The following is a 288,358-nucleotide window of genomic DNA, read 5'->3' on the forward strand; positions in this document are numbered from 1 at the left end:
TGGTCTGAACTCCCAGGACAGTGTGGACAGCAGGCTGAGCAAGCCTGGCATGGTGAAGCAAGATGACAATCACAAGGAGTCCTTCCTAAGGGATGTTCAGAGACCAACTGTGGCAGACTGCATGTTCCAAAGACGGCCCCAACCTTGTCTTCATCCCACACGCCCCTCTGCTCAGTGGCCTTGGCTCTCCCCATCATGAGGTAGGGTCTCAGCCCATCTCCGGGTCCCTGGGCCGTCCCTGGTGATAGGCCCCAAATACATGCAGGAGCAGAGTCTCACCAGGGAGCAAGGTCAGGCCATAGGAGTCTGGAGCTCCTTGTGAGCATCCTGGCACACCTGTTGTTGGGACTTGAACTCAGAGACGCCTTCAAACTGTGGGAGCCCAAGCAATGGGAAGGGCTGGGCAAGTGCTCTGGTCACCAGCCCAGGCTGAACGCCCCGCCCACACCTGCATCTAGGACATCCCACCAGTGGGCCTGCGTGGACACCAGCCATTCCCAAGCAACAGGGGGTTCCAGCTCTTGGAGAGACTTCCAGGAAGAACCATGCCCCTGAGCCCAGGTGGGAAACGGGAGAGACGATTTTTGACAAAATCACAGAGCTGCGAGGATTCCGAGAGTGTGTTTACATTAACAGATAACCAGTCTCTCCATTGCTTCCCCAGTGGTGCCCCCCTGTCCTAAAGCCCTCGTGTGGACCCAGCCTCATCCCCCCGCACCCTCACCTCACTCTCTTTCCATGTTCTCTAGATACACTGTCTCTTTTCTCCAGGGTTCTGAGCCCGAGCCTCTGCTCAGACACCCCTCTTTTCTCCTGTCCCCCTGACTGGCTCCTCTGGGTTCTCATCAGACACCTCTTCCTCCTGCTGTTCTGAGCTACCTCCTCCCCCTCCCAGCACTTGCTCCTCCTGGCGGTTGGGGATGTGCCTTCCACCAGGTGATGGCTGAGACCCAGCAGGTGCTGCATCAGTTCTGGTTGTTCCAATACAGTTTCCCCCTGGCAGAAGGGATTCTGCTGGGGAGTCCCCACCTCTCCTGTGACTGCCCCTGACAGCACTATCAGGAAGCCCACAGAATTTCCCTGCACACACATTTGTCATTTTAGGTTAAACAGTTGGAAATGTAAGCGTCTAGGAGGGAAGTCTCATGGAGGGTCCTTCCAGCATGACAAGTGGCCCAGTCCAAAGGGACTTGTCTCAAGGTGCTGGAGGTCTTGTGGGCTGAGACCTGCTGTCTTCCACCTCATGTGCTCATGACCGGTTACGGGGTCTATTAACTACAACCTTACATCTTCTCCTCATGCTTTCTGAGTGGGAACATGAGTCAACCTGCAGAGAGAAAATGGAACTATGTGCTTCTTTAGCCTGCGAACAGTAGGCAGAATGTCTTCTTTTAATCAATTCCGGGCTTGAGTGGCTAGGTTAAATGAGGCCTCAGATGATCACTTTGGATGTCCTCACCTGTCTGCCACCTCTGAGGCCCAGTTCTATTTTTGAAGCTGGCCTCGTGTCTGGGGTTTACCCTTAACCCTTGTGGACCCAAGGTACACATTCCTGTAACCCACTGCGTCCGGTTCTTCCTCACCCGCAAAGAGGTTACATGATCTTCTTTGGCATTTGGGGAAGATGCACCTGAAACTGACCGTGACATCTGTCCTGTACTTGGGTGGGTTGTAACCATTTGGGTCAAATGACCATGATATTTAAGGCACTATTCTACCTTGGAAATTCAATGTATGTATGTTCACTTAGTGTGTATTTTTTCCTTATTAAAATAATTAACCTTTTTCCTTATAGATCATTGTTCACATTTTGCTCTATTCAAGTGTTGGGACAAACACAGGCAAAGGGCAGCTGCCATGACATGTGCCTATTTACAACTACAAGAACCAGACACCATTCAGCATTCTCCTAGTGGGCCACTGGCACATTCAGTTATGTCCCTAGAGCCCAGTTACATTTTTGGCTCTATAAAAATTGAGTGTATTAAAAACTTGAATACCTTGAAATGTTTTTATTTTAAAGAATAAAACTACACACTTCATTTTAAAACATGAAATGTTACATGCCATTAGACAAATTCCTACAAGGCTGTTTACAACAATAATGAGAGAGTTGGGAACATTCCCAGTATAAAGTGTCACAGGATCAATTCACAACTTGGATCTTCAGCCCTTCAAGTGTTTTATCCCACACAGGAAGTTCTGGTCAGTGTTAAGATAAAATCCTCTTCTGCATACTCTGTCCCCAGTCAAGGCCTTCTTTATTGCATCGTCTCACACAGTAGGAAAGCTGGCCAAGGAGGCGATACCACAGTGGTTGTCCCGGTCTTTGGCCATCAGTATATAGCCATCTATGCCCCAGGCTTCTCCCCAGCTGAAAGAAGACAGCATTTGCTATTTTACTCACACAATCAAGCACATTTATCTTTATGAACGACAGCACCCGATACTGAGCAGTGCACCAGAGGCTACAGCAGATTCAGGAAGAATAGGAGAGGCCATTCTTGTTCATCATTGAGTTCTAACCCTGCACAGAATTCTATCCCCAGACCTTTAACAGACTGCAAATGGAGACACAGAAAGAAGAAACTCTTGGGGCCAGATGTATTTCAGAATTCATAAAATTCCCGGTTTAGAAACGCAGTGGTACCAAAACTATATCAAGACCCTAGCAAGCTTGAGACAGTATCTTACTTTGTTGTCATTACATGAATATGTCTGTGTTTTCCCTAAGTGGGGTTCTGGGTTCCTGAGATTTTACAAGTGTGCTCAGGGGTTTGAGACCTGTACCCAAACCCTGATTCCAAAAAGGATTCCCTTTTCAGTTTTAAGGGTAAGTATTTTTGGCTTTTATACCTGTTCTTGACAATCCAATACTTTTTGTTATCCAACTCTGCTCCCTCAAAGCCATAGCCAACTATCAGAACGCCGTGGTGTAGGATTTCATGGCTGCAGTTTGAATCATAATAAATGCCTGGAAAGTAAAATTCAGTGCTGGGGTGAAGATTCCCACATGATGTGTGATAGTAACTCAGCCTATCCACCGCTGTAAGGGAGGCATTTCAAAATGCAGTGAAATGACGTAATTCCAGATACAATTTAAAAGCCAGGACTTTTGCGGGGAGGGGCGCCTGGGTGGCTCAGTGGGTTAAACATGTGACTGTTGGTTTTGACTCAGGTCGTGATCTCACAGCTTGTGAGATCAGGCTCTGCACTGACAGTGTGGAGCCTGCTTGGGATTCTCTCTCTCCCTCTGCGTCCCCCCACCCCCATTCATGTGAGCATGCACGCTCTCTCTCTCTCTCTAAATAAATAGATAAACTTTGAAAAAAAAATTAAAAAATGAAAGCCAGATCTTTTTTGAGCCAGGCAAGAGACTTAGGGCCTCGTCTAATACCAGCTGAATATGAAGTGGCACAATCTGTTTTGTAAATAACTAGTCACGAGCCATAAAAGACCATTCACAGAAACCTACTTTTAGGATGTCAGCCTAAGGAAACAGCAGAGAACACAGAATTACTTGAACTAAGTTTTAATTTCAGTAGTAGAATCATTTGAATTACTTGAAAGTTCTAGTAACTTCAAAATCAGGTAGTAAATTATGTAGCCTTTTGCACATATTTATGAAGTGATTAACATCATGAGGTTGTGTCTCCAGTCATTACAGATACAAACATTAGGCACAAATATTACATGTATACAATAAACAATTGTGTTAAATCCACACCCCCCAAAATTCTATGTGAAATTCGACATGCCAAAGAGTCAGTCTTGCTGTATGTGATGACGGTCTTTCCATTTCTCTGCCTAAATTTCTACACAGACAAATCCTTACCTTGGTCATAGAACCGGAGGGTATCCAGGCTTGCATCTATAGCAGCAGAGACGGGACCCACAATTGCCACTGACCTCATAAGTTTGTACTCCGTCTTAGGGATTGTCAAGAACCCAGTTATGTCGGCAGCAGAATTTTCTGGATTGTATTTGCAAGATTGGAGCTTTCAAAGGTAAAGGGGTAGAGACTTTATTACTACCGCCTACATCCTGGGAAACATGAGATCAAGACAGTTGCAGATATAAAGGCTACAGTCTAAATTGTGAAAATTAAATATGGCATCCCTTTTTCCCTGAATGTGTTCAAGTTTATAGCAAGATAAGGAGCTCCATTTACCTGTGCATGGTATGGATAGGATTCCTCTGAGTCCAGGCCTCCATTGTCCTTAACATACTGGAAGGCATTATCCATGTTGCCCCCACTGCAGCCCCCATTGCCTTCAGACCAAGCACAGTCCAGCAGGTTCTGCTCACTCAGTGAAACAAGTTTGTGAGTTTTCCCAAACATCTGTCCTTCGATGGCACCAGTTGCACTAAAAGCCCAGCCAGAAGCACACTGACCCTGAAACCCAAGTAAAAAGTTCTCAGCCTACAAAACAAATAGCAGGACTTGACAACAGAGCACACATCTCAAAGTCTTCTAAAACATAGCAAATGGCACATTATTTCTCAGTCTACCATAGCAAGGACACTGATCCCTTTTGCCTATACTCTTGAAAGGAACCTGCTGAATACTGTCCCACCTGATTCTTTGTGGGAGTTACATAGCCTTTCTTTCTCCAGTTCACAGATGAGGGGATCTCAGCAAAGAGAGGTGGTTGGAACACTTTCCCCTTCTTGTGCTTCTGGATTTGAAGACCATTCATCACCTGCCTGAATTCTTCATTGGTCTTCAAGGAAAAGAAAGTAGGATGTTGAAAAGTTTGAGATTACTTTGGCAAAGTACTCAGAAAAACAAAATGTTCACCAATCCATGCCACACTCACCATGTCACCAAAGCCATTCATTGCCATCGTGAAGCTGTGTTCCTTTTGTTTGTATTCCCGATTGTGCTGTTCAATCATCTTCATATTTTCCCCCCACACTGCTCTCCTCCATCCTTCTTCATTCTAGAGGGAAGATACAATCACACGTCTTTATTTCTATTTAAAACCAACTCACCTGCACCAAGTGGATGTGCTCAGAGAGAGGAGGAGAAACCACAGCCAGGGATGGACTGATGCTTCTGCGAGCTGTTCTCCAGCAACCACACAGCAGGACATATGCCCACGTTGTGTACAGTCAAGGAGCCCTGCTTACTGCCTTGGTAAGAGCGGCCTCAAGAAGCTACTCCTTGCTATGAACTCCCACAGCACAGACTGTTCTCTGCAGGGGTCCCTCTGGACAGGTTAGATGTTACCAACCATGCCATATAGCTTCCCGTGTGTTGCCTTCCACTGGGACCATAGTTCATCTAAGCTCTGGTTGAGTTGCGGAGCAGCTGAGGCTATTCCCAAGCAAAGGGCAGCCAGGAAGAGAGAAGGAGAAGGATGCATGTTTCAAAAACCTAGGAAGGGAAAAGAAATGAGATTCTGATTAGAACAATCCATTTAAAAGGGCATCCTCCTTTCTTCTAAGGTGTTAGAGCCCTGTGGTAGGGTAAAAAGATTGCATTTATCAAATGTTTACACAGGGCTGTGGAGGATGTGGGATGTGCGAGGGGCCTGATGCTCCACTCCCCGCCTTGGGACCTGCCCACCAGTTTTAAGGCATGTGGACAAGGGGCCATGACTCAGCGGGCTCTACAACCTGGTGTGCAGAGATCTGGCTTCAGCGTCTGGTGGGGCCAGGCCAGGGACAGTACCTCCTGGGAGCCACGAACCCCAAATCCTAAGGCTGGTGGCCAACCTCGTTCCCAGGTTGGCCCTCCACTCAAGCCCAACCCTGGGCCTCACCTGTGGCAGGTGTAGCTGTGTAGGCACAGTCCCAAGTACAGGGCTGGGGGTCCACTGGGTCGCGAAGTGGGTCCAAGGCTGTCGGTTTAAGGCCCATGATTCCGCTGGATCGCCCAGCGCTGACCACCTGTCCTCAAGGTGATTGGCTCAGCCGGCCGGGGGGCGGGGCTTCTTGGCAGCGTTCCCACCTTTCCTAGGGTAGGTAGTATCTGCCCACTGGCCCCCAGGGAGACAAGCCTGCCGAACGGGAACAAGACCCTGGAGGGAGAAGGGAGGGTACATACAGCTCATCCCTGGGACCCGAAGCTACTAATTACCCAGACTACAAGAGATGGGCAGGTGGTCCATGAGAAGAAGCTCACCGGGAGCCCCAGATTGATTTTCAGCATCAGCCTGCATGTCCTTTAGTCCTAGAGTTTTGGGTTAAAGTCTCCTGGAGGGCTGAAAGCAGGATAATCTAGCCTAGTGGTTCCTATTTATTCCAGGCAAAGGTGGGGCAGGGGGAGGAATGCAGCACCCACAGAGAGAGGTGTTATCAATGTCTCAGAATAGGATGCCTCTGGGTTTTGGAAGAATCTGTAGTGGACTGGAAATCTCCAAAACTCAGGATATGATGGGCAAGACCTAAATCCTTGGACTGAAGGAGACAGATGAGCAGGATGTCCAGGGATGGAGTGGCAGTTTGTAATGTTTCCAGTCCCCTCACAGTTATTTTCCTTTTCCTTCTCAAAACTGATAGAAACAAGTTATTGAAAAACAAAACAAAACTGGATTGATGGAGGAAAAGCAGAATATAGGAACTGCATTCACTTCCCCATTCTCTGTATGGATATTATGTTTCTCGATGTCTAAAGTGTTTTTCTTGAGATTTAACTTTACAAGTTTAAGATAAATAGCTATTTCAAGCAAGGACGTATTTATCAGGAGACCACGAATTTGCCCTCTGACGACCAGTGTTGCTTTCTTTAGAAACAGGATTCCACATATCTAAACAGTGGGTTGGCACCTCCTCTGGACCCACTTTAGTGAGACACCCCAGTGATCTTCCTCATGCGTTGTCTCCAGCAGTTTTCTGCTCTGGGAGAGCAGTGGTCAAAGGGACTCTGCACATGGGCTCGGAGTCAGGGCTGGGCCAGCAGGGCCATTCTAAAGCTCTCCTGGTGTGGGCCCAGGCAGGTTCCACAACACCCTCAGCCTCAGTTTCCTCAGTGAGGACATGGGGCAATAATTAGATTTTCCTCAGAGGATTCTTGTGAAGATTAAATGAGATAATACGTGTTAAGCATGAGCATAGAGTAGGGCTAATTTAATACCGCTTCCTTGTGAGGGCTGTTGAACAGAAAGCCACAGGCCCAAAATGGTGTTGCTTAGGTTAAGGGCCCAGGTCAGGAAACCAAGACAACTGCAGGTTCAACCTCCAGCAAGGTAACCCTGAAAGAGTCAACCTGGAATTTCCTGGTCCATGCTGGGGAATTTACTGAGAGCCTTTCTGCTCCCCTTTAACAGGGCCACCTTGTCCAAACAATGCATTCCTTGCTAGTACATTCCTTTCTTCCTTTTATGCTTTTCCTTACCTTTTCAAACCTTTCTTTTGTTTAGCTCAGGAGAGTTTCCTTCTATATGCTAGATGGGATGCTGCCTGATTCATGAATCCTCTAAGAAATCCAATCCATTTCTCAACTTTACTTGAATTTTGATTTAGTGGCAGGGACAAGATCTGGAGAAAACTTCTGGCAACATACCCAGCAAGGAGAAACAGGTGTGGTGCCCACAAGCCTTAGGTTCATGGCCTTCTCCTCCTTTCCCAGCGCTGTGGGTAAGCTCCTCCGGGTCAGAGCTCCATTCTGTTTGTCTCTATCTTTGCCTTGGAGCTCCTGGTCCCACTGACCTTCCATTACAGGTCAGGCCAGCTTGAGCTGCAGATGGTTATGCCAGGAGCCCAATGGTGCTGGTGTGTTTGCCAGGACTTCCACTGAGCTGACAGAAGGGTCGCCCTGAGGCAACCCCTGCCTTTCATGCCACATTCCTCAGCAAGAGGTTCCCAAGGGAATGGATGGTGGTGCTCATAGGGCCTTCCTAGTGACGAGACACAGTGCTGCTGATAAATGAAGGTACATGTTTGTTTGCCTTGTTTTGTGTAAATAAAGGCTATTGCTAACAGCCGGATCTTGGAGGTTAAAAAGCCACAAAAATTGATTGACATGAGTTCAGCATTTAAAGGCTGTTAGAGGGCCCACCACCTCAAGAAGTCTCCTGTGATAGGATAAATCAGCCATGAAACAAGTTACATGGGCACTAGGTCACTCACCAGCATCAAGAAAATCTTCATGCCACTAGATACCCTGTGAAACACCACACAGTCCCCAACCCGTGGTACCTCCCTTTTAGGTATTAGTTTGGCTCCTAGAAACCCAAAGGCTTAGCTAACTGGATATATAAAGAATCAACTGCAATCCTTTCTGGCACACTTGTTTATTTAAGTCTAAGAATTGTAATCCCAGATGGTAAACATATCTAGAAAGATGGAAAAGAATAATTAGAAAATAACCCAGAATTACACTGGCCATTACAGGAAACGATCCAGTTAGACAGGACTGTTCTTTCAAGGAGTGTACATGAAAGTCAGGGGTTCCAATCTAAATAAACAGAATGGGGGGCCTACTTTAATACGTATGCAGAAGACTCCAAAAGCCTTCAGTATTCCAAAATAGTTGCATTGAAAGATTCATTAGAAAAGGCTACTGAACAATTAGAAACATGAGAGGTGCTTAAGACCGAAGACTGTAAGACTGACTTATGTCCTCCACCTCCTCAACCCTCCTTTCCCTGAGCACTCCATCTGCTACTTCCCCATCCCAGGTGCCTTTCGAGACACTCACCTTTGTCCAGGAACACCACCTGAGGTTACAGGTGATCCTCCTGAGATGCCTTTCATCCTTGGTTAAGGACTGAACCGAGGCCCACAGTCAAACATTTCGTAAACCTGGGCAGGGTTCCCAAGAGTTTGTTTGAGTTTGTTGAGTTTGTTTCATTTTTAAATCAATTCCTCCTGAGCCTATATGAGAAAGGGAAATAAACACTCACATTATCCCTTCCTTTCCAAGTCCAGACCCATTGGATATGGATCTTTTTTTTCCTGGGAAAAACCATTTTCTTCTTGTCCCTCTGGTTCATGGCTTGGCCTTCCACTTCCTCGGCTCTGTCTTCAGTGATCTTTGGGGGGTGGCTCCAGAGCTTGTAAAAGTAGTACCGTGCTGTTTACACCTCTAAGGATGCCATGTGAGACCATGGGCTTGTTTAGCACTGTCAGAAATCTTTACTGTTTGTCCCGGCTAAAATCAGACAAATTTTTTTTTAATTTTAATAACTCCATAATAAAAAATTTGGCCAAATTAAAAGCTGATAATCAGAGCCTGATAGACTTTTTTTTGGCGGGGGGCGGGGTGGGGGAGGGGCTCAGCTTCTCTGTTAAGCAAACCATCCAGAGGAAAAGAAGACTTCCTCATAGGGATGGATGTGTTAGCCCTTTATTATTATTTAGGCAACAAGCCAATTCTTTCAGAAGCTAAAAACAGCTGTCCTTGTTTTACGAATCTAGTCTTTACTGGACTAGAAGTCTGGTTCCAAAAACAATTCAGAGAACTCCAATCCTTTTTATCAATCTTCAAACCTCCCTTATTTATCTCAGAAGGCTTATAAGTATTGTAAAAGTTCTGCCCTACAGAGATGAAAAGTCCTTCTAGAAAGTGCTTGCATTATCCCCCTGTGCCTTCAAAATATAAACATTCAGTGTTCTGCCAGTCTTCTCCAGGAATTTCTTACCTAGTCCATCTCTTCACAGTGCAGATTCCAGGGAGATCGTTGTTACCACGCAAACATGGTGAGCAAGGCCAGAAAACCCGACTTGCCAACGACAAATACAATTCTTAAGGGTCTTCTCTACAAATATTAAAAAGAAAACAGGCTTCAGCCATCTAGACCAATAACCTTAACTTATTCCATTGAACAGAAAAAATAAAAGTAGATACACCCTTTACAGCTGGTAAATTTCATGGCAGTTAATTTTACAACAGAATCTAGAAGGTCTGCAATCTGTGTTATAAATGCTTCTATATTCGGATGGCATTGCTAAAATTACTTTGTGAAGACCTCTATTTGGTTGGTTTGAAGGCAAGTGACAGTAAGCACTGGGCATTCTAAAACTCTAAGAGGTAGAAACCAACCCAAGTGCTTTTCAAGTTCACATGATTTAAGAAATTATATGATATTAAAGCTATTTTAAGGTTGGTGGTTTAATTAACCCAAACTTGTCTTTAGAGTTATCAACAATCAATACAAAGACTTTTATTCTACATGAGGTGACTAGCCAAATAAATTTGTTATTTCTTTTTTTTTTTTTTTTTTAATTTTTTTTCAACGTTTTTTATTTATTTTTGGGACAGAGAGAGACAGAGCATGAACGGGGGAGGGGCAGAGAGAGAGGGAGACACAGAATCGGAAACAGGCTCCAGGCTCCGAGCCATCAGCCCAGAGCCTGACGCGGGGCTCGAACTCACAGACCGCGAGATCGTGACCTGGCTGAAGTCGGATGCTTAACCGACTGCGCCACCCAGGCGCCCCTAAATTTGGTATTTCTTATAGAATCTGTCATCAGCAAAAAAACCCCAAAAAACAAAAACAACAAAAATAGCTTAGGATAAGGACAATGTCTAATGCTTAATAACCTGTTTTGTAACTAATCAACACATAGTGCTTAAAACAGGCAGATTAAATATAAATAGCAAGTTTGGGGATAAATTTTTTAAGTAGTACAGAGGCCAAGGAGAGGCTGTCCCAAGATGGGCCACTGAGGCATAAGGATTATTTTGAGTTAAAGCAATCAAAACCCAGCTGATTCAGGAAAAACTCGACCTCCCCGTCACATTCCTGCCTTAGCAGAAATAGGGCATTAACAGAGAGTCCTTCTACCTGAGAAACTAACCTGCACAACTCAAAGAACTTAAAAACAGAGGAAATTCTTCCTCCTGCTAAATAACAAAATCAGCCAAGTAAATTTGGAGATCTAAGTGGCTTTCTGAAATGCTTCACGAATCAGGCAAGACCACACTGAGCAGGTAGAAGTGTGCTCCCAGGAGTGGTACAAAATGGAAGGTTTTTATAGAAGAAGGGGGTGGCCAGAGAGTTATTAGCCATGGAAAAGGATTGTTCCTGGCAATGCCTCTTTCTAGGGGACAAAGCAGGCTGTCTTATCAAGCTACTTCCCCTTCTTGGGGGGGACAGAGACGGCCCAAGTAGCAGACTCACTGGACCAGACAGTAAACTCCCTGACGACAGGTTACAACTACACTCTTGGGGAGGTTGAAACTGCAGTTAGTTTCTGTGTTAAGCACCAGATTGGGAACCCAGTCGACAAAATTTGGGGCCTTTTTTTTTAACATTCCCGAATAAATAATAGTTTCCTCTAATCTTTTTGATAACATAAAACCTTAAAAGGTTTGCTACTTTAAATAATGAGTTAAGTTAAATTCATTAAAAATCTAGATCATTCCCAAATAACACAAAACACTAGGACATTAATTACTAAACATAGGTTTATCTACTATTGGCTTCTTGTTGCAGAGAAATTACAAATATTTGCATATGTTCATGTTACATTAAAGACATTTAAAAAGGCATATGCCTCTAGAAATGTTTAAATACATTCCTAAGTTTGCAAATTAAAAAATGCTCTGATGACAGATTGATCACCATGGCTTGCTACTTAGTTTTCACCAGAAGTCTAGGTTTCTAAAGTTAAAAAATATAATTGAGATAAGTAATTAAAACTACTAAAAATGATAAGAGAAATATCTTCGTATGTCAGGAGAATGAGATAAGTTTTCAGACATAAGAAATAGAGATACATTTTGCTGTTAAGAAAAGGAAAGTAGGACACCTGGGTGGCTCAGTCATTAAGTGTCTGACCTCTGTTCAGGTCATGATCTCACTGTCTGTGTGTTCGATCCCTGTATTGGGCTCTGGGCTGACAGCTCAGAGCCTGGAGCCTGTTTCAAATTCTGTCTCCCTCTCTCTCTGCCCCTCCCCTGCTTATGCTCTTTCTCTCTCTCTCTCAAAAATAAACATTAAAATTTTTTTTAATTTAATTAGTTTGTCTAAGTTTCATAAAGATCTGTGATCCTATTCTAATAAGTGCTTGATAGCCTCTTTTGCACAGAAATATTCCCAAAGATTTGTTACACTACATAGGCTGATTACATATACTAATAATACTAAGCCTTTAGGTTATATCTGTAAGATTGTGTCACTTGTGGCTAAATTTAATTCTGCTTCCGCAAAAATAGCCCCTCATTGCCAGACTTTAGCTGTCCTACTGTCCTGGTGACATGCACACAGTCAGCTTTTGAAAAAAAAAACAAACCTTAACCCGGACAAATAACAGTGGCGAATTCAATAAACAGGGCTGGGGAGAGTCCAACACAGCAGCTCGGTTCTTCCGGGCTCCCTGACAAACCTCCTTTTTCAAGTGTTTCCCAGATGACTCAAATTAGAAACAGATAATGGTGTAGACACTTCCGTAAAATTGTAACACTTGCAACAGGACTTGATTGAACTGCCACTGAGGACGGGTGATCATAGGTTCTTGTTATTGTACACTCATTTCCAGATGGGTTAGAGCCTGTCCTTGTCACAGGGCTGATGCTTTCACAGTGACCAACCAAGTTAAAATGTGTTTCCCACTTGGGGTGCACTTCCTTCTCTCTCCAGTGAGCAAGGCCCTCGACAAACCCTCACCGGACAAACCCTAGGAGTTAACAAGAACCTTACAAACGTCTTGGGATCCTGTTAGCACACACCTTCTGCGGACCCTTGCTGTCTCGGGCTGGGGGCCAGCTGTTGTCAGTCTCATGTCTGATGCTCACGCCTGTCATCAACAGGATAAAGAAGACTTCTTGCATTTGAACTCAAAGGAACCTGGCGGCCACTGTCAGAGCAGGTGATGGGGTATTGTAAACCTCATCAGGGGAAGACAGGCTTCCTGTCTGTAAAGGGGACCTTACTGAGGGCTCCCCACACTGATGCTGCTGCAGAACTCAAGGATGCTGAGACATTGAAGTCAGATCCCCGGGGAAGAGAAGGAGTGACACGGAGGGTCCACCACTTCCGCCCAGGACAGTGGGCTAACACTACACACTTTCACTGACCATAAGCAAGCTTTCTCTCCTGAGTCTCCTTTCCTCTGCTCTGGCATTGATTGGCCTTGAAGGATGGGGCCCTCTTCATGTGTCTCCCAGACCATGGCTAAAGGAAGGTAGGTGACCTCTTTTATTTCAGGCTAGGGAAGAATCTAACTGCCCCCTAACTTTGCACAGGCAAAATAAGACATCTCATTGGTTGACTCCCCTGAATTCTTATTGTTTAGTTAGAAAGGACCTACCAGGAGTCTTTCCGCAAGATTCACGCCTTCGGGCAGGGACATCCGCATTTCCCGGGTTAGGGACCAATGTAAGAGGCTGTGATCAAAAACTTCTCCTTAATTTTGATATTATTACAAAATCTGCTGCTGAAGCTATAGCGGGAAAAGAGAAGGAAAAACTCTTCTCTACCCTTGAGGTCTTCAGGCTGGACTAAGAATTACATTTCTAGGAGACAAATCAATAGAAGAAAAAACCCCAAAGTTTTATTACCTGCACTCAGAAGCCTAATTATAAAATAGGGAACTAAAGAAAGGACCTAGACAGGCAGTTTTTATACTTTTCAGATAGAGAGACAATGAATCTATGAGGAATTGACTAGACAAAGAAAGCTTAACTTTGGGAGCTTCAATTAGTAAGGAATTCTGAACAGAATTTGGGCAGGGCGAGAAATTAGGAAAAAGTAACAGGGTGTGGATACAGTCTTCTGGGCTCTGAATGCCCCTGTCTCTGGTGACGAGAATGTCTCTATCTCCTGGTGCAGGGAGGGCGCCTGCCACAGGGAGAGTTCTTCCCTGCTCTCAGGGGACCGGGGGAGGCCCCGAGTGGCCTTCTGCACAGGCTGTCTCTTGAGTAACTTTTAGTCATCATAATAAATATGCCAAAGTGGCACATTTTAGGGCCGCCTTCCCTGGGCTCCTTTAACCCTACGTCCAAACACAATCATATTGGAGGTTAGATCTTTAACAATGAATTTTGGGTGGTACAAAATTCATGGCAGAGAACACAAATTTATATGGGTGAAAAGTGCATCTTTCTTTTATCAAGCACTGACTGAAAATTGGCATTCCCTTCAAGTGTGTTTGTCACCAACAGACCGAGGTAATATTTGTAGTACCCACGACTTTGTGATCATGAGAAATCACATAACTTACAAAATCCACATAACTTACAAAATTATAAATGCTTTTCAGTGCTTCCAAGTTACAGCACTTAGAAGATCCTCTACTGGAGGCACTCATATTATCATGTTCCCTATTTCATTTTTATATTTTGATAAATACATTTCAATGCCCAATCGCCTTATAAGCTTAAGTATTTTATGGCAGACACCTAAAAGCATTGTTGTGAGACAAGATCCATGGGCATCATCACATTGCCAGAATGCCAGAGCTGAGAGGCTCCTATTAGAGGGAAAAGTATACATTCAGGTTGTTGGATTTGGGGTCACACTCTGCTGGTTACTGGTTATCAGGATCACCCAGGATTGTCTCAGATGTAAGGTGTGGAAAGGTAAGCTGACATTTACCATGAGTTCCATTGAAAACAAAAGAGTTTAGTGACCACGGCCTCTAAATTCAAACTTGCAGGGCATTATACTTGATGGTCAATACAGCACGATCATGGTCAAGAATTCTGCAACTATTTGAAGGAGTATGAAGCCTTCAAGTTTAGGGCAAATTTGACCTAACTCCAGATAGAATTATTACCGATCCTTTTTTTTTTTCTCCCTAGAACTACACTCTATGGCATTCTTTTTTTTTTTTTTTTTTTTTTGTGTGTTTATTTATTTCTGAGAGAGAGAGAGAGAGAGGGAATCGGAGACACAGAATCTGAAGCAGGCTTCAGGCTCTGAGCTGTCAGTGCAAAGCCCGACATGGGGCTCGAACCCTCAAACCATGAGATCATGACCTGAGCCAAAGTCGGCCGCCTACCTGACTGAGCCACCCAGGTACCTCTATGGCATTCTTTTACAGACATTCAGATAAATTTGTTCTGAAATAGACAAGGAATTACTTTCTAGTTTGTACATTAAAGGTTACAAAGATTTCCCTCTTGAACAGATATTTATCAAAAGAAGATGGAAAAGTGGCCAATAAGCACCAGCAAACTACCCAACATCATTAGTTATTAGAGAAATACAAACTAAAACCACATTGACATCCCTACTACAACTACTAAGACAGCTAAAATTAAGAGGACTGACAAGACCAAACGTTGTTGAGGGTAGAGTAAAACTGGAATTCTTTTACATTGCTAGTGGGAATTAACAATGGTGCAATGCTGGTCACTAAGGTGACCTTGGAGACTGTCAACCAAACCAGCTTCCAATCATCGTGGCTTTCTGCCATGCTTTTCTTTGCTTAGTCGGCCCCCAAATGTGCACAATGCACTGAAATAGGTCACCTGTGGGCAGAATGTTGGCAAAATGCAATGCTGAGTCCAGGCTTTGCCTTGGTGAACTTTGCTCATCAGTGATCCATCTGGGAAGCCAGTGTTCTTCCCCTTCTTCTCTTTCATGTTCTCAGAACAATAATAACAAAGTCAAAAACGACTCCCTCAAGTTCTAGTGGGTTCACTCTCCAACTGGTCCTGGGAAACTGGACTTGCTAGTAAACATGAGTGAATAGTTACTTTAAAATTTCAGTGGGTTGAAAAAAATTTCAGTGGGTTGAATGCCAGTGTCATATGAATGCCATCTTCCCCCACCTCCAGGAACTGAGGGCAGTCTACACAGCACACAAGTGTTTGCAGGGGGCGGACAGGAAATACGCTGCTGCAGGGAAGATGTACAGCCCGCTGCACCCCTGCTTGCTCAGAGCTCATGATCTAGACAGGTGGGGCAGGCACAGGGTCCTGGCTGGCTGGTCACACTCACAGGACTGCACCAGGGAGCTGGACCTCAGGTGGTCAGCACTGCCCTTCTGATACCACCCACCGCCATCATGCCCAACTTGTTCCTTGTTCTTTTTCCAGGAAGGGGTGAGACACTCACCTGCTCACTGGGAAGCAACCTTGATTTCTCTTTATCCTGGTAACACATACATAATAAAAGTGACCCCTTTAACCATTTTCATTTAGTGCAGTCACATTATTATGCAAATATCACCACGATCCATCTCCAGAACACACCTCATTTCAAACTGAACTCTGTCCCCATGAAATACTAACTCCCCACTCACTTTCGTCCCAGCCCCTCAGTTTCAACTGTGATGAGGATAATATTTTTGGAAGGTTTATTTATGTTCATTTTTATTTACTTTCTTAGATGTAACCTGCCCATGATTCAACCAGAAGCATCCATTGCCTAGGGAAGGATTAGGAGTAGTAAAGAAGAAATGTAAATAAAAGTCAAATGTTCCAACTTTAGCTTCCAAAACCAGATTTTGAGCTCCTGTCTTTCAATAAAAGGCCAGGCTTTATATAGAGAGACAGACTGTTCTAAATGCCAGAAGCTCCTATCTTTGGTGGGTACCTAGGATATACTGACTCATGCTTAGTTTGTCTTCCACTGTTCATCTTTAGATGAAAGAAGTCAGCAAACAGCTGTTAACAAATGTTTACCTGGCTGGGGCGCCTGGGTACTTCAGTTGGTTGAGCTTCAGACTCTAGATTTCTGCTCCGGTCATGATCTCATGGTTCCTGAGTTCGAGTCCCGTGTCAGGCTCTGAGCTGACAGCATGGAGCCTCCTTGGGATTCTGTGTCTCCTTCTCTCTCTGCACCTCCCTTCTCACGCTCTCTCTCTCTCAAAGTAAATAAAAAAACACACAAAACAAAAGACAACAAATCCAGGTGTCTATGTGATCTGGAAGGAAAGACAGGGATGGGAAGTTCAGGCGGGAATATGAGCACTCTTATGAATTAAAACCTGCTCTTCCCATTCTCCATCCTCGAGTCTATGGAATAGAGATGGACTGACCTTTGTGTTTCATGACAGGGCCATGGTCTGACACGTGCATGACTCCAGGTTTCCTTCTAACATTGAGAGATCTGTGAGAGGGTTTCAAGAGCAGCCAGAACCACTGGTCTTCCCCATGTGAGGCCCTGCCTGCGAACACAGGGTGAGTTTTATATGTCAGGGGATGGGATCCACGTGGCCACGAAATATTTCATGGGCAGGGGCCTGTGGGGCTTTCTCTGCATTTCTATATACAACACAGAACAAACGCTTAGGGACAAATAATACAATAAAAAGCTTTAGAGCCCCAACTGCCCACAATGATCTGTGATCACTAATGATGACCACTGGATGATATCTTTAAGATTAAATTATTCAGGGGTGCCTGGGTGGCTCAGTCAGTTGAGCATCTGACTTTGGTTCAGGTCATGATCTCATGGTTCATGAGTTAGAGCCCCATGTCAGGCTCTGTGCTGACAGCTCAGAGCCTGGAATCTGCTTCAGATTCTCTGTCTCCCTCTCTCTCTCTCTCTGCCCCTCCCCTGCTCATGCTCTGTCTCTCTCTGAAAAACAAATAAACACTTAAAAAATTAAAAACAAGATTAAATCATTCAAAGGAGAGAAATATCCATTATTTTAAAACTCTAACATTCTGCATTTAAAAAAATTTATTCTTTTTTTTTATGGCATTACAATGTTTTAGAAGTGTTTTTTGTACTTTGATGGTGACAACAGTAGGCAGCTACGGTGTTTCTAAGTGGTCTTACTTAGGAAAATAGTTTCAGTCCCCCATGTTCTTCATGAAATCCGACTATTCCATGAAATTTCCAAAGCATGGGAACCACTGACACACAGTAGGGCTGATCAGCATTCAGGAGTCAGGAAATGAGGCTCATCTTCATTGGAAAACGGTTTCAGGCTCTAGATTTTGGATGCAAAGAGTGGTAACATTTATTTCTTATTTTTAGGACAGAATTCTTACCAAAATGGTGAAGGAAACCTAATCAAGGCTGAAGTTTATCATTGTCCTGTTCATGGGGGATAATTTAATGTCACCAGGAAAAAGCAATCAGATAAAGCCACAAATCTGAACATTCTACAAGATAACCAGTTTTGCATGTTCGCCCTGGGGCTGGGTATGCTCTACATGGAGGGGTCTTTAACGGCATCCCCACTATTACAGCCCCTGTTGTCTGATAAGGCCCCCCAGTGCTTTCCCAATGGGAGGGCGGGCAGGGCTCAGCCAGACAGCAGGCTCCCAGGTGCAGAGAGGTCAGGAGGCTGGAGAAGTGGGGACCTTGGCCAGGTGGCAAGGGAGCCTCACACAGAGAAGAGCCCAGAACACTAGTGAGGCTGCGTCCCCAGCGAGGGGAGCCCTCGGAGGATCTCAGCCCTTCAAACCAGACAGAGAAGGACGCGGACCCCCACAGACTGGCTAATAGTATTGTCAGTTAAACGAGCATTCAAATGAGACAGCAGGTGAGAACTCCATGTGGCAGAAAACCCTGCAGCTTAGATATGAAAAAAAACCCCAAACATGACAGAAGTTCCTGGGATTTGAAACCAATCCTAAAAATGTGTGTGGCATTACCAAGAATGAGTTTAAAGCCAAATGTCCTAAACTATCAATAACTATAACTACATTCTTAACTAACGTATTTTGTCTTTCATGATGGGGGAATGATTGAGCTTTCTTCCCATTCTGTTCAGAGTGATATTGTAAAAACTCTTATATATACCAAAAAATGAGGTAAGAAAGTATCGTAAGTTGTATCAACACTTAATTAATGAAATAATGTTTTCTGGGGTAAGGAAAACCAGCAGAGAGAACACGAATGCACTTTTTTACTCAGCAATCAATCCTTTTCTCTAGGATTTTAAGCACGTGACTAAAGCCTCCCCCCTCCAAAGTTTCATGTCCAATCCAAAATACAGGGGGAAAATGTGCATAAAGATGTTCACTCCAGCTTTATGTGTAATAGAGAAATGACTGAAATATTCATGATGGGGACAGGTTAAGTCAACAGGGATATGACAACACTACTGGTGTCACGCAGGCATTAAAACTGTACTTTCTGAAGAGTTTCCCGTGTGAGGACTGGTCACAGAATCACATGATTCACAGGAATCGCTCTCGGGTGACTGGCCTTCCCTTCTTGGAAGACAGAAAGATTATCTTCCGCACCGGCTGCCATGTAACCCGAGGACTCTGCAGGACTCCGTGGGGCTCACACAGGGGCGGGGATGGCGGGGAGTTGGGGGGGAGAAGACAGTCCTCACCCTGCTCTGTGAGTCTCCCTAACTGTGGGGAAGAGGCACTCGTGGATGAATCGGTGAGGGTCATGGCTCTTGGCCAGGAGAACAGGTCACCAGAGCCAGAGAATCCTATATCTCGTGAAACACAGACACAAATATGCACACACTTAAACACAACACACACATACACACACATTTATAGACAAATGCACATGTACGCATACACACTTTCATGCTACACATATATACATGCACAGTCATAACACACACACACACACTCAACACACACACACACACACACACACACACTACATTACCATACAAATACTTAGCACAGAAGAATAATGGATCCCCAGGTGTGGGCAGATGTCCTGGCACTTAGTCTGAATTGTTAGTAATTGATGGCACAATTTTGTCTAAGTCACTAAACCCTCTGTTTCTAGATCTTAAATGTGAGGTTGAAGCAGACCATCTGTAAGTCTCTTTCAGTTGTAAAACTGATTTCAGAGGGATAAGACACATCATCCACCAAAAGCTGACCTCAGTCCCCTCTGTGCCCCTGACAGGAGTCCCGCAGGCTGGAGTCACAGCCTTGGGCACCCAGCCAGGCCCCCTCACCAAACATCATCCCCAAGAGGGAGGGCCCATCTCAGGCGAACCTCTGCTGTAGAAACTTGTGCAACTTCTTTCCTGCCCCTTCTCCCCACGCCCACACTCTTCACCCTTTTGGAGCAAAGACTTGGCCCTGTGAGCAATAGCCATGACCAGTAAGCATCCGAGGCTGGGGTTCTGGGAGATTAGCAGCTGTCCCCTGGGCCATTTCTCGCTCTTGCCACACACATTTCCAGAGGTGCCCATGAGAGGGGACTGACCACTTCTTAAAACCCCTTCCAGGGGCTCCTCCCTGGCCATCCCTCCTCCAGGTGTTCAGAGGGGAATTGTGCTCCTGTCCTTGTCCTGGCTCATGTCTGGAAGCTGCTGAGTCCCCAGCCTGAGGGTGTTGTGGCTCCAGCCTCTCAGCAGCATGCAACTTTTGGTTGCAAAGCTAAAGTCTGCTCTGACCCTCAGGTGGCCAGCCAAAGCACAGGTACAATCCTTGAAAGTAGCTCCCAGAGCCAACTTTTCAGGCACTGTTGACTTGAGCCTGGTGACCCCCCTGGGTGACCAGGCACATGGGCGAACCTGTCTCTGTGCCGTCTTGTGAGTCTGGGGCTGGCACTCACGATACCTGCTCAGCCATGGTCTGGAGACAATGAGTATGATAACCACGCACCTAATAAACAGTTTGGCTCGGTTAAGTCCCCAAGAATCCGGAGTCCGGACAAGACTATGGTGCCATCCCACATATGGATTCAAACTGGAAAAAAAAAAAGTGAAAAACGAAATAGAAAAGTGGCCAAATCAAATTCTTACCTTTTTCCTATAATAAGCACTTTAAAGATTTTTTTTTGAAATAACAAATACCAAATTCTTCCAAACAGCAATCTGTCATTTTTTCTATCCCCCCACACCACCGCACTTTAGAGCCCTGTCTTCTGGACGCACTAAACACAGTAGGTAATCGTGCGTGTTCCTCTGCAAGCTTAACTGTTAAGGAATATTGTTAGGTTTCAGTTTCATGTTTTTAAATCTCCTTTTCTTAAAATTGTGGTAAGAGAGACAGAACATAAAATCACTCACTTTAACGATACCTCCCTGCAGCGCGCAGGGGTGGTGACTATACGCACAGCATCCGTCTCCAGAACAGTTTTCACCTTGGAAAACTGGAAATACATTCGACTCGTCAGGAAGACTTTCCATTTCCAGGCTCAGCTCTCCTGATGTCCCTGTGGGTTTTATAGCCTGGCTGCCATCTAGGGGCTGTTTATGCAGGAACAGCCAGGCTGGCCCTTCATCTTGGAGGGGCTTTTCCAGGGTCACACCATGACCAAGGGCAGGCCACCCCAAAATGTGCCACTTTGGTGTATTGGTTACAATAAATAAAAGTTACGCAAGAGACAGCCTGTACAAGAAGGGCACTCAGGGCCTCCCTGTGCCCCTGAGAACGGGAAAGAACTCTGGCTGTCAGAGACACCCTCCCTGTGCCAGGAAATAGAGATATTCTCGTCACCAGAGCCCAGAAGGCTGTATCCACAACCCTGCTACTTTTTCCCAAATCTCAACCAGCCCAAATTCCGTCCAGAATTCCTAATTGAAGCTCCCGGAGTTAGCTTTTCCTGATTCTGTCAGTTCCTTACAGATCCACTCTCTCTCTCAAAAGTAAAACAAAGTAGAGAAGTAGAAAAACTGCACCTCGGTCATTTCCGTAGGTCCCGGTCTCACGATTGGACCTCAGTGTGCACATAATTGAACTCTGGTTTTCTCTCTTGTTAATCTGGTGTAAATTTAATTCTTAGTCCACCCTGGTGAACTTGAGGGTGGAGAAGAATTTTTCCTTCCCTTCAAGGGTTCAGTAAGACCAGGGTAGACTCAGGACACTAGGGGGAGCCGATCAGTTTCGACACTTCAGTGAATCCTGTAGTTGTAATGATACCCCTTTCCGCAAACTGTCCGCCAGAAATCCCACCCACAGTTCTGATTCGTTTTGTGAAAGGTGGGGAATCCAGGTTTCTGAACAAATCAGAGCCACAAAAGTCTGTCACCACTCCATAACAGCTTGGGGTCCCTGGGAAGCTCCTGTCCATAAGGAGACCTCAGGCACCGCAGGGCAGCCCAAGGTGGACTTTGTACCAACAGGCAGCACAGCACAGAGAACACGTTCCCTGTGCATCTCACATCCACGCTCAGAGCAATGGTTCCATGAGAGGCTTTTCTTTCTGGCCCTCATGCAGGGGGTGGAGCCGGCTACCCACAGTGGGACTTCACCAGACAGTTCCAGTCTCACCAGAATTCATGTCCCTGAAGACCCCAAAAGTCCCCAGGAATGCCGGCCACCACCTAATCCCAGGATGTGGCACTGAGCTCAGTCGCCCATAATCTCTTCAGATCTGGGTCGTAATGATTCTTACTATGGCTTCAACATTTCAGGAGCCCAGGTGGCCCAGATCTTTAAGAACACTGGCACCTGCATAAAACAAGAGTATAAAGATTTGCAGCACTTTGTGTTTTTTTTAATGTTTATTTATTTTTGAGAGGGAGAGAGCATGAGCCGGGGAGGGACAAAGAGAGAGGGGAACAGAGGATCCAAAGCGAGATTCAAACTCACGAACTGCGAGATCATGAGCTGAGCCAATGTTGAATGCTCAACTGACTGAGCCCCCCAGGTGCCCCAGTACTTTGTTTTCATTTGTCCAGCATCCTGCCTCTGCCTATTTCTCCTATTAACACAACTCCCTTCTCGGGGAGAATGGCTACTTTCCTCACCTTGACCCAGGGTCCCCGGGGCCAGGCCCTTGCAGAACTCCACCTCCCTTCCCTCCGTGTTTTGTGTAGGGCTGCTCTGGGACCCAAGGTTGCCCCAGTCACATCCTTCTCTGAGATTTTACATACAGGTGATACCAGAGACTTACTCTGTGCCTGGGGGTTTCAGTGGCCTGGTGTCATGTCACTCCCCTGTGACACTCTTTGAAGCAGGAGAGAGTGAAGTGGCCACTCAGGACAGAGGTGACACAGGATAAAAGCATCTACTTTTGTAAGGTGACCACAGCTTCGATCTCAGTACCATCCTTTTCAGGCGTGTCTATGTAGCTTTTAGTTTTATTTCATTCATTTATTTTCCTAATGTAACTAGACCGTGTTTATTGTGGACAATTTGGAAAAATGGAAATGACCTGTTTCCCCAGCCCCACAGAGAAAATCATTACCGTTTTAATCTTTTTCCTTCCAACTTTTTTTCTTTGTCGATGTATTTTTAAAAAGTCTTGAGGTTTTACTAAATGCAGGTTTTGTCACTGAGTGCTTCCATGCACGTCAAAGCTAGCATTTCCAGTACATGGCCTGGGCCACGGGCTCTGTCTGGAAGGATAGAAGATACGCGTCTTTGGCAGTAGGTTTATCTCTTACTCCTGCGGGCTGGTCCCCGCACCTCTGCACAGACAGAGAAAGCTCCCCACAGGCCCGGGGCGGCACTCAAGGACTCCAGTGGTGTTTGGGTCACCCAAGGACAACAGAAGGGATTCCCTTCTTCAAGTGACAACAGTGTGAAAACCATCTGGGCTCCTCCTGCTTCCCCCTACCATCCCCAACTTGAGTACAAATGCCCCCCAAATGATCCGGGTGTTTCCACATGGGAGTTTATGTTAACTGACTTTCTGGACTTCAGTTTGGTTTGCCCCGCCATGTGGGGTTTTGGTGACTGAAGAGAAAACAGAGAAAAAGGATTCCTTTTGTATTAAAGACCAACAATCAAATGCAACAAGCAATAGTTTATTTATATTTTTAAAAAAAGAAAAGAAAAAAAAGAACAGAAAAGAAAAACCAACATGTTTTTACTACATTGTATAGATTAAGTAAAAATACCTGTATTCATATATATGTATATACATAATGCATATATATATATATATATACACACACATATACACACATGTAATGTAACATTAAAATTACACGCCTCTCAGGACAGAAGAATTAGGACGTGTTCCCTCACTTCAACTTAAAACTCCATCACTACTTAAAATCACTGCAGGAAATCTTGCTTCCTCGCATTCTTTGTCGGACTTCACAGACAGGAAGTCAGCGAACCAGGATCTACATGTGAAAAACATCTGCTCCGCGCAAATGACAGCGGACTGCCACCGAGCAGGAGTCAGGGGTCTGCTGAGTCCTCCCGCAGACCTTCCTTTCCTGCAGCTGTGTCACCTTCTACCTGAGATGAGCGGGAATGATCAGCGGACACTCTGAGGGTTCCACGTGGACGTGCACGTTGACGTTTACACAAGAGCAGCAAGGACGTGTCTTACCATGAAAACAACACTGTGTGTGAAATCACTCTAGAAGAGGATTCCTTCCTCCCCTTTCCGTGTGAAATGAAACACAAAAATTTCTGGAAAAACCACAACTCAGGGGGGAGCACCTCAGGCGGTGATCAGCAGACAGCAGGGGACACAGAGGGAGCGTTCCCTGGATGGTCTCAGACACAGCCTCTTCTGCAAAGGCCTCACATGTTGTCTGTTTGTCAGTCAGACAGTGGGATTCCACATATGGGAGTCTGTCCTACAAATATCAAAGGGATAAGACGAGGACATGGTCTGACAAGGAAAAGACTATAAGAAACACATTTGGGATAAATGTGTTTTTTTTTTTTTTTTTTAGGACAATTCATACAGTAGTTAAAAAAATTTCACTGAAAAGTTAGGAATTCCAGTAAAATTATCAGTAAGAAGCAAGGTGCTGGCGGATGAGAGATGATCTAGGACACAGGGAGGAGGGATACTGGCTTCTCAATTGGCCAAAGGACAGGCTGTGGTCTGCTCTGTAACTACAAAGACCGTTCACACACAGTGGAATGTGTGGGAGGAGGGAGGTAGTGGCAGAGAAACTGGTGAAGCAGGAGGGAGGGCGGGGACCTTCAGGATGTGGGCACAGGGAGGGATGGGGGAATTTCTGCCGGGACTATGGGCTGCATCCCCCTGCTCTGCAGTCTGAAGACACCCTGCCCAAGCCAAAGGCTGCCCTCACCGGGACACGACGGAACTGATGGAATTATAAGATGTGCCACTGTTACAGCTGGAGTCATAGGCCTCCTGGCCATTGCCATCGAGGTTGATTTTGAACACTGAGGATGCCTTCAGTAGAAAGTCTGCTGCGTCCCGACGCCCCAGCTCCCGCAGTTTGGACATGAGGATGCCGACCGTGCTCTCGGGGTAGGAGGCCCATTCCCGGAGCAGAGCGTGGACCGGGCTTGGGAGGAACTCCTTGGAAGCCCCGTTATTGGTGTTGTACTTTGCCACAAGGTCGGGGAGACCCAAGTTCATGGCCAGAAGGCACCAGTCCTTCCCCATGGGGTCGGGGGGGTCCAGCAGACGACACAGTTTCCTCCGGGTCAGGAGGTTCAGATCTGATGCATGGATGTCCATCCCTAGGCTGGCCTGCGAGTACACGTCATGACACCCAAAGCACATGATGCTGCTGAAGCTTTCCTTGTACCCGCCCATGGTGTTAGTCAGCGAGGTCTCCTTCAAAGTCTGTGCCCGGAAGAAGTCCCGTGGCTGGTATATCATGACGGGCTCATGGTGCTCCCTCAGCTGCTGGGGGCTCAGGTAATGCTTCACTGTCAGCAACCCTGGGAGAGTGGTGGCCATGACGTTCTCCATGGTGCTGCACACGGAGTCCAGGAGGAGGCAGCACTTTATCTTTTCCGTCTCCAGCCCTCGCACCTGCACCTCAATGCCCTGGCCGTGGTTGACCAGGAGCACCAGCAGCTCGGCCCCGCGATTGGCAATCTTGCAGCCATTCACCCAAAGGCGGATGTCCGCATCTCCCTCGGTGCTCTGCTGGTGGATCCACCGACAGAGGTTCACCTGGACCTTGTGAAAGATGCCACATGGGAAGGGGGTGAGGTGCTCCACGGGGACGATACGCACACCCCCGTAGACCCTCCCCTCATCCTCCTCATCTGTCCAGGAGCGGTGGAGGTTGTCAGTCTTGATGAGGGCAGGGATGTCCACCATGGTCCCGCTGCTCAGGTCCCGGGCACAAATGTCCATGGCATCTAGGATCTGCAGCAGCTCCTCCACATCGCTGTCAGGCACCAGGCGCTGAACGTCCTCCACAGTGTAGCGGCCCCGGTAATGGTGCAGGGCCCGTGGGGTCTCCACGGACAGCAGCTTCCCCAGGACATTGGTGCAGAGCCAGCGGGGGTCCAGGAGTAACACATCCTGGACTGTTTCACTCTGCATGATGTTGATCTGCCAGAAGGGACAACAGGAGGTCACACACGGGAACACAGAGGGCCAGAGGCACCAGCTGTTCAGAGCACTGAAGGAGGAGAGCAATGATAAAATCTGTGCACATGTTGCAAAAAACGGCCCAGGGCATTCATGGATCTCAGAAATCAAACACTGAGCCAAAACGCCAGCTTGAGAAGGTCATAAGAGAGATTCTGAAAGGACTACCTTTGACTTTTAAAAAAAAGGTCAAGGTAATAAATTCAAAGACAAAAAAGAGAGAGAGATGGCAGGTAAATGCAAGGAGTAAATTTTGACGGGGCTCTACATCCCAAAATACACGAATAAAAGCAGTTACAAGAGAAATTATTGGGACAAGTGGCAAACACTGGAGTGCGAACTATACATTCAATAACAAGGTCACATCTATGTGCTTCTGGGATGTGATCATTGTATGGTTATCCTCAGCACTCCATCTGGTTCACGTCCACTCGCTGACGCCCCCGGCTACGTGTTCCGGGGCTCTTGGAGACTGATATACATACCTTAGACATGCCCGCCACCGCCAGGAGGGTGAGAAGCTTGCTTTGCCCCGTCCCAACCCCGGTAGATTTGTTAAAGATAACAAAGTCTCTCCCTTTCCTGACACACAGGTGGAGCCAGGAGATCTAATTCGATGTTAGAGGTCAGTGAGTTGCACACGGACTCTTTGATCTCACCGCACTGCCCTTCTGTGCAACCCTCGCTCTATCACATCTGTAGACTAAGGTCCAGACTTTGTGGAGACCAGCAGCACAGCAGGATCATTGCCCGCCATATCTCCCTGGTTAGGAAGTTACCCCAATTAAAACTGTGTAAACTATAAGGAGTCACCTGCTCTGTTTTTCTGGTCTCAATGTGGGGGATACTTGACTGTCCGTCCTCCACCCTGTAACAGTGGGAAAACACCCCGCTGCTTAGGAGATCCAGGCTAAAGTACTGAGGGGTGAAATGTCAGGATATTTGCAAAATAAATAAGTAAATAAATAGAAGAGAAAGAGACAAAGCCCATGGAGCAAAATGTAAACAACTGATTAATTTAAGTGTGAAGTAGATGAAGATTCTTTGAGCTACTCCTGCAACTTCCCTAAAAGCTTGAGATTTTTCAAAGAGAGATTCAAATTGTTATATGAGTCCACGATACAAAATTTTAACACGCATAGGAGAAAAGGTCTGGAAAGCACCCTGGAGAGGGCAGAGAGGAAGGAGACTATAGTAGATGGCCAGAGGAGACTTGGAGCTTACCTGACCCCTTTATTTCTTTAAAAAGCAAAAGTCTGAAAGAAAGAAATATGACAAAAAGCAGAGACAACTTTGGTCTCTTTGCAACACTCACCCTCCTCTCCTCCCTCCCTGCTCAGGGCCAGGTCTATACACAGTGCTGACCCAAGGGACACTCTGTTCTCACACGGAGTCTGAGGCTCTTCACTGTTTGTACCAAGAGTACTTTCTGGTCCACACTCCGGTGACAGCTTTGAAACACCCTCTGCATATGATTCTGTTCAAACCGGTCCCTAGGTTGACAGTTCCTGGAGGGTAGAGCATCTATTTCTTGATAAGGCATTTGGTGGGGACATCATCTGCAGTTCAACTCTGGGCACTGCCATCCCCTCAGGAGCACGGGAGACAGGCTGAGACACTGGCCACACTGGAGGAGGTTAAGGGGACAGATGACCAAGGGCAGTGAGGGATCCGGGAGCAGAAACAGGCATCATGAGGATAAGTTGTGAGATGTGCATAGGACTCGGGCCTTCCTCACTAGCGGCAGTAATAGCACTGGGGGAGAGGCTGGTGGCCAAGCAGAGGGGGCCACCTGACCGATATTTCCCTTCCTTACTCCTACCATCAAGTCTTCATTCATCACTCACTGAAGCCTCAAGGGCAGGGAGGGGTGTGAGATGCAGAATAAAGTGGATTATACCTTTGATCTAGAAGTTGCTGGTCAAATAACGGAAGGCAAGAGAATACTGGGCCAATGGAGTGAGTTTATTTTTATGGTTAATCTTATAATAAGCATCTTATAATGTAAGTCTGGATCCCAGTCCTTGGATTCAACCCTTTTTTAATTTATATGCTGATTTTTGTTTATTAAAAAAAATTTTTTTTGATATTTACTTTTGAGAGAGAGAGAGAGACAGACAGCGTGACTAGGGGAGAGGCAGAGAGAGAAGGAGACGCAGAATCCGAAGCGGGCTGCAGGCTCAGAGCTGTCAACACGGATCCCCACTTGGGGCTTGAACTCACAAACCGTGAGATCTCGACCTGGGCCAAAGTCGGACACTAAACCAACGGAGCCACCCAGGCGCCCCAAATTCAATGACTTTAAAGTACTGCTGGAGAGGTCTATAGATTACTGGTAGTTTCAGTGAAGTTCAGAGGCTCATGCTGTCACTGCATGACACTCTAGTTCAGTTGTAAGTTCAGTTGTAATTTCAAGTCTCTATGATTTACACGCACTGGCCTCAAGTCAGAGGTGGGACTGAGACTGCACAGGAAAGAAGCTCCTGGGGTCTAAAAATCTCAGAACTGCTTCTGGGCTTTCACGTTCAGAACTGCCTTTCGTGGCCCAGACTAGCCTAAACTGTCCCCGCATGTCACAGGACAGAGGGATACAAAGGCCAGCTCCCCTCTCCCGGGATGCAATTAGAACAGCGATCTGGATGCCACATGAGTGGGAGCAAAGATTCCCATTTCTGGGAAAGGCTGTCATTTCTGGGGACACTGCTTGCTGGGCTTTAGTGTCTCTGGACAGGCTCTTGTCATTGCCTTGTCTGGACCATCTGTGAACCCAGGAGTCTGTGTGGAGCAGATAACAGCCCCGGCCAGAGGCTGCAGGAATCACAGCTAAGCAACAGACGCCCCCGGAGGAGAGGAGAGGCCCAGTTGCCCAGTGTGGTAGAAACTGTGCTCCCTGACACAAGCTAGAAAACAAACGCATCAGAAGAAAACCAAACACCAGCTCTTAGGGTGCATGGGAAAGCAGAGAACTGCAGTTCAGAAGATCACCGAAGCCTCTGTGATCGCCACATGTCTGGATATATTATGGGTCGTCGGGCAGTTTCCACTCTGCCTCTCTCGGCTCAAACCACCTTCACAGTGGGGACAGAAACCAATCTCCAGAGCCCCTCCCAGACCCCTGCCTGGTCTCCAGCCCCCTACCTCGCCAGCACTGTGGAGCTGCTGGGCTATGCGCCTGAGATCCCCCTCTCTGGCCAGGGGGTTCAGCTGGTCTTGCACATCGTACACGAACTGCTGCAGTGACATCAGTTGGTTGGGCCCGTTGAGCTTCCTCCAGGAAGGCAGCGTGGAGATGATCTTCTCACACAGGTGGGTCATTGGAGGGCAGACCTAGGACACGCAGCACAGGACAGGTCAATTTGCAGCTGAGGGGACTCCCTTGGAGATGGTAGAAAGCTTGGTGCTCTTTCCTGCACTATTGCAAAAATACTTCGGATAAGCTAGTGCTTTTTGGTTGGGTACTGGGCGGTTCTTTTGTTAAAGTGTTGCCTCTAAGCAAAATCCATTTGCAAGGGTAAAATGGTATGGATGCTTTCATTTCTTCTTCCCTTTTTTTTAACGTTTGTTTATTTTTGAGAGACAGACACAGTGTGCATGGGGGAGGGGCAGAGAGAAAGCAAGACACAGAATCCAAAGCAGGCTGCAGGCTCAGAGCTATCAGCACAGAGCCCGACGCGGGGCTTGAACTCATGAACTGGGAGATCATGACCTGAGCCGAAGTCGGACGCTTAGCCCACTGAGCCACCCGGGCACCCCGTGGATGCTTTCGTTTCTATTGCTAATAATTAAACAGGTGGTGAGGCTTCACAATAATGCTCTTGGACTCAATCACAGTGTTCCCCAACTCCTAAAGTTGTGCGCCCCCTCCCCCCTCCTCTGGAGTGACTGTTTCAGCCAGATGATGGTTAATTTTATGAGCAAAGGAAGAGGAAAAGAGATGAACTGTCATCAGCAATACTGTAGTGAGTTTTTACCAGTATATTAAGTATTTGTAGGATTGCTGTGGAAATACTATTTCAAATTAGACTAATTCTTGGTAATTGGCTTGAAACAGCTTTCTTTTTTCGTAATTTGTTAAAATTCTTATTTGAGTATAGTTGACATGCAAGGTTACATGCGTTTCAGGCATGCAACACAGTGATTGGACAAGTCCGTAGGCTATGCTGGGCTCACCACAAGTGTAGCTATGGCACCTCCCACTATTACAATGCCATTGACTAGATTCCCTATGTTGTGCCTTTTATCCCTGTGACCTATTCATTCCACAAGTGGAAGGCTGTATCTCCCACCCGCCTTCACCCATTTTGCCCATCCCCTCACCACCCTTGAAATAGGTTTTTAATCTTTTAATTTGATTAAATAAATCATCTATGTGACAGGCCCATATAATCCGCACACCATCCTAATTAAAAACAAAAACAAAAACAAAACCAACCGCTGCTCTACATCATTAACCAGGCAGTCTCTTCTCGAATCCCACCTTTATGTCAGCCGAATTCCACTCCCTGTTTCTAAAACAAAGTTCCCAAGGATAAAGGCAGTCTGTGGTGGGTTCTGCCTGCTTGGCCTCAGGAATTGAGGGTTGGGGTTGGGAAGCAGACAATCTCACCACACCTCAGCTCAAAACTTCAGGGAACCCCTACAGCCTATCATAGGGGCCCTAACGCCACCACCACCAGGTGGGGAGGTGCTGGTCCTTCACAGACCTCTGTCCCAGATCACTGGCCACTGCTCTCTGCGACTGGCTTCCTCTGAGCTCCCCCAGACTACTCCCCACTCACCCTCTATGCCGTAGTGGGGCCCCCATCAGAAGGCAGGGGACAGGCAGGCTTCAGGAGAGCCCAGAGTTTTCTTGAAGATTCCAAAAGCACGTCTGGAACTGGAGCCTGGTGCTGTGAATGGGGGCATTTCCCAGCAGAGAAGGAGGAAGCTGTAACTGGAGGGGCCACTCCCCACCCAGGGAGGGATGGACACAGCCTCCTCATCTACACGCAGGCTGGGGCAGCAGGAACTTTCCAGGGAACATTTTGCCCTTGGGGGTGTTTATCCTTTCTCATCAGTTGGGGAGAACTTTTTGAATATCATAGATTAGAAACCTTTTACGTGTCAGAGGCACTGAGAGTAATTTTTCCTGCCGATTTCTCCTTTTAACTTTGTTTATGGAGTTTATTTGCCAGAAAAGAAATTTTAGCTTTTGTAATGTCAAATAGGTATATTTTCTGCAAAAACTTCTAGGGTCCTCGATATTGCCAAAAGGGTTTTCCAAAGCACTATCAAGTTATTTTAAATACACGTTCAAGATACTGCTGGGTTTTTTTTTTTTTTTTTTCTTTTTTACATTTATATGTTTGAATCCACCCACAATCTATTCTGGGGATTTGTAGTGAAAAGAATTCAATCTCACTTCATTCTAGACTAATAGCCAGTCGTGTCAGATCACTGATGAAATAAACATCTTCCCCCAAACTGAAATAACACCTTTGTTTTCTATTAAATTTCTGTAGATGTTGTGCTGTACTTCTGTATTCACTAATTTATTCCATCTATTGGTTTCTTGATTTTGGATTTATTAGTTACACAGCCTTTACAATATGCCTTATTTATCCTTCTGCTGAAATTTTAAGACAAAACATCCAATTTCCTCATTCCCATGAGTTGCTGGCCGGTACCGGACTAAGTTTATATAACTTGCGAAAACGAAACGTTGAGTAAGATCTTGCCCTCCACAAGCACATTTCAGTTCGTTTGAGTATCTATTACTTTATGTCCTTCAACAAATCTTGCTGGTGACGGTTCTTCTATTGTTCTGCATTTTCTAAGCATTTCACAGTAACTCATTTCTGGGTAGTTTTTATGATTTGTAAAAGGCAATGTCACTTATAAACTAACCATTAACACCGTCAGAATCCCATATGCTCTAAGGTGGGGCCCTCGCTCCTAACTTCCCTCATCTCCCGGCCACGTCCTTGCTTCTCACTTTTCGTTCCTTGTTGTAGACCAGTGGGACACAAACACAGCCATGCATTCACCTTGTGCTGGGTCCCCTGAGAACCGAATCTAACCAAGAGGAGCACGAAGAGGCCAGCTCCGGGGTGACCGGATGGTCTGGGCAAAGGTGGAACCACAGGCTCTCCAGCACACTCACCGAGACAATCTGGCTCCGAATGTCTTGCAGGTGACTTCGCAGTACCTTCATGTCCTTAGAGCCCGATGCGCCGGCATCCAGAACAAACAGCTTGTTTGAAATGTGAAGATCGTTCCCAAACCTAAGGGAAGGGCAGTGGCCTCATCAGGGTGATGCGGTCTCACCAGGTGTCACCATGGACACCAGGCTCCTGTATAGCTGATCTGAAGCCAGAATGTCCTGGTGACTTTGCAGAGGCTTCCCCCTCCCCACTGTCCACTGGCTCGTCATATTACAGTGGTGTGAGGCCTGGGACCCCTGCGCTCCCAATCCTGCGGATGGAGGGGGGGGTGGCTCAGGTTGCACAAATTGGCAGGGACACAGTATGGGAAGACTTCAGGTCCCCTGATGCAGCACAGGTGAGGCCCATGCCCTCACCTTGGATGCTGGGAGGACGGAGGCCACTACAGAGGGACGGGTAAGAGCAGAGGGTAGGCATGAAGGCCACTCCCTCAATGGAAAATACTAGCATGAGCCTTCTTTTTCCTATCAGGAGGACAACAGGGAAGTGTCTGCAGTAGATAAACCAATAGTTTGTGTTACTGGCGGATTATATAGAGATGCAGCTTCAACGTTTTTTGGCCAAACACGAAGTAAAACCACACGTTTCTACACCGTGACCCATGCACATTCATACTGCTCAGTGAAACAAAAGTTTTCCATAAATGCTTGCCAGGAAAGGCACTCTGGTATTTTCCCCTCCTGTCCATCCCACTTTCGTGACCAGGTCAGGACCCCCAGGTGACTGTCACGAGCCCCTGGTGAGTGGCAACTTAGACTTTGAGAAGTACTGCTCGGTGGTAAGATGACAGTCATCAGAGGAACTGAGAGCCAACACAACAAAAAGAACCGCGCATCTGTGTCAGGCATGGTGACAACAGTCGATGCCACTGTATTATACGACTAACACTTGCTAAGGGTTGAACTTAAACATTCTCACCCAGAATTCAAACTTCTGCCACGCCTGTGGAAATTTCTTACCATTTTCCAGGGGGCGGGGGACGGATTTATTGCCTACTTTTAGTGACTCAATACATGATCAGTTTTGAAGTCTCAAAACAACAAAAAACAAAAACCATTCTCACCAAAAAATAAATAAAAAGCAAAGACAGAGAAACATGTGAGGTGACAGATGTGCTAACTAACTGGACGGGCGCGTCCTCTCATAACGTGCATCAGATCGCCGCGACACGCACTTCAAGTATCTTAAAATACGATTTGTCGATTATAATTGCCTCCACAAAGCTGAGAACTGACGCATGCAACTCCTAACAGAAGGTCCCCCGGGCAGTGGTACCGGGAGGTGAGGAAGGAGGTGATAAGTCTGTTGTTTTACATCCCGTGGCCTTTACTTTGGTTGCATTTGTTGTGTTTTCAGCGTTTTGATAAAAAATGAAATCTACGCCACAAAGCCAACCAAGCAAAGGAGGCCGGTGTCCGTGAGCTCTGTGAGATGGCCCCTGTCCCCAGAGGCACCCTCACCTGTTCCTGATCTCCTTGAGCAAGGACGTGTCCTTGTCGTACCCAAACTCGCCTCCAGCCGGCCGAGGCACGTTCATGATGTCGGCGTGGGTGGCCACCAGCACGACGTGGAGCGGGTTCTTCAGCTTGCCACCAAAGGCTGAGGGCAGAGAACAGACATTTCACAGGCGGGTTGTCCTTCCTGGTTGTCTCCAAGGCAGGTAAGGCAGGGCGTGCTGGCCAGCCTGCCATGCAGGGTCACCTCAAGAAGGCCCTGGCCCAGCCAAGAGTGGGTTTCCTGGTCCTCGGGGAGGGCAGCTCAGAAGTGGACCAGCACTGACCACAGAACTCAAGGCAGCTTCTCAGATGTCCCCCCAAGTGGCCCTGCTTGTCCAGTGAGAGGAAATCTGGCTCTGAGCAAAGGCACCTTTCTAAGACCTAGAAAGTTCTGTGAGTGCAGCTACACCCAGAAATGTCCAAAACAGGGCCTGTGGTGGTGCACACAGTCTCTTGTGGGGAGAGTGTTTTGGAAAGAAAACACCAGAAAGAATGAGAAAGAGAGGCAGAGTGGATGGACCCTGAGGGGGGTAAGCCCACTTATTTGACTTTTATAGGAATTTCAAAAAAAAAAAAAAATTGATAGCCCAGTTGTGTTTCCACCATGAAAGGCTGCCCAATTCTGTTTTTTTAAAAAAAATTTTAATGTTTATTTATTTTTGACAGGGGGAGGTGGGAGGGGCAGAGAAAGAGGGAGATACAGAATCCTAAGCAGGCTCCAGGCTCTGAGCTGTCAGCACAGAGCCAGATGCAGGGCTCGAACTCACGAATCAGGAGATCATGACCTGAGCCGAAGTCAGACGCTCAACTGACTGAGCCACCCAGGCGCCCCTCCCTCTGTTTTGTACAAAGGAACAAAATCGTATTCCACGCTATTTTCTGCTCTAGGAATAAAGTTAAGATAATGCCTTCACTCAATATGGACCCTTCCGTTCTGGATGGAACCACAGAACGAAGGGGGTTAATTCTGCTTATTAATTATGTATCATTAGGTAGAGAGACACAGAGGCCATCTCTGGGAGGAGTCCACCTCTACCCAACAAAAGTGACCACAGCTCTAAAGTGTAGGAAGAAAGTGAGAAACAGCTCTCAAGAAATCTCTCAGACTTGGTCTCTGAGGCAGGAGAATGCAATCATGTAACAATTCCCTGCAGAAACGTCCAGAGTGGGAATCTTGTCACAGGAAGTAGCGACCAAGGAAGCCTCACTGTTAGCCCCGAGCTGTAGATCCCCCAAGTGGCTGAGCGGCCCACGGGAAGGGCACTCTCCACCAGGACGTGCTGGCTTACCTATGGGTTCTTCAACTGGCACAAGAGACTTCAGGAAATTCAGCCAGAAAATCACTTGGTTCAACTGGATCTCGTAGGGTTCTTCCAGACTGAAAACGATGACGTGGATGGATGTGGGATCATTTGCAGCGAAATAGTCATAACAGCAGAAGTACACTGGATTTCCAGAGAATTCCCACACACTGAAATCACCAACTCCTACAGACAGAATGAAGATTACTATCTGAAACAGTACCAACAAGTGTCAATCACCATTTTGCTTGCACCTTAGTGACCACCAAGGGAAAGAGTGATGTCCGTAGCATCGACCTGTTTTTCTTTGCATCTTCGGAGACACGTGCATTCCATCTCTCCCCCCAGGGATTCCTCCTCACAAGGAAGGAGTCAGGGCAAGATGCCGCCTTGGGTTCCCCGTCAACAAACTCACACAGAGAACGTACATGATAAGATTCCATATCCTCACATACGTATAAATTATTTTTGGAACATGACAGGGTATACGACGCTGAACATAAAAGTCACTACGACATGTAACTTAATTCTGGCTTAGTGATGACCACGTTCACCTTCCACAGGTGAGTTAGTGACCTATTCAGGTGGGTCAGGAGCCAGCAGGCTGCCTGCACAGGGGAAAGACACAACAGTTGATTCGCAGTTCTGCACCTGAAGGATGTGGGCGAAAGCGTGAGGAGGTGGGGGTCTGTGAGGTCACCCAGCGTGGGGGGCAACTGCTCCCACATACCTGAGTGTGGGTGCAGAGGGTTTTTGTGGAAGTGTCTGTGGGTGAGACTCTGACTGCACTTCCTGAGGCACCTGGCACCTTGCAGTGACCATCCAGACACAGGACCGCCCCACCCCTACATGGCCACACCCCAGCAAGACAGTGACCACCCACCCACCAGCCTCTGGGGGGACATGGCAGGACCACTTACGTTGTAGGATTTCAGGCTCTCTTTCCCCTAATTCTACCCTCAGTGCTTATTTTGGGCCAGAAATTCTGTAGTCAACAATTTGGAAGATCCGTGGCTCTTCTGGAGCCCCCTCTAGGAGCACACACACTCCTGCGGACAGGACTCTCTAAGTCTGGCAGCTGAGACCTTGGTGTGAGGGGTTCTGGAACACGGGCTTAAGTCCTCTGAGAATGGGGAGCACTGAGAGCCAGACCTGGGGCAGGAGGGAGTTATGGAGGAGCTGGGTGAAGGCTTGTGGGGTGCTGAGGACACACTTCTCCTCTCCCTATGAAGCATGCCAACTCAGCTCCGGGACCTCGGAGAGCACTCAGCTTTTAGGATAGCACAATGCCCATGGACTTCAATGCCACCTCACTAGGGCCAGCAGAACCTCCGTGAAGATGCTCCCGATTGCCATTTTCTGAGCGCCTCCCCTGTGCCACTCTACCAGGCACTCGAATGAACATCGGCTCATATACTCTTCACAGATGAGTCTCGAAGAAAATGCTTGATCCCTGCTCTAAACTGCGTCTCAACAGGGCAGAAGCTGGTGTTCAAGTGACATGGGCCCAACTGGGGTTCCTGGGAGCTCGGAAGGTGCAGCACCAAGGATTCAGTGGTTGATGAAGATAGTAAACCTTCCCTGGTAACATTTAAAGCTTCACCCCCTTGGAAATGATTGACAGCACTTGAAATTTTGCCTGTGGGAAAAAACTGCCTGGCCTGTATCATAGCATCAGCCATGAGTGGAGATGTATTCAAGAATCACTCTTCTCATACTTGCATTTGTCAAACTTCTAATGGGATTATATTTTATAAGTTTTCTCATCCAAGTGGATGTTTGGCTCTGCCTAGAAAATGTATTGATTTACTCAGCAGTCATTTATTAAGCACCTACTGTGTGCCTGGGGCTTTGCTAGGTGCCCAGGACAGCAGGGTGTCTGGTTTCACTAGGGGTATTGACCAGCCACGCTTCACTGGGTCATCCCAAGGTCACTTTGTGCGGCTCTTCCTCTGTCCTTCGTGGGGCTGTGACACATGCAGTGGGAGAGGCCCCCTGGGAGGGGGGTGATTTACAGTCTGGGCAAAGGGACTCTGGGCGCGCTCCCCGGTACGGTGGGCGGGCTACTGTACCGTTCAGATAGGCGTTCTGGATGTCGATGGCCTTGGTGGACTGGTCATCGGCCGCGCAGTGCGGGTGCTGGGGCGGGGCCACCACCACCTCTAGGGTCCCCCTGGTGAGACCGGGCTCGAACATCATGCTGCGGCTCCTGACGCTCACGTGCTCGCAGCCCGGGTACAGGTTGCTGATGCTCACGGAGCCTGCAGGAGGAGAGGAGGCAGTGAGACCCCGCCCAGGGCGGCGTGTGTGCGTGAGCCCCTCCCACCTCACCATGCCTTGCCCGTCCTAGGACACTCTCTCGTCCCCACCCCCTGCTGGGCTGTGTGGACCCCTCCTGTGTGCTATGCGGCAGCGGTTCAGGGATGTTGCCTGGATTCGTTCTGGCTGCTGCACCTCCCACATCCCCTTCCTGAGCTGCTCTGGGCCCCAGAGACAGACCTCATGGGCTGCATCTCTGGGGTCCCCCGGCCACTTGGCTTCTGGTTGGGGTTAACCAACGGAAGGCCCTGGACAGGCTGCAGGGAGAGAAGGCCCAGGCGTCTCCCCCCACCCCCAACCCCATCACTCCCAGCTGCTTCTCTGATTCCAGTTGTGTGTGTGTGACCCTAGACACCCGAGCGGCTTCACCCCTGGGCTCCAGCTTTCCCAGGAACACGATTTCTTCCTCTTGTCTTTACAGCCCGAAGGGAGGTAACGGCTTCCTTCTGTTCCAGGACTTGGATGCTTCACTGTCTCTAGAATGATCCCCTGACTTTTGTCCAGGACACTGTCCTTCCATTAATGTCCCCACCTGGCCCCTGACAGATGCAGATAAAGCGGCACCACTTGGTACATGAGATGGTGTTAGGTTGACTGCAAATAGATTCTACACAGTGGCAGGCTAGGATTCTCCAGGGAGAGCTGACAGGATTTGGTAAAAGGTAGGCATTCGTACACCTCGGTGAGTTTTCATTAGGAAAGAGTTTTTACACAATATTTTTAAAATAATAATTTCATGGTGGGGGGTGCCTGGGTCGTTCAGTTGGTTAAGCGACCCACTCTTGACTTGGGCTCAGGTAATGGTCTCACTATTCCTGGTATCAAGCCCCACATCTGGCTCTATGCTGACAGCATGGAGCCTGCTTGGGATTCTCTGCCCCTCCCTGTTTGCCCTTCCCCTGCTCTCTCTCCTTCTCTCTCTCAAAATAAATAAATAAACTTAAAAAAATAATTTCACGGGGATATATTGAAATCATAGAAAGAAAACATGATTTTTTGCTAACTGCTGACCTCTAGTGGTGAAAAGTGGCAGGGCAGGCCTGACGGAGAAGGTACCTTTGCACCCTGGACAGAAGACCCATATAAGCTACCAAAACTGAAACAGGAAGAAATAGAAAATTTGAACAGACCCACAACCAGTAAAGAAACTGAATCAGTAATCAGAAATCTCCCAGAAAACAAGAGTCCAGGGCCAGATGGCTTCCCAGGGGAATTCTACCGAACATTTTAATGCCTATTCTTTTGAAACTACACCAAAAAATAGAAATGGAAGGAAAACTTCCAAACTCATTCTATGAGGCCTGCATTACCTTGGTTCCAAAACCAAAGGCCCCACTACAAAGGAGAATTACAGACCAATTTCCCTGATGAACGCGGTCGCAAAAATTCTCAACAAGATACTAGCAAATCAAATCCAACAATACATTTAAAGAATTCACCACAATCAAGTGGATTTATTCCTGGGATGCAGGGCTTGTTCAATATCCCCAAATCAATCAACGTGATACACCACAGATTAATAAAAGAAAGGATAAGAACCACATGAGCCTCTCAACAGATGTAGAAAAAGCATTTGAGAAAATATGGCATCCTTTCTTGATAAAAACTCTCAAAGGGGCATCTGGGTGGCTCAGCTGGTTAAGCACTGGACTCTTGATTTCAACTCAGGTCATGATCTTATAGTTCATGAGGTCGAGCCCTGTGTTGGGCTCTTCACTGGCAGTGCAAAGCCTGCTTGTGGGATTCTCTCTCCCCCTCTCTCTGCCCCTCCCTGGCTTGCTCTCTCAAGATAAATAAATATACATTTAAAAAAAATTTTTAAACCCTCAAGAAAGTAGGGATAGAAGGAACATACCTCAACATCATAAAGGCCATATAAGAAAGACCCACAGCTAATATCATCCTCAATGGGGAAAAGCTGAGAGCTTTCTCCTTAAGGTCAGGAACATGACAGGGATGTCCACTCTCATCACTGTCATTGAACATAGTATTGGAAGTCCTAGCCTCAACAATCAGACAACAAAAAGAAATAAGCAGCGTCCAAATCAGCAAGGAAGAAGTCAAACTTACATTCTTCACAGAGGACATGATACTCTATGTGGAAAACCCTAAAAGACTCCACAAACTGCTTGAATTGATACACAAATTTAGCAAAGTCGCAGGATATAAGATCGATGTACAGAAATCTGTTACATTTCTACACACCAATAATGAATCATCAGAAGAAGAAATCAAGGAATCAATCTCATTTACAATTGCATCAAAAACTATAAGATACTAGGAATAAAACTAATCAAAGGGGTAAAAAGTCTGTACACTGAAAACTAAAGAAAGTTTATGAAAGAAATTGAAGAAGACACAAAGAAATGGAAGAACATTCCATGTTCATGGGTTGAAAGAATAAATATTGTTAAAATGTCAATACCACCCAAAGCAATCTACATATTCAATGGACCCCCTATCAAAATAACACCAGCATTCTTCACAGAGCTAGAACAAATAATTCTAAAATTTGTATGGAACCAGAAAAGACCCCCAATAATCAAAGTAATCTTAAAAAATAAAACCAAAGCTGGAGACACCACAATTCCAGACTTCAAAACGCATTACAAAGCTGTAATCATCCAGACAGTACGATACTGGCACAAAAACAGACACATAGATCAACGGAACAGAATAGAGAACCCAGAAATAGACCCACAAATGTATGGCCAACTAATCCTCAGCAAAGCAGGAAAGAATATCCAATGGAAGAAGGACAGCCTCTTCAGCAAATGGTGTTTGGAGAACTGGACAGCAACATGCAGAAGAATGAACCTGGACCACTTTCTTACACCATACACAAAAATAAACTCAAAATGGATGAACGACCTAAATGTAAGACAGGAAGCCATCAAAATCCCCGAGGAGAAAACAGGAAGCAACCTCTTTGACCTCAGCCGCAGCAACTTCTTACTAGATGTGTCTCGAGAGGCAAGGGAAACAAAAGCAAAAATGAACTACTGGGACCTCATCAAGATAAAAAGCTTCTGCAAAGGAAACAACCAACAAAACTAAAAAACAACCAATGGAATGGGAGAAGATATTTGCAAATGACAGATCACATAAAGGGTTAGTATCCAAAATATAAAGAACTTATCAAACTCAACACCCCAAAAAACCAAATAATCCACTGAAGAAAAGGGAAGAAGACATGAATAGACACTTTCCCAAATAACACATCCAGATGGCTCATGAACACATGAAAGATGCTCAACATTACTCATCATCAGGGAAATACAAATCACCACAATGAGATACCACCTCACACCTGTCAGAATGGCTAAAATGAACAACACAGGAAACAACAGGTGCTGGTGAGGATGCAGAGAAAGGGGAACACTTTTGCCCTGTTGGTGGGAATGCAAACTTGTGCAGCCACTCTGGAAAATGGTATGGAGGTTCCTCAAAAAATTAAAAATAGGGGGCGCCTGGGTGGCGCAGTCGGTTAAGCGTCCGACTTCAGCCAGGTCACGATCTCGCGGTCCGTGAGTTCGAGCCCCGCGTCAGGCTCTGGGCCGATGGCTCGGAGCCTGGAGCCTGTTTCCGATTCTGTGTCTCCCTCTCTCTCTGCCCCTCCCCCGTTCATGCTCTGTCTCTCTCTGTCCCAAAAATAAATAAAAAATGTTGAAAAAAAAAAATTTAAAAAAAAAAAAAAAATTAAAAATAGAATTACCTCATGACCCACCAATTGCATTACTAGGTATTTATCCAAAGGATTCAAAAATGCTGATTTGAAGGGGCACATGTACCCCAATGTTTACAGCAGCACTATCAACAACAGCCAAATTATGGAAACAGCCCAAATGTCCATCAACTGACGAATGGATAAAGAAGATGTGGTTTATATATACAATGGAATACTACTTGGCAATGACAAAGAATGAAGTCTTGCAATTTGCAACTATGTGAATAGAACTACAGTGTATTATGCTCAGCAAAATAAGTCAAAAAGAGAAAGACAAATATATGATTTCCCTATATGTGGAATTTAAGAAACAAAACAAATGAGCATAGGGGAAGGGAAGAAAAAATAAAAGAAAAAATAAAATAAGAAAAACAAAGAAGGAAGCAAACCCTGAGAGTTTGTTCTTTTTAAAAAAGATTTTTTTATGTGTATTCATTTTTGAAAGACAGAGACAGAGTACAAGCAGGGGTGGGGCAGAGAGAGAGGGGGACACAGAATCTGAAGCAGGCTCCAGGCTCTGAGCTGTCAGCACAGAGCCCAATGCAGGGCTCGAACCCACGAACTGTGAGATCATGACCTGAGCCGAAGTCAGACGTCAACCGACTGAGCCACCCAGGCACCCCTGGAGTTTGTTCTTAAATACAGAGAACACACTGAGGATTATGGAGGGGAGGTGGGTGGGGGGATGGACTAAATGGGGGATGGGCTTTAAGGAGGGCACTTGTTGGGATGAGCAGTGAGTGTTACACTAAGTGATGAATCACTAAGTTCTACTCCTGGAACCAATACTACACAGTATGTTAAGTAACTTGAATCTAATTTAAAAAGGAAATGAAAAAGACACTTCTTCCCACTTGTTCTTCTCTGGGGACAGCAGGCAGCGGCCCCTGCAGGGTGGCTCCTGGACACTCGCTCCCCCTCTGCTCTGGGTCATCTCCTTCCTCCTGCAGCCCCACATGCCACAGCTGTGATACTCAGCTGGCCACAGAGCGAGTGTATGTGTGGTGGCCAGACCACGCAGCGTGGGGTAGGGACCAAGTGACCTGAGTGCCTGCAGACAGGGATGGCAGACATGTCCCCTGGTCTTGGCTTTCTGGCTGGTGTCAGCCCCCGACTTCCAGCATATTCAGGAGATGACCTCGGAAAGGGCCAAGTTGTTAACATGAACCAGCTCCCTGCTGTCTGCGAGATATGAATGCACTTGCGTGGAACATTTATATCCGATATCGGGGATGTGAATCAGTGTACCCAGAGCTTCCAATTTTCCACAAAGAGCCCCGTATCCAAATTTCTTGGTGAATGAGTTCTGAATGTCAGCAGTAAATCCAATTTTCCTCCTCCCCATCTCTTGTGTCACATATAGCTGGGTTTCAGCCTCTGCTTTAGACACACGTTATGTCTCTGAGGCCCAGGTTACTTCTCTCTAAAGTAGGTTCGTGAGAATCCAGCGAGATGACATATGTGCGCCACCTGAACCCAGGTCAGCCCAGAGGCGGTCAACCACAGGCCGCTCTCCACTCTTTCTTGCTTCTAGGTTTTACTGTGGTCTCCCCAAGGGGCAGCCACTTTGCCAGCTGGATCTCCTTGTGGGGTCCCCTTGGTCTGCTCTTGTGTCTTTCCAGCATCTGCCACTTTCTTCAATCTTGCGAATCCCCAAGGGGACTTTCTTTCACACGAGTGACCAGGGAGAGCAGACCTGTGCCTCCTGAGAGAACAAAGCCGCCCGCTCCCAGGAGAAGGGACTACCACGTGATGGTCCCTCCCTTCAGCTGCTTCTGGTGGCAAAACCAGCATCGACGCCAGGGCACCAGGAAGATTCTAAAGAACTGAGTCACGTGGGACACAACAGCAAGCAGTGATTACCTCCTAGCAGCCCTGTGGGGGAAGCCTGACCCCACTAACCTGTTATCTTGACAGCAATTTGAGGGTTCGGACTGGAGAGACAGCTCTGAACAATTCTAAACAGAGGAAGACCCTCTGTGTCTCTGCCGACTGCGGCCAAGTGGCTTCTCTGGTCCAGAGCAGACTTCGTCCTCCACAGAACCTTCTGTGACCGAGCCCCACGACCAAGTCTCCCTCGGCGCTGCCTGGAGGACGCTGCTCTAGCACCGTGACCCTGGCTGATAATGCAGCCTTCCTGAGGCACGTTTTATCAAGGATCTACTTCCAGATTCTTCCAGATGTGGAAGATGAGTGGAGACATTACTTCGGAGAGGTGAGGGATGCACAGGAGATAGAATCTGTGGCTGGTTCAGTTCAGCTCATGGGCTTACGGGGCATAATCTTCATACCCAAAGAGGACTCACAGACATTGCAGATCCCAGGTCTAAATAGAGGTCTTTGTCTTTATCTCTGTCTCTCCCCCTTTCCCTCTCTCACAGATACACACTCACAAACAAGGGCGTGGTTCACACACAGAGGCTGAACCTAATCATTAAATCTGGAAAACTACTGGCTTCAGACAAGGTGAAACCCATCTTACAAACTGAGCCCAAATTATGGGAGACAATGGGAAAATGTGTGTCTGAAATGCCCTTATACTCCAGATGGAGTTGTAAGCATCGTCCCTAAGCACTGGCTCGGGAGTCAGACACCTCAAGAATGCCAGCTGTGTGACACCGGGCAGCCCATTTGACCGCTCAGGGCTTCAGTGAAATACCCTGCAGGCTGTCGTGTGGATCAAAGGAGGTGTCACACGTACCACATTTTGTCCAGTGCCTGGCACACACTCAGTGCTCAGAAAGCACAAGCAATAGGTGTGAGCGACACTGTAGTCATACTAATTATAAATCCATTGTGGTTATTATCTCAGCGCCTGCTTGTAACTCCACTGCTGTTCACAGTAAAGAAGTTGAAAGGGCGTGTAAATCTCAGTCAACTGTCCCCCAGCCCTGACGAATGCTCCCCAGACACTCCTCCTCATGGACAGAGAGACTGCGTAGAAAGAAAACGGTAAAACCGCTGTTTTCAATGTAGGGGGACTGATGGGACACCTTGTAATATCACGTGTAGAAACTGAATCCCTGCACAAAATGGAGAGTGAGGAAACTCTGTGAAGGGTTATATTCTTACCTTTGCAAAACGGGACTCCCCCAGTCAGGCTGCGGGTGAGTGGATGGACCAACCGCAAAATCCTTAGGGAGCCTTTCGAAACCACCAACCTACTTGGAGTCACACAGGGATGGAACCGAATTTTGTTGCTGTGTTCCTGAGTCACTGGGTGTGCCCAGCATTCCAAAAAGAAAGCCTAAGGGGGAGAACCCATCTTGGGGCCAATATTCGACGTGTACAATCTGGAACCTGTATTTGTTCATGTGACTTGTGTCTTCAAGGGCCGGGTACCCTGGTCTGTATTTTTACCCATGTAGCAGATATGTTTTATTCTGTCCCATTGCATTTAAAATACATTCACATAAACTGCACATAGCATACAATTCACCGCATTACCCATTTTAGAGTAGAACACGACACCATTCTGTGATCCGCGCATTTGCAGTCTGGATCTTTGTGTCTGTGACCATGACTTTGGTGAGGCCCCGTCCTTGCTATTACTGGGGCATCTGCACCAGCAGGCCAACACATGGCCCACAGCCGGGGTAGACTAACACCTAAAGCCACCAAGACAGTGAGATCTGGTCACCCCAGGCCAGGTAACCAACACAAAGTTAGCACTCCTCCTAGACCGTGACAGGAGACAAGCACAAAAGCAAGCACCTAGTGGAGAGGCAGGGGAGGAGGCGCCTACCTGCTGGTTTGGATGCCAGGGGTGAGGGCGGGAACCTGGCGGAGCTGGCGGAGGAAAGTCTGGGCCGGCGTCTTCTGAAGAAGCTTCTCAGCAGCCCACACTTGAGAGACTCCACCAGGGTGGTCTTCCCCGAGCCTGAGTGGCCGAACAGCTTCAGTTTGATTCTGGATTGGAGGTTCTGTGTGGGCCGCAGCTGCTGGATGAAGAGTCCTCGGTGTGTATCCTGCACACAGATGAAAAGGGGCGAATTAGCCACAGAAAAAGAGAAGGCTCTGAGCAAACAGCCAATGCCGACTCTTACAGTTAGGAACTCTCGCCGTATCCTTCCTCAGAGTTCTCTTGTGATGAGAAGGTTTAAGAGCTACTCGCTTGGGAACTTTTAAATATGCAATACAGTATTATTATGAATTGTGGTCCCATCCTGTACAGCACATCCTGGCATTTACTTATTTTACCCCTGGAAGTTTGTACCCTGGTCTGTGACGCTTACCTGTGTTGCAGACGTTTTATTCTATCCCATGGTATCTATAAAAAAGATTCATGTACAGTGCACATAACATGTAATTGACCATTTCCGAGTGGTCTGGAAGGCTTTCCGAGTGGTCTGGAAGTTCTGAGGCTTTACTGCATATACAATGTGTACAACCAGCACTGCACTGGGATCCAGAGCATTTCCACCCCCTAAGGAAGTGCCATAGCTATAACCAGTCACCGCTTTTCCCTGCCCGGGTTTTGGCAACCACCGGTGAGCTATCTGTCATCAGGGAGGTGCCCATGTCCATGGCATTTTGGTGTACAAGAAATGGGGTGGAGTAATTCCTGTGAAGCCGTCAATTTAAAGGGGAACCAGGGTCAGCCCGTCAAGAGTGACCAGGGACCCCTGCTCCTCTGTGTGGAGGGGTCCCGTTCCCTCACGACACCATGATGGCGCCAGATGCTGAGAAGCGGCATCAGGAGTTACAAACACGATGCTGTGGTGGGGCCGGGGACCCCGTAACCTTCCCACTGTCCTCTCTCAGCCCTGCAGAGAGAAGCAGGATAATTCACACATTCACTCATCAGCACACATTTATGGAGGCCCCCATGGGCTGAGCAAAGTGCAGGGAACAGGAAGGTGTAGACCCGACCCAGATCCGTGTCCTGGGGACACAGAGACACGTGAACACTGACACCAAAGACAACAAGAGCACTTTGATAGGACAGTGTGGGCAGGTGTTCTGTGCACCCAGAGAGCCCACCTGGACACCTGCACAGTCAGGCACGGCTCTCGCCGCCCTGGCTCCATCCACCCTCACAGCCAGCCTGCTTTCCCACCCCCAGCCTGATCCTGGCCCCAGAACAGGGGCCTGTTGGAGTGTGGGGTGCAGGCTCAGGGTCCTTCCCTGACCCAGGATGGTCCCTCCGCTTTAACCTGTTAACTTCCATACATCCGGGGGACCGCTTTTACTGGGTTCTCTTCCAGAACGTTCCTCCCCAGGAGGCTCCAGCCCAGGTGGGGTTCTCCATCATGACCCCGCTAGACTAGGGTGTGGTGGGATGATCTTCCCCCTCAACTGGGAGCCAACTTGAGGAGAAAGTCGTGTCCCCAGCACCTGGCAGGGAGGTGTTCAATAAAGGGGTGTGTAGAAATGACAGGACTCAGGGGGACCTGCAGAAGCTTCTCAGAGGGAACTGCCTGCTTTTAGTCTCCTGTGGTCTCAGGCCTGGCAGACACTGCTTCCAGCTCTCACCCCGGGAGGGGGGATGTCCTGCTGGCCTCTTCCTGCTGAGCCACGGTGGCTTCTTCCACTGACCACCCAGCAGGCTCACCTGTCAGACTCCACTCCTTCCCCATTTTCTCTGTGTGACCCTGACCTTCCTTCCCCACATGGCAACACTGCCTCCTAGTGGGCACGGTGGGAATGGGCGCTACGTTTTCAGTTCTTGATGTTGGGGGTGCTCGTGGATGTGGGTGCTATGTGTCCACACACGTTTACACATGTCCTGGACGGTAACAACTCCCTGGGTCCACCTGAGTGCTGAGAGTCTGCTGAGCATTTATTTTAGAGAAAAACTTGCTTATGATTACATGACCTTAGGCTTAACTGCATGCCACATATGACCCAGCCTGTTTTGGAGAGTGTGTTATCTCAATAGTTGAGGTTTCCAAGAATGCAAATGCTTAATAAATTGGTTAAAAAAATCTATATATAATCCTTCACGAGCTCTTACCCTCACTTGCGAAAATCAGGTCAACAAGCTGCTACAGTGTCCACGTGCCATCCCAGCACTCCAGGATGCACGGGTGTCTGCAGGCACTTCATAGTGACCGTGCACGGGTCCCCATACCTGCCAATTTCACTACAACCCTCATGCCCTGGGCCCCAGCATTTATACACTGCAACACATTATATTTCACTATAGATGTTCCCTTTGATGTCTCTGGTATGTCACAGGGAGGCCATTCCATTCACATTTAACATAATCTGTGCAGGTACTTGTCATCTGTGAACTCCTCCCCCTGCCCAGTGCTCTGTAGAACTTGATGCTGTCCTTATTCTAACTTCTCCCTTAGCCGCAAATTCCAATAGGTTCAGACACAAAGCCCTGCAGGGGAGGGAAAGGGCTGGGGGACCCCTGAATTGTGACCCAAGTCAGCGCAGAGGCTGAAGATGTTCTGTTGTGACACAGTCACTCATCCCAGAGCTGCCCACCAGGCAGGAAGAGATGGGGCGCTAGCTGGATCTCTCCCTGATGCCATGTAGTGTTACAGATAAGCCCTTGACCCCAGAAGCAAATCTGCTTCCCAACCCTCTAATTTAACCTTCAAAGCCTGCCCTTTCCCCTTCCTTTCCAATCAGTCCCTGGCACTCCCTTCCCCTGCACAGGAAGCATCTAAACTGCAGTCACCATGTCCTGTGAGCATCACCATCCACTAGGAGTATCTCACCAAGGGGAATAGAACATTCTCCACTTATTTTGTAACACACAGCTTACTAACATAATGATTCTTTTGAGGACACCAGTGTCCTCTTCTCCTGTGACAGGGGAAAGGCAGAAAACCTGCTTCTGGCTGTAATCCAACCACTGGCTCCCAGGGACAGTGTGCAATTAGTTGGTTTGTGGCCCTTTTCTGCTTTGTGCACTTCTGATCTTGGCACCTTGACTTTGGCCATCACGTGCCCTGTGTGCCAGATTGAGGGTATGTGTGTCCCCTCTGCCTGAGTCCCTCAGGCCCTTGCAGTCTGAAGACCTAGAGGCTTGGTAACCATGGCACACTGCTGCAGCCCCAGCAAACTTCCAGAAGTTTCTTTGGCTTGCTCCAGGGCAGCTGAGGGAAGTCATGTATATGCTTTGCTCAGTGCTGCCCTCAAATGACTACAGTTCACTCCTTTAAATTCCATGCAGGGTATTGGGGGGCTAGAAGCTGCAGGTAATGTGTTTGCTGCTTCCCCGGCCAGACCAAGAACAGAGGCAGGCAGGGATAAAAACTCTCACTTGGTCCTAACTCTAGTCAAGGTTCTCTGTGTCTTGCCCTGTCCTTGGCCAAGTTAGTTTACTTTTAGCAAGAATCCTGTTCAGTCAGTTTAGTAAAAATCCCACTCCTTCCTACGTGATGAAATTTCTCACCTCTCCCCTATATCTGATCACCTGGCCTGCTTTGGCAAGAATCCTGTTGAGTATGTCCCTACACACAGGCTCTGGGATACCGGTGTGATAAGGTGAGCCATGCCTCACGTTTTCCTTCTAACCCCAAATCTGACCCAGGGACACTCAAATGCTCCCAATGACATTCCTTGTATACCCCACACTGCTCCCCCATGATGCCCTTGCCAGGGGTTCTCCCTGCTTCCCCACCCACTGGCTGTGCTGGGACTGCCTCATCCACCCTTCACCTTCTCTTTGGAAAGAAAACAAATTTGGAAACAGCTCCCCATCAAGATGGACAGATCTGCCATAAGGCAAGAAAGCAAAATATGAGTCTTCTCCTTTCTAAGGAGACCCAACCTGGTCCTGCAGGATAATCCCTCCTCTTGCTCACTAAGAGCCTTGGAGAATCTGAACACAACCAATTTTGATGCAGAAGTACAACAGAAGGTGCTGAAATCCCTCCCGGACTGCAGGTGGGTGGCGCATTTTCTCTTGTCACCAGTAGGCGGCGGCACAAAGACTGTTGGGGCCTAGAGCAATGTCCCAGGGAAGGCAGCTGCCATCACCAGACAGGCGTGCTCTCCAAGGCTGACTGTGGTTCTGACGCAGAGAGGGCCTGAGGAAGACAGTGAGTTTGCCCCCCCTCCCCCCGCCCCACAGCTCTGAAGGTGGGAGAACACCGATTTCTTTGGAGGGAGCACACAAGTCCCTCTGTGGTCTCTACCTACCAGGAGATCCAAGGCCACCTGTGCCCTGGTGGCCACAAACCCCCGCCTCATCAGACCTTCCTGCATTAACACCAAGGACTACTGTGTTTCCTAAATTCTGGCTCCTGCCTTGGAATATTCTCCTGTGGTTAGTGCAGAGGTGAGGGCTGGGGTGGCCATGGCGGTGAGCCTCTAAGCAGGTGAGTCTGCCAGGCTTGGGGAGAGGTGGGGAAAGCAGCAGGGAACGTGAGGATCAGAATTCTGAACCAGTCCTGCCTTCCAGGTGGTCAGGTGTATTTTGTAAGTGGGAGGCACAACATGGACTATTTCCCCATTTGCTTTTGTTAACTTTACACTTTAAATATTTACCCAGGGATGGGCACCCTCCATCTGCACTCCTGCCCATGGGTCACAGTGTAACTGAGCCTGGAAAACCCCATCCAAGTGCCGTCATATCTCACCTGGCTTCCAAGACCACTTCCTACCTGGTCTCTGTCGGGGCAGTCAGAGGGCAAGTCCCAAAATGAGAGTCAGATTTTGCTCCCACCTGCTGAACACAACTGGACCAAACCCAGTCTCCTGACCTAGGTTTGTAAAGCTGCCTACCTCTCTGATCAGTCACCATTCTCTTCCAGACCACCAAGCTCAAGTCCTGGTGCAGGCCCATCCCTCTCCTTTTTGTTTTCTGGGACACACCCACCCAGCTTTTTACTGCCCCAGGCCCTTTGCACTCACTTTTCTCTCTGCTTCCTCCCCACCACCTTCTCTGGTTGCCTCCCCTCTCCAATCTTTCATGTGTTGGTTTAAATGTCACCAGCAGAGTGGGTGGAAAGTAACTCCCCTCCCTTCTCTAATTTCACCCTGTTTGAATCCCTGCACTTACAGCAGGGGCAACGATCCTTCTATAAAGGGCCAGGTGGTCTCTCCTATGATTGTCATGTACCCAGAAACTGGCCATAGATAGTAGAAAGTCAATGGGTGTGGCTGTGTTCCAATAAAGCTTTATTTACAAAAACAGGTGGTGGACCCACTTTGGCTGGGAGGCCATTGTTTGCCAACCCCTGACTTACCCCATCTGGTATTTTTCTTTATTCGTTTTTTGGCTGACTTTTGCTTCTTTTGTTCACTGTGGTCTCTCCTGTGCCTAGAATAGTTCTTAGCATATCTAGACACTGTGAATATCTTTTAAATGAATATTATTTGGTAACTGCATTGCTCTTTGATGTCCTGGGGAATCTTGGTTTCTAGCTAACTTTCTTCCTGCACCTTTACCCCTGGCAATTTAGCTCCACTTTCCCATCAGCAAAGATGACTAAACATCAGCAGATTGACAGGGAAGACCATCTGAAATCTGGGAAAGCCAGATAAGAGCACAGGGAGGTGATGTGGCTTTCCCCACATGGCAGGATGCAATTAGACCCAGCAGGGAAGGAGCAGCAAGTCTTAATTATGCAAATGTAGTTTCCTTGTGCTGAATTTTAAATTCTGGGTAAATTCTACACTTTATCCTATTTTCCAAAATATTCCCAGGCACCTTTCTTCACTGTCTCATCTTAGGTGTAAGAACAGCAACTATTTTAATGCCAGCTTATTAAAATCTAATTGGAAGGACAATCAAGCCCCCCAGTGTGAGGGCACTGAACACGCAGGTGGGAAGAGACACGTGTCGTGGGCTCTGCGGGGGGCACCAGAGGCTCCAGCACACGGCTGTCCCCCATCACTTCGTGGTGAACTGGGTCACAGCACACCTCGCCCAGCTCAGGCCTGTCCCGGGTTCTTCCTTTCCCCACAAGCTCTGGCCTGGCCACCCCCACCCCCACCCTGCCCAGATGCACTGGCTGCAAGGTCTCATCTCTTCAGGGTCAGCCCCCCTGAGCTGTCTGAGGACCCAAGTAGTCTCTCGCTGTGCTCTGGCCAGTCCTCTGCTGCCCCCTGCAGGTCAACAAGATGACTTAGGTTTTATTTCTGGAACAGGAAGCCCCTGGCTTCCCCAGCAAACCTTTAAAAATCTGTTCCTAGGCTTGTCAACTGATTAGATGTGAATTCAAGGGGGCATTTCTGTTGCTAATTTGGTCTACTTGGAAACCTATTTCAAGGCCACACCCCTGCTGTGCAGATACAGACTTATCCCCATGAATGTGTTTAGGATCCACAGGGAGGGTGGTCTTACAGAGGATGGTTCTCTCCCAGGGGTGTCAGGAAATGTGCAGTTTTTTATTTCACAATGAATGGGGGAGGGGCCAAGATGACTGGAGCTGCTTGGGGGTCCTCTTATCTTGTAAGGACAGGAAGTCCCACCACCCCAAACTGCCCACTGCACCCTGGTGAGAAAGACTGGGAACATCAAGAAAAAATGACATGGAAAGGAAATTGGTGACCCGATGCTCCTATGTAGAGATTGCCCTCTTCCTTTCCCTTATCCGCGGATCCTGGTGTGCTCACTCTCCTCCAGGGACCCGACTTATAACTGCAAATACATCTACTGTCTTGGTTCTCTGTAGGTATCACCTGCTCCTCCTGACAACCTACCACAAGTACTTACTGACATCTTCTCCAGGGTCGCTCCTGTGATGCCTCAACCACTTTCAAGAACCAGATTCCGGGACCGGGTGTCCCCAATTCCAGGCAGTTACTTATTTGAAAATATATTTATTTTAAAAGACACGAATGTGGTTAGAAATACGGGGCAGCCAACTCCTCCCTTTCTGCCTCATCAGGAGCTGAGTCTAGAGCCTTCTGAGGGAATGACTGTGGCAAACAAATCATGGGTCTCAGTGAACACGGAGTCCAGGAGACTCCGCTGAAGGGAGCAGGCCGTGGGGACCCCTGGAAGGAGATCGGGGCTCACCGCACAGTGGGTGAGCTCAACACGGGGAAAGACCCCTGTCCCGCGGCTGGTGAGGAGTTGGCACTGAAGCCCGGAGCCCACTGAAGGCCACAGGACATCTTATTTCAGGACTGACTCTGGGTGCTGCACTGATGAGCGCTTGCATAGCCTCACTGAGCCCCGCTTTCCTGCAGGAACGTCTCCATCTTTGGGATGTTGTAAAATCACAGCACCTGCCACACATGGACGGTTGAATGATGGCTGTTGTAACGCTGGCTCTCAAGGGGGCCCACTTGCCTTGTTGACACTCCCACATCTGCTCCTGGGTGCTGGGTCACAGGAGGGGCCACCACAGGGAAATCCTTATGTTTCCCCGGGACTCAGAGATTGGTTTGCAGGCTACCAGAAACAACAGCAAACACACGGTGCTTACTGTGTGCAGACACTGGTGTAAAGACAACATTTACATCATCACCATACTGTCAGGCAGCTCTACAATTACCCCATTTGACAAACAGGAAACTGAAGCTAAGCAGGTTTCTATTTCCCGAGCCAGAAAACAGCAGTGTTGGGATCTGAACCCAGGCCATCTGACTCCTGAGTCTGTGCACCCAGCCATCAGTTTATATTTTGCCTCTCAAAGCAAAAAGAGAGAGGAATCTTTCTGTGGACTCTGGGCACTAACAGGGATGATGTCCTTTGATCACAGGTATTAAAATGACTTTTTTTGCGCTGACCTCTCCTTAGAGAAAAATCCCAGGATAATGGCAAAATATCAGAATATCAGAAATATCAGAACATTGGAATATTCTCTCTCCCATCTGTCTTTTAAAAAGCTAGGCACCCTTCTCACTGCCACGTAGTACTCCATTGTGTATATAAACCACAATTTCTTTATCCATTCATCAGTTGACGGACATTTAGGCTCTTTCCATAGTTTGGCTATTGTTGAGAGTGCTGCTATAAACATTGGGGTACAAGTGCCCCCATGCATCAGCACTCCTGTATCCCTTGGGTAAATTCTTAGCAGTGCTATTGCTGGGTCATAGGGTAGGTCTATTTTTAATTTTCTGAGGAACCTCCACACTGTTTTCCAGAGTGGCTGCACCAGTTTGCATTCCCACCAACAGTGCAAGAGGGTTCCCGTTTCTCCACATCCTCTCCAGCATCTATAGTCTCCTGATTTGTTCATTTTGGCCATTCTGACTGGCGTGAGATGATATCTGAGTGTGGTTTTGATTTGTATTTCCGTGATGAGGAGCAACGTTGAGCATCTTTTCATGTGCCTGTTGGCCATCCGGATGTCTTCTTTAGACAAGTGTCTATTCATGTTTTCTGCCCATTTGTTCACTGGGTTGTTTTTCGGGTGTGGAGTTGGAAATATGGCCCTTTGTAGCAACGTGGATGGAACTGGAGAGTATTATGCTAAGTGAAGTAAGTCATACAGAGAAAGACAGATACCATATGTTTTCACTCTTATGTGGATCCTGAGAAACTTAACAGAAACCCATGGGGGAGGAGAAGGAAAAAAAAAAGAGGTTAGAGTGGGAGAGAGCCAAAGCATAAGAGACTGTTAAAAACTGAGAACAAACTGAGGGTTGATGGGGGGTGGGAGGGAGGGGAGGGTGGGTGATGGGTATTGAGGAGGGTACCTGTTGGGATGAGCACAGGGTGTTGTATGGAAACCAATTTGACAATAAATTTCATATATTGAAAAAAAAAATAAATAAATAAATAAATAAACTGAGAACAAACTGAGGGTTGATGGGGGGCGGGAGGGAGGGGAAAGTGGGTGATGGGTATTGAGGAGGGCACCTTTTGGGATGAGCACTGGGTGTTGTATGGAAACCAATTTGACAATAAATTTCACATATTGAAAAAAAATAAAAAAACAAAAAATAAAAAATATATATGTAAAAAATATATATTTATTTATATAAAATATATAAATTTATATAAATTTATATATTTAATATATATTATTTATATATATTTATAAATATTATAAATAAATATATATTTATTTATATAAATAAATAAAAAGCTAGGCACCAAAACACAAGGGCGCCAATTGGTGGGAGAAAATAAAGGAAATCCGAAACCGGGACAGTGCAAGAACGCACCTACCATGATTTAAAGATTCTAGACTGGAAGACAGCCTACCGCCTCCCCTGGGCACACAGGGTTGGCAGGATCACCATACGAGCTTCCCTGTATTTGTATTTCTAATCATAAAAGCAACGTAAGCACACGGCAGGAAATCCGGGATCAGATTAAGGGAGAAAATACTTTTAAGCCCCTCAGTCTGATCCCTCTCTGCTGTCACTGGAGAGCCTGTCCTTCATGTACTTCGGTCTGGGCTTTACTCACTGTTTCAGACCTGTCACCACAATAACTTCCGGCTTTGCACCCAGTGTGGCCATCCATTTTAAAGCAAAAGAATGGACCTTTCCTGTGTGTTAAACACGGCACAGCCCAAGGAAAAGGGTCACCTTTCTGAAGGTGTCACCTTGTCCGAAGAGGATGTCTCCCCAGGTGACCCACCAGACAGGCGGGGATCATGGTTTGCCACTGATTTCTGCTTAAAAATGAGTGTCTGTCCCATCCCAGGGTCGCAGCTCTGTGAGAAGTCTCTGAGATGGTAAGCAGCACTCCAGGCCCAGAAAGATTCGCCAGAGGCTTCACTGTGAGGAACGCGGCCCACCGTGACCGCTGAGCCCTCTACACGCAGCAGGGGCGTCACTAGGGCTCAGATTTGGGTGGTGGCACCCCGCATGGGTGAGAACCCTCCTCCGTGGAATGTGGGAAGCCTGAGAATCCCTGATCCGTGAGGTGTTCAGCCTAATGAAACTTTCCTCTCCACCAGTGGACTGTAAGAGAGATCTAACAATTCACAGTAAAACTGTGTCTTCATCAAGTGAGTTGCCAAGGCCAGATTTCAGGTCAGTTTCTTTTTGCTGTTGATGGATACTACAATGAGTGATCGACTTACAACCACCCTTCTCTTGTGACATGTCACCTATAAACATAGGCTCTGCACTCAAATGCAGGGCACCTTGCTATAAAGTCCACCCAGAGTCAAAGGTCGCAAACACTGAGCCAATCCAGCCGGTTGTTGTGTTCCAGACTGTTCCATTCTTCCATGTGCTGACTGACACACTGCTTTACTTTAAGGGAATTTGGAGATTAGGAGACTTTGTGGGCAAGTTCCTGGTTGATCTGCTGATAGTGACTCCCAGGCTCCACCCCCTCTCTTTCTGCTTGTAAACAAAACACTTACCCTTGTTTTTCTAGTCCAAATTCTCCTCCACAGTGAGACAGTGCATGGCAGTGCAGAGTGGGAGAAAACAATGTCTACATTTAACGCATGCATTTCCTGTAAGAACATGTGAGTAAGGCTAGGGGTGCCTGGGTGACTCAGTCAGTTGGGCCTCTGACTCTTTTCATTTCAGCTCAGGTCATGATCTCACGATTTGTGAGTTCAAGCCCCGCGCTGGGCTCTGTGCTGACAATGTGGAGCCTGCTTGGGATTCGCTCTCTCTCTGCCCTGGCCCTGCTTGCATTCTCTCTCTCAAAAGAAATATATAAACAAAAAACATTTCTTAAGATTAAAAAAAAAAGAACATCTGAGTAAGGCTAAGAACATTTTTCCAGACTTCTCTTTCTGGAATTTCCAGAAGGAAGGGCACATTGAATCCCTGCAGTGGCCAGGGATATCTGTTTTCACGGGTCATCTTCCTACTGCCTTTGCAGCCAGCTCACAGACTCCGAAGCACAAAGGTGTGAAGAAGAATGATCTCTCCCAGCTCAACTCCAAGGCTGGGAAGGAAATTACTGCACCCATGTCCCCTCCCCCGCCCCACGGCCAGGACCCTGGGACCACTATGAAAATTCAGACTCTCAGTAGCTGTGGAGGGTGAGAGGTGATCATCCCTCCCAGGACACTTCCAATTTGTTTTTTTTTTTTTTTAATATATATTTATTTAAGAGAGAGAGACTGAGGAAAGGGCAGAGAGAGAGGGAGACACAATCCCAAGCAGGCTCCAAGCTGCCAGCTCAAAGCCTGATCAGGGCTTGATCCCATAAACTGTGAGATCATGACTTGAGCCAAAACCAAGAGTCAGTTGCTTAATCGACCGAGCCACCCAGGCACCCCCTCACTTTCCAATTCATATGGGGCAGGACATCTATGGGATACCCCAAGCTTATTTTCGATAATCCCTTTCCACTGAGCACTTAAATCAACTGAATTATTATTTATTTCTAGAAAGTCTGTCTTTGAAAAATTACTACATGATTATAGTTGGCCCTTGAATAACACAGGGATTAGGGGTGCTGGACCCCCACACAGTTGAAAATCTAGATATATTTTTGACCCCCCCCCCAAACTTAACTACTAATAACACTCCACTGTTGACTGGAAGTCTTACTGATAACATAAACGGGTGATTAACACATATTTTGTATGTTTATATGGACCATGGACTATATTCTTACAATAAAGTAAGTGAAAGAAAAGGAAATGTAAGAAAATCATAAGGAAGAGAAAATAGATTCACAGCACTGTACTGTCTTTATTTAAAAAACGTGCATAGAGTTGGACTTTGTACGGTTCAAATCTGTATTATTTAAGGTCACCTATATTATAAGGAATTTGGAAAAAATATAGTAATGTTTACAGAAGGAAATGTTAGTTACCAAAATACCACTGTTAATATTTTCTATGTATTTCTATGTATACAGGAGAGATTATAATGTGCATATGTATAATTTATCTTCTACTTTGAAACCCTGCAACATCCTAAGCACTGAACTTTTGTTACTAAAACCTCTTCAGAAATATTTTAGTGGTCAAAAACAGTTCTACCCTGTAGCTGTATAACAATTTACTAGACATCATTGTTGGTCATCTGTTTCCGATTTTTATTATTGTATTATATATAACTATATAACTATACATATATAGTTATATATATAACTATATATAACTGCAATGAAACCTGCATGCATAAAACACTTTTTCCTGCATTTCTTTCATTTCTTTAGGATAGAGTCTCAGACACAGAGTTCCTACCTTAAAGGGTGTGACTAATTCTGAGGACTCCTGATACACATTGTTATGATCTGGGCTGGAAAGACACACCTGCCATTTACTTCATTTTGTCCTGTGTCCTTAAACCTTAGAGCAACAGTGTTTCCTGGATCAGAGCGTATCATGTGATATCTGGGGGCTCAACACATTAAGAAGGAAAGAAGCAGTCAGCCTTCTCATTTCCTGTCTACTTTGTGGGGACGGTTATTACAGAGAGGGCGGGAGGAGGGAAACCAGGCATAGCAACTGTAAGGACGTCACATGATTTCCATGTCCAAACACAGAAGAGGAAACTGATAGGTAGCTGATGCGTTGACGCTAACTGTATGCAAACCACAGGACAGGGACAGACACCTTTCAAATAACCCGTGTGCCCAAAGCCTCATTTTGTTCATCTCATTCTTTACAAAGAAAAAGGCAGACCTTTTCATATAAAACAGAGAATTTCAGACCGATAAACAGCATTTCTCACCTTCCGGAGCCTTGCAAGCAGACCTGCTACGTGCTCGTGCTGTTCTGATTTAGCCAGCTCTTCTGCTGTCTTCCCATCCTGTTGGAGAAAAAGGATTAGTTTCTTTCCTTCGCACAAGAGCTGTTTGTTCCATACATTAGCTCTGCCTTCGGAGGCAGAAACAGGCGTAACAGGCGTCAGAAACAAAGAAGGTGGATAAACAGTGTGTCCTAGATTCTTTCTCTTCTGTAGAATCCTTATTTCACTGGGCTTCCCAGGAAAAGAAGAGGAGAATTAGGAAAAAATTGTGCACTGGTGCCTTGAAGTCCATCGGTGCGATGTTTCAGACCCACAAGCTTTCATCACACTTGGCACCTCGTTGGCGAGCAGATTACCCCAAATCCTGAACCCCTCTCCAATAAAGCAGACAATGAAGACTTTCACAGATGCCAAATTCTAGTTAGTGCTAGCTAATGACTTAAATTCCTTCTAAGAACAAACCTCAGCACTCATAGGATGCTAGTTACTGGTAATAACTGTGCATTTCAAAGAAAAGGCTTAGTTTTATGGGCCATTTTGACCTAAAGAGTTTCAGTGAACATAAAAGGAGGACATTAGAGTTCACAGCACCTTTCAATTAGAGAATTTTCATAGGGCTGCAGTTTCGTAGCGAGCAAATTCACTTCCATTTCTGTGCCATGAATAAGCACGACACCGGCTAACACGTACGGAGCACCTCCCGATATCATGCGCCTGGTCCAGCTCTCAGGGCTGTGCCTGCACTGACCCTTGGAGTCGCCTGGGAGAGGCAGGCACGGAGGCTGTTCGCGTGCCCCCAAGGAGGAAATGGAGGCTTTGGGACCGTTCTGCTGCAGTTTTAAAGACATTACAGATTCGAAAGTAGAAAATTGCAATTTCTATGCAATTACATGCAGTATCTTTTCAACAAGAAGAGTTAGAAGCATCTCGGCCCCTCTCTCAATGTTTATCAGTAACCGCTAAAGTTCCATTCCCACGGAAGCTCACAGACGCCCGAATCTGATTCACAGCACATCTTTGAATTTCTCAACTCGAGTCATAATCTGAGCCATGCGCGGGGTTTCATGAGACCAGAGTTTCTCAGCCTCAGCACTGTTGACGTCTGGGACCAGATCAATCTCTACTGTGTGGGCGGGGCTGTCCTGCGCATGCGGAATGTTTAGCGCATCTCCGGCTTTGGCATCAGATGCCAGCAGCATCGCCTTCCCAAACGTGACAACCCAAAGTGTCTTCATGAGACAATATAGGGAAAGCAAAAGGGACTTAACTCCTATAAAGCCACTGGCCTAAGGCAAGGGTTAAATGTTTCCATAGGCTTAGAGACAAAAATCTCCTTCTGGAAGGGAGAGATGAGAGCCATTAGGGAGTAACGGTGGTCTGGGCAAAATTAAAGTAGCAATTTAAAGGCTCCTTGCACAAGTATTTCTGTTTTCCAGGAGTTCTAAAGGAACGTTGAACATGGGGAAAGGCATTCTGTGATTGTCTTGTATCCACTAAAAAGTAACAACCACAAGATAATGACTGTGGGACTGAAGGATGCTTCCCCACTGCTTGCTCTCACCCTTTGGAAACGTGCCTTTATAAGCCTTGCATGCTGTCCCTTCTGGGAGCAACATTCCTCCTGCTTGTTGGCTCCCTCGTACACAGGCTATCTCTAATAAGTTCTGCCTGCCTACTTTCTCTCAAGTTTAGGGCTGAGACTCAAAAACCTGGTCTTGGGGGTCCAGTAACATTCAGACATTGCCAAGCATTCCCTGGGTGGTGCGAGATGGCCCCGGTTGAGAACCACTGCCTTGGGCCGAAGCTGGAAGCTCACGTGGGTGCTCCGGGGAGGCAGTCTCCCACCCATCTCTCGCTCTCCCTTAAAGTCCCCAGGTGTCTCCAATGGGCAGTTGAGGGCTCCTCGTTTGCTTTGGGGTCAATTAGGGATCTTGTCGGACACCACAGCCCAACCAGGAATTCATGCCCAACTGCCCAGATCCTTACTGACATAAGAAAAGGCTTCAGGTTAGTGGTTCCCAAATCTGACTGCACACTGGAATCTCTGGGGTCCTTAATGCCTCCCAGTGCCTGCACATGTCCACTCCCTCTGGACACTCTGCTTCTCTAGGTCTGGTTGCCACCTGGACACTGTGGTTGTAAGTGTTCCCAAGTGATTCCATCGTGCAGCAAAGTTTGGGAACCACTGTCCCCACTGGGAAAAACTGAGCCTTGACTGAAGTTGTGTGCCTTCTGGCCACAGCACTTCTCTCAGAGACCCCAGGTCTGCACATGACACAGGCAGAGGACCTTCACTGGCAAAAGTTAGTGTCCATCGTGGAGCCTTTCAAACAACAGGAAAACCCCCATCAACCACATGTCCTACATTTATACAGCACTTTACAGTTTGCAAAATGCTTTGCCCTAAGAGACACTATTCAGGCTCCCAAAAGAAAAGCCTGTCAGTGTAGTAGAAAGAACTTTGGAGTCAGATGGACCAGGTTGAAGTCCTGAATGTGTCCCTCACCAGCTACGTGGTCAGTCACTCGGCCTCCTGGAAAATTCTTCATCCGTATGGCAGAAACAGACACCCTCACCACTTGAGCAGATTAGAGAAAACCAAATAGAAAGAACAGACTATCAGTCGTGGAAAAGGAAGCAGCAATAATTATTAATTAAAGAGCTGAGAATTCAGCCTTTCTCGGAGGGAATGGGGTAGGAGCTGGAAGTTTGCATTCTTGGCCTTGCTCTACCGTGGGCCCCTGCTGGCTCCCACAAGCAATTCTAACCCTTAGTGTCTTCTTGGTTACAAACAGTGGTCTGGGAGGGCCTCATTGAGAAGGTGATGTTTTGAGTTGAAACCTGAAGGGGATGAGAGGGCAAGCCATTTGGATACCTGAAGAAAGTCCTGTGAAGAGGAGCAAGTGCAAAGGCCCTGAGGCAGCAGCATGGCTATCATGTTTGAAGAACTTCAAAGAAGCTCATATGGCTCATGTGGTGCAGGGGGGTCAAAAGGAAGAGATGGAGCAAGAGACGGGTGTCAGGGAGGCAATGCGAGGGGCTGAGATTTAAGGGAACCCCCAACATAAGGACTTCTAAATTGATGGGGGGTCTGAACAGAAAAGGGACATGTTCTGATTTATATTTGAATAGAGTCACACAAGCTGCTGCCTGAGAAACAGACTGGACACGTGAGGGCAGAAGCAAGGAGATCAGTTAGGAGACCAGAACAAATAGCACATGATCATGGCCAAGGGTTCACAGCTTCATGGGGGACCAGCAGCCAATTCCAACAGAGCAAGAAAGGAGAGCAAATCACACCTGCCAGAGGGGGCTGGGAAAGAGGAGGCTGTCTGGGGCTCCAGTTTAATATCGAAAGATGAGAAGGAGTTAGTGTCCCAGAATCCTCCTGCCACTAATGTCATCTGCTACTATGTGCCTGGGTGCCTGCCATGAGGCATTAAAAGTCTCTTACTCTGGGGGCGCTTGGGTGGCTCAGTTGGTTAAGTGTCCGACTTCAGCTCAGGTCATGATCTTGTCGTTCCCAAGTTCAAGACTTCATCAAGTTCTGTACTGACAGTTCAGAGCCTCAAGCCTGTTTCATATTCTGTGTCTCCCTCTCCCTCTCTGCCCCTCCTCTGCTCATGTTCTGTCTGTCTGTCTCTCTCAAAAATAATAAAATAAACACTAAAATAGTCTCTTACTCTGAAAGAAGGAGCACATCATGTTACCTTATAGCAGGGGTGTGTGTGCACAGGCACCACATGCAGGGGAAGGAGGGGGTGGAAACGCATGAGATTCCAGAGGGAAAAAAGAGCATGTGCCAATTCGATGAGGTGGGAGAGAGTGAGGGGATTCCCACGACCTGCAAAGAGCCCTGTTCTGCCAGGTCCAGCTGAGGGGGTACAGGGGTGAAGGGTGAGGCTGGGCAGTGGAGGTCGGAGTTCACTGGCTCTTTCCAGAACCATAGATGTGGTGATCCAGACCCAGATCTGAGGATGAGCTGGTCCTGGGGGAAGCACAGAGGTCCTTAACCAGACAGAGGCCAGAGAACACAGTGCTAGGAGACCAAGAGGAACCCAGGATGTGGTCCCCAGGAGGATGCAGGGGAGGAGAGGCAAGCAGAGCTTCCCCTTCCCCGGACTGGGCGACGTGCCACATGCTGACGCCCCCTGCAAAGGTCAGATACTGACAGAGACGGGCACAGCCAGAGGGAGAGGACGAACGTGGGGGCCGGGACCCTGTGACGGTGGTGCCCCCCAGAAGGAGTCTTAGGGGGCGCTCTGGGACAAGCGAGGCTAGAGCCGGGGAGGTGGGCCTGAGCCCAGGAGCAGCTGCAGGCCTGGGTGGTGAGAATGGGGGAGGCCACTGAGATGGACGCGCGGCTGGAAGAGACGAGCAGAGGCAGGAAACGCTGCTGGTGCGAAGACAGGCAGGGACACGGTTGCCCCAAAAGTCAGGGCAGGGTTATGCTGTGCGGAGGGTGATGCAGCGACTGAGACAGGCCCCGGGGTGGTGACCTTAAGGTTCTATTTCTTGACCTGAGTGCTTATAAAGGTGCTGATCTTATAATAACAATTCAGTAAGTTTTACTTTTGTTCATGTGCTTTGCAAAAAAAAAAAAAAAAAAAAAAAATCTGTGTTATATCTTACAATAAAAAAGTTTTGAAGGAGAGAGAGACCAGGAGGTGACTGGGGACTGGACCTAGAGGCTGGAGTCCAGCAGGGACTGCGTGGGGGGGGGGGGGGGGGGGGACAGAGCCCCGGAAAAAGAGGTAAGGCGACCACTAGGGGGCGCTGCAGGGTCGAGAGCTGAGGTTAAGGACCGGAACTCTGGGGCTCAGGCAGCAGGGACAGAAGCAGAGGAAAGCCCCCCCCCCCCCCCGCACTGTTTTCTGCCAATAAGGAGGCGGCTGCTCCCCAGCCCTGACTACTCAATGCTTGAAATGAGGCCCAGAAGAATGTGAAAGATCTCAGTAGTTTTAAAATACAGATTGCAGATCGAAATGATAACATTTTGCATGTTTTGTGCTCAACAAAATATATTCCTGAAATTAATTTCTTCCGTTGCTTTTCTTTTTGGATATGGCTTCTGGCACATTAAGGGTGGCACGACTACACGTGTTAGGGCTCTGCTAGAGATGTCGTCAGCAGGGAGCACGGTGTCTCCATGATGATCCCCTCTCCTGCTGGACACCTAAGACAACTGAGAGAGGGAGACCCTCAGTCTCTACTGCACGGCCTGGGAGGCAGGACGCAATCTGGCCCTGTGCATCCCGGCCCGCCATGCTGTACTACAGCCCACCATCCTTCAGGCTCCTGTAAGGCCTTGTGGCTTCTCACAGGATGCTCCCTACACTCTCCCTGAGGAGCACTCCTGACCCGTGGAAACTCCCTCAGGGCCCTGGTGTGTAACCCTCTGGAGACCCCATTAACTGTACATTTACTGCTGTGGCTTGTGGGTCTGTCTGACTCTCTGTCAGGAGACTGGAAGTTTTCTGAGGGAGGAGAAATCACCTGCCTGTGCCCCACTGTGTTCCTGGGTCCTAGCAGTGCTTGGTGCACAGTACATGCCTAGTATTTGGGGAATGAAGAAAGGAGTAAGGTGCGTGAGTGGACTCCCGGGTAGCAGGGAGGCCCAGTGGTGAGCAGAGAATGAGTGGGGAGATACACTTGAGGGCTCACTGGAGGGGGAGGCCACTCGCGGGAGGCAAGGAAATAGCTGCTGTGGGCAAGGGCTCACAGAGGTCATGGGGCAGCACTGGGGACCCAGCAGAGGCCTAGGGCTGCACATGTTAGCGTCCCCAACCTGTGAGATGTGGCAGAATCAGCAGCTGGTATCTTCAGAGCTATCCCTGACAGTTTGTTTTTTATGAGGCAACATTTGTGACAACAAACAAACAAACAAACAAAAAAACTTCTCCTCATAAAAATGCACATAAATACTCCATTGTGGAGTAACTGAACTGAATGCCAAGACATGGCTAGGCAGGGTTTGATAATGGCACACGAGGCCTAGAAGCCCATGCATGGCCATGCAGGGTTTTGTGATGGGCAAGGAGGTACCCTGAGAAAGGGACAATCCCATCTAGAGCACTGGCCTTCACTGGGCCTGCAGAAAAGCCCAGCACAGGGCTTGGCACTACAGAGAATGGGCCCACTACTTGTGGGGACAGAATGACATCAAAGGATCATCAGTACAGTCAGGGAGGCAATGTCTCCGACCAGAGGTCAGTAATTTTCTATAAGGGGCCAGAGAATAGATAACTTCGGGCTCTGTAGGCCATAGGGTCTTTGTCGTAACTGCTCAACTGTGCCCTTATAACGTGAAAGTGGCCACGAATATGTAAATAATGAGCCTGGGTGGGTCTCAATAAAGTTTGATTTATAGAAACAGCTGGTGGGCTGTAAACTATGAGCATGGCTGGGTCCCAGTAAAACTTTATTTACAGAAACCAGGCAGCGGGCTGGATTTGGCCTGCGGCCTGTAGTTTGCCAACCCCTATATGACTCTCCAAGAAATGAGGCCTTGATTTTCCCAAAGTTGGCTGCCATATTTTAAAATCCCAATGGATTTCCTCAGATGCACACTTTACATCAGCAAAGCATTAGTGAGGTTTAGCAGACTCAACCTACCATTAGGCCAGAAACAAGTCAAATGATAAAATTTCACCGTAGCAGTAAAATGACCATCTTATCGCATCAGTCCATGTATTTTCCCTCTTTGGTATTTCATGAACTGTAAATCAAAGGGCTCCTCCTGGAGGGTGGTGCCAGGCACGGAATGAGGGGTGGGGAGGCGCCGGGAACAAAATAAGAAAGGCAGACTTTTTAAACAAGAGAGAACAGCTCTTGTAAGCAGTTCCCCACCCTGAGGCCTGAGACTCCTTCCTCCTTCCTCCCCCAAAGCCCAGGGCACCTCCAGAGCCGTTGTAGGGGAGGGGGAGCATTTAGAAAAGGAAAACACACATATCTAACAAACACCCTAAGGCGCTGCTGTGTAGCACGGGAAACAGCAGGCATTCCTGGCAGTGCGGGCCCCAGAGCACCAAGGGCCCTGGCACCAATGAGCATAACCAGCTATCACCCTGGCTCTGTGTGGGCAACTGTCTACGGAATGGCACTGCAGGAGCAAAGCTTAAGAGCAGCTTGTCTGCTTGAGATGCAGTTGCCAAGCGATACCTTTCCCCGATGCCCTTGAGGCCCAAAACGTTCTCTACGGCTTTCCGTGGCTTTCTCCTGCCAGAAAGTGACTCACCGAGGTCAGCGCCTCCACGTTGGCGCCCGCCAGACAGAGGTAGCGGACCACGTCCAGGATCCCGTTGTTGGCTGCAAGGTGCAGAGGCGTTCGTCCATACTGGAAGACACAAAAAAAAAAGCCCAAAGAGAGTCCTTCTCACAATGGCTTCTGAGGCACTGACGGGAGTCTATCCCACGGGCCGGTACTGTGTGCGGGATCTGGGATCCCCCAGAAGAAATAGGACGTGTGGACTCCCTTCTCCAGAAACCCTCCCTCTCCTGGGGGGAGGCAAGCCAAGAGGAATGTGCTGAAGTATTTTCCAGTTAAAAGAGTCACTTTGAAAGAAAACTGCAAAGGATGAAAGAGTAGGAGGCTTATCATAAGATAACTAAATCAAGTCTCCTCCTGTGCTGGTAGAAAGGAGGCATGAGTCAGGGTTCTTATTAAGGGGCCCAAGGTTCCAGAAAGATCTGCACCACAGTTCAAATTAGACACTGCAAGGGACAAAGGGATGGAACGATAGCCAGTGAAGTCGTTCTAATGCGGTGACATTGCAAAGCCATGCCCACCATGCTCTCCACTGTTTATGTCTGTGGTTCCCAAACTGTGTGCCAAGGCACCTCAGGGTGCTGCAGTGAATCCATGGGGTACTGAGGAATATTTTACATTGTTGATGGAACCAGCAGGTTCAGACATAAAGTGAACTACTCGCTCCAGGCAGCTTAGGGTCTCAGCATTAGATCACACTGCCTTCCTTTCAATGCCATCGTATCTGCACAGCGGGGGGTTGGTGGTTACTGTGACAAGAAACAAGTACCCTGAGAACACGGGTGTAGAATAGGAAGTAATGCAGTGTCCAGCCTGGCTGGGTTCAAGGTCTGAGGAGCTGTGAGGTGCCCAATCAGCACACACATCCCATCAGCATGCAAGTGTGGTTATGGAAGAATGAAATGAAAATATTCATTTTCTTTCCATTTGTGGGCATCGTTTTTTCCCCAACAGCTACTGAGTCGTTAGGACATAAATTCTTACTAGGTTGTTCGGACTGAACCGCTTAATAAACAGAACTGTTAGGTATTTCTTCTGCCCTGGGGGAACCACAAAAAAAAGTATCCTTGGTGGATACTGGAAGCAGAGGAAGTTCAGGTGTCTGTCTTATGCTGTTTATTTGCAAATGTAAGTTTTTGTTATGAAGTGAACACATGCTGACAGAGAAAGTGCAAAGGACGTGGCAGGACACATAGGATCCGTGGTGGAGAAGAGAGGCGCTCCTTTCCTTCTGTCCCCTTCCCCAGGCTCCCCTCCTCAGAGCACTTCCAGCTCGATCCTTTGGTGCCCGGCCTTCCAAGCTTTTAGCTATGAATCCACAAAAGGAAAGAAAAAATGTGAAAAGCCAAGACATATTCCACTTTCTAGCCTGCCACTTGCTACGTTCCCCTAGTAATACACGGCACACACCTTGCGGGGCCTGTGACTATCTCTAATTTGTACTTTCGGCTACCTGAGTAACACTTGGCATGTGGATGTGCCACAATTCGCTCAGCCAGCCCACTGAAGATGGACACTTACGGTGGTTCCATTCCTGCCCCTTACAAACAATGCTGCAATGTGCGCACCGGCCTGTGTTAGTTTACTATCGTCTAGAGTGATCTAGGGAGCAGAGATCAAATACCCTAGAGATACAGTGAGAAGGAAAAGAAGTTGTGAAGATGTAGCAAGGTGTTTGGATTTCTGTGTAAGGAAGAGGAGCCTGGCAATGGGAGGTATCGTTCATGGAAGGGAAAAAGGACAACAAAGAAAAAGGACTAGGAAGTTTACATTTTGAAGGCCCCAACTTCTGGCAGAACCAAATCCAAACTCCCGAGCCTTACGGTCAAGGTCTTGCACCTTCTGGACCCAATGTCCCCTTCCACCTGCATTTTCTCTCTCTGCCCCATTGCCAGCCTCCCTAAATGCCTACACTCCACGTCAGCTACAGGTGCAGCCAGACAGCCCCCAAACATACACAAACACTTCCCCTGGTCTGAAACACACTTTCCTCTCTCCTTCATCCAAAAGCTCTCTCTGTTTCTTTCATGTGCAGATGTCCGCATCTCCATAGCACCTGGTGCCTCTTTCACAGCAGTGACTGCAACATGAGCCTGGCTACACCAAAAAACACTTGGGGGCACGAACCATTCACTGTGCTATCCACAAGCCCCTCATCCTGCTCTGGCACAGTACTGTCAGAGAAAGGCACTAACACACACTTACTGGGCACGGAATTGTCACGCATATGCCTGGATATGTACATGTGTGTGTGTGTGTCCGTGTACATGTCCACATGTGCGCGCGTGTGTGTGTATGTGTGCCCATTTGTAGATGTGAGTCTGTGCGTGTCTATGTGCATGTCCGTGTGCCTGTGTGCACGTACACGCATCTGTGTGTTTGCGTGTGTGCGCATCTGTTTATGTGCGTGTGTCTGCGTTATCTTTGTGGGTGCACGTGTCTGTGTGCTGGTCGGCGTGCATGCATGCACGGGTGTCTGTGTGTGCATCTCCGTGTGTGTGCCTGTGTGTGCACAGGTGCGTGCGTGAGTACAACATGCTTTCTGTCTTCGCTGGGAAGAGGAAGAAAAAAACGAAGATGTCACCAACCCACTGAAGAAGGTGTGAGGCCCACGGAGTGACGGTGTGCCGAGTCCCTGAACACTGAGGGCGGCCTGGGGACCTCGTCTCTGGCTCCACGTGGAGCTGCCAGTCAGCTCGCTGCTGCACCAAGAGGGTCCCAAGTAACTGTCTACACGAGGCTGCTGATTCTAGGAGGGTGACACTGGGGAGCTCCAGCTGAGCTCAACTCAGTGACAAAATCACCTACAGAATGCCCTCTTTGTGCTGCTGTGTGGCCCAATATGGTAAAAGCAAGTGTGTGTGGCTATGTATGAACTACCATCTGCAGCCTCAACAACGTAGAGGCCTTCCCGTTAGATAAGTCAATTGTTTTTAAACACGAAAGTCTAGGGTTCTCTTGCTGGGTATTTTAAAAAGCAGACTTAGCAAGTGCATGGCTTGCACTTAGGCGCGGGGTGAACACCCATTCCCTTCTTTCACTTAGTGCCCAGTACCATGAGTCACCCGCTCTGCTCCCCCACCTTCCCAGGAGACAGTTCATCCCAGATTCTGTGCACACAGTAGGCCAGCTGTGTGGACTATGGCCAAGTCCAAAGGTATTCAAGTAAGTACCATGATGTTCCCTGAAGCCATTTTTTATTCGTTTAAAGACTCCTAGAAGGAAAGCCAAGATCTTGATGCTGCTTAATATTACATTTGGCTTTCCCCTTAAGCCACTTTACCCAACAGACTTGGCAGGATTAGAATGGGATAAACAAAGAAAGCAACCAGCACAGCAGCTAATGCCTAAGACCTATGATCCTGTGTTTTCAAGTTTCCAGAATGTGAAGACTGCTGATTTCAAGATTCATGAGAATTAATCACATAATAGGCAAGAGGAATAATTTTTTGTGGACGTGTAATTTTCCAGCTATTTTAGCTGTTAATTCTCTTACCTCAAACAAATCATGAGAAAATTCTGCTGGCATCGTGTCTGCCATTTATAAACAAACACTTCCCACAATCAAAATTTTAATTCAACTTGGACTTTGTCTTCAACACAATCATGAAAGAGTAGTGCTTGGCTTTTGTACAATTACATGCCTTAAACCACATGAATATACAACTGTTCTGTCCTATTTGGTAATGAAAGTCTCTATAGTATTCAGGGAAAAGGAAAGGTGTTAGCTAACTTCTAGAAGTCAACATATGGGGTTTTTTCATTTCATCGTGTGACTATTTTCATTTCTTTAGTATTCACCAAATAGTAGCATTCCCTTGGTCTTACTAAATTTATTTAGCACAAAAAAGGTGTTCTGAATGTTTGACCATAAAAACTCTCAAGGGAGAAAGCCAAGAAGAGAAATCTGGTCCTAGGAATCTCAATGAGGTGTTTTCCTGGAGATTTAGTACTGCAAAAAGATGTTCTAATTTGACTGATGTTCTGGGATTCTTCTACAAGAGGTCACACACAGACACAGACACAGACACACACACACACACACACACACTCCCCCTTTCTCTCTCTCCCTCTCTTGATGTTCATCAGTAACAACCTGGCTAGGTAGGAAGTACTTAATAATGTAATGATTTTCTGTTATTTCACGAAGTTACTCAAAAGTCCAACGTAAAGTATGATTTAATGTAGACAGCTCTACAAGCCAGAACAGAACAGGTCCCTATGAGTAACACTGGCATTGAACAATGAAGAGACGCGAAGAGAAACTTGGAGAAAACCCAGAAGCAGGTGCAGGGACATGCCCTGCTGGCTCCCGAAGGGATCCCCTCCAGGGTTACCTTGTTGGAGATATCCAAATTGCAGCTGGCTTCACAGAGGGCCACCACAATGGGCACGTTGCCATCTTTGCAGGCCACGTGGAGGGGGGTGTTGCCGTGCCTATCTTGGAAATCAACAGAACACCCCTGGCTGATGAGAGCCTGGATGACCTCCATCTGACACCGTCTCACAGCAAGATGAAGAGCGATGTGTCCGTCCTGTAACAAACACCAGGGGCCGTGAGCACTTTCCCTTATGCACGTGGGCCTGGCCACCTGCCTTTCCAGCCACCACTGGGCCAAGTTTACTTGGCCAATGGCATTGTTACTGCAGATCCTGAAGAAGGATTACAACACATTCTTTACTCCTGGCGAGTGGGGGAGAGGTTTTGTGTGCCCCACTCTGAACAACCACAGACTAAGCTAACCATCAGCCTGACTAATTCAGGCGTGGCCCGAACAGTCAGACAGAAAGACCCAACACTTCTTGTCTCTAAATGTATAGAACTTACGTAATTGTTGGTTCTCCAATGGCCTGTTTTATCAAGTGCTTAAAAACCCCTTTTATTTTTTTAAAATCCTTGTTTGAGAGAAAGAGGGACAGAGAGAGCATGAGCAGGGGAGAGGCAGAGAGAGAATGAGAGAGAAAATCTTCAGCAAGCTCCACACCCAGGGTGGAGCCCGACACGGGGCTCAGTCTCAGGACCATGAGATCATGACCTGAGCCAAAATCAAGAGTCAGATGCTTAACCAACTGAACCACTGAGGTGCCTTGAAAACCACTTTTAAAAACATTTGCTCAGCAGTCTTCACTTACTTCCTAAGCAGAAAGCCTTATCATTTGGGGCGCCTGGGGGCTCAGTCAGTTAAGTGTCTCTTGATTTTGGCGTAGGGTCATTACCTCAGAGTCATGAGATCAAGCCCCAAGTCAGGCTCCACGCTGAGTATAGAGCCTGCTTAAGATTCTCCCTCTCCTTCTACCCCTCCCCACTGCTGGCAGTTGCTCTCTCTCTCTCAAAAAAAAAAAAAAAAAAAAAAAAGCCTGTTTTCTCTTATCCAGGGAGAAACTGAGAAAGCCATGGGAAGTGATGTGCTCAAGGGCTGTCATACATATCAGAGGCAAATAAAACATGCTGAATCGATGCATCCCAAAAAAGACCAGCCTGGGAATTCCCTCCACTTGTTACGGAACCCCTGGCGAATAGACAGGTTGAGTTTTGTGAGCTGCGTAGAGAGTTTGGAGACATGTCTGTAACTTATCTGTTCTAAGGGTTCTCTACCTCAGTATACTAACTGACATCTGGGGCCTGTGCTGGGAGTCGTAAGATGTGTAACAAAAGCACACGGATCTTCGTCCACTAGATGCCAGTAGTAACCCTCACTCCTGGCTGTGACAACCAAAACCAGGCTCCAGCCACCACCAAATGCCCCCCTGGGGCAAGCTTGTTCCCAACTGAGAACCACTTCTCTGCACCAAGAAAACATTCCACAAATGGCAGTTCCTAACTTACCTACAATATCCCAAATTTGACGATACGAAGAACACCACAGCCTCATTTAAGTACAAGCTCACAAACAAAAACAGTTTATGCTGAATTTGCTTAATTAATAAAGGAGCACCTGGTCTAGAGTTGCAATTATCAGCCAACTAAGAGTGGTTTTTATCTTTTTACGAAACAGCGGGCGATAAAAGTAAATAAACCATCTGTTTCTCTGTTTTGCTACAAAGTAATAGAGAGTTGCCAATTTTGGTCCTAACTGAAGATTGTCTTAGGCCCAGTGATCATTCCTATACCTGCTTCAAAGCTAAAAAGGCGGAACATAAAATAGACAGCTGAGCCATCTGACCATAAAGTGTTAACATGCCACAAATGAATATTAATTGTCAAACAGAATCTCATATTAATAGATTAATAATTAATTATCAAACAGAGAAGAGAAAGGACCATTGTAATTTGCTACATTCCAGTTTGTTATTGTAGGTAATTAATGGAGGAGTCTTGTGGTCCCATCAGCCCGCCGGATCACCTGCCAGTGCGTGTGATACATCTACCCACAAACCACCTTGTCGGAGGCATTGAGGTCAGCTCCGTGTTCAGACAGACACTCCACGATGTCGTGATAGCCCCTGGCAGAGGCCGTCAGGAGGGGCGTCTCTCCTTCTCGATTCTTAATGTTTACATTGCAGCCGGCTTCACAAAGGGCTTTGGCCACAGAATAATAGCCGTGCCAGGCAGCACAGTGCAAGGGGGTTTCTTCTTCCTGGCCAAAGAGACACACAGGTAAAGGAGGAGAACACAAGAGAACACCGTACAGACGCAGTGAGTTCCAGCCAACATCGGCAGCCGAGTCAAGGCAGTAGAGAAAAAAGAGCTCGTGGCAAAAAAAAAAAAAAAAAAAAAAAAGAGCAAAATCTGAAATAATGGACGCAGGTCTGATGTCTCTCCTTCACTAATTTTCTTTCTTCAACACTTGGGTGTTGGATAAATTCAGTTTTCCCTGCAGTTTACTTAGAACTGACTTTTAGGAGCCCCCTGGAACCACTGGTTCAGCTCTTCTACACAGGAGAACCCCGGGGTGGATGGATTTATAACATCTTTCTTGTCAAAGTGCCTTCGTTCAGTTCATCTGAGACTCCTCACAGGAGGAGAGCACTTATCTGAGCGGGAATTCTTGTAACAAGCTTAACACCTCAGGATTTCTGTCATGTGTATAACACAGAGATCACTCACATAATTTGTTATTGCTCTGGCAAAGACGTGCTGAGATAATTGTGTTTTAACAAGTCAGGGTGATGGCTGGCCACGAGATCTATAGGATTGTAAGGTCTGTATATTCACAACGAACATCATTAGACACAGATGTCTGTCTATGAGAGGTTAGTACAGTGAAGTGTTTACAGGATGACTCTGGAACCAGACTGTTTGGGTTTGAGCCCCAGCTCCACCATTTACAGGCTGTGTGAGCTTCGGTATGTTACTGAACCTCTCTCTGCCTGGATGTTCTCTTCTGTAAAAGAAGGAGTGAAAATAATAGCAACTCACTCACAGGGTTGTCCAGAAGAGTGAATGAATGAATGAATGAATGAATGAATGTATGTTAGTGCTCCTGTTTGAGTCCCTGCCCTCAGAAATCTAAGCAGAAAACCTACCTTGGATAAAACCCCAAAGGACCCGACCATATCAAACGGCTACGGGTACAGCCACCCAGCAGGCGAAAGGAAAGTAAGGCCGGCTACCGTGACCCACCTTGTCCTGGAAATTGGGGTTAGAGCCAAAGTTGCACAGTAACTGAACCACATCGGCATGGCCATACCGAGCTGCCACATGAAGGGCTGTCTCTCCAGACTGTAAAAGAAACAGCCAAATTCAGAGCACTCTCCGGGAGCAGACTCTAGAAACTAAATGCATAGGACTGGAGGCCCACTCCCATGCATGCCTGGCTCCAGTCCTCCCCTGAAGGGGCCCCCACCACCCTCAGGCCACATGCCCCTTTGGTCCTGGGGTGGAGGGTCCACCACACAGCTAGTGTGAAACCCACATGTGTAGCCCCTCCTGCTTGTCATAAAACCTCCTACGTGAGAATGTTTTCCTTCTCTGTCATGGCGGTTCTCAATCTTCTTTATGTACGGATGCTTGTAGCCATGTGATTTTCTTTTTAAAACACAAAACTCCTGTTTTAACACAGTTTTATTTATGAGCAAGTTTCTGATTTCATTGTCTACATTGAGAATGTTATTTCTTACATTCTCAGAGATTAAAAAAAAACATCACTATTAGCCCACAGTGGCATTCTCCGAATTTGCAATAGGTGCAATTTCCCTACGATTTCCTTATGATATTTTACTTATACCTGTCCAAAAACTGTGACTATAAACTGATTGATACAAAACAAGATGCTTGCTGCTACCTGACCGAAAACTGCCATCATACGTGTGTGCGTGTGTGTGTGTCTTTGACGTGAATATCATCCCTTACAGAGCAGTGCACAGTCCATACAACTGTATATGGCAGCTCTGATTAAACATGAAAAGTCAGTCTACAAGCACTAGGAGCAGACAGGAGTTGCACAGTAGAACGTATAATGAATGAGGAGGTAAGAATCCTTGGTACATGTTCGAGCCCTGCCAATGAACTCACAGGGTTCTTGTGTGAACTGAATGAAACACAGATACATGAAAATAAGGTAACTTGCTAAATCAACAGCTTTTGTTATAATACCTTTGCTCCCCAAAGCCTTATTTTATATGCATTGTCTCATGAATTCTTCTAGTGCCAGGGACTGTAAGGTCAGCACTGGCAGCTACTTCAGAGGGGAGGAGAAGGGTAAAGAGATGGACACATGGCAATTCGATACAAGGATCAGGACTCGGATCTGCTTCTGGTTGTCTTTCTAGTAGAACCTTGAGTGTCCAGGTTATGGGGCAGATAATTCACTGCTTGCATATTATGCCAACTAGCTGGCAGATGTCAGCTAAATGCAGATTTTAATATTAGACTCAGCCAGTAGCAGAAAGACACTTCTGAACTTCCCTGCAGGAAGATTTTGATCACGAACCCTTTTGCTTTGGATCCAGATGCAGGTGGCATGTCCACACTCAAACGTCACCTCAGATTACTTCCCACTATCCCTAAGAAGAAAAGGAGCCTTACCTTGTCTTTAATATCCAAAGGGCATTTGTTCTCATTGAGAAATCTCAGGGTGTCCACGTGGCCATGCCGAGAGGCCCAGTAGATGGCATTGGATCCCCCCTGCATAAAAACCAATGTGGAGTCACATTTCCAGATCCAAATGCACATGTCCCTCAGACTCACTCCATTTCCCTTCCTGTGTGACGGCAAACTTCAAAGGAGCAACTTCCAAGAGGAACGAACTCTCGTTTTATTCTTTAGTATTGATAAAAAGACCAAGGTGATGTAAGATGTTAACATTCTGGGAAGTGGGGCAAAGGGGCTCCAGGAGCCCTCTGTCCTATCTTTGCACCTTTCTTTGGTAAATCTAGAATTACTTCAAAATCATGTTTTTGTTTTCTTAAAACCTTCATTTCGATCTCCGGTTCAAATTTCCTCCGTAGTCAGGATTGGCTCTAGTCTGTGCACAGTTCTGTAAAATCTATGGCCACTGATGGCAGATGCATTGTAATGACTATTAACTGTTGACCAATTGTGTCTGTTCTCCCCCCAGCGTGACCCGCACCTCAACGCACACGGACCATCCTGACTTTGTTGCCCTGATACACATGCAGGCAAATACATCTCTGATGAGATTAATCAGACGATGAAAATTTTCCTGGATGTGACATCTCATAACACTGTTGAGTACATGTGATGAGTAAGGAATAGATCTGGGGTAGCGCGCAAGGAAAGGCTGATGCTGAGCAACCGACCCAAGAGAAAGGGACGTATTTGCCGTTTTGTTTGTAACACGGGTCAGACTGGACCAGGCTATGGGACAGGTCATCTTCCTTTGTAGGAGACTGAGAAATGAAGTAAGGGGCACATGTGGTTTTCCTCTGTTACCTCTGTGATAGGAAGACATTTGGAAATACTTAGGAGGTAATTCAGTGGCAATAAAACAGAATTATGACCTTGTCCTGGACATCAATTCTTGAGCCTCTTTTAATGAGCAACTGTAGTATTTGAATATTCCCACAGCCAGCAGCAATCAGTAATGGAGGTGTCCCGTGCTGGAAGAGACAAGAAAAACATTTTTTGAGGTTTGGTAGGCAAGGAAAAGCAACTGTCACCGTTGTCCAACACCACACAGCTTCTTAGGTCTCAATAGACGCACAACCACTGCTGTGTAACAGGAATGGGGACAGCCGGGGAAACACCCAGCCTTCCTCTGCTGGATTCACACTCAAAGGTGACAGTTTCATGTCCAGGATGAGCACATTCACAGGGTCATGGGGAAAGGCTTTGCGTGGAGAAAGGCCCTCGGTGCATTCGACCTCATTTCTAACTCAATTCACTCTCTACGCAGAAGTGATTTCTCCACAGTATGGAGTTTGTAACAGCAAGGGGGGGATGGAGAAGCAGAAGGGATCTTTTTCACCGTAAATTTGGAGGTGTACAGTCACAGTGACCACCCCCCACCCCCCGCCCACTACCCCTGGCAGAACAGTAGCAGACCTTGTTGGGTTGGTTAACGTCATAGTTGGACAATGAGCCCAGGAGGTGCTGTAGGCCTGGGACGTTGTCATCATTGATGGCGTGGATGATGGCTTTCATCACAAAGGAGTCTTCCTCATCCTTGAGAGGGACAGTGAAGAGGGAAAAAGAGTTAGCTTGCTGGCCATGATCCTCTTATCAACATAAGAGAAATCAATGCTCATTTGTCAAGAGAAGCATCTAGAGGAAAGTAGGCCACTTAATCTACAAATCCACACAGTCATGAAAGGAACCAGGAGGTTACTTTTTGCTCCTTCCATGTAGGAAACTAACGCCACCTTCTTTTACCTGTGCCTTAACGTCACTTGCATTATAACCCAGATGGCAAACACCTTTCAAGATTCAGATTTAGAACAACTGATAACAAGTTATCTTCTGTGTTTATCTTGGACACCTTTCAAAATATATAGTCCCAGAAACCACTGTAGAAAATATCAGGCATAACTCAGAGTCTAAAAACCATAGAACCAAAGAAATGATACCTCTGAATTTTACAGTCTTAATTTGTAATTTGTCCAATTATAGAATTGTTATTTTTTGATCACTGGAATTTCTTCCTCCTCTAAGTATAGAATAACATGGCAAAATTCTCTGAAAGCTAGTCACTATATATACATATATGTATATTTTAAAGATCCTAAAGGAGGAGTAATGTAAAAATAAAGGCCATAAAAAGGAAAACAGATGCATTGCTAATTACAAAGAGAAAATAGAGAATGTCAAACTAGTTAAATCCTTGCCAATTTGTCAAAGTTTTCTTATAGTAAGATATTTACCAGATATGGTACATTAAAACTAAAGAATAAGCTAGAAAAATCCCAAACAATATCTCTGGACTCACAGAGGTATGGCTCCTAATATTTCAAATCTGGAAAAGCGTTATCACAGAGGCTGAGTCTCTGCTTGTGGGGTGGAATGGAGAAAGCATTTCTCTGATTTCTGCTTTCTCTTCTCTATGGGTCTGAATCCAAACCTCATGAGGGTTTTAATAATATTTGGACAGACTCCATGTTAAGAATGTCATAGGTTTTGCTTTTCCATTACAATTCCAATCGATGACTAAGGGACATTTGCATGAAAGGGACAGTCAAGAGAAACGAGGTGAATGGGGGGTGGGGATAAGCAGATGGTTCCGACAGGTCCTCATGATCAGTAGGACATCAGAATGATGAGGGAACATGAGTTCCAGGAGGGGTCATCCCACCTAGAACCCCCACGCACCCTGGGGCCCTCTCCCTCCCTAAACTTCACACTGTGACACATATATTTTCCTCTAAGTGCTTATTCAAGATGATTTTAATTTATAACATTTAATTGTTCTCATCTTCCTTAGGTTAACAGATTTTGTCTTGTCCCTGGTTCCACTGTTACCCTCAAACAATTCCCGAACCTAGACTTTCTTTTCCATGTCCTCCTTCTCCAACCTTGCTTCTTTCCCATTCCTGTTTTCTCCTTAACATTTCTCCTTTGACTCTACAAGGCTACACCTGGAGGCTCAGTGAAGCAACTAGCTTCGGGGCGGGGATAGAGCTCATGTCTGCTGATGTGTGATCCTGCCCATGGAGTCCCTGGAATCATTCATGAAACACTGACTATGCAGTCACGGGAGCAGGTTGGTTCCCACAGAACCAACCTTTCTCCCTTCTCTGACATCCCCTTTACCACCAGGGCTCCCAAAGCCCTGTTGTCTGACTGTCAGGGGACAGTCTTATTGAATTCGGATGTGTCCAGTCATATCTGAAGAGTTAATCTGTGATTAGGTTTCAGTGTTCATTACGGGAAAAAGTATGGAATTGTTCTCAAGGGTTTTAGGCACTCAATACAATGTCAACAGAGCAAGTAGGTTTAGCCTTCTGGTCTACCACAAACTCCCCCCAGCAAGCTTCACAGTGTTTGCCTTGATTTTGGGGGGTGTGTGTTGGTAGGAGGAGTATTTGCCTCTTTTATGGTATTATGACCAAGTATTTTCCAAGGTCAGTGGCAATAGAGGACTCTCATTTCTTCATGAAAATTAGAATAAACTCTTTCCTCTTCTGCTGACCAGTCACTCTCTCACCAAACTGTGAGTGTGGGAGGAGTGGGGCAGGCCATGGTAGTGTCAGAGGTAGTGGGTGGGACTGGGCATGGTGCCAATCCAAACACAGAGAAAAAAGAACGAAAGAACCAATACGGTACATCAAATCAGCCACCTAACTCCCTACCTTGAGCAGAGGAAGAACAGGCCTGACACTTCCGTGACTTTAGGTTTTCTGGGTTGTTGAACAAATCAAACAACCTAAACATTGGAAATACACAATTGTAAGAAAGAACTTCAGCAAGGCAAACAGGTGTGCTTACCAGAGTATCATCGCTTCTGGCAACACTCATGTTACTCCTGGACAAGAACGACCTGGATAATCTTTGGCACAGTGATATCAAGCGAACGGATTGCTTAAAAAAAAAAAAAAAAAAAAGGCAGGGAGAGAGGAAGAGAGAGAGTTTATGTAAGGATATTCAAATTAGTACAAATGACAAAGTCTTTGAGATAGCGTTCACTGCTGACAGCATGTTCTTTAGGGGTGGGAGACCTTCCAAGCAGGTTGGATCATATACGCCTAAAGAAATTTCTAAAGGTCTTACAAATTAAGACAACAGGATAGAGATTCTCCTTCTGCATTTCATTATTAACTACACAACTGTATACTCTATACCCCTTCTCTCTTAATATTTTCTTCTCTACTTTTTGAGGAATGGAATCTTACCCTAACAAAACCCCTTGCACATCCCCACTCAAGGGTCCTGTCCTGTGTCCTTGTGCCCAGGCAAGCTGGTATTAATAGTAATGTGACTATCAAAACTCATACAGTTGTTAGAAACAAACAGATGGGGAACTCCTTAGCCTATAGGACAAACACCCCTGCATTTACTCTCAAAGGCAAGAACAACAATAGGTAAAAGAATGTGTGTGTTGGGGGTGGGGGGGGGGTGAGTGTGGGTATGTGAAAAAGAGAAAAAAAGAGAGACACTTATGGTGTTCTCCCTACAGTTTAAGCCTAGTCTAAGGGCTTCTTTCAGACTAAGTGTTAAGTCTTAAGTAACCCTAGTGCTGTGGTCCTCCTCATCCCTGTCATGGCACCCTAAACTTGACGGGTGTGAAAATGAGGTACATTTCTGGCCCAGTGCTCAGAGACATGGCAGGTATCTGCTTCCTCCGGGCTTCACATGATCCTGGGCATAAGAAGACATCCTGTCACCTTCTCAACCTTGAATTTCTATTTGTTCAAGGTTGACTGGAATGCCCTTTAGAGCCATGCCCCATACAGCCCCTGCAGAAGCCATTCACACTGAAAAAGAACACGAGACCACAGTACAAATGCTCATGGCCCCACCCCAACCCCCATCCCAACCATTCATAGACCAAGGCTGGTTTCAGAGAACCATTTAGACAAGTTCTACTATAAATGCACTCCCATGCTGCTTACCACAAAGAACAGTTATTCAAAATGTGGTTTGTTGAACTTAGGAAAAGATTACACTATAATTTTGTTGCACTGATTTAAAAATTTGCCTTGGGAATGGTCTTGATTTAAAACAAATGCAAAATTACATGCAAAAATAAGACTTAAAGAGGACTGAATACTATTTTTGCTTATCTTTTGAAAATAGTGTTTAATGGTGCAGAAGACTATAGAGTCAATTGGAACAAACAAAAAGGATGCACTTTTGAAGGTCAATGTCAGAAGAGATGAGCCTGGCTACAGGGAGTGCCACGGAGAAAATAAATTAGTTATCCCTCCCTATCAAACAATCTTACTTTCCACTTTTTCCGGGCTGCGAACTTCTTGAACTTCTCCATGTTGACTGCCGACGCCTTTCTACTAAGTGCTTGTTGGGTATCTTTAGGCTAAAATCAAAGTCCAAGAAAGCAAATTTAGAACACTCCAAGATGGAAATGGGTTACATGACAACTTTTGGAAACCTGTAGTTAGTTAGGATGCTTACACACTCACCTTAGTAAAATAACAGAACAAGTTGGGATAACTTGCAAAAGCTAGGAACCTAGTCTCCGGAGGGCAACTCTTAGGGCTAAGGGTTTGATAAAATCCACAAAGACTGGGTCTTGGGAAAAGCTGAAGAGTTGGGCTCAGAACAGGCTAAATTTCAACTTTCTGGACTGAGAGTTTGGGAATGGCAAGATTCGTGGTGAGGTTATGTTATAAGGCATTTGAACTTAATATATCATCAAGTAATAATTTAGAGCTGGTAGGGAACTCAGAGGTTAGCAAATCTGGCCTGGCTGAAAGCATTAGGATCTGTTGTACCGCATCTTTTTTGGGAGGCCATTAGTTCTACTGATGAGAGGAGACACCATTGCCTCCTCAGGGAACCCACGCAACTGCTAGGAGCTCATGCAGCAAAGCTCTCTGGATGCCCCAACCCTACTTCTGCAATGCAAGTTGCTGCACCATAATCCCCTCACCGGTTCCATGACTTTATTCTGTAATTGCCACATTCCCTCACCGTTGGTCCTTTCTGTTCTAGCCGGAGCACTTCAGTTCTTTAACCCAAATGGCAATGGGTGTTGCAGGTAATGTAAAGGTATACGTTGTGCCAGGAGGCGGCTGCTGGCCCTGGCCCAAAGGCGGCTGTGCAGGGTTTGGGTGGCCTTATGGAATGAGGGCTCAGTACTGGTAGACATTCAGATTTTTCAACAGACGCTGGAAATCCAGATTTGATATGGTATTTAAATGTTGGCAATTAATTCCAAAAAATTAAAATATTCTCTGGGCCAACATCCCACAGGTGAAACCAAACATGGCTGTTGAGTAGACCTGACCCATTTACAACTGACCTTCAACTCCCCGTTTACAATCCTGCATTGTGATAGCTTATTCTCCTCCATCTCCGTGATCATTAGGACACTCTCATCTGTGCACCATCTTAAAATAGGGCACCAATGTCAAAACCAATACTTCAGATGTGACCTGTGGTGAGACCCCCACAGTAACTAGGCCTAAGGCAAATGCATTCTGGGATGTCCTATAATACCAAACCAATCACAATATGCAACTTACCTTGATCCAGGGATGCTGCAAACTATCTTGAATTGTCATTCGCTTCCTTTGTAGGGGGAAGGGGAAAGAAAAAAATGCTGTGACCATAGAAGCAAACACTGAGGTTGTTTCCATGCCAGTTGGGCCTACCAAGCAGATGCTCTGGAAAATGCAGTTCAGGGCCTGCTTCGTGGAAGAAAGCTGGAAAGAAGTCAGTCTTTCTGTGACTATCTTACTGTGTCTGCAGGGACTGACTGAGCAGGTGCAAAGGCCCCGCCTGCATTTTCTGAAGCGTTCCACATGGCATGCTTTCCTTTGCCACATGGAACCCACCAGGCTCTCATAAACGTGGTCCGCATGCACAATACAAGTGCTGGCCCTGGTCCTGCTGAAGCCACGGCCAAGTACCCCTCAGGAATAATGGACACTCACTTTGGATCCTTGACGAGGAGTCTTCTTATGAAATCTTTGGCTAGGGCACTGGTATTACTGAAGTATTCTTCCTCAAATTCGTAGTTGACGGCAGATACATTTGCTAGCGTTTCTTGCTTAGTGTCTCCAAGAAATGGGGAGGCCCCACTGAGGCTGTTAATAAAGTGGGGTGCAGAACATGAATGATTACCTCTTGGGCTATCATGTCATTCCTAGCATATCTAATAAGGGGACTGAGGAATAATATGATAATCTGTCCTTGGGCAGTCACTTCAGAATCCGATTACGTTTTACAGGGCATTTAGTTGTCATGCACAACAGCTTCAGCTTAATGCATAGGATGCATTTAAAAAGTTAATCTGGAATAGCATCTCTTAGTTAAAAAAAAATAAAAAAGCTTCCGACTTTGGCTCAGGTCATGATCTCACGGTTTGTGGGTTCGAGCCCCGCATTGGGCTCTGTGCTGACAGCTCAGAGCTTAGTGCATGCTTCAGATTCTGTGTCTCCCTCTCTCTCTGCCCTCCTCTACTCATGTTCTGTCTCTCTGTCTCTCAAAAATGAATAAATGTTAAAAAAAAAATTAAAAAAAACACCGCTTTCCTATTTTCTCAGCAGTGATGGACAGCCACGCTTCCTTCAGTGATTAGGCTGTAGTTTCTGATGATTCATTGCGAATTAGGAGAAAATGTTTAATTAGTATAAACTACACGTGTTCTGGGGGTGTGAAATGAATATGTTTACATAAAAAGCATGCATAAACTGAAGAGATCAACATGACATATAGATGGTTAATAAGACATATGGTCTCAAAGAAAGAGGAAAAGAATACAAGGCGTGGATTTTGGTACTTACAGAATATAGGTTATCACCCCAATACTCCTAGACACAAAACGAAAACAGAAACAAATGTCAGAAGAATAGTACACTAAAGCGGAAAGATGAAAGCATCAAGGACATGCTCCTTACCACATATCTGCCTCAAGACCAAGAGGTTCATAGTTGACTATCTCAGGAGCTAAGAGGAAATAAACGCATGTTTAGTTTTCAGAGAAAGTGAATCAACAGATTCTATCTTTACGTATAAACCAGAAATATGTACCAGGGAAATAAATGATGTTACAGCAGGGGAGTTTCTGCCAGTATAATTCATATTATTGATGAGAAATAAATGAGCACAGGAGTAAAAAAAAAACAAAAACTTACCAACAAACTCTGGTGTCCCAAATATGTTTTTGAATTCATTTCCAAAATCAATTTTATGGGCCAACCCAAAGTCAATGATCTTGATCCGAGGTTTAGGGACATTTCTATCCAAAAGCATTATGTTTTCAGGCTTCAAAAAAAGAGAGAGAGAGAGACAGAAATAGTACACTAGTGTTCAAAACAGCCTATTCACAAAACCAAAAGGTGGAAACACCCCAATGTCCATCAACTCATCAAACATGCTACAACATGGATAAACCTTGGAAACATTATGCTAAGTGAAACAAGTCAGACGAAAAAGGACACATATTGTATGATTCCACTTATCAGAAGTATCTAGAATAGGCAAATTCAGAGACACAGAAAGCTGAAGGGTGGTTGCCAGCAGCTGTGAGAGGAGGGATGGGGAGCTCGGGATTAATGGATACAGGGTTTCAGTTTGGGAAGATCCACTAGTTCCAGAGATGGACGGGGGTGCTGGTTTGCACCACAGTGTGAATATACTTAATGCCACTGAACTGTACACTTAGAAATGGTTAAATAGGTAATTTTCATGCTATGTTTATTTCACCACAGTAAAAACAAAGAGCTATGATATATTATGCTGAAGACAAAGTGGTAGAATTGTCCCCTGCCCCCCACCCCACCCCGGAAAAACCACCAAAACCTACAGGTAACAGGGTAGTTGTAAGAGAACACCAGGAAAAATAAATGTTGTGGTTTGGGTTCTCCCAGGAGCAGACTTGTTGACAGAGATTCGGGTGCAAGTGGCTTATGTAGGAGCAGGCTCCAGGGAATACTTGGGAGAGGATGGGGAGGCAGGAAACAGAAGGAAGGAAACCCACACAAGGTGTCTTGTCAAGGTGAAGGTGACTGGAGTACAATCCCTTTGGGGAACTTAAGGAGGAGCAGCACTGAGTTTTCCAGCTGGAGCATGAGGGAGCCGGGGTATTTATCCACCGACTCCCCGTCCTCCATTGCTAACAGCGGCCTCTGTGGGGCTTTACTCTGGCATTTCCAGCTCCCAGGGCCAGAAACCAGACATCAGGCAGGGAGCCACAGGGGTGTCCAGCAGCGGTATTCAGGGCGTGCGTTAGCGAGTGTTGGGGGGATCTGGATGGGGTGTTGACAGCATTGCTACAAGAAACATGGAGGAAGTCCTCCCTCCTCTGAAGCCTTGTCCTAGCTCCAACGATCTGAATCATTCACTTGTCAGTCGACCGCATGCTTCTTTGTGACTACCTTCTCAATGCCTCAGATTGTACCTCAATTCTTCCGTTGTCACTGTATGTTGCTCCTGTGCATGCCTTTCCTTCCTAGAGAGACCATAGCTTTTCTGACAGTTAGAACTAGGACATGCCTTTATATCCCCCACAGTGCTGTGCCTCCAGACAGGCAAAGACCCCAATTAGCCAATCTCCGCGGCTGTCTTGATTGATGGCCGGTGACAAAATCAGGCCTTCACATCAAGAAGGAGAGGAGAGATCAAGACATCTTCCACCTTACGTGCCCTGCAGCCACAGGGGATGCAAACTGGACAGCCAGTGGCCACTCTAAGCTGAAAACATTGCATAACCAATAGCAGTTTAGAGATCTGGCTGGTAAACCCCTTTGATTCTTCCCCAGGGATTCTTGAATGTAATCATTCATCCTAAGCCTCTATCCCACAAAAGGTTAGGAATCCTTGAGTAGGCATTCATTATATACCTGGTAATTTATCTTCATAATTCCATCTGTTAAGTTCATACAGGATAGGGGCACCTGGGTGGCTCAGTTACACATCTGAATCTTGATTTCGGCTCAGGTCATGATCTCATGGTTCATGGGTTCAAGCCCTATACCGGGCTCCACGTTGATAGTATGGAGCCTGCTTAGGATTCTCTCTCTACCTCTCTCTCTGCCCCTCCCTCCCTTTCTCTCTCTCTCAAAACAAATAAATAAACCTAAAAAAAAAAAAAAAAAAAAAAAAAACCATACAGGATTAAAAAAATGTATCTCTTTCAGATGCTTCAATTTTTCATAGCCAACCACCAATGCTGGGATTTGCATAACCTTCTCTCCGGCTTACACTCAGCAACGTACCTTAAGATCAAAATGGGCAATCTGAAGGGAGTGTAGGTAGTAAACACCATTAAGAATTTGTTTCAGAAACTCAGTTGCTTCCTCTTCAGTCAAAGATTCTTTTTCAGCCAAGAAGTCGAACAGCTCGCCACCTGCCACTCTGAAAACCAGGAAGCAGAGGTTACTGAGGATGCTTGTTTCATACAGATTTGTTCTCTTGTAGACTATTGGTGTGCTCAAATTTCAGGCAAAAGAATGGCCTAAGGACAAGCCGAAACTGCCAAGCAAGGAATTAGAATTCATGCTTCTCACCACTGGGCTGACAATTCTGCCCATTTGTACTTGAAAGCACCTGGATACCATTCTCCTGATGTGCTATGTTCACACATGAAGGCAGGGAGCAGAGACGTGATGGGGGGCGGGGGGGAGGAATGTATATTGAAAACATCTTCGTTACACATACTTACAGGTGAAGTCTTAATTCACTGATTTAAAAAAAAAAACAAATTATAAGCCAACTTTGGGCAGCATTTATAGAATAGATCTTCCTAGCACAATCAGAAAGTACCTGGAAAGTTCATAATCCATATGCTAATCAATTGTTTTAAACCCCAAATCACAATATATGGCCTACAAGGATTTTTTGTTGTTGTTTTATATCCATTTATATATAAATACTTACATATTTATTAAAAAATCACATTTCATAATGAATTTAACAAATACCTTCACTAATAAGAATACATGTACACTGGGGCACCTGGGCTTCAGTTAGGCATCCGACTTCGGCTCAGGTCATGATCTCACCGTCCATGAGTTCGAGCCCCACGATGGGCTCTGTGCTGACAGCTTAGAGCCTGGAGCCTGCTTCGGATTCTGTGTCTCTCCCTCTCTCTGCCCCTCCCCCATTCTCTGCCCCTCCCCCACTCGCACTCTCTCTGTCTCTCAAAATGAATAAATGTTAAAAAAAAAAAAATAGGGGCGCCTGGGTGGCTCAGTTGGTTAAGCGACTTCGGCTCAGGTCATGATCTCGTGGTTCGTGGGTTCGAGCCCCGCGTCGGGCTCTGTGCTGACAGCTCGGAGCCTGGAACCTGCTTCAGATTCTGTGTCTCCCTCTCTCTCTGCCCCTCCCCCACTTGCATTCTGTCTCTCTCTGTCTCAAAAATAAATAAACATTAAAAAAAATTAAAAGAAAAAAAGAATACATGTACACAAAATTGAAATGCATGAGGTCGTTTGGGGATTTATCAATCAGTCTCCCTGGCCAGACTGTAAATCTCTAAAGGACAGAGGTCAGCCCCCGGCCATCCACCAGGTTCTCCCACAGTCCCAGCCACAGAGCAAGAGCTCAAAACTTTGTTATCCAGTGGATAAATGAACAAACTCCCCAAAGAAATCTACAGCAGTAATTAATGGCAAATAACAGGGAACTTTTAATAAGAGTTTTTATAAGTTCATCTTTTCTCAAGTTTAACCATACATTCACAACATAATAATTAACTGTAATTATGCACATAACTGCTGTGTTCATTATCTTTCTTTCAGCAAGACAGCTCCATAAACATACATACCACTTCTACATCCAGAGGAAAAAAAAAAAAAACAGTGCTTACGAGATTAAACTATAATGACAAAAGTCTGTGTCTTAAAGAACAGGGTCAGATCCTGCCCCTTCACCCTCTAAGTTGTTGTTTTTCTTAACCTGGCCCCAGCTCCACTAGCATTAGGATTGCTCGGGGTGTTTTAAACATGCAGAGTCTGAGGCACCTGGTGGCTCAAGTGGTTAAGTGTCTGACTTTGGCTGATCTCACGGCTCGTGAGTTTGAGCCCACGTAGGGCTCTGTGCTGACGGCTCAGAGACTGGAGCTGCTTCAGATTCTGTGTCTTCTGTGTCTCTCCCTTTCTCTCCTCTGCCCCTCCCCCATTCATGCTCTGTCTCTTTCTCTCTCTGGGCTCTAAAAGATAAACATTAAGTTAAAGAAAAAAAATATTAAAAATACAGGTTCTGGGCCTCCCTTCCAGCCTGCTACCTGAGAGTTTCCGAGATGGGCACCAAGAAACGCAGAATTTTTAACCAGCGCCCCCAGGGGATTCTTAGCACACTAAAAAGTGAGGGCCATTTTTCAAAGTTTTAACTGCATCCTCCTGCTGCATGGCCTCCCTCTGATATTTAAGGTCTGGATGTTTATCCAGAAGGCGAGGTGGCTCCTCCGCCCCTGGGACCCCAGCAGAGGGCTCGCGCAGATATGCCACAAGCCACAGAGCCTGAGCCAGCCAGGGAGGCCTGGAGCCCGGCCCGGGGGACAGAGACCTGCAGGTGACAAGGACATTCCTGCAGCAGTGGCCTCCCTGCCTGCACCCTCCTAGCCTTACTGCACTCTCCTCTCTATGGAGCCCTTGGCCGTGAACCCCACACTGGCTCCCCACCACTCCTCACTTTTCTGTCTCCTTACTCCTCTTAAAAACAACAAAACAGGGAGAGGGATTCCTTCAACTCCAGGGGAAAACAGGGAAACAAACCAACTAATTTTGAGCAAGATGGTCTATCACCTGGGTGCTTCCTTACTCTCTGGGCTGTATGGCGTCGTTGAGGTGCATCGCACAGTCCTGGGCCGCGTGCTAGGGTGAGGTCCAGAGCTGGCACACCCAGTGCAAACCTTAATTCTGCAGCCACAAGGTTATGCCTTCTCTCTGGACCTCACTTTCTCACCAAACAGGTATAACAGGACCTACTCCTTTGAGGATTTTGAGAATGAAAGGTAATAAATACACATGACGCGGCTGGCAGGTCTGGCATGAGGCTGAGGTCCAGGAAGCGGAATGGATGCCATTTAAAGGAGGGACAGACCGTCCCTGTGGGCTGCCATGCCACCTGCCCCAGGGCTCCCAGAGGAAAGCCCCCTTCCTGCCCTGCTTTCCCTCAAACCCACTGACTGACCTGACCAGTGCGCTCGCAAGGAGGGGGTGCAGCTTGATAGAGGAGGCTGGTCCCACCTTTCTTCCCTCTGCCCCGCTTTCAGGGGCGTCCCCACTCCCCCTCGCTCACACAGACCGCTCACGCTTCTCAACACATCAGAAGTTTCTTGACAGTGAGAAATGGCTGGGGGTTGGCTGCCTGGAAATGGGGAAAACCTTCCAGTATTGAAAGCGTCAGCACAGGGCAGAGGCCTGGGTCCTTCCTAGAAACCCCACTGCCACTACAACCCAGGTCTTTGCTCCTTCTCCCTTTGGTAGCTTTCCCTGCCTTGTGTCTGACCTGAGCTTCCTTCTGGTCCTGGAGAAGCAGTTAATTTCATTCTCCTTGGGCTCCAGGCTCTGTGAAGTGGGACAGCAAGGGGTGAGAAGACCCCAGTTCAAATTCTCTCCCATTACCCAACTTCCACTGAGCCTGGGATCCCTCTTCTGTAAAATAAGGGTCAATCACACCCCACAGAGTTGTTTGGAGATTTCAGGATATGTAGAGCCCCTTGGCGCTCAATAAACACTGTTTTTCTTGTCCTCTGGCTTCAAAGTAAAAGCCCTCCCACAGCGGCATGGTGTGCAGGTGCATGTTTAACAATGGACTCCCTGGGGTTGGGGGCAGGGACAAAGCCCATTCCTGAGTCCTCCTATTCCTCTCATGGTCATTTCAAGCCACCCAAGTGATGATGGTGACCGTGCGGTTGGGAAGCATAAACAGCTCTGTTAACTGGGCGAACCAGCTACCTGGCCCACCGACACATTCTGGTATTTTCCAAGGATGGCACCACAGCATGTCATGCCACGTGCTCTTCTGTGCTGTGATCGTGCCTCTGTGGCTCCACCCCCTTGATTCTTTGACCAATAAGACATAGCAGAGTGACTCTGTGCCAGCTTCAATGTGGTCCTTCATAGACCTATGGCTACCACATCCCAAAGTCCTCATGTAAGAAGTGTGATGGTCCCGAAACCACCATGCGGTATGAAGAAACCCTGGAAGATGAGACGCCCCATGAAGAGAGAAAGAAGCCAAGGGGCATTAAACAAGAAAGAAATCTTGGGAGTGGATCCTTCTGTCCAGCAGAGGCCATGGAGGTCAGACTCTGAGCCCTTCTAGAATTCCTGACCCACAAAATAATGCGCAAAATAAAATGGTCACTTTGATCCACTATGGAGGGCACCATGAATACCACCCATGCTCCCCACGGAGGAAGGACGCACTATCCAACTACTAGGAGGATACCAGAGCTTCCTTCTGCTACAAGCTGCCATTCAAGGTCACATCCAATGGCTGCTGAGCACAGGAACATAAAGCTGGGCTGAACAAATGTCTATAAAGAGCTAGATATAAATATTTCAGGCTTTGGGGGCCATATAGCTCTGCCACAACCACTGAACTCTGCCCAAGTAAGGTGAGAGCCTCCTTAGATAATTTGTAAATGAAGGGGTGTGGTGTGTTCCAATAAAACTTTATTTACAAAACCAGGTGACCACCTGGTTTTGGCTCATAGGCTGTAGTTTGCCTACCCTGACATAAAGGCCAGGACAACTCAGTCCAACCTGGAGCAATTCTAAAATTCCTTCAGAATTTTCTGTTGGGTCCACTGGGGCTGCCACTGAGCTGCAAGGCAGCATGACCTCTTCTGTCCACTATTGTTCCTTCCCCTCTGTTCCAAGTCTTGATCCCAAGGGCAGTTCTTAATAATCATCCTCCACACGTCTGCTTCCCTGGGAACCTACCCTGCACCCCACTAAATTTGGGGGTAGTTTGTTACAGACCAGTAGATGACAGAACACTATCTTGAACTGGGTCTGTTCACTTGGTTCAGCCAACAGAAACCAGGTTTGTCTTTCTCTGGGCCCGGTCACCTTCTACCCTATTCAGTCTTCCTTTCTCAAGCAACTTAACTCCAACAGTGCCTCCTGATCACAGAGATGAGAACCAGAACAACCCTGGAGCCCCCAGAGTGAAGGACAGTGAGGGACCAGCCTGCAACGTGGCGGTGCCTGGTCAAGACTGAGAGGAAGGAGACCTGAATCATCTCTGGTTTCTCCATCATCCTTCTCCAGGCCCTGTTCAGATCTCATGGCATTCATGATGAACTCCATGCTGTGGTTCGTCCAGGGAATTATTCAGCTGGACTTCAGGAGTGTTGGGAGAGCCCCCACCTCACTGGGCCCGGACCCATCACTGGTTTCCTACTGCCCTGAAGGCCGTACATATATATTCATTCTCCTTCACACGGAAAGGCAGATGTTCTAGCCATCAATTTTAAATATGGCTTATCAAATATTAAATTTGATAAAACTCATCAATTATTTAGTCATTAACCAAGGAAATCAACACTACATGATTTTGGCAAAGGTTTGAGGGCATTATAAGCATCACTGGATAATTTACCCCACTTAGCCCCCAAATCTCAGAAGGGCAAAAAGTAACCTGAGGACTTTTTCCATATACAGGCTTAGAACCAGAACTCAAAGCCTTACAATGTTGTTGGGGAACAGCAGGGTAATGCTAACAAGATCAGCCAAAACTTTGGTATTTCCACTCTTCGTTCCAAATTTTACATTTTGCTTAAGAGAAGGAAGATTGATGGGGAGAGAGATGAGCAATCTGTGCAGCAAATTTAGAAAGCAAGTCTAACCTCCTTTATTAGGTCTTTGACTCAGAGTGTTTTAAATTACAGCATTATTATGGAAATTGTGTGAAATGCATGCTAATAAGCATTGCTGTTTTCACCAAGAAAGCTGGAAAATAGGAAGGTTTCCTCTCCTCCCCATGCCTTCCTTTGCCGCCAATACCTCCCTTAAAAGGCTGCTGTCACAGAATGTAGAATTTAAAAAAATTTTGTTTATTTCTGAGACAGAGAGAGACAGAGCATGAGCAGGGGAGGGGCAGAGAGATGGAGACCCAGAATCCGAAGCAGGCTCCAGGCTCTGAGCTGTCAGCACAGAGCCCAACGCAGGGATCGAACTCACAGACTGTGAGATCATGACCTGAGCCGAAGTTGGTCACTCAACCGACTGAGCCACCCAGGCACCCCACAGAATGTAGAATTTTAAAAACACAGTGCCTTCAGAGTGACACAGAGAAACTATTACAGAATTCCAATTTCTGAATTATAACACTATTCAGGGTCCCTGACTTTTGCTAAGAATTGCCCAAGATATAGTAGGACTTGTTCTGGAAGAGGACTGGTCGTGACCTAAACTGCAGGGGCTCTTGGCTACAAGATAACTATACCTGATGAGCATTTCAAGGTAAATGCTAGAATTCATCAGCATTGGGCTGGATTTCCCCATTTGGTGAAGAGGGGGCCACTGGAACAATTCAGGACACACATTCAGGTCTTGGACTGCTAGGACTGGATAGGCCTCAGCACACAGGCCCCCAACCCCAGCTCTGGCCCTAGGTTGTGGATTTCAGGCCCAGGCCTGGCCCCTGAAATATCCTGCACTATTCTCCACTCACTCTTTCCCCTGTCTCTTTGGCTACCTGAACACTGATGGCCCAGCAGGGAACTCTGAGGAGGACCAGGGCAGCAGAGACATTAAGAAGAAAGAATACGGATCCCCGAGCCACTGTCTGGAGGCCACCCACCCAACCTGTAACATCCACACTGTACTTGAGTAAGAGATAAATCCTATTATGTTAAGCCACTGAGATTTTGCAGTTGTGTTCCCGCTTCTGTGAATACCAATCTATTTAACCAGAAGTAAGAATACAATCTATTTTTTTTAATTTAAATTAAAAGAAAGCAACCAATGCAAAGCACAGAGTACAGTAACTATTCTGATTATCTAGTGCTGTGCAACGTATCTCCCTGAACTTAGTGGCTTTAAACATGACAATCATTTTGTTGTCTCCTTCGATTTCTGTGAATCAGGAATCCAGGAAGGCTTGGCTGGGTAGCTCTGGCTTAGGGTCTGTCATCAAGGTGCAATCAGACAGTAGCTGCAGCTGAAAGCACAGGGATGATGGACCACCGGGGGGCTCTCTGGGCATTTCTCTCCATGTAAAGTCATGGCTCCATGCGGGCTAGTTTCGGCTTCCTGACAGCATGGCAGACTCAAGACAAGGAGACCATTTGTGTGGAAGCTCATGGCTTCAGGGCAAGCGTTCCAGGGTGGAAGCTGCCTCAGCAGTCACACAGCCTCAACAGCAAGTCAAAATCTCCTCCACATTCAAGAGGAGAGATGTAGAATTCATCTCTTGATGGGGGGGAACTTCAACATTCTACACAACACGTAGGACAGGAGAGAACAATGCAATCTTCCTCAGAACACACGTCACATTACTTGTGACAGACAAACTGAAATTCTCAACCTTACTTCACCTGAAGGAGTATTTTACGAGGGTGAGTTAGAGGTAGTTGTATTAGTGTGCTAGGACCACACCAACAAATGGGGGAGGGGGACGGTTGGCTCAAACTAACTGAAATTTCTTGTCTCAAGTTCTGTAGGCTAGCCCTCCGAAATCGAGGTGTCAGCAGTGTTGTGATCCCTTTGAACTCTCTAAGGGGACCTTCCTTGCTTCTCCTAGGTCTTAGCAGTTTGCTGGCAACCTCTGGTGTCCTTGGCTGGAGATGAACCACTCCAGGCCTCTGCCCTCATGCACAGGTCTGTGTGTGATGCCCAAATTTCCCCTCTTACAAGGACACCAGTCTAACCGGATTAGCACCCACCCTAGTGGCTTCATTTTCACTTGGTTACGTCCATGAAGGCTCTATTTTCAAAGAAGGTCACATTCTGAGGTACTGGGGGTTGGGACTTCAACATCTCTGTCTCTTTTTTTTTTTTTCTGGGGATGGATACAACTCAACCCATAACAGGTAGTAGCTGCTCACAGGCTGCAAGCAAAATGTCACAGGCTGGCTACAGCGTCTCAGGACCAGTGGAGGAAGTAAGAGGGAGGATAATCCTAATCTGCTCATGTCTTTTGTTAGCCTTGTTTTCAGATTCTCCTAGGACAGAAGGGTCCCTTCATGCACCGTCATAAAAACTTTTAAATTCAGGTCAGGGGGAGCCTGAGTGGCTCAGTCGGTTAAGTGTCCGACTTTGGCTCAGGTCATGATCTTGCAGTTCATGAGTTCAAGCCTCACATCAGGCTCCATGCTGATGGTGCAGAGCCTGCCTGGGATTCTCTCTCTCCCTCTCTCTCTGCCCCTCACCCATGTGCTCGTGCGCACGTGCTCGCTCTCTCTCTCTCTCTCTCTCTCTCTCTCAAAATAAATATATAAACTAGAAAAATAATTCACATCAGACAAATGTGAATGAAAAATGCATATCTGGTCCTGTCCTGAAGTAACTTCCCCAACATTTTGAGATGATCCTTCTCTTACATCGTGCGGGACGTGATGTGACGGTGTTGAAGGCAAGTACCCGCCTTCTTCCTGGCTCTGCCTCTGAACAAAAATTAGAGCTCAGTGCTCTACTGTCATCATCAGGTTCCTTCTTGCTAATCTAGGGGGAAGCCCTGGAAGGCTTTCACACTGTCACCTCTCAGGGTCCAAAAGGAAACCCCCCAGGTAATTGAAGACTTTGAGGAATGCAAAGCTGGTAATCTGAAGGGAAAGAAACACAACACCCCCTCCTTGTGGAATTTGTGAAATAGGTGTGAATTTAAGGTCAGCAGTAGCCTGGGGGCTTGAGAACACATTCTCTGTTTAGATACTGTGTTATCCCCCAGGCACTTTATAAATAGCATCAAAGGAGTTCCTAACTTCACACCTCCTCTGAATTAGCCCTGCCTCCTTTGAATCCAAAACATAAACTATATCTGAAAATACATTTTCTGCCTGTTTCACCTCAAATTCAAGTTCAAGTAACAACTTAAGAGGAGTTCTGGGGATCCTCACAATACAGCATGCTTGGCACCCAAAATTCACAGTGGGGGTGGGGTGGGGGAAGTGATCTTTCACTTTACCCAAAGAGGCTGTGCAGGAAACAGGGAGGAGCCTTCCCAGGGTTTCTAGAATGAAATCCCTACAGGAGGAACATCACCAAAAGGGTAAAAGGCGTTGGAGGCAGACATTCTGGGTTTCAGTCTGCGCTCCATGACTTCAGATAGGTTAAGTTACTTTCAGAGGCAGTTTCTTTGTCTATCAAATGGAGATAATAAAACCTACTGTTCATTATTACTACCGGGAATGAAAGGAGAAAATGTGACTTCGGTTAAGAGCATCTGGCACTCGACAAGTGTTATCAATATTCCAGGCAGTCATCCCTCGCCTTCACTCCACCTAACCATAGGTTTCCGGGTGAGGAAAACCCTTGAGCTGCCCTCCGTGTCTCACGTCCAGATGCAAGCCTACGGGGTGGGATTTGGACATGGCTGCCATGCCAAGGAGGGACGTGAGGCTGCTCACTGGTTATACACCAAGGCTTCCCTGAAATGAGTAGTCATTCCTGGGGCACAAACCTGGGGAAAAGGGGTGGGGGGGGGGGAAGGTAGGCTTTGCCTCTGTTTCCTTGGGTCTGGACAGAGAGGAATCTAGATGTGCCTGAGGGCAGCCAGGTGGGGAGGGAATGGGAGAAAGTGGGTCTTGATGGGGCAGGCAGGCACCTGCAAGCAAGAGGAAGCGCTGGCAGTCCCAATGCAACACCATCCACTTAATGTGACTATTTCTGTCCTGTCAAATAAAGACGTAACATGGTCCTGTCTAGATTGTGCCACAGGAGATTAAAGACGTGATTTCTTGCTTAGTCAAGAGTGTGGAGAGAATACCAAGGCCTGTATGGAGCTGAGAGAGGTGATGAGGGACAGTCCTCAAGGGAAGTTCAATCTCATGGGGCCAAAAGGACCACCACACCCAGCCACTCCCCCACCTCACCCATGAAGCCCCCAGGTGGCCAACCCCACAGATCTGTGCTTACCCAGTTAGCTGGCACATTCTCTTACAGAAGTCACTCCATTTTTAACTTAAAAATATTATCCAAGAAATACATAAATATCTCTTAAAAATATTATCCAAGAAATATATCAATATACTCTCCTTAAGAAAAATTAACACACCCATACATAAAACTAAAGACCCTTCTGACTATCCCTCTCCTGCCAGGTACCGGCCCTCTCTCTCTCCACCTATCGTCTCCTGTAGCCCTCCAGAACTTTCTCAGTATGTTCTGTGAACTGCATAGCACTGTTTCATCTACATTTTAAGAACGGAAATGATACCAGACTGTATGCGTCATTGTGCAATTAGCAATCTCACTTCGGCAATGCTCGCTGGGAAACAGCTCTTGCGCCCTCCCTTTTCATTGCTGCCCAACGGCCATGGGGCTTTCCAGACCAAAGTTTTACTCAGCCATTCCCTGGCTGATGGACTTAACGCTGCTTCTGATTTTTCACTATCACAAACTATAACGCAATGATTTTTGTGTGTGTACTTGCCTCTTGAAGAGGTGAGAGTTTTTCTGGACTCTTGGATGTATGTATAGCCCAATTTGGAATTTCTAGGTCATAGGCTAGGCTTGTTTTTAATCTCAATTTATGCTCGTCAGCTGTAGCTGGTGAACGTGCCATGGTTTCCCAGCTCATGTGCTTGGTATTATTATTTTGGGCCAATCCAATGGATGACATAAATGAATCACCATTGTATCCTACCTGTCCCTGCTAACAGAGAGACTGCTGCCCTTTCGGATCAAAAGACTGCTCATTTTTCACGTTTTTCTGCCTTTTGTATCTGAATGGGTGTAAACTGTCTACACTCTGCCCATTTTCCTTTTGGACTGTCAATTGTTTTTCCATTTTAATTGGCTGATAAGTGTTACATCGTCCTCTCCACACAAAACCTTGATCTCTTCTATATTCCCAATGTGTTCTCCCGATCTGTGATTCGTCTTATAACTTTGCTTCAAGTGATGCTTTGTTAGACCAATTCTAAATTTGGACGCAGTCACACTTGTCACTCTTTGAAGAAATCAAGATTTTTGAACCAAATGTGGGGACAATGGAATAGCAGGTGGGGTATAGCTGCTGTGAAGCCAGAGCAAGAACTTAATCTTCCTGTGTTTGTAGATACTAATAGCGGTTCCCCGTGAGCCCAGAGAGGCAGGTAGAATTTCAAAGGTTTTCCAGCATTTTCGTTCCTCCCCAAACCCAGGTGTGTCCCTAGATTAGGAGCTACCTGAGGGGCAGTGTGACACATGGTCGGTCCCCTGAACCTGTCATGGTGGGAAACTGGGGCTCCAAGAGCAGATTATGTGCCTCTCTTCCCAACTCCTCCTGGAGTGATGTTATATCAGAACTGGAAATTGGCCACGGTGGGATTTGTACCATAGAAATAGACAAACTTTACAAATCAGGGCTCCTCTTGCCTGGAGAGCTAGATGTTACACACTTTTTTTCTCCAGCACACCACTGACCTATAGTATCCTAGGCACAGCCACCTGCCTGCATGACCTCCACCTGTGGGCTGCTATTCCTCTTCATGTCTAGTCGGAAAATGTCTTCTTATGCAGACCTGAAATGTAGCTCTGGTAACACAGGTCCTAATTCTGCCTTCTAGAACCAGGGTCAACAAACTTTTGTGCAAGAGGCTTCATGGACTATTTGGTTTTTGTTGCAACTTTTCGACTCTGCTCCACAGTCTTCTTGCCTTTTTCTTCAACCGTTTAAAAATGTAGAGCCATTTTCTTCTCAAGAGCTGTGCATGAACAGGCAGCAGGCTTTGGCTCCCTGGCTGTAGTTGGCGAAGCCCTGCTCAAGAACAACATGGCCAACAGAACACAAGGCACTCTGGGACCTACACACCATCCTTCCTGTATCCGAAAATGGTTCTCACACACCCCTGGGTCTTTTCTTCTCAGGTCTAGGATTCTTCCAAGTTTGCTCCTAAAGGCAATTCCAAAACCAAGTAAAGTGATTTAGGAATGTTTCTAGGATGTGCTTTACTGGGTTTCTGTAGCTGTGGTGGGATTGATATAGAGGCCAAGTTAATGGCAGGAAAAGGTACAGAAACCTGGACTGAGGTCAGTCAGGTGTTCTGACCAACTCAGGAGTGTCACAGAATCCCTAAGAAGCAGAGCTCAGGGGGCCTCTCCACATGTTAGCTGTGCGATACAGGGTAAGGCACTTAACCTTTCTGGGCCTCTGGTAGAATGAAGATAGCTGCAAATTCTTACATGACCCACTGAGAGCCATGGTCTCTTTTTCCATACCTCGAACCCAAGTAGGCTCTGTGTCTGCTGGGCCAATAGCAGATGAGAAAAGTGATCCCACGTCAGTCTTAAGACACTGGCAGCTTCCATTTCCTGTTTGGAATACTTAGCCTGGGAACCCAGCTGCCATGCTGTGGGTGAACCCAAGCAGCACTATGAATGGTGCACATGGAGAAGAGCCAGCACCCCTGACTGAACTCCCAGCTACAGCCAGCACCATCGTGCTGGTCAAGTGAGAGAGCCATATTCGAAGGGGCCATCCTGCCTCATGCAGTGGCCAGGCTGATGCTCCAGGAAACAGAGAGAAGCCAGAACAGCTAACCCTTGCCCACATCGTAGATTCAAAATCAAAACAAATGATGGCTGTCATTAAGCTTCCGAGTAGTTTGTTACACAGCAGAAGACACCCAGAATGGGGCCTCAGAGTCCTACCTCCCTGGGCTTTTGTTAGGATTAAATGATATGCCAGGTACTTAGCTAAGTGCCTGACACATAAAATGTCCTCAATGAATGGCAATTGTTCTGAAAAAAAATACAGACCCTTAAGTTACCTTCCACATACAGGGGAAATGTTTCACCTCCTTATCTTAGGGGTTTTGCTTCTAAGGCCAAGCTTTTGAAAGAGGCTGACATTTTTTATGGCTTTTCCATTAAATGAGATGAAATGAAAAGCACTTAGCACAGAGTAAGGCATATAGTAATTGCTCAGGAAATGTCAAAAATCCTTCCGCTTTGATACCCAGAAACCTCCACAGAAGTTCTAACTCGTCTCAAGCCTCCACTCCCAACCCACCTCCGGCCCACCACATAAACCACTCCATCTGGGTGGCTCTGCCTGATCCCCCAAACTCTCCGAGAACTACCCATTTTATTTTAGTTCCTTTACATCCAGGTGAACTCCTCAGATCCATGGGAACTCCTCGATTCGAGGGGGACAGACTGTTGTGATTGGTAAGTAAACAGGACATGGTATTGAATAAATGGAGAGCTGGTCTATATGCTCTGGGGCATGCATGCTTTGTGCGTAAAGGACCAAACCCATGAATTCTGCCAGCTATGGTAGGGAAAGCAAGATTCCGATCTGGAAAGATTCACATTTGGAAATAAGTTGAGATCCCCAAGATCCCCTTACCTCAAAAATCTTGTCTTCTACCATCATGAAGGACTCATCTGTGAAGCTGGATTAAAAGCATAGCCACCGGGGCACCTGGGCGGCTCAGTCTGTTAAACATCAGACTCGATACTGGTTCAGGTCATGATCTTGCAGTCATGAGATTGAGCCCTGCATCAGGCTCTGTGCTAAGAGTGGAGCCTGCTTGGGATTCTCTATCTCCTTCTCTTTCTGCCCCTCCCACACTCTCTCTCTGCCCCTCCCCCACTCACGCTCCCTCCCTCGCTCTCTCTCTCTCTCTCTCTCTCTCTCAAAAATAAATAAATAAAAATAAAGCATTGCCACCATGGCAAAATGAAGATTTTAAAGCAATCACTTTCATTCATAGATGAAAGAGCAGAATCATGACTTTTTTTCCAGTATCCGAGATGGAAACAGAATGCTGGGTTGGTAACAAAAAACAAAACAAGGGGCGCCTGGGTGGCGCAGTCGGTTAAGCGTCCGACTTCAGCCAGGTCACGATCTCGCGGTCCGTGAGTTCGAGCCCCGCGTCAGGCTCTGGGCTGATGGCTCGGAGCCTGGAGCCTGTTTCCGATTCTGTGTCTCCCTCTCTCTGCCCCTCCCCCGTTCATGCTCTTTCTCTGTCCCAAAAATAAATAAAAAACGTTGAAAAAAAAATTTAAAAAAACAAAACAAAACAAAAACAAAAACAAAAACACCACACCATGCCTTATCAATCCCAGCAGACATGAGCTGCCCACGTTACTCAGCTGTTCAGAAGATGGCAGCGGCTGTGGATGGTGTGTAATAGGCAACTGTGCTCCAGTCCAAGTGGTCCCTGATAAGATTATCCACCTCCCTCATTTAAATGACGGCATGCTAAATTCAAGGCCAGAAACGGAGGCACAGTTTTCTGAGTCAGATTTTCAAACAAGAGGCTGCAGTTCCCAGTGAGACAAGGTACTGGGGGCGGGGGGGATGTTTTGTTTTTTTTCCACATTGAAGATTCCCATTGAAGAAGACTTATGAGGAATATAATGAGACATTTATAACACAAGCCAATAAACCAAAACTGAAAACATTTTTGTTTCTCTCTTCCTGTTTCTGGGAATAGAATCTACTTGTCCTCTGCCCATGAACCAGATCAAAATGATTGCAACGCATGAAAATATGCTAGTGGTTCAGAGACGTGGTTGGTTAGAGCCAGCTCTCTGGAGAAGAAAACGCTGATGGTTGTTTTTTGCAGGATCAGGCACTGAGGTAACAGGTGACGCCTACAGCATGTCTTATGAGGGTGATCGTCACTCCTACAGTGGATTCCCATACACCATAGTGCCCCCCCCAACTCTGAACACTTGCTTGTTTCCTGATTCCCTACTTGCATTTTTGTTTCCATACTGGATGGAGCGAGAAGAGACCTGGGAAAGAGGAATGGATGGAGTGAGGTAGCATAAAAATGTGCCAAAGTGATAAAAATCAGTTGAAAGCATCCAGAAAACTTCTAGAGACAAACAAAAAGCAAACGATGGAGTCCATCAGTTCAAGAAGGTAAAGAGGAGAAAAGTGTAAGACTACAAGAATGGAAACCTTTGTGGAAGATGGCTCAATCTGCTTCCCAAATAATTCCATGAGACCAAAGGATACCCTTGAAAAGAGGTAGTAGTGTGCAAGAAAGGATCGTGTTGGGAGCCAGTGTGGACATTTGTAGACCCTTGGGTTTCTGGGTTACAGCAATGAGGAGTCCTGGATCTGGAACCACCCAGGTGGGGAAGAAGAAAGGGAAGGTAGAGAGGGAGTGTCAGAAATGTCTACATTCAGTGAAATTAAGCAAATTCAGATGAGAAAAAGCAGATGCTAGCATGCCAGAGAGGGAACACGGGGTCAGAGGAGATCCTTAACAGGTGTGCTGGGAATGCAGTGTGGATTTAGAGCCTGAGGCCCAAGGCCTGTCCCCCCCATCAGTCAACATCCTGAGGACTGCAGACAGTCATGGGCCCTATATTTCAAGAGAGATGTGGAGCCTGGAGAACATTCAGGAAACGCCACACCAACAATGAGAGAGATACACACGACACTGACAGTAAAGACTGTCCACTCCCTGGGACGTTTAGGGGGGCCAGGAGATGCAGGAATGCTGGGCACATGTGGCCCCAGGAACGGAGGACTCCCTGCCTGGCCTGGTTTCGGCAGGAAGCCCACTAGAAAGGCCTCGTATGGCCTTGCGGCTATGGTGTCCCAGAGTTCAGGGGCCAAACCCGCCCACCTGGTTACCACAAACGGGGTACAAGTGTTCAGAGGCACAGGGGCCCCAGCCCTTAGGTGTCTGGACGGAGGCCAGAGCTGCCTGGCTGGACCTTGAGGGTGGCCATCTCCGGCCACAAACAGCCTCAGCTGTTTCCCCCCCCCCCCCCCCCCCCGTGCTCCAAACAAATGACCACGTGCACTGCACACTGGCGTGATGTGACAAGGGATGAGGAGCATGCCCACAGGCAATATGGTGGGGATGGGGGTGGTAGAGAAAGGGCTGAGAGAGAAACCAGCCCCACCTTCCAACTGATCCACACCGATTTCCCGAAGTACAGAGAGTACTCACATAAAGGGAAATACAGGCAACAGCAAGACTGACCACAGCACACACCAAGTCTCTTTTTATTTTAATGGCTTCTGTCCAAGCTTTGGAGACCCACAGAAATAATGAGGCCAAAGAAAATTGGAGCAAACGAAAAGCTGGGGCAGCCAGACATCGCTTCGGCCTGGGTCACCATAACAGTTGCTGGAACAAAAGGCCAGTGGGAAGTAAACCAAGCTGGCACAGCCATAGATGGAGGTTTATTCCAAAACCAGTCAGTCTCATCTAGTTGAAAACAAGGGAAGGCTATTATTATCCAGGGAAACACAGGGACCCATCTCTCCTCCTGCTCCTTGACTGGGTCTATTCTCCCTGACAATCCAGCCCAAAGGGCTCAAATGAAAGCTTCTAATTGTTGTTGACAACCAGGAAATCCCAGGATGAAAGACCACTTGCCCATCAGATAGGGGACACTCGCCAATCTGAAGGATGGTGTTGCCCGTTCTTTTCTTTCTTTCTTTTTTTTTTTTAAAGTTTATTTATTTTTGAGAGAGAGAGAGAGAGAGAGAGAGAGAGAGAGAGAGGAGAGGGGGGAGGGGCGGAGGAAGAGAGAATCCCAAGCAGGCTTCGCTCTGTCAGTGCAGAGCCCGACGAGGGGCTGACACTCATGAACTGTGAGACCATGACCCGAGCTGAAATCAAGAGTCGAATGCATAAACAACTGAGCCGCCCAGGGGCCCCTGGAGCTGCCCATTCTTGAGCCAGCCCCCGAGACGTGGAATGCTGTGATTTAAAATGGGCTTAAAGCAGAGTGGTCCTACCCTTGAGTCTGAGGTTGGATTTGAGGAGGAGGAAGAAGAGTGGGAAGAGGAAGAGGTGGGAAAGGTGAAAGAGATGACACTCATTCAGCAGGGGGAGATGCTATCAGACCATCTCCTGCCACGGTTTCCCTCCAGGAGCTCTAACAAACCCGGCCACTGGCAGAAGCCGGACATCAAGCCGAGCGCCTCCTAATGAACACCTTGGTGACGAGAAGGGGGGTGGGTGACCTGAGACCTCTAAGAAAGATAGAGATGAGACCTGGATCTCTTTTTCAACAGCATAGTCAGCCCGGGAACCTGCCAGAGTTTGAGCCGGGTCAGTGTGACACAGAATGGCACACTGGGCAAAGGTGACTTCTGATTGTCTGAAGAGCTTACCTTCTTTCTCTCCCTTCCTTCCTCCCTTTCTTCATTCCTTCTTTCCTTCCTTCCTTTCCTTCCTTCCCTCCCTCCTTCCTTTTCCTTTTGCATACATGTTGATTGAGTGCCTACCCTGTTACAGACGTTATTATACTAGATGCCAATGACAATCAGCAGCTGGAATTGTAGGTGCCCACTTCTGACTGTCATTGATGTCCAGCATCATAATGCCAGGCGCATAGTAGTTTCTCAGTTCCTGTCCCTCGGAACCCCACCAGCTACCCTTCTTCTCTACTTCCCCATCCCAGGCACTTGGCTGACACATACAGCCCAGCCCTCTCAGGCCCAATGTGGAAATCAGCTACGGTGACAAACTGCTCTGTACTTTTGGCAGGTCACAAATGATGCAGAGCTTTCAGCTTTGTCCCCTCTTGCCATCCCCACTGTCCTTACTCTAGAAAGGCCCCTCACTGCTGTCCATCAGGATCTCCCAGCTGGTCTCCTTGACGGAATCCAACTTCAGCCACTCTTACCAGCCCCAGGTGCTTGTATTCACACCCTCTCCTACAGGGAGGGAGGCAGAGGCAGAAAGACAGGTAAGTAAAATGCTGGCACATCTCCTGGAAAGTTCACAGTCCCTTGCAGGAGAAATGTACATAAACATTTAAAATATAGTATGGTAAACGTTATAATCAACACACTTCTACGAGGTGATGAAAACACACATTAAGGAAGCAATGAAATCTAATGGGGTAGGTAGGAAAGCCAAAGAGAGAGAGGAGGATGTGTGAGCTGGACTTCAAGAGAGGAGCAGGAGTTCTACAGGTGGGCAAGGTTTGGCACGTCAGGCAGAGGGTGAAGCATAAACAATGGGTTGCGGGTAAGAACATGGAATAATGTGGTAAAGGCAAGAGCTTCTCTGCAGCGTGAGCATCAGGGGCAAAGGCAAAAGGTGTAGAGGAGAAGTGGTTGTCCATAAGGAGGGTGCTGGACACCCTCAAAGATCCTATATACTCTATGGATCATGACCTCATTCTACAGGAAGGAGGGAGCCATCAGAGATATTTTCTAAAGTTTTATTGAGCTATAACTCATGTACCAAACAAGTGACTCTTTTAAAGTATACAGTACAATGGTTTTTAGTGTACTCACAGAGGTATGCAACCATCACCACAATCTAATTTTAGAATATTTTCATCACCCCAAAAGAAACCTTGTGCCCAACAGTAGCCATTCCCGTTCTCCACCACTAGTACCTCATCTGGCCTAGGCAAGCACGAATCTACTCTCTGTCTCTACAGATTTGCCTATTCTGGACATTTCATATAAATCCAATCATATGATATACAGTCTTTTGAGATTGGCTTCTTTCACTTAACACAACACTTTCAAGGTTCATCCGTCCATGTTGTACCAGGTATTTGCACCTTATTCTTTTTTTTATGGCCAAGTAACAGTCCATCATACAAACAGACCACATTTTGTTTATCCATTCATCAGGAGATACACATCGGGTTGTTTCTACTCTTTTGGCTATTGTATTCAAGCTTTTATTCCTTACCCTCTAGAAGACTTAGTCAAGAGTATGTTTCCTGAAGCCCAAACAAGTAGATCAGCAACTCACAAAGAAAAAAAGTCTACATCAATGGTCAACTGTTCTTGAGACACACATGACCCATCCCTTACATCATGATATTCTTCTCGCTCTATTTGGACTCTCCAAATAGACCACAGTGTTAAGTTCTGTGGGTGCCAGAGCAGGTCACGGTCTTGCCCTCAAAGAAACATATTGAGGGTGGGGAAAAAACGCACGTGGAGCTATAATACCAAAGCCGTCACAACGCCATCCTACCTCCTGAACTTCACCATTCCCATAGCTACAGTAGAACGTGCTCTGCCCTCTCCTAGCATCACAGAAATGCTAAGAAATTAGGGGCAGGAACAACATGGCTGCTGGAGAAGCAGCAGAGAAACAGAAAGGTCCTGAAAGTCCAAGTTCACTTCCAAAAGTTGATAAATTACTGTTTGGAAATTAAAGAGGGGCAAATACAGCTCTAGATTCACAGATAATGAGAATCTGTGCCCTGGGGGGTAACTGGCCTGCCCTGGCCAGAGATGACTGGCCAAGCCCCAGATGAGGAGGACAGTGAGCGGAGTAGGCTTGGAGAGTCCTTGGTGCTCCAAGGGGGTCTTCTTTATTTCATTTGCCTCCCTCACAACCTCCAAAGACAGCAGCGTTTAAAAGATGGGCAAGGCGGGGGGGCACCTGGGTGGCTCCGTCAGTTAAGCACCTGACTTCAGCTCAGGTCATCGTCTTGTGTTCACGAGTTCGAGCCCCATGCCAGGCTCTGAGCCGATTCTCTGCCCCTCCCCCACTTTCTCTCTCTCTCTCTCTCTCCCCCCCCCCCCCCGCTCAAAAATAAATATTAAAAAAAATTTTTTTGTTTTATAAGAGATGGGCAATGGGCCTTGTAGGTTAAATCCTACATGGGCTTAGCAGAATTTCAGGATGCAAACAAAAAAGTCCCCTCCCCCAAAAGCTACTGTCTGAGAATCAGAATCCCCGGCTCCTATATCCAGAGACACTGGGCCAGCTTTCTGAACCTGCAGGGTGGTGACCATACCCTGGAGTTGCACCCAAATATTAAATGACATGACGTATGGAAGGCAGGGGCCCCACGGTGGCTAACCCGGAGAGTCAAATGAAGTGCAGCTTCCCTCCCTTCTCCACGAAAAGCCTGTCTCGTCCTTCGCCTACATCCTCTTTCTCAAGACAGTTTGCGAAGATCCTCAGCAAACTGGAAGTACCTCAGGAGAAGTGAACATTCTACCCCCTGTTTCCGAAACACCCAATTCTACTTCAATTTCCCCCTCAGCATATCAGGCGACTAAAATCACTGATGCTGCTGTGACCAAGGGAAGGGTCTTTGAGTCCACGTCTGACAGCCGACTTTGTCAACACGGCACTCGGGTGGCGTTGCGGCCATACCTGGTAACTGTGCTGGTTCACAGACCGGAGATGCAAGTGGCCTCTGAGCACACGGAACGTGCAAATACTGACTGCCACCCTGCTAGCCTGGCGTCCCTCACCTGCATTACAGTGACTCTGACTGTATGAAAAACAAGTGACACACATGGAAGGAAAAGGGGTAGGGCAAACATGGGAAGGTCAGGTAATATTCAGCTACTTCGAAACACAAATTAGGAGAAAAAAAGCAATAGAAGGCTGCCTTAGAAGTGTTCCATTCGTTTTTAAGCAGCATTTTGCAATGATGTGAGGCAGAAAGGAGGTTCTAAGAGACTGGAGGATGGTTGATCGGGAGTGGTTGCTACTGACCTGCCTTAGACACTGGCCTAAGAAGGGAATCCCACCCACGTCCTGGGGTCTGGGTGCTCTCTCTTTTGGGGGTGAGTCCCCCCAGGCTCCTGTCTCCAAGCTGAACCACCATCCCACCAACCACACTCCCAGAAACCTGAATGCACTGTGCCTTGATGTGGGCGCCACAGGATCAGCATGGAGGAAAGCCAGATGGAAGGTCTGGGCCGAGCCTGGAGCACCAAAATGGCAGCCCCTGACCTGGGAGGGACCCGGGCTCTGGATGCAGAGGGGAAGCCAAGCAGTACAGGGAGACCGGGACCTGTGACTGGGATGGCCAAGCCATGCATAAAAGAAACTGGGGCAGCAAGAAGAGGGAATGGGGCAAGAGAGGAAATCAGAATGTCTGAAGGGCCAGTTAAGCCACAATCCCACGGAATTCTCCTGTCATATCCTCCCGAAGTGTTGGTGGGGTGTAGTGGGTGACCAAGACAGGAAGAATAAAGAGATTTTGTGACATGGCTTCCAAGAGGAAGTGTGAACGGTTCCCAGGGATTTGGATTACCCCAGAGTGTCCTAAAGTAGTCTGCGGTCCCTGGGGAGGGGCTCAAGAATCGCCTGTCACTGGAGCCACGGATGTCCCGAAGGCTGGCTGGCGGGCAGCAATGGTACCCGTTCACCAGACCACGGCAACTACAGGTCCTTCTTGGAGGTAAGAAAGATTGCAAATACCAACAACTCATGTAGACAGCACAGGGAACACCAAGCCAGATATTGAGATAATGCATATCTGGTTAAAAAAAAAAAACAAAAAAACCAAAAAAACCCACTATCTATGAGTTCAGATGCCACATCTGGTTTGTTTTTATCATCGCCATTTTCCCAAGTTTTCTAAGACCATCCAGCAACCAAATAATCCACATAAGTGAGTGAAAATGCCCACTGAATAAACGGTAAGGAAATGCTTTTCAACTGAACTGGCAAGAAGCGAAGGTGTGGGGGAAGACATAACACTTAGGGTTTTGTCTCTCAAGAGAGCGCCTGAACGGGAAAATAACCAATTTTGTGTGATTTAGTTCTGTTGTGAAAGGGGAAGCCGCTGCCAAATGCACTTCGGTTCTCCGCTCTTGCCTAATAGCAGATATCTGAGAAGCAAGGTGCCAAAACTGTAAACCAGAACAGATCTTGAAATTACCTTTCTGAATAAAACCAAAAGTTCAAAAAGTCAGAAGAGCTGGCACAAGCTCAAAAAGAAGGAACAAATGTAGCTAGGAAAAAAAAAAAATAGCACTGAAGCAATCTGAGTGTGCTTTTGTGTCTTGTGAGGACCAGGAGAGGAGTGGAGCAGAGAGCAGGGGGCGGGGGGGGGGAGGGGGGGGACAGGCAGGGGTGGGGCTTGGGGGCTGACAGGTCTCCAGCATCAGATACACCTCACGTACCAGCATCGCCTACATCCCTACAACTCATTCAGCTTGATACAACTTTGCCCCTTTTAAGGTATCTTGAGACCGTCACTCCAACCACTGCATTTTTTTTTTTTTCTTGAAAAGCTCTTGTGATTCTTCTAGGCTTGAGCTGACGTCAGTGTGGCATGAGCTCATCTGCATACCCTGTGCTGGTGTACAATGAAAAAAAATCATCTTGGCTTGGTGGTGAAAGAGAGAGGGAGCCAACTTAACAGTGATCCTGTCTAAAATAATCTAATATTGCACAAAGGTTTGACTATAACTCAGGGGCTGTTTGCAATGGGCATGCTGAATACCAGCAATTATTAACCTGGCCAAAGTCAAAAAGTAAGCTAATAAGGGGAGCTGTTATTCCAAAAGCATAGGGTTTCAGTTTTGCAAGAGAAAAAAATTCTGGAGATCTACTGTACAATAAGGTGCACACAATTAACATTACTGCGTGCCTAAAAATGGCCAAGGTGGTCCATTTCATGTGTTTTTGTTACAATAAAAATAAACAAAATTTAAATTTCTAAATTGAAAAAAAATATAACAATGTATATAGGCACTAATATTTAATGTACTAATTAAACTGAATTTCCTATCACAAAAAGAGAGAGAGAAAGTGAACACGCTAGCTAGCTGATTTCAAGCTCCTCTTTAAGTTCCAAACAAAACAGATAAGGAGAAAAAATTAAGGCTGGAAAACCCAAACTGGCTTACTTTCTGCTACAATCCACTGATACTTACATGGCAGTGTCAGCATTTTCACTTCATAAATCTTTTCTTGGTAACTTCCAGAAAGGTGATTCAAAGCTACCAGGATGACTACCCCGGAGCAGGCGGGGATGGGGTGACGTCTGCCCCTGCCTTGAGTTAGACCCTTATCACCTCCTCTGCCCAGGCCTTCTGCAGAGAGTAAGACTGATGCATCACATCATGGCTCAGGTGCCCGATGGAGCCAACACCATAATTAGGCGTTGTGTTCTGGTTTTGACTAGCTTACAGAACTTTAGACTAGCATGTGAGTGGGCTCCCAGTCTAGGAATTACCCTTTTCTGTTCAACCAGCCCTTCTGTATTAGTTGCTGGGGCTGCCTTAACAAAGTACACATACTGAGTGGTTTAAAACAACAGACTCTTATTGCCTTGCCGGGGTTCTGACGGCCAGAAGTCCAAAATCAGGGTATCGGTGGACTCCGTTCCTCCCGAAGGCTCTGGGGGAGAAGCTGGACCATGCCTCTCCCCTGTGGCTAATAGACACATCATTCCAATACTCCAGTTTCTGTGTTCACACGGCCTCCTTCTTGTAACAGTACCAGTCACCGTACATCATACATGAGGGACACACCTTACTGAAAAATGACCTCATCTTAACTAAATACATCTGTACAGACCTGTTTCCAAATAAGATCACATTTTGAGGTACTGGGGGTTAGGATTTCAACATTTCACGATTCAACCTGAAACAGCTTCTCAAAAGATGACCACCAACCAGCAGAATCAGCATCAGCTGGGAATTTGTTTAAACTGACAATTTTCAGACCCACTGAATCAGAAACTCCGGAAGTACACCCAAAAAACGTATATTTTAACAGGCTTTCCAGAAGATTCTGACGTACGCTGAGGTTTCAGAACCACTGTGTTAAACCACATTGCCCATTTTTTAAAAAATCATTTCCGGGGCTCCTGGTGGCTCGGTTGGTTAGCCATCCGGCTTCAGTTCAGGTCATGATCTCACGGTTCCTGAGTTCGAGCCCCGCGTCAGGCTCTGTGCTGACAGCTCAGAGCCTGGAGCCTGTTTCAGATTCTGTGTCTCCCTCTCTCTCTGCCCCTCCCCTGCTCATGCTCTGTCTCTGTCTCCGTCTTTGTCTCTCTCTCTCAAATAAATAAACATTTAAAAAAAAATTTAAAAATAAATCATTTTCAATGATTTTGCGTGTGACGTTCGATGACACCAAGTGTGCGTCTTGCCCTTCTGGGCTGCCTCTGACTATACCTATCACACACTGCTTCCCCCACAGTGGTGACCAACTAATACTGCTGTGATAAAACAGACTGGAGTCTCAGGTCACAGGTCACATGTGGCCCTCAGACAGGTTTTCTTTTTGTTTGTTATGACTACTGTGAACTGCCAACATTAAAAGCCTAGGTTACAGACTTTTCTTGGAAAAAAAGTTGCGATATTTGGCAGCACAAGATCCAACATTCAACGTGGCAACAATCAACTGATTGGTGGCTGCCCACGGAGGTGAGGCATCAGGGTTCTGGCTGAGTCACAGTCCCCACTATTCCCGATGCCTGACCAACCGCGAGGCTCCATGCACATGATACCTGCTCACATATCGCCCCTCTCTGGCCTCTGCGATTGGGCTTGAACCATATCTGGCCGGAGGAGAGTTAGGGAGAAAAATGCATCACCATCTACAGCCTGAAATACTTAGCTGTTTCTAAGCGGCAAGTTTAGGAATGAAATTCTAGAAGCTGGTGGCTCTGATCAGCACTGACTTTAAGTTCTGAGAGCTTAGCTTCCCTTTCTACCAGGTAACAGAAGTTATGAAGTGACTCAAACACTGACGATCAAAGTTTTAAAGTGGCTTGCCCATGCAACAATGCAGGGTGAGTAATAGCACAGTAAGAAGAGAGTTTCGTATTGGCATGGCTTCATTAGGGGACAGTGGGACATAGAGGACATGAAACCTAGATGAGACATCACTTAATGCCTTTGTGTGCCTGCTGTGCTGAGCAGATCAGCTATGAAACAAATGATTCTTCCCCAGTAAAACAACTGGAGAAGCTATTATTTAAAGCTACTTTCAAAGCTTATAAAATTCTTTTATACACACACACACACACACACACACATACACACACACACACATTTTAGAAGGGGAGTGGCAGAGGGGGAGGGAGAGAGAGAGAGAGAGAGAGAGAGAGAGAGAGAGAGAGAGAATCTCAAGTAGGCTCCGCTCTCAGTGTGGATGGAGCCCAATGTGGGGCTCAATCCCATGACGCTGGGATCATGACCTGAGCCAAAATTCAATCGAATCAGCCACCCAGGAGTCCCATGGTTTACAAAATTGTTTAAGGGCAGATCCTGGGCTAGGTTTTGACAACTTTGCCTTTGACACAGACACCAAATAGTTTCTTTACAAAGGACAGAAAAGATGCCATTTCTGTACCTCAGCCAGGTCATGGGAGGCAGTTTGCGAAAAGGGGAACTGAGCGGTGGTTTGGGGTCTCTTCACCCCAGCTGTACGGATGGGCCTGGAGTTTGCAAGTGACAACTCACACATACAAGTGGAGTCAGGGACAAGTTTTCAAGGAGGGAGCAAGCTTCACAGAAAGCCTGAACGGAAGCGCTACTTACCTGGGAGATCATCCCAAAGCAATCAATCGGATAAATACATTCACCGAAAGAGTATTGAAGCAGAAGATTCAGCCAAGTAGCTACTATCAAGTCACATGGCTCTTTTCTCACAAATTCTTAAAGTTGATTCTCTCCTAAGTCACCCTATACCTCAGCATTCTTAAGAAAGAAAAGAGGGGATGTAATATGTCACTGATGGCTAATCTTCCCTTAAAGCTATTAGAATTTAGAACAACGATAATTTCCTCAAAGACAAAGATGGCTGTGTCTTCCGGGCGGACCTAATGTTTTGAAGAGTCTATTTAAAATTAAAATACTTCTTCACAGCAAAGTACATATACAAATGGGGCAGGCTTGTGATACTTAAACATGGGTTACACTTTCCCTCTGACTGTGTCAGTCAGCGTTCTCCAGAGAAACAGAACTAGTAGGAGACACATATATGTGTACATGGAGAGAGAAGGGATTTATTCTAAGGAACTGGCTCACATAATCATGGAGACTGACAAGTCTTCAGATCTGCAGGGTGAGTGGATGGGACCCAGCTAGGGACCCAGGACAGCCAATGGTTCAATCCACTCATAAGGCAGGAAAAAGCCAATGTCCTAGGCTCCAAGGAATGCCCTCTTACTCAGGGTAAGGTTCCATTTAGTTCTATTGAGGCCCTCAACTGATTGGGTGAGGCCCACCCACCCAGGAGAAGGCAACTGGTTTCATTCAGTCTACAGATTCAAATGGTAATCTCATCCCGCAACACCCTCACAGACACAACCCAGAATTATACTGGATCAAATGTCTCCCGACACCCCAACTGACACATAAAAGTCACTGACACTTGCCAGTGTGGGCAGAGCTACTGGGACTCCCATCCTTTGCTGAAGGGACTGCTATCTGGTGCAGCCACATCAGGAAACAGCTCAGCACTTTCTTAGAAAGTTAAACACGCAGTTATGTGTGACACAGCAATCCCACTCACGGCTCATGGGTATTTACCCAAATACCCTGCAAGTGTTTGTACAGCAGCCTGCAAGTGAATTTTTATAGCAGCTCTGTTCACCATCACCAAATACCAGCAACAACCCAAATGTTCTTCTGGGGGTAAATGGACAGACAAGCATCCACGCAGAATACCACTCAGCAGTAAAAGAGAGCAAAGCACTCATGTATGAATCTGAAAAGTAATGTGCTGAGTGAAAGAAGTCTCAAAAGACTGAATATTGTCCAATTCTATTTATGGGACACGTTTGAGAAGACAGAACAGCTCAACGGTGGCCAGGAGGTAGGGGGGCGGAAGGTGTGTGTGACTCTATAGGAGTAAGACAAGGAAGCCTGCGGGGTAATGGGACTGTGTTGAATCCTCATTTGGGTGGTGGTTACAAAAATCTAAACATGTGTTAACTTCCACAACCCTCCCCCGACATCAAATTTACTGTTATGAGATTTTTTAAATTGTGAAAATCAAATGGTAAAAAAAAAAACAAAAAACCTATATATCACCCAATTTATGCATAGGATAAATGGACCTAACGGGAAATGTCTACAGGATGGGGTCAAGCTGAATCCAGAATGTGCACGGGCAGGTGGGAGCCAGAAGGGTTCAGGCAGCAGCCAACAGTTCAGTGTATAGAGAAGATAAGAGACATTCCTGAGTCACTGAATACAACCTTGGAATTCTCTGAAAAGGCAAAACAGCTGTGATTTGTAATGTTTTTTTCCCCCCAGGAATTTTGTATTCATGGTCTCTTACAACAGCCTAAAGAGAGGAAATGCAGGCTTATGGATGGTCAAGGACTGGCCTGGATTTTGATCTCAGTTCCGTCTGGTTCTTGAGAGTCACCACACGGAACCGCAGCGAGGATTACACTCTGACTCCTCTCTTTTCTCTGCTGTCCCCAGCAGGGCCCCTTAATCCCCTATGTTCTTAAGGCCCTGCTCTTCCTTAAAGCAGGAGTTTTCCATGGAGAGAAGGGGGATATTTTGTCCCCTAGGAGACATGTGGCATTGTGTGCAGGTGGGTTTAGTTGTCACAGACAGTGGGCAGGGTGCTACTGGCATCTACTGGGCAGATGCCAGAGATGCAGCTAAACATCTTACAATGCACAGGGCAATCCCCTGAAACAGAATTATCCAGCCCCAAATGTCTCTAGGGCAGAGGTTGGGATCTTCTGTTTGAACGGAAGGAAGGAAACATGTTCACGGTTCACTGTGCTAAGTATTGTCAAATTCTTAATTCTCGTATTTCCTCAAGACCCTGCTGAGATAGCTATTATTAACCCCAATTTCTAGTTAAGAAAGTTGCTGCTCAGACCCACTAAAATACAGTGCCCCTACACCAGAGACAGATGAGAATCTGTGGGCAGCCCCAGGCCCCTCTGATGGCAAAGCCCAGGGAGCCTGCAGTATGATGCCCTCAGGGCTAGGCTAGGCCCTCCAAAAACTTCTTTCCTTCCATCCCTTCCGGTCTAGAAATCACCTCCTAGCCCTAACTGGTCTGCAAACAAGGGGAGCTGTTTGGCTGGCCCAGGGCAGATGTGAATTCGGGAGGACCCAGGAAACGAGTGGAGCCTGGCATCACTGAGAACCACCCAGGACTGTTTGTCCCTTTGTCTTCTGCTCCATCCATGGCTCCTGCCCTCACCTCCATGGGAGCAGCCCAGAGACATCAGAGGCATTCCCAGCCAGGTTCTCTTAGAGAGCTTCCTATCCCCCACCCCTGCCTCCTCCAGCCTGTCTCTTCAGCAGGAGAGGAGTGGGGCCCTCAAGCAGGGGTCTGGGAACAGACAGATACAACACAGAACAACAGGCTGAGATCAGTTTCCCACAATAACATCCTACAGGCAGGGCCTGCCTAAGAAAATAAGCAAAATGCTTTAAAAACAAGTCCTATAATCACCTCGGGGTGATTATGGCTCAATTTTACCCTTTTATATAATCAGTGTTGACAATTCCAACAGCTGAAAATGGGGGTGGGGGTTAAAATCAAGGGAGGTGGAAGAGAAGTAGAAAAACAGAGGGAAGGCAGAGGAACAGCGAGAGGAGAAAAAGAACATAAGCTTAAAGTTTATCATAAAACTCAGCAGACAGATGGCCTCATGACACAGGAAGAGGAGCCCCAAGATTTGGGGGCCTCTTTGCAAGTCGGGCAGGACCACATTCACGGCAGCTGCTCTTCAGCATCATTCTAGGAAACCGCAGCCAGGCCTCAGGGCAGGCGGTTCACGCTTGTTCTCGAACTAGGCAAAGCAGTTATTTCCTGAGGCTCAGCGCTCACCCCCAAGCTGTCCAGCTGCAGGGACGCCAAGGGCTGAGCTCGACCCACCCTGATCCCCACCCCATGCCTCCTCGGCCCAGCCACAGCCACAAAGGCGGCACTCACAGTTCTAAAATGAGGATGACGTCTGTCTTATTCTCATAAACCTCATGGAGGGTGATGACGTTGGGGTGCTGGATCTCCTTCAGGATGCTGACCTCCCGCTCGATGTCCTCGCGGCTCACGCCCCGCCGGCTGGATTTTGTCCTCCTCTTCTTGATAAACTTGGCGGCATATTGCAGACCAGTGCTTTTCTCCCGGCATTTCTTCACGACTGCAAACTGCCCACTGGAGACAGAGGAGGAGAGGTTACAGGTCATTTCTTTATTGCTCACTGGAAAAGAGAGGATTTCAGCAAGGATGTGGCATGGGGAAGGAGAGGCTGTGGAACTGCGAGGAGGAAAGTCCACAGCGTGGGAAATTAACAAATTAAGCAGGCATATTTCTTATGACATTTTGGTTTCATTGAACCTGTTTCTTTATGAATAAAGTTGCAAGCAATACAAATTCTTTTCTTGAACTATAGTTTATTGAATGGGTTAATAACGTGCTTTTTTGTGCTTCCTCCCTCCCTCCTGTTTCAGATTCTGGGATAGCAGGAAGGAGCTCCCCGACCTGACCTCCTTCTGACAAGCCTTCTCCTGTATGGCTAGGAAAACAAGGGATCAAGACGGGGGAACTGAGAGAAAACTACATAAGGCCCTGCTTTCAATGACATATTTCTAGGACCAGTATTTATCAGTTGAAACATCCAGAACAACAATGAAAGCTATTTGTTCATACTTCAGGGATTGATAAGCCATATATACTTAACATTTGTCAGTGGCTTTTCCAGCATCACACACTTCCCTCCTTTCCCAAAAATATCTGTAACTAGGGACCCTGCACTTCTGGGGAAGCTGACTCTACCCCCATATATAGATATGCATAGGGTGACTGAGGTTAAGCCAATCAGTGTACTATATCTTCCTGACTCCACTGACAGGCACACGACCTAAGACCTTTTGGAGAATGCAGAGACAAAGACCTTTTCTGAGACTCTCTTCTGGATGTTAACACTTAACTATATGACCCCAAAAGCCACTTCCAGCCATCTTAGGACTTCAGGAGGAGGTCCACTCTTGGTTTAAAGCCAACCATCACAGAGGCAGAGCCAGTAGAAGTAAAGAAACCAGGTTTGTGGTAACACTGTGAAATGGCTGGATCAACCCTACCCTGAAAGCCATCTGCCCTTGGATTTTTCAGCAACAGAAGCCAATAAATTCTCTTTACTGCTAATGCCAGTTTGATCTGGGTTTTCAATTTCTTGCAGAGGAAAGCATCCTATCGATATATCCTATGCCACAGCATGTAACCAGAGCCTCCTGCCTATATATAAAAGAGTACAATAACAGGGGCGCCCGGGTGGCTCAGTCGGTTAAGCGTCCAACTTTGATTCAGGTCATGATCTCTCAGTTCGTGAGTTCAAGCCCTGTGTCAGGCTTTGTGCTGACAGCTCAAAGCCTGGAGCCTGGTGCCTGCTTCAGATTCTGTGTCTCCCTCTCTCTCTGCCCCTCCCCTCCTCTCCCCCCCCCCCCAAACAAATAAACATTAAAAAAAAGAAAAACATAAAAAAAGAGCACAATAACAGAACTTAACATAAAATAATAAAATAAACACATAAGCAGGTAAAGTCTTGAGAGGTAAGTAAGCTACCCTGAAAGTAACACAAACACAATACGCACACACAACACAAAACCCCTTCCCGTGTCAAAGCTGGCACCCACACTTCTTCCCCAGAGCCCACCCATGACAGGATCTGTGTATTTCTTGGCAGGTGCTGGTGAACTGATATGTAGAAAACTGTCACAGTTACTTTTCACTAGCTTTATTCTCACATGAAGACAAAAGAGAGAGAGAGAAAATCAAATTAACAGTAACATTTCAATGGTAAAGAAGGGACACTTTATGTTACTCATTTACTTTAGCAGCAGAGGTCAGCGAAGAAAAACACATAGTAAAGGATTATTTTTATACCACTGCCAAATTTTTGCATGACAGGTTATTAATACTCTCTCTCCCCCCGCAGCAGAAGAGCAGAGAGGCTGAAGAATAAATCACACCAGAAAGCTAGCACCAACTGACTGTAAACTCACGATCCTAAAGAGCCATGGGATCTGTTATGACTTTATTACAACATTTTCTGGGTTTTCTGACGAGTAAAGAATTGGGCCTTCTCTCTCTTGGAGGGTGGAGGTGAGCAGCAGAGATGGGACTTAGGAGGAAAAAAAAAAAACCAACAAAACAGCTTGACTATAAAACACCCCTCTCCCAACCGAGTACCCCCGAAGAGGTCCCCGGATGCAGGGTGGGACAGTGCCCTGGCCCAACCCGGGACCTCCAACCCACAGGCAGCTCGTGCTTCCTGGGGCTGGGCCTGTGCGTGCCTCTCACACGGTCACTGCGACTTTTCTCGGGGGCGGTCAAGATTCAAGGTGGACTCATTGGTCTGAATCATGGTGCTTTAAAAAACAAAACCAAAAAGCCAGGCAAGCCACAAAGAACTTAAATGCGAGCCTAAATTCAAAGACTATTCCAAATGTGTTTTTAGTGCCAAATGTTCATGGTGACCTTTCCCCCTTTTTTTAAAAAAAAAAACTTTTTTTTAACGTTTATTTATTATTGAGAGACAGACACAGAGTGCCAGCAGGGGAGAGGTAGAGAGAGGGGGCGACAGTGAATTTGAAGTAGGCTCCGGGCTCTGGGAGTTCAGAGAGCTCTCACAAGCCCTTGTGAGGTCGGGCTCTCACAAACCGAGATCATGTCCTGAGCCGAAGTTGGTCGCTTAACCAACTGAGCCACCCAGGCGCCCCGACCTTTCCCCTTTTAACTATGGGAAGGTGAAAGCATCAAGGCCTGCCCATGCTAGCGACTGGGCCAAGGTGAGGCACTCAGAAATCCACACGTCAAGGCCAGGAGTGTGTGAATCAGGCCTAAGCTGACCGCGCTGCCCCCATCTGCAGCGACATATCTGGAACCTACTCCCTCACCAGACAATTGATCCCTCACTCACACTTCTGGGTCCCCTGAGGGGAAAGCAGGCAGGGATAAAGGCCAGAGGGTGGGAAAGGACCCCCACCCAAGAGAAGATGTGATTTTAGTGCCCACGGCTGCGGCTAGTGTCCTGACTAACCTTGGCTGCAGGTGGTTGAGAGGGTGTGAACTAATTTTGAGGACTACTCTTCTAGACTCATCTCAATGCTATCTCTTTAAAGACACTTTTCCTATTTATCTCCAACTACCCAACCTCTGCCCGCCCCCCACCCCCACCATGCTCCGACTGGTGCTTTCTCCGGCACCTGAGTCCACGGAGCACCTCTGATGCTTTCTGCCTGTTTCTTGCCCATTTCCACCCTTCCCAAGAGGGCAATTCCATGAGAACAGAGGCCTGTCTGGCAGACATCTTGTTCCCTGAGGCAGGGGATGCAGAGCTCCTCCAGGAGTTCACGCAGGATGCTTATGTGCTGCTCTTGACCTCTGAGTCTAGAATCCTAAAAACCCGAGGCGTTACCTGAAGACGCGTGCCTGTAATTCGGCAGAATTGTGTGGGGCTGGGAGCACAGGGTGCCTGTCTGAGCTGGTTCCCCGCCTACTAGTTGTATTAACTGTGGACTTACATCTGACTTAACACTCTCTGCCTCAGTGTCCTTATCTGCCAACTGGGTAGAATAACAGCGCCTACCTGGGAGGGTTGTTGGGTGGAAAGGAAGGATTAAATGAGCCTGTAGATCATGGAAAGTGGTTAGAACAGTACCTGGCAGGGGTGTCTGGGTGGCTCAGTCAGTTAAGCATCCAACTTCGGCTCAGGTCATGATCTCGCAGTTTGTGAGTTCGAGCCCCATGTGGGGCTCTGTGCTGACAGCTCAGAGCCTGGAGCCTGCTTCAGATTCTGTGTCTCCCTCTCTCTCTGCCCCTCCACTCATGCTCTGTCTCTCTCTCGCTCTCTCTCAAAAATACATAAACATTAAAAAAAAACTAAGAACAGCGCCTGGCAGTATTAAGTCTTCAATAACTGTTTTCTATTATTAACCTTCAACAACTTGTGCTACTGTCATGAGCTTACGGTTTGTGCTTAAAAGCCCAAAGTGCCACTGGTGCTGCCTTCAAAGTATCACCTCTCGCGGTGCCTTGGCTAGCCCGAGACCCTCTCAGAGGTGAAACATTCTCTCCTTGAACAAACCCTAGCCAGGCTCCTCTAAGCCCTCTGCTCAGTGACACCCCCAGCTTGGCCTATAAAGACTTGAACAAACATTAACATACTCAAGGCTGCATCCCTGAGATGACTCTAGCCCCCCCCCCCCCTTAAAGTGCCTGCGGGAGAACACGCAAAAAGCTTCCAAAAGAACTGACCGTTTCTTCCAGAGGACACCTGAAGATAGGGCTCCGGTCTCCAGCGTGGGGGGGGGGGGGGGGGGGGGAGCAAACCCAGATGGGTTTCACATGGATCAACCCCCCTCCGGTTATTTGTAAGTTTTCACTGCCCTGACTGTCCTGAGCCCCTGCTCACGCCCCTCTCCAACCCCTCATTCTCCCTTTAAAACACCCAGTCAGTCACCTCTGCACAAACCAAAGTTTGTGCACGTCACACTGGACCCTTCCCTTTTGTGACAGTACGTTGTTGATTAAAATTGGTCCTTTCCACTTTAACCAGTGTCCGGCTTTGTTCATCTGTGACAAGAGGACACACTGCGGAAGTAGGCGTGGTCTGGCCGACCCAGGTCCTGGCTTACGTGGGTGGCTCCGAGGGCCACCCCCACCCCCAATCTCCAGGCTTCTCTCTGAAAGCTCAACCTTCTTATCCTCTGGCCTGAGGCAGTGTGTTCCCTATTTTAATGATTTGCAATTCACCATGAAAATGTATGCTTTAAAAAACAAAAGAAACAAACTAAACAAAGTATCACCTCTCAAAACTGCTGGGGGAAGAGAGCCCTAAAAAGAAAATGAACAGCACAACAGGGCCATACTGTGTTTAAGTGTGTAAAGCTACGGGCAAACCTGGCACCTGGCTTCATCTTCCAAACACAGCATCCCTGCTGTCCCCACCCCTGCCCCACGTGGAGGGCGAGCTGCTGCCCACAGCAGCCCGGGAAACTGAGTCACAGCTGAGCGAGGGCAGGCAGGAGGCCCACGCGAGGCTACTGGGCCTTAGTGTGCACTCGGTAACTCGTGCCCGGAGCTTTCACAGCAGATCTCCTCCGGCAGGGAGCAAACGGAAGCCAGACCCCTCGGAGAAGAAATTCTTTTCTAAACACTGTAATCTGCTTCATGAGGACTAATTCGAACTGGACTGGCAGTTAACGGCTGCTCCTGACCTCTCTCTTTCCTGGGCAGCTGGCCCTCAGCACACCAGCTGCCACACCCACTCTGGGCTGGGGGGGGGGGGGGGGGAACAGTTCCTCTTCTCCAATCCCCCTCCCCCAATAAAACAATTGAAAAAAAGGACTCATTTGGGCTTTTTTGGGCCAGGGCTTCTCAATCATGGGATCCCAGAGAAACAACCTAATAACAGCTGCCAGGGTGAGCTCCGGGCAGGGAGGAAAGTAAATGCACACAAAGGAGCAAGGCCACCTGCGTCGCCCGTCGGGGGTTGGTGGGGGGGGGGGGATCGATGGCCTGAGCTCCAGCTTCCCTCCTGTTACAAACCCCGCAGGCTCCTCCGTGACTGACAGCCCCACAGACGGCTGCAGCGATGGTCAGTGGGTGGTAGAAAATCAGTGCGTACCTGCACATTTAAATTGACAAAACAGAATACGGGTTGATCCTCACTTTTTGCGGGATCCATATTTGCAAATTCACCTACTCGCTAAAATGCACGCGTAACTGCATAATCAACACTTGACAGTGCGTTCACGGTCATTTGTGGATCTGAGGTGTCCAACATGAACATTCCCAGCTGAGGCAGATCAAGGGGACATTCCGCCTTCCGTCTCAGCTTCTGTACCATGTACACATGTCCTCTTAACGGTCTGTTTAGTGCCATGTCTTTGCATTTCTGCTTATTGTTGGTGATATCACTATTTAAAATCAGCCCCGAAGTGTGAAGTCCACTGTTCACAGGCACAGAGGCTGTGATGGCCTTACGGAGAAAACATGTGCCACATAGATAAGCTTTGTTTGGGCAGGAGTATCAGCGCTGTTGGCCATGAGTCCAATGTTAAGGAATCAACAATACATATTACAGAAGTCCCTTTAAGCAGAAACACACAGAAAACAAGGTTGTGCACTGATCCGATGACGGAAATGCTATGACCAGAGGCTCACAGAAACTTAACCCTGTATTTTCTCTAGAACAAATGGGTCAGTATTCGCTAACTCAGTGATTGTGGTAAAGTCACAGAATATCACTACACCGCAAATAATGAGAATCCGACTGGATGTTGTTTTTAAAAAATGTATTGGGGTGCCTGGGTGGTTTAGTCAGTTGAGCGTCCAACTCTTGATTTTGACTCAGGTCATGATCCCAGGGTTGTGAGATTGAACCTCGTGTCAGGCTCTGTGTTAAGTGTGGAACCTGCTTAGGATTCTCTCTCTCTCTCCCTCTTTCTCTCTCTCTCTCTCCTCCCTCTGCTCCTCTCCCCCCTGTGCACGGTCTCTCTCTCTCTCTCTCCCAAAATATATAAATAAATAAACAAATGGATAAAATAAAAATATACTAATATTCTCTGTCACTTAATAACTAACAGAACAGCCATCCAAATTCATTTTGACATAAACACTTTTGATTAAATGTAATAAACACGTATTAACTACCAATGGCCAGACTATACAAAACCAATGAGACACATCCCTACTTTAAAGAGTTTGATACTAAAAAAATTTTTTTGATTCAAAAATAATCACAGATTTTATTAAAAGGAGAAAACTTTGGATAAAAGGAGCAAAACTGCAGAAAGAACAACTTGACATCTAATGTCTTTGACTCACTGGTATATCTAATCGAATCACCTTGTAGTCACTCGAAAACTACAACCAGAATTCTATGCAAGGAGCTTTACACATAATTACCTCATTCATTATCACAACCCTATGAGATTCATATCATCATCAACTCTTCCGTCAAGGAAAGAACCAAGCCTTAGAGCGATTTTTTTTCTACTCCTCTCAAATCTTTCAAGCAAGTAAGTGCCACACTTGAGAAGTGAATCCCAAGTGTATTTGCCTCCAACACTCTATCCACTGAACCTCGCTGCTGCCCTGGGCTTGTGTCCATTTGGTTTGAAAGACAGGCCACCGCCCTGTGAAGTTACAGACAGGTCTGGAAATCATTCTAGGAAAGGGCTCTGGGAATGGGAGGCACAAGAGAGGAGGATTGTGGTTAAATACGTTTGGGGAGTGTGGCTTTCTCCTCCCCACTGAAAACTCATTAAGTGTTTTAACCAATGAAAACCACTGTTTTAACATGCTCTGAAGTTCTCTGCAATAAAAAGCAACTCGTGTTTGTGTGTGTGCTTCAGAAGCCCTATACTGACAATTAGCAAGAACCACAGAAGGTTCTCAAGGTCAGCGCACAAGGATGGCAGGCACACATTTGTGAAGCAGGTGGGTTCTGATAGGTCCATGTAGTGCATTAAAAATAAAGCTGTTGAACTTTGTTTAATTGAGTCGGGTTTGATTTTCAAATTCATTTGTCTGTGGGAGTTTTGCTCACTTGGGGAAAGTTGACATCAATGTACAATGACAGAAGCGTCACATTCAGAATGGAGAAAGAACAACCCGGCCCCACATGACGATGTGTTCTCTCCCTTTGGGTGGGCACCTAGCCCAGGATCTAACATTTTCCTTGTTGACCTTGATCTAGACACCACATGAGAACAAGTTCCCACCCAAGAAGGGGGGTGCAGACTTTTTTTTTTTAAGTGGCTAAAACAGGGGCACCTGGGTGGCTCAGTTAGGTAAGCAACCAACTCTTGATCTCAGCTCAGGTCATGAACTCACAGTTTCTGGGACTGAGCCCCACATGGAGCTCTGCACTGACCGGGAGCCTCTTGAGATTCTCTCTCTCCCTCTCTCTCTCTCTGCCTCTCCCTCACTCCTGTGCGCACTCTCTCTCAAAGATAAATACATATTTGAAAAAAAAAATACAGTGGCTAAAACAGCATACAAATTTTTCTTTTATTTTAAATATGTCTCTTCCCAGTATATGTTATTTAAAACATTCTTTATGGTAACTATTGCTGTGAATTCCCTCTATTAATGCTGAAAATAGATCTGGTTTCAATACAACAGATGATAAGCTCCATCTCTCCCTCCTACCAAATCTTTGCAATAAGGTTTCTTTTTTCTTTCTTTCTTTTTTTTAATGTTTATTTTTGAGAGAGGAAGACAGAGTGCCAGTCGGGGTGGGGGGGGGGGAGGGTTGGTGGGCAGAGAGAGGGAGACACAGAATCTGAAGCAGGCTTCAGGCTCCGAGCTGTCAGCACAGGGCCTGACACGGGGCTCAAACCCACAAACTAGGAGATCATGACCTGAGCTGAAGTTGGATGCTTAACTGACTGAGCCACCCAGGCACCCCTGCAACAAGGTTTCTAATTAAGGCAAAATATTTTCTACTTTTGAGTTCATGTATCAACCTCAGCACAATTTTAGTGCTGGCTTATGGGTCATTTGTTTTTCTTGAAGAGCTGTATTGAGAGAGTGGTAGTGGCTTGAATCCTGCCTGAACACTGGAATCACAGGTCTTAAATAAGAGATGAGGTGACAGAAATTATTTTTCAAGGATGAGTTAACATTTATGGCAGGAGAAAAGACCCCAAAGCATTTACAGACTAATGGGAGAGACGAGCACGTAACACCAGAATACGGGAAGGGCCATAAAAAAGGACGTGGCCACTCTGAACCACCCCAGGGGAGAGTGTGAGGTCAGGAGGCCCAGGCTGTGTCCTGAAGGTTGAGCGCCAGCCAAGGGGTGAAGAAAGCATGTGTGGAGGAACAGTGTCCAGGAGGAGAAAACAGGAGCTGAGTCAGGGAGGCAGGAAAGAGCCTGCTTCATATTTCTGAGAGATGAGGCAATGGTGGAGAAGTGGGCAGGCCCCACAAACCGGGCCATGCCCAGGATACAACAATGCCAGCCCTAACTTTGCCAACACCATGGGAAAGCAGTGACCTCTCTGAGCCTCAGTTTCCCCATCTATGTGAGGGTAATGACAACACAAAATGAGGCCATGCATGTGAGTGTAAGCTGGGTTCTCGAACCACATCGTGCTAGTGTAAAGGATGAAAATTAACAAGATGTCTCAGCTTCAAACTTCTCAAAGGAGCCCAGAAGGCATTGTTTCAGCAGCTGAAAAGCAGCACCAAATTTCTTTTTGGCATTTTTCTATGCAACAACTGTGCGATCTAAGTACTAAATCTCTATGCCTTTTTTCTCCTGTTTAGGACTCAACCATTCTGGATGAGGCCTATTTGATTTGTCCCCTTTGGCCCCCAAAGGACCTTGTGGCTTTGCTTTGATGCTGAAGTTTTTGTCTGTGGCAAAGCAGTGGGAAGCAAACCACCCTTTGTGAAGATGGCCTTGGTCAAAGATGGCCAAAGATGGCCTTCCAGCTCACATGCTCTCCCGCAGTGTGACCTTGTCTCTCCCTATCATGAGGTGGATTCTCATCCTTGTCCCCTGGAATCTGAGCCTTATTTGACCAATAGAATGCAGGAGAAATGATTCTGGGACTTCTGCCTGGTTCTCAGAGCACACACTCTTGGGTGCTCCCACTTGGAACCCCGCCACGATACTGGGAGAAACCCGGGCTGTGTGGAGAGGCCATGTGGAGGTGTTCCCATCAACAGCTCCCTCTGAGCTGACAGCAGCTTTAACAGGCTGGCCAAGTGAGTGGCTATTGAACATCTGGCTCATTGAGTCTTCAGACGGTGGGGCACCTGGGTGTCTCAGTCAGGTAAGTGTCTGACTTCGGCTGAAGTCATGATCTTGCAGTTTCTGAGTTCGAGCCCAGCGTTGGACTCTGTGCTGACAGCTCAGAGCCTGGAGCCTGCTTCAGATTCCGTGTCTCCCTCTTTCTCTGTTCCTCCCGTCATCATACTCTGTTTCTCTGTCTCTCAAAAATGAATAAATATTTTTAAAAAATTTTTAAAAAGTCTTCACATGGCTCCAGCCCCACCCAACCACTTAGTGCAACCTGAGAGGCCCCAAGCAGGAATGCTCAGGCAAGCCACAGAAGCGTGAGAGATCATAGCAAATTGCTGGTTTACGCTTCCATGTTTTTTTTTTTTTAATTTTTTTTTCAATGTTTTTTATTTTATTTTTGGGACAGAGAGAGACAGAGCATGAACGGGGGAGGGGCAGAGAGAGAGGGAGACACAGAATCGGAAACAGGCTCCAGGCTCTGAGCCATCAGCCCAGAGCCTGACGCGGGGCTCGAACTCACAGACCGCGAGATCGTGACCTGGCTGAAGTCGGACGCTTAACCGACTGCGCCACCCAGGCGCCCCTCCATGTTTTTTTTTGATGGGGGGGGGGTTGTTACACAGCAACGGACAGGTGGGACATCCAATAAAATATTTCGGATGGTGGGTTTGGCCCATGACCTAGAAAGCTGTGTGGAGGAAGGATTCGATACTGGGGGGTGAGAGGCCAGCAGGTGACCAGGATCCCAGACCGGCCTAACGGGAAGGCATGGAAAGGCACAAGAACGCCCAGGCCATGTTGAGCACAGGCCCCACCCCGAAATACAGAACCTACTGCCCCGACAAGACTCAGTGCACACGCTGCTCCCTCATGTCCACGTGCCCAGGGAATTCCCATGGTGACGCTGCCTGGAGATGAGCGCATGTGAGGAGAACGCACGTTGCCCTGCCTGGTGGAAGCCTCCCCTTCCATCCCAGCCCACCAGTGCCCGGATTTCAGCAGATGATGACAGCTAACACATCCGGGGACCGCATACTTCAGCACCAAGTTCAATTCCCTTGGAAGGCTTCTGGGTGCGGCCCACACTCCGAACTGCCTCTCTCTGCCCTTTGAGAAGCTGCACACGACAGGCAGGCAAAACACTTTTTAGAAAAAAAATTCAAAGCTGGTGATGATGCTGCTGCTGCGGATGGTGAGAGTGATCAAAAACACACAACCCCTCAAAAACTATTTGACATTGCTACCGGGGCTCGGTCAAAATGGCACATGATTGGAAGAACGGGGTTCCCCCAACCAATGAGAAAGCAGCGCAGGTTGCCAGGGTACGGACAGGGGAGGGGCAGAGTTTACCAAGGGCATAAACACCAGCATGTCGCCCCGGGAACCAGAGCAACACAGGAGTCAGGAGTGAGATGCAGAACTCGAGGTGACGCCTACGGGCGGCCAGGAGATGTAAAAGCAATGCAGCGGGAGGAGGCCCGGGGCAGAGAGTGGACCCCTTGGGAGAGCACCCTCCTGGAAGCCAGGACCACACAGAGAAACCCACGCCCAGGAGAAGACAGCAAAAGCCTGGACCCAAGGCAAGGGTGGCCAAGGATCTGGCTTCTAGCAGAAGCACGGTGCTGCCGGTGGGTCAAAGAAGCCAAAGTATCAGGCGGCTCGAGCAGCCTCCTTATAATTAAGGAGTTAGCAACCCCAAGCAGGTGAGGACTCAGAAATAAGAAAGATTAGAAAGTCAGCAGTGCATGTTTTTACTCACCCCATTTGTCCCTAGGACACCTCTCTGGACGGGGAAGGTCTGAGATCCACCTGGAAGAGCGTTTCTCAAATCAAGAGATGCTACTCGGAGAAAGGGTTTCACAGCCACGCAGGTGAGGGAAAACTGTGTGAAGAGGGTGCCACAGGTCTGTACGAAAAGACTCAGCTGACTGCTGTCTCCAAGAGGGGGTACACAGCATTCAATGTTTCACAGGCTTTCGGTCAATAACCACAAAACCCTTTTGTGATTGTTTTGCTTGTTTTTGTTGTTGTTGTTGTTTTTGTTTTGTTTTTTTAATTTTTTTTAATGTTTATTCACTTTTGAGAGACAGAGTGTGAATGGGGGAGGGGCAGAGAGAGAGAGGGAGACCCAGAATGTGATGCAGGCTCCAGGCTCTGAGCTGTCAGCACAGAGCCCGACGTGGAGCCCGAACCCACCAACCATGAGATCATGACCTGAGCCGAAGTCGGACGCTCAACGGACTGAGCCACCCAGGCGCCCCTTGCTTGTTTTTTGTCATGGAGCATTTTGAAGTCACATTTTCTTCGGAAAGTTTGCTTTAGTCTTCTCTCCCAGTTAGTTTCTTCATCAGAGCTGGGACTGGACTCTGTATGCACGGTTTCCCTTTAATTTTCAACACAGAGCCACACTCTGAGGTTATTTCCTAAGGCATGGCCCCGGTCAGGCTGCTTCCTCCTTGGTGCCAGGCAGCTACGTGCAGAGATGGCACTGGGAGCGTTCAGACCCTCAGAAGGGTGGGGGCCCACTAAGTCAGGCCGGGGCGAGGAAGCCGCCCACCGCTTTGGGGTGGCTGTTCCTCTGCTTCCTTCAGGCTGTTGGTCTGGCAGCTTAGAGGAGACAGGCAAATGCACGATGGTCTCAGTCCTGACACAGGCCCAGTACCATTTGAGACGAATTTTTCTCTTCTTTCAGGTGGTCCATTGGGTTGGGTAGTTTTGATAGGAACTGAGAGCTGGCAGGGGAGCTGTGGAGGGTAGAGGCCCCGAGGCAGGGCGCAGTACTATTTGCCAGTGGGTTTATAGGACAACTCCTGACTCTACTCCACTTTGGACCATGGGAGCCACCACCAAAAGGGTGTGGCAATGACGGGAAGGAGCCCTGAAACCTCTTAGAGTGAGTCCTCAGCAGCTTCGCGGGCCCTTGATTTACACGCGCCTAGAAGCAATGCTGCCATCTTGTTCTGGGGGCCCTTCCTTTGGTTACTGTCACTTGTGGCCATACGTCATCTTGCCTGATTCAGATACGGTCTGTGACTTTTGGAATTTGTACCTCACAGTGACGAACAGGACATCTCCATATAACAGGGTTGCGAGTGCTCTGTATGATGGACAGAGGTGTGTAGAGTGAGTGGGGGCCCCGCTCTAGCTGAGGGCTGGGGGAGAACTCCACCTAATCCACTCAGCACCACCCGGGCTACCAAACTCAGGGCTGGACACAGACACGTGCTTGGTGTTTGTTTTTTGTTTTTTTAAGCCGAAGGGAAAGGAAGGAAGAAAACAAGTATCAAGACAGTGCCATCTGATACAATCTAAAGAGGACCTTCACCAGACAAATAAAACAAACAACAACACTCCAAACATTCGGTCCAAATATAGTTAAGTCCCACAGTGGGACCAGGATTGCCCTTCGAGTCCAATATTCTGGAGAGTACAAGGCCCTTATAAGGAAAGGGTGTCATGCCAGGCCAGGATCAGCCCTCCCATTTAATCAATGGTGACCTCGACAGGTGACTGCAGACGTGGGCTTCCCGCCCCCAGAGTGTGTTCAAACCACAGTGGGGGTTTGGGTGCCCCGCTGAGACTCAGAGGGGTCAGTCCCTTATTTGTTCATTCTGACTTCGGCAATGCTTCCCCTGGGATCAGTCCCAGTGTTTGTTCACCCTGATTTTGTCATATCATCCCTATTCAGCTTCTGGGCTAAAGTGAACTGGGTCATAAGGTACGATCTGTCCTCCAGGCAGCAAGCTCCTCTCAGGGGGAAAGAGTTGAAAAAGAGAGCAGTAGGTTCATATAACTTTATGGGGAAAGAGAAGAAATACAGGAGCTGAGCTGAAGTCCCTTCTCCCGTGACCGAAAGAAAGTCAGTTTCATTCATGTGGAGATTCAAGATGGGGAAAGCCAGCCAAAGGTAACATGAAAAGTAAAGTTCAGCCGAGACTAATGGGCACAGGTTGTAATTGTACAACCAAAGCACCCAGTTGCATAGATTCAACAAAGCTTCCAGAAACTGTGATAATCCTCCCAGACATGGACTCTGCCCGGTTCTGGAACATGCGAGACGCTTCACAAAGATGTCTGGATGTTTGCACATCTTCCTTCTCAGCTTAGGTAGAAGTTCTATCTGCCTGTGTGCTTTCACGGACAGGTCTGGTAGACGCGCTGCCGAGGGGAGCACGTCACAGGCAGGTCTGGGCCCCCCTCCCCCCGCCATGCTTTGTCATCAGAAGAATTAGCTCCGCCTTATTCCCAAAAGCCAGGTCTGTATTGAGGAATATGGACTTGAGTAACCTTGGAAGAAATTAAAATAAGCTTGGCATCATGTGACTTTCAGCACAGCCTGAGAACCAATGTGCTTGGGAGATGCCGGACACAGGCCTGTCTGGCTCAGGAGACTGACTACAACGAAGGATAGTGGCTTCTTCATGGTGTTTCTTCCCAGGGCCTGCAAGAGTCCCGGACCCAGGTCTCTAAGAGGCACTTAGCAGTTGTCTGGCTCTCGGCCCGGCCGAGAGGAATCCTTTCCACAGCACTCTTGGCCAAGTCCTTTCCCGTGATGCCTACAGATCCATCACCTTGGCTCTGAATCAGGTGGGGACTCACCTCACAGAGGAAGTCTAGGGAGAGGAGAAAACAGGCACTGAGGGGGTCACTTCAGGCCAGCAAGGAGAGGCTGGCGGGGAAAGTCACTGCTGGAGTTACCTGAAGAGACAGCCACGAAGATAAAACTGAAAGATGATAAGTTAAGGAGAAACCAGAGCTCCCGGGAAGTCTGAGTCTCCCCTCAGGGGAAGCAGAACACCCTGGAAGCCTGCCACGTGGGCTGACCTCACCCCTGTGATCGGACCCGAGCAAGCACGAAGCTTATTATCAGAGGCAGGGGAGGGCTGTGAATCCCACGGCCAGGAGACCCAACACAATGATGTCACTTCTCCCAGGAAGTGGCGTTTCTGAGGCGCAGGTGACACTAACCAGGTCTTAGGTCAAACACTACAGAAAATGAACACACCTCGCATGTATGAGGTATGACAGTGATACCTCCTGAAGCAGGGATTGCAAACCCATTCACCTTTCTGTGTGTGTGTTGGGGGCGGGGGGAGAGGAGGTGTCACTTCCTGAGAAAATGTGGAATCTGAATTCAGGGGGAGCTCTGCCTTACGAAAACACAAATTTCTGGCAGGCAGGGGAGGGAGGTTTTGCAGAACTGAAGGGGGGCTGACCTCTGCAAAGGCCTCTGTCGAGGTGTGGTTGGAAGTCCTTCCTTAGCTGCCTGTGGCGTGGGGGGCTGCGGGTCCCTGCTCCCCTCCCCACACCCATGGCCTCTGACTCTGCACAGCCTCCCCTGAGGGCCTGCATGGTCTTGCCACTCCGATCACCAGCTTGTGCCTATATGCATTCCCATGAAAACAGTTTAAAGATCCAACCACAATTCCCAGGCAGGTAATGAGGCCCAAAGAAAACAAGGGCTACGGGCCTGGAGCAACAAACAATCTAACGCACTCATGATGCCCTAAGGCAGGCGCACCACCCCGGGCCACTAGTTTAGGCTTTCCACTCTAGGTGCTGGAGCTTCTAGCCCAACTCCAGAAGTGGCTTCTAGCCACTCTGGGGCTTCTAGATCAACTCCAGAAGTGAGGGCTGCCCGTCTCCGCTAAAGCTGGGTGGCATCATGGCATCAGTGAACTCTGGGAGGGAGTTGGTGCTGGCTAAAAAGCTGTAAAAGGCCAATACATACAATTTGAAGCTTATTTTCCGCTTAATAAGCAAGTGAATGGCACAAAAAAAGAACCCATGTTTCCAGCTAATCAGGAGTCATTAGGCATTTATGAGAGTTCTATCACCAGTTACTTTGTTTAGAACCACAAAGAAGTTAAGCTGGGCTTACCAGATGCACTTCCAGAAGTTACACTGGGCTTACCTACACTGCACTCTACCAATAGATGAGCTTTAAAAAAAATGTTCATATCATATTTGTGCATACGATTCTTTATGAAAATTAACACCCCAGAACCTACTATGGTGCATTCGAAAAAACTTCTGAATTAATACAGTTGACCCTTGAATAACACAGGAATTGGCACAGCAACCCAACCCCCACAGAGCTGAAAATCTAAGTATTAACTTCGACTCCCCCAAAACGTAACTATCAATAGCCTACTGTTGACCAGAAGCCTTACACACAGTTGATTCACACGTTTGGGATATCATATACGGGATTCTTAAAGTAAGCTAGAGAAAAGAAAATGGTACTCAGGAGATCATCAGGAAGAGGCAATACATTTCTAGTACTGCACTGTATTTATTGGGGGGGAAAAAAAAGCTCACGCATAAATAGACCCACACAGTTCACACCTGTGTTGTACAAGGGTCGGCTGTGCCGGTTGACTCAATCGCCTTATCTGTCACCCTAAAACTATACGCTGACTACCTACCTATGGAAACATGTATTTCCACTGAACCTCTGGACGTGGTTGAACAGTTGCTCCAGTTATTAGAAATATCACAAAAGATGTCCATTGTTTGTTTTAAGAACACTCTAGCTCTGGGCAGTCCCTGTGCATTCACTTTTCTCCATTCACCAGGCTCCAGCCATGTGCTAGGTCCCGATAGGCCCCCTAGGAGTTGCCCACCTGCCTCAGAAGCTCGTCAAGGGGACAATCAGTGTATTTGATCTTGTACACTCATTTGAAAACCAAAGGTATATTATAGTCTTCATATGGGCTACTGATACCTAAGGGAATTCTCCCAGGCTCCTTGGAGCTAAGGTCTCCTCAGGGCTAAGTGCTTTGCATAAGCAGATGCCTTATGCCATAACTTTAGGTAAGTGGGCAAACTGAAGCACAACCTAAATATTTTTTAAATAAGAATTTTCCATAGTCCTTAAGCAATCTGTAACTGGCCCTTGAGAAATCAATGCAGTCTGCAAAGCCCATGAGGTCAGATTTCTAAAGAATGGAAAATGGGAAGGCAAGACTCATGATCTTGTATGAATACAATAAAACAGCACACATTATTCAGGAAGCTCAAATAAACTAAGCTTTAAGAAAGAAAAAAACAACAACACATAACAGAAGATGGACAGAAAAGGACTAAGAGTGGCTGGTCAGAGTCGATGGTGTGATAGACATGTAGGAAAAAAAATGAATTCTTTTGAGCTTCCATTTTTTTCATGTGTGGGGTCAACGAACTTTACTCAGGAAAGGCGGAACTAACTAAAGCTTGAGTTTAGAACAAAAGATAATGAAAGATTGTCTGGTTGGGCATTTACAAGAAATTCAAGTCTGCAGGTCTGAGCAAGTCAAACCCGAGGGTGGCCGAAGCAGTCTCAAATCTTTGCTGGCAATCTTGGACAAATATTAAGGAATGACGCTATGCTGATGTTCAAAAGAGGACCAAACTGGCTCTGTCTCTAAGATCAATCAGCTTGTTCATTAGTCTCCAGCAAAAATTGAGAATCAATTATTGATCAGATGAATTAAAAACAGCAGGTGATCAACAGCACAATCAGCAAGAACATTCTCCCTGCCTCTGTTTGGGTTGGTAACAACACAGGCAGGAATGGGAAATAATATAGACCAAAAAAATATTTTGATTTCCACAAGGCCTGTGACATAATTCTTCACGATATTTTTGTAGATGAAATGGTGAATCACCATGTGGCAGGCGAGAGGGCTCCTGAGTTTAGCACTGTCCTAGATAAGCTGTTTCTCAGTGTATTAGATGAAGGCATACTTACTGCATTTTTTAATAACCACTCTAAAAGGAATGACTAGAGAACTGATGGAACCTAGGATCTAAATTATCCCAGCTGGCTGAATAACCAAACTCATAAGAGAGATAAACAGAAATCCCTATATCTAAGTTCAGAGAAATTCACCTCACACGACAGCAGCTCATACAGAAAATACCTAACTAGTTGATCACAAATGACACAAGCCACATCCCTGCTGACATCATGGGTACAGCACCAGCATGTTTTAGGGGTACCGCACTCCTGCACTCAGCCTGTCTGGGCCCCACACTGGGCACTTCCACATGGGAAGAAAGATGGAAACAGCGTAGGTGGCAGTGGGAGGGGCGGGGACAGGGCAACAGGGAGGTTCTGCTTCTGGGCACGAGAACTGTCACTATCTGAAAGGTTGTCAAAAGGAATTAGGCCATTAGCCAGGAATGAGTGGAAGGTGGGATAATGGTATCTTAGGGCCCTCCCAACTTTAAGATTCGGTACAGAAATCAAGGCCCTGCCTTACCATTCTCCTCACTTAACTGAAAGGAAACATATCGTTCAGTAGTGTTAGAATCCTATGATGAATTACATTTCCTGAATCTCTATTACCCTAATGGTCTTCCCAGATTGAAACTTGAAAATCCATATTGCCATCAACTTCTCTAGATTTGTTTTAGAAATAGATTTGACACACATGTGCCTTAAGATTAACTTTGCAATGTGACAGAGAGTCCCCTTAACCTGAGCAGAAATGTATTGTGTGCAGGGTAGAGTGCTAGGTCACAGGATAGCAGTACTGGATGCTGACCCCCCTCTGCCATCTATCAGTGGGAACACTGACCCTTCTGTACCTCTTCTGAGCCTCAGCATGGTCATTTAGGAAATTAAAAAAAAAAATTGAGATTAATAATGCTTAACTTACAGGACTGCTCTAAGACGTAAAAAGATGTAATTGTGTCTTATGTACTCCATACTACCAAACAAATATAACATCAATATTTGGAAATATTGAATAACCTCACAGCTGGGAATAAAACCACTGTCTCCATTTCCAAAGATTCCTAAATGGGTTCCATCCAGTCAGCCTCTAATAAGGGATGATGAAGGAGGAAAAGGATTCTTTTAAATAGGATTTAGAAACAGCCAGTTCGAGTCTTCCAATACTAATTTAAATATCTAGATAGGTAAAATTAATCTTCTGCGTGACATTATGACTCATAAACTGTGGAGGCAAAGGGCCTGGTTTTGAATCCTGGCTTTGCCACTTACAAGCTGTGTGATCTTGGGCAAATTTTCAACCTATCTGTGGCTCAGGTTTCTCATCAGTAAACTGAGCATAATAACTGTACAGTTAAACAGTTGTTGTAAGGGATTAAATGAGTTATACAAGTCAAGATCTTTCAATACGGCCTGACTCATAATATAGACCACCTGCTTGCTACTGTTACTACAATTATTATTATTGTATGTGTTTGCTTAAAACCACCTACATCTCTTAGGCACATGCTGAGGCTCATATACACCCGGAGTCCTTCATTAATATTGTGAAGTCTTTCTGGCCTAACAGTCTCAGGAGTGAGTGGATGGTCAAATTCTATGAGGCAACCTTACCTCAGGAGGGTTATAGGCTATTGATCTATCTCTTGGACAGCTTATGGAGCAGAGGTTCTAACTGAGGCCATCTGGGGCTGTTGCTAACTCAAGTTTGCATGTGTTCCAAGAAGACTCAAATTTCTCCAGTTAACTTGGCAACTTTGATCATTCAAGCCTAACATTTATCATGCACCAGAAAAATAAGATTAGCGTCCTCCAGAAATGCTCCCTGTTGGAAAACAAAGCATTAAAAGGAAAATTTAAATCTGCAAAGAAAGTAGAGAATTATCTAATCTTGTTTTTTCTTCCATTATTTTGCACGCATGTGTGTTTAATTCCAGGATGATTAACATAGTGTTGTATTACTTTCAGGTGTACAATACAGTGATTCAACACTTCTATACATTACTCATGCTCATCAAGGTAAGTGTAATCTCTTAATCCCCATCACCTATTTCACCCATCCCTCCACCCACCGTTCTTCCGTAACCATCTATTTGTTCTCTATAGTTAAGAGCCTGGTTTTTTGGTTTGTCTCTCTTTTTCCCTTTGTTAGTTTGTTTTGTTTCTTAAATTCCACATATGAGTGAAATCATATGGTATTTGTCTTTCTCTGACTTATCTCGCTTGGCATTATACTCTTTAGCTCCATCCATGTTGTTGCAAATGGCAAGATTTCATTCCTTTTCATAGCTGGATAATATTCGTGTGTGTGGGTGTGGGTGTGTGTGCATGTGTGTGTGTGTGTGTGTGTGTGTGTGTGTATACACAGACACACGCAGACACACACGCACACATATATATACCGCATCATCTTCATCCATTTATCTACCGTCATTATGGACCCCCTTGGGTTGCTTCCAAAATTTGGCTATTGTAAATATTGCTGCAATAAACATAGGGGCGCATATATCCTTTCAAGTTATTGTTTTCCAAGAAATTTATTAATTTATACAACTCAACACCAAAAAACCCCATATCCAATTCTTCCATTATTATTAACGTAAATGTGAAATGCTACTATCTATTGGCTATGAAGGCAGGAAACACCAAGGAAAGCTTCATGCCTGAGAGTTAGCTTTGAAACTGTCCACATGAGCCTGACAACGATGAATCAGGCAACATGTACAGCTACTAGAACATCCCATATTTCCCAAATCCCTGCTTTTGGATCTGCCTACAAATCCATGGAACTCACATGGTGTGGGTGAGGAGGGAGTTCTGAACCTGCTAGAACTCATGCCTTCCCTCTCTCTTCCTCCAGCAAATGTTTACTGAAGGGATGGATGAATCAATTTGTTCAGCCCTGGAACTCCAAATTTTTCTGCTTAATTTTTGATGCATTGGCCCAATCACTGTATTAACAAACCACAGAATGTAACTTTTAGGATGCTGAATTAACTTTAAAACTCTTATCTCTAGGGACCCCTGGGTGTCTCAGTTCCTTGAGCATCCAACTCTTGGTTGCAGCTCAGGTCATCATCTCACAGTTCATGGGAACAAGCCCCGGGTCAGGCTCTGCACTAAACAGAAAATTAAATAAATAAATAACTTTTTAAAAATGTACTATGCCATATTTTACTTATCTCATGGGGGGGATGAGGCTTAAACCCCAGCGTGTGCTTTGCACCCACAGCCATCTCTGGTGTTTTTTTTTTTTTTTAATTTTTTTTAATGTTTATTTATTTTTGAGAGAGAGAGAGAGAGAGAGAGAGAGAGAGGCAGGGAGAGGGAGAGACAGAGGATCCCAAGCAGGTTCCATACTGTCAGCACAGAGCCCAACATGGGGTTTAAACTGACGAACCATGAGATCATCACCTGAGCCAAAGCTGGATGCTTAACCCACTGAGCCACCCAGGTGTCCCCCGTACATCTCAATTTGGACTCTCCATACTTTTTAAGTACTCGACATCCATAAGCGGCCTGTGACTATTGTGTCAAACAGCCCTGCTTCAGGCTAATTTTATAGCTATCATATAAAACTGGGACATAGCTTGATTATTTTATTTATAGAAGGAAAGTGGAGAGGATACTTGTGGAGTCACTGGGAGGTGAAACATTGCTAATTTAGCACATGAATCATTGAAAGATGAAAGATACTACCGCTGACCTTATTAGAATAATAATAGGGACCAAAAAGTATCCTGGCAACCCAGACTATGTATTCTAGGTATTTTTATCTTAAAAATATGTGATTATACTGGGGCGCCTGGGTGGCTCAGTTGGGTAAGCATCTGACTTTGGCTCAGGTCATGATCTCACGGTTCATGGGTTCACGCCCCACATCATGCTCTCTGCTGTCAGCACACAGCCCACTTCAGATCCTCTGTCTCCCTCTCTCTGCTCTCTCGTAGGCACGCACACACGTGCGCTCTCTCTCTCTCTTTCTCAAAAATAAAAAATAAGTAAACATTTTTAAAAATACATGATTACACTTTCAACTCTTCATTTATTTGTGCTAAAATGGTTTTCTTTTTAAACGTACTCAGCCGTATGGAGCACGGAAGTCAATTGGACAACCCACATGCTCTAACAAGCATTCGTGTACTTGAAGGCATTTACCAAATCTCCTTCCAGCTTCTCTAGCAAATTCTTCTTCCTGCAGACAAGCTTATGGCTCCAGGAAGGATTTCTATGCAGCAAGATTTCCATGCAGATTTCTACACGGTTCTTAACCCAGTGAGAAATACAGATTATGATCCAACTATAAAAGTTTGATCCTATTTGGTAAGCTGACTTTGTATGTGATCTTATTTTTTCAGTTTCCCCCTCCTCCTGCCCAAGGACTGAAGCAAAGGAAGGAGAGCGTGATAGTGAGAAAATGGTGGATGGACTGGAAGTTTCCTGGGAGGCCAAGTTGGTCAGGGCAGAAAGTGCGGACAAGTCAGTGGGGGGGGAGGAGCCATGTGAGTGTCTGTTGGAAATGGAGATTTGGGTTATTTGGTTGATGGCTGTGGAGCAGAGGAAGAGTTATTGGTAATGAGGCGCCCCAAACTAGGAAGCAGAGTAATGGTTACATCATCTGCAAGGAAATAAAAGTTGCTGACAGGATGGCAGGGGGAGGTGAAAGAGAAGTCTGCATGCCCAGATTTTCACTGCTCACAGACATCTGCCCTCTCTCTGCACCATATTTTTTAAATACAGGGCTGATTCATTTCTCCCTCACTTGTGAGACATCACAGTACTGATGCCCATGACTTCTTGCTGCTGAAAGTCATAAGCATTAACAAACCCATGAGGTGAGATTCACAGGCACTTCTGCAGAGAGTGCCTCACGTTCCACCCAAAGGGTAGGGTTAAATATGCTGAGGTACAATAGGGATCTCTACTCTCTACCTAAATCCAGGTGATTGCTACCCACATTCATTCCTGCTTTCATTCAATGAACATTTCTTGAGCACTGGCTCTGTGTCAGACATAGCATGGTGTTTGGGGTTTTATCCCCCCTAAAATATTTCCTAAAATGTCTTAAAACATCCAAAATATCATCAAAAAAAGGGGGAATGCAGAACAACGAACTGTTGTTCTTCCCTCTCCTGGCTGAGAATCACAATCTCTAGGAGTCTTTCTCTCTGTTTACCATTCCTTTGCTTCCTTCCTTCTCCCTATTAAATAATAGAAAGATAAGTGTCATGCCATTCTAAAGGCGGCCAACTATTATGCACCACTGATCTGGAGAAGACAGTCCCAAGATCCTAGGGTTGGGCTACTTCTTGACAGAGCAGGAACATTCTATGCGGCTATAGCTCTGGTCAACAATACTCCTTACGACACAGAGACCCCATTAGAGGTGGGGGCAGTCAGCATAGTAGGGAGAAAATAGTCCCATGGTAGGGGAAAAAATAGTCCCATGGTAGGGAGAAAATCTTCATGGTCGTGAACATGGCAGAAGGAACACAAGTGGAGTGTCAGTCTCAACAAACGTGCCAGCCACTCCTGGCCACATTTTTTAGGATTTGTCCTCTCTACTGAAGAGCAGTGAAGAGTGTCATGGAACGTCAACCATTACTGGGCCCCAAAAAGCTAGATGCTACAGTCCTGGAGCCTCTAATGATTGCCATTTCTCTCCTGGTGTTTTTATGACACATCCAGCCTTTTAACTCACTCCACCTTGTTATCGACTGAACTGTGTCCCCCACCCCCCAAAATTCATGTACGGAAGCCCTAACCCCAGTGTGATGGCATTTGGAGGTGGGGCCTCTGAGAGGTAGAGTCTGGGATTAGGGCCCATAGTAGGAAAGAGATCTGCTCTCTCTCTCTCTCCCTCCCCTTGTCTCTGCCACATGAGGACTTAGCAGGAAGGCAGCCATCTGCAATCCAGAAAGAAAACTCTCGCCAGAACCTGACCACCCTGTACCCTGATCTCAGACTTACAGCCTCCCCAGCTGTGAGAAAACACACTTCTGTTGTTCCAGCCGCCCAGTCTGTGGTATTTTGTTATGGCAGCCCAAGCTGACTGACATTCACGTCGAACCTCACTCTACTCTGCTTTCAATCACTTCTTGGTACAATGAGAAAGGGTGCCAAGATTCTAACAATTCCTTCACTATGACTTTACATCCACCGAATTCGGATCTCACTAGGTCGTCTAGGTCACTGACAAAGGAACCCGAGGAGAAGGATGTGCCTGGTATGGGGCCACATTCCAGCAGGGCACAATACCCATCTTCAGGGAAAACATAAAGCTGATCATCTTAAGTGGTATAGCTTTGAAGGGCTCCTAGATATGTTTTCTTATGGAGTGCAGTTGTTTTTTGTAGAGTACCAAACTCTATGTGAGGCCCTGTCCAAATTAAATTTCAGTTGAAATTTCTTATTACATCAAGCCCAAGAGTTTCAAATGAAAGAAAATGAGGGGGAATGAACGTTGAAAAAATACACATGACCTCGGGGGAACGTGATTTCCTCCAGGTGAAGGGCAGAGAATGAAAGGCTGGCTTGTTCTTTTTGCCACAGACCCCCTCCCACCGGGAGAAGCTTCTCCAAGTTTGCAGGCTGGTTCAGACAGGCCGGTTTTAAGGCTGGCTCTGTTTTGCAGGCTGGTCATGTGAGTACATTGCTTCTGACCCACAAGAGCTTATTTTCCACATGGCCAAAGGGAATTGGGGTAGTTCAGGAAAAGAATCCAATTCTAATTTACATCCCAACCTTGCCACAAGTACACCCAAAATACATGGGCCTCACCACTGTAATGGGCTTATCCACCTCCGAAAACACAGGCTTCAGAGTCCACTTTCTCTATTACAGATAATGATAAGCGTGCAATTTTAAATCCATTTTGATTTCAGGATGTGGTCGTAAGTAAAATTAACCATGTTCTTGAAAAGGTCACAGCATGCTTCTGTTATCATGGTTTGTGCTCAGGTGAGCCCGAATCGATCTGCCTACAGACACAAGAGCTCTAAGGATGCTAATCGGGACACACGGAGTAAACTCCAGGCCAGCCTGCCACTCATGGCTATTCCCAGCTCCTACACCTTAGACAGTAAAAAGAAAACAGAGGCACAATCAAATGACACAATTTGAGGAATACAGTTTGTGTCCAAGGAATTAATAAATATGCCCATGGATCTCCAAAAGCTATGTGTTTCTGAAGGCTGGTCTGAACAGCAGTGAGCACAGCCTGCCCCAGTGTTACATGAGGAGTCTGAAAGAGGTAGAGAGAGACAACTCAGCTAACTTTCCTGATTTTTATCTAACTGGGGCGCGCTCACCCTGCACCGACTCTATACATAGGGGAATAGGTGTAGCAGCCCCACACAGGGGTATGTCATCCACACTTAGTCCACAGCAAAGATATATAAAGGCCACATACCAAAATGATGGCCAAGTATCAGATTAAATGTCTCACGGGCTGTCAGAACCACACTCTGACCCCAGCTTCTCCAGAAAACTCCAGAAAGCCTCTTTAGAAGTTTAACTTCTCGGGGCACCTGGGTCGCTCAGTTGGTGAAGCTTCCGACTCTTGGTTTTGGCTCAGGCCATGATCTCACAGTTTGTGGGTTCGAGCCCCACATTGGGCTCTGTGCTGACAGTGTGGAGCCTGCTTGGGATTCTCTCTCTTCCTCTCCCTCTGCCCCTCCCCCCAACACTCTCATGTGTACATGTGCCCTCTCTCTCTATCATTCCCCTGTTTGTGCTCTCTCTCTCAAATTAAATAAATAATCTTAAAAAAAAAGTTTAACTTCTCCATCCTACCTGGAAGATGCATCTGATCATGACTGGAATGCCACAGACAGCCAAAAGGAAGTCTTAGATCAAGTGCAGATATCAGTCTGTGTGATGATGCTTACACTAGCCTTGTAGACAGCCTTGTACACAGTGAGTGCTCGATATTTGATGAACTAAACTCTGGAGTAAGAAATTCCTCAAAGGTAAAGGGATGAGGGATAGAATTCATGACTGTGTATAAACTATGGAGATTTCATTTGCCAAACCCAAACCAGGGCATGTAGCCTAAAAACTCAAATTATATTTACGAGGACAAAATCTTTGAGATTGCTTCTGCCCTGGACCTCCCACCCCATGTCAGTTTCTTCTTGCCATCTCTGCAAACTCCCTTTTGCCATATAAGGTCCCTATTTACAGGCATTATTAGGAGGAGGACATCACCAAGGGTCATTATCTAAGCCTACCACAGCCCTCAAATGAGCTAACCATAATCACAGACCTTTGTATTTATTTCCTTTTAAAGTTAGGAACTAAAAGGAGTTCTCTAAAAGGAAAAGCAGACTGGGCCATTTCTACCTATAACCATGAGGTAAATGTTTTCCCTGCCTGCTTCCTCAATAACTATTACCTGCTATTACCACTGTCTTTGAATGGAGAAGGGCTTATTATTAGCTAAATTCTCTATTTGTTTCTCATCTCATCTGGTTTAAATGAAAACAAATTCTGCATATATGAGTGAGTCTACCCCAGGCCATCACTGGTCTCTGGATACTCAGCACACACTCACATGCACACACATTATCCCTATGCTTTAGAAAACCATGGACAACTTTCTAGTTGTAGGTGTTCAACACATGTTTACTGGAAGGATGGATGGATGGATGGATGGATGGACAGACAGACACATTTAAGAGCCTCTGGGATAAAAGTAAGACCATCAAGTTCATTCCTGCAGCATTAATTGATTTCCCCAAACTGAAAAAGAGGAATCACTCTGCAAAGAAACAGAAGAGAATGTGCAAATCTGTAGCTTCGACCCTGCAGTAGACGAGTTCAATCCTTCTTGCTGCCCTTGTACCTTCCAAACCTCCCCACCTCTCAAATAATGCCAACTTCTTGGAATTTACTAACAGCTGGGCTTCTGCTGTTATTCTCCCCAGACCCCAGGTCCTCTAAGCTAAGGCAGGAATCTAGGCTGGCAGGTAGACATCTACACTTTCGAAAGTAGAGCCCCCAGGATAAGAAGGTGCCAGAAGAAGTCTCATGGATTAGAACAATGATAATCCACTACTTCTCCACTGCCCTTCCCGCATGAAGTTTTCCCCAAACCTAGAGACATGTTATCTGGGCTTGATCAATATGGCTTAACCATCGTGACAGCCTGGGATGCTTATAAGATGTTAAATGAGGACAGTGGAAATGTTCTCAACTGCTTCATCTACCAAATTAAGGTGCATTCGGTTTGAAAGGAAAGTACAATTACAAGTCATTTGGTGCTTCACTCAAATATCATGTGTCAAGGAAAGCCAAGGAAACAGATTCTCTGATTATTTTAGTTGGGGGTCCAAAAAGACTTCCTTGCTTGATGCACTGAAGAAGCACCTTTGTGTGTGTGTGTGTGTGTGTGTGTGTGTGTGTGTGTGTGTGTGTTTTGGGTGGGGTGCAGTACCACTTCTTTAAGAGATAACATACACCTTGGGATCTAGGATAATTTAGCTTTGATTCTAATGCTATGCTTTGCTACAATATCCCAGAACATTTATTAAGGGTCTTGAGGGTGCACTAAGCGTCTTCCTGGTAAGTGCTGATGTGCATGACGTGAATGGGTTAAAAGATACAAAGGCATTAAAGATGAAGCCCAGATACAACAAGACAGAGTTACAAGACAGCAGAGTTGAAATCCCCAGATAAGATGAAAATCCCTAAACCAGAGCTGTCGGATATTAAGACATAAACGTGATTCCAAAAGATGGATGAAAGAAAGATAAAGACACAGGGGTTTAGAAATCTCTGCTGCTAGAAAACAAGGACTCCACCACTTGGCTCGGCAAAATGATAACATTTTATTTGTTTGTTTGTTAAGATAATAACCAATGCCAGCAAAAGTACAGGGAGACAGGCAGCTCTGAGAGCAGAAGTCAAAATGGCAGGCAGGGCTCCTCCAGAAATAAATGGAGCATAAGTAATGAGAGCCTCTGAAACATTTATAACTTTTGGCCCAGTGACCCTACTTCCAGGAATCTATCCTAAGGAAATAATCAGAAAAGCAAGGATTTATTTACAAAGATATCAGAACTTTTGGGGAAAAAAAAAGACTGGAATTAAAGAGAGAGAAATGACTGAGCCAGTTACGACAAATCCACATAGTGCAATCTGATGCCAGCTTTGAAAACGGAATTCAAAAAATATCCTGCAAAATTATCATCATATACTGTCAGTAAAAAGCAAGACATGCAACTATCGATGCGATCCTAATTTTATATTAAAAATGACATGTAAGTGCAAGAGATGAGGCTAACACAGCAAAATGTTACCATTTCACGGATCTTTGGAGGAATGGGATTATGGGAGATTTCTATTTTCTCTTTCAAAGTTTCGGAGGTTTTTTTCAAACTTTTTACATAAGCATGTGTTACATTTAAAATTAGAAGACCGCCAGCTAAAGGTATCCGAGTGCTACAGGAATGAAGCAAAGGCAGTGGAACTTTTCTATGGCCTGTGGATAACATCTCACCTTTTCCCCAGGAGTCCCACTGAGATCATATCACAAGAGAACCGCTCCCCTATTTCTAAAACTGTACCCCAAAAGACTAGATGAAGAAGCAGAGGAAAGGAAGGAGGCAAGGAGGGTAACAAGGCAGGAGAAGGACAAAAAACAAAGGCACCTGAGTGGCTCAGTCAGTTAAGCATCTGACTCTCGATTTCAGCTCAGGTCATCATCTCGTGGTTTGTGAGTTCGAGCCCCACATCAGGCTCTGCACGGACAGTGCAGATTCTCTCTCTTCTTCTTTCTCTGCCCACCCCCCCCCCACTCGAGTGTGCTCTCTCTCTCTCTCAAAAGTCAATAAAATAATCATTTTAAAATATTATTTTTTAAAAAAGAAGACAAGACAGAAACACTTTAAAGCAGAATTTATCATTCCTGGGTACACTGGGAATCACCCATGGAAATTTTTTAAAATCCCCATGCCTGGGTTCTATCCAAAACTTGCTGAGTTAAGAGTCTCTGGGAGCAGGGCCCTGACGGTATTTTAAAATGCTCTCTGGGGAAATCTAAGGTCTTAAGAACCCAGATGTAGACACTAGTGGTTTCCAAATGTTAGTAGCATTCAAATCATCCAGAAGTCTAGTTAAAACATAAATTCCTAGGCTCTGCCATTGGTTTCCAATTACTACATCTGGGGAGGGGCCTGAGAATTTGCATTTGTAACAAGTTCCCGAGTAATGATGCTACTACTGCTGGTCCAAGGACCACACTTTGTGAACTTGGATTTGCCCTGGTGACCTTGAGTTCCACAACAGGTTCCCAGATAAATTTTAGTGACAAACCAGGTTATTATTTCTGCCCCTAAACAATGACTTCCTTTACCAAAGAAGGCAAAGGGAAAATCAAGGCAGAGAGAGGAAATGAGCGTTCACTGAGCAGTTGTAGGGAACCAGGCGTTCCAGGAAGCCCTTCCCGTCTTCTACAGCTCATTCCATCCTTTTGTGAGAAGGGCATAGGCATTTCTATCATAGGAAAATGACAAGTGAGATCCAGAGTAATGGTAATCTGCCAGGGACAGGCAGCCCATGAGGGGTGGAGGCCAAGACTTACTTAACTAAAATAAAACCTTGCCTATTAGCAAATATCATGCTGCCTGAAAAGACAGCACTTAAATAATACGGGGAAAACATAGGAGCAAATATCTGAGTTCATTATGCTTTTTGTTTTTTATTCTTACAACTCTTAGTACCGGTAAAGACATAGTGCCAGAAAACATTTGCTCAACCTGGTTTGATCACAAATTCAAACATACTTTCATTTGCCTCTGGCCTCTGTGTGTCCATGTGTGTGAAGAATGAACCCTTCAAACTCCGGTCAAGTTTAAAATACACTGAATGCTAACGCTGAAGAAGACTACATGGAAACAGACATCCTGAGCTAGTTACAGAAAGCAAAGCGCCCAACTGTGGAAAGCTTCTGTATACTTGTGAGAGGCGGCTGCTTGGATTTCAGGACCTTATATTCTCGTCCTCCCTCCCAGAGCACGGCCAGGTCCGCCTCCACACCCACAGAATACACATCCCACCCACACCTTCTGTCCTGCCCCAGATTTCACTTCCCAGGGGAGCTCCTTAATGCCTGTGAATGTGAGCGTTGTTCTGTTCAAGTACGAGATGATTAGGTTGAAGAAAATTATTCTTATTCTTCTCCCTCTCTTGGCACATGCTCTTCTAAAGGGAGGACTCTGTTTGCTGTTAGGCCAAAAAGAGGGGGTCGGGCGGGGGAGGTGATAACTTTCAGCCCGCTTAGTAGTCTTCACCTGTACAAAAGTTATTCTAGGTATTTTCTAGGAAAAAGGTGAAACGTTTCAGGAAAGAAAACACACACACACACACACACACACACACACACACACAGAATAGCCCTATCAGCACTACACTAGCTCTAGAAATCTCGTTAACTATCATTGTTCAAATAATACGGATGCCACTCCTCAAATGGCTCCAGTACGTCCAGAGAAGACTGACATGCCCGGTACTTCCAGTTCCTGGCTTTCTCTTACAAAGTAAGAGAATCTGAACACTCCTTAAGACACATAGGCTTCATCATGCCCCAGAAAGCCCTCAGTGCTGCCTCAGAACCAACCATCCTTCTAGTGCTGAGAGACTCGGTCCATTTTCCTATTCTTGCCATGGCCACGGTGGGCAATCTCTTTGCCTGGCTCAAAACACAGGTGCAAACACTGCAAGCCGTACCAGGTGAAGTGCCATGAATCTATGAGTCTTTCCTTCTGCCTTTAAGCATTGATTATAGATAGCAATTCTTTCCTTATATCTGCAATCCTCATCAGCCCTAGTTAATTCAATTATTAAACCATAATTAGTTGAGTGCAATCTATAACAGGCCTGCTCTGGCTCCTCTTGGAAGAATGCTTAAGAGATCCAGCATGACCCCAAACCTCCTGTGGCACATAAAGTGGCTTGAAAGCATCAGTCTGAAACATTCGGACTTAATCCAAACATTACCTGGGTTTGAAAATGACCTTAAGACCCAAGTGAGGCAGGAATTGTGTATTCCATATTTGATCTTTCCTTTGTCTTGAGTCCTAGAATTATCAATTTCTAGCTGTGGATCTGGCCACCTGATATAAAGACCACATTTTCTACACTTTCTTATGGCCATGTAACAACCTAGCTGCGGCCATATAACTATGTTCTGGCCAACAGGAAAAAAAGGAAAAGTATTGTGTGCAACATTCAAGGAATGTCCTTATAAGAGACGGCATACCCTTCTTCCTCCTTTCTTCCTGAGTGGAATGAAGATGTGATGGCTGGAACACGAGCAGCCGCATTAGACCACAAAATGAAGGACATATTCTCAGGAGTCACATCATAGAGGCAAAGTCCTTAATACTGCAGACCTGCCTCACCAGCTCAGGACTCCTTTACATGATAAAGAAACTCCTATTTTCTTTAAGCCATTATAATCTTGGGCTTTCTGTCACAAGTAGCCAAAACGAATCCTACCAAACAACCAGTAATGAAAATACTTCTAAAGAAACCGTCCGAGTGCCTGGGTAGCTCAGTCGGTTAAGTGATCAACTCTTGATTTCGGCTCATGTCATGATCTCACAGTTCATGGGTTCGAGCCCTGCATCAGGCTCTACACTGATGGTGCAGTGCCTGTCTGGGATTCTCTCCCTCTGTCTCTCTGCTCCTTCCCTGCTCTATCAAAAATAAATAAACTTTAAAAAAAAAGATTTTTAAAACATAAACCTTTAAAACCTCAAATGACCAGGGGACAGCTTAGGGTAGAATCACAGAGATTAGGGACACATGAAGTGAATACAGAAGTGACTACAGAAGGTCTGAGTCCTGCAGCCACAGGACACTGAGATGAAGCGCAGGCGAGGGGTGGGAGCACTTCTGGAAGCCTGAGCCTTCCCGGTCAGGCATGTGCAGCAACCACACAGCTGGGTGGGGGGAAGCCCCCGGCTGCACTGCCCACCTCTGCAAACACACCGGGCCTCCTTCAGAGCCACGTATTCCCACCCCAGACTCCCTCGCCCCACTTTCACTTCCTCCTCCCCACGGCTGTGTGCAAAAGACAGAACTCAAGAGTCACCGGCTCTTTGAGGAGCAGCGTTTCCATCCTGGAGAGACAGCATTAGCTGTACTGCCACTTGGGGAAAATGTGCAGCACACGATGGGCCTGCCGGAGGGGAGACCAGCTCAGGTTATTCGGCAGGGAGGGAGACTCCTTCCTCCCAGGCAGCCGGGGGGGTTGTCAGCTGTGCAGGCTCCGAGAGGAGGACAGGTGTGAACTTCTGTGTACTTTTCAGCGTGTGATACCAGGTAGTGCGAGGAAGGCGCGCGTTCCCAGCCCCTGGAGGCTGGGTTCTCGCTGTGTGATCTCATATAGGTCACAGATGCTCTCAGACTCTCGCAGGGCCCCCACTTGGCTGACTGTAAGAGCGAGGCTGATGTCTTAAGTATCGGCATCGTGAAGGTGGGAAGGGTTGTGTGTTTCAGAATCCCCAGGCGAAACCAACAATCGCCAGGTCTGGTGCTCTCTGACTTCGAAACTTGACACCCAGCATATTCTGTGGACGCACAGCATCACACTCAGTAGCAATGCAGACTTTGAGCCCCCACTCAGACCTACTCAATCAAAATCTGCATGGTAACAAGATCCCAGGTGATTCATGTGCACACTGGAGCTGGGAAAATGTTGGCTTACATGTACGATATCATGACTTCAAGAATATATTTGTCATCATCCTGGGACCCAATCTAAGCTGTACCTGCTTTTCATTTTGCTTCATTTTAAAAACAAAAACCACGTACTGTGAGGTTATAAGTCTTAATGGTTATAAAAGGCATGGTATGGAGGGCATGAAAGGTCAATAAATTCTAGCTTTGCTTTTGCTACCACTGTTATTATTAGCTGTCATATCCACTGGTCTCGATCTACCAAAACTCAAGAGAACCACTGTGGGGAATAGGAATTTCAAATTTTGAAGCAACTCTTTTTATTTAAGACATTTTATTTCCAACCCCTAGCAAGCCAACATCTTCCCCAGGGAACAAAAAACACTTGAAATCTTGTCTTGACTGATACTCCAAAGGCAAAAGAAAACACAACAGCCTCGGACTCAGGGTCATCAACCAAAGCGCCGGATCAAGCCAATGGCAAAGCCAACTTCTTGGCCACTTCAGGAGAAAAGAGGCTTCCTACACCACAATTCGAGGAGCTACAGTGACATCATGTTCATGTGACAGAAAAATCAAGGGACTGCCCTTATGCACCTGAAATGCTGAATGCTCCCCTATTCTCACACTGGCATGCACCCATTGCCTGCAGACATCAGTGGGTAAATGCTTTTTTGAATGGATTTAACCAAAGCTGAACTGCAGGAAAGCAGATGGGTAGCCACATGACACAATCATCAGTCTGTGTCACTGGGGCCTCTGCAGAGAGGCAGATTGAGTGGGGGAAACCAAACTCCCTCTTTTCCCTTTCCAGTCTCCTCCTTCTGTTTGACACCTCGTGTTTGTCGGTGGGCGTAGGGTCTGGACTCTTGGTCTCTTCCAATCAAGCCAAGCCCCGCTCTGCCAAGTTCATCTAATTTTTAAGTGCCAGGAGAAACTAGTCCACGGGTTACAATTTCAAACACCAGCAACAGTTCAGGCATTTGCTTCGGGGTTCCCAGCAATGCCGCCTTTATAAAGAGTGAAACAGGGTAAGCTGAAGCCTAGGGTCTCCCATCTTGTCCCCAGGCAATAGCTTTTGTTCCCAGGGCACAATCAAGTCACTGTTCACTTTGTGTGTGTGTGTGTGTGTGTGTACCAAATACACAATACCTTCCATTCTCAGGGACTAAAGAAAACAGGCGTTGGCATGAGGTGTCCACATTTTCCTTAATGAAATGAACAGCCCAACCCGAAATTCAAGTGCTAAACTTTCAACAGCAAACAAAAGGCTCGTGTTCCAGTCCAGTCCCCTGAAACCCAGTGACTTTTCTATCAGCCTCGAACGCTGAGAGTGTTTACTTACTTATTCTTCTGTTACCAGCACGTTTAGGGGTCAGTTGCCCATGTAAGCAAGGAAAACAAATTGAGCATATGACACTTTGGATGAAAAAACATCACTGAGATTCATACCCAAGACCCTGTGTGTTCCAGAATGCTCTGTCTTCCTCTCCTTTCCCCAGTATCTGGAGAATCGGGCATTTTGGACATTCGAACAGGAAATTCAGTCTTTGGAATCAAATCTCCGAGGTGGCTGCCATAAATGGTGACTGTTTTCCATCAAGAAACATGGGAGAAGTGGGTGTGTTCAGCAAGCTTTTCAATCCCCACACCGAAGCCCTCTGCTTACAGGGCCATGGCTCTACAGCATAAAACCTGTATTACTTATGCTATGTGCAATTGGCTATTTATTTGCACAACAAAACAACAACAAAGATGGAAAAGAGTATGGCGCATCTGAAGGATGTGATTATTGGCATTAAAGCAAAGTGTTTGACGATATATAAAAAGACACATATGGTAGATTTACATCAAAGCCATTTTGAGATATAAAATCACTTCCTTAAACATAAGTTTTCTTTCCTTTTCTAACCACCAACTTGCAGTACTTCTCAGTGTTAATAATTAGACAAGGTTGGAATCAGAAGGGAAGTCTCTAACAGAGAGCACTACACGGACAGGATAAAGTCTGTCTCCTTTGGACACAGGAGGAAAATGAGGTCAGGAGTCCATATGGACTTTGGTGATATTTGATCTGCAGTGTTTATACCTGCTCCTTCCTGGACTGCAACTCACAAAAATTCTTCTCTTAGCACAAAGTCACAACAACAACAACAAATTCTAGCAAGTGACTCAGTTATGCAAAGACCGATGCTAAAAGTACAATGCAAGTTTCAAGATAAGGGGTAAAAGAATCAGATGCAGAAAAAACAAACTGCTTGCATTTCATAAGTTTTTCTAACTCATTCAGACACAGAAACACAAACATGATATTGCCAGAACGGAACGCACAACTTTCAGAGGTCTCCAAGTTGTATTTTATGGTGATTTCTTCCATCAAAAAAGAATAATTAAAACATGAGTGGTCAAAGTTGTCCGGAGTCTTAAAAAGAACAAAGCAAAGGAACAAACAGCTCTCAGTCTTGCATTTACAGCTGTTTGGCACCATTTCTATAAACCACCATTCCAGGCAGGAAGCAGGGACACGAGGTCAACGGATTGGAAAACCTCTCAGAGGGAGAGCCTAAGTTTAAACAGAAAGCCACTGCCTCACGCCCACCCTGATCCAAGCTGCGCCCGCCCCTCCACAAAACACAGCCTGTCCGACCCCACTCCCCAGAGGTAAAGAACTAGGGTGCCGCAGCCTTTGTACCTTAACTGACATCTGTTTCAGGAAATCCGGCTTCTCCTCAAGTATGTGCCCAAAGTGGAACACTAAAGAATTTCTATTTACTAGCTGCCAATAGCACGTATGTGTATTTGCAGATGGGTGCCCACTCCGGGGAGTAGGAAAGGCCGCCCACAACCTAAGCCAACAATCACTGAGGCAAGGCTGGAGGTGGAACCTTTAAAACATACAGATTCCAGGGCCTCCCTGAGGTGTTGATTCTGTGGATGGGATGGGGCCCAGCACTGGGCATTTTCACAACGTGCTCTGACCTGGAGTTCTCAACCAGAGTTCTGGGGAGCCGCTGAGAACGCAGGTGCTCAGGCAGACCTGGGCCCCATGAAATCCTAATCTCTGAGGCTGGACCCAGGAAACAGTGGCTTTTCAAGCTCCCAGGGGCACCTGGGTGCTCGGTTGTGCATCCGACTCTTGATTTCAGCTCAGGCCATTATCCCAGGGTTGTGGGATTGAGCCTCGAGTCGGGCTCTGCACTGAGCAGGGAGCCTGCTTGGGATTCTCTATCTGTCCCTCCCCCTCACTCATGAGCACACTCTCTCTGTGTCTCTCTCTCTCTCTCAAAATAAATAAAATGGAAAAAATGAAAAAAATAAAAAATATATAAATAAGTAACATAAAATAAAAAAGAAAGCTCCCAGCAGATTGCCCCAGAGGACCCAGCTGAGAACCACTGAGGTAACACCAACCAGCACAGCACCGTTGATGCAAAAAAGAAGGGCCTAATGCGATCTCTCCACCAAAAGGAGCCCCTCTCCCCAAATGTTCTAATCACTTCCGCTAGGTGCCTCCTTTCAGGAGCTGACCTATAACCCTTTTCTCTGTATGAAGCCTGCCACAAGCAGTCCACAGCCACAGCCCAGGATCAGAAGGAGCCCCTTCCTGTGGAGAGCTCCCCCTTCAAACGCAGAGCATAGATCATGAACAAACCGCAGTTTGAAACCACACCTGCTTTGTGACAACCCCAAAGCATAAACTATGGCTCAGACAGCTCTTTTCCCCCTTCCCAAGGAATTTTAGAAAATGGTTTTTTAACGAGTTCTGTGCATCACCTAAAGTATATTTAGATAGCCTCCCCTTCCGTATCCTGGCAGGTTGCCACCTGTGGGTCCAGACCTGTGTGCAGACAGGATGGGGGAAGCATGGTTTAGCTGTGAGGCAACACCATGCAGGCTGTGCCTCGTTTTCCCACTTTCTTTAGCCAAGATTCATTGAAGCTGGGAGACCCAGAGCTGGCGCAAGAAGGTGCCACGGATGACAAAACTTCTCCCCCGAGGACTGGATTAATTAGAAACTAAATTGCCTCAACAAACTCTGACAATGCAAGTAACCCTCAAAAGCAGCTAAGCTTCCTTCACCAGGGAGTGTTATTTTAACCCACTGATCAAAACGGGAGGGTTCTGTGGATGGTTTTTGCTTTGAGCCACAGAGTATTTTGAAAAGAACTGAGCCCACTGTCAACGTTTTACAGTCCAATTCCCTGCACTGCCTAGACTTGGAAGAGCTGGCATAACCATCACACAATGCAAAACGGCTACCCGCTTTGGATGGTCCTGTGCTCTCCAGCTGGATGCATGCCTCACTGTTCCCCATTGCCTTTCACCGAGTCTACTTCACTACAGGCGTCTGAGTTTGCAAACGCTGTTTTAATCAATGGCCCTAAAAGGGCAGAACTGGCGACAGAATATGTAGTCACATTTTTGACCTCCTACTCATAGCCATAAGATCTTGAAGGGCCACTATTTCCTCCTGGGATGGAGCCTCAGTTTCTTTCACATTACTATTCCATTTGAACAGTGATGGCTTCTTGGGCGTGTTTACGTGTATTAAAAGTAACTACAGGGGCGCCTGGGTGGCTCAGTCGGTTAAAGTGTCCGACTTCAGCTCAGGTCACGATCTCGTGGTCCGTGAGTTCGAGCCCCGTGTCGGGCTCTGGGCTGATGGCTCAGAGCCTGGAGCCTGCTTCCGATTCTGTGTGTCTCTCTCTCTGCCCCTGCCCCATTCATGCTCTGTCTCTCTCTGTTCCAAAAATAAATAAAACCTTAAAAAAAAAATTTTTTTTTTAAATAAAAGTAACTACATGTGAGCGTTCAAATGTCTGGAAACTATAAAGCAGTACGCACGTGTAAAGGACAGTTGGCCAATCAGTTCAAGGCTGCCATTTTGAAAACGTGAGTCATGTTTGGGTGGGAAGACCATGAGGGCAGTCCCAGTGGAGTGGGTCATGGATTAATGAGAAGGCAACCTGGGCAATCTAGGCGGTAGCCCTATGAGGGCAGAGACTGTAGCCCCAAGAAGATGCTAGAAGAATGCAAATCTGCTGAGCACGGCAAGCCCACCAGTAGAAATCAAGAGGTTGCCCGTTCTTGAACCCAAACAAAGAAAACTAGTATGAGGCTCTGCAAAATGTATTCTCGAAACCAAGCCTCCTAATTCCCTCATTACTTCCGGATTTGACCCATCATCTCGGACTGAGACAGGGTCTCCTGATCCACACCCGGTCTTTCCCCAACAGAAACACGAGAGAAAGAAAACACATAAAAGAGCTAAGAACATAGTCCCTTATTCCTTCCCCCTCCCCCTAACAGACCTTATCTTTCTCTATATTATCAGTTTAGTAGGTTATTTGCATTTTGGCAGGATTTCCCCTTCCCAGGGCCTATCCACCGCGTCTGGAGGAGACAGCAGATGGCCTGCTACACAGCTAATTTGAGTACATATTCAAGACAATAATCAGCTACAGATTTACTTGGCACGAGCAACCAGGGGAGGAGATACCAGGCATTTCTAAAGTCGCCATGTCCCTTCCACTCCGCCTTCACTTGCTTTGCCAATACAAAGAGTATATCTTAATCTTATAATAATTTGTCTTGGAAGGAACTCTGGACTTCGTAAGTAGTCCATCTGTATCTTCAGACAAACTACCAACATGAATTCTGGACACTTTGCACTGGTAAGCCATCACTGACCAGCTTTCTTGCTATCTGGCTTTTTAACCAGTCACCCAGATGTACCGGTATCAGCTCATGCTCTTTCCATGCAGATCACAAGGATCTGTCCCAGGAAGGGCATTGTCAGATACCCTCCTGACACCCTCTGTGTGCCACAACTCCATGACTCTGTTCAGCAGTCCACTGATGTTTTCAAATAAGAAAATCAGGTTGGGGGCACCTGGCTGACTCAGTCTACAGAGCATGTGATTCTTGATCTCAGGGTTGTTGAGTTCAAGCCCCACGATGGGTGTAGAGATTACTTAAAAAACAAAACAAACAAAAACCTGGGGGCACCTGGGCGGCTCAGCCAGTTAAGCATCTGACTCGATTTCAACTCAGGTCATGATCTCAGGGTTCGTGAGAATGAGCCCCGCATCGGGCTCTGTGCCAATAGCATGGAGCCTACTTGGGATTCTCTTTCCCTCTTTCTCTGCCCCTCGCCTCACCAAAATAAATAAACTTGAAAAATAAATTAAAACTAAATAATCTCTTTAGGAAAAAAGAAAAGGAAAGAGTATCAGGTTGGCCTGATATGACCACTCCCTCATGTTCATTGCTTCCCTTTCATCCTTCTCCAACCCCAACCAGTGTGTGTCTATCCATCTTACACTAGTTTTTCTTGTTCAGAACACAGGTCTGAGAACTGTTTTGTTTCTGTATTTCTCACAATCAGCCAGGTATAGTCTAGGCTAATTGTGCAGTGAACAGTACTTATAGAATTGATTCTCCCCACTTTATTTTTGGTAGACCCTTGCACAATCTGAGCTTATTGAGAGCACTCCTTTCCCCCAAAATATTCATCTCCTTCTACCCCTCAAAATGACCAGGCTCCCTCTAGTCGGCATCTTCTGTCCTCGGTGCCCAGGGCACTACTGCCAAGGCTCATCTCTAGTATTTTTCTCCAAAAACCACTGAGGACCTATGCTACTACTGATCATCCTCCTTGGGCATATGAGTTATCTTCTGTGGCCTTGCTACTCAGAGTGTGAACTGTGGGAGTTTCCAGACATGTGGATTCTCAGGCCCCTCTCCAGATCTCCTAAATCAAAGCCTGCATTTTAACAAGATACAAGGTGACTTACATGCACATTAGTAAAGTTTGGGAACACTGATGAGTGCTATCCATTTATATCCAAGACGTGATGGCCACGTCCCAACACCCAGGGCAGAGCTCACCCTCACGCAGTAGTTATCCCCCACACCTTGTCACCCGAAGGGCCACCATACCCACTCTGTGCCAGGATCTGCATAGGGGCCCAACAGTCAGTGAAGGATAGCAAACAGCCTCTTCCCCTAGGAGGTTAGCATCCAATGGGAGATACTAACCTGTAAACAACCACAGGGCAATGGAGAAAGGGCCAGTGACAGAAATATGTATCGAGGGCTCTGGAGAATCAGGAGAGGCACCTGGGTCTGGAAGACAGGAAGAAGTTCCAAGGAAGGGAAAGAGAGGCAGGCATTCTAGACTGCAGGAATAACACGTGCAAGAAGATGACAAAATCACGTCATACTGGGGGATGGTAAGAAGGTCTGTGTGGCCACCGTGGTCAATCACTGGGCACAAAAGCACTCAATTTAGTGGCCCAAATAACAGTGGCAAGAAGGTCTGTGTGGGCAGTGGCTGGCTCACAGTTCTCTGGGTTGCAGTATGGGCTGGGCTCAGCCGGGCAGGTCCTCCACCCCTCGCGATGCTGACCAGGCTCGTCCACATGGATGCTACTCAGATCATCTTTACGTGGTGGTGAAGTGTTCCAAGAGAGCAAGGCCTAGCCTTCGCAGTCACACAACGTCCCTTCCATAGAACTCTCTGGTCAGAGTAAGTCATGATTCAAGGGGTAGGGAAGGACAACAAAACCGAACTGCCACCGTGTGTGGCCCAGGGATGCACGGTTCCTTGGGGACCGTGAATATTACAGCTCACCCACGTGGTAAGATATAGGATTAGTGCATGTGTTCACACTTTATCCATGAAGTCCCTTACATTCAGAAGCATTCAAGGAACTTAAAATCCGATTTCTCTTTATGCCCCCCCAATGGCAACTCCCACCATTTCCAGTGGGTGTTTAATAAACATATGTGGATTAATTAAATTCTCACAAATGCACATACTTCTAAATTTGGGAAGTGTTGTTTACCAAGCAAGAATGCTCAAAGATACAATTCATAAAGAATAAAAAGTCTCTCCTGCTTACAAAACATGTCAAGAAGACTTAGAAGAAGAACAGGACCATTTCACAAAAAGCATCCGGCCTGAAATTCACCAGTAACAAGGCTCCAGGCAGACTGCTGCTCTCCTTCCATTTTCCAATCTTCGGTCCAAATCCCATCGTCAGGAAGGACATAAAAAAAAGTTGAAGAGGTCAGCATCTGCTTTAGGTTCCAGAAGAAAGCAGCCCAAGTCATCGTGTCCAGGCAGAATCCTCTTTAAATCACTCTTTGAGCTTAATATAGAGCATACTGCCTTTGCTCTCCAACAGGAGCAGACCACTCTTTCAATCTGTCTTCCTCGTTCGGGCAGCTGACAAGCTATCATTTCATGAGTTGGACTTGGCAAGATTTATCTCCTTCTGGACACTGTGCCTGAGATGAAGTGAAATAACATGGTAAGAGGCTATACGGGCAGTCCTAACTTTCTTCACGTGTAAATAATGTGGGTTCCTGGGTTAGCAAATGACCCAGTTCCTATACGCTTCTCCTGTAAAAATAGAAATCTTTACAAAAATAACTACTATGACAATGCTATTATCCATCACCAGTCAGAGTCCTTTCATTCCAGCACATGGTAGGAGGGCACCTCCATGGTCTCCAAGTTAGGTGTGGCCAGGTGACTTCTTTTGGTCAATGAAATGGGAGCCAGAGTATCTGTGTTGACTCCCAATGAAAGCTTCGAGAGCCACTCCTCAGTGTGTCACATGCTGTCTCTTAACAACGCAACTGCCATTTCCCACATGGCAAAGGTTTCATTTGCTGTGGTCCTGGAGTCACAACACGTGTGACAGAGCCTCCATCTAATTCACTTAAGCCATCGGTATTGTTTCTTACCCTGGCCTAACTTTGTCCATCCTAACTTACTACAACTACAGTAAACGTGTAACTACTGTTAACTGCTATGTTGAATAAAGAGATGGTTCATTTTAAGCAAGATGGCTCCTGGTTTTAGAGTAGCTTAAATGCTAGTAACTACCCGACTTCTCACTTCCCTCTGGCTAGTCAGTCCTACTTCTCTCTTCTTGCTTGCCTTGAGGTTAGGAAACTCCTTTCTTTCCTTTCTTTGCAAGAAAGCCACAGAAATTATTGGGTTAAGGGAGAGAGCTTGGGGCATATCTAAGTTCCTTACCTACCACAGGACCTTTGCCTTGACTCCTCTGATAGCCATCTCCAAGTCTGAGTCATGGGACCAGAGGATATTTATATTGCCCCTTGAGACCGTATCATTCATAATCCTGACCCTGAGGGACAAAGAGTGGGCCACTTGCCTAGAGTAAGTAGTAAACCCAGGTCCAAAACCATCACTGTTTTTCCAGGAAAATCCTGTAGACTAGCCCATCCCCTGACACTATTGCATGAACTGTCCCCTGACACTGTGCATGAACTCCTGCCCGCATTCTTCCTCCCCTGGCATCTCAACTTGCCTTTTCTGCCTCTGTACAGCTGGTCTGTGGGCTCCTGGGCCTGAATCTCTTCTGCCCTCCCATGAGCTTTCTTTCTGCCGGTTCTACAGCTCCATCTTCCCAAAGGCCAGCTCCTGGATGGCCAAAGCCTCTGCTTACAGACACTCAGAAATGAAACTGTGACTGGATTCTCCGGTGCTCCCACTGAGCACTCAGGGCCCCACCCAACCACCCAGCTCCTACTTCCCTCCTGTTAGGAGCCAGGACGCTCTGCGGTCCCCACAAGCCCCGAGCCCCTTCTTTCACAGACCCACACCGAAGTGTCTAGAAATACTGAGTTACGCATCTGCGCAAACCCTGGGTATCTGTGCTGTCACAGGTTCTGCAAACCAGCTCCAGTAACTCTCCCCCATCCTTTCTCATAAAGGTCTTAATCCCTATAAATAAACTGCAGTTTGATGAACTACCATCTGAAAGGGACTCCTTTAAGGGGCCAACCCTTTTTTCCCCTTTCACATTTTAAAACCCATTTAAATGGAAGAATTTTAAAACAAACCCAGGCAGAGGAGTCCTCACAGGCAGCGACTTTATCCCACACTTCTCCATGACCAGACACACAAAGAAACGGAGACCAGACAGAGATACAACACACCCCTTTCCTCTATTTTTGGAAGGAGTTAGAGCGTGCACTCACAAAGGGAAGCTGGCATGCTCTAGCAGCAAAAGAAAAGCAGCCAGATGCCTGTAAGTATCAAGGGCAAGCCATCGGAAAGGGGTTCGTGCCCCAAATTCTTGGAACCATCACCGAAACCCCGAGAGGGTGGATGGTGAAGACCACCAGGTGAATGTGGAGCTGCTGGCTGGCTGCCCCAGGCTCCCCTCCTTCTGTCTTCCTATCAGAATCAAATTGTATTCGGGGGGTGTTTTACTTCCCATGCTCTGGGGTGGGGGCAGGGCGCATGGTGACACAGTCCGCTTTCGAGACGTGAACAGAGCTCTACTGGTACTTCCAAAAAGCCCATTAAGGGGGCCAATGAAGCAGGCTCACACCCCTTCTTGCCCTTCACACTTCTCTTCCTCTGGCTGAAACCATGGGCACGGTGGATGGAGCTCTGGTGGCCACATGGAGCCTCGCAGATGCCAGTGACCTCTAAGGATGGCAAGACAGAAACCCAGGAGGAGCCTGAGTCTCCCCAATGGCACTGAGGGGTCAGGTCACACAGGGCCACATGCCTCCCCACTTCTGTAGAGAGAAAAACTGATCCTTTAACTTGACTAAACCACCGCTACGTAACGCATACTCAAACATTACTCAAATACAATACCTGTCCAACCTACTGCTCAATCAGGGGCATCCCCTAGGCAAACCTGGGGAATTTCTTTTTTCTATGGAAAGTCAGTGGCCCGGGGAATTTCAAAGTCAATAGGTGGTTTCACTAGACTAAAAACCCATTCTGGGTAAACACATTTGGTATATTGTGGGGTGACAAGGGGAAAAAGCATAAAAGCTTAACTCTTGCTGCTCTTAAAATGTGAAATAGACACAAACTGCTCCTCATCAAATCAAATAGTTGTCCGGGTATTTTCATTACAGATTACACGGGGGAGAAAATGGGAGGAAGAGGGGGAAAAGACGGAAGGTTCACCAAATGTCCAAACATCCACCAAAGGGCGAATGGGTAAAGAAAATGTGGTATATGCATGCGACAGAGTATCAGTCAGCCTTAAAAAAGCACATCTTAGCCACTACGTGGGACAGCACAGAACATTTCCATAACCACATTAGTCCTACTGCACAGGACTGGTACAGACTCTACACTACATGCTGATTACTGTGCTGTAATGAAAGGAAGCTATCCCGGGCCACTGGGAAACCTGAGGAGCACTAGTAATGACATATGACCTCTCCCTGCCTCAGTTTCCTTATTACTTACAGGGTAGTTGAGTGGACTAAATGAGATCATACTTGCAAAGCACATAGATCTGGCCCACCACAAGGCTTCAGGGCATCATTGCATCAAGGCTTCAGTGCTGGCTATCATTCTGGGGAAAGGGAAGGGGGACACAACTGGTGCACGCATGCACACAAACACATGTACACTTGTGACTCCTTGCAGACAGTGAGTCACTTTCCTGTACCATCATCCATCCTCGCACCCCCAGGAGGGGCAGAAGGTTCCGATCAAACAGCTGAAGCGGACAGCACCTCCAGGTAGCCCCACAGGGCACTGTGACCAGGCTGGGGATGGTCTGGTCTCCCTTCTCCCACTGGCCCAACAGAAATCCACCCATAGGAAGCATGGGAATAGGAACCACATGTGGGAACCCACTTGGGTGGGTGAAGCCCGGAACAGGCTCTGAATGAGCCCCCTTGTGGCTCTGGCAGACCTACCAGTGAGTCTGGTGGGGGATTCACAGAACGAAACTACTGCCTGGGTCAAAAGGAACCCCTACATTCCCCAGCCTTTCCCCACAAGGACTCTGCGGTAAGAGACAGCAGAAACCTAGGGACCGGCTAGGACCAGAAACTGTTCATTCCCATCTAAAGGATGTTTACATGTATATTTGTGTGTGGATGTTGACATGTGTGAGCATACTGGTCAGTGAATTTGTGTGCAGACACACGTGTGTTTATGTGTATGGAGCATATTCAAGTGATTCCAAGATCCTTCACTCATTTAAGACTTTTTGTGATTAATTAAAATATATCCCTTAATTTCTTTTTTAGGCTAGCTTTATTTGTTTTCTCCCATTGGTCTGTGGATTGATCCTCAAATTTTGCTTCCCAGGACAAAAGGGCATGACCCAGGGTGCCCTGGTGGCTCAGTCGGTTAAGCGTCCAACTCTTGACTTCAGCTCAGGTCATGATCTCACAGTTGTGAGATCGAGCCCTGCATCAGGGTCCGCGCTGGGTATGAAGCCTGCTTGGGATTCTCTCTCTCCCTCTGTCTCTGCCCTCCACCACCTCCTACCCACTCTCTCTCTTCAAAAAAGTTTAAAAAAGGGACATGACTCACTTTGTTTCGGATCTTCCTGGTACAGACAGGCTGAGAAACCCAGTGTGCAGATAAGACATCAGCCACGGCAAATTCTGTGAACATTATGTGAAAAGCAGACAGATCACCTGCCTCCTGCACTTGGTCTCCAAGGGACGGGGTACAGGATCAGCAGATGTAGGGCGGGCTAACTAGCAATTACCACGCTGGGCTCTTCCTCAAAATTCTGACTGTTAAAATTACAATTAAAAATTGATAGCCGGGTAAGTGAAGGAAGGAAAACACTCACAGGATTGCTAACTGACTTTTCCAAGACACAGACTTGGCTAAAGGATTAGGTATTTTTAAAAACCTAAAACATTTTTCTTTTAATAGTTCCTTCTCAACGAGGAATAGTTTGAAAGTAATAAGTGGGGGACTCTGTGGGTGATAGGAAAAAAGTCTAATGATTTTGTCCCCCAAATAATTTGTCAATAAGAACTATGGACAGGGGTGCCTGGGTGGCTCAGTCGGTTGAGCGTCTGTCTTTGGCTCAGGCCATGATCTCAAGGTTTGTGAGTTCCAGCCCAGTGTCAGGCTATGTGCTGACAGCCTGGAGCCTGGAGTCGGGTTTGGATTCTGTGTCTCCCTCTCTCTCTCTGCCCTTTCCCGGCTCACTGTCTCTCAAAAATAAATAAACATTAGCAAAAGGAATTTTTGAAAAAGAACTACGGACATTTGATGTTATCTTAAATTTACAATTTCTTAATCTGCATGGTTTTAGAGCTCCCGAAAGAGGATTCTTTGAATCACAGAAAGAAAACTGCACTTTTCTTCATGAGAGGAATGCAGCCTATAGTAAGTGGGGAGCAGGATGGGTGGGGAAGGGGCAAGGATTCTCCCCTGGCTTGGCCATGGTGGAAATGGCAGATGCTGGGTTTCTGGACTCTTCTCAGAGGACTCTTGCTTTCCTCAGAGGGCTGCCTGGCGGATGTGAGGCTGCCAGGTAACGGCCCCTTTGAATAAAGGGCTCTGGAACCAGAGAGGATTTGAAAACCACTGGTCTCAAAAAGCCAGACACGGAACTGGAGAAGCCACACAGCCGAGGAAGGCTTTGCAGTGGGGGAGGAAGGCGCGGGGAGAATGGGGGTAGAGACTAGCTAGGCCTTTGCCTTCCTCTTTTCTAACCCTTAGGGGCTGTGGGCAGCTGGACCCCAGAGGGGGAAACTGGAGATCATCCACCCACCTCCTCTACCAAGCTCTGAGAAGCTCTTCAGGCCTTGACCCCACCTCCCAGGCTGGTCCCTGACGGAACACCAACTCAGAACTGGCCTGAGACCAAGCTCATGGGCCCTACCTTTGTGACTCAAGTCTACTGGAGTCATTTCCACTCCTCGTCCCTTATTGGCAGCCATGACAAGGTAAAGCGATTCTGCCACCTCTTTAAGTAAAAACTTGAGCAGGCAATTATTCCTCCTCCTAAAGGGATGGGCTGTGGAGCCACACAGGCCAGGGCTGGGATCCTCCCCACGTGTTCTAAGGATCCTGGCCTCAGGCAAATGACTTCACTTCTCAGAGACCCAGGCTCCCCTCTGAGAAAAGTCAGGTGAGGCTAGTTCCCAGGGTGTCAGCAGGCCTTACCTGCCTCATCCCCTGCCAACTACCTCTGCCCCGCCAGACATGAGCACTGTGGGGTCAGACGGTCTCGTCGGCTGCTGTAACCCCAGCGGCTCCATCAACACACAGGGAATAAGTCAATGAGCCCAAGAACACACGGAAGCCCATTATGGCAGCATGAGAAGCGCGTTACCTGCATGGTGGGTACACTCAACCCGGCCCTGCCACCTTTAACAGAAGAAGCCGGGGTGGGTACTTCCCCTCTCCATGCCTCAGTTTCCTCAACCACAAAATGAACATTATCCTTTACCTTGACGGCTGTTTGAAGCAGTAAATGAGGGAACACAAGGAAAAGCGCTTCACACCACACCCGGCCCACACAGGTGCTCAGCCAGCGTGGTCCTTGTTGACGAAGTGTCCACCCAAAATTGCCATCTCCTGTCTTAGGGCCTTGCATCCAAAAATCATGAGTCCCAGTGACCAAGATTTGAATGCAGATAAGCAGTGCCTCGTCTGCTCCTCTCCTGTGATTACGACGATCACACTTGATCTTGCTTCCTCCCTCATAATACCTAATTTTCTTATTTGTCTTTGTAAGAATAAAACAGTATCTCCCACAGTGGAGCACAGTGACCACCTCCATTCCGTTGAATAGTCATTTTCCCGTGCATTGTTGAATTGTAGGGATGTGGCACTCACCTACCTTGTAGTTGCCAGCAATTTTTTAATAGTGTGCTGATTGCGTATTTGTGCTTAACAGTAAGTTTTAAGGTGCTGCCGGCGTTTGGTTTTTTTTTAAGCTTGGGGTTAAAAAGAGTTTAATTGTTTTTTATCGGTTTTTGTTTTCCATGTTACTAGTATTTCCTGAGGACCCCAGGGGGTCACTCCCATGTTCTCCCTGTGTCTGTGAGAGAGGACAGGGGACCAAAGGAAGGACAGATGCGTTGCATAAGAAGGCTAAGACCAGGCTTAGCTGTGACCCAAGTGCTTGCTGACCGAACGTCTCGTCAAGTACGCGTGCCGCGTTACGGAAATGCTCTCACTGGACAGCGAGATCAGGAACCGAGTCTTCTGGGACCCGAGATTCAGAAATAAGGAACTTGCTTTGCTGAGAAAAGGGGATGTCATGGAACCCCCTCCAGGCCTTACAAGTCTAATAGTGAGGCTGCCTGAGCACCCAGCTCGCCCCCCATGCTCCGCTGTGCGGGAGTGGAACCACACACCGAGTCATAACAACCTGTCGGTTGTGGCAGAGAACTTGTCACCCGCTGAGCGTCTCTTTAAAGACCTCCTGGAGGGGCGCCTGAGTGGCTCCCTCAGTTAAGCATCCGACTTCAGCTCAGGTGATGATCTCAAGGCTTGTTATTTCAAGCCCAGGTCAGGCTCTGTGCTGACAGCTCAGAGCCTGGGAGCCTGCTGGGGATTGATTCTGTGTTTCCCTCTCTCTCTTGCGCTTGCCCCTCCCTTGCGGCTGTCTGTCTGTCTCTCTGCCCCCCAGAATAAACATTAAAAAAAATCTTTTTTAAATACATAAAAAATAAAGACCTGGAGAAGCAGCTGAAGCCGAGAGCAGAAGCCTCTTGCTCTGGGCGTGCAGAGACGATGCGGCAGAGGAAGCCCCAGCAGGACCGCAGGACGGGCTCCCTCCAATCCTCCCAGACAACTTGATGGGCTTTGCTGGCTTGAGCCCAGGTTGCCATAGAGATCAGCCGTGTCCCCGGATGCCCCCAACCGAGGCCCAACTGGCACTTTCTTGATGGGGGAGCTGAGTGGGCACCCCTAAGTCACACGGCAGTGGGGGGCTCAGTGTACAGAGTTGGTAGGCTTGGCCCCCCATCTTCCTGCTGGGTCAGACAGAGTGCTCTGCTTTCGTCAGGTCAGTTATGTCTAGAAGGGAAGGGTTTTTTTCCTTTAAATTAAATTTTCTAGCTGAAGTGAAGATGACCCTTTTTTTTTTTTTTTGGTATATTACATTTTCTTTTTACAGCTTCTTCCAGTATTTCACAATTGTTTAAATTAAAGATCGCTACTGAGCTAAAAAAAAAAAAAAAAAAAAAGCCCTTGAGGCATTGCAAAAACTGGGAATAATAATTTAAAAAACAGTAGTCAGCAACAAGAACCCTTAAAGCGTCAGCACAGCTGCATTCTGATTTTTTTACACTTGTTGAAGAGACTACTGATGGCAAACCCAAGTGCATAATTTCAATGAATCAGTAGCTGTTTATGAACTAAGCTACTCAGATGAAAATAAACATGTTGCCTACTTTTTGCACCTTAGCACAGGATTTCTGACCCGAGGGCTATGTGTTCGAGGATCGGCGGTGAGTTTTCTGAGAAGGGGGTATATAGCTCTAAACTATTCTTAAAGGCATTCCCCCCAAAATAAGTTCAGAGCTCACTTAATTTACAGCTAAGTTTCCCAATCCGGTCCTTTTATCCCACTGACCATGACAAAGCTCAGTGGAAGGCACAAACTGGGGGGTGTTTTCCTGTCCCCTCTTTCCACCCACAGGCTCCACGTCTCATCCTTTCCCCTTCTCAACCTCTCCTTGTCACACTCATCTATGAATATTTAGAAAAATAAATATTGAGCGACATATGTGCCAGGCATAGTGCTTACTGCTGGGTATATGAGGACAAATTAGACAAGGTCCGTGTTCTTAAGGAGCGCATAGTCAGGTGGAAGAAAAGCCACATAGGTGGATAATCTGCCACGTGTTATAAGTACTGAGAGGCCAAAGGACAGAATGCTGGGGGAGGTCAGAGATTGCTGGGTAGGTATCAAATACTCCCAGTCACCCAACCCCACCCTATGTCACAGATAAAAAGTCAAGAAAGATGATAACTTGAAGAGTCTGATGAACAGGGTTTTGCTTGGCTTCTTGCCTAGTTGACTGGAACTTAAATATCAAGAACAAGATGTATCTTCTCAAGAGTAGTCTTAAATTCATTTTTTTAAACATGTATTTATTTTTGAAAGAGAGACAGACAGAGCTCAATCAGGGGAGGGGCAGAGAGAGGGAGACACAGAATGTGATGCAGGCTCCAGGCACTGAGCTGTCAGCACAGAGCCCGATGCAGGGCTCAAACTCACGAACTGTGAGATCATGACCTGAGTCGAAGTAAGATGCTTAACCGACTGAGCCACCCAGGCACCCCTTAAATTCAGGGACCGAAAGCAGAATGGTGGTTACCAGGACCTAGAAGGAAGGACAGGCATGGAGAGTTAGTGTTTCATGGGTACAGAGTTTCAGGTGGGAAAGATGAAAAGTTCCGGAGACAGATGGTGGTGATCGCTGCACAGCAAAGTGAATGTACTTAATGGCAGTGAACTGGACCCATTAACAGGTGGTCAAAATGAAAAATTTTATGGAATGTACATCTTCCTACAAATTTTTTTTAAAGTTCTCTTGATTTTTCTGTATGTATTTGGCAAAAAGAGATGTTTTCGGAGCCCATTATCTGCCAGGCTACTAAGAAAGTTCTGCTGGATGAAGAGTTTCACAAACTCTGACGGTGCACACAAGGTTTTTCCCTATTTGCCAGATAGTGGTGTTCCTGTCACTGCCCATCCTACACACTCTTATCCTGTCTCTTCTCTGGGATGGCAGCAGGGCCGGGAAGGAAGCCTTGGGGCTCCCTGGCCAGAGCTTTGGAGTTCCAGGCAGCCTCGTGGAACCAACTCCCCACAACTCAGTAGCGGCCACCAGCCTCAGCATCTCCTGCCCGCTCCCTGGGCTCCCTGTCGGTCCCAGAGAGTATGGGCCCCAGACGGTGTCACGTTTCCATGACTAGCAGCCTGAAAAGTGAGCCACTGGGTGGGGGGGGCTTGGACAGAAGAGTTACAGGGCCTCTTGGTCGGACCAGAACTTGATCGTGGTTATCACAGAGACTCCACAGAGGCCCCAGGCTTACTGGCAGCTGAGATTACCCAGAGTGCAGTGCGTCTAGATTCACCTGCAGATCGCAGTCCCGCAGAGGCACCTGAAACCCCGCGTCTGCTTGGGGCTCGCATGTCTACTTGCAGTGCACACCCCCCGCCCCCCACCGGGAGATGACAACACACGCTGATGCTTATCTTCCAGATCCTCCTTCAGGATCCTGTGGCTACACCTCTGGTTTGGTTACAGCTTCTCTGTGCCCATGTATCAGGACCTGAGCTGCCCCGAAGGGAGTTCCTGGAGCTGATCGCTTTCTCCTGCTGGCTGCAGGGGGTGTCCTGCTGGGCTAGCCCTCAAGGATGCCCTGGATCCCTCACGCTCCCCTCTTCTCCACAGCGCTGGGGGATCGCAGCTGCTTCCCTATCCTTCATCAGATGGCACCACAGGCCTGGGGACCACAACAATCTCCCCAAATCCCTTCATCTTTGCTGTCCCAGGTAACAGGCCCTCAGCCACTGGGTTTTTAAGGATTTCATCGCTAACCTTACAGGAGAACCAACAGGTCCTGGCTTAGGATCTAAATAAAGGGTCATGAAGGAGTGCCTGTGTAGCTCAGTCGGTTAAGTGTCTGACTCTTGATTTCGGCTCAGGTCATGATCTCCGGTTCATGAGTTTGAGCCCTGCGTCCAGCTCTTTGCTGACAGTGCGGAGCCTGCTTAGGATTCCATCTCCCTCTCTCTCTGACCCTCCCTCGCTTGCTCTCTCTCTCCCAAGGTAAAATAAATAAATAAATAAATAAATAAATAAAGGGTCCTGAAGACAGTTTTAAGAAGTTGGATCTGTGGTTTGTAATGGCCATCTCCTGACTGGACTCCGCCCTGCCAGTCTTTCAGCTGCTGCCCACGGGAGGTGGGAAACCCACCCACTAGGCTCCTCTGACCTGGGAAGGAACACCCTTCCACATCTACTCCCAGATAAGCCCTCACCCCTAGGGTCGGCTCCTCTGGCTTCCATGTGGGCGGAGGACCTTCTCTCTCCCAGACTCCCTAAGATTTCTACCTTTGTCTCTGCCTTCCTAAACACTGCTGCTCTGGATGCTGGCACATCTCATCCTTGCTCCTGGTCCCACAGATCTCTGCGATAACACAGGGGTTTAGACTCTCCTCTAAGGCTCTGGAAGTATGGAGCCCCTGGCAGCCCGCCCAGCCTTCTCCTCTGGCTCTGCTCCCTCGTCCTGTGTGGGTCCTGGGAGCGCCCAGTCATTCTCTGCTCAGATGAAGCTGAACATCTTCAGCCCTCCTCAGGTTCTGCTTCCTTCACCCCTCAACTAAGGGGTCCCTTGTCACCACCGCACCTAGCCCATTTTTGTCTCTCCTTTCCTTGGCTCAAAGGGCCCTCCCTTCCCTGCATTTCCATTTCAGAGGTGAGAAATGGCTTCAGTTCACAGCCCAGTGCCCCTGCGTTTTCGGGCATTCGTGCCAGCCCCTCCTCAGGATCTCGGGGGATCCAATACAAGGCTATTCCTCACCCTACCCCACACCCCTCAGAAAGAGCCTCTGCTTAGTCCTGAAGCAAGCACAACTTCAATCCAAAAGAAACTCAAATGCATTTAAGTTCTTTCACGGAAAAGACAAAGCAGGTGGTTTGGCACACCTCCCCCCTTCCCGAACCCCCAAAGCTTTACCTACCGACAAAATTAATCCTCACTAAGCACTACACCTTTCACCCACAGGCCCACCTCATCTATTGAACACCCCCTCGCCCCGCAATATCAATCAAGTAGAAACTGACCCTTTCACTATGTTATTAAGAACTCCCCGTGTTGTAAAGAAATATTTGTGGTCAAAGGTCAATCGTTCGGCAAATTGAAATTCACTTGTTCTTCCATTTTTCCTTTGTGCTCACAGCAAACGTTCAAGGATTCCTGTGGAAATGACCAGTTGATAGGACCTGACATACTGGGAATTCTCCATCTTTTGGTTAGAATTATAGAAAAATGTACAAGTCTTGAGCTATTTTCTGAGCGATTATTTATTTGGTCTAATAATCTTCATCCCGCAGAGGTAGAACCAGAAGCACAGAAGCCCAGAGATTTACCACTGAATCTCAGGAAGTCACAGCCGTTCCACACCTAGGTGTGTATCTAAGAGAAACAAAAACACATGTCCACAAAAAGACTTGTTCTGGAATGTTTCTTAGCAGTTTTGTTCACAATAGCCGAAACGAGTGCCCACCAACAAGATAACAGTTAAACAAAACTGCAGATTATGGAAAAGCTATATGTGAAAGAATGAAGCTGGACTGCCTTTTAACACCAAACACAAAAATAAACTCAAAATGGATTAAAGACCTAAATGTGAGACCTGAAACCATAAAAATTCTAGAAGAGAGCACAGGCAGTAATTTCTCAGACATTGGTCATAGTAATATTCTTTTAGATGTTTCCTAAGACAAGGGAAACAAAAGCAAAAATAAACTATTGGCATGACATCAAAATACAAAGCTTCTGCAAAGGAAACCATCAACAAAACTAGAGGACAACCTCCTGATGGGAGAAGATATTTGCAAATAATACGTTCAGTAAGGAGTTAACATATGAAATATATAAAGCATCTATGCAACTCAACACCAAAAAAAAAAAATCCAATTAAAAAACGGGCAGAGGATCTGAATTTTTTGCAAAGAAGACACAGATGGCCAACAGATACATGAAAAGATGCTCAACATCACTAACCATCAGGGAAATGCAAATCAAAACCACAATGAGGTATCACCTTATACCTGATAGAATGGCTAAAATAAAAAACACATAATAACACACAAAAAACACAATAACAGACATTGGCAAGGATATGGAGAAAAAGGAACTCTTATGCACTGTTGATGGGAATGTAAACTGGTGCAGCCTCTCTGGAAAACAGTATGGAGTTTCCTTGAAAAGTTAAAAATAGAACTACCATGTGATTCAATAATTCCACTCTTTGGTATTTACCCAAAGAAAGCAAGAACACTAATTCAAAAAGATACATTCAACAACAACAACAACAACAACAACAACAACAACAAAATGACATATGCACCCCTATGTTTACTGCAGCATTATTTACAGTAGCCAAGATACAAAAGCAATCTATGTGTCCATCAATAGATGACTAGATAAGGAAGATGTGGAATATTACACAGGCATTAAAAAAGGATGAGCTCATGTACAGCATGGATGAACCTACAGGGTATTAGGCTAAGTGAAACAACTCAGACTGAAGAAGACAAACACGATATAATTTTACTAGTAGGTGGATTCTTCAAAAAATGAAATAAACAAAAAGCAAAATCAGACCAATAAATACAGAGAATAAACTCATGGTGGCCAAAACGGAGGGAGGTGGAGGGGTTGGGCTAAATGGATGAAGGGAAGAGGGAGTTACAAGCTTCCAGTTATGGAATGAGTAAGTCGTGGGCATAAAAGGCACAGCATAAGGATCATAGTCAGTGATATGGTAACAGTAAGGTATGGGAACAGATGGTAAGGACACTTGAGGTGAGTATAGCATAATGTATAAACCTGGTGAATCATCATGTTTGATACCTGAAATTAGTGTAAATTATGTATCAACTACACTCAAATCAAAGCACTTAAAAATTTTTTAAAGCATAAAAATTAAAATAAAAAACAAACTGGAGTTTCCTTCTACCATGAGAAAACACCCAGCAACAAGGAACAAATTATGGACACGTGCAATCACCTAGACCAATCTCAAAATCATCTGTTGGTGTTCTGGGCTGAATTTTAACCCACCAAATTCCTATGTTTAAAACTCTTAACCCCTGCACCCCAGAACATGACCTCATTTGGGAATGAGGCCATTGCAGATGTAATTAGTTAAGATGAGGTCATAGTGTAGGAAGGTGGGCTCTAATCCAGTATGACTGGTGTCTGTAAAAAAAGGGGAGCTGTGGACACAGGGACATATGCACAGGGAGAATGCCAGGAGACTGAAGGTATGAGGTCACAAGCCAGGGACCACCAGAAGGTAGTAGAGAGGTCTGAAATACATCCTTCCCTAAAGCCTTCACAGGAGCATGGCTCTCCCATACCTTTATCTTGAACTTCTACCCTCTGGAACCGTGGGACAACAAATTTCTGTTATTTAAACCTCCCAGTCGGGTACTTTTAGGGCAGCCCCAGCAAACTCACACAATGGACAACACAGGTCTCCCACAAAAGAATACATACTATATGAGTTCCCCTACACTGAGTTCTAGAACAGCTTAGACAAAAGTATGGTGGAAAAAAAACAGGTTTCCTCTGGAGTGGGGGTGGGAATGCATCAGGGGCAGGAGGGAACTTTCTGGGGTGATGTTACTATTCTGACTATCTGGACAGGGGTTCAGGTTACACGGGGCTGTGCATTCTCAAAGCTCATCAAAAGGTGCACTAAGGATTAGTGTATTTCATTATACGTAAAATTTACCATCGTAAAAAGAACCATGAACAAATACTGAACTCTAGGGTATGATATGTACTTAGAAGTGTTTAAGGTATGAGGTAGGCAGATACCCATAATTTACAACTCTGAAAATCATTAAAAATGAAGATAGTGTGATAAGAGGGCTAGATGCATGAACAGATATGCGTAGATATGTGGTAAAGCAAACACAGCAAGATGTTAGTTGTGAACCTAGGTCACGCATACATAGGCACTCGTGATACAGTTTTTTTCATTTTTTGTCTATAGTTGAAAAATTTCAAAATAAAATATGGAACGGTTACCCTGCCCACAGTCTGATCTCTTTCAAGGTTCTGCTGACAGTATGATCGCATGATGATGCTACCAAGGATCTAAAAGCCAACTTAATAAAAGGTGTTCTAAAAGGAAACTTAACTATGGGAGAGAGAGAACATGATGCTGAAATATTCACTGTCGAGGATGAGAAACGCTGTCCCACCCTCATCTATTGGTAAGACTAACTGAAGTTTTATGAAATGCCTGTTTAAAAACAGAAGAGGGTATGGAAAGTACCAAGAACTTTTTCTTCATTTCAGAGGTGTCTGTTCTTAAACACCCTGAGGAAAGTCCAAACCAACCACCTAGATAGAAACTAAATTTTCACTACACGGTGAGCTCCTAAGTACATTCTTTGCAACCCTGTGTGAAGGCTCAGCATGGACAGCAGCACCCCTACCCCCCCACCCCGGAGCAGAACCAGACTCTGAAACACACAGGGGAAAGAAAGCTCCGGCTGGAGCTCAAGAGACTGAGAAGCTCAGAGCATGCGCGGCAAGTGGAAAATCAGCACTGTGCACCCCAGGACGAACACCAGATCCAGGGACCACCGGCTCAGAAATGGCTTCCCAAAAGGAAAAACGTACACAAATGAGAAACAATGCTATGCCTTCCTCTCTGGGTAAGCAAGGTAATTCTGAATATGCACCTTTAGTTGTTGCAAAATAGAAAAAGCAATTCCAGCATTTTAGGATAACTTCAAAAAACAAATGTGAATCGATTTAACTTCTCAATAACCGAATGTCTTTTATTCATAATGTTACCAAGCTTATATTTTGCAGGAGAGACACGGGAATAGGAAAAACGTTTGCAAAACGGTGAGAGAGAAAACAAAATGCCAGGACCCTCTCACCGGTTCCCTCTGAAAAAAATAAAAAATCCATGGGGAGAAAATGATCATTCATGTATCGTAGATGATGATACTGAGGTTCAGAGAGGTCCACAGGCCTTCCTGGTCTCTTTGGCTCCTGTGAGGAAAAAAAAAATGTTTAGGAAAGAAGCCTGCCCCTCAAAGACAAGGGAGGCTCAACAGAATTGATGGTAAAGGGTAAGACCCGCAGCCAAGCTGCCTGGGTGAGATTCCTGATTTACTCGCTGCGTGACCTTCGGCAAGTGACTTACTCCATGTTTCATTAATGTTTTCTATAGAACTGATAACAACAGCTGTTATCTGATGGAGCCCCAAGGAAAGTGCTTAGAATAATGTCTGGCACTCTATGGGCAGAGTATTTCTAAACCTGCGCTGTCCCCTCCGTGGCCACTAACCATAGGTGGCTACTAGAATTTAACTTTACATGAGTCAAAATTTAAAATTCATAGTAGTGGTCTCACTAGCTACAATTCAAATGCTCAACAGCCACATGTGGCTAGGGGCTACGGGACTGCACGGTGAAGACAGAGAACACTCCCATCATCACAGAAAGTGTCACTGGACAGTCCTCGTCCACAAAAGGGAATGAACCTCTTCCCAAGGAAGCCAGCCAGTGGCTCATAAGTAAAAGGTTTGTTAGGACGTCAGTGTGGGTCTTGGCTTTATCATCATCATCATCATCATCATCATCATCATCATCATCGCAGTAGGTTTTTTAACGCCCTCTCTGAGGTTTTCACTTAGTAAAATGAAATGCGGATCGCTTTGGTCATTGCAGCCTTCTGCTGAGTCTTCCATTAAAAGGAAGGGCAGGAAAACAAGGAGATGAGGAGGAAGGGAGGGAGAATGAGACAGGAAAAAGGAAAGGGAGGCGCAGAGACAAAGGGTGTGGGAAGAGAGAGGGGACACACATTTTGTCATCCAAAGTCAACATGCTGTCTGTATTACTCATGCCTTTTTAAATTTTATATTCTGATGCTTTGATCTCTGGGGCCTTGCTGACCTTTCCTAGAGATAAACAACTCACCTGCCAGTGTACCTTTCCTATGCAAACCCATCAATCCAGAGCCCAGATCCCTCACCTCCTCTGTCAGGCTCTCACCAGGTATCAGCCGGGACCTCCCCTCTGCCCCTGAGCCTTCAGAAACCATTCACACCAGCGGATCCCAAACCTTCTCACCCTGCTCGCCCGCTCATTCTTTCCTGCAGAAACCATGAGAGGCTCATGCCCACAATTTCCCCTCACCTCCTCTGCCTCCAGACCCACCAGACCCAGGTGCTTCTGGGTGTGGCCCCCCGGGTGGGCTGTGCCCCTCCTCTCTCGGGGACTGTGAGTGACAAACTCTCTTGCCAAGGCAGTTGTCTCCCCACCTGCTGGCCTCACTACACCCGAATAATAATAAAATCTACATTTTACAAACATTTCCTTGACCACACCCAGTCTCACCAAAGGAAATCTCAATGGTTTTTAAATGCAAATCAACTTCCCAGCCAAGAAGCTGGATTGTGTTATCTGGCTCTGAGAGGTACCGAGGATGTGGAAATACCACAAAACAAAAACAAAAACAAAAACAAAAAAACTCTTCTTTTACACTTTTTGGGAATGCGCCAGAATGGTCCGTCTTAGGGATAGAACTTAGCTATCAGGTGATCAGATAAACAGCCTCACTTCACAGCTGAAATGCCTCAGCCAAGGTCACCTTTGCAGGGGCAAAGCTAGGATTCAAACGTAAATATTCTGACTGATGTCTAGCTGGCATCTTTTCTTCAGCCGGTTGCACCTTCATCTAAAATTCAAAGAAACTAACAAATGACTTAGATTCTTGCTTGTGGTCTGCTGATCCTCCAGGATCATGTGTATTTTAATTACACCAGCCATCAAGATCTCTTCACCCCAAGGAACTGCGGGAGCTGACATTATTAATGCACAGTTCAGCTGTTGCTTCAGGAACCATTTCCAAAGTCAAGCACTTCCTCAGGCCTCACCAGAGAGGCCAAGAGAGGCAGGGAGGCCGGGCTACTGGAGGCCTCTGGTTTTCTGAAGAAGAGGCGCTTAGCAGGTCAGCGGCGGTCTGACCACTCCTGGTTGTGTCCTTGCATACAAAGTACGGAGATAGCTGATACCATCTTTCAGATAGCAAGGCGGATTGGAAAAGCAAGCAATGGAATGCTGAAAATAACCTAGAATGTGTGGGGACACCGCCCACAGCTCAAGAATGGGCTGCAAAGGTACACGAAACCATTTATCTGGAGAAGGCAAAGCTGTATTGCCTATTTCCCCTGCCGGGGGAAGCGGGGGGACTACATTCTCCAAATTAAAATCTTCATTTTTCAATTTCATTCTATTGAAAAATGCCTTTCTTCCTGCATTTTGAATACTGGTGGGGAAATCCACTTTAAGTCAATCTTAAACTCTCATTTAAAAGTTACCATTATCGGGGCGCCTGGGTGGCTCAGTCGGTTAAGCGTCCGACTTCGGCTCCAGTCATGATCTCACAATTGGTGAGTTCGAGCCCCACATTGGGCTCTGTGCTGACAGCTCGGAGCCTGAAGCCTGCTTCAGATTCTGTGTCTCCCTCTCTCTCTGCCCCTCCCCTGCTCATGCTCTGTCTCTCTCTGTCTCAAAATAAATAAACATAAAAAAAAAAAATTACCATTATCCTCAGTAGGTTGTATGTGCCTCTTGATCTCAGGGTTGTGAGTTCGAGTCCCACGGTGGGTGTAGAGATTACTTCAAAATAAAATCTTTAGGGGCGCTTGGGTGACTCAGTCAGTTTAGCGTCCAACTTTAGCTCAAGTCATGATCTCACAGTTTGTGAGTTTGAGTCCCGTGTCGGGCTCTGTGCTAACAGTTCAGAGCCTGGATCCTGCTTTGGATTCTATGTCTCCCTCTCTCTCTGCCCCTCCCCTGCTTGCGCACGCACACAATTTCTCTCTCTCTCAAAAATAAACATTAAAAAGATTTTTTTAATAAAACAAAACCTTTAAAATAATAAAAGCTACCATTGCCCAGTCCTCCCGCTTTTCCTGTTTGAAGCAATACATACATAATCCATACCTGCAGGGGCCACCCAAGTCCTACCATTGAAAATAAAGCTTTAATCACTAAATACATTGCAAAAATCACTTACTTGCAAAAGGTCCAGATAGTGTTTTGGAAGGAACATCAGACAAATATTCTGAAATGTGTGTGTGTGTGATCGTGGATACACACACATACGTATATACATACACATATATCTCAAGTACCATATATCCTTGAGTATGATGGTACTCGCAAACCTTTTCCCCCCTCAAGCACACAATATTTAATGATGAAAAAGTGGTGAGCTCACTGGTTCATCTTCACTGTCAGAAAGCATTTACTAACCCAAAATCATCCCAGAAACTTATTGGAATAATGAAGCTATGGGTGATTTCTCCTGTTTTTCCAAAATTTGGATACTTTATTATGTAACTTCTATATTTTTTTCTGAAGCTAACATATTCATATACTTAATCATGTATATTCCTATTGTGAAACTTGATCTTAAATAATTTTATGGACAGAATCCCTGCCTTCCGGGGGGATTATGTATTTCTAACTTCCACTTTTATTATCTCAACTCGAACTTATTTTTAAATGTGGCATGAAATCTTCCAAGTCCTCAGTCCTCAAATCTACAATGTTATAACAAATAAAATCCAAACACACAATTCTACCAGCCATTTAATCTGGATATTTTAAAAAATGAGGCTTTTACATTGTTCCCAAGTTTGTAATCACTACATCCAGCTTATAACCTATACTACCAAACAATGCAATACTTAATAAAGCAACTTCAGAAAAACCCCAGCGAAGGATAAATGATGAAATTGCAGAAAGTTCCACAAAATGAAAAGATAATCCTTGGCTGACTGTGTTGTTCTTGCACACTATGTCAGAATCCACTTATCTACAATCAGAAAACATTTATTAATAACAGTCCATTTTTAAAAAACTGGATTCTAAATGATTTAACGGTTACACTTAAATGGTGAGCCATATAAATTGTGAAAACCAATTTGCGCATGATGAGCATTGAGAAAGACTCAACTGTACGCCCACCATACGTATGGAGGCCACCATAATTTTATTTTTTTGTAAAGACTGACTTTCCCTGCTTCCACTTCAAAGACAAGACAGGTTCCCTATCAGATCAGTTGTTGTAGACAAGCAGACCTATGCCAGCCAAGAAGTACATATCTTATACACAAATGTGAAACCTTAAATAATACTTTTTAAACCTCTTTTATGCTAACATTCCCTGACTTGTTCTCCGCAATCTACGCCATAAAGTACTTCCTTATTAAAAGAACTCTTACAAAATGTCTACATTATATCTATTGTAGAAGCAATTAAAATTTATTTTCTAATCTGTCACCCCTACGGTCACATTAAGATATTTAATTATAAAAAGACGTGCTGGCAATGAACCAAGTGACTCGAGCATCTATTTATGACCACACTGATGTTTCACGTATTTCAGAGAGCTCTGGGGTGGGGACAGCAAGGAAATGTGCGCGCCGTGTCGAAACTGGAGGGCCTGGCGGAGAGGTTCCGCCGTGGCCCTGCAGCTAGGCCGCCCTGAGCAACGACAAGGCTGTTAGTCTTGGCATCAGACGGACTTGGGTTGCACTTCTCGCCGGCCATTTCTCTTTAGGCGACTTGACGCCCAGTCATGGTCTTTTCATGCTTAAAATGGGAAAGATCCTTCTCTCCCCATAGGGTTTGGTGAGGCTTCACCATGTCAGTGAGTATAAGCCATCCAGCACAGTAGGCACTTGATAAATATTGATTTCTCTTACAAAAGAGGGAATGAACATGCACAGGAAAACCAAGCTGAAATCTCTACAGCACAGGGCGGCTCTGAGAAGGAGATCACGCACGCACTGCTCGCAGTTTCATATCGACTGACTCCGACAGCAATGGTGGGCGGAGCAGGGGCCAGGGACCAGGGCGTCATGCACCCTGGGCTCAGGGCCTGGCTTTATCCCTTATTCTGGGTGCCCACCCACAAATCCCTTTACCTCATCAAGCATCCGTGTTCTCATCTCTAAAACGGGCAGGACACCTCACACCCTCTGGGATGGTTGTGACGCCACGTGGGACAATCCATAGAAAGCACAGCCACATACAAACGCTGTCTGACTTGTCTTACATGTTCAGGAAAGGTTACCTACTGCCATTAACTAAGTAATTCCCAAACCTTAGAAAACTACACAACTAATTTTTCATTGTTAATCCATGAGTAAAGTGGGCTAAATCGTCCTGAAGTCCTGTAACTGCAGATGAGTATGAAACTTTGCTGACCAACCCTGCAAGTCATTTTTCTCTAAGCCCCTGACTCTTCCACATAACAGCTGAGGGCTTATAATCGGTGCTGTTGTCCTTACGTCTGGGGCCTGAAAACATTCTGATTTCTGTTTCTCCCAGGAGTCATTTAATAATTAATTTAATAATAACTAATTTAAATATCAATTTGAATGTATATTTAAATAAAACTTCATATGGAAATTCTGTAGAGCTATCAGCAGTATTTTGGAGGTGAGCAAAGACACTCTCAGACCTGAGACACAAACAGCAGCAGAAAATAACAATATCTAATTGTAACAAACAGGAAAAACATAAACAGGTAGGGACGGCACGGGTATGTGATGGATACATAAGAGAAAAACCAGCCAATCGCCTTAGTACCAGCAATGGTCACACAGATTATACTAACATCTACTGACTTGTAATATGTAAATAGTAGTTCACGAGGGGCGCCTGGGTGGCTCAGTCCGTTGAATATCTGACTCTTCACTTCTGCTCAGGTCACGATCTCACGGTTTATGAGATCAAGCCCTGTGTGGGGCTCCACACTGACAGTGGATTGGATTCTCGCTCCCTCTCTCTTGGGATTTTTTTCCTCCCTCTCTCTCTGCCCCTCCCCCACTCCAAATATGTATTTAAAAATATATAGTAGTTCACAAAAGTGTATCCTGGAGAGGTTCTAACTCTTCCCACTTCTCCTTTCAATTTGAAAATAAATCTCACATTTCCTCTTCTGCTTTTCTTCAGTGGTTAACTGGAGTGTTTTGAGGAACTTTTCTGAAAGTCCTATGTTTCTTCTAGTGGGAAGCAGTCTACTCTGATGCCTTACAAGGTCTTTCTCCATCATTCTTTAAGTGCTGGAAGATCCCTTTATGCTTGAGCTGGATGTAGGATAGATACACTCACCAGAAACTGCTGATCCAGGAATCAAAACAGTTACCAATATTTAGCATTTAAGAAAGGGAGGTTCTATTTGAACTTCTTGACGTTGTCTTTTCTAAAAACGTTTTGGATAATTTATACATGATACATATTATTACTTTTTGAAAATCTGGAGTGTTTTAATTAAAATACGGTAAAGTATGAGAGTGCTCCTGGGAAGTCTTTCAAATTACTCTCATTTCTGTATAAGGTTTAGGTTGGTATGGAAAATGAAAACAGATTTTTGTGGTATCTTCATCATAGTCCAAAAGAATTTGGCTAAAGAGAGGATAGCTCAATGAGAAGGCCTTTCGTTAATTCAACAATTACTGATATCTCAAGTACATGTTAGCCCTAGAGATTAAAAAATGACTAAGACACAGGTTCCCCTCAGAGGGTTAACAAACGGGAAAGCCAGGTAAGTGAGTAACTACATTTGGGTATAATGTGTGTAATAACAGAATTATATACTGAAGTCTCACTAAATCTCCTATCATCAGCTACCACCCTCGTTAAACTGATTTAACAGCAGTCCAGAATACTTAGCTTTCACTAGCACACATAATCTATACAGTGGAAACTATGTATCCATACATCTTAAATCTATGTATAATCTATATATCTTAAATGTCAGTAACCATCCTAATATAAGCCTCATCACTTTTAGAAGACTTAATTTAAGCTAACATGCACAGAGGCCCCATAAAAGGCCTCCAAGTATATATACAATCCAATTCTGGTTTTACTCCTTCCTCAGAGTCCAAATGCATTATCTAACAAGTACAAAGATCTGTCACAGCTAAAGACTCAAAAACACCTAATTTTAGGGGCGCCTGGGTGGCTCAGTCAGTTGGGCATCCCACTTCAGCTCAGGTGGTGATCTTGCAGTCCGTGAGTTTGAGCCCCATGTTGGGCTCTGTGCTGACAGCTCAGAGCCTGGAGCCTGTTTCGGATTCTGTGTCTCCCTCTCTCTCTGCCCCTCCCCTGTTCAGGCTCTGTCTCTCTCACTCCAAAAAAATGAGTAAATGTTAAAAAAATTTTTTTAAAAAACACCTAATTTTAAAAGATGAGTTAAAATTTTAAAAAAAAGAAAAAACAAAGCCAACAGTTTATAATTTGTTGTTTTGTGATTTAAGTTTTTAATACTACAGATAATGTTAAATTTTTAATTAACCAGATGGAGGTTTCTGGTTTTTTTAATCTCTTGCAATTTCTTTTTAGTTATGTGGGCAACTCCTATAGAACCAGCCAGCAAGAAAACAGCTGGGCAAAAAAGTCACTCTTGCTCAATACTGGGTCTTTCTCATTTCAGTGTTTTAAAAAGCATGTTGCTCAAATTTTTGTTCTAACAGCAGGTCTCTGAGACATGTGACATATCGAGGCTTTCACTGTGGACTTCAGATAAAGGTCCTTTAAACTGAGAAAATAATATAATCTTAAGATGAATGAACACCTATTAGTCTTTATACATACAACATGAACCCCAGATCTGCCAATTGAACCACCATGCGCACCCCCACCCACCCAGCCACACATATTCAGACATCTACACACACGATTGGGAAACTGATATTTACAGTGATTCTTTTGAGTGGTGGGATTTCCTTCCTGCCTTCCTTCCTCCCTTCTTTCCTTGCTTCCTCCTTTCCTTTCAGGTTTATTTATTTATTTTTAAAAAGAGAGAGAGAGGGGGCGGGGCAGAGAGATTGGGAGAGCAAGAATCCCAAGCAGGCTCCGCACTGTCATAGACAGTCTGCCATAACAGAGACCAATTCGGGCCTCATGAGATCATGACTTGAGCAGAAATCAAGAGACAGACCAACCGAGCCACCCAGGCGCCCTCTTTCTCCTGTCCTCCCCCTCCCCCCCTCCCTCCCTTCCTTCCTTTTCTTTCTTGTTCTTTCTTTCTTCCTCTCTCTCTCTCTCTCTCTCTTCTTCAGTGAGCATGAATTACTTTTATAATGAGGGGGGAAAAAACCCTTCCTTTAAAAAACATGTACTCCGAGAAGGCAGATCCCTAAATCATTCTTCAGTGTCATTATTTGACTCAATTATTAGCACACCATACTTCCGTGGGCAATTAACATCTTAAATTGCCTCTAAAAAAATTCCACAATAGTCCTGGTGAATTCATTTAAACAATGGCATTGAGACTGTAGCTTTAGCTTTAATTAGAATCCCTTTGACCTTAAAGTAAAAACCGGGAAGACACTGAATTCCTCAAGCCATCTGCTGAATTACAAAGCGTCCTGGAGCAGTAAAACAACTGTAATTCCCGTGGGATCGTGGATGAAAGCTGGCAGCCACTAGTTTTGTGAATGAGCACACATTTCAGCTCCTCTCAACCCCCTGGGTGGCCCCTGGGCTCTCCTAGCTGATTTTATAGTTTTCGGGCGTTGATTTTATGAGGATACCCCTTCCTCGGCCTCAGAACCAATCTGGTCCCCGTGAAGATTTTCTTCTAACTTTACAGCTGCACATTTCATACCATCTGCTGCTTCCAGAAAACCTCCATTAAGAGCAGAGAGTGAGAAATGCCTCTTTTGTGGCTGCTTCCACTGCTCCTTCTGAACACACGCAAACATACACGCCCCATTTACATCACATACTACAGACACATCCACACGCTCCCACACTCCACATGCACACACACCGCGTTCCACATAGACATGCACACATCATGCATGACAAATTCCACAGGAATACACATACCACATCGACATATACACCACATTCTCCATACACACAAGCACACACCATACAGATCACCTACTCTGCATACACACAACACACGTATGCTGCACATCACCTATTCGACACACACCACATTCCACACGGCAGGTGCACACCCCTTGCACACCACATGCTACACACACTGCACGACACACACATCCCATATACATCACATACAACACAGGCACAAACATACACAATAGCAGACCCGAAAGCATTCCCTGGGCACCAAGCCTGCCAAGAGGAGTGAGCTAACACGGGGCAATGATGTACCACTTAAAGAGGGCTTCCAAAACATTTTAAAACCTCATTTCTCCAATATTAAGTTTTCCAAAGTAAAAATTAATATAAAACGACCATATTGTCCAGATAATAAAGCTAACACTGCTATTGCCTTACAAAAATATAAAATGATCAGGTTAATTAAAATTCTTTCCTAGCCTTGAATTTTGAATAAATCTATTGTTATTGTGCCTATTCAATACAATGCAGAATTTAAATAAGAATAAAATATTCACAAAGAGGATATCATTTGCCCTAAAGCCAAATGGCTCAGAAAGCATAGCTATAAATGCAGTAATTTGCAAAATGAGCTGAATATAGCATAATATTAATTTCATCCAAACCTAACGCAAACAGGGAGCGACAGGAAGGTAGAGTGATAGGAAAAATCAGGTATTGATTATGTTTTTACAACTCCCACATGTCCTGCAGGGTTTCCTTAAACTAATTAAGCTGTCAAAATCTTACGCTCCTGGTTTTCAAAATCAGTACAGACATACAAAAGCTTTAATTATTTAGCATTTCTCTGGAGAAAAGACTCTGTATTATTAAACAATCTTTGGGTCACATTCTCATTCCACATGGTGGGTGTCTTAAAAACAACTTTACTTGTAGGCATGTGCTCCGATTTACATCACTGAGACTACTCTCAACAACACCTTTGCTGGAGAACCGAAAGCCTGAGCTCTCTGCACGCTGTGGTTCCCAGAACAAACCAAAACGGGTTTGTTGACTTAAAATCCAGTGAGCCTTGCAGCCTTCTCCACACTAGTGTCTGTGCCATCGGGGTCACTTTGGTGACACCATACTGCTGTTACTCCCAACCTCCCAGAGCACCTGGGGATTGATCTGAGCAGTAACCTAACCTAGAAGGACAATAAGGAAGGTAAGTTAAAACCCATGTGGTGATTATGGTCGGTGACACTGTACTGTATAATTCACTTTCTCTAAGAGTAGAACCTATATGGTCTCACAAAAATAATAAAAGAAGTGTGTGTGTGTGTGTGTGTGTGTGTGTGTGTGTGTAGTGATGAATGGAATTAACTAGATGGGAGAAATCCTTTCACAGTGTATATGTGTAACAAATCATCACAGGGTACACTTTAAATATTTTATAATTTTGTCAATTATACTTAAACTAAGCTTAAAACACACACACACATAAATTTTTTTTTAAATGGTGGCTGGGCAGCTCAGTTGGTTGAGCACCCAACTTTGGCTCGGGTCATGATCTCAAGGTTCGGGGGTTCGAGACCTGCCTCCAACTCTGTGCTGACAGCTCAGAGCCTGGAGCCTGTTTCAGATTCTCTGTCTCCCTCTCTCTCTGCCCCTCCCCTGCTCACGTTCTGTCTCTGTCTGTGTCTCTCTCTCAAAAATAAGTAAAGATTTAAAAAAATAATAAAATAAACATTAAAATTAAAAAAAAACATGTATTTTACCTAATAATTTTGTAAAGAATTGGTGAAGAAAGTTTATGGATCTGGACATACTCTAAGATACCTAGAATTATATTCCTATGAAACAAAGAGAAATAAAACTCTAACAGACTACATATTAAAATATACTAGAACAGAATCTAACAACCTTTCCCAGAGGGGGGAAATCATATTTATAGACAGTGTTGTATTAAAAGAATATTATATATTTGACATCAAAGGGGACCTTCACACATGAGAACTTCAAGTTAGGAGCAACTGAACCCTGTGAGTTATTCTGAGTGCCTATAATTTATAATATAAAATGCTGATCCCATATAAATTTCAAAGATATGGGGTTTTTTTTAGCCACACTCAAAACTTAGTATGGCTTACAATTTTCATGTAACTCAGTACGAAAAACAGATCCATTTCACGTAAAATACTAAAATCGAAAACTACACTAAATCTTAAGAACACTGGTGATAGAGCACATGCACAAGCATCTCCGTGCTGGTTTTCTGCGTGACGCTGCTGCGGGAACAATAATGCAGGGTCAAGTAAGCCCGGGAAAGGGGGGGTTAATGGAAATGCAGTTCATATGCCCTGGTGACCACAGAACAGGGGCCATTATAAGAAGCCAAGCCCACAGCAGGCTTTGCCTGCGGGTAGAAACACACAGAGAACACACAAAAAAATGGCATGGTCTCTGGGTCATCTGTTTATCCATTTACATCATGTGGTTTCCAGAAGCTAAGAACTGATGAACAGGGTTTGTTTGGTTTTTGTTTTTCTTGTTCGTGTGTATGTGAAAACATTTAACTTCTACTCTCTTACCAAATGTCAATTACACAACACAGTGTTATCAACTATAGTCACCATGATATACATTAGATCCTCAGACCTTACTCATCTGATAGCTTAAAATTTGTACCTTTTTACCAACCTCTCCCTATTTCCCTAAACCCCAGCCCTTGGCAGCCACTTTTCTACTCTCTGTTTCTATGAGTTTAACTTTTTTTTCTTAGATTCTGCATTTAAACAATACCACACAGGTATGTCTTTCTGTGTCTGGTTTATTTTCCTAAACCCCAGCCCTTGGCAGCCACTTTTCTACTCTTTCTATGAGTTTAACTTTTTTTTCTTAGATTCTGCATTTAAGCAATACCATACAGGTCTGTCTTTTTGTGTCTGGTTTATTTCATTCAGCATAATGACCTCAAGGTTCATCCATGTTGTTATAAATGTCAAGATTTCCTTCTTTCTCATGGCTGAGTAATATCTATTCATATATATGTATGTGTATATATATATACACACACACACACACACACACACACACACACAATATTCATTCAAATATGTAAACAATACAGGTTTGAACTGTGTGGTCCACTTAGATAAGGATTTTTTTTTCCAGTAAATAACAGTTCAGTACTGTAAATATATTTTTTCTTCCTTATGATTTTAACATTTTCTTTTCTCTAGCTTATTTTAAGAATATACTGTATAGGGGCGCCTGGGTGGCTCAGTTGGTTAGGTGACCAACTTTGGCTCAGGTCATGATCTCACAGTTTGTGAGTTCGAGCCCCGTGTCGGGCTCTGTGCTGACAGCTCAGAGCCTGGAGGCTGCTTCAGATTCTGTGTCTCCCCCTCTCTCTACCCCTCCCCTGCTCATGCTCTGTGTCTCTGTGTCTCTCTGTCTCTCAATAATAAATGTTAAAAAATTTTTAAAAAAATACTGTATAACACATACAGCATACAAAATATGTGTTCATCAACCATTCATGTCAGTAAGACCAACAGTAGGCTATTAAGAGTTACGTTTCAGGGTGCCTGGGTGGCTCAGTAGGTTTACCGTTTGACTCTTGATTTTGGCTCATGGTTGTGACAGTGAGGCCCACATTGGGTTCCACGCAGGTCATGGAGTCTACTTATTAATAATATTATTAATATTCTCTCTCTCCTTTTCCCTCTGCTCCTCTGCACCCACTTACTTGTTCTCTCTTTCAAAAAAAAATAATAATAAAATAAAAATGTTTAAAAATAGTTAAGTTTTGGGAGAGCCAAAAGGTATATGGGGATTTCTGACTGCAAGAGAGGTCAGTGTCCTTAATCACTGCACTGCTCAAGGGTCAACTAGATATACCACTTCTTCATACCTTTGCTATCGTGAGTAATGCTGAAATAAACAAAAATAATAACAATGGTGCATATCTCTCTCTGATTTCCTATTTTCGTTTCCTTTGGATACATACCCAGAAGTGGGAGTGCTGGATTCTAGGGTAGTCCTATTTTTAATTATTTGAGGAACCTCCATACTGTTTTCTAGTGGTGACACCAATTGACATTCCCACCAATAGTGCACAAGGGTTCCTTTTTCTCCACATCCTTGCCAACACTTGTTATTTCTTGTCTTTTGGGTAACAGTCATTCTAATAGGTGTGAGGTGGTATCTCATGGTGCTTTGGATTTGAATTTTCCTGATGATGAGTGATGTTGGGCACTGTTTCGAGTATCTGTTGGCCATCTGGAGGTCTTCTCTACAAAAATATCTATTCAGTTCCTCTGCCCATTTTTTAATTGGATTGTTTTTTGCTACTGAGTTACAGGAGTTCTTTGTATATTTTGGGCATCGGATATATGATTTGCAAATATTTCCTCTCATTCCTTAGATTGCCTTTTCTTTTTAGTTTGATACAGTCACTTATTTATTTTTGTTTTTGGTGTCAAATTAAAACAAAAAATCACTGCCAAGACCAATGTCAAGATGCTTACTACCCATGTTTTCTTCTGGGTGTGTTAGGTCTCAAGTCTTACATCCAAATCTTTAATTCATTTTGAGTTCATTTTCATGCATGGTATAAGACAGTGGTCTAGTTTCATTCTTTTGCATGTGGCTGTCCAGTTTTCCCAGCACCATTTATTGAAGAGACTGTCCTTTGTCTCATTTGTTGAAAATTGACCATAAATGTGAGGGCTTATGCTGTTCCACTGATTTGGGTATCTGGGTTTTTTTTTTAATTTTTTTTTAATGTTGATTTATTTTTGAGCGAGAGACAGAGCATGAGCAGGGGAGGGGCAGAGAAAGAGGGAGACACAGAATCCAAATAGACTCCAGGCTCTGAGCTGTCAGCACAGAGCCCAATGTGGGACTCAAACTCACGAATGGTGAGATCATGACCCGAGCTGAGGTCAGATGCTCAACCAACTGAGCCACCCAGGTGCTCCGATTCGTGTCTCTGTTTTTATGCCAGCACCATACTGTTGTGATTATGATAGCCTTATATTATAGTTTGAAATCGGCAAGTATTTTTACTTATTCTTTAATCTTCCAAATAGCCTGCCTTCTAAAAAAGCTTTCTTTCATATTAATACATTTGCAAAAATTGAATCAATCATAGAAAATAAATCAAGAAAGAACACAACACACTTTTAAAATAAGGGTATCCAACAGGAAAGTATTTCACTTGTCCACAGCAGTGCCTGCTGATAAGAACACGGAGTTTGCCTGAAATCGTTTTTGCTGATCCTTGGGTCAGAAATGGAATCAAAGTTAAGGCATCCTACCAATAACTCAAAATAAACTCACTGGAAAGTAAACATTTACCGAGTATCTGCATGGGGATCAGTGCTGATTAAGGGCCTTGGAAAATCCAGTGAAATGTCTGTTAAAAGGGAGACAGCAAGCCCAAAATGGAGTCACTTGTGCCAAGCCCCACATCGGCAAACCAAGACTTCAAACCTAACCTAAATGCAGGTTCAGCCCCTCAGGAATGTAATCTTTAACCAGTCCACGCAGAATTACCTGGTCAGCACCACTAAATTCCTCTACCTGATAGACCCCTTCTATACCCCTTGCCCGAAACAATGCGTTCTTTGCTAATAATGTCTTGTTTCCACTCCCTGTCCTCTTTAAAAACCTTTCCTTCTCTAAGCTCAGCAGAGCGCCTTTCTATTGCTAGATGGAATGCTGCCCGATTGGTGAATTGGCTGAATAAAACCAATGTGATCTTTAAATCTGCTAACATGGTACCTTTGCCCTCAGGAGCAAGAACTCGGGGTGGGGGACTAGGGAAAGGAAATGCAGCAAAAACCGCCTATTTTAAAACTTCCAAGCCAAACCGGCAGAGCAGCATCATTAAAACAAAACAAAAACAAAAACAAGTACCAAAACAAGCAATCCGCATTTTGGCTACATGTGACATACAGCAGACAGCACATTTACTGATGAACAGGACCTGGTGTTTATTACCTATTTTTCGCCCCAAAATTCCAAGCAGTTTGCAAAATTAAAAAAAAAAATTCTCGTAAGAAATTGGGATCACAACGCCCACGGGATCTTAGTGAAGGCCAACAGTACCCATGAAAAATGCTTTAAAACTTGTAAAGTACTAGGCAAGTGTGCACTGAAACAAGCCTTAGCTTAGCACAGCTGGGAGAAACTGAATGAACGCAATGGGTCAATGAAGGAGAAAGTGTTCCTGTCATAAAAGGACTAATAAGCAAAGGTTCTTCCCTGGCCCCTTTGGTAACAGGTTGCCTAATGCATTTCAAACATTGTTCCTAGGGACAGGCTCTCTCACCCTCACACATTGGCCACTTTTCCTGCCCTTTCCCCCTCCTTCCTTGGACACTCCCCTGCAGGGGAGTCAAACAGGTTCAGGGAGCCACAGCACAACTGTCCTGAGCTCAAGCTTCCCGTGAGGATTTACCAGCAAAGGGCAAGAGAGTCAAGGCTGTACTGGTGAAGCCACATAGCCTGGCCAGAAACGGGGTTGCACACGGACGTGACTGTGGCATCTTTAATTTCACAACACTGCCCTGGTATCCGATCACTGCCTGGTGCAGTTTTCTCCCGGCAGCTGCCTCTCACTCTGCATCCCAAAGGCTCCATTACTTTATGGACAATTTTCTTCCTTTATTTGATATAAAGACACACACACACCCATATACAAACATACACATAGATGTATACATATACACATACAGATACAAAATTTTACAATGCCTGTGTGCAGATACATATGCACACACATGTATATTTTTTAATTACTTGTATCTTATTTTTGATTTTGGGTTTTTTTTTTTTCTACCAACTTCTTTTTAACACTTCCCTTTTATTCCATTCAGGGAGTACAAATATTCCACACCCTTTGGGCTATGCCTAATCAACAGTGGAAATAAAAGTAACCCATACTCCCTATCTCTCTGCTCCTCCCCGCTTGTGCTCGTGCTCTCTCTCTCTCAAAAATAAATAAATCGGGGTGCCTGGGTGGCTCAGTCAATTAAGTGTCTGACTTCGGCTCAGATCATGATCTCACAGATCATGAGTTCAAACCCTGTGTTGGGCTCTGTGCTGACAGCTCGGTGCCTGGAGCCTGCTTCAGACTTTGTGTCTCCCTCTCTCTCTGCCCCTCCCCAGCTCATGCCCTGTCTCCCTCTGTCTCTCAAAAATGAATAGACGTGAAAAATTAAAAACAAATAAATAAATAAACATTTTTTTAAAGAGATACACACAAAAAAAAAAAAAAAAAAAAAAAGGCACCTAGATGGTTCAGTAGGTTAAGCATCTGACCTCGGCTCAGGTCATGATCTCTCATGGTTCATGGGTTCAAGCCCCACATCCTGCTCTGTGCTGACAGCTCAGAGCCTGGAGCCTGCTTTGGATTCTGTGTCTCCCCCTCTCTCTCTACCCCTCCCCTGCTTGTGCTCTGTCTCTTTCTCTCAAAAATAAATACATAAACATTAAAAAAAAAACACATTTAGGGGCACCTGGGTGGCTCAGTCAGTAAAGCCTCTGACTTCAGCTCAGGTCATGATCTTGCAGTTTGTGAGTTCGAGCCCTGCATCAGGCTCTGTACTGACAGTCTGGAGCCTGCTTCAGATTCTGTGTCTCCTCTCTCTGCCCCTCCTCCCCCACTTGTGCTCTATCTCTCTCTATCAAAAATAAATAAAATATTTTTTTAAAAACCACACATTTAAAAAAAATAGGATAAAAAATAAAAGTAACCCATAGTTCATGTAGTAGCATCTGCAACTGATTTTGAAATGCATCAAAAATGAGGTGGAATGATGGATAGATATGTTACAGATAAAATAAAGCAAATGTTAATGATTGCAGAATGTAGGTGGTGGGTATATGGGTGTTCACTGAAAAGTTCTTCTCAACTATCAACTTCTCTGTATGTTTGAAAATCTTCATAACATGTTAGAAGAAAAGAAAGTAGTAAAGAGGGTAGTAAAGGAGACATGAGACTTTTTTCTCTTAAAGCATCAGATATTACAGATGCCTGGCTATGTATATTCAATAAACATTCTTTCATCAGCTAGCATTTTCGCATTTATATCGGGGGGGGGGGGGTGTGTGAGTGTTACCGAAATGACAACTGTTACATTACAATATGAATGGGATTGATATAATATTAACAAGAGCAACATAGGCACCAGTAATGAAAACCAGCCAGCTACTGGCAGTGGGCTGAGGGGCACTGTCTTCCACTCGGAGGGGACCACGCACAAGAGGGGTGCTCGCAATCCAGCCCAGATCCGTCATGGTGTAAAAATGAAAAGCACACTGAACCTCACCCACAGCATACAATGGGAGAAAATCAGACCATTTGTTCCCCTAAATTATGTTTTTGCCAAAGTCTCTCTTTCTTTCCTCCCCACCCCCACTCTTCCCATGAATGCACCTCCTCCCCCTCTGTCTCTCTTCCTCCATTGCTGGTCTCTTCCCTCCCTCTCTCTCTTTTTTGTCTTTGAGAGAGTGGGAGGGAGGGATGGATAGATAGATGCTTTCAAACATATCCATGACTCTACTTTACTTTCCAAAAGATAAGCAATTTCTCACATTCATTACTCTGTATTTTTAAAAGGCCTGATGCTAATCTGTGGCTCACAGCTGCTCTGGGCCCCCTGGGAAAGGAAATTACTTAAAAACCTCCTTTGAAGGGGAGACCTACATGAATGTGAAGAGGTCACTGGTCTGGCCCCCATGACTACTTTGTTCCAGGGAGGTTGACCTTTAAAAGGGTCCCTTGGGGATTTCCCTGGATGTCTGCTCCCACCTGCCACAAGAAGGTTTCCCTCTGCACACCCTTTTCACGGGGCTCCACCCAGAACCAGCTGACATAAAGGGAAACCAGTTCAATCAGTCTGTCCCAAGCCGGCAAGATGCATATGAAGATCGGTTTAAAAATTAAATAGCATGTTTATCTTTTTAAAGAGCCAAATTACTATGCCTCGGACAGAGGAGAACTATTCTGGAATTTTCAAAGAAGTGCCGTGGATGAAAGAACTTTTCATCCATTAATTATTAAAGCTAAAATGGAGTGTATGCAGCTGAATACAGACTCTCTCTTCCAATTTCAAAATGGGCCCAGAAAAGCAGACAGTGTTTGACTCTCAGAGGGCCAGAGGTTGTTAATATGCTTCATATAAATGGTACACACTTGAAGTAAATGTGCACATTTAAAATCAAGCTACCTTCCAGGGACGACTGAAAGCAGGAACTGAGGATACAACCCAGACTGGAAACACAGTGTCTCTGGGCTTATGTCAAGAGTTACAAGAGCTCTCCGCTGCTTGCTCTGGACTTCCGACACTGCCTGAAAGTGACAGCCTCCGAGTTCAGCTTACTTCTCACATTCTGGAACATGCTATGTCACTATGGTGTAAGTTGTGGTCAATGTAATAACAACAACAGAACATGAGAAAAACCATATAGGTTCTTGTTGGGAAAAAGGGAAGGGGGCAAAATTGGTGCTTTTTAATTCTAAATAGCAGACAGTAGTGGAAGGGAGGGGAAGAGCTTCAAAATTAAGAACAGCACTGCAGTGCCCCGAATAGCTAAAGCAATCTTGAAAAAGAAAACCAAAGCAGGAGGCATCACAATCCCAGACTTCAAGCTATACTACAAAGCTGTAATCATCAAGACACAAGAGCCAATGGATGAATGGATAAAGAAAATGCGGTATATATATACAATGGAGTATTACTCGGCAATCAAAAAGAATGAAATCTTGCCTTTTGCAACTACGTGGATGGAACCAGAGGGTATTATGCTAAGTGAAAGTAGTCAGTCAGAGAAAGACAAAAATCACATGACTTCACTCATATGAGGACTTTAAGAGACAAAACAGATGAACATAAGGGAAGGGAAACAAAAATAACATAAAAACAGGGAGGGGGACAAAACAGAAGAGACTGATAAATAAGGAGAACAAACGGAGGGTTACTGGAGGGGTTGTGGGAGGGGGGATGAGCTAAATGGGTAAGGGGCACTAAGGAATCTACTCCTGAAATCATTGTTTCACTATATGCTAACTAATTTAGATGTAAATTAAAAAAAAAAAAAAAAGAACAGCACTACAGTAAGAAGTGATGTCCGGGGCACCCAGGTGGCTCAGTCGGTTAAGCGTCCAACTTCGGCTCAGGTCATGATCTCACGGTCTGTGAGTTCAAGCCCCGTGTCGGGCTCTGTGCTGTCACTCCAGAGCCTGGAGCCTGTCTCTTGCTCTGTCTCTCTCGATCAAAAAAAATGTCTCGCGCTCTGTCTCGCACTCTCTCTCTATGAAAAAAACGAATAAGCATTAGAAAAAAATTTAAAAAAGAAGTGATGTCTGCTCTCTGATGTAATGTCTAAGGCAGTTCTCCTGATCTTTACTTTGCAGATGAGGAAGCAAGGGTTGTATGAAGTCAGGGAGCCACCAGATACTCCCCCACACCAACATTTCTCACGAAAACCTAAATTTAAAGGGACAGAGGTGACAAGAAGGAGATTTATAGCAGGAGGCCAGATCCCAGCACCACAGAGCAAGCCTGACCTGCACTGAGGGGCAGGTGACCAGGAACTCTTTTCCTGGGCTTTCCTGGGTCAGCCTGAGCCCGATCGGGCAAGAGGCTTCTTTACTACCTCAAGGCAGTCAGTTGTGTTTGCGGGAAAAGGGATGAAGCCTTCAGTGCATGTGCTTAAAGCTCTGTCTCCTCCAATGCAACCGTCCCCCCACCTTTGCAGTCAAGAAATGAAAGCAAACGAATAAGCCAAAAACTATGCTATGCACCCCCTCATGCATGCGTGCACTTTCTGCTGAGCACTACTGTGTGTGAGGCACTGTTCTAGGTGCCTGGGATAAAACAGACAAAGATCTCTGATGAAAGAGTCCCAGAATAGATAATACCCTTAACTTTTATAAAGACAAGATAGTTAGGTTCTGTTAGTAGCATGTTAGAAGTGCTAAGCGCTAGGGAAACGTGGGGCAGAAAACGGGGTACGATGTGGAGTGAGAGCTGATTTTTAGAGGGCAGTAAAGTTTGGCTTCACTGCGAAAGTGACATCTGAGCAAAGGTTGAAGGAAGTGAGGGCTGGTGCATAGCTCTCTGCAGGAAGGGCTCACGGAGAAGAAGGAACAGACAGTGTATTCTAACAATAAGCTTCCAAATGGACGAAGCGTTGTTATGCTTAGGCATGCTGAAGTTCTCGAAAAGTCTGATTGACGTAGGTGAGTGTTTAAGCAAGGATGCTAGTCTTACGCTGCACGTCAGTATGAGCTTCCAGTACATTCCGTACAAACATGGCTTGATGTAACCATGTACGGAATTCAAACTATCTCTGTCTTTAAGTGCATGAAATAATGTGGGATGTATGAGTGCAACATACTTCTGAAATGTGACTTCCCATTTCAAAGTCACTAGGAATGTAGCAGCAAAGAAGGATTAATGATTTCCGTACTCTGGCTGGCAAATGATCACTTGCAGGTAAGGTCTTGGATAAAAGATCCCATTCCATTCTCAGATTTCCTCCCGGCCTAACATGCGTGCTTCAAAGGAGAAGTATTTTAAATGTCACTTGCAAGAAAAGAAGGATGTGAAATAACCACATAATGCAGCCAGTAACAGCTCAAAGGGAAGCTCGGTGTTTGGTAACACAACCATTGGGTTTGTGTTTTGACAGACTTGCTAATGGAAGACAGTATTGCATGCACATTCACATGAAGGGCTTTTAAAGTTCACATGAGGGGTCTTTTGTGAGATCATCCTCCTTACAGGCCTGGATTCAGAGAGCATCAGAGAAGTTTCCCCAGAATCTCACCTCAGCAGGAGCAAGTGCATCTGTACTCCACTAGGGTGACTCAGCCAGCTAAGGCGTGGCCCACCACAGTGCACGGCCACCCTTGACGCTTGGTGGCCAGTGACGGCAGCCCAGCATCCCCGAGGTTCCAAGTTGCTGCTTCTAGATTCACGGACCCAGCAGATATAAAGAGCAACCATATGCTGGGTTGGAGGCGGTGAGATCAGTATCAAAGACCCAAGAGGCCCATCCTCTCCAAGCCCCTCATCCTAACAAAGAGAAACCGAAGTACGCACAATGCTGAAGACGACACTGTCAAGGTCAAAATCCAAGTTTCCTCAACACTACTCTAGGGACTTTTTTTCAGCCTCTAGGAGATCAACGCTTAAGGAGGCAGAGGGTCGCTGGACATGATACAACCTATCAGTGAAGCATGCAGACATCAGTTCTCCCCACTGGGATGTGCAGCCTGTAGCAGGCTTTGCTCTCACAGAATGTTTACAGAGTTCTGTTTCCATCAGCTAAATAATTACAGACAACTAACATCTTTGGTCCTTCACCCTTTTAGGTGTCCGTGTCGTGAGGCTGCCCAAGACGGATGTCCTCAGGGGGTTCTTTCTATCCCCTCCTCCTTGGCCCCACTGCTAAGACCCTGTTCTAAAGGGAAGAAATTGTGTCAAACTATCCTCCAACTGTCTTTGAAGTAGAAAACAGCATATGGAAATGGTTTAGCTTGAGTTCTGAGTTTGCAGAGAAATGCTTTTATAACGTTTCTAATTGGCCTGAACATCAAAGAAGGCATTGTCACTCACGAAAGAGAGCGGTAGAGAATAATTAAGGATGGCTGAGTTGGTGAGGTGTCAACCAGACTCGGGCACAGTGACACCGCCACTACCACCATCACCTTAAAGGACCCTCAGCACAATTATACTGGATGTCTTGAAGGATGTTGCCCAAAAGCTTTGCCCTGAAGAAAGATACCAAACATGCTTGCTTAGTACCATAGCGATTCTCTAGAACGCCTCCCACCCACGAACAGATGGAAATAGTCAAAATATTAAAAATATACTGGAAAACCCTGAATGCCCTTCCGTGGGTGAATGGATAAACTGTGGCATATTCATCCAAGGGAATACTGCTCAATGATAAAAAGGGATGAACTGATACCCCAACAACATGGATGAATCTCAAATGCATTACGCTCGCCAGACTTAAAAGGCACATACACTAGGACTCCATTCCTATATCATTCTCAAAAAGGAAACTATGAGAACAGAAGACTGAGCAGTGATTGCCAGATGCTGGGGGAGGCAGGGGCTAGCTACCAGGGGTACAAGGGAGTTTGGGGAGATAAGGGAACTGCTGTACATTCTGACCGCACTAGAGGTCATAGGACACCATGCCTTTGTTAAAATTCACAGAACTGCATGATAAAAAGTGTGATGCCTGGGGCGCCTGAGTGGCTCAGTCAGTTAAGCATCCGACTGTTGGTTTCGGCTCAAGTCGTGATCTTGCGGTTCGTGAGTTCGAGCCCTGCCTCGGGCTCCACGCTGACGGTGCAGAGTCTGCTTGGGATTATCTTTCTCTCTCCCTCTCTGCCCCTCCCCTGCTCCTGCGCTCTGTCTCTCTCAAAATAAATAAATAAATTGGGGCGCCTGGGTGGCTCAATCGGTTAAGCGTCCGACTTCAGCTCAGGTCACGATCTCGCGGTCCGTGAGTTCGAGCCCCGCGTCGGGCTCTGGGCTGATGGCTCAGAGCCTGGAGCCTGCTTCCGATTCTGTGTCTCCCTCTCTCTGACCCTCCCCCGTTCATGCTCTGTCTCTCTCTGTCTCAAAAATAAATAAACGTTAAAAAAAAGTGTAATGTCACTGTATGCAAATTATACCTGGGAGAAAAAGGCAAAAAACATCGAATCATCAGGAAAAAGAGCAAAACTCAACAAAGAATTGAAATATTTAGCGTTTCTAGGTAAATTTCACTTCAATATTTCAAAACAAACTTCCATCTCTCTGTACAGCTATGGCTCAAATGACTGGTCATGTCCTTCAGAACAACTGACCTCTTACCCTGATGAGAGCAACAGGGACAGGGAACTCAGCTCCTCAAACACTGAAGCTTCCAGGGACACCAGACACAGTGGGCAGGCAGCTGGGCAACCAGGGGAGCAGCCCCAGTGCCACGTCTCGGAGAGCTCTTGGAGGGAAGAGACGAAAACACACAGAAAAGGAGGTAGACCAGAAGTCCCCAGCCTGGACACAGTTGCCCTGACAAAACGACTATCTCTGCTTATTTTTGGAAGTTGACATTGTGTCATTCATTAATTCAACTCATTTTTGAGCTAAGCTCGATGAAAAATAGAGACGCAGTAAGTCCTGGAGCTCCCTGCCCACACTGGAAGACATATTCCTCCACCCCAACTGCATCCACAGGGCCACCCACAGGCTACCATGGGATAAAAGGGGACCCTGGGGAAACCGCAGGATGTACCAGTCACACCGTTTGGGATGTGGACAGAAGGTGACAGGTGTCCCCTGGAATTCTTTGAGGGGTGCTTCTGGCAGGGAACCCAACCCAGCTTCACCTCAGGCTTCTGAGAAAGATGCAAGTTCAAGGCTTCCCAACCTTTCCTACCCCACCTCACAGAACACACAGCAATGATGTCTCTGCTGCCTGCGGCCTGAGATAACGAGCCCGGGGGTTCCAATGCCCCAGCCCTGCCAGCTACCCTGAGGGTGAGGGGCTCAGGGGTCAAGCACACCTGGAATGCAGGGTACTTCTGAAGCTCCTCTCAAGGAGCCTGGGAGGATAGCTCCAGAAGGGTACTCGGTAGTGAATCTAGAGACTCGGGAAACTGGGTTCTAGTGTCAGGGCACCTCTGGCCTATTCAGAGCCTTTGAGTGAATCATGAACAAGTGCCCCTCTTCCTGTCAGAGGCCCCCGAGCATCAGCTAGATTTCAGCCCCAACGCCCACCCCCTTCCTCGCCTCCTTTACAGCCTCTGGCAGGGCACAGTATGCTCATCCTTGCCTGAGAGACAGAAAGCTCTGTCCTGTGGGCTGTACAGATCCCATCCAACTGTGTCAGCAGGGATACAAATAGACCGTCTTTCAGCAAGTTCAGACAAAGTACTGACGAGCATGTCTGGGATTCTATTTGAGGTTAGCAAACATAAATACCCGGGAGCTTGTATTTTCCTAGAATCAGATTTCCTCAATCTAGGTCAAGCTTATTTCTGAGGTCCCCCCACCATTCACATAAACTGCTTGGAATGGCTTCTTTACCATTTCCCTATAGCTACTGAAATGCCAGACACGACCCCACCAATTGAATCCAGCTTGTCCCCACACCATGTTTGATGACCAACTGGCAATCAAAGGTCTCACTTTCTGGGAAAAATATATTTGGAACCATACCTCACATTTTATACTCAAATGAGTTCCAGATGGATCATAGACTTAAATTTAAGTAACATACCACAAACGTATTGCAAGAAACCATAGAGATTATTTATTAACAAAGTCAACATGGGAAAGGACTCTCTAACTGTGACATAAAACCCGCAACAAATGAAAAAAAAAATTTGATAAATTTGACATGTTAAAAAAAACAGGTGTCTGAGTTGATGAAAATGTTCTGGAGCTGGATTAGTGGGATGGTTGTGCAACCAATGTGAATGCACTTAATGACCTGCATACCTGAAAATGGTTAAAATGGAAAATTTTACTTTATGTGTATTTTACCACAATACACAAATTTATCCATGGGACGGAAAACACTAGAAACAAAGTCAAAAGACAAATCATAGCCTAGAAAAAAGATGCACAAATCATGTCATAGACATGAAGCGATTTGTAATATATGAAGAGCCCCCACACATAGAGGTCTACAAAGCTACTGAAAAACGAGCAAACTATGAATTGAAAGCTCACAACAAACACAAAAAATTCTTAAACACATGAAAAGGAGTCTATACTCATTCATATTTAAAAATTAATGAAACTACACTCAACAAAGTGGCAAGAACCCAACCCTGCTGCAACAGCAGGGTTGGGTTCTTGCCACTTTGTCGAATATAGTTATCCTACGGATAACTGTAACATTTTACACAAAGGAATTCTTTGCAGAATTATTTGTAACAAAAAAGTTAGGAAAGAACCCTACGAGCACCTAGATCGGGAGAGAGTTAAATAAATTACAGCAGACAACCAGAACAGCGAGAAGCATTTCTTTTTGTACAGTAACAGGATGACTTCCGAGATAGGTTGCCAGGTGAAAAAAACAAAGCGCAAAACAAGATGAATAGCATTTCAGTAAAAATATGAAAATATTTATAAGTTTATTGACTTAAATGCACATAGACTCTATCTGGATGGATCTCAAGAAGCTGAGTTGCTGGTGACTAGAAGACAGACAGAAGGAGGCTACCTCTCCCTGCACATCCCCTTTGACTTCCATGCCAATGTGAATATGTCACCTATTCCAGAAGACATAAAGGGATACGACTCTCTTGTTCCCTGTAACGGAACAGAACCTCAGAAGTCACCACACTGCTTGACACAAAAGCCTTCCCTTTCCTAGAAGATGGGGAAGAAAAATACCAGCTTAAATAAAGCTGGAAGTAAAAAACATAGAAGGAGATGCTGTCTTCTCCCTTCCTGTCTGCGTCACACTGCTCGAGGGCTGATGTCCCACCAGAAGGCAGCCCGGCCTCGAAGCTTCACACACCTATGCTACCAACAATTCCTGCGTCTGTCACTGACATTCAGCACCATCCTTGGGACTGAGTAAGACAAACAAGCACCTGCCTTTTCAGACCTTAACAGTGGCACAGGGGAAGGTTCCAGCCTGCCTGTGCCAGCTCACGAGAGAGTTCTGTTCATTTTGCAGGAATCGGAAGAGCCTGCTAAACGCAGCCACTGTTAAATAATATACAATCAAATAATGTCCCAAAGCCTACAATGACACCAAAAGCTTAAAAAAGATAGTTACCACTACTGCAATTGGCAGTGAAGTTGAAAAACGGTTCAGTTTAATGAATATAATTTGTACGAGGCTGAGTCTAACAGCAGATCGCATGTCAGATTTAATGGTGATGTATTTATTGGGAAAAGAATTAGCAAATAGGAATGCAACTCCATTTGTCAAAATATTGTCAACCACAGGTCAGCCAAAGCAAAAACCAAGGAGAGCATTCTGTGAGATGCAAACGGCTATATGGAATTTACACACATCTTAGTATTTGTGAATTGTGTTATACATCCTTTATATCAGTAAAATCTCTAATGTACATGTGCACATGTACACACATACATGTGTACCTGTGTTGTACACACACACGCATATAATATATGCATATGCACGCACGCCCACAGTTCAGTTACCACTAAATTGAGCTCTCTGCTGCCATGAACTCTGGTTCCCCAGTCTGTAAAAGGAGCATTAAAAAAAAACACACTTCCTACCACCTTCGTGGGACAGTAAGAAACTATAAAATTGAATTCCAGTTGTTACCAACGTCCTGATTCTTCCCTCACCCCACAGTGGCTGATTTTAAAATACCTGCTCTCAAAAACCTTCCCCTTGTCGTGTGGCTTTCCAGAACCTGTCTTCCGGCCTATGATCTCTTTATTACCACAGAAGGGAGTGCAACCCCAGGAACAAGAGCTAGGCACTGAAAACTGTCTCCAGCTGTCCCTGTCCTTATCTGCTCAGGGGTAATTCAGGGGTAATCAGCAGGTGCTTTCACAGCCCCGGCCCCCACCGTCCCCACACCTGCCCCAGGCAGGGGAGGCTCGGCTGCCAATGCCTGTTTTCCCATCAACCCTTTTACACGACTCTACCGGAGGCACTGTTTCTTCACTCTGGGTATAATTCCACGCACTTCCTATAGAAGTAATTTTAAACCATAATTAAACCCTATCCTTTCAGAACACACGATACACCTTTCTACATGTACTAAGAATCAATTGAAATCTACTGGGGAAGAAGTTGATTCTATATTAAGATTTCCGTTTTCCTTTGTGAAACCTCCATTTTCAGGCATTATATAAAAATGAGAGCAGATCTGACAGAACTGCCTGACAGCCAGGGCAACTGCAGATTGCAAGAAGGTTTAACACGAGTCCCTTAGTTTCCACTTAGAAACTGCAAATATTCCAGGGCAAACGGCTGTGCCATAGAGGCTCTGTTCCCAGACTCAGCACAGACACGCGCTGCTTTCTCAGAGAACCACACCAGCTGTGACACGGGACAGATCAGTACCAGGTACCTACTGCCTCTGCTATCTGTAACTGAAATGGGGTCAACCACATTTTATTCCCACTAGACTCCCCTCCGACCCCCATACTTTGAAATTCTTAAATATATATGACCCCGAGAATATGTAACATGGTCAAAAGTACCAGCAGAGTTTGGGGAAATCCTCACTGTACTGCAATAGAAAAGACAAAGCTGTTCTGTCCACATCCTCCCCTGCAGATAGCACTGTGATATGGGGACCTTTGGGGGGCTGTCACCTCTCAGGGTTATCCCAAGGATGAGAACACACTATGCATCTTAAAGAACCCATTAATGATTATTTGTCCACATTTGAAACTCAGGAACTATGGCTACCGTCCTTCTGTGATGATGACCAGTTAAGGGAACTGATCATCAAACAACAGGTATTTCTGGAATACCTTCTTACAAGATGCTAGGAACAAAAGAATTATGATGTCTCGAAGGGCTTACAATTCAGGGAAGACACACACACACACACACACACACACACACACGGTAGTGAGCAAAGCAATGGTGGGGAATCTACATGCTACATGAATGTTCCAAAGAGAAATTGCCCCAGAAGTTTGCAAGAGGAGGTCATCACTTTGAAGTGGGATGCCCAGGATGACCTCCTGAACAAAATGGAATATACACCCAGCATCCAGAGTAGAGAGGAAGGTCCCACATGTTGACAGGGCAGAGATTCTGATCACCTGCACAACAGAGGGTAACAGTAACATACAAACCCGGCCCCAGGTCACTATTGTCACCAATGGATGTCCCTTTCCTGATTATTCTTCATTGCCTCCATCTCTACCCCCCACCCCCAATGTGTTCTACACTCTTCTTTGCCCAGCCTGGAGGCTGTCCCCACACATGGCACCACTGTGTTTTCCTGTAGGTGGTTAACAGCAGGCACTGGCAGGAGGTTGGAGGGGAGGAAAGAGGGAGACAGAGGTCAGGGTGTTTCTTCCCTAAAATGACACATGCTGCTGGTAGGTCTCCTCCGTGGCTCCAGCTCAGCTGAGGCAGATTATCAGATCCCCAGACGGTGGGTACCTGGCCGTCCTATAACCTTCACCTGAACGGCTAGAAGTGGACTCATTTCCTGCCATCACCCTGATGACACATTTCCCTTTTCTTCAACATCCCCCAAATCAGGGTCCTTTCACACCCTCCCCTACTGGCAAGCTTCCCCAGCTGACTTCCATGAAAGCGCCCTGTCTCCGTGTCCCCAGGGAGCTGGGAGACAGGGCAAAACACTCTTCCACCTCCTGCTAGGGCCACCCCACCCCCACCTGACTTTCTACCTTTCAAAGCCCCTGCCAGGAGGAAGGGATCTATGAGCAGTAACTAAGGCATGTGGGCTCCCAATTGTCACACAGCACGCTACACCATCCAGGCAGAAACCAGGGGCTAAAAGAAATGAAAAGAGAATAAAAAGTAGGAGTTACCTAGCTTTGACCTAAAATTAGCAATCAGTATAAAACAAACAAAACAAAACAAAACAAAACAAAAACACCTATTAAGCAGGTTAAAAACAGAGTCATCAAGACAGGAGCAGATGCCACCCTCGGGAGACAGTGGGGTGGAGAGAGGTCAGGCAGCAATGGGATCCCAGCTGTGACTCATAGCATCCTGCTCAGGAGGGAGGGGCACGGCAGAAACCAAGCTGTCAGCTGGGGGAGGCACCCACGCCCAGGGGAGTGACATCTGGAAGTCTGACCAGCAGCCTCTCCAGGTCTTACTCACTGCCAATCCCACCCCAGACCTCTGGGAGACAGCAGACCCACCCACTCCTGGGACAGCACATCAGACATCACCTGCCCCAGACTTCTGGACACCAATTTCAATAGCTTCCTTCAAGGGCATTGCCTCTGCCCACTGGGTGCAGGATCCTGGCTTGCCTACTGCAAGCACCAGCCCTCAGGCCCATTAGTCAACACTTCCTTGTCTTGACCCTATAGCCCACTCCTTCTCTATGGGCTGTGGGGAGGGTGGTGCCCCTCAAGAGACACGTAGCAATGTCTAGACACATTTTTGGTTGTCACAACTTGGCGGGGGCGGAGGTGCTACTGGCATCCAGTGGAAGGAGGTCAGGGATACTGCTAAACATCCCACAGTGTCCCAGACAGCACTCACTGCAAGGAATTATCCCCACCAAACTATCACAGGTGCCAAGGTTGAGAAGTGCCTAGAACAAAGGAAACCTGCACTGAACACATCACAGGAGCTGGCACTCTGCTAGATGTTCTAGAGTTCTTTAAACTTCTCCTCCAAAAAAAAAAAAAAAACAAACAAACAGGGAGGGAGACAAACCATAAGAGACTCTTAAACACTGAGAACAAACTGAGGGGGGATGGGGGGATGGGGGAGAGGGGAAAATGGATGATGGGCATTGAGGAGGGCGCTTGCTGGGATGAGCACTGGGTATCGTATGGAAGTCAATTTGACAATAAATTTTATATTTTTAAAAAACCCTCAATAATAATAATTTAAAAAAACATTAAAGAACAAAAAAATAAACAAATAAACTTCCCCTCCAGGACAGTGACCAAGGAACAGGACACAAAGTGAGCTACACCACCCACCACCCAATTCGCAGACACAGATGAGCAGTTCGGGTCTCGAAGGGTTACCTCTGCCATTTTACACACATTATCCAAGGCCAGTGTCTTCCTGAACCTCAGTTTTCTCATCTGTAAAATGTGGATTACAATGCCTACCTCCAAACCCCGGTCTACATGGGTTCCCAGTACATCTCGGTTTCCTTATTTTCTGCTTCATGTCTGATTCCCACTTTCTTCCAAGGAACATAAGGACAGAGATACATACACGTATCCCCCAGGTGCTCACCTGCTTCCATTTTTACATGCCCACAAGAATGTGAGTTAACGAATGAAGAGAAATCAATGACCCCTCCGGGTCAGAACGACCTCTCCCTGCCTGAACACCAAAAACAGTTTCCATACTTGGTTTCTCTCTCTTCTTACTTGGGCTTTCTATTACCATTGACTGGGGAAAGTCCGTCTACTCTACAGGATTAGAGACCTGTTGAGATAAACTGTCTTGCCGAACACGTCAGCAAGGGCTGGGCCATTCAGATGCGCAGCCCACCCTGGATGAAGGAAGAGATATTGAACAGATATTACAGTGCACAAGACTCTTTGGTTCAATGGTCTCTTCTCTGTATGCTGACTGCTTATAGTTAGCTGTGTCACTCCCTGATATTTTACCTCGACTCCCCACCCAGACTCAGCTTCCAAGTGTTTGCCCTTTCAAATTTGCGAGCATCTAATGTCGCTTTTATAAACTAAAGCTATCCACTCGATAAGGAAGCATCCTTTTAAAGTGGCCTCTTGAACAGCAGCCATGCTCCCTGCACAAACGAGACCCTGGCCCAGGGGAACAGGGACGGGCACTCAAATGTGTAAGTGGGCATTTACCCACAGCAGCTGGCGGAGCCTCCTGGCCATTAAGTACCTCCTAACAATTCAGTCTTTCAGCCACCATCCTAATAGGCTTTTCTTGGCACGGGCGATTTGGGCTTGGCCAAACACTCATTTTCACATCTTAAATCAGTACGTGTCAGAACTGAATGGAGGCCCGGATCTGCCATAGGTCTTGTGTTCTGCAGCAAGCTCATTTTGGTCAGGAACTCGGGGGCCCACACACTCATTTCGGACCTCTTTTTCCATAAAGATCTGTAACAAAAATCAGTGATGTGTCTCTCTGATCAAATTCCTAGGGTCTTATCTGCCTGCTTGAGACAATTTTTAACTTAAAAAGGAGCTAGAAGAACGAAATAGGCTTTTCAAGTACCTTGAAAAGTGAAAAGTGAATTTGCATGCTGACCTGCCTTGGGTTCCCGACAATGCCAGGAGGGCTACCCCTCTGAGCATTTTCAAGCAGCTGACACCTGGCCATCATGCAGCTTCAGCCGCCCTGGCTTCCCTGGACACATCTCTTTCCATCTAAATAGAACCTCCTTAACAGAAGCTCCCCCCTCCTTCTTCCCACGGCGTCTGGGTGGAGGTTCAAGTTGGCATCCTATCTCTAGCAGCCCAGCTAAACTTTTGAATGCCCAGCTAAACTGCTCATTTGTTTCTCAGGAACTCGAAGAACCATCTACCACACTTGAGGCAGACCCGCTGAGGGAGCCCAGCACACAAACCGAGTCCTGGGTGAGGGCCCACCAGCCCAGAGCAAGCACACCCACAAGGACAGATCAGATGAACAAAGTCGAAAATGGCAGAATGAGCCCCCACCCCCCACCCCTGCAGACTGAGCCAAGGGCAGAGGAGAAAGGAGAAGAAAAGGAGGAAGGAAGTGACACATGAGCCCTCACCCCCACCCTCCCTAGGTGTCCAGACCAGAACCTGAGTAGGGAAATAAGGAATGGATGGAGAAGAGGTAGGGTTCTGATACATAGATTCAAAAGCATGTTACACAGTCCCCATACCCTCACCATGCCATTCCCTCTCATTCTGTCTTGTTAAGCAGCCATTGCTTCTCAAGCATTTAATATATGCGGGGTACTAGACCACTTTACACTCACTATATACAACCTCACGATGAACGTATTTTTTTTTAATGTTTATTTATTTTTGAGAGAGAGAAAGAGTGCATGCATACGTGTGCAAGCGGGGAAGGGACAGAGAGATAGAGATAGGGAGGATCGAAGCAGGCTCCAAGCTGTCAGCACAGAGCTGGATATGGGGCTCGAACCCACAAACCGTGAGATCATGAGCTGAGCCTAAATCGAACACTTAACCCACTAAGCCACCCAGGAGCCCCTCACAACGAACATATGAGGTAGGTATGATTTCTACTCCCATTTAACAGGAAAACACCTGCATCTCATGGAAGTCAAGTGAGTTTCCCAAGGTAACAGCTAGTATATTGTGGAATGAGGGATTTGGGTCCAAAGCTCTGAGCCATATTCTAATTTCTGCATATGTACCTGCATTAGGCAAATAAACAAGGCCAAATGCGTGCTTAATTTAATCCCATCCAATGTAAGAGACAAAAAGCCATGTTCTCTGCTCTCAGAAGAAACTTACAACCCAGAGGGAGAGCCAAGAATCGCATGCATAAACCAACTGCAAAAGTACACAAATGGTCATTTCTATATTCCAGATTGTTAAGGAACATAAAAACTAAGAAAGACAGTCTTCCTGGTGGAATAGCCAGGGACATGCTCTGGGGAAGGATGTGGACTGAAAATGGCCAGGTTATTTCCTCCTTGCCTCTTTTTCTCCAGGTGATAACCTCTCTAGCGTAAATAATTTTTTTTTTTTATTATCTTCATCAAAGGGAGAACATGGCTCAGAAGATGAGACCTACAAAGGATGGTCCCTATTAATCAGCAATATTCATAAAAGAGGACACACTCATTCCACGCCTGCCTTGCATTTAGCAAAACCAAGGGACTTCGTGTTTCAAAGCGTGTTTCAGGCTCCCCTCGCCTGTCCACTGCTGTATTTTCCGAGCACAGCTACCTCGTGCCAGAGGAGGGGTGGGGAGAGCACAGACTGACACAACTTCATCCTGGAAAAGATTCCATTTGTACTAATTCACTTCCTCTCCCAAACAACTGAACCAGTCGCCTGAAGCTCTACGTAAGGGAAAATATATGACGGTGCTTGGGGCCAGCCCTCATCAATTCTAGATGGGAAAACTGTAAATATCTTCCAGCTCTCCCGAAGCTTGTTGGAATTACCGTGCAAAGAAATGCCAAGAACAGAATCCCAAGAAGTCATTTTATAGGCTCACGGCCAAACGGGATGACAGGTGAGGATTCCACTTCATTCCACTGGCACAATGTGGAAAACGTGACATTAGGGAGGAAAAGGAGCAGAAGCGCCGTTAAGTCAGCCAGGCCTTGCCCTGAGCATGTTGGTGCCACCCCAATGATGGTCTGTGCTGCGGCGTGCGCAAGCCAGGAGAGGGGCCATTCATACACCGCAGTGGGGAAGGAAAACGAACCTGTGCTCATCAGAAGCCAGAGGAGCTCCTGAGGACAAACTCAGTAGAAGTTTCTGGCTTCACAAAAAGCTGTTCACGTGCTAATTCAGCCCCCCAAATTTTTCATGTTTATTTATTCTTAAAAAAGAGAGAGAGAGAGAAAGGGAGAGAAATGGGGGGGGGGGCAGAGAGAGGGGGAATGGGGGAGGGACAGAGAGCGAGGGAGACACAGATTCTGAAACAGGCTCCAGGCTCCAAGCTGTCAGTCAGACCCTGACGCGGGGCTTGAACCCGGCTTGTCATGACCTGAGCCCAAGTTGGACGCTTAACCGACTGAGCCACCCAGGCTCCCCTGCATGCCGACACTGCATACACTCGGAGGGGCAAAGACAACATTTAGAAAGACAACGCTGTATATTCATGTCCCAGGTGCACAGCAGAAACCCCGGGCAGGTGCTGCTTTCAATTATACTGATTTATATACCAATAAGATAGTGATTCGTCAGATAGCAAGTGACTTCTTGGCGTTTTTGTTTTTGCTTACCAAATTTCTACAGACAGTTCCTCTGTGTATCAGCATCCCGGACAGCAGCAGTTGGCTGTCAAAAGTCTATTCTCGAAGGTATTCCGTATACCTACAGTGCCCGTAGCTTAGTTTGTTGTTGTTTGTAAAGTGCAGCAGCTTGTAACTCCCAGTCTATTAAATCCTACACTCAAAAGGTTGCAGCCTTTCATCACTTTTCCAGAGACACACACACTGCTTACCCAGAAACCACAGATGGCAAAAAAAAAAAAAAAAAAAAAAAAAAAAAAAAAAAAAAAAAAAAAAGGGACTCCACACAGAAGCAAGGCAACGTCTCAAAGTAGGATGGGAACCTAAGAACTGAGTCAGCTCGAGCTAGTGACCTCTTCTGTCTTCTGCCCCAAGCCACCCTTTCTCTGTCCCAACATATCCCTCCGTCACTGTTCCTTGCCTTGCCTCACCTAAGTCATACCTACCCTCTGCATACACAGCCTGCTCAAAGACAGACATGCGAGTTGTAGGCAGCTCAGTGGAAAAGCTAATCCTTTTCATGACAGATCAAAAAAAGGGGCATTGATATGTTCCCTACATTTATCTTTCAATGGGAGAATTCTACTTTTGGGGGCCTCAAACAAGAGCATGGAAGACAAAAATACCATTTTTAAGTGACAAAGGAAAAGCGTGCGTGGTTTCAAAGGCAGAAAACAAGAAGCTGCAGAAAGAACAATGGGGAAGAATGGAAATCAGCTCCTTCCTTACAGGTGAACCCTTACAGTATCAGCTGTATTTGAGCTACACCAGCCTTGTTCATCACATTAGATCTAAGTAAGAACGATTAGGCAGTTTTGACAGAAAATGTGTCCCAAAAGAGAGTCCACACTCGGAGTCAAATTGCCCAGCCGAAAACCACCAGGCTTACGAATATAAGGACCATCAATATAAATTTTCCAAACACCAGAGATCAGCAGGTTACAGCGTTCATCTTCTCAAACATTACGTTCCTTGTCTGAAGTTGAACGTGTTTATAAAGGGAAAAAGATCAACGACATTCGCCCCACCTCCTCTCCTGACATCTCTCAATATACATTAGGATGCTGAATAAAATTCTCAAGCTCACGACGAAATGTCATAGAACACAGAGGAAAGCCCTGCAGTCATTTCTCGGGGGGAGGTAACATTACTTAAATGGCCATAGTGTGATCCCTAAGCCACATGAGCTCATAACGTCACCTAAAAAAGGACAGAAGTGAGAAATAAAAGCCACCCAGGATCACACTGGTGACCTACACCAGAGGTTAGTTACAGGCACATGACCGATTTTGTTTTGTTTTTTTGTTTTGTTTGTTTTGTTTTGGGCTGGGGTCGAAAATAAGACGGGAACCATTTTAGGCTTTCCAACTTTTTCATTGTAACAACCCTCGTGGTGCATTGAATCTAGAGAGAGGTACAGCACTTTCTGGTTTCCCTAAGAAAGATTCACTAGTTAGACACAGTTATTTTAATCCTAACATTTAGTTAGATGATATAGAAAAACCGAAGGGCAATTTTTTCCCCTCCTCTCCCTCCTAACCGCACATTTAAAGGAATTCGTTTAGAATGTTAACAAAGTGATAAATTGGATTTACTCTAAATAATTATACTATCATATCATCTCTTTCAAGGCTGAGAGATGATGCATTCTGTTGTGATAATTTACCTCAATAAACCGAAGCAAAACAATTCAGTATCACCTTCCACCTCAAGTCTCAGACAATCACATACCAGCCCCAAACCAGACCGACAAGTGCCACTTAATGAAACGAAAAACTTTGTCATGTAGGGGATGGCCCACTAGGCAGGGCCATGACTCTTAACACACTACCCTACTCAAAGGTTAAAAAGTAATAAGAGTGTTCTGTGAACTTTCTAAAAAGCTGAACTATTAACTTTCGGAGTTGGGTCAAACTATGCCACACACTAACATCATTCATAACCGTGGGGCACAAGCCATTGGGAAAAGGAAAGCAGTTTCTGTGGGTAGGAAAGTGCCAAGGAAGAGTGCTGTGCCCAGAGTAAGCCCCTGGCTGGTGGGGGGCGAGGGGGGCATAAAACCTTCATTGAGGTGGCTACTAGCTCTTCTAACCACCCTCTCCAACGCAGGTATTAAAATAGATTAGCCTTAGCAGGCTGCCCAAATCACCTTTCTTAAATATCAGCTTCATCTGGCTTCCAAAAAAGGAAAATTGTCAAATCCTAAGTAGCGTGAAGAACGCTAAGGAAGCCTGGCCAGGGTTCGGGGCCCGCCTCCTGCTACCTACTAAGAGCTGCTTAACAAAGCCACTTGACCTAAGCACCCACTAGATGAAATAAGAAGGGAGGACCCAGCGATCACTCCAGCTTCTTCTAGGTCTGGGTGTCCAGGGGTCTCTGGGCTGACCTTCACCAATGCGAGCCCCTTCCCTCCCCCACCAGTAGGCTGCTTCTTTGTCTCACGATGAGTAGTAAGTTTCTACCAAAATTAGGCTTTGTTGCATTTATACCAAATGCCTGGTTAACTTAGGCACACACAGCAGATGGCTAGAATTAAGGATTCAGGATGAAATTCCCTGCAGGAAGCCAGGGGGTCTTCCAAGAGGTCAGACTATGTAATTGACCTTGTAACTCACAGGTCACCTCCTGAGACAGAGAGTGAGACCCCAAAGGGCCTCCGAGAGCCCTGCCTCGGCACCACTCCACTTTCAGGAGTATCCAGCAGCACGCCCTCGTGCCTCTCCACCCAGATGCCCTCCCTGCCTCTACCCCACCCGGAAGGAAATGGCCTTTGCCTTCAAGCAGTCACAACTTTGCTGGGTGGTAAGAGGATATGTCGCCAATGTCACCTCTCCCGATATAACCCCCATATGTAATTACTGAAATTAATCTGAGCATCCATTTCTGTAAGCTTACTGTGTGTTTTTCATGGCTTTGCAGGGGCAGCCAATGCTATGGGGTCTTAGGTTCCTAAGTGGATGGGCAAGATACAGGCTTAGCATAACAGGGCACAGGGGACCCAAAAGTCGGCTTCAATGCTTCTTGGCTCCCCATCAACAAAACCTCAACCCCCTTTGTTCATGGCCCCATCCAACCTAAATTATGCCTAGTGATCCAGAGGTGCCTTCCCAGTGCATCAAGCAAGCATCCAGCCAACTGCCACTCATGACCATCACCACGCCTTCTCTCCACACCCCGGAAGACCATTATTAGACCTTCCTAAGAGGCACAGAGTTCAAAATCACTGAATGCAGAATATAGTCAATGATATTAACACAGTGTTGTACAGTTGCAGAGGGAAGCTACACTTGGGAGCATTCTGTAACACACTGACTTGTCCAATCGCTATGTTGCACACCTGAAACTAACATAACATTGTGTGTCAACTATACTTCAAAAAAAGTTGCTGAACGTTACCTCTGCTACATATATTTGAACGTCATCTCTCTTACAACATTGCAGCCTCTCCTATCAAAGGAAACATCTGAGAAACACAAATAAAAAAAAAAAATCACATTCAGCGCTGTCCTACGGGATGATCTCCTAGTCAACCCAGTGGGCCTGTGAGTCCCACTTCCAAAGAGGAAATGTCCCAAGAAGTCCTTCCTCCTTCCATCCACACAGGCCTGCGGTAATTCTAAGGGCCCACCCCTGCAGTCCGCAGTAAACCAAAGGAATGATGTACTCCGACTCTCGGAGTTTAGGACAAAGCCTTACTTCAATTAAAATGCCTATGGATTTTATGCCAAAGGGAGAATGTTTTAAATTTGAATTATTAGCTTCTAGCTACCAGCCAACCAGTGTAAACTCTCTAAGGCTCCACTTTGTTTTGTTTAAAACTGATCTTGTGCTTGTAAATTTTGGCTGCTGTGCATATTACTGTTCAGGCATAGACAATACAAAAGGAAAAGCAGCTTTGATGTTTATGAGCTGCAGACTTTAACATCCTAAGCTCATCTCCACCAGGGTCATCACTTATCGAGGGCTATACATATGTACATGTTGGTGGGGCGGGGGGGTGCGTGTGTGTGTTCACGGTGCTTTGCATATATCAATCCATTCATCCATCAGCAAGCATTTATTGAGCCCCTACTGACATGCACCTAATTAGGCATTAGAGATAAAAAATGATGAGCAAATCCAAGGTCGCAACCTTGTGACAACCTGTGGGGAAAGCAGATAATCAAAGAAGCAATGACTCTACAATATGGTAAACACCAGGATGGGGACAACAGGTTATTAAAAATAATACCTTAGGCAGTGACGGTGTGTCATATGTTTACAGCCACTGTCTCCGACTCCCACAACACCCTATAAAGGCAGGTGTCTCCTCACTTTCCAAATGAGTATACTAAGGCTGACCCACACCACTCGCTGCATGCTTATCAGCATCAGCGTTCACATCATCATTTATGTCTCAAATCCCCATTCTGGTCTCGATATTGCACCTGCCAACCTGCATTAGTTTGTTCAGGCATGAGTCAAGCTTTCGCCTGGTGTTACACAGCGCACTCTGTGCCCTCGGGAGAAAAGACCGCGGAACTCACCCAAAAAGAACGTTCAAGCTGGCTACAAGAGGCAACACAAGAATAACGACAACACAGATCAAGGACACAGCATGGCACGAAGCCAGCTGCGGTCACATACCAACACAGAAGAATGATTCAGATGGCACATCTTTGGTTTCTAGAAGGGGCACATCATTGTGGTGGGATTTCTTCAGGAGGGAAGACCTAGGTCTTAAGATCGTGTAAGGTGAGAAGCGGAAGAGGAAAGAAGGCCTGCTCCCCGGGAAAGAGGTGCTCAGAGAAGTGTCTAGAAGGCTCACAGGTTAGGCTGAACCACTGCCAACCACATAACCAGAGCCCAAAGGTGGGACAAGCCAGCCTATGGCCTTCCAAGTGCCAACTGATAAGAGTGGCTGAGGCACCCTGGGGCGTTAAAAGGACCCAAGGGGACCAGCAGATGGAGAAATCTGCATTTATAAGAACTCCTCCCACAAACCATTCCATGGGATGGAAGCAGTGCTTTGCTCCACCTCCTGAGACAGAGAGTGAGACCCCAAAGGGCCTCGTAGAGTCAACACGGAAGGTCACCAAACAGTCTTCTAAGGACGGGGGTCCTGCTCATTACAGGAATTTGTTTCCACGTGGAGGCTGGGCTGCTTCACTCTGACTCAGATGGCGAGGCCAAGGGCAACATCAATGTGTCTCCCCAAGGACCCTTTTCCCAGAAGGCCTCCCTTCCCCAAATTGGTAAACAGATACCTGGATGCACGTTGACTTGCAGGCCAAGTCAGCAGCCTGCCTGCAACACCCACAGGTCTCAGCCAGGCCTGCAGATGAGATCTGCATTTGTTTAACTCTATACTGCTGATGAAAATATGTTTACATGTGTTACACAACAGCCATGACACAAGCACTAAACCTCTCACTTCAAAAATGAAGGAGGGGAAACTGGGTGGCTTAGTTGATTGAGCATCAGACACTTGATTTCGGCTCAGGTCACGGTCTCATGGGGTCTTGAGATCGAGCCCCGCTTCGGGCTCTGTGCCGAGCGTGGAGCCTGTTTAAGGTTCTCCTTCTCCCTCCCCCTCTGCCCCTTCCCATGCACGAATGCTGTGTGTGTCTCCCTCTCAAAAAATAGATAGATAAATAAATAAAAATGAAGAATCCTAAGGGTCAGAAAGGGTGAGTGACTTATTTAAGGTCATAAAGCTAGCAAGTTGCAGAGGTAGATTTGGAAACCGGATATCTTTCCCATGGTCTGTCTGCTGGATCACCACTGCAATAACCAGAATACTTTATAAAGTTCTTTACAGGGACAGAGAGCTTTTACAGCAGTCCTGGGTAGCACAGTCCTGGGTAGACACACACTAACATACACAGACCAACAGACACGTGCATGCACACATACTCATACATACACACGCTCCTGCTTTTCCTCAACGTAAAGTAGTAACAATAACACTACTGAGTGGACCCGTCTTCCCTTCTCTCGCTATGGACTTGGTCTCCGCATATTCATAAGTTAGGAGAGTAGCTATCACTTAGATGACTTCTAAAGACACCCAGGTCAAGTGCTGAATCGATACGCTGGTCCCTGTATCACTCACTGCTTAGATCAGCCTTGCATTGGTGCTAAATAACTGCCCATTTTCATTTCTGTGACACACGAAGCAGCCTCTTTTCTTCGTGTCTGCCTTAGTCAGGACGTGTTTTCGGGAAGTGGCTATTTCCAAGGCAGATGCAAAAATCACAGCACTTGGAAAAAAACTTCCCCCTACAATCAACCATTTCCCCCATTTCTAGGCAAAGCAAAAGCAGCTGGTATTGGATGGATATAGGGCATATGTGCTCTATTTTAGAAAACCCCAACTCCCAGTTTTTCAGAGCCCTTCCTTCAAATTCAAAGGTCACATAAATTAAATTATTCAGCAAACAAGGCGTCAATTAGTGTTGCACAGCGGGGAGAAAGTTATTCGCGGAAACAAGACTGAGGCCAAATCAGAGTGAAATGCACTGATAAGTGAACAGGCCACCTCCCAGCTCAGCTAAGAGGGCCTGTCATCTCGCCCACAAAATAAAGATTACAAACTCCCCCACCAGCCTCAGGGAGGCTTCACTTTTTTTTCTTTCTCAGAACACATAATTCTAGCAAAAGATCCTACTGAAAATAAGGTCAGATACTTAATCCATAAAGCAATCAGCTCATCTAATTTTAATCACTCCTCTTTCTTTAAATTTTTTTTTTTTCAACGTTTTTTTTTAATTTATTTTTGGGACAGAGAGAGACAGAGCATGAACGGGGGAGGGGCAGAGAGAGAGGGAGACACAGAATCGGAAACAGGCTCCAGGCTCCGAGCCGAGCCATCAGCCCAGAGCCTGACGCGGGGCTCGAACTCACGGACCGCGAGATCGTGACCTGGCTGAAGTCGGACGCTTAACCGACTGCGCCACCCAGGCGCCCCAATCACTCCTCTTTCTAAGAGAATTTCTATAAGCAGGCCACACAACACAAACGGAATTAAAATATATTTTTCTACCCTTTTCCCCTGCTCTCAAAGGAAAACTCCATATACCACTCATCTTGCTGAAAACCACAGGAATAGAGTGATTTAATTCTAGTTAAACCAAATACCTCAACCACACACCCTTAAACCTTAATCTTAAACATATCCAGGAAACATGACTTTTGAGAGCTTTCTTTCTAAAGTATTCACTCAGTAAATCTGTAATAGATGGGAAGCTCCTCTTAAGTGCAGGCTCTCAGTGATGTCCTGAGTTAATACAAAACACACAGAGAAATATTCTATTACAGTAACTTTTTTCAAAATTGCTTTTATTCTGCACTATTACTTAAACTTGTAAAAAAATTTAGTTAAGCTCCACAGTGGAAATTCTCATTAGGTAACCTGGGGTGTGGGTATTTCTGAATTTCTTTCTAGTAAAGAAACTGCTTTGCATCAGAACATCCGGGGTATATGGAAAAATATATATTTTGATACAAATGTAAGTAAATACACACTTTCTGTTTGTTTCAAGATCCTTTAGTCAGTACCAACACACTACAATCAAATTCTTACATTGAATTTAAATGTAGGTGTGAAAACAGCTTTCTGCTAGTTAGACCAGAGCTCAACCAACACACCCTGTCAAATACCCAGTCAAGGGGAAACTGAGCCAGCCCGGAGCCGCCTCAAAATAATCATTCTTTGTTTACCTAGAAACTGAACGACTTTACACACAGAGACACAGCTCCCAAAGCAATGCTCTGAATCCAGACAGCCCTATTAGACTCTCCGTCATTTATTTGTTAAAAATTTAACATTGTAAATGAAACCAAAGCAACCACTAACACCAAGGGGGTAATTAAATTCCTGGTTAGAGGAAGTTTCAAAATCCAAACCCAACACCAGCATCTGGCAAGTCGCCAAATATGATCTACCAATACTTACTTGCTCCTGTTACTTTGAAAATGCAGACAGAAAGTATTAAGATTTTAAAAGCCAACTAATTAGTTTGTACTCTGTTTAAATCACATAGAAGACCTAACTCCAGACGCAAACATACCTTAGCGTCTGCCTCATCTCGAAGGGCAAACGCTGACAAGAGTTACTGCAGACAATTAAATCTGTTCCTGCCCAGGGGTCTTGATCAATACCCTCTGCAACGTAATCACTGAAATCGCCTCTCCATCCTAGCCCCTTGGATGAGGTGGTTTATTTCTGGTTTCCAGCCCGCGCTGGGCTAGTAACTCCTTTCTCTATAATTTGCACATCTCTTCGAAGGGAGAGGGAGCCGCCCGATTCAAATTGCATTCAAATTGCAGCTGCCCACTGCCCCAATATTATGCATTCCCGCGACCCAGGGGCAGGCGCTTCGGGCGCCCCCTGTACCTGCCAAGTTCCTCGCCGGTGTCGTAGTAATCATCCACGTTTTCCTGCCTGAACACAGTCATGATAAACTGTCACACCTCAGCAAAGCCCAGCGCACTTCAGCTCCGCTTCCCACACCATCACCACCGCTCCTGCGCCTCCGTGGGCCCCTCATGCATCAGTCTCCAGCCCTTTAAAATAAGAGCAATAACAATAATAAAATGACAACCCGGAAAGGAAGAGGACCTCCCCATGCTAAGAGCCGCTCGCCACGCCGAAGCCCACCTCTCCCCAGCTGCCCCTCCCCGCCCGGCGGAGAGGAGCACCCTTTGTTAAACCCGCGCCAGGGACGCCCCCGGCCCCGCAGCGCCCGCGCGCGCGTGGGGCCGGGCACAACCGCACCCCAAGGTCCGCGTCCCCGAAAGCAGGGCGCTCTGAGCGGATCAGAACCGGCTCCGGAAGTGACTGGCCTCCCCGCCTCCCCTTTCTCCACACACACGCCCACCCAGCTCCCCACCTCCGGGGGCGCCGCGGAAGAATGAAGCCCGCGCCCGGGAGGAACGCGCCTCGCTGGAAGCATCCCCCTCCAGCCCGCCGAGGCTCGGCGGCCCCCGCGCCACCTCTCGGCTCCCGCACTCCCCAGCAGCCGCGGCCACCCTCTCCCCTCCCTCGAGCCAGGCAGTCCCCAGAGGCACATTCCTGGCGACTCCTGCTCCGTTACCCGGCCGACCCGGCGCGCGGCCGCCCGGAGGAGCAGGGGAGGAAAGGGAGCGGCCGAGGGAGGCGCGGCCGCCTGCTCCCGGTCTCCGCGCCCCGACACAAAGCGCCCGGCCCGGCCCGCGCCACCTGTTCCCACCCGGCCCGCGGGCCTGGGGGCGCCTCCTGGCTGCGATCCCACTTCTCCCCCTCAGTCCAGCCGCCCCCTCCTCGGCCTTCCCAGTTGCCCTGGGCGCTGCCCGGGCAAACCCCGCCGCGCCGCCGCCGCGAAAGCAAAAGCTGGCGGCGGGGCCCGGGAGGAGCCGGGGAGCGCGCGCGGCCACTCACCCGGGCGCCCAGGAGCTGCCCGAGTCCCTCCCGAGCTGTCGGAGGCCGACCGTGGGCGCCAGCGCCGGAGACAAGCGGGGCGGCGGCGGGAGCGCGGGGAGGGGGCGGGTGGGGGGCGCGGATCCCGCGCGTCCGCCCCGGCGTCTGCTCGGCCGGGCGCTCCCCCCTCCGGCTCGGGAGCAGCTCTTCGGCTCTTCGCCGCCTTCCTGGCGGAGGGCTGCCGGCGGGCGGCCAATGGGGACCCCGCGAGCGGGCTGGCGGCACGGCCCACCCACCTCCAAGCTGCCGGGCCCGGCCGGCGCTGCGGGCTCTGCGCTGCGCTCTGGCTGCTCCTCCCTGCTCTGCGCTCCGGGCTCGCTGGCGCGCTCTACCGCGCACACCCCCGCGCACACCCACTCACCGACACCCACCCGGGAGCCGGGGGAGCGCAGCCGCGCGCGCCGTGGGCGCTCCACCTGTGCACGCCGCTCGGCTGCCCCCCACGGCCGCCGCGTTCCAGAGAGATGCGATTCCTCCGTCCTGCAAATGTGAAATGAGCGCCCCGCGTGTGCCAGGCACGGTGCTGGGCACCGGGAGCTCGGAGACCAAAATAGATTTAAAAGAAAAACAAAAACCCCCCAAAAACCCTGCCCTCATGAAACTTACATTCTGGTGGAGAAGACAGGGGGGAAAAAAGCCGTAAGCAAATAAGATCACTTTGGAAGAAATCGGCTCAATGGAGGCGGTAACACAGAACAGGCTAGAGTAGGGCAGAGAGGGAATGGGTCGTACAGTCCCTCTCCGGAATAGGTATGTCTAGCTGAGATCTGAATGATAAGACATGCAACCAGAGAAGAAAGAGTTGACGTCTCACGGGCCCAATGAAGCAACAGAGAGGAAGGGTTTATGTGTGCTCTTCAATATGTTTTTGGCTATTGATGATTTAAAATGTGGCTGGCTAGTCAAGAGTGAAGTGTTCAAAAAGTATCTCGGATTCCAAGACTTGGTATAGAAATAAGAATGAAAAGAGTCTTGTGAATATTTTTGTAATAACTACATGTTTGGATGATAGTTTTGGATATATTGAGTTAAATACAATCTATTATTAAATTAATATCACCTGTTTTCTTTTTTAAAATGCAGCTACTAGAAAATATAACACTACCTTTGGGGCTTGCATCATGTTTCTGAAGACTGTGCTGGTCTATTTCCTGGAGACTCTTCATCCATTCTGTTTCTTACTCTGCTCCCACCACCCTTTTAGGTCTGGGGAACAGAAAGGATGTTTCCCCATAGGGACTTTCTGGGGATCCCCAAACAGAAAAAGCTCCTACAGGGAAATTTATCTTACTTCTTAGAATGACAGAAAATATGTGAGCCCTCTGAAATTTCAGATTTACATCATTGTTCGAATAATCTAGATTTCCTAAAATGAGAAGGTTTCAACTCTCTTTGGTTCAACATAAATATCAACTGTAGACATTTTGGCCTATTTCAGAAAAAGAAGAAAGAAAGAAAGAAAGAAAGAAAGAAAGAAAGAAAGAAAGAAAGAAAGAAAGAAAGAAAGAAAGAAAGAAAGAGAAAGAAGGGAGGAAGAAAGAAAGAAAAAAGGGAGGAAGAAAGAAAGAAACAAAGAAACAAAGAAAAGAAAGAGAGAAAGAAGGAGGGAGGGAGGAAGGGAAGGAAGGAAGAAGAGGGAGGGAGAAAGAAAGAAAAAGAAAGAAAAAGGAAGGAAGGAAAGAGAGAAAGAAAGAAAGAAAGAAAGAAAGAAAGAAAGAAAGAAAGAAAGAAAGAAAGAAAGAGGGAGGGAAGGAAGGAAGGGAGGAAAGAAGAGGGAAGAAAGAAAGAGAAAAAGGAAGGAAGGAAGGAAGGAAGGAAAGAGAGAAAGAGGGAGAGATGAGACAGAGAAAGAAAAAGAGAGAGAAAGAAAGAAAGGGAGAGAGAGAGAAAGAAGGAAAGAAAAGAATGGCCCTCAGACCTTATATCAGATGGTCCTCTTAAAGAACATTTCAATTCATGGTCCACAGGAAGGGTACACATTCATGATGACAGAAACAAGGGAAGGTTCCAAATTGGGAGATGGTACCTACCTTAGTGGTGGGTTTGAAAATTAATACAAAAAGATCTTGAGAGGTGAGCAATACAGTCAAAAAATAACAACAACAACAAAAAAGTGATTCATCTGGGGGGGGAGGGAATGCAAATGAATACATCTGTTGGGGGTGGGGAATTTTAAACACGAAAGTTTGGGAGAAACTTGGAAAGCACTCATGGATGACTGCTTTCTGGGTAATATTTTTCCTGCAAAATAAATGGAAGTATGTTTTCCAAGGCAATGAGGATTATCTCTGTTTGGGGAATAACATGTCTTACCTTCCATATTTGGTGTGCTAATCACAGGAGATTTTCTGGGGGAGTGAAAAGGGCATGGAGGTAGGAGTCACAAAAATGGATCTAATATTGGTGGAACCACTTAACAGCTGAATGACTCTGTATGTGTCTCTTACCCCCAAGCTTCATGTCTGCGTTAATTTAGGCGAGCATTTTCGAGAAGGAAAATATGGTAGTTAAAAAAAAAAAAACATGGCCAAAAATTCAGTCAAGAAGTGAAGTCTAATTTTTTCCCCCCATGATTATGAGTTGGCCCTGATGTCTTGCTTCTGAAAAAAAATGTGAGGGAAGTGACACAGCATAACGTCCTTCTAAGGCTAGATCATAAGGCACAAAGAACTTCTGCTTCACCCTCCTTCTCCATATCTCACTCTGGCTCTCTCTTTCTCACTCTACTCTCATTCTCTCTAGCACTGGAAGCCTTCAGCTGCCATGGTTACCCTGGGGCTGCCATGTGGAGAGACCATGTGGGGAGACCACAGAAAGAAAGAAGCCCAAGGAAGCCAGCTGTTCCAGCCCCACCCCCACCCCCAGCTATTCCTGTTTTCACAACCGGGTTCCGTGAACAGAATCAATGACTATTTCTGTTTTAAGTCATTATTTTGGAGGTGGTTTGTTACACAGCAATAGATAACTTATGAGGGACTCAGATAGAAAATAACACGTACCAGATGCCAGGCCGACTAAATCATTCTCTTAATAAATCTTCAAATAACTCTGTATATCAGTTGTTTCCATTTTTTTCTCCGCTTTATACTTAACCTTAGTGTCAATTTCATCACCGGCAAAATGGGGACAATAATAGACCCTCGAATGTTCCTCAGGTTTGGTGGGAGAATATAGAGAGATATTACATAAAATAGGGCTTTGTACATTATAAGATACATCAGAATATTGTCTATCATATTTTCTATCATGTTTCCAGCAAGAAGGGCTCCATGAGGCATCTTTCAAATGGAAGACAGCAATACAGTAATCCTCAGATTATGAGATTCAAGCTGGAAAGGGCTTCTCTGAAAATAACTGATTATGAATATGGACAGTGGATTATGATAATCATGGTGATAGCATTTAAAACAAGTTCAAATATAAAACTTAGAACATTATTTTACTAAGGTAAAACAACTGCTGCTATAAAGCCCAACAAAACTTAAGAGTTTTAACAAATTAAAAGTCTATTTCTTGCTCTCAGCACAGAGGCCTGCAGGAGGTAGACAGAGAGCTTGGTCCCACATAATCACTCAAGGATCCAAGTTTCTGCCCTCTGATTGATCCATTGTCCCTCAGTGCACACGAGCTTTTTCGTCGGTCCTTTTCTTCTGCTGGCTGATAAGAGAAAAGAGAATCCAGAGAAGACTACACTGAAGGTTTATTTAGGGGGTCAGGTTTGAAGTCTAAGGCTTAACCATTTGGTGGCAAGATATTCTAAGATCTATCAGATTGGTTCACATTAGTTCAGTTCACCTTTGGATTACTCTTTAACAACAAGTCTTTGGCTTTTATCAAGGGCCTATTTTTTTTTTTTTAATTTTAATTCTAGCATAGTTAACATACAGTGTTATGTTAGTTTCAGGTGTACAGGCACTTACATTTTTAAACAGCCCCGTGAAAAACGTTTCTGCACCCGTGGCTTTCCTTAGAGGGATTGCCCGTTATGCAGCTGAAGGCCTCTTATGTAGGAAGTCACATGACTGAATCCAGTCCCTCCCAGTACTGAGCACTAAGCTAACTCGTCTCTCTTGAACAAATTATGTTTCTTTTTCTCAGAAAGTGAAAATCATAAAGTTCATTCTGTTTTCCATTTTCCCTGGATTCCAAAAAGCATGTGGCAAGCTCAGAAAGTATAGTCCCCCTAGTAATGTCCAACTCACGATATTCTCTGAATCGATCAATAAGCATTTATTATCTAGTATATATTAGATACTGAGGATGCAGAGATGAAAGAAACATTCTCTGTCCTCAAGTAACTCAGTCTAATGAGGGAACCTGATGAGTAAAGAGTTCTGTTACAGAGTGATTTTGCTGGATATCATCCATTCACGTCTCTAGAGCCAGTCTTGGTGCTTCTCCAACCTTACAGGTCGGCAGACTTGGCTGTGAGATTATTTTAATTCACTTCCTTGTCCTCTGCCCGCTGGTTGGTTTGGCCATTGGGAAACCCTGGCATGAAGTCAAGTAGAAGGGAGGAGAAATGAAGCCAGGAGAATCACTCTCCTATTTTCCTCGCAGAAAGGTTGCCTCAGTCACTGTAAAACAAAGGTCACTGCTCCTCATCAGATAACCTCTTCTACATGATTTTCTCTGTTCAGACTGTTGGTAACCAGTCTCTAGTCTTGTCTGTTTGGACTAGTTGGTACCAGATCAATTGTTACTAACCTGGGGTTCCTACCCCATCCCTTAGGGTTCCCACCCTATCCCTATGGTTCTTCCACACCTCCTTGAATCATCCTAATTACAGTGTGCCATCTCTTTCCTTGGAGACCCTGATTGCTAGTGTAATGAGAGCAGAATCTCAGGCTGCTGTGAAAACACAAAGGGAGGGCACTCAATTCTGATAAAGACCAAGAAAGGAGGATGATGATAGGGGTGAGCCTAGGGCTTTAGGGAAGTTTCCTGGAGGAGCTGACATCCTGATAAAACATATGAAAAAAAAAAATTAAGAGTTGGCAGAATAAAATGGTGGGCAATGGGGTGAAGGATTGGAGGGTGCCAGGGGTGAGAGAAGAGGGCATCTAGAAAGAGGAAAACAGTGAGGGTAAAATCACAGATGCAGGCATCTCTAAGCAATAGAACTCAGGCAGTGAAATGGCAAAAAGTAGAAACAGAGAAAGAAGGGTCTTTTCCATCATGCCCGGGACTTAGATAACAGTGGAGAGATAAACCAACATAGACTTTGACAAGCTTGCCCATTAGGGGTTGTCATTAATTTGGCACACGTTCAGAGATGGTAGGTAGAGAACAAGAATGAGATACCTTAAGGAGGTAGAAATCACAGGTCTTTGCATTTGAGGAAAAGGACAGAGTCAGGGTGATATCCAAATTTTTGGCTAAGTGATTAGATAGATATTGCTGACTTGTAGGCTGAAATATAGGTGGACAACTTGTTTGGGGGAAGAGAAGATGAGGTCAGTCTTGGAGATATGAAGTTTGAGGTGCCATGGGCATCTAGATGATGTCCAGGGGAGGTGGAGACCCATGAGATAGACAAGGGTGATTCTGGTATATACTAGAGGAACCAAGGCATGAAGTAGCTGAGGCCACCTAGACACAGGACACAGGACTAGAAAGAGCATGAGAGGCAGAACTCTTGGGAACATAAGCTGTTAACCCAAACAAATACAGAGGAGCAAGTATGCCTGGCCAGCAGCTATAGATTGACAACTAGCCTGATGAGCAGCTATGGGTTTTACCTGTGTTTCTTGGGGCCAGAATGGGTATCACCAGTGGGTAGTGAATTAAGACCTTGTGAATACTGAGTGCCTTACCTGCCTATATATATAGTGCATCATGAATATTTGCTGTCTTCCTGGTCTAATAGGTTACTAACTTCCTTATCTATGCTTAATACATCTTGTGAATTTGATTCATCCCATTTATTTTCTTTTCTATAGTAGAATTAAATATTTACAAACACAAGAACAAACGCACATTACACACGTTCTTCTGCTCTGTGAGTTATTGGAGACAACTTTCTGACCCCTTTTCCCACCGTTGCTCCAGACTCACCTTTTTTGTAGTGCATGGGTTTATTTTTTTTTTTTTATTTTTTTTAACGTTTTTTATTTATTTTTGGGACAGAGAGAGACAGAGCATGAACGGGGGAGGGGCAGAGAGAGAGGGAGACACAGAATCGGAAACAGGCTCCAGGCTCCGAGCCATCAGCCCAGAGCCTGACGCGGGGCTCGAACTCACAGACCGCGAGATCGTGACCTGGCTGAAGTCGGACGCTTAACCGACTGCGCCACCCAGGCGCCCCTGTAGTGCATGGGTTTAAAGATTGGGGCTTCACCTTACCGCACTGGTCCCCCGAGCTGGACTATGTGACCGCAGATTTAAGACCCCATGGCATAGATCTTTGCCTATTCCTCTACCCCTACTTTCCCTCCGACTCAGTTTCTTTTCAATTTTAATTTATTGTACCCTGAGGTATTGAATGCATCTCTGACCCTCATCAAATCCTTTGTGAAGACAACTGGGGCATAAATAAACACTTGCAAATCACTGACCAGTATCTGAAAGGCCACAGGACATTATACGCCTCTGGGGTTACAAGTTTACTCTTGCCCTCAGCAGGATTTCTTTTGTGCCCAGCCCAATTTCTTCTAGGTTCTGATGCTGCCTAAAACAAAGATTGGTAACACTTTACAACACTTATAAAAGTCATGGCCCAGAATGGCAGTCAGGTTCCTAACTAAAGGCACACGGAGCAGGTTCCTAACTAAAGGCACACACCTAACTAAAGTGAGCATACATTTCACTCACTTGATTGTTTATATGCAAATATGGAGTTCGTGTGACGTGTACCCTTCTCTCCCCACAGGAGAGAAACCCCTGCTAGTGGGTTTTTAGTGCAATTAGTTACCAGATTCTACATTTCCCTAAGAGAATGTGTGGCTATAATTGGGAAGAAGAGTAGAACATTCAAAGAGTTTCTCTTTCGTCAAATTTAAAGCAAGACTAAAAAAAAAGAAAAAGGTCATTCAGAAACACTCAAGATCAATCAACCAGTAGAACTGGATGTACCAATCATGATTGCAGATAAACTATAGGCACACTGATTTAGTGAATGTATTATATTTATTTTCTATTGCTTCTAATTTTTTTTCTCTGCCAGTGACTGATAAACCTCCTTAAAACCATCAGACTTAATACCATTGATTTCTATTTATTTTTCCTTACAGCAAAACTTATGGTAAAAAATATTTTCAGTCAGTATCAGAATTCATCTTTTCAGGGGCACATAGGTATTAAATATTATAGAAGATTCAATATCAATGAAAGCCTCTAGGTTTCTTGGCATGGTTTCATGAGACACAAGTCCCATTATTCAAGTCAGTGAAGTGATTTACAGCCTTATTCATAGCAGTTTGGTAGGATTTATAGAAACGTTGCTTTTTTAAAAAGACAAACTTGTCATAAATCTTTCCAGAAGATTCTGTCAGTTTGAAGATTTGCAAATAGAGCAGTAATCTTTGACCCGTTCAATGCTGTATTCTCCCAACAAGAACTCTAAATTGACACGCCTATAAAATTGGTATTTTCTGCTTATATAGATTTAGTAAGTCTAAATTTACTCTTTGAAAAAAAAACTATATAAGAATAATGGGTGTAATTTAATTTGCTGCTTAAGTATTTCTGCAATTTTCTCTCAATTTTAAGAAATTTTGAGATGATGAAAATTTCTGTGAAAATACCCTTCAAGAACACTGCACTGGGTTTATAAGATCTTAGAAATCCAGAATTACTTCTAATAGTATAATGTTCACCATTAATGTAATTATTTATTGCTTGATAAAGATAATGGTAATATAGACTCAGGCAGTGATGATTCAGAAGGAGCCACATTTTCCATTTCTTTAGAATTCCCTTAAAGAAACATCTACTTGGGTTTCCTATTATTTCCTGCTGGCTTCCTAGAAGAAATCCTTGCATGTAGCTTTCCAACCACAATCAATAAAAATAGTCCCTTATCAAGGTTACCCAAAAAAGGCAAAATAGCTGAAAATGCATTTCCCACCTGTCCTGCACTCCTCCACCCTACTCCCTCCCTTTAAGCACTCTTGAGGTTTAAAAAACATAGATTCCCCAGCCATGATGGGGGATTTTTGCAGAAGTGATTACTTTTTCAAATATTAACTAAATAGATTCTTCCATATATTAAAAAATGCATTTTAGGGACGCCTGGGTGGCTCAATTGGTTAAGCGTCTGACTTCAGCTCAGGTCACGATCTCGCGGTCCATGAGTTCGAGCCCCGCGTCGGGCTCTGGGCTGACGGCTCAGAGCCTGGAGCCTGCTTCCGATTCTGTGTCTCCCTCTCTCTCTGCCCCTCCCCCGTTCATGCTCTGTCTCTCTCTGTCTCAAAAATAAACATTAAAAAATTTTTAAAAATGCATTTTAATTGGCTTCAATACGTCTGAAGTGACGTTAGCATGTCTTCGAAAATGGTGTTTGATGAGGTACTTGACTACAAGCCACATTTATATAAACTTTTAAAATAATTGGAGGCTCCTCAAGTGTTAGAAATCCAAGTTCTACATCTTTTAGAATATCTCAAAAAGCTCATACTAAACAAGCATGGTGCTAGGCACATGGTAGAGCTCAGTGACCATTTTCTCCTGGACTGATTACCTTTTAGTGTAATGAATTAGCTACAATGTGTTCTGATAGACAGACAGGGTCTGCTTTTAGCCAAAATGCATCCCAGGGAACTAGAGCATCATACAGCCCATGGTAGAATGGCACTTTTCCATGGGAAGAGCGAGGTAATTGGGGGTTGCATTCCGGGCCAAGAATCAGGCATGAAATAAATAATGGCAGTAAACACAACTATGTCGTAAAAGCCAAGGCTCAGCATCTATATGGCTGAAAATACAAAACAGTAAAATTCTGCTTCAAGCCTAATCAAAATAGGCATAAATGCACTGCACATGTCTGCCACAGCACTCCATTTTTATAGGTTTTGTGTGCATGTGTGCATATACATGTGTACAATATCACACAAACTGCAATGTTATAGTCAGATAAATTCTAGATAAAACTGTGTGTGAGTAAAATAAGCATTGCTTGCACAGTTCATCATTAACAATTGTGTGGAAGAGACAATAAGAGTCTGGAAGGACTTTTGGGGGTAACTGGCAAGGGCCAGGTTTCCAATATCTGCCTGAGGACGTTTGAGCTGATTCCCCTTTACCTTTTAGAAAAGTTCCTTAAAGCAACAAGAGTCTTTGTAATTCTTCAGTGCTGCTTCAAAGAACTGTATGAGGTACTCAACACATGTTATTTGTTGACATCGAGGGTTGTTGCACAGAGAAGTTTTTTATAAAGGATCTCAAATTTGACCAAAAATATCTCCCTTTACTGTTTGCTGCTTCCTCAATTAATTTACAAGTGCTTTTTATTATGATATGTAAGAAAAGCTCCCAGAGAAGAATACACAACAGCTTTTCCGAGTTCATTGGAAAACTTTGAACTTAACAGTAGTTTTATGTATTCTCAGAGTTGCCAAGCAAGGCCTATACCAAAATCCAACCAACCTGAGCTGTTCCCTCAGTCTCTGACAGAAGTCATGCAGTGAAGGCCAAAAGGCATTGGAACCCGGCAGCATATGGAATAAGGAACCCCCAAACCCTCTAGCTGTGAGGTACTAGAAACACTAATAACATATAACAAACACCATTTTAAATGCACATCTGCACCCAAAAGAGAGTAAGGAAGATATAACCAAAGAAAAAAAAAATTAAGAAAATACAAGTGGATGTTGACAGCATTGGGGATGGGTGTCAGCTTCAGAAATATAAGGCATTGGATTTCCAATAGGAGCTGAGACTTTTGGAAATTCTGAATCAAACTCTCTCCAAGAGATCAAACTTTTAGTAACAGCTGGACTGGATAAAAATCAACCGTTTACATGAGCCAATGACAAAAGGCTGATCTACCATAAAGTGCATGAGAATTTGTAACTTCAGGCCTCCTTCTCAAATGGAATTGAGTTTAAAATTGCTACTTCATGTATCACCTATACCAGGAAAGTGGCCCTGTACCTCCTCTGGAGGGACTTGCTCTTGTCCCATGCCATGGAGAATACTAAGCCCCACTGAAGATGAGCTCACAATTGAAAACTGTAATGCAGCATAATGACAAATCATCAGATTTCATAAATAACAGGGATAGCTTCCTTCCCAAGAACTTCAGATAACAGAACAATTGGATAGAGACAGTAAAACAAGAATATTTAACATAAGTAAAGACATTAACAAAAAAAATCAAACTTAAAAATGATCAAGGACGGGGTGCCTGGCTGGCTCAGTCAGTAAAACACATGACTCTTAATCTCAGGGTTGTGAGTTCAAGCCCCACGTTGGGCATAGAGGTTCCTTTTTTTAAAAAAAAGATCAAAGACACACATTGAGAAGCATTGGTAGGTGACAGGCAGTATGGAATGCAAGGACTTCAACAGAAGAAAAGGTGAAACACAGGACCTGTACATCTTATATATGTTTGACTAAGTTGGGTTTTTCTCCATATACTGTGTTCATTCAACAACAACTCTTTAATGTCTCTTATTTCAAGGTAAGAATTGGGTGAAAGTGTTGGAATCCATAAGGAGAAACAACAGATTTGCATGGTTAAAAAGTAGACTAGAAATCCTTACAGAATTGGTTAATGATTGCAAATTCCTATGGAACCATCTCTATGCCTTTGAGCAATATTGACATTTTTATAACCATAAAGCATTTTCCTTTCATCATTAAAAAAACCTTATTTCTATTCGGCCACATTTGAGTAGGTTAAACTTTAAGCTTCTATTTTTTTCCTCCCAAGGTCAGTTGTGACATTGTTTCAATCTGTTCATCAGTCTTCTGAGGGTTTTAGGTTGTAGATAAGGATGCTTTTGTAAGATAGAACTTTGTAGAACAAGCACAAGACTATAACTGAGCAGATTTGGGTTCAACTGCTCACTGGGCCATTAAAAAAGTCATATAATATCTCTCAATGCCAATGCCAATTTTTCCTTCTTTTTTTGGGTTTTGTTTTGTTTTAAACAAAGTTTTGTATTAGACAGGCAAACTAGCAAAATGTAGGGGGGGGGTGCGGGGAGATCAGATTCCACTAGAATGTAATACCTGCCTGACTGGATTGCATGTTTTTAATAGATTTTATTTTTCAGAGTATTTTAAGGCTCATAGCAACATTGAGGCAAAGGTACAGAGATTTCCCAGACACCCCCGTCCTCACCACATGTACAGCTTCCCCTATTATCAAACATCCCTCACCAGAATGGTACATTTGTTACAATCAGTGACTCTGCGTTAACACATCATTGTCACCCAAAGTCCGTAGTTTACATTAGGGTTCTTTCTCGGTGTTGTACATTCTATGGATTTGGGCAAATTTATGACACGTATCCACCATTATAATATCATACAGAATAGTTTTGTCGCCCTAAAAATCTTCTGCGCTTCGTCTGTCCACCTTCCTGCCCTCACAGCCTCTGGCAACCACTGATCATTTTACTGTCTCCATAGATTTGCCTTTTTAGAATGTCATATAATTGGAATCCTACAGTATGCAGCCTTTTCAGATGGGCATCTTTCACTTGGTAAGATGCATTTAAGTTTCCTTCATATCTCTTCATAGCTTCTTAATTCATTTCATTTTATGCTGAATAATATTCTATTGCCTGGATACACAACAGTTTATCCATTCACCTACTGAGGGTCATTTGGTTTCTTCCTGGTTCTGGCAATTATGAATAAAGCTGCTGTAAACATCTATGTGCAGGTATTTGTGTAGAGATAAGTTTCTAACAACTTGGGTAAATACCAGGGAGTACAGCTGCTCGATCTCTTTTAGATTTGTAAGAAACTATCTTCTAAAGTGGCTGTACCGTTTTGCACTCCCACCAGCAATGAATGAGAGTTCCTGTTTCTCCACATCCTCACCAGCATTTGATGTTGTCAGTGTTTTGGGTTCTGGCCATTCTGATAGGTGTGTAACGACATCTCCCTGTTGTTTTAACTTGTGTTTCCCTGATGACGTACGATGTGAAACATCTTTTCACATGTTCCTTGTCATCCATACATCTTCTCTGGTGAGGTGTCTCTTAAGATCTTCAGCCCATTTTAAACATTGGATTGTTTGTTTTTTGTTGTTGTGGATTACGATTTCCCAATCCATTTCCCATGGAGTTCAGTTCCTTGACATGTACATTCTGTGAGAAAGGGCATTGGTCAGGTGAGCTTGGGGAATTCTCAAGTAAACAGAGCTAAAGAGTTTCTCTTCAGCACAACTTCTCAGAACTTTAATATCTTAATGTGTGGGGTGTGCTCCAAGTCAGGAATTTGTTGAGCCAGGAGTCCCTGAGTGATTGGACCCCCGTTTTTGCCCAGATCATCAGAACACCAGATGTTGTCAAACTACTTTTTATATCTTTCAGGTCCATTGTTGTGTTTATAACCATATGGATATATTTTTATTTATGTGCTATTTCTAACTCAATTGAGGTGGATATAAATATAGGTTATGACAATCTATCAAAATTATGACCATATATACCAGAGTATTCCCAAATTTGGAAACATTCTGTTAAGAATATTAACCATTCTTTAGGTCTAACTCATGGCTTGTTACCTCCATGAAACTTTCCTTGATATTGATGATCTACATTGGTCTCTTTTCTCTAAGCTGCTTTGACCCTTTAGCTTTTTTTATGCAATTTACCCCCAAATATGTGTTCCTTTGATAGCCTTCATTATCCCATGTTTGATGATCTCACCTCTCAGTAGGGTTCATGTCTTTAAGAATGTGCCTTGTATTACTGCTGAGTATTGTACACATGGCCCGCACATGGATTTTTAATTAAAACTGTCCAGTAATTCTTTCTTAGGCCTTCCTTCCTTCCTTCCTTCCTTCCTTCCTTCCTTCCTTCCTTCCTTCCTTCCTTCCCCTTTGGATAAAATATATGTTAATTGAAAGCATCACAGTTCCACCTATTTTCCAAGTGGATCACAGTAGTGTAAAATTAGATCAGCTGGATTCTAATACACATTGCAAGGTGTTTAAGCACACCAATGCACAGGTGTTCCTAAGGTGCAAACTTTACAGAATCATTAAATTATGCATCATGGCATTCTTTCCCAATGATCGATAGGCTGTACAACAGCCAAAATAGCAGAGAAAAATGTATTTAATGACCACTAAATGCACTGTATTTTGACAATGGAATAAACCATTTTAAAATATGATTGCAAAAGACAGACTTATACACAGCATTGGAAATGTTTAATATAACATGCCCTGCCCTTAGAGTGTTTTGTGATGTTAAATAGCATCAGCCAGGCAGATTTCTCAGTTTTCCCATTGCAATGCTGATATAACAAACCAGATATTTGTTTAAAATCTGTCATCAGGGAAACCCAGGCCTTTCCATCTCCTAGCCAGCAAGAACTGTGAGTTCTGTACAAATGAGTAACCTAGATACAGGAACAACCAAAATACCTGAATTGGAAATGATTCACATGATTAGGAAAAACTCAATACATGCTTTTGTGAGGGATAATCACTGTTAAAAGGAATCATAAAATGTATTAAACGTCATTGAATTGTACGCTGAAAACAAGGGAATTTCAATAAAGTTGCTTAAAAAAAAGAATTGCATGATTTTATCCAGAGTGGTATTGAGAACACAGCTCTGATATGATAGAACATACCATCTTGCACTTAATTTAGAATATAAGCATTTTCTTCTTCCTTTTTAAAATTTATTTTAGAGGGGGAGAGAGCATTCAAGTGGGGGAGAGGGGCAGAGGGAAAGAGAGAGAGAGAGAGAATGTTAAACAGGCTTCACACTCAGCATGGAGCCCGACTTGGGGCTCAATCCCATGATCCTGGGATCATGACCTGGGCCGAAATCAAGAGTCAGATGGTCAACCTAGTGAGCCACCCAGGTGCCCCTAAAGTACAAACATCTTCTTAAAATCTGCTAGGTATGGCTGAATTAGTCATCAGAGAATGTACAGAATTAACATCCTCATCAATTGTGACTACAATAGTTTGTAAAAATAATTGTTCACAATTTTCTGTTGAAGGACAATTTCAAGTATAATGGCATGCAAGACACATTTTTTTTTAAGAAACCTTCATCATTTTATTGAAAACACAATGTGTTTATCCCCGAGCAAGGCCATTAATTAAGTACCTAAAAATAGACAGCAGGAAGCTGCTGGGCAAGGACATTCCTCAATAGTTACAAGCATGAAATACCTGAATAAAGCATTTGTTAATTGGCACTGAAGGGTTATGTCCCTCCTTTTAAGATAATAGGGGTGTGAACCTCAAAGACCCACTCGTGAGCAGCTAGCAATGAAGTTCCCCATCCGTCGGTCGGGCCGTGTGGAGATGATTTTCTATCATCCTGCCTTCCCTGCAGGTGTTCAAACCACTCTGTAGTGACAGGGGTGTGGCAACCCCTTAATTTTAATAGGCAACCTATGAGTTGCCTTTTACTTTATGCTTTGGCCTCACAACAAGAGGACACGAGTAGCCCTTCAGTTTCTTCTAGCCACAGCTCTTGCAGAGTCAACATTTGATTAGCAGTGACAACTGCGGAGGTCTCTTCTTTCCTTGTTTTATGTTTTCTCCCACGAAATGCTTATTTCAGTCCTGCAGCCTGGACGCAAGGGGACACATCAGAGGGTTGTTCCAAGGGCCTTACCGCACCGTGGCAAGTTCGGTTCAACAGGAAAGTGGTATCATCGTTAAAATGGTGACATGGCCTTGTCATCTTCACAGTTTGGGTGAGTCTCCAAGAAATGGTGATGCCACCGTGAATGAAAAGGATGAAGAGAAAAGAAAGGCTACTGGGGGTGTCTTCCTGGACAAGAATGGGTACTCGGCCGAGGAGATCTACAGAGGATCATCCACCATGAAAACCACACGCTCCGGGGTGTTGCTTATACCCCCGGGGTGTTGCTCATACCCCTGGAGGCCTGAGAGAGGGAGTGAGGGGTGAGGTTGCTACATTCTGACCGGCTGTGATACAAGCACTTATCGCATTCATTCGATGTGGTTCTTTAAACGTTCTCCAGGCAGAGCAAACTAGCAAAGCAGGATCTCTCTCATACATAGAATTTTGTAAGCTGTAAAATACCCGGCATAGGTACAGTATTATCAATCCTTATTTTTCCACCCTGACCAGATTTCTTCTGCTTTCCTGATTTCCCTTAAAGGTGATGAAAGTGAGGTACCTGCCTCATTTTCCCCACTCACACCCCCACCCCCACCCAGCTCACTGCACTCCTCATCCAGTGGGTCAGTAAATCGCCTTGTACCTCTGGATTTAGCTGCACTCCCCAACCTGTGACTGTGTGGCCCAGACAGTCCTGCCAAGCTTCCAGGGACTTCTGTGTGTTTCCTTATCACCAAGCTGGCCTAAGAGAGAGGGCAGCAGGGCAGGGGACCCATGCCACACCCCCAGCACTCACATAGTCTCCAGTTGGCACCCTCCTGTCTGGATTGGCCCTATCACAGGCCTGGCCTTGAGTCTAGTGTGTGCTTTGTTGTGAAACATGGGTTTATTTTCCAGTCCCTATGCAATGTGTACCACTCGCCCTGCCTTCTCTCTTGAGATAGAAGTTGTTACCTGACCTCTATCTCGGGAGAGCAGCCCTGATGCCCTTGCCTGGTCTTGCAAAGCCCTGCTCCTAGGAGAAGAGCTTGTTCATGGCCCTGGGATAGTGCAGTGATTCACCCCAAGTGTCCCTTCGAGGAGTGGGGGACTACCCTTCTCAGCTGCTGGGGGACTTTCCTAGGCTAAAGAGAGCCTCCTGACCCTAGCTGGAGTGGAGCACACTCAGTGACCACTGGAGGTGGGGTACAGAGGCCCATTCTGCAACTCTAAACCTGTTACCCCAGCGTCAGATCTCCTAATGGGGTTGTCTGTGGCCCATGATCATCTCCCTCTCTGCCAATCCAATCTCCTACCCTTCCCTTCCTCAGATGTTGACCCCAAGAGCACCACTAACTGACCTCCTACAGGCCAATCTCCTCCGCTCAGAGTCCAGGGGGATCCGACCTGCCCCAGACCTTGTACCTGGGCCTCCAGGGCTCCTGTAATGACAACCTCCACTTATCTGGTTTCATGTTTTCGGAGCTGCCTAGATTCTCTTGCAAGGTTCTGGCCACCTCCTTTCCAAGTATTTCCTGAAATGGGACTGGGTTCTGCAGCTTTACATTTATAAAAGAAGGTAACTTTGTTGAGGCTTCATGTAAAAGCTTAAGGAAGCTTTCCCCCTGCATGAAAGCAGAAATCATAATATTTCCTTTGCCTGAGAGATCTTGATGCTGTATTACAGCTATTTTCTCTCTGTTATTTTGCCCCAGTTTTCTTTCAGTTATACTTAGAACCCTCTGACTTTTCTGGAGTGACAAGATGACCCAGCTCTGTTGACTTTTTTTTTTTAATGTTTTTATTTATTTTTGAGAGAGAGAGAGAGCAGGGGAGGGGCAGAGAGAGAGGGATACACAGAATCCGAAGCAGACTCCAGGCTCTGAGCTGTCAGTACAGAACCTGACATGGGGCTAAAACCCACGAACCCATGAGATCATGACCTGAGCCGAAGTCAGATACTTAACTGCTGAGCCATCCAGACGCCCAGCTCTGTCGACTTTTAACCACTTCTGCTCAGTCTGACTGCTGTGGTTAATAAGTACATTCTGGAGTTTAGGAGATACAAAATAAAATGCCATATGGAGAGACAGAATAAAATAGATTGCATAACAGCAAAATGGCACTGACCACAATTTTATCTTTCCTGTAATGATCCAGAAAGCACCGTGAGATCTTGAAGAATTTATGAGCATCTTTTATAGAACTTCCAGTTAACAGGGGTGGCTGGGTGGCTCAATCAGTTGGGCGTCGGACTTCAGCTCAGGTCGTGATCTCGCGGTCTGTGAGTTCTAGCCCCGCAGAGGGCTGTCTGCTGACAGCTCAGAGCCTGGATCCTGTTTTCAGATTCTGTGCCTCCCTCCCTCTCTCTGCCTCTTTCCCACTCATGCTCTGTCTTTCTCTCTCAAAAATAAATAAACATTAAAAAAAAAAAGAAGTTCCTGTTACCAGAGATTTAGAGGTGCTGAGATTTTGCTGAAACCTGCTTTAAAGCCATGTAGAAGGTGGACGCCTGGTACACTGATGTTCTTGTCACTGTTGTCTAACTTGAGCTGCAAGATGCAGAGAAATTGGTTACATGGATAAGTGGTTCTGAATAAGCTACTTCCCTACTTCAGCCCTTTGTTGTTACTTTGGTAAAAAGAAGGAATTGTGTGGAGTGTTGCTATGGACTCAAATTTGTGTCCTCTCCCCCAGATTTATACCATTGAGTCCTAATGCCTAAGGCGGTGGTATTGGGAAGAGGGGCCTTTGGGACGTGCTTAGGTCATGAGTGGGATTAGTGCCCTTGTACAAGGTCTGAGAAAGCTCCTCTCGTCCGCCATGTGAGGACACAGCAAGAAGTTGGCATTCTGAAACCTGGAAGAGGGCTCTCACTAGAGCCCCACCATGCTGGTACCCTGACCTTGGACTTCCAGCCTCCAGGATTGGGAGAAACAAATTCCTGTTGTTTAGAAGCCCCCTGGTCTTGGTGTTTTCTTATAGCAGCCTGAACGGACTAAGACAGGTGTCAAATTCTGTGTGTATGATTTCTCATAAAGTTTGCTACATTAGAGAAATGTTGTTGGGGTCAATAAGGTTTGGTGGTTTGAGTAAAGGGCCCCCCAAGTCTGCACCTCCCACCTTGCATCTTATTCTCAGGAGTAGATTCACGGCTAACCTTGTGGCTGGCATCTCCCCTGAATGATGGACAAGGTCACGTACTTGATCTCAGCATTTCCCTTTGGAACATTTGTGTTTATTTGGTCTGTCTCCATAGAATGTTGTTTGAACTCCCAAGAAGGAAAAGTGAAACTGGAAAAGAAAACGTTACCATTTTTAGTGGGAATTGTTCACATCGTTAGAACCACAGATGGTCTCTGCAGCTTTAAATCTCAGCAATATCCTTGTGTAAACATGGGCAGGATACCCATGTTGAGTCCTTTGTACCTTAGATTTCTCCTTAGACAAATAGGGACAGCTATTAGCATCTAACTAATGGGGTTAATGTGAGTCTTAATGGTATGGATAGCCCACTCCTGGCACAGAGTAAGGCTTACTATATATAGCTTTTATCTTTATTATTTGCTCTGTGATGTCATGATCGCCACACAAAATTATGTGGGGTTAGATAATTACTACTCCAGAGATATAATCAAAATAAAAAATGATATTTACAGTCACAGGGCATCATTTAGTCTTAGACAACAGCTAAATTTTTAGGCTGTATCTCACGTTTTTGGTACAATCACAGGAAGAGGAAAGACCGGCACTGACTCTGATATAAAGGTCTAGAGAAGAAATAACAATCGAATAGCTAACAATTTCTGAGCTCAAAACTCATTCCTCAGCAAAAATAGAACAGTACAGATTTCTCACATACTCTACGTTCTGTGGAGGGGAAAAAAAAATAAGTCACAGAGGGAAAGGATAAAATAGTGTGGGAGTGTTTCAAAGTGGGCTAGGAAAGAAAAGTCTTCCGGCTGCTCCTTTGAAGTTCAATTGCGATGAGTCTATTCCCTACCCAAGAAACGAAGGCATGATTTGCAGTGTATGTTTAATTTTTGCTAAAAATATGTAGTTAAGAGGAAGCCAAGGAAATATTTTCATTTAAGGGAAGCCAACTTTGCTGTTGTTTTCTGTGTGGGTGCAAAGTGCTGTGTTTTTATTCTTGCCAATCAATAACCAAAATTCGGAGTCTCCATACACATTCCCATTAAATGAAATCTCTCTGGTCTTTGGGGAGTTTAATGTTGAGAGCAGCAGGATCTCCAAGGCAAACGTATCTTTCTCCAGCTGAGGTAGGCATTTTCCCTTGGGAAAATCAGGAAGTTACTTCCAATGTTCTCCTAACACTTTTTCTTACTTGAATTTAAAGCCCCAATTGCAGGTCACATTTGACCATAAACTAGACCCTCTGACACATTCTTCTTTGTATAGTTGGAGCTGAGGAGGGAGGTGTGCGGTGTGCTGGGGGTAGTGAGAGCCGAGCCCAAGGTCAGAACCAGAAGCAGTGGGTTCCAACCCACGGCCAGGTGTACTCCAAGCCTCAGTTTCCCCATTTGTAAAATGGAGAAAATAACAATACCTAGCTCATGGGGCTTTTGTGAGCATTAATGAGGTCATGTATGGGGTATGAGTTCACTGAAGAGGCAGTGTAAGTAGTGGTTAAGGCTCCAGAGATTTCAAACTGCCTGAATCTGAGCCCCATCTCCTTTACTTCTTAGTTATGAGATACTGAAAACACTGAATTGGTGTCTTCTTCTATCAAATGGAGGGAATTGGGGTACCTGGGTGTCTCAGTCTGCTGAGCGTCCAACTTCGACTCGGGTCATGATCTCACAGTTCGTGGATTCAAGCCCCACGTTGGGCTCTGTGCTGGCAGCTCAGAGCCTGGAACCTGCTTCCAATTCCATCTCTCCCTCTCTCTCTGCCCCTTCCCCGCTTGCAGTCTGCCTCTCTCTCTCTCGAAAATAAATAAACATTAAAAAAATTTCTTTTAAATAAACAAATAAAATGCAGGTATCAAGGGACACCTGGGTGGCTGTCAGTTAAGTGTCCAACTCTTGGTTTCGGCTCAGGTCGGTCATGATCTCACCGTTTCATGGGTTCAAGCCCTGCACTGGGTTCTGCACTGGCAATGCAGAGCCTGCTTGGGATTCTCTCTCTCCCTCTCTCTCTGCCCTTCCCCCAAGCACACTGTCTCTGTCTCACTCAAAATAAATAAATAAACTTAAAAAAATTTTTTAAACAGAGGTAACGATCATTGCTACCCTCTTACAATGAGTTGAGGTGAGTAAATGAAATAATACATAATAACAACTTGGCCACTATTTTTTTAAAAACATTTTTAATGCTTATTTTTTAGAGGGAGAGACAGAGCATGAGTTGGGGAGGGGCGGAGAGAGAAAGAGGGAGACACAGAATCTGGAACAGGCTTCAGGCTCCAAGCTGTCAGCACAGAGTGCGATGTGGGGCTTGAACTAGGAAACGGCGAGCTCATGACCCGAGCTGAAGTCGGACACTTAATCAACTGAATCACCCAGGTGCCCCACAACTTGGCCACTATTGATTAATATTATTTCTTATTGGTCTTCCCTATTGAGAAGTCCATATTTTTTTAGTCTTTTACCATGGGGACTATTTTTCAACCTTCTATAGTTCTCTGATTTTTCATTCTTCTGAACTCCTATAGTAATTTTTTGTACCTTTCTTATTCCGTGGAATAGTTTTATGTGTGTCAGCTTGGCTAGGCTATGATACCCAGTTTTTCAGTCCAACACTAGTCTAGGTGTTGCTCTGAATGTATTTTATAGAAGTGGCCGAGAATTCCAATCAGTTGATTTAGGTAAAGATACTACCTTGGATAACATGGGTGGGCCTCAGCCAATCAGGTGAAGGCTTTAGGAGTGAAAACTAAAATTTCTTGGAAAAGAAGAAATTCTACATCAAGACTACAGTATCAACTCCTGCCTGCATTTCCAATCTGCCAGAATGTCCTACAAATTTCTTTTTTTTTCTCAACGTTTTTTTTTTTTTTTTTTTTTTTTTATTTATTTTTGGGACAGAGAGAGACAGAGCATGACCGGGGGAGGGGCAGAGAGAGAGGGAGACACAGAATCGGAAACAGGCTCCAGGCTCCGAGCCATCAGCCCAGAGCCTGACGCGGGGCTCGAACTCACGGACCGCGAGATCGTGACCTGGCTGAAGTCGGACGCTTAACCGACTGCGCCACCCAGGCGCCCCAGAATGTCCTACAAATTTCAAGCTAACCAGTCCTTGCTCCAGCTGCTTGAAATAAAGCATAAAGCGTAAAGCATAAAGCATAAATCTTAACCTCCCTCCCTTGCATCTATGCATGTGTCTGTGTGTGTGTTTGTTTCTCTGGAAAACCTTAATACATCCTACCCCACTCCTACCTTTTTAATCTTGTATAAACATTTTAGTTGTATGTGACATCCATTCTCCTGGAGAGCAGATCTTTGTATCTGGCCCAGTGGGTTCCTAGGACTGTATCTGCTCCACGGTAGATCCAAAGTCACAACCCGGCCTAGCCCTTTTCATTTGGGTCTCTACAGTATTTACACATTCTAAAAAATTAGTTGTCAATGTTAAAAAAAAAGGACTTCTGATAAAAATTTGAGGGTTTGGCTTCTCTTGTAAAGTCAGTAGATTTGGCGGCTCATATTTCCTCACGGCAACAATTGGGTAGAACTTCATTGGGGCTGTTTGCTCAGAAAGAGCTGTTATCCAACATACCCAGTTATGGACATCTGTGTTTGCCGCCCTTTGATGCTTCATATTGTGTTTGTTAAAACAAACAAACAAAAAAGGAGCGGGGGATTCATTTATTTTTGTGATATTTTTAATTTAATTAATTAATCTATGTATTGAGAGAATGAGAGAGTGAGGGCACGCCCAAGCGGGAGAGGGGCAGAGAGAGAGAGAGAGAGAAGAGAGAGAATCTCAAGCAGGCCACCCACGGTCAGGGCAGAGTCTGACCTGGAGCTCCATCCCACGCCCATGAGATCACGACCCCAGCCGAAATCAGGAGTCAGATGCTTACCCAGCTGAGACACCTAGGAGCCCCTGTGATATTTTTATTGGAATATCCAGTTTTGCTTTTTTAAAAGTTGTGGTGGCCCGACCATAGGCAGAACTCTAAGATTATCTCTCCATCCATGTCTCTCTCTCTCTCTCCCTCCATCATCTATCTAAATTAAATAACCTACTTATTTATAACCTAAATGCTTTCTTAAATAACCTAACTATTTGTATTATCCGAATTCCAGAGAGAAAGTGAACACCGGAATCTTAGATTGGGGCAACGGCCTTGAATGTAGAACGCCAGCAATGACACGTTGTGACAGTGATTTGGCCCCACCGGCATGAAATCAAGGCCTTGAATTGCTGTAAAAACCCAGGACTACTTTGAGTCCAACAGCAACCATTTCTCAGTTACATTTTGTTTACTACCTCTTCAAGCTTATTAGCCTTGCTTCACTGTGCTTAATGAAATTATTCTGGAGCCTCTCCCGATTCCTTTCAAATTAGAACCAGACTGAATTAACCTCCCCAAACAGAACTGCTATGGTCTGGTTTCTGTGAAATGACTTAATATGAAGTTATATTTTCTGAAACTAGAAATTTGAGATGCTTTATTCAAACCCACAGCTGCCGCCATTTCAGGCCTGCGTGCAAGTATTTTGGCCAATTCAAAGACAAGGGCCAGCCACACCCCTGGGTAAGTTTGCATCAAAATGGAGAAACCGGAAGAAAGAAAATTGCCTAGCAGCCTCCGCCTAGGGTTAACGAACAGGCAATGAAGGGTAAAACTGTGACCTAGGTGTCAGAGGAGCTGGGGCCACCTTTAATCAATATGAGCAACTCTTTTTTTTTTTTAATGTTTCTTCATTTTTGAGAGAGAGAGAGCATGAAGGGGGGGAGGTGCAGAGAGAGGGAGACAGAGGATCTGAAGCTGGCTGTATACTGACAGCATAGATGGTGACATGGGGCTCATACCCATGAACTGTGAGATCATGACCTGAGATGAGGCTGGACAGTCAACCAACTGAGGCATGCAGGTGCCAATATGGGAAACCCTTTTTTTTTTTTTTTAAATACTTATTTACTTTTGAGAAAGAGACAGAGCACAAGCAGAGGAGGAGCAGAGGGAGGGAGACAGAATCTGAAGCAGGCTCCAGGCTCTGAGCTGTCAGGATAGGTCTCGGAATGGGGCTCAAACCCACCCCACGAAACGTGAGATCATGACCTGAGCCAAAGTTGGGCGCTCAACCAACTGAGCCACCCAGATGTCCCATTTTGGGCAACTCTTAAGCCACCCTGGGTTCCTTGCTGGAAGATTCCTCCCCAGTATGTTAGGTGCCTCTAGCATCGGGTAGGAGAGCAGGAAGTGGGGCCAACAAGGAAGGAGCTGGCTAATAATCCCAAAAGGGCTTTACTGACCACCTTGAGGGAGGTGTAGACCTGTGTGATGATGGCGCCAGTTTTAATTATTAGATGCTGCATTGAATAGGCTTGCTTAGAAAGGAAGTGTCATTAGCTGTGACTGGCTATGCCCCGGTCCCCGCAGCCATCGCATTTTAGCACGTGCCACCTACGACGAGCACTGACAGCTCTTTGCTGGCAGGCTTTCTTTGTCTGCTCCACACAGTGAGACAAGGGTGCCTGGGATTCACACATCCAGCCCTCCCCACAGACTGCAATTAATGACTGATGGTAAGTGGAGCACAGAAGCCCTGGCTCCCTCACTCTGGTGGGGGAGACCACCCTGAGGCACAAATGCTGTCTTGTTCCCTAAAATTCTCCCTGCAGGATCAAGTTGCAGTCGCCCACAGTGGTAACTGGCTCAAGAACATACTGCTCCTTCTTCCCAGTTCTTCATGGTGTTTCACCCCTTCTCGGGATTTTGGAGATCCCTCCCCGAACGGATCACGTGTGCTGGAATCCTTGTCTTGGGGACTGCAGACTGCCCTTGTCTGGGGGAATCCAAATTAAAATAGCAACTATTCTCCCAAAGTTTCTCCTTTGTGGAATCACACTGTGAGTGCCTGGTCTGCCAAATGTCTGTGTTCATTCACTCATTCACTCACTCATTCATTCATTCATCGACTCATTCTGTCTTTCAGAAATACAGTGATTGAGTGCCTATTTGATGCAACATCACTACATGAGCTACATGCGGGAAAGACAGCAGGGAACAGACATAGATCCTGTCCCCTAGAGCAGCCTGTCCCATAGAAATATAAAGTGAGGGGCGCCTGGGTGGCTCAGTCGGTTGAGCATCTGACTTCGGCTCAGGTCATGATCTCACGGCATGTGAGTTCCAGCCCCGTGTCGGGCTCTGTGCTGACAGCTCAGAGCCTGGACCTTGCTTCAGATTCTGGGTCTCCCTCCCTCTCTGCCCCTCTCCTGCTTGTGTGCGTGCTCATGCATGCGCTATCTCTTCCTCACAAAATAAATAAACATTAAAAAAAAAAGAAATACAAAGTGAGCCACATGTGTAGTTTAAATTTCCTAGTGGCCACATTGAAAATAGAAATAAAAAGAAAGGAACCCAATGCAGCAAAAACACCGTGATTTCAATGTATGCTAAAGCTTTGCAGTCCAGTGTTCTTTTTACATTGTCAGCACCTCTCAATGTGCACCAGCCACAGTTTCAAGTGTTCCATAGCCACACATGGGTAGAAGCTCCCACCATAGAGGAAAGCAGCTCCTGAAGTTTATAGTCCAGTGAGGAGGAGGAAGGAGCATGTCACCTACAAGGTAATCACACAATAGAAGATTGGTCACCTAAACCGATGGTTGTGCAAGTTGGTGTATATCTGAGTTGCCCAGAGGGCTAGTAAAGAACACAAGTCCAAGGCTCATGCAGGTAGGAGCTGGCCAGGGACTGCACATGCTCACCAGGTTCCCCAGGGGTCCGGATAACACAGCAAAGTTTGACAACCACTGCCCTACCTTGCCCCAAACCTGATCTTCTCACTCCCAGCTCTTCGTGTGATTGTAGGGGAAGAAAAAGAATTCTCCCCCGATCCTTATAGGTTCTTGGCTGTGTACCCCCTGTAATAAAACACAGGTTAACAACAGATAAACAGACAAGTTTATTGACATGCATACCTCACATATACACGGGAGAGACCCATGAAAGCTGAGTTACTCTCCCCACAGTGGCCCAAGCCACCACCTTCAATACCATCTTAAAGGCAAAAGAAAGATGTTGGGGGTGGGGACGAAGGCCAGAAGGGAGCTGGTTATGGGGAGTTACCAGGAAACGCTTAGTGAAGGGTCACTAAGTGTTATGCAGATCTCAGGAGTGTTTTGTCCACTGATAAGAGTCATTCGGGTTAGTCAGCTCTTCCTGGTACAGTGAGGGGGTCACCCCTACAAAAGTAACATTTTTTACTTTTACTTTCTTAGTGAAAAGTAACTTCTACCCTCTTTGCCAAGCTTTTCCTGTGTCTGTACTTTCTCAAAATAATCCTTATGCCAGAGATACATATGGTACCAGGGATGGTAAAGGCTGCTACCCTTCACAAGACGGTTGTTCTCAAACTTCTTTGTACCTTGGATACACCTAGGGAGTTTTAAAAATGCTGATGCCCGGGTCTCATTCCAGAAATTCTAATTTGGTGGTAAGAGTGAGGCCTGTCTATCTAGGTATTAAAAGATTCTCCGGAAGATTATAATGTGCAGCTAGGTTTGAGCACCACTGACCTAAATTGCGGTAACAAAACAGCACATAATTTAGGTGTTCAGTTTTGTAGAAAATATTATCTCAATATATGCGTGCCCACCAGGGAGAATCCCAGGATACCCAAGTAATGAATACAAAGATGTTCTTTTTGCTGGTCTCTGTTTTCCGAATGTTTGGTGATAAGAGTGCACAGCATTTGAAATGCAAGATAATAAAACAAAATGCAATTAACGAAAGAATGTAAGAGTTGGATCCAGGGGCACCTGGGTGGCTCAGTCAGTTAAATGTCTGACTTCGGCTCAGCCGATGAGGTCATGATTTGTGAGTATGAGCCCCGCTTGGGATTTTCCCTCTCCCCTTCCCCACCCGTGCTCTCTCTTAAAATAAATATAAATAAACTTAAAAAAAAAAAAGTTGGATCTAGATTTGTTTGGATGTGTTGGTGGGGGGTGGGCAGCAGGAGCACTTCCACTTTGGGTTTTCAACCAATTATGTCTGCTCTGCTCTTTGGCAATGTTTTCCTTGGTCTTTAACTTGGCCTTGAATTGAATGGTGGGTTGAGTGTTTCCTGTCTTTGCCAGGGGAAGGCTGGCCCCGTAGGTCCCCCTGAAGAGACCCCAGCTGGGAGGAGGGAAGCAGAGGAAACAATCTGTTGGCCCTGCCAGTGAGCAGGCTTTCCACGACCAGGTCAGATATGTGGGTGTGCCTTCCCACCCTGTTCCTGGGCCCCTCTGGTCAGGTGGGTCCTGTGCTTGAGGTCCCGGCACCTTAGCACCTGGGAATTTGCATGATGCTTTTTGCTGGGTTGACCTATCAACATTGAAAAAAAAAACCCCAAAAAACAAACAAACAAAAAAAAACCCCTGAAATATTAGGCTTTGGCTTCAGGCATTAACTAGTTTGCATTTAAATTCAATATTGAATGAATTTAAGGCTATAAACATTGATCTTCTCTGAGAACAGTTGCATTTATGTCTGAGTGGTCAAATTCAGCGGTGCTAAATTTTGTGTGTTTGCGTAGATGATCTCTGGTGCTTGAGATTGATCTGGGTGCGTTCGCTAGGGCCCAACCATACATCTTCCGAATGGAGCCTGGCCTTCTCTCTCAGCCGCCGCTGGCCGTGCTCAGTGCTCCGTCCATTCACAGGAGCCCCAGAAGGCAGTTTTTAAGTTCATTTTGAAAATTGAAATTGAGCTTAAACTGCTGCTAAGTTTTTAAGAGTTGTCTAAACAGTGATTTGATTTGCTCTGACAACTGTGACAGATTGAAGCCAAAAGAGGAAATTAAGCAAAAAGGAAGGGATGTTTTCATTGTTTGGTTCTGAGGTCTTTGTTGGTTTTCACATTCCTGGGTGCGTGTTTTGCTTTGCATTTCTTTCCCAATGAACTGTACTCGAACCAATAGATCTTTCTAGAGTAGTCGGATGCCAAAATTTTTTTAGCACCATGGAAACTGGTTTTATTTTCCCCAAACAGGTTTTTTGTTTTGCAGTCTAAAATGACAACAGAGTGCATGTAGCCAAGGTCCCTTCTTGAGCCCATTACAAGATTCAGACCTTTCTGAAGAGCAGAGGACTGGCCATTAAGAGGTGATTTGCATGAGGTGACCTGCACTGGGTCTGATTTTTATTTCGGGAGAGGTGAGGCAGATTCTGGTGTGCCTAGGGGAGAGAGAGAAATGTAGGAAGGATGGTCTGGTGCCTGCCAGGCCTTCACCTTGCTGACCTGTGGAGTCATTGGTGAATGAATTGGCTCCCTTCAGTTCCTGGTGACAAAATGTGGCCCAGAGTCTGTGATGTTTTGTCTTCAATCTTCAGAGAATATGTCATCAGACTCCCAGTGAAGTTTGGTACAGTAGGCAACATCCAGAGGGAGTCAGAGAATGGACTTTGACCTTCCTCTGGTTGGCACTAACAGTAGGGGCAAGGGTCTCTGAGGCCAGAGAGCATCAGAGGAGAGACCAGGCAGAGAGGAAGAAGTGAAGGTGGTCCGCCTTGAGTGATGTAGCTGAGGGTCAGGTTTGGGAGCCCAGAAGAGACACCAAATGAAAATATGAGAAGGTGGGAAGAGTAGATTGCTATATGGAGAAGGTCAAGCCACTAGTCAAGGACACTCAAACATATCCTTTGAGAGTCTCTAGTATAGGTCAGGTCAAGAGTTGCAGAAATGTGGGCTTTTCTCATTAATATGACTCCATTTATACTTATCTCATGTGTTCAAGACAGCAAAATTGGAATCACTTGGATTCAGAAATGGTGATTTATACTAGCAATGGAAATGCTTCCTTAGCCAGATAGGTCCCTAAGTGGGGCAGGTCACTGGTGAGAGACTACACATCTTGTTAAGTCTTTGGCTCCTAGAAACATTCCTAGAAGTCTTACACTAGAACATAACAATAAACAAGCAATGTTTGGATTTTCAGGGAGGAAATGCTCTTGGCCAGCAGTCAGCCAAGGAAATCTTCAGAAATGCACATGATACCCAAAGAGGTGTTGTTTTGGGAATACCTTGCAATTAGATCCAAACTCTTAACCAAACAGCAGCACAGCCTATAATTTCTATGTAAACTCAGCTCACTGAGTCATGCTGTGTATCTTTCTTTGTTCAAGATTTGTCATACTACTAAGAAAAAAAAAATCATCTTTTGCTATGCAAAGTAGGCAGACACTTGAAATTAATGGAGGGCACATTCAGTTTATGTAGTGGGATTGGCATGTCTGGGTGGGAAAACCAAAAGACCCAGAAACGGGGAAAACCTGAGTTCCTCTCTCACTCATTGCGTGACCTGGATGGAGACAGCACCTTCATGCTTCTGAGCCTGGGCTTCCTGCATTAGTTAAATGAGGGGCTAAATTCAGGTTCTAATTCGATAACTATTTGTTGAGTCACAGATTTGTGCCAGGCGTTTCCACAAACCTTCCCGAACCCAATCATCATTATTTCATTTCAGGGCCATCTCTATTTCCAAGGTCCATTTCAGTCCTAACTGCTTTATGTGTCTGGGGACTTAGGTTTCAAAAATTCTGTAAGAAACTTACTTGGTGTGTAATGAAAGTAGAAACATCCCTATTGTTTTCTCCTGATTTCAACTCGCCAATTATAAATATTCACACAACACAGAAATTTAGAAAATAAAAATCACTTGAAAACATCTGTCTCAGCAATAATCACAATCCATATTTTGGTGTAGCAACATCTCAACCTGTTTTTGTGGAGACTCTCGCATTTATTCTTCTTAGGGTATTTTCAGACATCTTCCAGGGGTGACTGGGTGGTTCAGTCGGTTGAGCCTCCCAAGTCTTGATTTCGGCTCAGGTCATGATCCCAGGCTCATGGGATCAAGCCCCGCATTGGGCTCTGCACTGAGCATGGAGTCTGCTTCAGATTCTCTCTCTCTCTCCCTCTGCCCCTCTCCTGCTCTCTCATTCCAAAATAAAAATAATAATTAAAAAAAAAATAGAGAAGGCCTCCAAATCCCCCCCCCCTTTTTTTTCAGCACATAGTATGTGGATATCTTTTCATGTCAATATGAAAACTTTTCATGTCGGGACCCCTGGCTGGCTCAGTAAGTTAAGCATCCGACTTTGGCTCAGGTCATGATCTCGCAGTCCATGAATTCGAGCCCTGCGTTGGGCTCTATGCTGACAGCTCAGAGCCTGGAGCCTCTTTCAGAGTCTTTGTCTCCCTCTATCTCTGCCCCTCCCCCACTCATTCTCTCTCTCTGTCTCTCAGAAATAAATAAACGTTAAAAAAAAAACTTCAGGGGCGCCTGGGTGGCTCAGTCGGTTAAACGTCCGACTTCGGCTCAGGTCATGATCTCACAGTCCGTGAGTTCGAGCCCCGCGTCGGGCTCTGGGCTGATGGCTCAGAGCCTGGAGCCTGCTTCCGATTCTGTGTCTCCCTCTCTCTCTGCCCCTCCCCCGTTCATGCTCTGTCTCTCTCTGTCTCAAAAATAAATAAAAAAAAAAGTTAAAAAAAAATTAAAAAAAAAAAACAACTTCATGTCAACAAATGCAGATCTGCATCATCATCTTCAATGGCTTCAGAACACTCCAGTACATAGTTAAATCATGCTTGGAATAACTACACCCTATTGATAGGCATGAGTTTGATTCCATTTATTGTATGAAAACAAAGCTAAGTATCATTGCATATCTGTCTTTGTGAATATATTTCCTATTTCTCCATTTTTCCCCTTTTAAGATCAACTCCTGGAAGTGGAAATCCTAATTCAAAAGATATTAAAGGGGCACCTGGGTGGCTCAGTCAGTTGAGCACCCGTCTTCGGCCCAAGTCATGATCTCACGGTTTGTGAGTTCGAGCCCTATGTCGGGCTCTGTGCTGACAGCTAAGAGCCTGGAGCCTGCTTCAGATTCTGTGTCTCCCTCTCACTCTGCCCTTCCACTGCTCCCTCTCTCTCTCTCAAAAATGTATAAAAACATTTAAAAAAATCAAAAGATATTCAGAAAGGCTACATTCTTACCATAGTGTAGACAAATGCCCAATTCTCCAATGAACTCCAGCTATACTGGCATTATCATCTTTTTATTTATTTATTTTTTTAACGTTTTTTTTTAATTTATTTTTGGGACAGAGAGAGACAGAGCATGAACGGGGGAGGGGCAGAGAGAGAGGGAGACACAGAATCGGAAACAGGCTCCAGGCTCTGAGCCATCAGCCCAGAGCCCGACGCGGGGCTCGAACTCACGGACCGCGAGATCGTGACCTGGCTGAAGTCGGACGCTTAACCGACTGCGCCACCCAGGCGCCCCCATTATCATCTTTTTAAATTTTTATCAATTGCTAGGCAAAAGATAACATCTTGTTTAATTTTTACTTGACTATTAGCAAGGTGGAACATAGTTTTATGTGCTTATTCAGCATTTTATTATTTTCTTTTGTAAATTACCTATCTCTATCTTTCCCCTAATTTTCTATTGGAAAACATTTTCTTATTGCTTTGTAAAAACTCTTTCTATATTAAGGATAACCTATAAATTCTAATACAGACCATATACCTTTATTGTCAAATTACTCTCATTTAAATTTAGGCTCCCTTCCTCTGTTGGTATACATTTATAAAATGGAAATTTAAGAAGGTGGGAAGAGTAGATCACTATATGGAGAAGGTCAAACTTTATTTTATATGTTAAGTTCATTTATTTTCAAATCTCACTTTTTCTTTTCATTTTGTTCTCATTCTTCATACATAACCCTTTCCTAACCACCCCCGCCCCCCAGCTCCACTTGAACTCCCCAAAAGTAAGGCTCTTAAGGTACTCAGAGATTAGAGGATTTGAACATTTTGAAAATGAAGTGGGTGGAGACAGCACGTTATTGAAACTTGAAAGAAAGCCAGTGTGATATAATTTCACTTTGGGAGCTGATCACTATGGCAACAAAGAACAAATTTTGAAAAATAAGGTTCTATATAATAGAATTAGGGGAGAATAAAGTTGATTAGGATAAAAAAGACCGTTTTTTGTTTTAGTCTCAACTTATTTATTGTATGCATCAAAACTGTACTTGAGCACCCAAGAAACATATTTCTGCTTTCAAAAGCAAACACATTTTTTATTATGTTTACATGGTACAAAGCCACAAGATGGAAATGCTTTTGGTAATATTGCTTTTGTTTGTGATAATAGTGACAGTGTCTCATTGGAATCTTTTATTTGAGAAGAAATAGTATGATCTACAATATACACATAGCTTTGAATTCTCTCATTTTGCACTTAATTATTTTCATCCATCTATTCATTCATCCAACAAATATTCATTGAGCCACTGTGCTAGGGATTGGGAATACAATATTGAGCAAATTCAGACTTGGTGTCTATTCTCATGGAGCTTATGTTCTATAGGAGATATCGTTTCATGTCCTTAAATATTCTTCAAAAGATGATTGCACAGCACCTAATATTCCAGTGTCTGTAAATGTGATAATATCATCATTATACTATAGTTTGATATTTAGACTGATTTTAATTTTTTATTATGATAGATGATTAAGTGATGAGTATATCTGTATATGAATCTGAGTTTCTGGTTGTTGCCTTAGGATTGCTAGAAACATAATTATTACCTTCAAATACCTAAACTTCTTTCTTTAAAAAAAATAGAACTTGAAAAATGACAAAAATCACACAGCCTTTCCAGGGAAAAGGTCATCCTCTTGATAACACTATTTCCAGAAATGTAGCAAGGATAGGACAGGGCAACAAATTCTTTTATTTTATTAGTGTCTCTTAAAGGAGGTGTTAAGTGTTGAATTTTGCTTTAGAAACCAAATCAAAGTTTAATGAAATGTCAAAAATCAATACCACTCGATGAATAAAAGCTTTGTAGAGAAGGTCAGCTTTTGGTCAGAAAGCAAAAAGATTCTCTATCTACTCAAGAAGGTTGTATTCGAGGGGAAAACAAGGTCTAGTTTTGAAGTTAATTTGCTTCTTCAGGAGATCAGTCCAAAGGTCAACAGCCAACGTAGGGTTGTCAGAAACCAGTTAGGAGTTAACTGCCTTTTTGGTCTATCATTACTCATGACCATAATGATTGATTCTCTGTGACTAGGGATGGCTTCTTGCCATCCCATTTTTATTTCATGGAGTCTTCTCATAATGCCATTTACCAGAATACAGAGTATTCACACAGAATGCAAATTTTATTTGCTCAAAAGACATTTCAATTACATTTTACAAATCATTAGACCCACCAACTTAGTATTCTACAAAGCCAACATGATAAATGCTGCTTCCTTTTATTTGGTTTAAAACATATCTGTTCACATGAGTATTTCTCAATTACCCCCACTCCCCCCTGAGGATAAAATGAGAAGAAAAATGCACAAATATTGAATCTGGGAGACTAGTCTTTGGTCCGAATTTGTGGGACCTCAGGCAAGTCACTTTGTCCTTCTGGGTCTGAGTTTCTGCAGCTATAAAGTAAGGAGGTGAGAGTTCATGGTCTCCAATATGTCTGGCGGTTGTTCTTCCCGGCACACCCCACCCCACACATGATTTATCGTAGTTTTCTTATCACCGTTTGTTGCTTGGTAAAAGATGTTGAGAATCAAACTTTGGTAAAAGATGTTGAGAATCAAACTTGCATGTATCCTATTTATCAATGTTGCCCATTTGGCTCTGAAGGTTAAGGTCCCTGCAGAAAGAGTACTGCCCTGGTTCCCTTCCTCTGCTCTCCCCACTCCTCTTTCTATTCCTCCTTCTTGTTCTGCTCCTTGCCCTCTACTTCTTTCTTCTCCTCCTCTGCTTCTTCCTCTGCCTCTCTTCCTCTTTGTAGGGCTGTCTGTTCTCCACCATGGTTTTGCTGTGGTTTTGTTCAAAATCAGGTGCCTACAGGGGGACAGAGCTCAACAACCTGGGGTAGGTCATTTCATTTCTTCGAGCTTTGCTGTTTCCTCTTGTCTCCCTTCTCAGGCTAAATTTGCACAACAACCCCTTATACACACACAGACACACACACAGACACACACACACACACACAGTGTACCAACTAAAATGAATCTCTTTACCTTCTCTGACATATGGTTTATGTGTTTCTTCCTCCAGATTGGAGTTCATGGCTCTTCCCAGTGTTGGGCTCTCGTCCTCCTTCATCACTGGCAATCCATTGTCTCAGGCCCAGTTCAGCGGACATCTCTAGGTTACCTTTCTTGGTACTCCTACAGGTAAAGGTCACATTGTGATTTCAAACATCCACGATCCCCTGGCTTTCTGTCTCATTCTATCTCTACCTTCAAATGCACACCAGTGATACATGAAAATATCAAACTATTAAGTATACAAATAAATGATAAAGACATGCCTCTCCCCGCAGACAAGACAAAGACTTCTCTAGATCTGAACACAGGACAGATATACAAAGCAGTGAGGAGGGCTGAAACTACAGGCCAACTGGTCTGTGGGTGTGAGAGAACAATTTAACGTCAGTGGAGTAATTGCAACCAAAATACCTAATGAAAAATGAATCAGGCACACTGCCTAGAACTGAGAAATTCTATTAAATCCTTGGCCTGCAAACAGAGGTGAAGGAAGTGCTGATACTGTCTAGAAGGGCAGTGTGTATAAAGCTTTGCACCTTCGTGGCGGGAGGAAGCAGATTCAACTGCTTATAGGTGGCTCAGTCCATGCCTCTAAAATACCCTCACTACCGTCTTAATTCAGGAGCCCTCAGAGTCTCCTACAAGATCTGGATCTCCCTGGGAGAACAGAGGTGGTTTGTGGAAGTTACCATAAAACTGCTAGTAAAGAAGGCAAACCAGAAAGAAGGAAAGACAAATACAAAAAAAAAAAAAATCTGGGGCGCCTGGGTGGCTCAGTCGGTTAAGTGTCCGACTTCAGCTCAGGTCATGATCTCACGTTCGAGCCCCACATCGGGCTTTGTGCTGACAGCTCAGAGTCTGGAGCCTGCTTCGGATTCTGTGTCTCTCTCTCCCTCTGCCCCTCCCCTGCTTGCACTCTCTCTCTCTCTCTTTCTCTCTCTCAAACATAAATAATAAACATTAAAAAAAAATTAAAAAAAATTCCTATTCATAAGTTGCTCACAGGCTCCAAGTCCAAGGCACATTAAAAAAGCTGACACTAAAAAGGATGGGGAATACTCTCAACAATTGTGTGAGAAATTTGCTCCTAAGGATATGAAAATAATGGAGCAATCCAAAAACGACTTTAACGTAAGTATGTTTCAAATTAAGAGACAGAGGAAGGACAAGCATTTATTGAAACCTTACAATAACTAGGAAAGGAAGTGTCATTTTGTTCTTCTGTGAATTTAGGATCTGAGACTTAGACTTAAAAAGTAGCTCAGTGACCCATAGTTAGTAAGTAGGGGAGCCAGGTTTCACACTCAGGGCCATCTCCAATGCCAAGCACTCAAGCACTGTATTATTATTATCCTTGCCAATGTCTATAGGGCAAAATATCTTTGCATGTTTCAGATTATCTGGAAGTACAACAGAGCACTTCTTTAAAAATGATTTGGGTATGCATAGATTTGGCTTCTCTTGTATGCAGCACTATAAAACAATAATTTCAGGACACCTGGGTGGTTTAGTTGGTTAAGCATCCAACTTCTGATTTGGCTCAGGTCATGATCTCAGGGTTCATGGGATCCAGCCGTGCATTGGGCTTCCTTCTGAAGGCATGGAACCTGCTTGGGATTCTCTCTCTTCCCCTCTCTCTGCTTCCCCGACTTGTACTGTCTCTCTCTGTCTTAAAATAAATAAATAAATAAATAACCTTAAAAAAAAAGAGAACAATATTTTCAATGAATTCCAATTCAATAAGTATTTATTGAACATCTATATTTTGTCCAGCTCCCTGCTGGGTATTATGAGGGTGGGTGGTGATGGCAGGGCAGGGTTGGGAGGGTTGTTGCTGGAGAGGAAACACTAGAATTTGAAGTCTAACTGGGGGTAGGACTTGGAGCTGTGCTCCGGGTTTCTGGAAATATTCACAAGATGTGCTTGTGTAAGAAAATGAATAGTGCAGCCAATAAGACAGTCAGGATGCCAGAGAAAGCAGGGGCCATTAGAGGCATTCCAGTAGGGTAAGGAAGCACATGCATGATTCAGATAGGGTGTTCTCAAGGAAAGAGAACTCCAGGGAACAGGAATAACCTACCTAAGGGAAGGAAGCAGGGGAAATGGAGCCATTTTGGGGAAGCCCATGAAAGATACCAGGTCAGGGATTAGACAGAAGAGATTCCACTGAGGAGGTACAAGAATGCATTTATATGGACTCACTTAGTATCATTCATTCCTGAAAATCCCACTGTTAAGTGAAAAACTATGAAGTGAAAAAAAAAATCCATTAGTTTTAATAGGAAAAATTAGAGTGTGTTCCAGACCAGGGCCACGGTGCTTAAACAATACGCACAGGTAGAAAAGCATTTCATTTGAACAGTGATACTTTTATATGGGTTCTAAAGAAAAATGTCAAGGTTATTAATGCAGTTTATACATGGAGAGTAAAGCTTTATGGTTTTTCAAAAAGAAGAAAAGGTGATAGCTCCTGGTGGTTGATGGAGGAGAGACACCAGAAAGTTTTCTTTGGAATGCTGGAATATACATTTTTTATTCTGCCCCATTTTCTTCACCAACTTTTCAACCTATTTGGGGCCCATGAGTATCTTGCATAAAGCAAACCATCAACAAAACAAAAAGGCAACCTACTGAATTGGAGAAGATATTTGCAAATGATATATTCAATAAGGGGTTAATATCCAAAATATATAAAGAATTGATACAACTCACTGGGGAAAAAACAAACAAACAAACAACCCAATATAAAAATGGGCAGAAGACCTGAATTGACATTTTTTCCAAAGAAGACATACAGATGGCCAACAGACACATGAAAAGAGGCTCAACATCACTCATCACCGGGGAAATGTAAATCAAAACCACATTGAGATATTTTATATCTGTCAGCGTGGCTAAAATAAAAAAATACAAGAAATAACAAATGTTGGCAAGAATGTGGAGAGAAAGGAACCCTTGTGCACTGTTGACGGGAATGCAAAGTGGTGCAGCCACTGTGGAAAACAGTATGGAAAACAGAGGTGCAGCCACTGTGGAAAACCTCAAAAAATTAAAAATAAAATTACCATATGATCTTGTAATCCCACTACTGGGTATTTACCCAAAGAAAATGAAAACATTAATTTGAAAGATATATGCATCCTTATGTTTATTGCAGCATTATTTACAATAACCAAGATATGGAAGCAATCCAAGTGTCCATCCACAGATGGGTGGATAGAGAAGATGTGATCTTACGCATAAAAAAAAGAATGAAATCTTGCCCTTTGCAGGAACATAGATGGACTAAGAAGGTATAACGTTAAGTGAAATAGTCAAAGAAAGGCAAATACCATATGATTTCACTCATATGTGAAACAAATAAGAAACAAAACAAAGACAAAAAAAGACCAAAAAACAAAACCAAAAACCAGTCTTAAATTCAGAGAACAAACTGCTGGTAGCCAGAGGGGAGGTGGGTGGGATCAAGATAAAGGGATTAAGATCAAGGGGGTTAAGAGTACACTTATCTTCAGGAGCACTGAGCAACGAACAGAATTGTTGAATCATTAAATTGTACACCTGAAACTAATATAATACTATGTTAATTACACTTCAATTAAAAAAGCTGCAGGAGGGGCACCTGTACTCTTGATCTCAGCTCAGGTCATAATCTCACAGTTTGTGAGATCAAGCCCCGAGTTGGACTCTGCTGATGGTGTGGAGCCTGCTTGGGATTCTCTCTCCCTTCCTCTCTCTCTCTCTCTCTCTCTCTCTCTCGCTCTCAAAATAAATAAATAAACTTTTTAAAAGAATGCACAGGAAAATAGAGGGATAGCTTAGAAAAACATCTTTTGGGCAAAACGGAGATTAATCCAAAATGCTATGGGGAAACACCTGGAGATAGCGGCTGTGCACCCCAGGTGGAGGAAGGAAACCAAGTATTATCTCCTTCGTCCTTTGCTTGACATATCCAGGCAAAGCAAAATGTCTCAAGGTCGCCCAAAGTGCTGCACGATCCTAAATCCTCCCACCTGTGAGTCTCTGGGTAAACTCACGAATGTGGCTTGGGCCGAGCTGTAATGTTGAGCGAATTTGTTAGGAAAAAGAGGAATTGCTTCTTTGCAAAGTGAGTCTTTTCAAGAGCCTTCACTATAGGGAAAGGTCATTAGCTGAACACTAGTTAATCTCATGAGGTCAGTCTGCACTCGGAAGGGAGAAAGCCAGGCGGACGTTTCCGGGGAGGTAACTCAGCTCCCCCTCTCGGAGACAGACGCCAACTCCTAGAAATACCTGCTTCCACCTGCGTGCAAATAATCATCCGTTGTACTTGAAGGTAAACAGGCGCAGCGGCCTCAGTCCTTAGATACACTGTGGTTGTCTTTTTCTGTCGACACCTAAAGAATGGGATGTTTGGATTGCAGATTGTAATGCATCATGTACTCTTAATACTTGCGGTCTTATGAAAAGGGTATTACCTCTGTCTGTATATGATTTCTTTGGCAAATACCCTCTGGGGCCCTACCGACCCCTAACAAAATAGCGTAACAAAATTACCAAGACCAAGTCACTTAATATAACAGGAGTTGTTTGCTTTGTTTTCCAGTTTGATGTGTAAACTAAGACAAATATTGACTTCATTGTTCAACTTGATACCTCCAGCATATATATTACTAACCTCCTAATGACAGAGCATCTGTTTTGAGTGGCCATTATGAATTATATTTGGGTAACTGAAGGGACAGCTCCATTAATAATAATTAACATTCTCCTCCCTGCTTTGATTCAAGCAGCGTTCTGTTCACCAGAGAGATCTTTAAAATGAGGAGTGAGAAATCTCCAAATACAAGGTTGCGTATTGATTTGCGTTCTAAATCAGTGTGGCTTCATTTTGAAAAAAAAAAAAAAAGAAAAAAAAAAAGAGAGAAACAAACAAAATGAGTACAGGAAATGAACTCCTGGCACAGTCTGTTCTCAATCACTATTCAGAGGTGATCCCACTCAACCATCTATTTTAAGGTGAACATCCTGCCTGAGAGTCTTTTTCCAAAGGTGTTTATAAGCACCACATGTGTCTTTGAGGAGGAGGAATCCAAGAAAATCCGAGTTACTCCCATGACTAAAGGAAATAGATAAGCTAGCCATTCATCTTTAGGAATCAATGTTTTCTTTTGGATCATTTTCAGTGTCTCTCCTCTCCAGTCTCTCAAATGCAGAAATAACCAGGTCAAACCCCGTGCGGGCTTTACAACGGCTATTGCTCAGACGAAAAGGGCAGGAAGTCTGCAGGTCTTATCTCTAATTTCGGCGGAATTTTTTTCCTTTCATCTCCATCCAAATGAAAGCAGATGTATTGTGAGGTTGAACTTTATGTTCACTGCTGAATCAAATAATGTTTACTGACGCTCGACTACTCTATTAAGTAATTAGTTAGGTCTTTGTTATTTTATGGTTGATAATAGGGATGATGATAATAATTAGTCATGCAGGAGTGATACATGAAACTTAAGGCATAAGAGGTCACCCTTCCTGCTGAGATGTTAAATAGCTTTCAGGATTTATCTGAATTAAAGCTAATTTAGTCTGAAATAACTATAGACAGTGGAACAATTACATCAAAGCTATTTGTCCTCATACAAATTATAGCTCTCAGACCTAGGATCCCTTGAGATTTACATATTTTTCAATCTTAATATAGAACACAAATTTGGCCCAATTTATATTCAGGCAGATTCTGATTGAAGAATTCTTAATAATTAATGCATGAAAGCCAAGACCACACATGTATATTAATGGATCGACAATTAGGTTAATGGCTAAATAACATTCTTTTACACATTTTAATTATGCATTTTATTGGCAGGTTGCTTTTAGAAGTGGCTTTCTCCATACAGGTTGAACTTGTTATCCCCATAATAAGGAGCAAAAGGTTCGAGGAGGGGGTTACTTGCTCTAGATCACAGAAGCAAAGTGAGAGGTGGAATCCACAGCCCCTGAGCTTGCGTTGTTTGCTTAGTTGTGTTGCTGCTGGTCTGTTGCCTAGAAACAGCGGTGCTATACTTCCTTACCCAATAGCGCGGTTATCTACAGAACATACTATTACCAGTGCAGGGTTAGTAATTGGAAATCAAATTCTTCTTAAATCCGTTCTTCGAATTCCGTCAAGATTTGAAATAAGAATTTTTCTCCCAAGGACTTACTTAGTGTTACTTTTCTCATGGAGCCCTCCCTTTTGTGTGCTTTGGACCAAGTGTTCGTTTTTAAGAGGTGATCTCTGTATCCTGTAGCCAAAAGGAATCTGTTGCTCCTTTCTTAGGAAAGAATTTTGGGAGCAACAAGAATAACAGCTGATAATAATTGATTGTTTACTAAGTGCTGACACTGTTTCCCAAACTGTCTTTGTAAATGGTGATGTCAGAGTTTGAACCTAAGGCTCTGGCACTGACGCAACACCATCGGGCTCATGACGCTCCCTTGGAATAGCGCAGTGGTTGTGAGCTCTGGGGTCAGCCTCAACGTCTAGTCCTGGTTGTAGTCTTCATTACTTTGGGCATATTATGCTAACATTCTGGTCTTTCTTTGATGCAGAACAGGGAGAGTTATCTTGTTCAAGTTTTACATATGTTAGTTAGGAGCAGTCAAATAGCAAAATGCTTGACAAGCACTTAGCATCATGCCTGGTGCATAGCAGGTGCTCTGTACATGTCAGCTATTACTGTTATTATCAATAGTCTTAATCAGGAAGGATATTGGCATGGGAGAACCTGTGTACAAAGTACGTCAGGCTTTTAGAATTGGAAGGGATCTTTAAGTTCACTGTTCAACCCCATCATTTTTTTCTTTTCTCTTCTCTTCTCTTCTCTTCTCTTCTCTCCTTTCCTTTCCTTTCCTTTCCTTTTGTTTGTGTGCTAGTGGGGGAGGGGCAAAGGGAGAGGTAGGGAGAGAATACCAAGCAGGCTCCATGCCCAGTGTGGAGCCCAACACAGGGCTCGATCTCATGACCCTGAGATCATGACCTGAGCCCAAATCAAGAGTCAGATGCTCAACCAACTGAGCCACCCATATGCCCCAGAACCCCATCATTTTCTGATGAAGAAACTGAGATGGGCGGCACGAAGGGATTCATTCAAGTTCCCCCAGTTGGACAACGCCAAAGTCAATACCACTCAACGTAGTCAGACCTTCAGGAGTGGGAGGGGGGTATGTGAGCAGAGGTAGAGACCCGAGGTAGAGGTGCAGAAATATAAGGCTAGATTCAGACAGGCCTTGAGAGCCAGAGCAGGGAGTTGGGCATTTGTGTTTGTGTGGTGGTGGGATACTGATTAGGGGCTATAGCTGCAGAGGTGTAGAGAAAGACTGTGGAACATTTTGGGCACGAAGAGAGTCTTGTTTATGCATCCATCCGATGGACAATGAAGAATGCAAATAGAGCCCAGCCATGGAAACAGGACTGGCAAGCACACCAGAAAGGGGCCCTCTCACGGTGCCAGAAATGGGGACATTGAGGAACCCCACGTACCCAAGGGATTACATGACTATGCCTGCCAGTCCAGCTGCCACCCTGTCCATTTTCAGGGATATCTGCTCCTTGTGTAGATAGTACGATCTCTGGACCCTGCTGGCTGTGAGGTCAATGGCTGGGTTCTCATGAACATTTGAGAAAAGACTGGGACTTACAACTGTTAGCAACAGAATTATATCATTGATCACTTAACTCTTTAATGACCTAACTCTTTAATTTAAGTTTAATAACTTAACTCTTTAGTACTAAACCTCCGACCATCTTGGACATTTTCCTAACTGCCTCCTACAGGATGTGACCTTGAGAAAGATACCTAAAAACATGTAAAACAAACAAAACAGTGATCTCAAAAATACTGTTTTAACGTCAAGATCTTCACTTATAGAATCTAATTCCAGCTCTAAGCTTTTGAAGAGAATAAGTCAGCTCTGATCTGTGGCTCTTCATCCAGGACCACCCTCACTTTTTCTTGCTGAATATTGTCCAGGTCTTGTGCCATGAGTAGGTGGGAGGATGCCGGGCTCGGCAGGCACTCATGCAAAGCAGCATGAGTGGTTGAGAAGAACAGTCAGCCACACCTGGGATGACCTTCAGGAGCTCCAGGTCTGAGGGGACCAGTGAGAGTGGAGCAGGAAGGACCAGTGAGAGGGGAGACGAGTGCTGGCAAGGGATGGGTGACCTGCTGAGGTGAGTGTGGGTGCCTGTCCTATGCTGTGGGTTGGACATGCCACAAATAAGAGACCACAGGCTGCTTTTCCTTCCCACTTGATGGAAGTTTAAAATTCCTTTTTTATACATTAAGACTTTCAGAGCCTTCTTTTTTGAGAGCCTTTCCTGAAAATGTCTTCTTTGGGCATAGGACTATATTCCAGATTCTCTTCCAGGATTCAGTTACATGCATGTATGCAACTTAACAAACTAAGGGTATGTTTCTGCCTTACCTAAGAAGGTTCTGGAGGTAGCCAGCCTCCATCATTACTTCTGCTCCTCCAATTTCAGCAAGCAGCCTCTATGCTCATTATTTCAGGGCTCTGAATGGGATCTAAGCTTTAGCCCCCATATCTGAGTTCAGTGTGGTCTCAAGAAGGAGAAGGGGATAGGTGGAAAGGGTACACCTCTCAACTGAGTCAGCCTCCCAGTGAAGGAGCATGGGAGCACCACTCAAGGACTCCCTGTACATCTCACAGGCCACCTCTAGTGACAAGGAAATCTAGGAAATGTAGTCTTTAGGCTATGATACCATTCTGTTAGTGAGGAGGAAGGGAAAATGGGATTGCATGGGCAACTAGTGATCTCTTCCACATGCCACCTCCAGACTCATTATTAGCTTTCATTCCTACGTCTCCCTACTCTGTATCAAAGGTTTCCTGACCTCACCTGTCTCTGATTTCCAGCTCTTTTTCTAGACTTTTTTTTTTTTGTGGCTAACATGTTAGTGGCTTGAGGGCTTAGAATGAGAGGGTTACTTCTGCGAGAAACTAATGACAGAATGTCAGGTAACTCTGGTGATCTGAAGATGTGTGTGGGGGTGTAGGAGGAGAAATTACGAGGTAAATACGCTTCCAACAAAGAGCCCCATGCTGGATGTCACCTCCTCTCCAAGTGTTGTGGATTTGTTAGCCTCCTTTCTCCCTTCCTGTGATTTTCAGAGCTGGGTCAAATGACACCTCCTCACCTCCAGGCTTCCGGCCGCTCTGATTTCCAAGTCAGTGAGTTTTAACTCTGACTGTGCTCGAGGATCAAAACATCTTTCTGTTCAAAATGTATGTATCTGGATTTCCTCACAATCTCTGAGGCTGTATTATGCTTGTGCATATTTTGAAACACCATCCTGGCTCATCTGGGGAGAATTCGGTGTTATAAACTACTGCTTTTAGGCATTTCTGAGTAATGTGGGAAGTTTTTTTAATGCTTCGTTCTCATCTTACAAATAACCAAGGGAGACCTAGCATGGAGAATGCTACCCATCCCAACTCCCATTAACCCACCCAGGGTAGCAGTGCCTGCTGGAAGATGGAATACTGGAATATATAGAAGTCCACCAGTGCTTGAATCCCAGAGCTCTGTCATTGAAGAGTCTCTGCTCAGAGAATGGGGAGATCTGTCTGAGTTGCTGGGAAGGGATGTACAGTTTGCTGAATTAGACTTTTCCTTGAACCCTGGTTCTAAACTGGGTGGCTACCTTGATATTACAATTGACTGTGGAGAACATCTGTTATTTGTGTCTGGGAATGTCTCTTCCTTTGGGACATATTCCTCCTGATCCATGTGGCTCTGATACAGCTGCCCATCAGAAGAGCCTGTTACCATGCCCAGCAGAGGCTTGGCATGTCACATCAAGCTGGGTCATCTAGACTCTTTGTCACAAATTTGAATCATTAGTAAATATGGTTGGAGGGCAGAGTCTACACATTCATGAAACTGAGGTTCCTGAAGCTTACTGTTCTCACTTTCTCCAAAGTTTGGTTGTTATAAATTTTTTTTTTATTTCCTGGTATTGAGTATGCTCTCAAAAAATGTCTTCTTTAGTTGACTCAGCCAGAATTGGTTTTCGTTATTTGCATTCCAAGAACCCTGATCATATGAACATTGACAAGAGAAAGAATGGTTTGCAGGATGTAGATCCTCAAGAAAATGTGATTTATTAGAATTAGCTGTTGAATGTGTATGGGGAAAAATATGGTGATGTTCCCATTTATGTGCCAAAAAATATAGAGGCAAGGTATGGCCTGGAAAACTGCTAGTCTAATTATCACCTGTGTTCAGGTAGGGCACGCAGCACCACTAAGGGAGAAGCTCTTCAGGAGTAGGTAGGTATGGTTGGGAATCAGTTTTTTTTTTTTTTTTAAGATTTTAAGTATCTCTATGTTCAATGTGGGGTGCGAACTTACAACCCCGAGATCAAGAGTCGCATGCTCCTCCAACTGAGCTAGGCTGACGCCCCTGGGAATCATTTTAAAGAGAATGAGAAGTACTGAGAGCCCAAGACGAGGATGGCTTCTTCTAATACCACTGGATATTTTAACAGCTGTATCAAACTTTGAAATAAATATAAAACTCAGAATTTTTATGAGATTGTGGCTGAAACCCATTATCGTGTACTTAAAGCCAACAGTTTAAAAATAACATAGAAGAGAAGAGAAAATATCAAAGTACATTCTATGTGGTCAGGGTAAGAAATGTTTCATATAATCTTTGATTCAATTGTATGCATATGTGAATTCATTTGTGATATAAAATTTACTTGATAATGTAGGTTATGTTCAAAAATGCTGGAAAAAACACTGACCATTTATACTTGCTTTGGGCTTATAGATGTGGAGCTAAAATAGCTAAAAGAAAATCACAGCCTGACTTTGCAGATTGCTTGGTTATGCATCAGTTTAATTCACAATCTGACCAGGTCTCTAACTGAAAATTAAGACTTTGACCAGTCCTAGTGACTGGAATGGGATATATGGCAAGATTTGATGGGCTTTTCAGATACTCAAAACTTTCTAAAATGCTGTCTGCAGATGAGGAAGCCACATCTCCTATGTAGAAGACAGAGTAATTTTCCACATGCTCTATATACTGTTGACGCTCTCAAGATAATCAGGATTTATACATAATATGCTCAGGAAGATGCAGAGCAAAATTCAGATGTCATGAACTTAAAAGGATTTGTGAATTTCTATCATTAAAAATCTAGAAAAATTAAAAAAAAATTAATGTTTATTTTTTGAGAGAGAGAGAGAGAGAGAGAGAGAGAGAGAGAGCATGAGTGGGTTAGGGGCAGAGGGAGAGGGAGACACAGGATCAGAAGCAGTCTCCAGGCTCTGAGCTGTCAGCACAGAGCCCAATGCAGGGCTTGAACTCACAAACAGGGAGATCATGACCTGAGTCGAAGTCAGACATGCAACTGACTGAGACACCCGGGTGCCCCTAGACAAATGTTTTGAGATGAATTTTGAGCATATTTCTCCAGGGATGGGACTCAAATTACTTACATGGGTATATTTACTAGAGATTCAGCATGAACTGGGCTAGGTTTAGCTAACCAGCTGTGATTCTAACATTTTTCTTGCTTAACTCACATAATTTTGGATTAAATTTTGGCTCATACTAAATGACACAGAAAGACCAATAAAGTTTTTATTATAATGCAAGAGTAATAATTTCAAGAATTTTTTAACAGAGGCTGAACTGAATCTGTCATGTTTGCCTCACTGACCCACTTGTTATATCTTCAGAAATAACCAAGAAGAGAATGAGAAATACTGAGAGCACAAGTGTACAATGGTTTCTCCTAATACCACTGGATATTTTAACAGCTGTATTGAACTTTGAAATGAACATAAAATTCAGAATTTTTAGGAGATTGTGGTTGAAACCCATTATTGTGCTGGTAAAATCAATAGTTTAGGGGCACCTGGCTGTCTCAGTTGGTTAAGTGTCTGCCTTCAGCTCAGGTCATGATCTCGTGTTTTGTGAGTTTGAGCCCTGTATTGGGCTCTGTGCTGACAGAGCAGAGCCTGCTTGGAATCTTCCGTCTCCCCTTCTCTTTACCCCTCCTCACTCTCTGTCTCTCTGTCTCTCTGTCTCTCTCTCTCTCAAAAATAAAAATAAACATTAAAACAAAACCACTAGTGGGGTACCTAGATAGCTCAGTTTGAGTTCTAGCTTTGGCTCAGGTCATGATCTCATGGTTCATGGATTCAAGCCCCACACTGGGTTCTATGATGATAGCTCAAAGCCTGGAGCCTGCTTCAGATTCTGTGTGTGTTCTCTATCGGTGCCCCTCTCCTGCTTGTGCACGCTCACTCTCTCTCTTTCTCTCAAAAATAAATAAACATTAAAAAATTAAAAGAAAATAATAGTTTAAAAATAACATATAATGGAATATCAAAGTACATTATATGTAAGCAGGGTAAGAAAAGGGAGAACTCTACTTTTGCTATGAAGACATGTTGATGAAAGAAGTAACACAATATTTAAAAAGAGCTTTACAGTTTGTTCCTGAAAGATCAAAAATGTTGATGTAAAATGCTTATAGGGCTCCTTGATCTCAGTGTAGTTGAGAGAAGTCCAGAGTGCCTGCATCCAAATGACAGCAGAAACAAAATGGTATAATCATTTCATTATGCAGCAGGGAAAACATGGTGTGAAGAATGTAAGAGATTATCAGACATGCATAAGTATCTGGCTGTGGTTTTTAAGTTATGGGGTCCTCAGAAATGAAATCCAGAGACAGCCCATGAATGGAAGGAAAGAGAAATATGACTCGAATTATTATATTAGGAATTAAGACTTCTTATACAACTCCACAATGTGAGTCAGTTAAAAAATCTAGAGCTTCTTGAATAAAGGGGAAACTGAGTACCATGGGTAAAAAGCTGTGCTATATTACTACATGTATCTAAGAAGTTTTCTGGAATCCCCTCAAAGTAACTGTGACTATTTTATTGAGGAAAATATTATAAACCAAAATTAAATAAATTCTTAGTGATATAGAATAACGTTGTAGTTTGCTGATCACAGTAATTGGCCAAATCCATTGAAGAGTAAATGGAAAGCAAATTTCTGTTTCTGGGGCAAATTCAGAGATTATGATACAATGAAACATTTGAATATGAATGGCTAATGGTTCTTTATGGCTTTCTGATGCGTTTTTCAGTTTGGCAAATTAAAAACAAAAACAAAAAACCAGAAACAGGCTGATCCTATATAATAACAGTTTAATTATAAACATAACTAGGTGGTAATTTCCATTGTGGATGCTCATTCACACAGACTTTTATTCCTGGAACAAATTAATAAATTTATGAAGATCTTTTACTGATGGACAGGTATTCATCTATTTCAATAAATGGAGAACACCAGAAATATTTTACTTTCACCTGACAGGGTCAGCAATATACATTTGCCATTTTGCCTCAGCAATGTATCAACTCTGACTCAGTGCCACAATCTGGCTCATAAAAATTGGAACAAAACCATCATTCTTTTTTTTTTTAAATGTTTATTTATTTTTGAGACAGAGAGAGACAGAGCATGAACAAGGGAGGGTCAGAGAGAGAGGGAGACACAGAATCTGAAGCAGGCTCCAGGCTCTGAGCTGTCAGTACAGAGCCCGACGCAGGGCTCAAACTCATGGACTGTGAGATCATGACCTGAGCCAAAGTCGGCCGCTTAACCGACTGAGCCACCCAGGCATCCCCAAACCATCATTCTATCATATATTACTACTGCCTGCACTGATGACATCATGTTGATGGACGCTGGGGAATAGGAAGTAGCAGATTCTCTGGTTGTTCTGGTTGTTCTGAGATACAAGTTAAACATCATTTCTGGAGCTCCTATAATCTGGGGAATATCAGGTCATTACCTTTTTCAATAGGAAACACATGTTACTTAATATTATGTCTCCCATCACCCAAAAGCGGCAGGATACATAATGAGCCACTTTGGGTATTGGGTGTCCTATTTGGGCCAATTTACCATGTGGCTTCCAAAGCTGTCAGCTTTGTATGGAGCCCAGAATAAGATATGACTTTAAAATAAGCCTGATCCTATTTTTCTCTTTTGGTTCAGAACATTCAACAGTTCTTGAAATATCTGTGGCGGAGCACAGATTCTCCATTGAGAAACAGCTCCTGACTTGCTACTGTGCTTTGATCTAAATGCATGATCATGACCTGGATATTATCTGATGCTACTGTGCTTTGATCTAAATGCATGATGATGACCTAGATACTATCTGACTCACCCAGCCATGAAGTCGGGTCTTCAGTCTTCAAGCATAAGAAGCCATCATAGGAGTAGCCTGAGTAGTCCCTGAAGTCATAACTAGGTTGCGTGACCATGTGATTCACACTCTCATTGTGCCTACCCCTGCCACTCGTCTTTCTTTCCTTCAGCCCACACTGGTAACCACACTGAAAGCTCCCATGACTGAAGATTCATAAAACAAAACAAAACAAAACAAAACAAAACAAAACAAAACAAAACAATTTGATCCTGTACACAGATGTTCCTCCCAGACTTGCCAACCTGCACCAGAAATGGGCAATTAGAGCATTTCAACTGAGGGTAGTGAGGAAGGAAAATCTTCCCAGCGGGCAGAATTTTGAACAGTGTATCTCTTTGTCAACTTTCCTGGAAGGGAGGATTATCTGAAGTGATACGGATCTATATGGCGATTCTGGCAAGATGATCAGCAGTTTGGAAAGAGAAAGATTAGATTTGGACAAGGAGGTCTAGAGAAGGCACAACCTTCTCTGAATGGGCCCAGAATGTGAGAAATTTTATTTCTCATTTGGATGGTTGGGGAGAACTAAGGGAAGTGTCCTGAGCTTCCCTGGGTAAAGGATAAAGAGTACCCTCACTTGAGAAGGTCATAGGACACCCTCAACCTCAGGAAAGGGCATGGAGGTGGAGGTAATAATCAGTAAAGATGTTCTGGATATATGGAACTGCCAAAAGTTCCAGGAGAGAAGAAAAGAGTGAGATTTCCATTGGGAGAGCACAGTCTAGTGTAGGAGACTCTAGGCTTAAGAGGGGACTTATATTCTGGGTTTTGACCAAAGCTAACAGAGAGGCAAGACATGGTGGGCTTATTTATCTGTGGGAGTACAGAATCAGATAAGAGTACCAGAAAAGGGTTACTTAATAACTAGGACTGTGGCTGGAGAAGGGAACTCTGACCTCTACAGAAGGGCTTTACAGCTGGTTAGGTCTGATGGTTGGGGCTCCAGAAGGGACTCCAATCTTCCACTATCCAATATCTATTTTCTCCTTTTTTCTTACTAACATAACTCAACTTTTGTTCAGAGTAACATGTGACCCTGTCCCAAATCACCTGATTTCTCAGGCTCCCTAGCAATAGCCATGGGACATAAATATGAAAATCCACTGGTAGTGTTTTCTGGAAAGCTATTCTTTTCCTGAAGAAAAGAAAGACTGCATAGGCATGCACTTTTTGCCCATTGACTGTCCCCCTTTCTCCTGCCTGAACACTATCACGATGTCATCTTGCAACTCTAAGGATGAATACTTCATGCAAAGGATGGTGGAAGAGAAAGGGGGATCCTAGGTCTTTGGTGGCTTTCCCAGTTCACGACACCTACTCTAGACTTCCTACCTCTGGATGTCTTATTTAGTGAGAAAAAATAAACCCCTTATTTGTTTAAGACACCATAGTTGAGTATTTGGTTCATGTAGCCCAATGCAACCCTAACTGAAAAAGTTCTGTGGGGGAAGGTAAAAATATGAATAGAGGCTTGAAGGATTAGAATCTTGTCTCCAAATGTTAAACCAATTTTCGTTCTAAGTGTTTCATCGCTGTACCTGGAACATGATGAGAAGGTGATATTATATGCATAAAGGAAAAAACACCAACTGGAATTATTTAGTGAGACATGGGCTTATTTCTTTTAATGTTTATATATTTATTTTGAGAGAGGGAGAGAGAAAGGGAGCAAGCATGAATGGGAGAGGAGCAGAGAGAGAGGGAGAGAGAGAGTCCAAAGCAGGCTCCACCCTGTCAGAATAGAGTCTAATGCGGGCCTTGATCTCATAAACTGTGATATCATAACCTGAGCCAAAATCAAGAGTGACACTTAACTGACTGAGCCACCCAGATGAGGACTTATTTTTATGCAGTCAGTACAACAAATAATTAAATGATACCAAAGCCTCTTGGTAGCAAGCCGTCCAGAATCAGCCATAACTATATGTACATGCACATTCTGGACTCTGTACATGAGGGTCCCTCTTGGAAGACTTATAGCATGGAGAAACAAAGGAGAACCAATGCACAGAACTACACATGCCCAGTATATCCAGTGAAGTCACCTTCCTCCTCAGGGGCAGAGTGGTTGAGAGTCAGAGAGACACCTGTATTATGCTTTAAAGCAAGAAGAAACATTGAGTCCTGCTGCATTCATCTTAGACTTTCTAGAATTCTGCCAAATTCTTACTTATGACTTGGCCAACATGGTATAGACCTAGGCCCCTTGGAGTCCCTGGCTTACTCCATTCATCATGTTTATGAATGACAAAATGTATGTAACTCATTAAATATGCAGGGCTTGGCACATAGGAAATGTTCAATGTAGTAAGATGGCATAGTCATGTTTTTCTGTTGTTATTATTAGCAACGTATGGGAGGCAGTATGGTGTATTCGAGAGACTGTGATCCAGAGGCCTGGTGTGCAATCCTGGTTCTGCTAGAAGCTAGCTAAGCAACTTGGAGAAGTCTTCTCTGAGGTCCTCGCTTTCTTATCTGTGGAGGGTTTGGTCATTTGTATGCAATGTATGCTTCCAAGTGTCACTGTTGACATGGGTGACAATGTAAAGTATATCCCCTAGAGTTGTGAAACATGGGAGGCCTGCAGTTGCTAACTTCCCACAATGGAGGGGCCCATGCCGAATTGGGACGTTCTCAGCTTGGAGCCAAAGCTGTTTGATGGCCCCTCCCACTGTCAAGGTGCAATCCATTAGTCAATGGTACATGCTTTAAATCAGTGATGAAATGCATGTCAGGAATTAGCCAGCTCTGCTGTAATAAGCTTTATGCTCGTGAGTTTGTACTATTTGTCAAGTGGGAATCAGCAAATGTAAATGTAAGAGGGAAGCAGAATGCCTACACATGTTCTGAAGTTCTAATCTCTACAGGGGGAGCTAATCAGGTTGACCACCAAGGTCCTGAACTCTGAACTTTGAGGAGTCCCAGGGATACTTTCTGGCAGGCTGTAGGAACATCAAAGGAGATTGGACAGAAACAGGAGGGCCAACCAATGCTGAGAAGAACTGGTGGCTCTCATATACAGGTATTCCCCACTTTATGAAAGTTCATGCTATACCACTTGGCTTTTATGGAAGACCTACATTAGTACCTGATTTTGCTAACCAAAAGAAATCCAAAGAGGATTTTTGTTTTTACAAAGAAAGGCAAAAATTGAAAATAGTGTTCAGCATTTGTTTTGCAGTGAGCCATTACAGAGATGTACCCTGAGCAGCAGCAAGAGTGGTCCCACTAAGCATCTTCTCCAGGAACCACACTTAGCATCACAGCATCCAGCCATCAGATCTTTGAACTTGTCTGTGAGCATCTGTGCTTTATCTTCATTTTTTTGCTGTGTGCATCAGTTATCAAGATGTGCCTTAGGGTATCAGAAAAACCTAAGAGAGGTTATTTTGGAGGACTGGGAACACTCAAAATTTTTTTCCATATAAATCATTGGTAGTTGCTTCTTTGGTTTCACTTATGAAGGCTTTCATTATCCCCCTCCTGTTCCACACCATCTTGTTTATTGCCTTCTTGTGACATCCTCACTTTGTTCTTGATCTTAGCGCAATATTTGGTAACTTATACAATATTTTAGCAGTTGTATGAAGCATAAAAGGATAGAGAACAGATTGATTGATTTACTAGTGTGTTATTTGGAAAATATGTAATCCAGGTAGGTCTTTGAAAGGCTAACAGCCCATGTTTGGCCATTTAACACAAGTTTTGATTGGAAGAAGAGTTTTCAAAAAGGAAATGCCTAAAAACCCTGCCCCTTAAGAAGGGCCCATTCTCCACCACATACTGTGATATCCTGTTTGCAGCAGGTGTTTAGGCAGACATTTCTGATTGTGCAGGGACCAGGTGATATGTTGCAGGTAGACTTAATTTTTTTTTAAGTTTTTATTTCAATTCCAGTTAGTTAACATACAGTGTAATATTTGTTTCAGGTGTACAATATGGTGATTCAACACTTCCATTCCATCACTTGGTGCTCATCATACAAGTGCTCTCCTTCATCCCCATCACCTATTTCACCCATCCCTCACCCCCTCCCCTCTGGTAACCATCAGTTTGTTGTCTGCACTTAAGAGTCCATTTCTTGGTTTGCTTTTCTCACTCTTTTTCCCTTTGCTTGTTTGTTTTGTTTCTTAAATTCCACATAGGAGTGAAATCATATGGTATTTGACTTTTTCAGATCGACTTATTTTGCTAAACATAATACTCTCTAGCTCCATCATTGCATATCATTGCAAATGGCAAGATTTCATTCTTTTTTATGGCTGAGTAATATCCCATTGTGTGTGTGTATGTGTGTATGTATGTATGTATGTATGTATGTATGTATAATCTATATATTATCTTCTTTATCCATTCATCTGTCTATAGAAACGTGGGCTGCTTCCATAATTTGGCTATTGTAGATAATGCTGCTATACACATTGGGGTGTGTGTGTCCCTCTGAATTAGCATTTTTGTATTCTTTGGGTAAATAAGAGTAGTGCAATTGCTGGATCATAGGGTATTTCTGTTTTCAACTTTTTGAGGAAACTCCATACTGTTTTCCAAAGTGGCCACACCAGTGTGCATTCCTACCAACAGCGCATAAGAGTTCCCCTTTCTCCACATCTTCACCAACACTTTTAAAATAAAGTTGAATACAGTTTTATTTTAGTAAATGTTTAATAACTGGTTCTCCAGAAAGAAAACAAATTGCCAATATCCATGGTGTGAATACTCTCATTGAAGCTGATTTCAAGCTACCAATGTGCTGTCCTTGCAGGCAGAGTTGGGAAGAGATGCGTGTAACTCATGAGAGCTGACATGAACTGCTCTGTCACACCAGTGAAAGAGTTCTACAGCTTGACGTTTAAAGCAGAATTTCAGACATCTGCCAATAATCCTGCAAAATCCAAATCCCAAGAGGATTTACTTCAAAGGGTAAAGTGTTCAGGAAACAAAACCAAACCCAAGTGGGTTCGGTTCCACTCACCCACAGATAATACTAACTTGAGCATCTGAAGAAACAGGGGAGGGAAGAGAAGGCACAATCCTCCAGCAAAGTGTCTGGAACAGAGTAAGTCCCAAATTATTACTTTTAAAACTTCAGCTGTATTTGAATACTGACTGTATGTATTCTTATTTATTTAAATATTTTAATTAGCTTTACTTAAATTATTCTAAAGACTTATCTTTACTCTAAGCAACTATATTCATTAAAGCATGGAGTTGGTAAACTGGTTATGTCTTCAAATACTTATTTAAGCAAATAAATAATGTTTACAATAATAAATATTCATCTCTTAGAACCTAAAATCAATCTGTATACCACCTGTAGTATCTGAACAAGTATCTGTACCATACTTTGTGAAACAATACACCAAGTAAGTGATGGCCATTATTAATATTTATTTGTGGAGCCTGAGTATTGAAAGACCCCTTTTAATAATGCAGGTAGTAAAATTTCAGTACTATGTTTAGATGAATCATCAGGAAACTTGGCTCCAAATATCCTGAAAAACCTTTAGGAAAAAATCTACTTGACCTTTCTGTAAAAGTCACTGCCGCTAAGCAACACCATTCTTCTGAAATGCTGACCACATTTCTTAGATTTTATTAAAGCACCTGTCTTGGTTGGGGTGGAGGTGGAAGAACACATTCGGTTCCTGTCTAACCTGTCAGTCGAGTCAGAGGCTCAAGGAAGACCACAGGATCAAACACAGAAGTATTCATGAATTTCCTCCCCTGCTCCCAAACACATGTGGGGGACAGCAAGCAATATTATAGACTGGAAAATGAGGAGCTCTATTTCAATATTGGGCCTGCCACCTACTCACCAGTGATTACTGGGCAACTGCCCAAACTTAGGTTCCCCCAACCTCAAACCAGTTAAAAAAGGAGTCTGTCTCCAAATGGAGAAGATCAGATCTCAGAAATTGAGGTTACTTCACCCCATCCTCCCTCCTGAGCTGATCAATGACAATTGTTCACAACAATAACACATGGTGGCTAATTTTCTTTTAATTCATTGATTTTTTTAATCATGGCATAGAGAGCTCTCCCACTATAAATCTGAAAGAGATGTCTGTACTTTGAAATTATTCTTTTTCCTTGTTTTAAAGGAGATTATAGTGTTCAAATGCAAATCCAAATCAAAACCCAATTTCTTCAGGTGGTTAATTAAATCAGAAGAAGAGTTGCTTCTAATTACCAGCTGTCTCCTGATTGCAGGGTTATCTGTATTCATCCATGACTAGTAAATTCATAATTTATGAGTCCCTACATAGCCACTCTCCTTAATAGCCTTCATTTTAAAAAGCTGATGTCTTTGAGCCAAAGGAAGGTGAACACAATGTTTACTAATGTTGATACGCCTTGATCCACTATTCCCCAAGTGAATGTTTGTGGAAAAGGAAGTAGTTTCTAATTCATCTCTGTTTTTCCTCTGGGTCAATTCACCCCAGCTCCTTTCTCCCAACCACAGGAAGAGCATCAGGCTGGAAGGTACAGGAAAGCACCCAGTTGCTGAATCTGGCTTCACTGAAGAAGTTGACAGCTCAGTGCATTCTCAGCCTCCCAAATCTCAGTTGGTGAGTGGCTGGTTCTCTATTATCTCACGGTTTAGTGCTCAATGATTCAGGCTTCTTTCTTGGCAACAAATACCTGAACTTCCAGTTTCTCAAGATACCAGTTGTGGGAAAGTGCCCATCAGGAAGAGGACTTTTGCCTCTGGCAAGATTTGACCACAAGTTCAGAGCATATTATAGTCATGGTTTCTATGAAGGAGGCTGTTTCTGGATCTGAGAGGAGGTCAGCCTCTGCAAATTTGAGCAAAAAGGGCCAATAATGCCAACAGAGAGAGTCCAGCTTTGCAGAGAGGACTCCCAAGCAAAGTGGAATTAACTTGTAGGGAACTATGATCTAAGAAAAGGTATACAGTCTCAAAGATTCTGTCTCAAAATCCTCTTCCAGCGGGACGAAAAAGCCACAGTCTATGCAATGCATAGGGCTGGCTGTGACCTGGTTAGACTGATATTACCAATTAGCTTTGTGACATTAGGCAAGGCACTGGACTTTTCTGAATGTCACTTTTCTAAGAAGAAAAGGAGTTGGACAAAATGGTTTCTAAGAAAATAGTTTTAGAAGCTATCTAATAGTCCTAAGATTTTATGGCTTATTTGTGTAATTTTGATTCTGGAACCTCACTTATTCCCCTGGGCAGTCAAGTCACATTTCCAACTGTGATTGGAGTGTGCAGAGATTAATGTACTAAGATTATGAGATTTAAGAGTTTCTAGACTCTGGTATTTCTTCCCCAAGGCATTGCAGTCTTACTTTTTATTTTTTCTTCTGGGCTTAAAGCCCACTGCCCAAGAATGCTACAGATCATGTCCTAACTCCCTTTTGCTTAGTCTCACCAATGAAAAATGGAAGATGTGTACTGGCATAAAAAGAACATAATAAACCTTGAAGCCACAAAGACTTATGGACAAATTCCAGCTCAATTACTTACTCTCTTGAGTAAAGTTAGGTAGTTATTCAAGGTATCTTTTTTCTGTTAAGTGGGGATAAAAATGTCATGCCATGTGGAGTTGTTGAGGGGATTGAATGCTCTCCACATCCCAAAGGCATTTGATGGCTCAACTCTTCAAAACTCACCTTTTCACTCCATTCTCGGAGAATTCCACAACCACATAGATGATCCATGTTGCATGTTAGAGTTTTATTTTTTTCTACCTTCTCTCTTCATTATTTCCTTTAATGGCACCTGAATTATTGACTACTGTGCCCATAACATGAACTTTCCATCATCTACTTTTTTTCCCAGTATTTTTTTCCCATTTTTTACTTGGTTTCTGTAGTTTTTAAAATTCTATGAAGTAAAATTTATCTATTACTTTATAATTTTGTGTTTTGTCTTGCACAAGAAAACCTTCCTTACCAAAGCATGTTCTTCCATTTACTCATTTAACAACTGTTAATGGAGTGCCCACACTGAGTGTAGAATTGTTGTAGGCCCTGAACATATACGTAAGGTAATCTTTGGGTAACATGCAATTTTAGCTGGGGAAGGGAGACAGTATCATTTGAGCTAATACTAATTTCGGATTACCATAAAGACCTTGAAGGGCATAAACAAAGTGACATGGTTGACACCACCCAGGGGAAGGGGTAAAAGGGCCACTTGAGATAGAACAGCTGAGACCTAAAAGATGAAGAGGAGTCAATTAGTGCGTCACCTGCAGGGGAAAAGGTACTTTGGCAGAGAGAATAGCAAGGACAATCAATAACTCTAAAGCAAAGAAAAGTGTGGTAGACAGCAGTTGCAAGAGCAGCTTAGAGCAGAGGGAGCTTTGTGAGCAAAGGGAAAGTTTGGTGAGATGAGTTTGGTGGGGTAGATAGGCTCGATCATGCAGGGACTTATGAATGCCGGATTGAGTTCTAAGACCAGTGGAACACTATGGAGGAGTTTTAAGTAGATGGGGCCACAAGAGAGCACCTGGTTTCCAACAGCTAAGAAGGCATCAGCCCTGCCTTAGTAGGAACTGGAGATAAGTTCACTTGATGAAAATCATCAAAAAGGGTCAGGACAATTTTCTAGAGTTTTTTGTTTTCTTGTTTGTTTGTTTGGGGATCCAGAGCCAAACCTTTTATTTCAGTACTTACTTTTTAGACCAGGAATAATTACACAAATGTGTGTTATATTGTTCTGCTCTCAACAGAGGAATATATTGAAGATAATACACTAGAGGTTCTAATTCAGGAAATGTTCTATTTTAAGTGTTTTAAAAAATATTTATTTATTTATTTTGAGAGAGCAAGCAGAAAGAAGGAGAAAATCCCAAGCAGACTTTGCGCTATCAGTGCAGAGCCCAATGCAGGGGTTGATCTCATGATCTATGAGATCATGACCTGAGCCAAAATCAAGAGTTGGACGGTTAACTGACTGAGTTATCCAGGTGGCTGCAAGTGCTCTATTTTAAAAGTAAACTGCAATATTATTGATGTTTTATGAACTCAGAAGTAGGATTTTTTCAAACAAACACATGTAAGTGAACACTATTAGTAAGATGCTGTGTAGTAAGCGTAGTTTTATAAGAAGCAGTCTTTGTCCTCAGGAGCCTAAAACTCATCAAAGAAGACAAGGGATGAATATGTCTACAATACTTTAGAGAGAGCCTGATGAGACTCTTAAAAGAGCTAAAAACCGTCTTGTCCTGACTCAAGGGAAAGCTGTCCTTGAGTGCTGAGGTGGCCAGGAAAGACTTCCTGATTGGGACGGTATTTGAGCTTGATCTCAGGAAATTCTACAGTAGATGAACTGAGGGGAGGGTACCCTTGGCATAGGAAAAGGGATGCTATTAAGGGAGGAAAGGTTAAGATATTTGGTGTAAGCTGACAGTAAATTTGGATGAAGCATGAGGGAGGTTCAGGGGATTACTGAGAAACAGGGCTTAATGGTGGCTGGTTGATGACAGGACCCCATTGGCAAGGCTGTGGACCCAGGTTGGAGTGGTACTCACAGGAAGGCAGATTTGAAATTGAATACTAAATCCCTGATTCTATTGGGTTCTGTTGGCCTTCTGTCCAGAAAACCTCAGGTTTCTTTTACCATGTCTGTGCATTTTTGTCCTGAAGGAACCTGTGTGCTTTGATCTCCAGTGGTCCAGGTCTGCTTCTTCTTTTTTTTTTTTTTTTTCTCCTCAGAAGACTGTCCTAAGGCTACCATGGTCACTTTACCTGAAAAATCAAGGAGCTAGTAGCTCCTATAGTTGGTGTCCCTCCCTGGCCCCTCTGGGGGTAAATTGTGAAAGCTCCCTGGTCTCAGGTCAAAACTCTGATCCCTGCAGGATCAGGCTGAATCTACTCCCTGGGACTTTGCCTGAAATTGTGCCCATATTTAGCTTCTTCCTCTTCCTCTTCCTCTTCTGTTTCCCCCACCTCTTAGCCAGTCTCCTTGGAGAAACTTCCTTAATAAACCACCTGGAAATGAGTTCTTGTTTCCATGTCCTCTTCTGGGGAACCTGTCCTAAGATACTAGCCAAGGGCTACTTTTTTTTTTTTTGAGTTTTATTTTTTTTTTTTCAATATATGAAATTTATTGTCAAATTGGTTTCCATACAACACCCAGTGCTCATCCCAAAAGGTGCCCCCCTCAATACCCATCACCCACCCTCCCCTCCCTCTCACCCCCCATCAACCCTCAGTTTGTTCTCAGTTTTTAACAGTCTCTTATGCTTTGGCTCTCTCCCACTCTAACCTCTTTTTTTTTTTCCTTCCCCTCCTCCATGGGTTTCTGTTAAGTTTCTCAGGATCCACATAAGAGTGAAAACATATGGTGTCTGTCTTTCTCTGTATGGCTTATATCACTTAGCATCACACTCTCCAGTTCCATCCACGTTGCTACAAAGGGCCATATTTCGTTCTTTCTCGTTGCCATGTAGTACTCCATTGTGTATATAAACCACAATTTCTTTATCCATTCATCAGTTGATGGACATTTAGGCTCTTTCCATCATTTGGCTATTGTTGAGAGTACTGCTATAAATATTGGGGTACAAGTGCCCCTATGCATCAGTACTCCTGTATCAGCCAAGGGCTACTTTAACTTGCTCAACTAGTGCAGCACTGATCCAAGGGGAAGGTCCATTGAATGTCACTGAGGACCCCTGAGGAACAGCTTTAGTGGAAAAGTGACACAGAAGCCAAATTGCAAGGATTAAAAGAAGTAGGTACTGTGGACACTTTGTCATTCTCTCTGGATGTCCTACACTTTTGGAAACTCTTGCAGTGTTTGGGTATTTCTGGCCTTTTTTCATCTTGCCTCATCAAAGCAGAAGTTAGAAATTGAAATTCCCAGGCTTTCTCAAAGCTGGGATGCAAGAATGTGACCCACACAGCACTCACCAGACACACCCATGTTAAACATCTGTTCAGAAAAGCACAACTTGTGAAAGAGACCTACTTGAAGAATCCTTTATGTTTCTTTTGGTTGGGTGGCAGTAGAGGTTTTGGCTTTTTGAAGAGCAGTGGTTGTGAGGTTGTGGTCCTGACTGGAAAAAAAAAGTGTCATTGTTGGGGTGGCATTGACGGTGGTAGTCCCCTATAGTGCTTAGTAGGGCAGCAGTAACAGCAGCTTCAGCAAAAGACTATTCTGTCATTGGGCCAGTTCTGTGATCAGACTTTGGGCACTGTTCCTAGAAATGTAACTTCACCAACCCTGGGTCTCCAGCTCTCCCCCAAATATCCCTTAAGTAAATTCCTCTCTTGAATACTTGGAGTCAAGTTCAATTGCTTGCAAATAGGAACTCTGCCTGAGAGAGTAGAGGATAAGAAATTGTGAGCAGTGTATACAACCTTTCCAAAGGCATGTGGAATGATAGGAGTATGAGAGTGTACTGGGGTAGCCTCTAACATGGCCCCTCTGATCATTATCTTTTGGTGTTCAAGTGCTCCTGCTGTCCCTTTCTATGTTGAATCAGGGCTGGTATGTGGGGCCAGCAGAATAAAGCAGAAATAATAGTGTATGGCTTCCAAAGCTAGTTCAGACAGGCATTATAGCTTCTGCATTGGAAGGTGATCATACATCTAGGGATAGCCATGTCAGGGAGAAGGACCTTCTTTTGAGATAGGAAGAAGGAAGAAATAAGATTGTTAGAGTCAAGGATGAGCATAAAGGAAAGGATAGACTGAGAATTTCATCTTCTTGGCAAAGTAAAAGTCAGGCAAGATCAACTGCAAAGATGAGGGAGGATGGAGAGAGAGGGGTCTATGTTTTAAGCTTACATTTATTTAGTGTTGATTTAGGGCATTGCGTTAGCTCCTTTAATCTCATTTAACCATTCTACCAACTCCACAAGATAGGAACTATTATTTTCTTAATGTTACAGATGATGAAGCAGAAGCTAATGGAAGTTAAGGAACTGAACAGGTGAACCCCAGTTTGTTGGACACCAGAGGGCAAACCCTTCATGACTCTCTATACCCCTTGGGTAGTTTACTTAATAACTGCTGTGAGAAATTTTAAAAGAGAGTCAATGTGAGATAAGCCAAAAGGAAAAGGAAAAGATTTCTTCAGGAAAATAGAGGACACTTGACCTTCACACTTTCAACAACAAAAATAACCACAAAGAGGAAAGACTTTTTCCCAGCTGTTTATAGTGGCTTTTAAATATGCCCAAACAGTCAGATATGTCAAGAAACAGAGAGTGGACATTGTTTTGCATGACAAAATATAATGAAACTTCAGATTTCATACCAGGAAGTTATGCATATTCCAATTTCTTTTTTGGAAAGGCAAGGCTATCTTTGAGGAGATTACCTTTATTAATATCTAATGCTCTATGTTAAAACAACGAGAGATGACTGCTTCTTTGCTGAAAATTTGGACCTGCATATGAGCTCTTGGGTTGGAAATTTCATATATTCCATAGGAGGTCGAAGTTAGAAAGTAAAATTTTTAAAAAGTCACCTTTTCTTTCAGTTTGTAAACTGAGCTGATCAGATAAAATTTTCAGGATGTAATGTAGTTAAAATCATATGATATCAGAGCAAGAATTGACAGATCAGTAAGATAGTTCAGCTGTCAAAAAGGCTCCTGAGTATGTTTTAGGAGATAACATATGATTAAGGAAACATCACAAAAAATGGGAAGGAATGAAGTATTCAGGAAGTGATCCAGCTAAAAGCCAACATCATACTTCATCAGGAATGAGGTTAGGATAGTCACTAGCAGCCCTGCTATTTTACCTTGTTCTGGAAAATATATATAGATTAACTATGCCCTCCTTAGTGGGGAGGATCTTTCTAACCATAAGCACTATGTAAGAAATCCAGAATAAAAGATTCATGATTTTTACAATATTCAATTTAAAATGTAAAACATTTATATGACTTTAAACACCGTTAAATGGAAACTGGGAAAATAGAGCAAATGATTAGATAAAGAATTAACTATGTGAAAATACTTCAATCAACACACATATTGTTGAGGTAGCAGCCCAATAATAAAAAACGATCAAGATCAAGGAGTATAAGGAGTTCACAAATGAAATCACACTGCTTTATCAAAAAAAAAAAATTCAAAAGAAAACTGTGCAATAGTAATGGTTTTCTAGGGAGCTGAGGAGTCCAAAAGGCTGGTGAGGGTGTGGTCCACCTTTTGGGACTCTAGAAGGGAGCCCCATATTATGATATGTAATACATTTCCACATTATGTATCAATACCTATAAAATTCACATCATTTGACCCAGGAAGTGGACTTCTGAAAATCTATACGGAAGAAATAATCAGAAAGTCAGAAAAAGAGGGGCATGAGACTCTTGGTCTCAGAGTCATAAGTTCAAGCCCCACGTTGGGCATAGAGTCTACTTAAAAAAAAGTCAGAAAAATTTTTATGCACAAGAATCTTAATTACAATGTCATTTATAAGGGTTAACAAATGTTTAAAATATTCAAGAAAATGATAATATTTCAATACAATATGATATAATCACATAAGAATATAAGGTCGTTAAAATCATGTTCTTGAAGAATTTTTAGCAATAAGAGAATAATCATGACATGTGGGGGAAAAAAAAACCAGGATACAAACTCCATATACTTTATCCTCCCAGTTGTGTAGAATAAAGAATTCTACTGGAAATAGGATGTAACACCTGCATGTTAAAAAAAAAAAAAGTGCCAAAATATTAAGTGTTTAACACTCAGTGGTGGAAAGTCAGGTGATTTTAATTTGTTTTTCCATAGTTCTCTAGATTGTCTGTAATGAGCATATTAGTGTCTTTTACCAAAACTTGATTTGAGGTGAAACTATCCATGATCTCTGAAGATGGGCCATTGACATTTCTGCAGTCAGTAGGGTTCCAATCTGGGAAGAAAATAAGCCTCTTGTCTCAGCTCCAAAGCTTGAGATGGGATGGGGATTCCCAAGACATCTAAGCTCTGGTGAGAGATCATTTGGATGAATGCCAAGTAAGTCTCAGCGAGTTCTTCCTTCACACAAACTCAAGACAGTGAGGTGAGAAAGCCATCAATCAAAGGATCCACCACTGGTTTTCATCCAGTGCTTCTCAACATCACTGTGCATGTGAATCAACTAGAGATGTTGATAAAATATAAATCAAACTCATTAAGTCTGAGTAGGACCCGAGACTCTGCATTTCTCACATCTCCCAGATAATGCTGCTGCTGCTGGTCCATGGGCCACACTTGGAGTTCAAAGCTTAAAGTGCCTTCCCTAGAGGACAGCACAGCTTTCCCTGCTTTTGCAAATATGAAACACTTAGAAACAAGTTCAATCAGCAGGCATTAATTAGATAAGTAATACGCATCTGGTGCCAACATCTGGGGAGACAGTTCTGGGACTCGCAGGTCATTAGGACATTAACAAATGATCTCATGGTACAAGTGCTCTTGTGTGAGTGTGCAATGCATATACATCTGTTGATACATGTGTATTGTTTTGCATTTGTGCTGAACTTCTTTGAGGAAATTCTTGGGCATTATATTTCCTCTTTCCTGATGGAGTTGCATTAGTGATCAAAAGAGCAAACCACCAATCCTTTCCCCTTGTCTTTTTCTTTTTCCCTTTCATAAAACCTCTGGTCTCTGCATGTGTGCTCAGTAATAAGAGAAGCCAAGGACTCCTGTGGGTCCTAGGAAATGCATTATCTAATCTAAAAATAGACAAGAGCCCATTGTCTCATGCAAAAGTAAATCCCATATACTAATCTGGCAGAAAGTGATCTAGCCTTTTTAAAGATTTATTAACTCCTGATCTTTTCTCTACGCATGACTATTTTTCATCTCATTCTGTGATGGGTAAGTTGAATTAAGCAAGAGCTAAAATAACTTCTTTTTAAATGTATATAAATCTTTGTTATATAAACCTTGGGGTTTAGGAGGCCTCAAGGTACTTGAAGTATCAAAGCATTGAGTGGGGAAGAGAAAAGTAACTGTTATTATAGAAACAGATGGTTTCCCAACAGTGGCATATTGTGAATGTTTGAAAACTAGTTCTAAAGAAAGAAAGGAAGGAAGAAAGAAAAAAGGAAGGAAGGAAGGAAGGAAGGAAGGAAGGAAGGAAGGAAGGAAGGAAGGAAGGAAGAAACAAAGATTGATTGCCTGTGCTAGGGGAGGAAGAAATGGGGAATGATTGTTAAGGGGTATGGATGTTTCGGGGGATGATGAAAATATTCTGATATTGGATGTTTTGATAGTTGCACAAAGCAGTGAATACACTGAAGACCACAGAATTGTACAATGTAAAATGGAAACAACAACACAAGACCCACCTCCCCACAACACTATTCACACCATTTGCCAATTTCCATGGTGTAAACCACCCCATTATGGCTGATTCCAAACTGCCCACGTGGCTTCACTGAATGCAGCCTGGAAGGGCACAGGCTCTCACACAGCACTGGTTTCCTGTGTGGCAATTCGTTTCCTAACCACTGGGGTTTAGGGAGACATTCAGGATTATATAGCTTTCCCTGAGCGCTAGCCCTAGAATTTCCATTTTCCTTGTTTTTCTGCTTACTGTTATTACTATTTCTTCCTCCTTTTTTTTTTAAGGATTTTTTTTTTTTAATTTTTTTTTCAACGTTTTTATTTTATTTTTTTTTTGGGACAGAGAGAGACAGAGCATGAACGGGGGAGGGACAGAGAGAGAGGGAGACACAGAATCGGAAACAGGCTCCAGGCTCCGAGCCATCAGCCCAGAGCCCGACGCGGAGCTCGAACTCACGGACGGCGAGATCGTGACCTGGCTGAAGTCGGCCGCTTAACCGACTGCGCCACCCAGGCGCCCCTAGGATTTTTAATGTTATTTTTAATTTGAGAGGGAGAGAGAGAGCTCATGAGTGGGGGGAGGGGCAAAAGGAGAGAGAGAGAGAATCTTAAGCAGGCTCCACACTCAGTGCAAAGTCCGATGTGGGGCTCGATCCCATCACCCTGGGATCATGACCTGAGCCCAAATTAAGAGTCGGATGTTCAACTGACTAAGACACCCAGGCACCCCTGTTTCTTCTGTCTGAAAGTGACAGAATGTGGCAAAGAGTCTGAAATGGGACCCTCAAGTTCAACATATGTTCTTTTATTAATTCAGATTTTCAACAACACATTTGTTGAGGGACTCCTCATACTGGGTTTTGTGCTGTATGCTCAAACGTTAAGGTATGTGGAATGACCTTGGCCCATGAGGAGACTCCAGTCTAGCCAAGGGTACAAATACAAACACACCTGGTGTAGAATCTGTGTGTGTATATGCTTTAATAGAGGAACGTGCACCTTGAATGAATTATTTTTCTTGGTGAATGGGGAATGGTGGTGTGAATGAATTATTTTTCTTGGTGAATGGGGAATGGTGGTGATATCAGTGAATGTCTCACAGAAGAGGAGATATCTGACCTGGAATCAGGGAAGGACATTTTTTTTTTTAAGGACATTTGTAATTCAAAAGTACAGCTTAAAGGGAAAGGCATGGAGGCCTGATGAGGTGCTGTGGATACAGGCACTAATGTGCTGTGGCTAGGTCATAGATTCATCAGTGGCTGCGATGAAGAATGACCAGAAAGATGAGCTGATATATTTTTAACATCTTTATGGGCCACACTATGGAGTTTGCACGTTATCCTACAGTAACTGCGGAGTCACTGAGACTTGTTAAGCAAGGGAGGGACATGCATAGATCAGCAGTATTACTCATTGCAAATAAGAAGTGTACACGGGTAGGAAAGAGAGATGAGAAGAAGCTAGAATTAGGGAGGCCAGAAAACAACATTGTGTTATTCCAGTGAACAGAGATGGACATGAGATGCATAAGCCAGTGTGTGGAGGCATAGAGTGTAAGGGATGCGGTGGAGAAATACATCAAAATAACATTCATAGAGCTGAAAACACCACTGAATGTGCATGGGGGAGCAGATGGTAGAGTCAGGCTAATGTCGAAGTTTCTTTCTTGCATGACGAGATAAATGGTGTTGCTTAAAAAACGCCTTACACATAGTAGGCCCTGAGTGTATATGTGCAGAATGTTGGAATATAGAGGGGCAACATAGTGTGATGGAAGACATTCAGTATGTTGAGTCACATCAACTATGCATCAGAGCATGGTTACGTAATAATTACTGGACTTTAAGCAAGTTTCTTAATTTCTTTGAGAAATTTCTTTGAGCCTTAATTTCTTCACTTGTAAAGTGGGAGAATTATTTGACCTTAAAAGGACTTTGATTAAGACTAGAATTAGTACAACCTCTTAAATTATTATTCCTTGAAAGAGCAAGCATATTGTAAGTGGCACTAACAGGTGAAGGGTCTCCAATCATAGTCCGCAGCCCATTTGTGAAGAAAGACCAGTTTCCTCCTACTATGTATTTTCTCACTCAATCTCTGAAGACTCCTTGATAGAAAAAGGACTAGGGCATTCTTTTTGGCTTGTAAATTTAGCTTGAATCCATGTGCACCAAAGAGGAGATCCTGAGAACTGGCTAGTGCTGGGATTATTTCAAGGCTTAAAAAATCTACAACTATTTCTTGGGCTCCCGAAGGGGACTACAACAAATTTGTTATACAAATTGGGAATAAAAAAAAGCAGTGGGCCACATGCAGTCATCACAAATATGATTCAGACCCTATTTCTTGGTATCTGAAGGGTCCCTGGATACCCAGTGACTTTTGTGTGTGGTTAAAAGGCAGAAGAAGAAAAGACTCATCCAGCATAAAGCTGATCTGAGGGAGAGCTCCATGTGGCCCACTGGCTGGTATCCATGGAAGCTTCATACAAAGGAGGACCCTATGATTCCTGGGTGGTCAGGAGCTCAGACTATGTCTTATTTGGGAATCCCAGGTAGTCATGAACTACCAGACATGGGAAGGGGACCCCCACCAGTTTATAGGGTAAAGCTGAAACTGAAGCTGTTAAGGGAAGCATATCAGTGTCTTCAAAGTGCCTTTGAAGTGAACAAAGCAGATGACTGGATGTCTTGATAGCATAATTTTTGTGATTATCTCTACAGTTTCCTTGTCTTTGAGTGATTTTATAACTCTGTAAATTATAGATAACTGATAGCAATAAAAATGATTCATGTCCATAGACATGCAAATAAAACCTTGTCTGGTGGAGAGGTAATTGATCCCCTTACATCCTCATGAAAGACGCATGGTTTGCATGTATTAAGCCAATTCATTTCAGCACTTTGTGGGACTTACATTGTTGTCTGTTCTTTGCTTTCTCCTTAAGTTGGCTACAATATTTTTCTGGCTTCCTTATTAATTAATGAGTCAAATAAAATCTCCAACACATTTATTTTATATGACAGTCATGATTTTACTCTTTAAAGCAATGATCAATTGTTGATTATCACTATTACTTCTTACACATTAAAAAAAACTAGGGAAAAGAGGAGTCCCTCCATCCTCAAAGCATCATTCGAGTGTTGGTGGGGAGGAAATAGTGATCTAAGGAAAGGAAATCTAGTAAGGCTCTCTCTGGGGTGCAGGGGAAGTCCAACTTCTACATCGCCAAAGCAAGGGGAGTATCTCCTCAGGTAGACCTTAGGGTGGGTCATCAGAATTCTAGCCCACAGGAGATTTAGTAGATATGTCCAGGGTGGACTCTACATTGAGGAAGAAAGGGTAAACAAATACTTTTAAGGGGTGAAAAAATCTCAGTCAGGATTCAGAAAAGTTCTCTCTAAAAGGACATTAGAAAATCCATCTAATTTTTGATGACCTTAAAAAACACTGGTTGTGTGTTTCCTTATATGTAGAGCATAATGATGCATTAACAATATGCAAAAAAGGTGGCTAATATTAGTAAGAGAAGGGTTTGTTTCTCATGGGTGACCAATTTAGAAAAATATGAGGAATCAGCTTTTCTCAGGATCAAGCAGAAAGAGTCTCAGTGACTCATAAGGGCAAGTAGCAATATGGAGACCACCCTATGGGAAACACAGAGAATTAGCAAAAGATGAGAAAGGTGGGTTGAAAAATGTGACTCTGGACATTCAGAGAAACCAGTGATCAGTCTTCAGTATGTCAGTATTTTCTTGATAGTGAACTGTAACTACCCAGTTCCAGATGTGGCAGGATGTAACGCTGCTGAAGAAAGGGCGTAGATATAAAGGATACCCTGTGGGGGAAGCAGATGTAGAGGAACGGACATGATTAACATTGGAGTCTCCAAATATAAACCATGTAAGAAGTTGTCAAAAGAGTACTTGAAGGACAGTGTGTAGTGTTACACGTATATATTACAAAATGAGGGGCGCCTGGGTGGCTCAGTCGGTTAAGTGACCAACTTTGGCTCAGGTCGTGATCTCACAGCTCATGAGTTCGAGCCCCATGTTGGGCTCTGTGCTGACAGCTCGGAGTCTGAAGCCTGCTTCGGATTCTGTGTCTCCCTCTCTTGCTGTGCCCCTGCTTCATTCATGCTCTCTCTTTCTCTCAAGAATAAATAAAACATTAGAAAAAATTAAAAAATGAGAAAGAAGCTGAAGAGTGAACAATAACAAGAAAAGAAATCCAAAGAAAGAATACAAAAAAAAAAGGCAAGTAGGATTAATGAAATAGTAAACAAAAAAATCCCTATACTTGATTAAAAAAAAAAACACCAGTGAAAAAGGCACTCTTATAGCAAATTCAATCACAGTAAAAGCACAATATTAGAAACAAGAATTTGACATCACTGTAGATAGGCAGGAAATTTAAAAAAATACATGAGAATAGTTTGTACAAGTCAAGCCAACATGTTTGAATAAAATGACTTTCTAAGAAAATGAAAATTGCCAAATCCAAAATCTATTCCCAGTTAAAATTCAGAAATAACCTCAAACATGTGTAAGAACTACATGAGAAATATTGCAAATTTTTTTTTTTTTTTGAGAGAGAGAGAGAAAGAGCACAAGTCAGGGAGAGGCAGAGGGAAAGAGAGAGAGAATCTTAAGCAGGCTCCAAGCCCCGCATGGAACCCAACTTGAAGCTTGATCTCAAGACCAGGAGATCATGACCTGAACTGAAATCAAGAGTCAGATGCTTAACCAACTGAGCCACACAGACGCCCTAAAAACTGTAAATATTTACTGAAAGATACAAATAATGGTTACAAGTTGGACATATATAGCGTGTTCTTGATGGCAACGCTCACTATTATAAAGATTTTCACATCTGCCAAATTAATCTATAAATTCAGGACATTTCCCAATCAAATTCCAAGAGAATTTATGGGCAAAATAATGATAAAATTCACTTTTAAAGAGAAAACAGAGAACAGTTATGGATACTGACACAGCAAACAAGAACAATGGGGAGAGAAGACCCTCAACACCCCAAGCTGGAGTATTTAAAGTGTGCCATTAGATACAGAACACTCACATGGACAATTTGATAAGTATTGTTGGGACCTTAGGCTATTTGGAATAGATAAAATCACACCCTTATTTCATCAGAAGCAGAATTAAAGAGCTCAGTCTCAAGAGCAGAGCCATACAAGTATCAGGAGAAAAATACTCTTAGTTTTTAAAATAATCTTGGGGATGTGAGAAGGACTTCCAAAACATACACAACTCAGAGCCCCAAAAGAAAATATTTATAGATTTGACTACAAAGAAAATAACAAATGTCTTTATGACAAATGTCACTGTAAAAAGTTAAGATACTCGGCAGACAGGAAGAAAAATGATTAGTGATCAGCAAATATAAAAAGTTCCTAGAAATCAATATAAAAACAAACAAAATAGGCATGCCTGGGTGGCTCTGTCAGTTAAGTGACTGACTCTTGATCTGGGCTAAGGTCATGATCTCGCGGATTGTGAAATGGAGCCCCAAGTCAGGGCTGTCACTCTGTGCTGTGGTGTGGAGCCTGCTTGGGATTCTCTCTCTCCCTCTTTCTCTCTGCCTCTCTCCTGCTCTCAAAATAGATAAACAAACATTTAAAAATATCTTAAAACAAACAAAAGAGATATAATAAGAAATTTATGAAATAAAAATTACAAATAATTGTTATGCCCAGAATTCGTGATCCCCAAAGACCGCCAGGGAGCCGAGTCCGATGTAAAAGCAAAAGAGCCTTTATGGATACTTTATGGATACTCAATCCCCTACCTGCAGGGGGGCAGCGGTGAGATACCGGGGAGAGAGAGTGAGTTTCAAAAGGACAAAGGTTTTATTGGGACCTCCTAGGTCCCAACAGCAGTTGGTGAGGTAATGGCTGTGGCCTCAGCCGATTGGCTGGGGAAGGGTCCGAGTCCTGTTAGGCAGGTGAGTGGGAGGTTACTCAAGGGGAGGAGGCGTGGTCAAGGTGAAGGACACAGAACAAGATGGAGTTGGCCGGTGTAGGCCCGCCCTTTCAATAATCAATAAACAAATAAAAATATGCTTAACCTTGCTAGTAGCTGGGAAAGTATAAATTTTAACTGTCATTCATAATTTGTGGGCCAGAATTAGAGGAGCAAGGGTTCACACTATTGACTGGAGTGTAAACTGTAAATCTTTTGAAGGCCAAATTATCATAATTTAATTCCTTTGATCTAGGGATTCTAAATCTAGGAGTTTGTCTGAAGAAATACTTGCCTATATACACAAATGTGTATACAAAGATGTTCATTGCAGCATTATTTGTAATAAAAATAATTAGGACTAATATAAATGTCCACCAAGATGGAATGGGGATGGCAGATGTTGACACAGAAGGGGAAAAGGGCCATTCGTGTTTACTTCTTATACTAATCTTTAAAAAATCTTTTAGGGGCGCCTGGGTAGCTCAGTCGGTTAAGCATCTGACTTCGGCTCAGGTCATGACATGATGTCACAGCTCGTGGGTTTCAGCCCTGCATTGGGCTCTGCTGTGCTGACAGCTCAGAACCTGGAGCCTGTTTCAGATTCTGAGTCTCCCTCTCTCCCTGCCCCTCCCTTGCTTGTCCTTGCTGTCTCTCTCAAAAATAAGTAAGTAAGTAAGTAAATAAATAAATAAATAAATATTTAAAATTTAAAAAAAGTAAATGCATTAAAAAAATCTTCAAAAAAATTTCTTTTTTGAGAGAGAGAGAGAGAGAGAGAGAGAGATTGTGTGCATCTGTGCATGCATACACTCATATGCATGCAGGGGAGGGGCAGAGAGAGAGAATATCCTAAGCAGGCTCCACGCAGAATGTGGAGCTGGACATGGGGCTCGATCCCCCGACGCTGGGATCATGACCTGAGCCGAACTCAAGAGTGAGACGCTTTACTGAGCCATCCACATGCCCCCCAAAGAATCTTTTAAACAAGAATGTAGACATATTTAGTTGCTTAGGTTAAAAAAAAGAAAAAAATGTGAAGAATTACACCAACATATTTGAAAAGTTGTTTCCGGGTGGTGGCATTGTAGATGCATGATTTTCTATATTATTCAGATGACCTACAATAAGCAGGTATTATTTTTATAATGAGGAGAAGACTGAAAATCAGCATATAAAATCTTGAATACTTCATATGTTAAAATTTAGGTGAAAAGAACTATGAATGGCAAAAATACTGAAGAAGATGAACCCATAGGAACCATGTTTGTTTCTAGATGGCATATATTTTGGAGCTTTTCTTTTTTATTCTGTTTTTCTCTCTTTTTCAAGTATTCTGTGATGAGCTTTTCTTTCTTTTTGTTTTCTTTCTTTATTTTTACTTTTAGTTTTTGTTTCTGTGATGAGTTTCTAAACTTTTCTTTCAAGCTTTAAAAACACTCATGTTTTTAAAGGATGCATTGCAAATGACATAATTTAAGTGCTATAAACACGAGTGCATTTTGTCAAATGATTATTCATAAGTTATTTCTATCTTTTCAACTATTTAAACTCAAGACAAAACCATAGGTGTCCTTGTGTGTGTATTCTACAGTCATGATTTAAAGTAAAGCTGTAAGAAGTCTTTTCACATGTTGTGGGAATTGCCATGTATTTGATGCCTGGTCCACGGAAATCAACAATGCATCAGGGCTATTGTCTCATTGTTCAATGGGTGCTGGCTTCTAGAGCCTGAGGGAGAGCGCTGGTTTTTTAATAACCATGGGTCAGGCACAGGTTTCAGAACTGAATTCTGACCTTCTGCTTTATAGAGGAAAATGCCCTTTAAGATGTGGTCTCTGGGCTGACCAGATCATTAACTTGAGTTTAGCAAGGTCATGGCAAAAAGAAAACAAAACAATCCAGAAAAAGCAAGTGGTGACTTGAATTTTAATTTTAGTGTATTAACATTTCTTCAAGTTTTCTTTGGGAGGAATGGTGGTTTTCAAGGTGTTAATGAAAAGGAATTCTGATCTTGGTTTCTAATTAATTTTCTTCATTCTCATTTGCATTTTATTTGTGAAAGTCCCTGCTAGGCTTTATCTGAATTAAACAAAAATTCCCTGGGGACAGGCATACTTACTCCTTATTTTAAAATCTTCTTATGGTGGAAAGCATCACAGAACAGGGAAACTTGCAATTAATGTGGCTGCACGTTTGCAATCTGTGTCCCAATGAACTCTTCTGGCTCATTTGTGAAAATTTTGATAGCTGAGTGCTTACCTCAGAGGCACAGAGTCACTTGAAACTTAAACCCCGGCATTACTGGATGGTTCCCAGCACCGTTTTGCTACCTTCATTCAGTTTCTTTGTTGGTGTCCCGGAAATTGGAATCTTTTCATAAATCAAACTCTCCTTTTAAGAACTTGTGGACCATGTTTTCAAAGCTACACCAAAATCAACCTTTGAGATCTTAAGTCTCCCTCTGCATCTTTCACTAATTCCATTCGCAACCTGAGGCCCAGAGAATTCGTTCCCTTTAACTAAAGAGAGGCCATTACCCAAGTTCCCCTCAGGCTCCCGTGCCATAAAATGGCAGGACTTCCATGAAAATGTGTTCAGTGTTGCTGAAGCATTGCCTTTGGCTTTTTTAGTCACTGCCGCTCTGTGTTTGTTCAGCTGGAGAGGTCAAATGATTTGTTCTTCCAGAAGTTAATCATTTATGACAAATTTGCTTGGCTGATACGTGCACTGATACGTTGCAGATGGCTGGAGAGGCACAGACGAGCGCATTTGTCTTTTTAAAAACGCTCATATTTGTCAATGTACTTTTCCCTCATTGCATACACTAGCCTCAGGCCACTGGTATTTTGTCATCATTTTCCTTCCAGCATCTTCCATCCCTTCTACTCTCCCCTTTTCTTCAGTTGTCAGTTAAAGGCGCGGAACTTAGCTTCACCTGCCAGGACACATCAGGACTCAAAGTCAGCTTCTCCTGCTTGATTGGAGATGGATTTTCTGAGGAAGCTTAGCTTTGAGCCCAGTCTAGCTTGCACTGCCCTAGTGCTGTGTTCACATGGGCATGTACTGAAAATGCACAAATGTCCGATAGCTTAGCCTCCGTCTACTGCAACTTCTCAGGTATCTCTCCCTACCTATGGCTGGAGTTGGAGCGGCCATGGCCATTTCTGGGAAATCTCTGAGGGAAAGTTGAATGGCCGGGCTGGGGGGCGGGGGGCACATCTAATGTGGATTTGTATGGAATAGACTTACTTGGTTCACACTCATGTGTGTACAGTTCAGTCAGTGCTGGTTGTCCTCGTGGTACAATGGCTCACTCTGCCAGCTCTCCTGGTGTGGAGACAGGAAGGGGATGGTCCAGGGTCCTGCCCACCCCCTTCTTATGGGGGAGGTGGGGTAGAAGCATAAGTCTAGAGGGTATGGAGCCTGAGGCTAGTCTGTGAAAGTCTCTTCCAATTTTTAAAGCTCATATGTGGAGAAAACTTGATAGAAATCTGCCCAGATTTGACAATACCTTAAAAACAATTGATAAAACATTATTAATAACAGTCATGTTACTAAGAGAGTTTTCTAAACTATCAACTTAAAAACGTGGTCAACCATGCTAGAGAAAAGGTCTTTGACCTTGTATTTGATGTTACAACATCTCTGTCACATGAAGAAATGATCAGAGACCACAGCCAAAAACGTAGGAAGGAAAGCATTTTTGAGATGTGTTAGGACTTTAATTTTTTTAATGTTTTATTTACTTTTATATTATTTTCCCGTCTTTTATGATATACGTGATATTTGTCAGCTTTCCAAAATTTGCATTTTATTGTGATTTCTGATTTCCCTTGCATTGTACCTAATTTTACATCCTTTTTAAGAAGAAGATTCCCGAGACTGTTTAAGCTTTAGAGGTCTCAACACATAGATCAATCCCTGCTCTTAACTATTGGAAACCACTGTGACGGTTCCGAAAAAATAATTTGTTCATTAAGTCTTCTAAATCAGCAAATTTCAACTCATAAGTTAAAACCTCGAAGGCAAAATCCCTCCTATTTATCTTTCTTAGTCTACTGTGTTCCAGGGCACTTGTAACCAATATGCATGAGCCTGGCAAGAAGTCTCTTAATATGGGACAGTGCTGCTCTGAATCTGCACTCAGACTTTTCTGGCTCCTATGAAATAGGAGTGCAGCTTAGAGGACATCCATTACCACATGTTACACCAACACTCAGATGTCTCTAAAAATACAAAGCAACATTCAGTAGGAAGGAAGCCATGTCATAAGAATCATTTGGCTGGTTCTTAAGAACAGTTAGTAACTGGGCATAGCCAAAATCGGTGTGTTTGTCTTCTAACAGATCATAATACCAGGTGGCATAGAAAAAGAAGGGAAGAAGACGCATGTAGCATGTTTCAAAGGGGATTGCTGTGTTATGCAAAAGGCATGGATCCCAGAAGAAGGCGTGTGCCTTCTCTGCTGTTCAGATGGGGCTTGTCTGGTGCTCGGCAGCAATGACTGGGGGAATAACAGACTGGTAGGATCTTCTCATGGGGAAGGAACCTTCTGGTGCCACTTATGAATAGACTCCAAAGGGTAAATGCCTTTGGGACAGAAGGTAATTCAGATCTGATTATATTCTATGGGTCCTAAAGTTTGGCACCTGGAGACCTTGTTAAAACAGGTTGTGTTAATACACCCTTTACAGGCTGTGTGGACTCTATCTCTTGGTAAGGAAGTGTTCCAGACCCAAGGCCCATTCTTGTGTGGCTGAATGGGGGTCAAAAGACTGTACATGAGACCTTTCCTCACACTGCAGGCATACTCTGATTGGGGACTGTTGGTGTGGGGAAGCTATAGGTGTGGTAACTAGAAGTGGGCGTCCTATGTGGTTAGTTTGGGGTACATATTTGGCTTTCTCTTAGAAATGCTGGCAGTTATTAAGTCCTGGCTATTTGGGGCCTATCATTGTTATTGTTTGCCATACTGCTCTATTTGGTATAGACAATGGTCTGACATCCTATGACTCTAACACACAGATTTATAGACTGCCTGGTTTCTTGGGCTGGCTAGTGTAGATAATGGGTTGGTTTCCTGAATTGGTTGCTGCCAATTGGAGATCAGAGTGCTATTTTTACATCTTGTTTGGCCACTGTCCATTTGCATGTCAAGGCTCTTGGATGTTCAATAAAAGTTTTTGCCTCAATAAGCAGAATCATATTGAGATTTGCAATAGCTGAAAACCAAGTCCCTGTTCCTTCATTCACTCTCAGATATTGCTTAGGCACCTGCTCAATGTCATACATCATGTCAGCACTGGGGATACTAGTGGGGAACAATGTAAGCTGAGTCCCTTTGGAGCTTACAGTTTCTAGAGAAATAAAGAACTTTGAATAATTATAATGAAATATGATGAATGAATTCATCGAAGAAATATGAGATCTGCTGTGAGAGGGCAAGGTTCCTAGCGACAGAAATTTAAAGAGGAGTAGATATTAGGTGAAAATTGATGGTAGAGGGAGGAATGGGTGGAAAAGTGAGGAGAGTGCTTTGTAGGCTGAGAGGTCACTGGGTTCATCAGTGCTTGCTGCTGCAGTAAGAAACTCCCAAATCTCAGTGATGTAACATAATAAAGGGTTATTTCATTAAGGTCCTATTCAGTCCAAGGTTGGATGAGTTAGCTCTTCTGCATGACTTTCTTCCAGTGGTGATACCGGGACCCAGGCTATTCCATTTTGCAGCTGTGCAACCCTTCACTTCCAGGTGCATAGATGGGAGAGAGGATGACTTGGGGTACAGGACTGGAGATGACTCATCACTTTTGCCTACACATCATTGGCAAAAAAACCCCAAAAAAACACAGTCGTGTGACGCATTTAGATGCTTCGGGTCTGGGAAATAGGAAAACACAGATACACGGTGAGCACTAACAGTTGCTACAACAGAACAACGCATGCAAAGATTTAGACAGGAGGTCATGCTGTGTAGCTGGGCAAGAGCATGGGATATGAAGGGTCAAGGGACAGCTGTTATGAATAGAGGGGATGACAGGGAGCGAGATAATTTGGGAACTTGGGAGCCATGTTGGGGAATTTTTGTTTCACCCAAAGGACAGTGAGAGCCACTAAAGGGTTAAAAGGGGAACGTGTTGAGATCAGATTTGTGGCTTCTATTTTTTTCTTTAATGTTTATTTGAGAGAGAGAGAGAGAGAGAGAGAGAGAGAGAGCGTGAGAGCCTGAGCAAGGGAAAGGGAAGCTCAGAGAGAAGGGAGAGAATCTGAAGCAGGCTCCGGGCTCTGACCTGTCAGCACAGAGTCTGACACAGATGGGGCTTGAACTCACTCACCAAGTGATCATGACCTGATCCAAACTCAGAAGCTTAACCGATTGAGCCGCTCAGGCACCCCTGTGGCTTTGAGAAGATTGCTTTGGTTTTATCCTGGATAGTGTGTTGGGAGAGGGCAAGACTGGGTAGAAAGAACAATGCAACATGTTGATATTCTACAAAATACAGTGCTACTGAATTCTTGATCGTTAGTTGACAGCAAATACTTAAGAGTTCAACATGAACATGATACTAAGCACATTTGAAGTCATCTGCTTTATTTAATACTTCTTTTGAATGCTAACTTAATCATGGTTCAAGAAACAAAACTGAATCTTTACTTCAGACGTAAGCTATAGGAGCATGATCATTTTTTTCATAGAGAAACAGTACCTTGCAGTTCCAATGTGATAGGGATCCATTTAATTTTGAGTGGAAGGGAAAAGGAGGCTGTAAACCTGTGTTTAATTGATTTGGCACAGGATATCCTCACAATGGAAGAAATCAACATAAAAATTTGGAATTTGAGTGATAATTGGAACTCAGAGGAGATTCTAGCCGCCCTGTGGCTCTGACACTGTGTTGTATCTGTTTTTGAGTAATCACTTGCTACCTGCATTCTCTCTCGACTGCAGGAAACACAGCAAGACCCAACCTCAGATTTTCTCTGTAGGCCTAGAAGGAAAGTGGGATGATGTAAATATCTTCCAGAAGATACCACTGGAAGTAAATGCATTCTTTTTTTTTTTATTTTTCTTTTTACATTTATTTATTTTTTGATAGACAGAGACAGAGCACAGTGGGGAAGGGTCAGAGAGAGGGAGACACAGAATCTGAAGCATGCTCCAGGCTCTGAGTTGTCAGCACAGAGCCCGACGCAGGGCTCGAACTCACAAACTGCGAGATTGTGACCTGAGCCGAAGTCAGACGTTTAACTGACTGAGCCACCCAGGCGCCCCCGGAAGTAAATGCATTCTTCTAAGGCATGTTTGCTACATAGTCCAGGAAAAATAATCAGATTACTGGATGAGAGTTTAGGGAACCAGTCTTTTTTTTATCTGCCCCTTTCCCTACTCTCCCAACCTCTCTGAACCTTTTAGCCTCTCATGCAGGGTAATGACTTACCTACCTGATTGGACCACAGGGCATCCTATTCCATGGAAGGGTCTGGTATATTTTTATTTTTATCTTTACTTTTAAGAATAATATAATACAGTTGGTCTGGAGAGCTTCACATATTGTAGTATGTCTTCTCCTGAAAGAATTCCTGTGGTTGTTTATTTTCAAATAGTTGGAGTCCTATATGAAGGCAACACATTGAAAACTTCTTTGGCAGACTCTTGCTCCCGGCATCTCCTTACCTTTTTTCAGGTTGTAAAGGAAAGAGCTGGCGGGTGCCTGTGGGTCCTTTTGGTGTTGTTGTTTGTGTGCTTTTCTTTAAGTCAGGAGAGTCAGAGAAACACAACCCATGGAAAAGATCCAGGCCTCAGCTCTGTTGCTCTCTGCTAAGGTCATGACGAGGTCTTGAGTGGAAAGGTTAAAGTTCCTAAAAAGTCTATTGTTTTTTTGCATTCTCTTGAGATTTTTTAAAGCCCCAATTTATAAATTAAAGGATAAAGAGTATTGTTTTGCTAAATCCGAAGGCACTCAGCACTTTGTGATGTTCCATGTGGCAGGGTTGGATGCCTGAGATAAAAATTATATATGATAGAACCCTTAAAACCCTTTTCATACCTGATTTCTACAAGTAGCATAGGCTCATGCTCACTGTCTTAGCCTGATCAGGCTGCCATAACAAAACACCACAGATTGGGAGGCTTATAAACAAGGAACATTTATATTTCACGGTCTGGCAGCTGGGAAATTCAGGATCAGGGCATCGGCAGATTCAGTGCTTGGCGAAGGCTTCTTGTTTCCTTTTCACTATGTTCTCACGTGGTAGGAGGGACTCGAGAGCTTTCAGGGGTCTAAGGGCACTAATCCCATTCATGAAAGCTCCCCCCTCATGACGTCCTCACCTCTCAAAGGCCTTACCTCCTAACACCATCACACTGGGCATTAGAATTTCTACATAGGAATTTGGCAGGGGTTGGAGACAGACATTCAGACCACAGCACTCCCTGAAAACCAACATTTCTAACAAGTAGAGTTAGTTTTTATGACATTTTTTCTAATATCAGCTGTGCTGTATATAGTTTTTTCACTTATTTAAGCATAACCATTTCCCCCATGGCTTTCATATTTCTTTGCAAATATACTTTTAGTGACTGTATAATATTGTGTTATATGGAATTCCTATAATTTATTTACCAGGGGTCCACTGGTTGTTGTTTAGGCTATTTGTAG

The 288,358-nt window shown here is 44.9% G+C and overlaps 2 protein-coding genes across 7 annotated transcripts; both read right to left on the minus strand.

The window, feature by feature from the left end:
- Positions 1-1,992: 1,992 nt before the first annotated feature.
- Positions 1,993-5,893, minus strand: LOC131491968 (procathepsin L-like). Its single transcript, XM_058695535.1, has 8 exons — positions 5,769-5,893; positions 5,238-5,380; positions 4,821-4,943; positions 4,578-4,724; positions 4,172-4,396; positions 3,836-3,998; positions 2,857-2,974; positions 1,993-2,374 (listed from the first exon to the last, which is right to left on the minus strand). The coding sequence occupies exons 2-8, from the start codon at positions 5,367-5,369 to the stop codon at positions 2,275-2,277; spliced, it is 1,008 nt and encodes a 335-aa protein (XP_058551518.1). The 5' UTR covers positions 5,370-5,380; positions 5,769-5,893; the 3' UTR covers positions 1,993-2,274.
- A 17,572-nt stretch (positions 5,894-23,465) lies between these two features.
- On the minus strand, positions 23,466-211,550 carry DAPK1 (death associated protein kinase 1). Of its 6 annotated transcripts, none has more exons than XM_058695537.1 (26): positions 211,415-211,550; positions 210,117-210,286; positions 112,513-112,734; positions 84,044-84,182; positions 81,962-82,091; positions 81,725-81,773; positions 81,611-81,637; positions 80,759-80,911; positions 80,348-80,393; positions 79,087-79,176; positions 77,631-77,723; positions 75,255-75,374; positions 74,711-74,809; positions 73,776-73,874; positions 72,372-72,470; positions 71,188-71,385; positions 69,145-69,342; positions 64,778-64,876; positions 57,523-57,600; positions 44,795-45,017; positions 37,076-37,264; positions 34,992-35,189; positions 33,667-33,805; positions 32,146-32,266; positions 29,142-29,330; positions 23,466-25,964 (listed from the first exon to the last, which is right to left on the minus strand). In XM_058695537.1, exons 2-26 carry the CDS (start codon positions 210,176-210,178, stop codon positions 24,732-24,734), a joined length of 4,293 nt encoding a protein of 1,430 aa, XP_058551520.1. In that variant the 5' UTR covers positions 210,179-210,286; positions 211,415-211,550; the 3' UTR covers positions 23,466-24,731. The 6 variants fall into 6 exon arrangements, with proteins under 6 accessions (XP_058551520.1, XP_058551519.1, XP_058551525.1 ...); XM_058695536.1 differs by lacking the exon at positions 211,415-211,550 and adding an exon at positions 211,140-211,408; XM_058695542.1 differs by lacking the exon at positions 211,415-211,550 and adding an exon at positions 210,942-211,067.
- Between the last annotated feature and the right edge of the window lie 76,808 nt (positions 211,551-288,358).

Source organism: Neofelis nebulosa, chromosome 12 (genome assembly GCF_028018385.1).
Source record: "Neofelis nebulosa isolate mNeoNeb1 chromosome 12, mNeoNeb1.pri, whole genome shotgun sequence".
Taxonomy (NCBI): domain Eukaryota; kingdom Metazoa; phylum Chordata; class Mammalia; order Carnivora; family Felidae; genus Neofelis; species Neofelis nebulosa.

What these genes read in the sequence shown, in the direction of transcription:
- LOC131491968 (XM_058695535.1), bottom strand. Translation starts at nt 5,369, where the DNA reads ATGCATCCTTCTCCTTCTCTCTTCCTGGCTGCCCTTTGCTTGGGAATA. An exon ending in TAACTCCCACAAAGAATCAG is followed by an intron (nt 4,397 to 4,577) that starts GTGGGACAGTAT and finishes CTTGGGTTTCAG; the next exon opens with GGTCAGTGTGCTTCTGGCTG. An exon ending in TATTGGATTGTCAAGAACAG is followed by an intron (nt 2,375 to 2,856) that starts GTATAAAAGCCA and finishes GTCTTCTTTCAG; the next exon opens with CTGGGGAGAAGCCTGGGGCA.
- DAPK1 (XM_058695537.1), bottom strand. Translation starts at nt 210,178, where the DNA reads ATGACTGTGTTCAGGCAGGAAAACGTGGATGATTACTACGACACCGGC. An exon ending in CCAGAAGCGATGATACTCTG is followed by an intron (nt 75,375 to 77,630) that starts GTAAGCACACCT and finishes GTCCCTCTCAAG; the next exon opens with GATGAGGAAGACTCCTTTGT. An exon ending in CTTTGGATATTAAAGACAAG is followed by an intron (nt 72,471 to 73,775) that starts GTAAGGCTCCTT and finishes TTTCTTTTACAG; the next exon opens with TCTGGAGAGACAGCCCTTCA.